At 45.8% G+C, this 285,877-nt stretch overlaps 9 protein-coding genes across 33 annotated transcripts in view; 3 read left to right on the top strand and 6 right to left on the bottom strand.

The window, feature by feature from the left end:
• Nucleotides 1-32,329, bottom strand: part of TSPAN9 (tetraspanin 9) — a 205,063-nt gene extending 172,734 nt beyond the window's left edge. The window contains exons 1-3 of one of the 4 annotated variants that reach the window (XM_049624908.1): nt 32,228-32,329; nt 27,429-27,494; nt 1,550-1,583 (exon numbers count right to left, since the gene is read on the bottom strand). Coding sequence is in view for 1 of the 4 variants with exons in the window: in XM_049624906.1 (XP_049480863.1) it covers nt 27,429-27,494; nt 31,053-31,089 (103 nt within the window). In the remaining 3 variants the exon portion in view is untranslated. Of the gene's footprint in view, nt 1-1,549; nt 1,584-27,428; nt 27,495-31,052; nt 31,298-32,227 lie in introns of those variants that run through there. The other 3 variants (XM_049624907.1, XM_049624906.1, XM_049624909.1) reach the window with 3 other exon arrangements.
• Nucleotides 32,330-51,664: 19,335 nt separating this feature from the next.
• TEAD4 (TEA domain transcription factor 4) lies at nt 51,665-121,544 on the bottom strand. Of its 4 annotated transcripts, none has more exons than XR_007456563.1 (13): nt 120,718-121,286; nt 93,651-93,905; nt 80,200-80,264; nt 79,666-79,728; nt 75,790-75,918; nt 74,655-74,698; nt 74,081-74,136; nt 71,583-71,722; nt 70,311-70,484; nt 58,290-58,430; nt 57,117-57,269; nt 55,366-56,995; nt 51,665-53,815 (listed from the first exon to the last, which is right to left on the bottom strand). XR_007456563.1 is itself a non-coding variant. In XM_049624903.1 (13 exons), exons 2-13 carry the CDS (start codon nt 98,603-98,605, stop codon nt 56,882-56,884), a joined length of 1,389 nt encoding a protein of 462 aa, XP_049480860.1. In that variant the 5' UTR covers nt 98,606-98,679; nt 121,522-121,544; the 3' UTR covers nt 51,665-56,881. The 4 variants fall into 4 exon arrangements, 3 of the variants coding, with proteins under 3 accessions (XP_049480860.1, XP_049480859.1, XP_049480861.1); XM_049624903.1 differs by lacking the exon at nt 120,718-121,286 and adding exons at nt 98,551-98,679; nt 121,522-121,544 and having other exon boundaries at nt 51,665-56,995; XM_049624902.1 differs by having other exon boundaries at nt 51,665-56,995.
• A 12,731-nt stretch (nt 121,545-134,275) lies between these two features.
• TULP3 (TUB like protein 3) lies at nt 134,276-198,415 on the bottom strand. Of its 6 annotated transcripts, none has more exons than XM_049624879.1 (12): nt 198,131-198,415; nt 164,273-164,324; nt 155,167-155,326; nt 154,328-154,504; nt 144,157-144,228; nt 142,485-142,612; nt 141,670-141,867; nt 139,190-139,302; nt 138,554-138,668; nt 135,933-136,031; nt 135,360-135,531; nt 134,276-134,443 (listed from the first exon to the last, which is right to left on the bottom strand). In XM_049624879.1, exons 1-12 carry the CDS (start codon nt 198,169-198,171, stop codon nt 134,310-134,312), a joined length of 1,461 nt encoding a protein of 486 aa, XP_049480836.1. In that variant the 5' UTR covers nt 198,172-198,415; the 3' UTR covers nt 134,276-134,309. The 6 variants fall into 6 exon arrangements, with proteins under 6 accessions (XP_049480836.1, XP_049480835.1, XP_049480839.1 ...); XM_049624878.1 differs by lacking the exon at nt 198,131-198,415 and adding an exon at nt 198,034-198,124; XM_049624882.1 differs by lacking the exon at nt 198,131-198,415 and adding an exon at nt 198,034-198,124 and having other exon boundaries at nt 154,328-154,432.
• A 1,184-nt stretch (nt 198,416-199,599) lies between these two features.
• On the bottom strand, nt 199,600-207,053 carry RHNO1 (RAD9-HUS1-RAD1 interacting nuclear orphan 1). Its single transcript, XM_049624901.1, has 3 exons — nt 206,979-207,053; nt 202,219-202,470; nt 199,600-200,945 (listed from the first exon to the last, which is right to left on the bottom strand). Exons 2-3 carry the CDS (start codon nt 202,384-202,386, stop codon nt 200,349-200,351), a joined length of 765 nt encoding a protein of 254 aa, XP_049480858.1. The 5' UTR covers nt 202,387-202,470; nt 206,979-207,053; the 3' UTR covers nt 199,600-200,348.
• A 58-nt stretch (nt 207,054-207,111) lies between these two features.
• FOXM1 (forkhead box M1) lies at nt 207,112-219,169 on the top strand. Of its 3 annotated transcripts, none has more exons than XM_049624875.1 (9): nt 207,112-207,344; nt 209,382-209,924; nt 210,516-210,661; nt 211,769-211,960; nt 212,850-212,978; nt 213,654-213,698; nt 214,343-214,412; nt 214,560-214,735; nt 217,144-219,169. In XM_049624875.1, the coding sequence occupies exons 2-9, from the start codon at nt 209,429-209,431 to the stop codon at nt 218,167-218,169; spliced, it is 2,280 nt and encodes a 759-aa protein (XP_049480832.1). In that variant the 5' UTR covers nt 207,112-207,344; nt 209,382-209,428; the 3' UTR covers nt 218,170-219,169. The 3 variants fall into 3 exon arrangements, with proteins under 3 accessions (XP_049480832.1, XP_049480831.1, XP_049480833.1); XM_049624874.1 differs by having other exon boundaries at nt 214,340-214,412; XM_049624876.1 differs by lacking the exon at nt 213,654-213,698.
• Nucleotides 219,170-219,708: 539 nt separating this feature from the next.
• On the top strand, nt 219,709-225,432 carry TEX52 (testis expressed 52). Its single transcript, XM_049624899.1, has 3 exons — nt 219,709-219,902; nt 220,973-221,523; nt 224,967-225,432. The coding sequence occupies exons 1-3, from the start codon at nt 219,768-219,770 to the stop codon at nt 225,259-225,261; spliced, it is 981 nt and encodes a 326-aa protein (XP_049480856.1). The 5' UTR covers nt 219,709-219,767; the 3' UTR covers nt 225,262-225,432.
• An 11,696-nt stretch (nt 225,433-237,128) lies between these two features.
• On the top strand, nt 237,129-245,377 carry NRIP2 (nuclear receptor interacting protein 2). 3 transcript variants are annotated; one of them, XM_049624896.1, is made up of 8 exons: nt 237,129-237,867; nt 241,488-241,640; nt 242,746-242,828; nt 243,178-243,299; nt 243,531-243,548; nt 243,889-244,063; nt 244,157-244,255; nt 244,431-245,377. In XM_049624896.1, exons 1-8 carry the CDS (start codon nt 237,616-237,618, stop codon nt 244,528-244,530), a joined length of 1,002 nt encoding a protein of 333 aa, XP_049480853.1. In that variant the 5' UTR covers nt 237,129-237,615; the 3' UTR covers nt 244,531-245,377. The 3 variants fall into 3 exon arrangements, with proteins under 3 accessions (XP_049480853.1, XP_049480854.1, XP_049480855.1); XM_049624897.1 differs by lacking the exon at nt 244,431-245,377 and having other exon boundaries at nt 244,157-244,259; XM_049624898.1 differs by lacking the exons at nt 244,157-244,255; nt 244,431-245,377 and having other exon boundaries at nt 243,496-243,548; nt 243,889-243,981.
• On the bottom strand, nt 239,786-257,829 carry ITFG2 (integrin alpha FG-GAP repeat containing 2). Of its 10 annotated transcripts, XR_007456561.1 has the most exons (14): nt 257,629-257,829; nt 254,194-254,319; nt 252,659-252,754; nt 252,061-252,102; nt 251,703-251,904; nt 250,855-250,994; nt 250,235-250,383; nt 249,740-249,843; nt 249,513-249,566; nt 249,329-249,420; nt 248,477-248,594; nt 246,741-246,914; nt 246,490-246,649; nt 239,786-241,073 (listed from the first exon to the last, which is right to left on the bottom strand). XR_007456561.1 is itself a non-coding variant. In XM_049624884.1 (13 exons), the coding sequence occupies exons 1-13, from the start codon at nt 257,722-257,724 to the stop codon at nt 246,546-246,548; spliced, it is 1,497 nt and encodes a 498-aa protein (XP_049480841.1). In that variant the 5' UTR covers nt 257,725-257,829; the 3' UTR covers nt 241,490-246,545. The 10 variants fall into 10 exon arrangements, 9 of the variants coding, with proteins under 9 accessions (XP_049480841.1, XP_049480842.1, XP_049480843.1 ...); XM_049624884.1 differs by lacking the exon at nt 239,786-241,073 and having other exon boundaries at nt 241,490-246,649; XM_049624885.1 differs by lacking the exon at nt 239,786-241,073 and having other exon boundaries at nt 241,490-246,649; nt 249,746-249,843.
• A 6,033-nt stretch (nt 257,830-263,862) lies between these two features.
• FKBP4 (FKBP prolyl isomerase 4) lies at nt 263,863-273,679 on the bottom strand. The gene is made up of 10 exons (XM_049624895.1): nt 273,374-273,679; nt 271,177-271,321; nt 270,557-270,699; nt 269,601-269,721; nt 268,895-269,051; nt 268,147-268,237; nt 267,972-268,055; nt 267,528-267,713; nt 266,512-266,751; nt 263,863-264,668 (listed from the first exon to the last, which is right to left on the bottom strand). The coding sequence occupies exons 1-10, from the start codon at nt 273,476-273,478 to the stop codon at nt 264,561-264,563; spliced, it is 1,380 nt and encodes a 459-aa protein (XP_049480852.1). The 5' UTR covers nt 273,479-273,679; the 3' UTR covers nt 263,863-264,560.
• Between the last annotated feature and the right edge of the window lie 12,198 nt (nt 273,680-285,877).

The raw sequence follows: 285,877 nt of genomic DNA, 5'->3' as shown, positions 1-285,877 counted from the left end.
CGGCAGCACTTTTTTTTTTTTTAAGTAAACTCAACCCCCCAACGTGGGACTCGAACTCACATGCCCAAGATCAAGAGTCACACGCTCTACAGACTGAGCCAGCCAGGGACCCCCAGCACTTTTTTCTTTTTTTTTAAGACAAGGCAAAATCTTCCTACTTCCTTAGGGAGCAATAAATATGAGGATTATGGAAGTGACATTCTGAAAGTGACCTAAGCTACTTGGAAGAAAAGGGGGAGATAAAATACAGGGCACTTTGGCCCAGACTTCACTCAGAAAGAGAGGGAGGCTGTGTCTCCAGGGAGGGGGAGACCATCTTCAGAGGTCTCCCGCCCACCTGCCTCGGGGAGCTGAGCCCCAGTCGGTAGCAAAAATTCCAGGTCTCTAAGTACAAGGGCTTGTCTGATAGGCCAAACACAAAGACACAAGGCCCTCTCAGGCCCTGAGAGGCTGCTGTCTGGAGACAGGGCACAAATTCCACTCCCCAAACTGCTTCCCTCATCTGGAAGCAATTTGCCCCAGCCTCCACTCAATACGAGAGTAAGAGGAGAGAGCCTGCCCCTCACCCCTCTTCTGGGTGGCCCGCTGAACCCCCGAGAGCAGCCAGAGAATGGGTACACAGTCCACCCGACTGCCACACCCAGATGTCTGTTCGCTGCCATTCTAAACGAGCCATCCCTCTGCCACTGAAAAATGGATGACAGTCAAGAGCACAAACTTTGGAATCAGATTGTCCTAAACTGACAGCCAGCTCTACCAGCTGAGTCTAGGTTTCCGCCTAAGGAAGATGGAGATAAAGTAGTCAGGAGGATTAAATGCAACCATGCCTGGCACTCAACAAGCACTTGATAGAGAGCAGTTATTATTATTGCTGCTGCTGCTGCTGCTGCTGCCGCCGCTGCATATATACGCTCAGTCGATTTTCTACATAGTAGCCAGTGATCCTTTTGAAATGGGAGGCAGGTCTGTCTCTCCTTCATCAAATTCCTCCACTGGCTCCCACCTCACCACCAGAGAAGCTAAAGCCCAGAAAAAGACTTCCAAGGCCCTATGTGCTCTGAGGACCATGACTTTCCCTTGCTCACTTCACACCAGCTATACAGGCTTGAACAAGCCACACACACTCCTGCCTCAGGGCCTTTGCACATCCTATTCCCTCTGCCATGGGATGCACCTTCCCCAGGTATCTTCAGGGTTGGCTCCATCACCTTCTGCCATCTCTGCTAAAATTTACCTCCTCGGTAAGGCCTTCCCTAAGTGCCCTATGTAAGCCGTAATCCCTGAACCCTGCCCTATCCTCCACCCCTTCCCTATTTCACTTTTCTCCATAGCTTCTGTCACTACCCAATGTAATACAGAGCTGAAATTATTTGCTTATGGTCAATCTTCCCCACCAAAATATAAGCTCTTGAGGACAGGGATTTTCCTTCTCTCCTGCATCCCCTGGCAGAGGAGCCCCTCAAACATTTGTGGAATGAGAGTCTCAGAACACTTAGGGTGAACCAAGCTGAGGCCAGGATCGAAATCACAAGTCCTCAGCCCCACTTACACGCTGTCAGTCCTCTGAGGCTCAGTGGCTTCCTCTGAAAAAAAAAAAAAATCCTCATTCTAGCCACTTCTCAAGGTCATTGTCAGGGGGAAACGACAGTAAAATGATGCCTGGGAGTATGCTTCAGTGCTTTCCTAGCAGAGTGCCCTATAGAAAAGGAAGACTCCACAATGCATCCCCCATGCTAACTTTCAGTCCCAGGGCAGGGACCCTAGTGCTAAGGGGAGCCTTAAACACAGAGGGATTTACACACAGTTCTTGCCTCGAGGAACCAGCTAAGTCATGTCTGAGGTCCTCAGACAGGTGGACACATCAGGTGCTAGTCCCCACCGAATCCCTGGTGCCCAGGACCTGCTTACATACAGTAGGTGCTCAATAGATGACCGGCAGAAGCACAAATGAGCAAATCCCACACTGATAACCACATAAGGAATAGTAAGATCACCAATATAAACACCCCCAATAAACCATTAGTTGACCTAAACAGCATGCAGACAACAGCTACCATGGATAGGACTGACGAAAATAGTATCTTTTTCTTTTCTTCACATCGAGGGCAAATGTGTTCTAAGGCGGACACTAGGGCATGGGTACAGAAGGCCACGGGGAAGGGTGAACAAATTCGGGAAATCTCTTTTCAGTGAGCGCATTTCAAGAATTAGGCCAAAACACTCCCCGTCATGACAGAGCGCACTCCGTCAATATTAGCTGTAATTATAGCATTGTTTTTATTATTGTCTTGGCAGCCTTCCAGTGGAACAAGCAAGCAGCTGGGAGACAAAACACTGAGGTCTCCCATGTGACAGCGAGGGGCCTGGGCACACTACTGCCCCGCCGAACCTCATCTACCTCATCTGTTAAGTGGCAGAGGCCAGGTGGAGTGCTGCACAGCCCTGGCCATACGACCCTGGCCACACGAATGCCGGGACTCCTTCCTCCCAGATGCTTTCATTCAGTCGTCAGACGTCTACGGGGTGCCCACTTTGTGCCAGCTGCTGTCTCGATGCTGGACGTATAGAGCAAATACAGAGAGAGGCACGCCTTCTCCCCTGGAGCTCCCTTTCCAGTGGGGGCGCCGACTTTGTGAGCCCAAATGCACTTGCACTCCAGCCCTCCTAGCAGATCAGTTTCCAAATAACATTCCCTTTGCTTCTATGGGAGAAAGGACTCCCATTTGCGAGGAGTGCTGCGCTTTTGCTGAGGAAGAGGCTAAGCCCACACTGTCCAGGACGGCGAAAGCAGCTCTGGGAGCAGGAGCCTCGAACATCAGTCCTGCAAACGAGCTCACCCCCCACTCCCCAGTGGAGCCCTTGTTCTTCCCATTTGCAGAGGAAGAAACAAGACTTCCCCATGTCAGACCTGTCTGACCAAGGCTAAGAGGACCAGAGAACCCGAGTCCGAGTTCAAGAGTGCTCCTCACATCCATGACCATGCGTGGCCCAGCGAGCTGAAGGAAGATGAGCAGCACACTGGGAAGGAGGCTCTCGGGAGCTCAAGGCCACTTGGGGTCAGGCCAGGGCACTCAGCTGCCGGGAAGATTTCTCACCTCAGGTCTGCTTCCTATAAAGCCCTTGCCCCCAGAGCCTGCCCGGCTGTGACTTACCCCCTGGGCACAGCTGACTGCTGCAGACACCACGAAGGAACAAGGGAGGTACCATGGATCCCCTAGCAGACAACCTGACAAAGGTTCCTTCCACTGAGAGGTTGGGCAACAGCTTTAGGGAAGCAGAAGATCGAGCCCTTGGCTTTTTGCCCCTTCTGAGTCAGCCCCCTACACTCCCCAGCCACTGAGCTGCAGACCTGCCCTTCCTTCTCTGGCTGGAATCTTATTTGGAGCTCCCTAAAGACCACCTTAAAAATGGCAAAAGGCTGGGGTGCCTGGGTGGCTCAGTCAGTTAAGCATCCAACTTTGGCTCATGTCATGATCTCACAGTTTGTGTGTTCGAGCTCCATGTCGGGCTCTGGGCTGACAACTCAGAGACTGGAGCCTGCTTCGAATTCTGTGTCTCTCTTTCTCTCTGCCCCTACCCTGCTCATGCCTCTGTCTCTCTCTTTCTCTCTCAAAAGTAAATAAACACTAAAAAAAAAATTTTTTTAATGGGGAAAGGCAGGTCCTTGAAGATTCTCTTGAAAATCCTGCCCCCACCACCATTTAATGGGCCTCCACAGTGTGCAAGGTACCATCCCAGACCCAATGGGGTGGCACCTCCCTGGGAGCTTTCAGTCCAGGGAGGGGAGAGGCCGCACAGAGGAAGTGACACGATCCCAGAGAAGTAAGTCAATGAACAGGTCAAGAGCAGCCGTGTCTGTTCAGAGCGACGTTTGCGAGCACGGAGAATGGCCGCAGCAAGGCTGCCAGATGTTGCTGTGTGGGCAGGAGGGAGAACAACGGGCTAACCAGAGTCCTGCACTGTCTCAAAGGCACTGTGTATCCAGACACAGGAGACACAATGGGACAAGGCACTGACATAAGGCACCAGCCCAGATGGATGGGGTGCCAGTCAGGCTGGAACTGAAATGATGGAGATGAGCACAGACGGCGAGCAGCTGGTCTGCAGGGCCACCAGAAGGAATCCACTTTGGGCAAGGATGAAGGTGTGAGGAGTTCCACAAAACTGTAGTAAGGAGGGCATATTCAGGTATGCACTGTTTGGGGGGGGGGGGGGCGTGTTGGGGACTGGGAATTTCCAGGAGGGATGGATCATTGGGCTCAAAGGGAGGACAAAGATTTAGAATCATTGAGTAGAAAAGTATCTTAGAAACGATCTCATACAACATCATATCTAATCTTACAATCCCAAACACAAAATCCCTGATCAATAAATATCAGTTTTTACTTAAACCCCAGAAGTGATGAAGAGCTCACTACCTCCCAAGATAGCCTATTCATCTGCTAGATGGCACTAGCAGTTAGAAAGTTCCTCCCAGGGCACCTGAGTGGCTCAGTTGGTTAAGTTTTCAATTCTTGATCTCAGCTCAGGTCATGATCTCACAGTTACTGAGTTCATGCCCTGCACTGGGCTCTGCACAAATGGTGCAGAGCCTGCTTGGGCTTGTCTCTCCTTCTCTCTGCCCCTCCCCCGCTTGTACTCACTCTCTCTCAAGATAAATAGAAAGAAAGAAAGAAAGAAAGAAAGAAAGAAAGAAAGAAAGAAAGAAAGAAAAAAAGGCAAGGCAAGACAAGTTCTTCCTGGAACTGGATCCACATCCAATCTTCTGGAATCCCCTCATCCATGGGTCCTAGGTTTGGCCCTCTGAAGCTACAGGACACGTTTAAGCCCTCTTCTTCCCCATCAATCCTGCACATGTTAGAAAACAATTATCGTGTCCCCCTTACCACTCCATAAAAGCAATTCTAGGACAAAACGAACATTCCTAAATCCTTCATCCAACTCCCATGTGGTATAGCATCCAGCACCTTAGTCGCCCTTCTCTGGATGAATTCAGATTTGCCAGTGTCCCAACCAGAATTAACAAACCCCAAAACTACAGATGTGGTGGAAGCTCCACAGAGCACAAAGAGAGTCTGAATTCCATACCCACTGAGATAGTGTTCTTCTTAGATAGTTAGCTTACAGTTTCTTTCATTTCTCATTCACTCATGCAATCAACAAATGTGAGCTGCCTACTATATGCCAGGCACTGGACTATGTACCAGGGAAATACTACATTTTCTTTGACAACAAGAAAATACCATCTCATCTTTGTGTTCAGGGAGACAGCCTACTTAGAGAGATAATAGACCCAGATAAAATTATGAGGAAAAGAATATCCTGCTTATGGGGTCTCATAAGAGTGCTGACTAGAGACACATTCCCCAGTGGGGAAGGAAGTGATGCCCGAGGTAAGTCTTCCAATAATGCTGGACTTTGGTTTACCACCATGGTGAAGTCATGCAGACTGGCTCTACCCTCCCACTTTAAGCAGCTAGAAATCCGAACAGAATACATGAGACAATTCCTTCAGATATGAGACAACAGGCCGCACAGGACTGTAATCCCTGAGAAGAGGAAAACGTAAGAGTGAGTCCTATGGTTACCCAGCTGACTGCCTGGAGGTGGTTTGCACACAGCTGCACAGGAGAAGGAATACAAATGGAGTCCAGTGGGGCACCTGGGTGGCTCAGTCAGTTGAGTGTCCGACTTCGGCTCAGGTCATGATCTCACAGTCTGTGAGTTCGAGCCCCGCATCAGGCTCTGTGCTGACAGCTCAGAGCCTGCAGCCTGCTTCAGATTCTGTGTCTCCCTCTCTCTCTACCCCTCCCCCACTTGTGCTCGCTCGCTCTCTCTCTCTCTCTCTCTGTCTCTCAAAAATAAATAAACACTAAAAAAAATTTTTTTTTAAACACACAAATGGAGTCCAGTGGTCTCACCAAGCTGAAGAGACAGAAATCAGAGTTCATGGAGCTAGAATTGAAGGTAGAATAGTAGAGACGAAGGGCTGTGCAGACAGGGTGCTCTAGGAATGTGCAGAAGAGTCTCCTTGACTCTCTGGCTAATCCACACATGTGTGAAGTGAGCTCCACAAGACTGGGAAGAGAACCAATGGAAAGCAATAGGCCAAATGATTGTAGCACACAGGGCCAAAAAGAGGTCACATTCCCCCCTGGAGAGTAGAGAGACCTCACTATACCCAGGGCACTGGGCAGAGTCCTCAGAAGGGTGGTGCCTTAGTAGTGAAGCTAAATTAGCCCTGGACTAAAAGCTGCTCTGGATCCACCCTCACAAAGCTTAAAGACAAGCCTCAAATATTAAACTGATCCCAAGCAATTGAAATGCATGCCAAAATAAAGTCCAATACTATTTAAAGAAATATAATGAAATCCAGCAACATTAAATCTACAATGTCTGGCACTCAATCAAAAATTAGCAAGCATTCAAAGAAGCAGAAAGATATGACCCATAACCAGGAGAAAAATCAGTTAATAGAACAGACCCAAAGATGGCAAAGATGATGACACCAGCAGACACAGATGAAAAGCAGCGATTGTAAGTATGCTCCATATGCTTCAGAATGTAGAGGGAAACATACACATGATGAAAAGAGAAAAGATATAAAAAGACTCATACCGAACTTCAAGAGATGAAAAAGATAGTATCTGAAATGAACGATACACTGGATAGAAAAATTTAACATCAGATTAGACCCTGCAGAAGAAAATAACATTGTACCTGAAGACATAACAATAGAAATGATCTCAGATGAAGCACACAAAGAAAAAAAACTGAAAAAAATTAATAGAGCATCAGAAACCTATAGGACAATATCCAAGAGGCTAACAGTCATGTAACTAAAGCTCTAGAAAGAGAAAAGAGAGAAGGGGGAACAGAAAAATTCTTGAAGAACTAATGGCTGAACAAATTTTCCTACCTGCTAAAACAATGCAGATAAGAGAAAACACAATGCAGGGTGGGAGAGGCATTTCAAGCAAGTAGACCACACCGGGAACAATGAGAAATGAGAGCTTGCATGGTGGGAGAGGGAGGAAAGGCAACAGGTAATTTAGCCTTACAGAAACACAAGGGGCAAAGTGGCTCCAAGGGGGAAGCAGTAAGGCTGGCCAGGGCAGGTGCAGACCTCATCTTATTGGCCAAGGGATGATCACCTCATCCTGGACAAGGGCAACTGATTTTTTAAACCTAACGTCAGATTTTGCAGTTTTCTTGAGCAGAAGTGTCCAGAGAACTGAAGAGAGGTTTGGGGCCCAGCTGTGACATCTGAGCCTTCAGCCTGCCCCCCATGGGGATGACCAGCTGAGATGCCCACCCTTGGACCCCATATGGAACAAAGAGCAGAGGCAACACAAACACCCCGCCCCCATCTGAGAAAGTTTTTCCTCCCTACAACCCCCGAAATCAGATCATTCTTAAGCCAGAAAGGACCTCAGGGATCAGAGACTCCTCATTTTACAGATAAAAAACTAAACTAAAGCCTAGAGAAGTAATGTGACTGGTCCAGGACAAGCCAGGTGTCCTGCCTCCTGGTAGCCTGCTCTGTCTACTGACCCACTCTGCCTGTTACAGTTCCACCCACCCCTCCAGAACTATGGACTGGTCTGGATGATGCTTCTGAGTCTGAATGTCTACACACAGTCGTCTCTACATGTCCAATCTAGCTCCTTCAGGACAAGGGCAGATTCCTGAACTTCTGTAGGATAGATACTCAGTACACATCTCCCTCCCGTACACTGAGCAAAAGTGACTCTGGACCTGGCTCTGGGGAAGAAAGGAGGCAGTAAGCCCCCCTGAGAATCCAAGGCCACAGCTGCCCCAAGCCTGCCTAAGTCTGAGAGGGACAGAGAAACAGAAAGAGGCAGTTAGAGAGACCCAGGAAGCTGGACCCACTGACCCTGGCCATGGGAGCTCCCAGGCGACTCCCCAAGAGGCCGGGATGGTCTAGTGGGAGGAGGGACATTCCTCTGGCCTCTAAATCCTTCTCTCTTATCAGATTGGCACTGAGCCAGACACTGAGCTTGCCACCTCCTCCACCCCAGGGGAGGAAGAGGAAATGGTCTTAACTCTCCTTCTCTACCCCTCCCCATACCAGCACCCACCCCCAGCCCCAACTTCACTGTGGGCTCTGGGTTGGGCGGCACCTCTTTACAGAGGTTAAGAATGAACAAATTCTTGGGCTATTCCTGGAGCCTTGATTTTTATCATCCTTCCATTCTGGTCAATTCTGAGAGGCCAGCGGCCGGGAATGCCAGAGAGATCTGAGCCCGGCCCACCAAACCCAAAATAACCCCACACGTGCCTCCCTCAAGTCCTCACGGATTTGGCCATTTGGGGTGCATGTTTTCCTACAAAGCTGCCCTCAGGCCCTGCAAGGTCACCTCACACACAGGGTGCTAGGAACTCAAGAGGCATCCTTGGGTGAACTGAGGAAGATGGGAGCAGGTGTGGGGGTGGGGATGGAATAAAATAGAATCCGGGGTCAGCATCTAGAAAGTCTGGCTCCAGCTTCCTCTGCTCAAAAGAACCTGGGAAAACCAGCCTCAGTTTCCTCCGCTGTGAAATTTTTGAGCAGGGCTCCCTGTCCACCCCACCTCGGGAAAGGGAAGGTTAAGTCTCTCAGGCAGAGCCACGGCTCCTTCAGTGAGGAGCTCCTGATCTACAAGTCCTGCCCCTCCCCAGAGACATTTCAAACCCCTGCGATTATGAAGATGGATGGTTTATTTTTTAATTTTTTTAATGTTTATTTTTGAGAGAGAGAGAGAGAGAGACAGAGGGAGAGAGAGACAGTGTGAGTGGGGGAGGGGCAGAGAGAGAGGGAGACACAGAATCCAAAGCAGGCTCCAGGCTCCAAGCTGTCAGCACAGAGCCCGACACGGGACTTGAACCCACAAACTGAGATCATGGCCTGAGCCAAAGTTGGACACTCAACCAACTGAGCCACCAGGTGCCCGAAGATGGATGATTTTAAATCAAGCAAGAGCTCTAAATGTCCAGGGGTATCGGCTAGATTAGGGATACATTTCTTTTTATATCACAAATGCAGTATTTGTTCCGTTCATTCAACAAATATTTGAGTGCCCACCTGGTTGGTACCAGACAATGAGAAAACAGGCAAAGTGTCAGTGGAGGGGAAAATCAAGGGCTCTGCTCCTCAGAAGGAAGGAAGAACCAGAGATCGAGTGGAGCCGTTAGAAATGTCCCTGCCCATCAGAAAAGAGCCGTGGAGGCTGCAGAAGTCCTGAGTCCGAGTCCGTCCCCTGGCAGCACTAACCCTACTTGGAACCTGGGGGATGTGGGGTGGTGGCCGCAGGGGCTATGGAGATCAGTCCCCTAGCCCACTGGGACCACTGGGTTTACAATGTGGCAGCATCTAATGCTTTAGTCCCTGGGGTGGGGACCAAAGAAGAAAGGCCCTGCAGAGTCTGAAGAATCACCTCCTACTTCCCCTCTGCTCCAAAGTCAGGGTGGCCACACTCCCACACCCCAGCCCATAAAGAAAGGGTCAAGCAAGGCTTCCTGCCTGTGGTGATCAACATTCGCCCCAGAGCCAGCTGCAATGAGGGCCCAGGAAACCGGACTGCCAGCCATCGCCCAGAACTGGGGACAAGTCTGTGCTGTAAGCAGGTCCTACAATCAGTATTAGCATCCCAAAAGCCAGCGGCCCCAGAAGTATTCCCAGAGAGAAGAAAATGTGTCCAATTCAGGTCCTCCAACTCCGGGACTCTGCTGTCCCACATGCATCAGGCTTAACTGGAATGTCAGAACGGGAGCGGTGTGGAGAGAGAGGCCCACTCTGCCTGATATTCCAGCCCCCAGTGTCCAAGCCAGAGTGGGCTTGAAGCATCTACCAGTCCACCCAGCCCCAGGCATGGTGGCACCCATTGTTAACCTCCCCATCAGCCAGTAGAGTGTGGCCCCTCTGGGGAAGTCACACCCATGTTTCAGAAAGGCAGCTGCTGCTGTTTTCTTGAAGAACAGTCCTCAGAGCCCAAGACCTAGTCCACTGAGCATCCCCAGGGGACATCCATCCCTCTCCTACAGGGACACCTGAACTTGTTAAACCACCGAGGGGCATTTGGATAAGAAGTGAGGAAGGTGGGTGCTGGAGGTGAGGTAACATCACTTTTATTCCACATGAGGTGTGGGTATAAAGCAGGGAGACTTCAGCTGGGCCAAGGCAGGCATCTCCTTTCAGCCCTACATAGAGGGCTCTGGCTGCATCTACAGCAACCTCTTCCCTTCCTGGCTGGCCTTCAGAGCCCACTCCTGAGGGCTGTGGATGTGGCAGGACCAAGCCCTGGGGGGGGGGGGGGGGGGAATGGGAAAACCCACATAAAACACACAAGAAAGTTGGTAGCCAAGAACAGAAAGGGTTGGGGACTCACCTAACCCTGCATCGGTGAAATCAATCTCTCTCTCTCCCTCCCCCTCTCTCTTTTAATAAAGCATTGTGCATAATTTATACCCTATTCAAATAGTTTTTTTCTTTTTTTATTGAAGTATAACTGAGACACATTGCATTAGTTTCAGGTGTGCAACATAATAATTCTACATTTGAATACATTGCTAAATGATCACCACAATAAGTCTATCTACCATTTGTCACCATACAAATTTACAAACATTGTTTTTCTTGATAGGAACCTTTAAGATTTTTCCTAACAACTTTCAGTTATTGACTGCAGTCCTCATGCTGTATGTTACATCCCCATGACTTACTTATTTTACAAGTGGAAGTTTTGTTTTTGGTTTTGGGTTTTTGTTTTGTTTTAAAGTTTATTTATTTTGAGAGAGAGAGCACATGGGAGTGGCAGACAGAGAGAAGGAAAGAGAGAAAATCCCAAGCAAGCTCCACACTGTCAGCGCAGAGACCGATGTAGGACTCGAACTCATAAGCCATAAGATCATGACCTCAAATCAAGAGTAGGGCACTTAACCTACTGAGCCATCTAGGTACCCCTATGAGTGGAAGTTTGTACCTCTTGATCCCCTTCACCCATTTTGCCCAACCCACACACCCCTTCTCCTCTGGCAACCAATTGTTCTCTGTATCTGTATCTGGTTTGGTTTATTTGTTTTGTTTTTTTAGATTCCAGATATAAGTGAAATCATAAGGTATTGTTCTTTGTCTGACTTACTTCACTAAGCATAATACTCTCAAGTTCCATCCATGTTGTTGCAAATGGCAAGACTGCATCTTCTTTATGGTTGAGCAGTAAGTATTCCATAATATGTGTATACCACATCTTCTTTATCCATTCATCCATTGATAGATATTTAGGTTGTTTCCATATCTTGGCTATTATAAATAACGCTGCAATGAACATAGGAGCGTATATATCTTTTCAAATGAGCATTTTCATTTTCTTTGAATAAATACCCAGAAGTGGAATTACTAAATCACATGGCAGCTCTATTTTTAATTTTTTTAAGAACTTCTATACTGTTCTTTAAAAAAAAAAAATTTTGTAACGTTTATTTATTATTAAGAGACAGAGAGAGACAGAGCATGAGCATGGGAGGGACAGAGAGAGAGGGAGACATAGAATCTGAAGTAGGCTCCAGGCTCCAGCTGCCAGCACAGAGCCCGATGTGGGGCTCAAACTCGCAAACTGCGAGGTCATGACCTGAGCCAAGCAAGGTCGGACACTTAACTGACTGAGCCACCCAGGCGCCCCAAGAATTCCTATACTGTTTTCCACAGTAGCTGCACCAACAGTGCCCAAGGATTCCCTTTTCTCCACATCCTTCCCAACACTTGTTATTTTGTCTTTCTGATAATTCTAACAGGTGTGAGGTGATATCTCATTGTGATTTGATTTGTATTTCCCTGACAATGACCGAGGTTGAGCACCTTTTCATGTGCCTGTTGGCCATCTCTATGTCTTCTTTGGAAAAATATCTATTCAGATCCTCTGCCCATTTGTTAATCAGATTGTTTACATTATTGCTATTGAGTTACAGGTGTTCTTTCTATATTTTGGGTATTAACCCCTTATCAAATATATGATTTGCAAATATATTCTCCCACACTGCCTTTTTATTTTGTTGATGGTCTCCTTCACTGTACAGAAGCTTTTTAGTTTGATGCAGTTCCATTTGTTTATTTTTGCTTGTGTTGCCATTGCTTCTGGATTCAGATACAAAAAGATATCACTAAAAACAGTGTCAGAGAGCCTACTACCTATCCTTTCTTCAGACAGTTTTATGGTTTCTGGTCTTATATTCAAGTCTCTAACCCATTTTGAGCTAATTTTTGCGTATGGTGTAAGATGCCAATCCAATATCGTTCTTTTGCACATGGCTGTCTAGTTTTCCCAACACTTATTGAAGAGACTGTCCTTTCCTTATGGTATGTTTTTGCCTCCTCTGTTGTAAGTTAATTGACCATATATGCGTGGTTTGATTTCTGAGCTCTCTACCCTGTTGCACTAATCTTTGTATCTGTTTTTATGCCAATACCATACTATTTTGTTTACTATGGCTTTGTAGTATAGTTTGAAATCAGGGAGCATGATGCCTCCAGCTTTGTTCCTCTTTCTCAGGGTTGCTTTGGCTATTTGGGATCTTTTGTGGTTCCATATAAGTCTTAGGATTGTTTGTTCTATTCCTATGAAAAACACCATCGGAATTTTGATAGGAATTTTGATAGTCTGAATCTGTAGACTGCTTTGGAAAATATGGACATTTTAACGATATGAATTCTTCCAACCCATGAGCACAAAATATCTTTCCATTTATTCGTGTTTTCAATTTCTTTCATCAATGTAATAGTTTTCAGTGTACACGTCTTTCACGTCCTTGGTTAACTTTAATCCTAGGTATTTTGTTCTTTTTGATGTGATTTGAAATGGGAATGTTTCCTTTTTTTATTGGTTTTTTTTCCCAATGTTTATTTTATTTTTGAGAGAGACAGAGCACGAGCAGGGGAGGGGCAGAGAGAGAGACAGAGAAAGAGACACAGAATACAAAGCAGGCTCCAGGCTCCAAGCTGCCAGCACAGAGCCTGATGCAGGGCTTGAACCCACAAACCACAAGATAATGACCTAAGCCGAAGTCAGACACTCAACCTACTGAGTCACCCCAGGTACCCCATGAAATGGGAATGTTTTCTTAATTCTCTTTCCTATAGTTCATTCTTAGCGTATAAAAAAACAACAACATATCTTTATATATGGGTCTTGTACCTACCCTCCAATTATATCAAACTCATATATTAGTTCTAACAGTTTTTTGGTGGAATCGTTCAAATTTTCTAAATATAAAATCATCTCCACTAACATTGACAGTTTTACTTCTTTCTTTCTAATTTGGATGATTTTTATTACTTTTCCCTGCCTAATTGCTCTGGCCAGAACTTCTAATACTAAGTTGAATGAAAGTTAAAAGAGTGGGCATACTTTTCTTGTTCCAAATTTTAAGAGAAAAGCTTTCAGGTTTTTTTGTCATTGAGTATGATGTCAGCTGGAGGCTTGTCACTTATGGCCTTTATCACGTTGAGGTACGTTCCATCTATACCCATTTTGTTGAGACCTTTTATTGCAAATGGATGGTGAATTTGTCAAATGCTTTTTCTGCATCTATTGAAATGATCATATGATTTTTGTCCTTCATTTTGTTAATGTAGCACTGACTGGTTTGAAAATGTTAAACCATCCTTGCATCCCTGGAATAAATCCCACTTTATCATGGTATATGATGCTTTTAATGTATTATTAAGTTTACTTTGCTAATATTTTGCTGAGGAATTTTTCACATATGTCCATCAGGGACACTGGCCTGTAGTTTTCTAAATTTTTTAAAATATGTATTTATTTTTGAGAGAGACAGAGACAGAGCATGAGTGGGGAAGAAGCAAAGAGAGAGGGAGACACAGAATCCGAAGCAGGATCCAGGTTCTGAGCTTGTCAACACAGAGCTTGACACAGGGCTCAAACTCAGAAACCGCAAGATCATGACTTGAGCCAAAGTCAGACGTTTAACCAACTGAGCCACCCAGGCACCCCTTGGCCTATAATTTTCCTTTTTTGTGGTGTCCTTATCTGGTTTTGGTATCAGAGTAACACTGGACTCATAAAATGAGTTTGGAAGCATTCCCTCTCTTCAGTTTTTTGGAAGAGTTTGAGAAAAGGATAGGTATTAAGACTTCTTTGAATGTTTCATAGAACTCACCAGGGAAGCCTTGACTTTTTGTTTGTTGGAAAGTTTTTGATTACTGATTCAACTTCCTTAGTAATCTATTCAGATTTTTTATGATTCATGAATCCGTCTTGGAAGATCATATGTTTCTAGGAACTTATCCATTTCTTCTAGGTTGTCCAGTTTGTTGGCACATAATTGTTTGTAGTAGTCTCTTACAATCCCTTGTATTTCTTTGGTATCAGTTGTAACCTCTCCTCTCTTATTTCTGATTTTATTTGAGCCATCTCTTTTTTTTCTTAGTGAGCCTAGCTACAAGTTTGCCAACTCTGTTAATCTTTTCAAAGAACCAACTCTTAGTTTCACTGATCTTTTCTATTATCTTTGTAGTCTTTATTTCAATTATTTCCAGTCTGATCTTTATTATTTCCTTCCTTCTACAATTTGGGGCTTCATTTATTCTTCTTTTTCGAGCTTCCTTAGGTATAAAATTAGACTATTTGAGATTTTTCTTATTTCTTGAGGTAGGCATTTATCACTATGACTGTACCTCTTAGAACTACTTTTGCTGGGGCGCCCGGGTGGCTCAGTCAGTTAAGCTTCTGACTTAGGCTTAGGTCATGATCTCGCGGTTCATGAGTTCGAGCCCTGCGCCAGGCTCTGTGCTGACAGCTCAGAGCCTGGAGTCTAGTTCAGATTCTGTGTTTCCCTCTCTCTCTCTGCCTCTCCCCTGTTCACATTCTGTCTCTCTCTCTCTCTCAAAAATAAACATTAAAAAAAAAAAAACGACTTTTGCTGCATCTCATAGATTTTGGTATGTTGTAGTTCCATTTTCATTTGTCTCAAGTAATTTTTTTTATTTCTTCTTTGATTTCTTCATTCACCCACTGTTTGTTCAATAGCATGTTGCATAATCCCCATATATTTGTGATTTTTCTTTTTTTTTTTTTAGTTTATTTATTTTGAGAAAGAGACAGAGAGTGAGTGAGTGGGAGAGAAGCAGAGGGAGAGACAGACTCCCAAGCAGGCTTTGTGCTCTCAGTGCAGGCCTAACACAGGGCTTGAACTCACAAACCTTGAGATCATAACTGGAACTGAGATCAAGAGTCAGACACTTAACCAACTGAGCCACCCAGCACCCCTCTAACTTTCTTTTTGTAATTGATTCCTAGTTTTATACCATTGTGGCTGGAAAAGAGTCTTGATATAACTTGAATCTTCTTAAACTTATTGAGACTTGTTTTATGGCTTAACATGTGACATATACTGGAGATGTTCTATGTGCGCTCCAAAAGAATGTGTATTCTGATGCTTTTAGATGTAAAGTTCTATAAATATCTATTAAGTCTATGTGGTCTAATATATCATTTAAAGCCAATGTTTCCTTATTGATTTTGGTCTGGATGATCTATTCATTGATGTAAGTGAGGTATGAAATCCCCTACTATTATTCTAATGCTGTCAATTTGTCCCTTTAGGTCACTTAATATATGCTTTGTGTATTTAGATTCTTCTACATTGGGTGCATAAATATTTACAAATGTTATATCTTCTTGCTGGATTTACCTCTTTATCATTATGTAGTTTCCATCTTTGTCTTTTATTACAATCTTCTTTTTTTTATTTTATTTTGAAAGAGATTAGAGACAGCATGAGTGGGGAGGGGCAGAGAGAGGGAGAGAGATTCCCAAGCAAGCTCCGCACTTCCAGCCCAGGGCCCAATGTGAGGCTCAAACCCACGAACCATGAGATCATGACCTGAGCCAAATCAAGAGTTGGACACTTAACTGACTGAGCCACCCAGTCGCCCCTACAGTCTTTAAGAGTCTATTTTTCTGATGTCAGTAAAACTACCCCGGCTTTCTTTTGGTATCCATTTTCATGAAACATCTTTCTCCATCCCTTCACTTTCAGTCTCTATGTGTCCTAATATCTAAAGTGAGTCTCTTGTAGGTAGCTCATAGCGGACTACTGGGTTTGTTTGTTTGTTTGTTTGTTTGTTTTAATCCATTCAGCCACTCTATGTCTTGATTGGAGAATTTATCCAATTATTTATATTCTGTGTAGAATTTATATTCTGTGTAGAATTATTTATATTCTGTGTAGAACTTGTTGACATTTTGTAGTGTTTGTTTATGGTTTATTGTTTGTTTTGTAGCTCCTCTCTCTTCCTTTCTTCTTGTCTTAGTTTCTTCCCTTGTGGTTTGATGACTTTCTATAGTGTTGTGCTTATGTTCCTTTCTCATTATCTTTTGCATATCTATTATGAGTTTTTGCTTTGTGCTTACCATGAGGCTCATATTTAACAGCCCATATACATAGGAATCTATCTTAGGTTGATAGCAGGTTGTTTGAATGCATTCTAAAACTCTATGCTTTTACTCCACCCCTGAACATTTTATATTTTTAATATCACATTTCACATCTTTTTCATGTCTATCCTTTAACTAATTATAGTAGTTACATTATTTTTAATACTTTTATCTTTTAACTTTAATACTAGCTTTGTAAGTGATTAGTCCAATACCTTTACTAAATAGTTGCCTTTGTTGGTTACCATTCATATGCTTTCTTGTTACCAATTAGTCCCCATTCTTTTTAGCTTTAACATTTCACGTAGGGCCAGTTTAGTGCTGATGAACTCCTGTAGCTTTCAGAAAGCTCTTTATCTCTTTTTCAATTGTGAATGATAACCTTGCCAGGTAGAGTATTCTTGGTTGGAAGTGTTTTCGCTTCCCTTTCGGCACTTTCAATATACCATGACATTCCCTGCTGGCCTACAATGTTTCTGCTGAGAAATCTCCTGATCGTCTTATGGGTGCTCCCTTGTATGTAACAAGTTATTTTTAAGATTCTCTCTGGGCATGCCTAGGTGACTCCATTGGCTAAGTGACTGACTCTTGATCTCAGCTTGGGTCATGATCTTGCAGTTTGTGGGTTTGAACTCCACATCAGGCTTTGTGCTGGCAGCATGGAGCCTGCTTGGGATTCTGTCTTTCTTTTTCTCTGCCCCTCTCCCACTCTCTCTTTCTCACTCTCTCTCTCAGAAATAAATAGGTGAACTTAAAAATAAATTCGCTCAGGGCGCCTGGGTGGCTTAGTCGGTTGGGCATCTGACTTCGGCCCAGGTCATTGAGCCCCGCGTCGGGCTCTGTGCTGACAGCTCAGAGCCTGGAGCCTGCTTCGGATTCTGTGTCTCCCTCTCTCTCTGCCCCTCCCCCACTCAAGCTCTGTCTCTCTCAAAAATAAACATTTAAAAAAATTCTCTGTATCCTTAACGTTTGACATTTTAATTTTTTTTTTTTTTTTAGAGAAAGAGAAAGAGAGTGCAAGCAAGGAGAGGGGCAGAGGGATTGAGAGAGAGAGAGAGAGCAGGATCATGACCTGAGCAAAAATCAAAAGTCAGTCACTCAACCAACTGAGCCACCCAGGTGCCCTGACATTTTAATTACAATGTGTCTTGGTGTGGTCTCTTTGGGTTCATCTTGTTTGGAACTCTCTGGGATTTCTGAATCTGGATGTGTGTTTCTTTCCCCAGGTTACAGAAGTTTTTGGCCATTATTTCTTCAAATAAGTTGTCTGCCTCTTTCGCTCTCTCTTCTCCTTTTGAAATTCCTATAATATGAATGTTAGTCCATTTGATGTTGTCCCATAAGTCCCTTAGGTTACCTTCATTTTTTTAGTTCTTATTTCTCTTTGCTCATCTTTTGGGTAAGTTCCACTGCCCTGTCTTCCAGCTCACAGATTCTACCTTCTGCTTCATTTAGTCTGCTTTTGAAACCCACTCATGTCTTCTTCAATTCAGTTATTCTTCAGTTCTACTATTTCTGCTTGGTACTTATATTCTCGATCTCTTTGTTGAAGTTCTCACTGTGTTTAACCATTCTTCTGAGTTTGGTGAGCATCTTTTAACTATTACTTTGAAATCTACATCATGTAAATTACTTATATCTATTTCCCTAAGGTTTGTTTTTTGTTTTCTTTTTCTGGGGTTTCATCTTGTTCTTCTGTTTGGAACCTATTCCTCTGTCTCCTCATTTTGCTTGAGTTTCTGTGTTTGTTTCTATGCATTAGGTGAAACAGCTATCTCTCCCAGTCTTGCAGGAGTGGCCTTATGTAGGAGATGAACCTTACTGTTCAACCATGCCCTAGCTCTTGTTTGCCTCTTGAACCTTTGTGATTATCTAAGCAGCCGGTTTTTTTCCTGGTGGGTCCCTGTTGTAGAGGGTATGCCAAGATTTGTCAGTGTTCCAGAGGGAAGATTTCAGTTAGCACCTGGTTTCAGGCCATTTGGGAGCTAGATCCTCAAGTAGCAGGTTTTAAAGTATGCAAATATATGCAGTCCTATGGGAACATAATCACAGACCCTGCTGGCCTGCAAAACAAGCAGTCTAGAGGAGTCCCCTCAGTGACAGTTGTAAAACGTGAGGCTCCTTTCTGGGAGGGACTAGCAAACTTTCTGAGAGGTATAGCAAGGCTGAGGATCAGCTCAAAGATGGTATCCTATGTTCCCTGATAGCACCTCTGTAGCCTCTAGATGTGTTGTAAATGTGAAGCCTGCCCCTCAGGCTAAAGCTCCAGGGCAAGTAAATAGGCCTTTTACATCAGATAACTGGGAGTGTGTTTCAGTCTGCTGTCTGTGCAGTGCTCTGGGGATGGCAGTCTGCCAAGAACTGTCTCTCCAATTGTTTCAGACCCATTTGACCCAGAAACACAATCGCTCTTGGTCACTGGAGCCAGGTGCTCAGGCATCCCTATGTGGGCTACATCCATAGGCCAGCTTTGTTGGAGCTGTAGTCAGACAGCAGGTAGTGGCGGGGCTTTTGTCCTGCTGGCTGAGGCACGGTCTCAGGGAGTAGCGCACGGGGGCACCCACCAGTGCTAGCAGGGTAGAAGGAGAGTGACAAAATGTCATCTGCCAGCACCACCACTAACTGGGTAGAAGGAGAACACCAAAAATGGCACCCACCAGCATCTCTGTCCCTGGAGACAGTCCCAACAGCCTCTTGTCCTTCTGGCAGACGCCTTAAGAATAGCAAACGGAGGGGGCGCCTGGGTGGCTGAGTTGGTTAAGCTGCCGACCTCGGCTCAGGTCATGATCTCACGGTCCGTGAGTTCGAGCCCCGCGTCGGGCTCTGTGCTGACAGCTCAGAGCCTGGAGCCTGTTTCGGATTCTGTGTCTCCCTCTCTCTGACCCTCCCCCGTTCATGCTCTGTCTCTCCCTGTCTCAAAAATAAATAAAAATGTTAAAAAAATTAAAAAAAAAAAAAAAAGAATAGCAAACGGAGGCACCTGGGTGGTTCAGTTGGTTAAGCGTCTGGTACCTGATGTCAGCTCAGGTCATGATCTCACAGTTCGTGAGCTCGAGCCCTGCATCAGCACAGAGCCTGTCAGCACAGAGCCTGCTTGGAATTCTCTCCACCCCCCCCCACCCTCCTCCACTCATATTCTCTCTCTTTCTCTTTGTCAAAAACTAAACTAAACAAACAAATAAATAAAAGAACAGCAAACAGATCTCTTTCACTTATGCTCTAGGCACTTTTCAAACTGCTGCTTCTACACTAGGTCCGAGGACAAGCGAGTCTGCACACGAGCCCTTTAAGAGTGGAGTCTGGGTTCCCTACAGCCCTGTGGCTTTTTCAGACACATGCCCCATTGGTCTTCAAAACCAGATGTTTTGGGGGCTCGTGTCTCTAATGCAGGTCCCAAAGGCTGGGGTGCCTAATGTGGGGCACAAACTCCTTGCTGCACAGGAACAAGCTCCATGTTTGTGAGATCCCTCCCAAATGTGGGCCACCGTGCCAGGGGTGGAGTCTTTGGCAAGACTATGTCTCTGCCTAACCTACCATCTCGACGTGGCCTCTTTATCCATTGTGAAGGAGCTTACTCCAGTAGTTTTCAGGTCTTTTTCGGAGGGAATTTTCCCCTAGGTAGCTGTAGATCTGTGTCTATGGGAAGGGGTGACTTCAGGATCTTCCTACACCACCATCTTGAACAGAAGCTCCCTCATCACCTGGAGCACCAGGACCAAAAGATGCCTCAGATCTTAAAAGAATCAAAGTATTCAATAATTGCTTGTTGATGAATTGATAGTATGACTATTGAGCATGCTGACATGTGAATCCATTCTCACAGCTGTAGAGAACCGGAAAGGGGGGTGTAGGCATGGGCAGAGAAGTTAGGAATCCAAGACAGGCCTCTTAGGTCTCTACTGATGGGGAATTTACCTAGCAAGCAGTGAACTCTCAGTTGAAACAGGCCGAGGTCCTCCATCCAGTTTTTCCAATTCCTTGGCCAAAAGGAGTTGATGAGGTCTGTCTTGCTGTGATGCCAGCTTTCTCAAGGTTTGCAGACAAGGCTTCACGTTTTCCTCAACCCTACACATTGGTCCGCAGTAAGCCCCATGAGCTGATCAGATACCATTGACCCTGCAGCAGTAGCACAATGCTGGCCCCCAAGTCACCCAGATGTAGCAGGGTGGCTCCAAGCATAGGGCAGCTACTCGCCCTTCCCCACAGTCCTCGCCAAGTCCTCTCTCAGAGCTGGGTCAGCTCCCCCATAGCACAGTCGAGAAGGAGGGGGGAGAACGACCGAGAGGCTGAGCTGTGCAGCATGGACTGCACTTTCACAAAAAGAGAAGCCTACAGCCACGAAACATCTCTTTTCCAAGAAATGCTGAGAGGGAGCAGGGAGAAAATAAAACACCGAGGCATTTTCAAATGTGGAACCCGCTCAGCCTTTGTTCTTATTTGATGAATGCACCAACCACGAGGCAGATGACAAGCCAAAGAACATTGTTGTGCTGAGAAAGTGTATTTCATCAAGTCCAGCCCGAGATCTCCAAGGAGAGGTAAGTCTGATGAACGATCAGTGCTGGGGAGGACTTCACCAGCAGCCCCACTGCTGCATCCTCTAAACTGGCACTGGGGATTCATAAATGACCCGGAGCTGGCTCTTCCCCTGTTTCTTTCTGCCTCTCTGCCATTTGTGACATTTCACAGGAGAGAAGAGCTACCAAGGCAGGTGAAAAGAAAACTTTAAAAACAAATACATTGTGGGAAGTCGAAATGTTAAGTCCATTGTGCTGCCTGAGAAGGAAAAGTGAAATCTGTGAATCACACAGGCCCGGGTCTTTTTATTTCACATCCGCAGTTAGAAGAGGATGGAGAGAAAGTCTAGGGCTTAGTAGGTGCAGTATTTGCTGGGTGAATGAATAAAAGAATTCCCAGCAGAGGCTTGGATCTGGAGTGACCAGCTGGCTTTCTTAAAGACCTGTCACTCACGGACTCACATTCTTCAGAGACGTCATGAAAATTAGCAAGGGGTACTAAGCAGCCTAGCTCTTGGCAGCTTCTAGAGTGTCTAGCTCTACTTCTACAGCTCCAGTCGCCCTAGCAGGAGAAGCAGTCTGCTCCAAAGCCCAAATTCTGGATTACACTCAGCACAAGCCCCACACACATGCAAACACAGAGAATCCACCTCAAACAGCACTTCTTGCCCAACAAGATTAAGTGTCCTGTCCATGCCAATTTCCCATGTTGACCCATATGGTAAAGAGGGGGCTGGGAGGGGAAGAAGCCTTTGCTGTCTTCCAAAGATCAGTGGGTCTAGGGGCACCTTGGTCAGTTAAGCATCCGACTCTTGATTTCGGTTCACATCATGATCTCATTATTGTGGGATCGGGCCCCACATCAGGCTCCATGCTGGGCATGGAGCCTGCTTAAGATTCTCATTCTCTCTCTCTCTCTCTCTCTCTCTCTCTCTCTCTCTCCCCTGCCTCTCCCCTGTGCACACCCATGCTCACTATCTCGAAAGAAAGAAAGAAAGAAAGAAAGAAAGAAAGAAAGAAAGAAAGAAAAGGAAAAGAGAAAAAAAGAAAAGACAAGACAGAAAGAAAGAAAGATTGGTGGGGTCTATTCCCAAATATTCTAATTCTCCTCCTTCTGGGCACATGAAGGAGGCCGCCTTCAAGAGGTGGAGTTTTCCCCCAACCCTGGAGTTCCAGCTGGTCCTCTGACTTGCTTTGATGAAGCAGCAGATGGATGTTACCCTGTGAGATGTCAGAGCCTAGATCCCAAGAGGTCCCAGAGATCCCATTTCACCTTAAAGGACAGTTTCCTTGAGAATGAGAAATCACATGGGGGAAGAGGGGCCCAGATGAGAGGCAACACCAATCACCAGACACCTGAGAGAGGCTCTCAGACTGTCCAGGCCCTGCAGGGCCACCAGGTGACAGTCACCACATTAATAAGCTTAGGTAATGAGACCAACTGGGCTGGGCCTCAATGGCTAACCCACAGAACTGTGAGAAAATAAAAATGGTTCTGCTAAATTTTGGGGTGGTTTGTTATACAGCAATAAACAATCAATACAAAACTCATCCAGCAAGTCTGTGCAGCTATTCACAAGAATGAGGTCATTCTCTATGCACTGATGTGGAAAGATGGCTGGAGAAGTTGCCAGTCAGTATAATACAATTCTACTTATGGAAATTGTTAAGTTAGTAGGTAGACAGCTGGATGCCGGTCTATCCTAAAAATACCTGGAAAGAATAAAAACCAAAGTATTAACAGTGATTATCTCTGAAGGGCAGGATTATAGGATATTTTCCTTTTATATAATGCATGTAATGTTCGAATATTATAATGAATCTGTGGGGTTTTTTGTGACAACAACAAAGAAAGGTATATTTAAAAAATTCACCTTGAATTCTGCTACAAGCTGATTTTTCCTAAAACATCCCTTTCATCCTGTCATTCCCCCATTCAGGGACCAGCACCTGCTCCCCACTGCCAGCCTCCTACAATCTGACTCTCCTCTGGATGACATTCAAGGTGCCCCCAGGCCGGAGCCCTCCTCCCCCTCCCCCGTGTTCATCTCCAGGTCACACCCATCTCGACCCCCACCTCCAAGCCTGCCACCCACCACCGCGACCACTCAAAGAACCCTCGACCACACAAAGATTGTGCCTCTCACAATCCCACCCCTCCCACAAGGCCCAGCCCCATCTCCCCTAGGACCCTCTAGGGGTCCTCAGAGAAAGTTCCACCCAGCCCTGCCCTGGATTGGATGGTGTACTATATTATGATCTCCCTGCACTGCAGGAATTGACTGTCCCTCAAGGGGCACCTTCGTAGACACAGGCTGACTGACCACCATCATCTCCAGCTTCTCTGGCTAATAGTGGGAGAGGGAAAGAGCACAGACAGGCAATTCCAACTCCCTTCCCTCTCTGTGCCCACCGGCTGGATGGTGGGTAATGACCCTGGACTAGGGCTTCCTCCCCATGCACCTCGTCTCCACAGGCAAGTGGGAGCCAATTTGCAACGGCTGCTAATTCACAGTGACTCATGCCTCCTGGGCTGCTCTAGGGGCTCTCCCTCCCCACCCTCCAGGTCCCACAAGCTGTATTTGGATCCAAACTCTGGCTTCAAACCTAATTGCCTTCCTGGGGGGCCCAACGGCTCTTCCTCCCTCAGGTCCCTGCAATCTGCACGTCCAGTTTTTAAACAAAGCTGTTTAGAATCTCTCAGGATTAAGTGGAAAATTGCAAGCCCAGACCTCTACCTCACTTTCTCTAAAACACAACATGTCATTCTACATGTTCATACAGTCCCATTCAAACCCAGCCAGTCACCCTGCCCCTCTGAGCCCTTCCATAGGGCTTGGCCCTATTGGGGGCTAGAGACTTGCTCAGGCAGGCTCTGCTCCCACTGTCCCTGGCACTGCCACCCCCAGGGCTTGTCGGAGAATATCAGCCCCCTAAGCCTCCGTTTCCACACTGTGGCAGGTGGCCAGGTAAGAGGGCTTAGGCAGGGCTGGCAGGTACTGTGTTCAAGTCTTACACCGCCCTCTAAGGAGGGGGTGTTCCCACCACAGGTAGACAGTGACGTATTGAAAGGGCTCAGGTGGGCCTCTCACCTGAGTCCCAGAACAATACAAGAGAACTCCTTCCCACACAAGCCCACATGGGCACACCCAGCCACACACACGCTAGGTCAAACACATGCATACTAACCCACATGCACACAGACACATGTGCATGGCCACACCCTGTCCCAGCCTTGCTCTGAGCACCCCCCCTGAGATCACTTCCCTCACCTGTCCACTGGTCTCAGAGACCCGTTCCCACCCCCAAGCCCTCTCCCTGACTCAGAGCCTGGCACATTTCCCTCACTGGGAGGGGGAGGAGCACGCATGCGTGTGCCGCCAGCCACATGCGCCCCGCATGCTGGTAGGAGGCCGTGGGCACGGGTGGATATACACAGCCAGGACTCCAGGAGAATTCCCAGGCAGAGACAGGCATTGTTCAGGTTTTACAATCATGTATTTGCTTTAATGTTTCTTTTTAACCTGAGAAACAGCAGTTTTTTGAATCTGCATGAAGATGCTATAAGGGTTAGCAGTGGCCTACGCTGCTAAGGCCAAGGCTAAGAACGCACCAAGCTCCCGTGCCAGAACAGGACCCTCAGCCCTCCTGCAGAGACAGTCAAGCCCTCCCAGTACGCGAGAGGATTCCAGGGGTTCTGCTGAGCTGTCTGACTCTCCAGACCCCCTGGATAGTTCTCCACTCACATCCTTTCCTATCACAAGGTCAGATATTTGAACAAACACTGACCATTGAGCATAGATATGGTCACAAGACTCTCAAAAAGTGAGTATTCAAAATACAGTTAATTTCCTACCACTGTCTGAGGAGTGGGAAGGAAGACTAAGCAGAGAAGAGGTGTGATAAACCCAAAAGCACAGACAGTATTAAACAATAGATACTCAAAAAATAATCTATATTTCACTCCTGAGTATAGACTAAAGCACACAGGCTGTGACACTCAAAGCCAGCAGAGGTGCTCCTTCTGGCTCTGTCATATTCACAAGGACCTCAACCCAGTTCAGGCTGAGTTTTTGGTTCAGTACGAGGGAAAGGGTTTGGAAGTTGGACTACACCCAGGCAGATATTCTCGCTTCATTATGCTGTGGCTATAACTGAAGTTGAAATTGTCAACTCACCAGGCTGGAGTGCAGCCATGGAACCTTCTAGCTCCTAAATGCATCGGGCAGGGGCAGGAGGCAGTTAAAATGAAAGCAGCAGCAGGGCCACCGGCACAGGACGGAAGTCAGGCCTCAAGACCCTGCCACTAACCGGACAGGCAACCATCTCTGTAAACAACCTCCGCCCCATCCCACTTCCATCAGAAACCAGGGCCTCTGTTTTAATCATTAACTTCACTCTTTCCTCCTCCATGTACCTCTAGGCCAGAGGCAGAGAGGGCCCTTGTAAGGGGAGGAGGTATTCGGGAAGCCCCAGGACTGGAAGCCAAAACCCCCTCGTCCCACTCAGAAACCACCTTTATCAAAGCTCAAGGAACCTTAGCAAAGGGCGGTCCAGACTCCCATTTTTCAGGTGAAGAAACCAGCCTGATGAAAGCAACTAATTTGCCAAAGGTCACAAAGCCCATTAGAGGCAGAGGCAGGAGCCGGGTGAGAGCCTCCATCCAGGAGCTGACCATCATTCCAGAGGCTCAACAGCATGACAAGAAACGACACAACCAAAGCCCTGTGAGGCCAAAACCATAGGAAAGGATAAACTTCCTGTCTGGAGGTCCTTCCCTCAGGTCTCCCTCCCAAATGTACAGAAGGACGGTCTTCTGGCTAGAAATGACTGGTATCAGGGGCCGTCTGTCTCCCCAAGGCTGTGCAGGCCTCCTGGGAAGCTTGCCACCATGTTCTGCCCTTGCAGGACCCCCCAGGAGCAGGCTGCACAGGATCTCCATGATGGGGCAGGCCATACTATGTGGGGCCAGGAGGCGCTGAGTGGCAAGGGGTGACCTAGTCCTCAAGTCTTTCCCTCCCTGCTGCTTGCTGTCTGCCAGATTGGTTTCCTTGGGCTCAGGCCACTGTGCCTGGCTGCACTGCACAGTCCATCCACAGGCGGTGCTCCAAACCCCACAGCGCAACAATGAAAGCAGACACCCCACCCGAGCCCCAGGGAGGAGGGGGGAAGACTTAAAATGGGAGCTCCCCCATTCCTGCCACGGGAGCCGAAGGAGGGACCTGGAGGTGATTCTCGGGAGCCACAAGAAGGGGCTCCTGGCCTGTGGTAGGAAAAGCAGGCGCTGCGGGCCAGGGTCTGAATCCCCGCCTCACCTCCCACTACAGATGTGGTCTTAGGCCAGGCTCCGGCCAGCCCTCAGCCTCACCTATGGCCACTGTAACATGGGGGCAAATGACAGCTACCTTGTAGGATTCTTGTGAAAATTCAAGGAGATTTAAATGAAGATTTAATATGACTTCAGTTAAATTCGTCGTGGACACAGTCTGAAACCATGGCTACTGGTGATGATGATAAATGTGAACGCTGGCATCCTAAGTATGACGTGCAAAGTATGGCAGGACAATAAGAGGTCCGTGGCCACTCCTGGGACACCAAATAGTCTCTGCTGCAACTCACAGAGAAAGGAATCTTTGGGCAAGATAAGTTACCAGCCAGCACCATCCTTCCAACCACCACCCCCATCCCTACCCCCATACTGCTGAGTTCTTGGAACGTGAGAGATTTACCAATCACCCAGGAGGAGAAAGCCACAGGATAAAACACACATAAATTAAAACATAAAAAGACCCAGGTCTTTAAGCAGTACCCCCAGGGAACCTGAATCAGCACCATCCACAAGGGCTGCCTTACTGCCTAAGTGGCTTCTGCCTGGCTCCAGTAGGGCAGGGACCTTGATGCACAAGTGCTTGGACAAAGAAGCTATCAGCAAGACCCCAGGAAGCTGTGGGAGCAGAGACTAGGATCCTGGAGAGGGTCCTGGCAGAGGGTGCCCACCCGGAGGGCCAGGGACATTGCTGCGGCGGCCAGGATAGAGAACTATAGAGAACAGAGACAGGTAGGATTGGCCAGATTCCCTCAGATTCTTTTCTGGCCAGCTAGTGGGAGGTCCTCTACCCTGGCTCCCAAGCCTGCTGGGAGGAGACAGGAAGCAGGAAGGTACAGGCCTCTCCTGCATCCCTGGATTTCCTCCCTGTAATCAAGGTGGCCAGGAAAGAAATTAAGAGGACTACCCCAGCCATCAATCAGAAATAGTGGGGAGGGAGTAACTGTCTCCTTACCCCCAAAGCCCAATTTTAGGGGCTTATCAAAATGCAAAGTCAAAAGCCACGACAGAGAGACATCTAGCAAACATCAGCATACCATTCATTCTATCCTCCCTCCCCAAGAATGACTTTAGATAGTTTATAACACAAAGATTTTCAGAGACCCCATCACACGATGGACCCAGACTGACCTGTTTCTTTGAATTTCCTACAAGCACCTTGGCTGCTGACTGAGGGGAGAAGATCCCAGGATATTCCTGCAGAAAAATAAAAAATTAAGTAATTGCTTTGCTGTGAAGCCACTCTAGGGTGAATTCCGTCCAGCAGTGGCCACTCTCTGGAGAGGAGGCGTCCCATCTAGAACCTAGTCAATCAACAGACGGAGAAAACCAGAAATGGTAAACTGGTTCCAGCTGCTACACCAAGTTCACTCAGCTAGTAGTGGGTGCCTAAAGCATCATACGCAGAACCCAAGCCCTGGCCTGGTGGTTAAGACAGCTGTGATCTATTAGTAATGTCTGCTGTGGGCAGAAGGAACAGAATCCATGCTATACATATTTGTCATCTGTGAAGTAGACCTTGGCATCAAGGGCTTAACGTTTGTCATTTTGACCACTCACAAAATGACCCGAACTTTCAAGATATGTAAAACTGTTGAACTTTACTGAGACCTGAGTGTAACACACATCCCCTATGGGGTTGATGTAAAGGAACAGGACATGTTGTTGTTTTCATCTCTACCACATCCAAACTTTCTCTTGTGGAGCAATAAAAACGTGGTGGAAAATGCCCATCAAGTGAGAGAGAAATCCGCAGCAGGAGTTGAAAGGGTAGTTAACTCGGGGTATGAAAATATATACAGGAAGCACTTGGCTCTCTGCAGAAACATGACACTGGAGAAAGCCAGGCCCATGTACAAAGACTGCTGCAGATGCAAATCTGGCATTCTAGAAGATACAAGATTCATTTCTTGAGGACATCAGAAGTACATACTGTGCCCACTCTGTGATGCTCAGCAGTGAGTAGTGGGCCAGGAAGAACACAGAGGGAGTCAGAATCCACCCCCTGAAGGGGCTTATCATCTACTTGGAGACATGATGGTACACAATGGAAACAGTAAATGGCCTTGCACATTCCCAGTCACCCAGCTTAGAATCAGCTTCAGTGCCCCTTCCTCCTCTCCTCGCCACCCCCATTCAATTAATTCACAAATGCTCTAACCCTGCTTCCAAAATGTCCCAGGTCTAGCTCCACCTTGCCATTCCTCACAGCTGCCCAGTGCTCTCCCCACCATGATTTTCCTCCTTCCTGGGCCCCAGACTCACCCTCCTTAGACCTCGCCCTGCTTCTGCGGCCCCTGCTCGAAAACCTGCCAAGTTCCTGTCTCTCCAGCAGCAGCCCAGTGCCTGCAATGGTGGCACTCAGCTTCTTATGACGGAACGGTCGGACGAATGGATGAGATTCTTTGGCTGTGCATTTGCGGCCACCCACAATAGGCCCAGTGTCTACCTGGTCCAGCCTTCTATTTCTCTTCATGCAACCTACTCACCAGCCCACACTCTCAGCGCCTCTCTACAGGCTGATCCTTCCTCCCTTCTGCTCAACTGCAAGCCACTCTTCAAAGTTCACATCAAATGCCACCCGCTACATGAGGTGCTTCTCCAGAATTGAGGTGGTTATTCTCCTTGTTTGAACTCACATAATGCCATGGACCACTCACCTTGTACCTTGAATTCTCACTTTTTGAACCCCTTTCTTGACCTTTTACTGCATTATACACGCCATGAAAACAAGGACCTTTATCTTTTTCATTTTTGTATCATCAGAACTTAACACAGACTCTTGTACTATGACACACACACCAAGTGTTGATGGATTTCACTAAAGAATCACCCCCAGGCAGTGTATAAAAGTCAGGAGAGATGAAAACAGAAAATGCCACAGGAGTTCCAAGGAAAAAGAGGTGCTTTGATGGATGGGTGGACAGAGAAGCCTCCAAGAAGGAACTCAGGCATGAGTAGGGTCTTGAAAGAGGGGGAGGTGGGAGCAGGGAAGAGCAATCCAGAAAGGTGGAACAGTGTGAACTCACGGACAAAGGAGGAATGAGCAAAGCATGCTTGGGAGATCAGTTTGGCTGGAAAATCAGCATGCTTGGGAGATCAGTTTGGGTCCCTGGGTGAGAAGGGTGGGAGATAAGGCTAGCCAGGCAGGCTTGGAGATGGATAGGAAGGATGCTGAGTGCCAGACTAAGGTACGTGGATTTGACTCATTCCCTCTTAGTCAGTGAGGATGACAATCACACCAGGCCTAGGCCTTAATGGTAGAAGAAGTCTTGTTTCTCTTGTTCTGAGCATATTAGTCTAGTCTCCTTAGCTAGGTTATAAATAACAGCCACCATTTACTGCACACCTGCTGTGTGTGAGGCCCTAAGCTACGAGCTTCACATACATTATCTCATTGCTCCTTCCAACAGCCCTGAGAGCTCCATATTGTTATCCTGGTTTTGCAAGCAGGAAGCTAAAGCTACAAGAGGTGAAGGCACTTGCCCAAGGCCTCACCCACTCACTCACTTACTCACCAATACAGTGGTACTGGAGTTAGACACAGGGATGGGGCCAGCACTCCAACCAGCTACCACAGGCCCCAGGACTTCCCTTTGAAGCCCGGCTGCTTCTTCACAACCCTCCTCAATAATTCCTTAAAGCCAACATTTATTAAGCATATAGCAGGAGCAGAATAAAGCACACAAAGAACGGCGGTTTGGGGGGGGGGGAGCGGGGGGGAGAAATGGAGAGTTATTGTTTAATGGGTGTACAGTTTCAGTTTTGCAAGGTGAAAAAGTTCTAGAGATCTGTTGCACAACAACGTGAGTATACTTAACCCAAATGAACTCTACGCTTAAATATGATGAAGATGATACATTCTGTTATTTTTTTTTACCACAATAAAAAACTTTTTTAAATAAAGCACACTTATTATTTGACTGATCGGCTATCCCTGGCATCTTATTTTGTTAATCATCTAACTCAGGAAAAGACTCTAGAAACATTTTAATGCAGTGACCCTCCAAAACACAGAGCTGAAAAGGGGAGGTAACATGTCGAGGGCTGCACAAACAGATGGTGTTAGAGCTAAGATCAGAGCCCAGCTTCCACAGACTTAATAGGGAAGAATGACAGAGACAGCAAAGCATAATGCAAAACACATGGCAGGGGGGTGGTCAGAAGCCACAGGTTCAAGTTCTGCTTCCTTCCACCTAATGAGTTCTGTAACCTCAGAGAAGTCATTTATTCTCTCTGAGCTTCATTTTCCTAATCTATAAGAAGACAATTAAAAAGAACATATACTTAACAAGATTAGGTGTGAGTCAAATTAAATTATATACAGCTAATAACGCAGTGAAAACACTTGACCAACTACGAATTACCTTATAAACACTGGTTATAGTGATTAATACTAAATATCTGTTCATAGATTTAAAGACTAAAATCTGATTTAGTCAGATCAAACAAAAAACAATCCCATTCCATTCTGGTCCACTCTCAGCTGTTCAGAGCCTTGCACATAGCAGGTCTTCAATGAGTGAGTGCAGAACTGAATTACTCTTCAAAGTTTTCTCCACCCCCATCCTGTTCCCTCCCTCACCCCCAACCCAGCGCCCAGCTGCATCAGCCATGCCAGGACCAGGTGGAAGATAGGAAGCCCCTGTGAATGTCTGCCTCCCTGGCTGCATTCCTTAGCTAAATATAAATGATTTGTCCAGTCCATTGTTTGAAATTATCCATAATACCTCACCTCCCCTCCCCATTACTTACGATGACAAGCTGACTGCACATCTTTATAGCAGAACATACATACAAAACATTCTCTGGGGCTATTTTTAGTACAGAGAGGGAAGCTGGTGGGTATACAGGGATCAGAGCATGAGTCCTCAGTTTTCTCCACTAGTCCAGGAAAGCTTCCTGGAGGAGGAAATACCTGAGTCACTTCAGAGAAGGGGGCAGCTGCAGGTCAGAAAGACACCCTCACATGAGTGTGCTTCTCTGGACCAAAGGGAGGTGAGCTGCTGCCTTCTAATCCCCATTTTTGGGATGGGGAGGAAAGGTCGACACAACCCGGGGAGCGGGGGGGGGGGGGGGGGGACGGGGGGGGGGGGAATCCCATATTACTCCAATACTTCAAATTGGCCCAGACAGTACACGCATTTGGGGAGGGGTTAGGGAAGAGGCCAACATCTTTTTCAAAAAGAGAACATCCAAGACTGGATCCAGTTCCGAGATACACAAGTACAAATACTGTTCACATAACAAGCCAGTTTCTTGTTGGGACTTTTTTTTTTTCCCCAACCACAAGAAAGTTTTTTAAAGTCCCAAACTTGGATACACAGATGGACTACATCTTGGAACTCGGGATGTGCCAAAGCCCTGTCACTGTGAGTGCCGATCTGCCAGCGGTGGCCCAAGGAGTGGTCAGGGGTGTCCGGCGAAGGGGGGAGGCAGGCAATATCCCAGCCCCGCCCGAGCTCCCGCCCTCCCTGAGGGCGCGCTATAGACTACCCCAAGCCAGTCCACAGAGCCACACAGTCAGAAAGCCTTGACAGCTCTGAGGCTCTCTCTTTCTGCTGCAGCCTACAGCCCTCCCATCCCTTCACTTGGCATTCCGCTGTCCGCTCTCCCGCAGCCCCGTTCCCAAAGGGTCTTCGTCCGAGCCTCTCCGCCTGCAGACCCCTCTTCGCTCTGTTACGGGACTCCGCGCACACACACCCCCTTCCCCGGCCGCTTCCCGCGTCCTCACAGGGCGCCTACCCCATCCCTCCCTCGGCTCGCCCACTACCGCCCTCCCGACACCCCTCCCCGGGACGCCCCGGAGTCGCTCCCCTCGATGGAGATCCGGGCCGGGGCTGGCGCGGCCCGCGTACAGCGGGCCCGAGCCCCGCAAGGCCGCGCGCTCCCGAGCCCCCGGGCCCGCCGCCCGCCCCGACCGCACTCACCGCGCTTGGGGAACGTGGGGTCCCGGCTCGCTCCCGCTCCCGCACCGCCGCCGCCGCCGCGGCCGCCAGCGGAAACGGGGGGCGGGGCCGGGGGCTCGCGGCGGGGGGCGGGGCCTGCCCGGGAATGGCGAGGCCGCGGGGCGGGGCCGGCGGCGGGGAGGGGCGGGGCCGAGGGGCAGCAGCCCGAAGCGCGAGGGGAGGGGGTCCGGAGCGCGAGGGGGGGGGGGCCGGAGCCCTAAGAGGGAGCTGGAGCGGGTCCTGGAGGCCGGGGCTTCGGACACCCCCTGACCGCACCCCAGCGTCCGAGCCGGAGGGAGCCCGTGGTGAGGCCGGGGCCGCGCTGGGCACCGGCGTCCAGGGCCAGGCGTGGCCGCCCTCTGGGCTTCCTTCCGGAAGCCTTCCTCCCCTCCCACCTCGGGGCTCCGACCCGCCGCTCAGCCGGGGCGTCCGCACGACGCCACCCCCCTGCCACCGCGGGCCTGGGCCGCCGCCGAGACCAGACGCGGGGAGGGAGCGGGAGGAGCCCGGGAGGCCGCGCGCCCGCCCCGCCCCGGGGGCTGTCGCGGCCTGGGTCGCCAGCGTCCCCCGGGGGCCAGGCCGGCCGGTCTCCCGCCCCCGCCCCCACGCCTGAGAAATCCGTCTCCGGTATTTCGGGCGGACTAGATGTTGACCACGCGGTGTGTAGTAGGTCCTGTCCGCAGATACCCTGGAGGAGGAGCCGCTATTTGCCTCCCCAGGAGCGCAAGGCCTCCAAGTGTTGGTAAAGGGCACCGTGTGGTGGAGGAACTGAATTGAAGCAGGAAAATTCAAGTTAGGCATCTCTGGCCCAGCGCTTCCTATAGGCCTTTCTGGGCCTGGATTCTTGAAGGCCTGACTCTTTTCCCAAGTGAGAGCGCCTGCCGTCTCTCCTCTCCAGTATTACTGTCCTCAGGCGGGTTCTGTGCTCCCCATGTGCAACCATGGTGTGTTGAGTATGACTTGAGACAGATTTTTTTTTTAACCTGACTATAATTACCAGGACCCCTTGACCTCTCCTAATTAGACTGGCAGTTTCTTCTCATCTCCGGGGCCCCCTCCCCTTATACACTCAAAGTCTTGCTTTTGTCTATAACACTTAACCAAATAATCCACCTCCTTCTGACTCCCCTTTTCCTTCCTTCAACACCTTGTTCACACACACAGCCCCATAAAGTCTTCCTACACTAACCCCCACCCACCCCAATGTCTTCAGTCGCTGTGGCAATCCTTTACCCTTGAGCACAATGCTGCTAGTTCTGCCCAGCTTCCAGAAGAGGAAATAGACCCAGCGAGGGAAAGGGACTTTCTACCAATATCTGCCTGGGAGTGGTCCTACTGTAAAAACAAAGAGAGGCAACCTGGTATGGGAGCAACCATGGAGCTTTGGAACCCATCAGACTCTGAGTGGAATCCCAGCTCTGCCTCTTATGGGTTGTGACCTCTCTAGACCTCAATTTCCAAACCTGTGAAATATGACTTAGTAATATCAATGCCACAGGGCTGATGGGCTTACTAAGACCATGGAGGCCAAAGCACAATATCTGATGCATGCTGGATGTTTAACAAATGTTAGTTTCCCCCTGCCCTTTAAAGGAAGATACACAAATCTGAAATAATAGAATTATGGAGCCTTAGGGCTGGAGAAACATGAGAAGTCCCTAAGCAATACCCCAGAAAGTGGTTGCTCACCCTTCATCTACACATTCAGAGATGGGGACTCAGTGCCCCCAAAGGGGTTTGCAGCTGCAAAAATATCTTGTGGGGCAAAGCTATAGAGGATGTGGGATTACTCACCAAAAAAGTCACTACAGTGACTTGTAGTCTGTGAGGCAGACACACACGGGTCGTATCTATTGAGGACAAAATTCAAATAATTGGACTAATGAGGAGGTAGATGTACTTAGGGCGGGAGCTTCCAAAAGCACGGGGCCACGGTTTTCTGTAGCTGACTTCTGAGGAATGTCATCGAGTTTCTGTCCTGGAGATTCTGGAAATGCTGAGGAATAATTCCCCTAGTGATAGGGTGACTATATCCAGGTGGTCAGGACACAAGCCATTCACTCTACTTGTCCTGACAGAGTTATTAATAGTCCCCCTTTCACTCTCAAAATAGCCTGATTTGGACAAAAAAACTATATGTCACGTTAACTATGAACAAAGGCAGTACTCCAAACAGCTCCTTCCAGCCCTGGTTGTCAATGGTTTCGCTGGAATTTCTGAATCCCCAAAGACTTCAAAAATTTCTATGTCCATTTACCCCCGTTGAAATCACCAAATCAAATCAAAAGTGATCAGCACAAGTTACCCCAAGTCAAGCTGAAGGACAGTGCCTGATGAATTGTGACACCTAGTGGGGAAAGTTCACACTGCCTGAGGCTGAGTTTTAGGAACACCACATTCACACAGGTTTCTCCGAGTCAGCCTGAGAAGCAGAGAACAAGCTGTTAACATTTATCAAGTACTTATGTGTCAGCCACAGTTCCAAGCACTTCACACGTTGTAATTCATTTGATCCCGACAACTCCATGAGATAGGTACTACCACCGTGGCTCCATTTCACAGATGAGGGAATTGAGGCTCAGAGGCTAGGGAATTTCCCCCAGGTCATGCGGCCATTAAAACTGAGCCAGGGGGCACCTAGGTGGCTCGGTTGAGCATCCGACTTCAGCTCAGGTCAGGATCTTGCGGTTCACTAGTTCAAGCCCCACATTGGATTCTGTGCTGACAGCTCAGAGCCTGGAGCCTGCTTCAGATTCTGTGTCTCCCTCTCTCTCTGCCCCTACCCTCCTCACTCTCTCTCAAAAATAAATAAAAACATTAAAAAAAAAAAAAAAAGACTGAGCCAGGGGGGTACCTGGGTGACTCAGTTAAGCGTCCGACTCTTGATTTCAGCTCAGGTCATGATGTCAACGTTCATGAGTTCAAGCTGTGTGCCGGGCTCTGTGCTGACAGTTCAGAGCCTGCTTGGGATTCTTGGTCTCCCTCTCTCTGCCCCTCCCCCTGCTTTGCTCATGCTCTCTCTCTCCCTCTCTCTTTCTCTCAAAAAATAAACAAATAAACATTAAAAAAAAAAAAAAAAAAAGACTGAGCCAGGATATAACCCCAGGTTGTCTGGCTGCAAGGCCTTGGCACTTAACTGCTACTCTGTCCAGCCTGTGTCAGCTACATATGCTACGTTACTGCAGTGGTGTCTTCCCTCACAAGTGACTTCAACCAACTCTCTGCTATGGAGATGACATGCAGGGAGAGTAGGAAGCAGAGTGTGTGAGGAGCCAACCTCCACATCTACCAATAAAGAGTGATAGTTTCTGCATCTACTGGGGATGAAAATCAGGGCATTAAACCAGACCGTGAGAAGATTTGCAACCATCAACTGGATGCACTTTCCAGCAGGAAGAATCAAAGAGTTCCTCCCCTACCCTGCTCCCTTCAACATTTATTCATGCGGCTTCAAGAGTGTTTACAGGTCACTGAGGCCCACCAGCTACACCCAGAGGGCCAAACCAGAAGTCCCACCATTCTCATGGTGATGAAGGTGGAAGTGACCAAAGATGGTTTTTCTGCTTCCTTTCCATGCTCCCTCTTCTAAAGAATGCAAATCATCCCAAGGACCCCTCTTCCCTTCACCTTCTTTCTCTTTCGAAGCTCAGTGAGATAGGTGTTGCAGGACCAAGGGAACGACAGGAGTCTTGCATCTTTGTGATAGGGTTGCCGAGTGATATTTGGGACAGACTTATTCTAAAAAAAAATGTATTCATTATTTATCTGAGTATCCTGTATTTTTAATTGCTAAATCTGGCAACTCCACTTGGTTATTGATTGATGCTAAAATAGTTAGAAAATTGTACTAAAGCACAGGTCTATAAACTTTTCCTGTAAAGGGCCAGATAGTAAAAGGTTTAGACTTTGTAGGCTACTCCGTCTCTGTCACAACTACTCAACCCTGCCACTGTAGCAGCCATAAACCATTCATAAAGAAAATGAGCATGACTGTGTTCCAATAAAACTTTGTTTACAAAAACAGACATCAGGCCATAGTTTGCCTACCCCTGGGCCAAGTTAGGGCTTTGAACTCCTGGCTTTCTTCAGATGTATTGTCAGGGTGAGAGTGGTCTAGACCCATGTTCTCAAGCACAAAAAAAGAGAGACTGATCAAAACCATTGCATATAATAAGCACCAGTAATTCTGAGTGGGTGTGCACCTGTGCATGTGTGTGATCCAAGGTGGGTCAGTGCCTGCAAGAAGCATGCACTTCTAGAGGGTTTAGAGCCACCTAGGATTTAGAAAGTCTTGGTCAGACCCTGTCTGAAAAAGTACAGACTCTGTGTCTGGGATTCACCGTGGTCGGCATGTACTCTGTAAAGACAAAAATGCAGAGGCAACATTGTGAAATCAGACAGAAAGTGCAGAGGCCAAGAAAAGCAGAACGCCCCTGCAGAAGGCCTTCAGGTGAAGCTAACGCTGTTGGTATTTGTTCATCTAATGCAGAGTACTCAGAAACACGTGGTAGCTGTTGGTAAGGGCGAGTGTGTGTGCCACATGTACACCATCTATCTGAACATGTGGCTAGTAACTGAGGAACGTGCATGGTGGGTTGAAATCAATTAATGTAACAGTAATAACCATATCAGTTACATTTAAATCAACTTTCTTATGATCTTAGGATATTACTATATGCCTATCAAAGGCAATTCCGTGGTTTAAAATCACCACTTAAATTCTGCCCTTCAGAATTTAAAACCACATGTAAAAGGGCTGACCAATGAAAAGCATTAAATCCAATCATCAATTTGCCACAGCACAGGAAATGTTAACGTGTCTGGAGCAAGGGAGTTGTGGGGAGCACAGTGCAAGACAAGGGCATAGAATCACATAAGCAGCAGACTATATTGAACCATATTAAGGATTTTGACATGCACATATGTCTTAAGATACATAAATCATCACTGAAGTGTTTTAAATAAGAGAATGAATGATAGCATCAAATTTGGATTTTGAGGCTATCACTCTGGCTGTAGTATAGAGAAGGAATTAGAGGGTGGCAGGGGCCAAAATGGATACAGGTGGCTCGAGTAGTGGTCTAGACACAAGATGAAGTTAGCTTGGTCTAGGTTGGTGGTAGTGAATGAAGGGTATGGGTACACTTGAGAAATTTAGAAGGTGAAATGTACAGATTGGTGATGAATATGGGGAATGGCGGGGGATGTCAAATATGACTTGTCAGGTTCCTAGGAGGATGGTTGGTGGAGCCATTGATCGAGATTGGCAATAGGGGAAGAGGACTAGATTTAAGAGAAAGATCATGGGTTCAAAGAAGATGACGACTAATAAGTATCCATCAGATTCAATGAGTTGAAGGTCACTAAGGATCTTGAAAAGAGCCATTTCTTTGCAGCGAAGACACAGAGGCTGTGCTGGAGAGAGTGGAAAAGGCAGTAGAAGCTGAGAAATGGGGATAGAAAGACAATTATCTCAAGAAAACAAGCTGGGAAGATACATGGAGCAGAGAGCTGAAGGAGATTTTGAACCAAGTGTGGGTTTGTGGAATTTAACAGGGAGAATTGAACCTATTAATGGAAAGAGTCCTATTTCTGGTACAGAGGAGTCCACTTCTAACTGAACAACCCTCTCACAGATAATATCAATTATACTCTGGACAACTTTCAAAACAAACAAATGAACAAAAGAAGACCAAACCAACCAACCAACTACCCGAGAACTCTGGAGAGTGAATCCACGTAGGTAGATTTTGGAGGGGATTCAAAGTGTGGAAGAAGAACTGACATGAGATGAGTTCCCATTTTTTGTGGATTTTCCCTGTGTTAGCCACAGTTGCAATGCAGCATAGGACAGCTATAATTCCAGAAGAAAACCCGCTGTCTCTCAGCCAGAGGAACCAGAAGGTAGAGCCTAGAGCAATCAAGGTTGCTGAAGAGTGAGGGAAGAATCCTAGAAAGAGGAAAGCAAAGGGCCAAGAAAAGGAACCCAAATTTCTCTGCATAAACTCTGCCCAAGTCTCTGTCTCTTTCTTGAACTATATATGAGCAGGGAATCCCAGGTAAAGATGAAAGAACCAAACTGAGACTTGAGCAATTGCCTGCTGCAGATAGTACAGAGTACTGTACTACAGAGTACAGAGTCTGTAGTTTGCGTATAATCAAGTTCATTACTTGCAAGAGAAAAATATCCATACTTTTCTTAGGGATAAAATAGATTCTAGTCTCCTTAACATAACCTTCATATTATTCAGGATACGATCCCAAATTACTCAACTTACAAAGAAACAGGATAATGTGACCCATTCTCAAGGGAAAGCAAGCAACAGATGACAATCCCAAGATAACTCAGATGTTGGAATTATCAGACAAGAATTTTAAAACAGCTATTAAAACTATGTTCAAGGGTACAAATAAAAATGCATTTATAATAAATGAACAGCTAGGAAACCACAGCAGAAAAATAGAAAATATAAAAAAGAATCAGGAGCACCTGGGTGGTTCATTTGGTTGAGCATCCGAGTCTTGATTTCAGCTCAGGTCATGATCTCACATTCGTGGGATCGAGCCCTGTGTCAGATTCTGAGCTGTCACTGTGGAGCCTGCTTGGAATTCTCAACCACCCTCTCTCTCTGCCCCTCCCCCACTCACATGTGCCCACGTGCTCGCTCACTCTCTCTCAAAATTAATAAAAATCTTTTTAATTAAAAAATAAAAAAGAATCAAATGGGAATTCTAGAACTAAATATCTGGAGCTTAAAAAAAAATTCACTGGATAGGCTTACTGGCCAAATAAAGATCTCAATAGGAGAAAATGAATATGAAGATAAATCAAAAGAAGTAACCAATCTTAACGAGAGAAAAATCTCTAATGTATGGGTAACTGGAATCCCTCCCTTATGGGGAGGATCCAATCAAGAATAAGAGGTTGAGGGGCACCTGGGTGGCTCAGTCAGTTTATCATCCAACTCTGGATTTCAGTTCAGATCATGATCCCAGGGTCATGGGATCGAACCTTGTATCCGGCTCCATGTTGAGTGTGGAGCCTGCTTAATATTCTCTCTCTCAACAGGAACCCTCTTGCACTGTTGGTGGGAATGCAAACTGGTGCAGTCGCTCTGGAAAAGTGTGGAGGTTCCTCAAAAAATTAAAAATAGAACTACCCTACAACCCAGCAATAGTACTACTAGGAATTTCTCCAAAGGATACAGGAGGGCTGATCCATAGGGGCACATGTACCCCAATGTTTATAGCAGCACTATCAACAATAGCCAAAGTATGGAAAGAGCCCAAGTGTCCATCAACTGACAAATGGATAAAGAGAACATGGTTTATATATACAATGGAATACTACTTGGCAATGAGAAAGAATGAAATCCTGCCATTTGCAGCAATGTGGATGGAACTGGAGGGTATTATGCTAAGTGAAATGAGTCAGAGAAAGACAGATATCATATATTTTCACTCATATGTGGAACCCAAGAAACTTAACAAGACCATGAGGGAAGGGAAGGGGAAAAAATAGTTACAGAGAGGGAAGGAGGCAAACTATAAGAGACTCTTAAACACAGAGAACAAACTGAGGGTTGATGGTGGGGGAGGGGAAAATGGGTGATGGGCATTGAGAAGGGCACTTGTTGGGATGACCACTGGCTGTTATATGTAAGGGATGAACCACAGGAATCTACCCCCGAAACCAAGAGCACACTGTATACACTGTATGTTAGCCAACTTGACAATAAATTATATTTTTTAAAAAAAGATTCTCATTCTCTTTCTCTCTCCCTCTACCCATCTCCCCAGCTCCTGCTGTCTCTCTCTCTAATAAATAATTTAAAAATGGTTGAATATATGGGAAAGATAAGAAACCATAAATAGTAAAAGTTTTTCTAAAATAAGAGAAGGGAAGGAATCCAAGTTGAAGTGCAGAGACTTGGCTAAGGCAGAAAAGATTAACACCTGCACTGCAGCAGGAGGAAGGAGGATATGATGGGAGCAAACAGGGTGGATTTGTGTCCTAGGTGGAGATTTTCATTTGATGGCTTCTATTTCTCCTTTTATTTTTTTAATGTTTATTTATTTTTCAGAGCGAGCATGAGTGGGTGAGGGGCAGAAAGAAAAAGGGAGACAGAAGATCTGAAGTGGGCTCTAGGCTAACATCACAGAGCCAACATGGGGCTCAAACCCACGAACCGCGAGTTCACGACCTGAGCCAAAGTCGGATGCTCAGCCGACTGAGCCAGGTAGGTGCCCCTCTAGAGAGTTTAAAGGGAGAAGTTGAAAGACAGAGAGAGACAGAAGTTCATTTGCTGCAAGTCGAAGTGTAAGGAATGGCCAGGAGTTTGAAATAATCACTGTGGGAGAGTGAGTTCATCCTAGAGACTTACTAGTGTCCCCTAGGTGTAGTAAGGGCTCCTTTGAACATAGTAACCATGAATTTACATGGAACCAATATGTCCTACTGTGTGGCTTTCCCAGAGGCTGCTTGAATGCAAGCACCCTGATTTGGGAGACTTAAGTTCATCACAGTTGGGATTTTGCCAGAGGGGTGTGACCAAATGACAGAGGATCAAGGTTCAGGACAGACATTACTTCCAAGCTTGATAAGGAGGATGGGAAAACAGTGAGAGGGCCGATGGTACAGGGATAATTAGAGAGGTTGTAGACCAGAGGTGAAGGGAAATGGTGGCGGTGGGAGTAGTCGAACTGCCAGCTGAGAGGAAAGGAGATAGAAGTCAGACAGGGGCAGCCTGACTCCATGAGTCTTTGAGTGGAACAGTTCCCAGAGATGCCAAAGCCCCAGTTGTGACTGTGGAAGTAGGTGGCTTGGAGAGAACAGAGATGGCCCCACGAAGAGAAGGAAATTAAGAAACTGAGAGTCTGGGTTGCCCTGTTGAAAACTTCATCCAAACTGATGCTGAGTTTACATGGATGAGAGGAGAATACAAGACAGGTGCTGAGATCTTTGAAGCATGAGAGACCAGGGGGTCGGTAAATGGCAGAGTCTCTCAGAGGGGGAAGAAGGTGGCATAGTCATACAGCTGACACTCAGAAAAATGGCCTACAGGAAATGGGAAGTAAGAAAAGCCCCCCCACTCTCCCAGCTTCCACGCTGTGGTGTGGAAGAACATAACCAGCCACCATGTGGGAGGGTATAGAACAAGCAGGTAGGTAGGTATATTACTTATCTGTTACCGCACGATAAATGACCATAGACTTAGTACCCCACACTTTCTATGAGTCAGTCCCAGCATGGCTTAGCTGGGTCCTCTGCTCAGGATCTTACAAGGCTGCAATCAGGGTATTTGCCAGCTTGCCATCTGGAGTCTCGACTGGGGAAGAATCTGCATCCGTGCTCACTCAGGTTGGTTGTCAGAATTCACTTCCTTGTGGCTGCACGGCTGAGGACACTGGCTTCTTGCTGGCTGTCTGCTGGAGCCATCCTCAGCTCTTAGAGGCTGCCCTCAGTGCTTCACATGTGGGCTTTCCCAACATGGACACTGATTTCATCAAGCCAGCAAAGAGTCTCCTAGAACAAGTGGGTCAGCAAGACGGAGTCTTGTATCACATAACATAATCACAAGTGTGACATCTCATCACCTTTGCCATATCTTAATCATTCGAAGCACAGGTGCACGTGCACTCAAGGGAGGGTCATCACACAGAGGTGTGAATGCCAGGAGTCAGGGATCATGGAGGCACCTTATGATCTGTCCTCCCAAAAGGGAAGGAGATATGGGATGTGTGCTAGTCACTTAGGGGCAGCATGGTGGATGCAGGTGGGAGGCAAGGAGGTGGGAGCTGGATCAGGGTACGGAAGTGCTGGGCACCTGAGGAGGAGGGTTTGGCAGAGGATGGATGGTGTGACAGGGAAGAGGGGCTTAGACTTCAGGTACAAACTGATGGAAATGAGGTTCTCTGCCTTTCCCCATCATAGGTACTATGGAAGGTAAATATGCTTACTTACAAAAATATGTTGTGTCAAATAGGTTAGCTTTGCTAAATATATATTGATTCTATTTTCTCCAAAAGTCTGGCCTCTTTAAGGAGCAGATGGTTGAGGCACACACACTGGGACAGCCTGAGAAGAGCCTTAAAGATAACAGGGAGAAACAAAGTGACAACTCCATTTCCAGTATGAAAGGCAGAGGAGAGCCAGAAGGCAAAGATTGCTCCGGGAGAAAGGAGAGAGCTGAAGCTAACACTTTGAAATTGGAATCAAGCCTAGTGAATTCAATAGAGTTGGATGAAATGAAATTGTGTGACTGTCAATAAAATGACCAGAGGATGATGGTTGATAAGACACTCAAGGATCATAAAAGTGACAAGGAACACATTTGCAGCCCCGGACCAGGGCATCTGGGATCTAAGTCAATATACATTCATTTACAACATGGGAAGTTTCATTCATAATATAATTAAAATATATATAGCATGACATATTAAGGTTGTTTTGAAAGAAGAAGCAGCAGCTGGTAGCTAAAAGCTGGTAGTTTAAAAGTGGGGGAATAAAATGAAAGCCTTTATAGAATATATATTTCTCAGGGATTTAGTAAGGTTGGCGTTAAATTGGATAAATAAGTGTGAACTCATTTTCTGGCTCTCTCACTATTGGACTGGAGGTGGAAACTCCTCCTCGCCTGTAGTCCTCATGTGGGTAATCTGATTTGCACAAGGAGTGCCCAGATATTGGCCCCTAATAACACTCACCACTTAAAGAATCCAGGGCTTATTAGAAAGTAGCTGATAGTGTACCTTGGTGCAAGAAGAATCAAAGCAGGCCTAAATCCGCTAGATGATGCAAGAGCATGTTAGTTTCAAAAGATATTTGAGGAAAGGGACACAGCAAAGGAAGGAAGCATGGAAGGGAGGGAGGAAGGGAGGAGGGAAGGAAGGAAGGAAGAGAGGGAGGGAGGAAGGAAGGGAGGGAGGAAGGCAGGGAGGGAGGGAGGGAGGAAAGCAGGGAGGGAGGGAGGGAGGAAAAAGTGGGGAGGGATGGAGGAGAGGAAGGAGGGAGGGAAGGGAGGGAGGAAAGAGATGAAGGCAGGGAGGGAAAAAGCAAAGCTGCAACAGTCTGAGTATCAGAAAGGAAACGAACATCTTGTGAGAAGCCCAAGTCCATCTTGATATTGAATGTGGGTTATACTAGGGCACCTGTGTGGCTCAGTCAGTCAAGTGCCGGTCTCTTGATTTCGGCTCAGGTCATGATCTCACAGGTTTGGGAGTTGGAGCCCCATGTTAGGCTCCATGCTGACAGTGTGGAGCCTACTTGAGATTCTGTCTCTCTCTCTCTCTCTCTCTCTCTCTCTCTCTGCCCCTCTGCCACTCTGTCTCTGTCAAAAAAAAAAAATGAACTTTAAAAAAAAAAAAAGGGTTATAAAAAAAAAAAAAAAAAAAAAAAAAAAAAAGGTCTATGTGAGTTCCCCAAAATGTCAACTATTCAATGTGCATACCATAGCCAAGTGGGTTAATAATTAAGCTGTGGATTTCTTGTACCTGTGTCAGGCAGTGCGACTTAAGGGACACCCAGGGATAAGAGATGCACTTTCTTTCTTTAAGTGAAGGTCTTACGGATGTTGTAATTGTGGCCGGCAAAATTTGACCACAGGAAGCCACTCCCACAGGTAATTGTCCAGCCAGGTGACATTCTTTAAGAAGGCACATCCAGACCCCGTCCCCAGACTGGTCCAATCTCCAGGTGGCTCTCCACAGCTCTAACAGTACAGCAATTGCAAACGTGGAGCTCACGACTCTAGTCCGTAAGTGTGTATGAGCCCTGCTTTCACATCAGTTATCTCAACCCAACTGTGAGGCTCATTCTGCTTTCTTTGCCTGAGTAGAGGCTTGGAAATAAATATACAGATGGTGAATGACGCAGACATATATTAACACTTTTGTGAGAGGTGTAAGGGTGCGTGTGATAGTAACTGCAACAATCCTTGGAATAATCTGTGTTCTGTCTGTAATTTTGTAACTTTAAATTTTTTTAAGGTTTTATTTATTTTTGAGAGTGAGAGTGAGAGCGGGGGAGGGACAGAGAGAAAGGGGAACAGAGATGACGCAGACTCCGTGCTGACAGCAAGCCCAATGCAATGCGATGTGATGCGGGCTCGGATTCACAAACAGGGAGATCACGACCTGAGCCAGTGTCCGACATTCAACTAACTGAGTCACCCAGGCACCTTTACAGTTTTTGTAACTTTAAAAAATTAATTTAAAAATGTATCGCTTTATAAAAAATTCACAGAACATAAGTTAAGCATCAGCCATTTCAACGTTTACAATTCTTAACTGCTTTTTAAGGTGTGGGAAAAGTATAAAAGCATGTAACGTATTGGCGTTGTGATGTTGATTTAATAACTTAGGTGGATTAAATGATGATTAAATGCTTAAATAAATCTGATTAGATCTACAAGTTGAGACTTACTATGTTTAGTGTATGAATGTGAAACATGAATAGTGTTTAAGTTCTTAGTGTTAAATTCTTAGTATCTGAGATTTGTTAGATTTGTAAGTCTGCCTTGTTAGATTTTTTTGAAGTGCTTAATTATAGCTTAAACAGTCTAAGCTAATTTAATCAATCGGGTTTGTAAGTGATATTAAATGTTAGGAGAATTTATGAGCTAACTGAACATTAATTAAAGAATAAGTGAAAGATTTAACATAAAACACTAGCTTTATGAACAAAATAGCAAGACTTGTAAGTTGAACTTGAGTTAATAAAATTAGGCCTCAAAATTTACAACTTTAATCAGTTGAAAAAAATTAAAATACACAAATAACCTTAAGTATTCTTTTCCATGCATAAAATGTCCCCTCCAACAATAAAAACTCAATTGATAGTGGGTTAGTAGTTCACAAGCTAATACAAAGTATAGAAAGATATTTATTTCTTGAAATGTTGACCGTTGCAAATATTACAAGTCAAGTATTCTAAGTCAAATTAAAGAATGCACCCTTATTTGAACTTGTTTATTTTCTTTTATTCTTTTTTTCCCCCTATTTTATTTATAGTAACTAACTTTTGCAAACAGTGGTGAGTATGTTGCTCAAATGCATACATTTCTCAGGGAAGGAAGCCCTCCATATCCCACCCCACACTCCATCTACAAGAGGAATTATTAGGAGTTGGTCACAGTCTGGTGTTTTTCTCTGCACCTGGTCAAAGTCCAGCCTGTTGCTTCTCCAACTTGAATGTGCACAGGAATCACCTGCAGACTTCAGAACAACTGGGGTGGGGCGTGTGGGGTGAGAATTTGCATTTTTACTGAGCTCCTGATGATGCCCTGCATCTATGACCCATACACTAAAGCCCAGGAAGGGCACGCTCTGCACACATGGACATGTGTGGATGTGGCTCTTTACAATGCTTACGGAGGGCACGCTCTCCCCCCCCCCCCCCCCCCCCCCCCCTCCCAGGGAAGGAGTTTTCTCTGCAGATGGAATTGTATGTTACTACTCATACAGCAGCAGAGCCCCAGGGGCCCTCATCTACAGAGACATTGAGGTAACTGCCCTCCCTTGTTCCTGACACTCCTGCTGCTCTCTGACATGTAGCCTGCCCTCCATCACAGAGATCAGATCCAAGACTGTTTGGGTATGGCCATGGAGGGGGTTCCGGGGTGGGACGGGGAGTGGGGTAGGGGGGAATACAGAACAGGAGGCCTGATGTTATTTTCTTGATTTTTTTGTGTGATCTCCTCCTGTTAGCATGTAAGCTCTTCTAGGATTGGCACCAAGATTCTATTCAGCGTTGTATCCCCAGGAGCTGGAAGTGCCAGACACATCCTACGTGCTCAGTGAGTGTTTATGGGATGAACAAAGCTTTTTTACCTCTAGGCCATTCAAGCCAGCCCTTCTAGAATCTGACATTAGGGCCCAAATCGTACCTGATGAAGACAGTGATAAGTGCCTTGTTTAGCCTCTTTTGTGGATACACCTCCCCCAGTGAAGGGGAGCTGTGGCCAAGGGCAGGACGAGAATCTCTTAGACCCCTCTCCATAGTGCCACTTCGAGGCCACATCCATCTCTGGCCCAGACACGCGATCCGAAGAGCCCAGGCCAGAGGGTGAGCCCTCCTCGCCCCAGGCCAGGGGAGGACACTGAGTCAGAGGTGGACAGAGCAGAGGGCAAAAAGAAAAAACCCTGAGGCCCCAAAAGCTGCAAGGAGAATGTGAGGAGTTGCCAAACTCCAGAGAGCAGAAGCAGATATCAAAGGCAGGGACTACAGCCAGGAACCCAAGGTCCAGGGAGATGAAGGGCCGGAGCAAGTGGGCCGCTTGGAAGTGGGGCGGGTCGAGGCCTTTCCCTGGGGCAGGCATGTGAGGCTTGCTTTAATGTGCCTCCAGGAGCGGGGCCTCCAGGGTGGGTCAGTCAAGATTAAAGAGGGACGTGGGTGGGATGGACAGAATGCTATTTCCCCGAGGCCTCTTGGTTTTCTAGGGCCAAAGCTGGGGGAGCAGCATGTGACCTTAGAAGTCACAAAGCCAACTTCCAATCCCAGCTTCTACTTCCCGACTGCATAACCTTGAGCAACTTACTTAAAAGTAATCCCACCTTGCTGGTAGGAAGGTGCAAACCCTTAATCAGCTTAAAATCTGTGTATCCCCAGCAATCCCCAGATTGGTGGGGATTTACAGAAAGAAATTGGAAAGAAGTCAGCAAAGAAGTTACTGAAGAGGAAAAGCAGAAGGAGAGATTCATGCCAAACTTCAAAAGCTCCCAGATTGGCCTCTGAGGAAGGGAGACTGCAAAGAGAAGCAGATCCCTTTGATACCAAGAAAACATTTATATGGTCACAGGACACTCAGCAGACTTGGTCTGAACATCTGATTGCTACCTGATTACTTCCAAAATGGGATTGCTAGCATGCCACTGGCAGCCACACTTCCCCCCGGTGTTGATGCCTGTCTCATTTTTACCTCCTTTGTTCTCCACAGTCTCCTGTCCTCCATATCACCTTTCTAGAAATACAAGCATTTTCCTGAAAAGGCGACAAAGCTCTGATGCTCCACCAAATGACACCTTCTCCTGGCAACATGTTCTCAGGGACCTCTGGGACCAGCTTCCAATTATCCCCCCAGAATTGGGCAAACTCTGGGCCAGAACCTCCTGCACGTTCGTAACCTGCTCTCCACCTACATTCATGAGCGCTGGGCAAGGAGTCAGATGACCCGGGTTAAAGTATAAGAGCTACAACCTAGTAACCTTGACTTAGTGGCTTCTCTGAGCTTCCGTTTCTTCATCTATAAAAAAAGAAGTCTACAGAATCACAATGGAGCTGCAAACGTTGAGGAAGGCAGCATGTTTGAAAGTGCTTTGTAAACTGAAAAGTGCTATAGTCAGGGTGTTGTTGTTGTCACAGCCATTCATGCTTCAACCACTATGCCTCTATGTTTGTTGCCAAATCCAAAGATACATCGGTTAGAATTAAGTTTGGCTGCTAATTGCAAACACACACACACACACACACACACACACACACACACACACACACAGTAAAAGTGATTTAAGGGGGATAGTTTATTTCTCTCTCATATGAAATCTGTCCAGGGCTGTTATGGTGCTCCATGGTATCAAAGACCCAAGATCCTTTTATCTTGTTGCCTTACCATAGGTAACTTCCATTCCTCAGATCATCTCATGGTCCAAAATGGCTGCAGGAAATCCAGCCATTACATGACAATCCAGTCAACTGAAAAGAAGAGATAAGAAGAGCATGCCTCCTCCCTTTTAGGACACTTCTGGGAGGTGTAGTTCTCCTTACCTCCACTGGCCAGCCTAGACACATGGCCACATCTAGCTGCAAGAGAGACTAGAAAATACCGTACTTATTCTGAGTGACCAAGGGCCCAGCTATAACTCAGGAAGAAGGGGAAGCTAGGGAGTCTCTACCACAAATGGTCATTTCTCTATCTTCATCCTAATCTACTTGCCAGTAGCATTTCAGCACTCCCCACAGAAACTCTTTCTTTCCTTCCCTACTGAGAAAACCATGCCCTCCTGGTTTTCCTCCTCCTCTCTTCTCAGTCCTGGGGACGCCCCTTCCTTCTCCATCCACACGGTCCTTCTAGGTAATCTCATCTAGTCTCAAGGACCTAAATGCCAGTCCAGGTGCCAGGAAATCCTAAATCCTGCCATGGCCTCTCCCCTTAATTCCAGAATCATATATGTGGCTGCTACTTGCCATCTCCACTTGGACGTCTAATAAATGTCTCAACCTCAACTCTTCATCTCCAACCACAGACTTACTCCTCCCCAAGTCTCTCCTGTCACATAAATGGCACCAGTGACTTAAGCCAGGAAATTTGGAGTTGATTGTAATTCCACTTTTCCCGTCCTGCCCACACCCCTGCCATCAGGAAGTCATAGTGACTATCTTCAAAACATCTCAAGGTCCACTTTCTTTGATGTGCGCCACCATACTCTATCCTCTCCTCCAAAATACCACCAAGTCACCCCTGGATCTCCACAGCAATCTCCTAACTGGGTCTCCCTGCGTTCCCTCCTGCCTCCCATCACCTATCTTCACACAACAGAGTGATATTTTGAATAAGTCAATTGGGACAAAGGTGGTGATTCCACACCTGCATCTACTTTGTTCCCTGCAGAAACGTCTAAGACGACCATGAACGTATTTTTTTTAAGCTGTATATCCTAAAGGACAAAGAGTACAGGAGAGGAGAGGACAGTAACAAAAATTCGGAAGCTGGAACACGGAAGGGCCAGCACGAACTGATTTAGCAAACCGAAGAAAGCTGAATCGTAGCCCAGAGAAAGCTAGCGAGGGGCATGATTTACAACCACCAAACTGCCCCAAAGTCCACACGTGATGGCACCAGCTTTCTCTGGAAGTGGAGGTTAGGAGAGGAGGGCTCAGGGTCAGTTCAAGAAGAGACAGAGCCCCCAGATCTTCTCCTCGGCTCCAGCCGCGGGACCGCCGCTCCGCAACCAGGCAGGGGCCGGGAGAGGGTGACGTGGAGGGGCTCTGGGGTGGGACACGAGGTCCGGCAGCAGAAAACAGGGATTGATGAACGAGTCCATACTGAGCCGTCCCAGCACTTTTCTCCCACTGGGTCCCCATACCGCTGCTGGCCAGACGGTCCTCCCCAGCAAGAAACTGTTGGAACCCTTACCATGGAGTCGGGCCGGAGGAGGAAGAAATACCCTAGAGAAACCCACTTCCTCACACAAGAGCTGCCAGAGGGCACAGAGCGCAGCCCCGCCGGGACACGCGCCCTCCGGTGGGCTCCCGGAGCCGCTCGGAAGTACAGCCAGCCAGCCGGGGGTCACCGGCCCGTGGGGAAAGTCTCGAACGCGGACATCAAACACCGAAACACACCAAGAGAAACACTACCGGGAAGACGCGCGTCAGGCGGGGAGAGGAGCCACACCCCTGACCCCTGCGGCGCTCGGTGGGGGGTGGGGGGAACCGGTGAAGACCAGGCCCCCACACAACCGGGCAGGGAGGTGCTCCAGCGCGCATGCGCCCCCTCCCCCTCCCCCCGCTGCACACGCCCCCTTCCTTCCCGCCTCAGCACCCTCGAGGTCGGGGTCTTCCCAGGTCCTCGTGTGTGTGTGTGTGTGTGTGTGTGTGTGTGTGTGTGTGTGTATGTGTGTGTGTGTCTGACTCCCACTGTCGCCCCAGAAGGCTAGCGCAGGAGGAGCAGGCTTTTCTGGAAAGGGCCAGATAGTATTTGGGCATCGCGAGTCGTGTACAGTCTCTGCGCCCCCCTCCTCCGCTCTAGGCGGTAGCGTGAGCCGCCTCGGACAGAGGCTGTGGCTGTGTCCCAACCAAATCCTGTTCGCACGCCGAACCTTGAATTGTGCAGATCATTCTCATGGGTCACGAATGTTGTTCCCCTTTTGATTTTCTTTCAACCATTTGAAACTGTAAAAACCATTCTTAGCTCCCCAGCTATCCAAAACCAGGCAACCGGCCAGATACATCCAGACCGGTTCTAGTACATCATCCCGTTTTCTGGTCCTGAAAGCACTGACCACTTCCTGCCATTTTCTCGTTTATTTGCTTCTCCGTGTTCCCTGTTTCTTCTCCGCCCCCCCCCCCCCAAGCCAAGATGGAAATTCCGTGAAAGCGCTGCCCCTCCCCCCTCCCCTGCATTCTGCCTGGCGCCCTCGGCACCTAGGAAAGGGCCTGGCGCACCGCGTGTGCTCAAACGTGCCTGTCGCGGGCCAGGGTGACCATGGCGCCACACTGGGACCAGGCGAGAGGACACGTCCCAGGGACGGACGACGCTGCCCCGGCCCTGCCCTTCCCTCTCCCCCTTCTCTCGCTTCCTGCTCCTGTTCCTTCCTTCCTTTCCTCTGGCCCAAGCTGCAAGCCCGTGTGTGAGGCCCAGGGCGACCCACAAACCTGGGAGCAAAGAACCGCTCTGCCTGTCCTCCGAGCCACCATACCAAAGGACGGGAGAGCAGCGCCCAGACGCGGGGGCAGCCCACGGATCCAGAGGCTGACCAGCAGGCCCTGCCAGTGAGGCGAGACCGCCCGCTTACCACCAAGAGGGCTTCAGAATGACCCCCATGAGGAATGGCTGCACAAGCCCGCCAACTTTCAGCATGATGTAATGGGGCTCATGGTGACACAGAAGGAGCCATCTTGCACTAGTGTCCAGAGAAGTGGACACTTGGGAGAAGCCAGGTCCCCAAAGTGGAGACGGGGCACCAGACTCTCACATTGGTGTACACGTTCCTCGAGGCTCGCCCAACTCCCTGCTTGAACGTATGCACAAACCACCGTGTGCAAGTGGCCTGGTTTCCCGCCGAGGAAAGCATGCGCGACTAGCAGACAAGTAGTCCCATGACCTGGGCGTGGTGCTGCTCCATGTGAACCAATGAAGTGGCACTCGACCTATCAGTCACGCTGTTTCGATTTCGGTCAGCAAGCCGGTCCTGTGGGTCTGCGCACTCTCGGGTCAAGGGCTAAAATCACGTTCCTAACATGCCAAGCCAGGAACCACAGCCAGCCAGCCCCTGCCTGAAGCTCTCATTTTGACCACTCTTCAAATCCAGTGGTTTTTGTGTCCTTTTGTTGTTTATTAAGCACCTAACACTCTGCTTCTAAAACTGCAGTGCTCGCAGAACCTGGCGCCAGAACCTCCTCACTTAGGCGTTGGTGAGGCATTTATGAAACGCGGCTGGCAGCCAAGGCTCTTGTGCTCTGCTAGCCCAACGGCACAGGCTTGAACTTTACCCCGTTTGCAGGCACCCCTAAGGGCTTTCTATTCTCTTGGGAGGGACTGGGCTGGCTGGAGGCGGCTCACGTGGGCTCTGAATTCCTGCTTCCACTGACACGGTTCAGTTTATGCTGCCTCTGTGGCCCCAACCTGCTGCTGCTGTTTTGGGGCTCTATTCACAGATGGGACTCTCTCAATTCCATAAAAAGAAATCACTCGCACAAAGGCCTTTGTGTATGTAGCAGACTTTACTGAAGATTTGGGGAGACAAAGGGGGGTTACATAGCAAAAATACAAAAAAAAAAAAAAAAAAAGAAAACCCTTAAAGTTGAATATTAGACATCCATGAGCTTAAAAATAAAAAGACCTTTAGCCATTTCCACCCATTGGGCTCCAGCCTTCTGCAAAGGGGCCGGACCACCTCCCCCATCCTCTCTTGGGAAGTAAATCTAAATTCTGGACAGTCTCTTAGCCCACCATTTGTTCTGTGCTCCCTTTCGAGACCCTTCCTTGGGGTCTCCTTCCCCTCATGGGCTACAAAGTTATTTTCCTCATTTAAGAACACTTCCTTGACCATTTCTGAGGCCTGAGGATGAAACTCTAAGCATTGTGTCTGTGCTGGACAGTTCCCACTAAACTAAGAGCCCCTGGCCTCCTTATGGGCTCTGGGAGAAATTAGAGCAGAGCTTTTCTCCCCCCTAAACGCACGCGTGCGCTTTCCTGGTGGGAAGAACAGTCAGTGCAGGCTTTAATATACCTAAGTTATGACCACTCACTGAGTGCTCGCGTGAGCTAGGCACAGTGCTACTCCTTCACATATACTCTGTCACCTTTCTGCTGATAGCAACCTAAAGTCAGAGCCATTTTCTTCCCATTTCACAAATAGGGTTATGAAGGCTCTGAGAGGGTAAGCTGTTTGCCCAAGATCACATAACTTAGAAGCAATTTGGCCCTCCAGCAACCTGGCTCTAGGGTTTTAGTTCTTAAGAACAACTTACATAGAGATTGAACTCTTTAGGGAAAAGCTCTTTGTTTTCATTTTTGGAGCGGACATAACAGACAATGTAAGAAAGAGTCAAACACAGTGGTCACTGGGCATAACTGCCCCTGGGGTAAAACACACCACTGCTCTTTCACACATCCCCCCTCTGTGCAGACTCAGCCCAGGTGAGCTGGGAGCCCTGCACCAGGCCCAATGCTGCAGACTGTCAGGAGCTCCCTGCTGCCCCCACCCCTGCTTATATGAAATGCCTGCCCTCCTACTTCCAGCCCGTTCTCACCCTGCCCACTGTCCTCTGAAGCCTACAGCTGGTTAGAGGGCACAAGTGATGGATTAAGCACAAATAGTCTATGAGCAGCCTGATACAGCCGCCACTGATCCTTACTCCACTGGCTTTAGTCCCAAAAGGGCAGAGTTGGTATCCACACGCACATGCATGCACATGCACCCTAAGGTCCTTCTGTGTGAGTTTCTCTCATTAGGAAGATCATCTCACTCTATGGAAGTTCACTGGGGGCCCCTGAGGCAATCTGCTTAGTCACTGTCAGACGCCAGGAGACAGGAGGTCTGTTTCCACGTCCCTATCTCAGTGACACTCCCTGCTACCTCTAGATGTGTTGAGAGGGCAAAGGGGTCCAGAGGGCTCAGAGCCCTCACTCACCTCCCAGGCCCCAATGGCAAGGATCACATTGCCTTGTATGTGTGCACTCCTTCAGCACATGCTTACTGAGCACCTGCTATGTTCCAGATGTGGTGTTTGGTTTACAGAAAGCAACAGACCAAGGAAGCTACAGTCTCCACCCACAGAAGCTGAGTCTAAGAGGAAAGACAGACTCAGAAGCAGACAATTACATGTGCTTCTCTGTGGTCCACAGCAGCTCCACCATTTATTTCTAAAAAAAAAAGGCAAAGATTAAAGACCAAAAATATTTACTGCTTGTTTCAAACACTTCCAGGATCTCCCTTCACAAGGAGTAAAACCCAAAGACCTTGCCAAGCAAGGGGGTGTTGGGCTGCGGAGGAAGTTGGATTGCCTGGCCCCCACCCTGGCCCCCACCCCAGTCTGGGCGGCTGGCCCGACCAGGATCTAGCCCCTGCTGCCTCCGTACCTTAGCCTGTGCAGCTCTTGCTCTCTGTACCTGGCACAAACCTCCTCTCTGCACCTGCCCTGCACCCAAACCTCCCTGCCTCTACTCAGAATGCCTTCCCTCACCTTCCCCGGGCGGGAGAGGCTTTCCCAGTGACTCTCAGCACCCCTCACTGCCGTGAAAGCACTTGCCATGGTCTGCACATCCTGTCATGTGCTTTGTTTCCCTCCTCAATGAAATGTAAGCTCCCCAGGGACCACATCTGTCTTGGTCAGTGATATGTTCCCAGTGCCTGGCACAGAGCAGAAATTAAGTAAATATTTGCTAACTGAATGAAAAAAATGCATTAATACTCTAAGCAAGTTAGTTTACTTCTCTGTGCCCCTTTCCTCATCTTTCAAAGGGGGACAGCACAATACCCACTGGGTGAGGATTAGAAGAGGTGACAGGGTGCCTATGTTCTGGTACCATGTCACAGGTGTCCAAGGGGTCAGGAATAGAAGGCTTCTGCCGCATAAGGGCAGGTGTGGCTAACCCTTCTGCATGAGAAGGGGTGAGTGTACACCAGCTCCTGAAGAATGTAACAGTTCTCCAGTGGGAGAAGGGCAGGGCACAACTGGCCAGGGGAACATTTGGTGCCAAGGCCGAAAGGCAGGGAAGGGCACCCACCTCGGGCCGCAGGGCAGTCAGTGTCAGAGATGCCTAGCAGGAGAGGCGGGCCAGGCCAGGGCTCCCACTTGCCCCCATGGCCGCAGTCTGCACTGCACCAGGGGAAAGGCACCTACGTCTGCATTCCTGTGGCTGACTGGCCTGGAACTTACGGCTGTAAGTACATGACTTTCCATTAAGCTACTGAGGTCAGGTCATAAAGAAAAGGGAAAATGCACAGCCAACACTTGGCCCCCACACCTGCACTGACTCCTTTCCACCCATAACACAAAAGATCATCTCCTTGACTCGTGCATTTGTGCCACGGCCAAGAGGCTGCTCACACATCCTTCCTGCATATTTACCTAGAGGTTCACAGTCAAGCTAGAAGTGTAGGCATAAGGTGCCCCTTATCCAAATAGCCTGAGGGGAAAGATGCGGAGAGAGGGCAAGGCTTGTGACAGTGACTAGGGGTGGGGTGGGACAGGCTCACACAAACCCGCCCACGGACACGTGAGCACATGTGGTCTGCTCAGACACTCCCGGACCCCAGGCCCCACCTCCACATCACATCTTTTGATGCGAGCCGGCCCCGCATAGAGTGCAGTTATGTAACTTGGCACGAGGTCTAGCAGCCGTCCAGAGGCGTCTGCTTAAAGTTGCTTCTTGATGAGAAGTGGCAGTCCTGGCCTGTGAGGTAGAAAACTGGATAGCCAGCTTCTTTTCCCCATCTGGAGCACTGGCCAGCCCTCATCCTATCTGCTGATCTAAACATTGCTTATCTAAACCCTTTAAGGGGCAGCCCCTCTCAATCGCAACCTCTTCCCTGGATCTTCCACACCCTGCTCTCTACCATCTCTGAACTCCAGTTTCTGTGAGGACCAGCCAACCCCACTTAAGAGTTATCCAATCTGGCTTTTTAGATTGCGAGCTCCTGCTATGAATAATAATGTATATTTATCAAACATACTTATGTGCTCGGCACTATGCTAGGCACTCTACGTATACGAGGTAGGTACTCTTATTATACCCATTTTACAGATGGGGAAACTGAGGCATAGTGACATTAAGTAACTTGCCCCCCAAGGTCACATAGCTAGTCAGTGGCTGAGTGCCAGGATTCCAATCCTAGCTGTTTGACTCGAGCCCTTGATCCTAACCACCATAACACCTCCTAAATGCTATTTTACTCACTTTTGTATTCCCATAATATATCTCCCTGAGTGCTGGACACAAAGTAAACACTGGTAGGTTGAATCTTCTTCCCCTTCTGCTCCAGGTTGCTGGAATTGTGGTTCCTGCTGTGGATGATAACAGAGGGCCACTAGATGGCAGCAAAGAGCCAGGCCCAGGCCCCCCTGAAGGAAGGGAGGGATAAACTAATTAACAACACTTAATTAGTGCATCTTGCACCAGGCACTTTTATAGACATTAGCTCTCTTTCTCACTAAGGCCTTCTAAGGTAGGTACTATTGCCTTCCCTTTTAGAGAGAGCAAAGGACACTAAGGCTCAGACAGGTAGAGAAATTTGCCCAAGGTCAGACAGCTAAAAAATACCAGGACTGAAGCCAGGACCACCAAAACCCTAAGCCCATGCACTTCTCAAAACAGATGAACCAGGGAACCCTTCACTGGTTCCCTCAAGGCCCAGAGAGGGTTTCACCCCCCTCCTCCACCCACAGGGAGTACAGAAACTACTACTGTCTGGGGAGGGAGTGGACAGTCTGGACTGACTCCGAGGCAGTCACCACCCAGCAGGCACCCCGGCTGGGGGTGGAGGGGAGCCCAGGGAGGACTCACAGATCATCAGAACTGTGTGGTCTCAGAGACCACTGGTGCACTGCAGACCTCTGACCCATTTTCTTGGCCTTCACCCCCCACAAAGGGTGCTGTGTGATACCAGCCTCACCACCTAAACTCTGCAGGCTGGCTTCCATGCCACCCCTCTCACCCTCCCTGTCTCAAGCTCCTATGATCTGCGACAGCTACTCCGAAGCAGCCAGCATGACCATGGAATCTATGCCCACTGGGGATGGATGGATAGAAACTATCTAGAGAGCTCTGGCTGTGTCCCCTTCCAACCTTTCCAACAACTGTCACCTCCACACCCCAAATCCAACCCCCGGGCTGGACCAAGCCTCCCTGCTAACTGTGCTGGGGAAGGGGCAACAGAGGTGGCCAGGGCCGTGCACAAGTCCCGCACGTGCACACATGGATATGCACAGAACCCACAAGCCTATCCTCAGGCCTCCCAGGGTGGCCAGCAGCACAGTGCAGGGCTCGATGACAGCAGAGGAGGAACAGAGAACCCGCGAGCCTATCCTCGGGCCTCCCAGGGTGGCCAGCAGCACAGTGCAGGACTCGATAGCAGCAGAGGAGCCATCCTATCTTGAGCTTCAGCATCTGGCGACGTTCCTGGCTGAGTCCACTGGGGATTTCGGGAACTGCTTCTGGCCTGCTTCCCAGTCGGTTCCCCTTCTCCCACAGTCCCTCCCGAGGCTCATACAGCCAGATCAGGTCCTCTGAAAATACACACCATCTTGGGTTTATTTGGGATTGGGCATTGCAGGTTCAGGCACAGTTTGTTCCTGGATAGGAAGAGTCATGACCTCTCAGCTCTCCTGGCACTTCAGGGGCCGCCCCCACAGATCCCCTCCCCATGTCCCTGCACACACGATGTCACTTCCCCCCTCCCTGCTCCCTGAGTCTCTTATTCTTTCACCAGCCGGTAGATATGGTGCTGAGCCCCGTGCTCGCTGGCTGACACCTCAAAGACATAAGCAACGCACAGCAAGGTCTCCTGCGTGTCTCTGTTGGTGACCACCTGCAAGTGATGAAAAAGATGAAAAAGGTGAGCCCCAAACAAGGGCATGCCAATTGCTCTACCTACCGATCCGCTCCCACCCCACACGTGCGGGGCCCCTGTCCCCTCCACACACACACACCTGCAGGATGGTGAAGTTCTCCAGCACGCTGTTCATCATGTATTTCTCGGGCAGGTGCTTCAGCTTATGGATGAAATTGATCATGTACTCGCAGAGTGGGGACCGATGAATGCGGTATGAGTAGTGGCCATTCTCATAGCGGGCATACTCGGTCTGCAGGACCCAGGGAGCAGCGGAGGCTTAGAATCTCTTTGGACCACCTCCAGCCCAGGCCCAACTCCACAGGGAAGCTCCATGACCCACTCACTCTCAAGTAGGAAGAAAAGGCAGGAGGCCTGGAGGCCCTTGAGAACAGAGCCCCCCTCCTCCCTCAGTGATAGGCAGGCCAGGTACGGGAGGAAGGAGCATTGAGTGTAGCGGCACTAGGCGAGATGGGACAGAGCGATGACTCAGTCCTGACTCCACACTAACACACGCTAACGTGCACAAATGACAGCATGTAAACAGGTGACACCCGAACCGGATTGCTGGGCTGCATCAATGTCAATTTTCTGGTGGCCAATATTATGCTCTAGTTATGCAAGATGTTGCCCGATTAAGGGTACATGGGGTTACAATTGCATTGCGTGTGGAACCATAATTATCTTAAAATAAAATTTTATTTAAAAATAACTGGAAGAGGGGCGCCTGGGTGGCTCGGTCGGTTAAGCGTCCGACTTCGGCTCAGGTCATGATCTCACGGTCCGTGGGTTCGAGCCCCGCATCAGGCTCTGTGCTGACAGCTCAGAGCCTGGAGCCTGTTTCAGATTCTGTGTCTCCCTCTCTCTGTGACCCTCCCCCATTCATGCTCTGTCTCTCTCTGTCTCAAAAATAAATAAACGTTAAAAAAAAAATTAAAAAAAAAAAAATAACTGGAAGAGCATCTTATAAACTACTATTGCTGTGGAGTGGGGTTCAGGCACTGGTGTGTTTCCAAAGTCCCCAGATGACCGAAGGTGCAGCCAGGGCTGACAAGCCTTGGGATGGGGGGCACTGTCTCTTCCCTGGTGCCAGCCCGGCGTCTGTGTTTGACATGAGGTGGGTTGCCAATAGGTAACAGACTTATTTATGAGGGGAAGAGCTCACTGACTCACACAAATCTGGGGAAAGAGGTGGGGTGGGGGGGACAGGGATGAAGGCCAACCTGAAGCAGCAAGGGGCCTGGTTTAACAAACATATGGGGAGGGCTCCTACCTCCACTTTCTCTACCACCTGCTTGCCGAAGGAGCAGACCTTGGTGGAGCAAGTGATTATCATGTTCTCCGGACTCTCATATTGGCTGGAGACTCCGTAGAAGGAGCTGCCTTCATCCTCGATGTTGGTGTTGAGGTCTGCCTGGAGGAAGACACAGGGAAGACAAGCAGTGGACAGGTGAGTCAGCAGGGGCTCCACCAGGGGTAGAGTCAGAAAGAAGCCTGGGGCCACAGTCCAGGTTCTAGGGCCAGGGAAGACATCAGGAGGGCCTAAAAAGAACTTGGACAGTAGGATCTTGGAAAGCTTCCACCTTTCTCCATATCCAGGCCTGGTATAAGATCAGGTTGTGTTGTCTAAACAATGGAAAAAGAGAACACTGGCACCTGTGTTAGTTTCAGGCCTCTGCTACCCATTTAGGCACCAACACACCCAGCAGGTGGGGCCCCCAATTTTGTCCTTAGGACTTCAAGTCCTATAGTCTAAGGCTCTGCTCTTGTTAAACTGCAAACATCTGAATCTATATCAGTCATTTCTATTTTAGTATGAATTTATCAGATCCTCTCCAGAGTCCATCCTAATGGTGAAGTAAGCGTGGGAACAGAAAGCCAGAATGGGAGACTGGCAGAGTGGAGAGTGGGAGGGGGTGCTGGTACATGGAGGAGAAGCTGGGACTTGACTATGTCTCATCCTCCAGTCCAGCTGGCTACTGGACCCTGCCAATGCTCTTTTGGAAATGGCTCTGGGGGTTGGCCTCTCACCCATCTCTACAGCATTACTGAGTCTAGCTACCCTTGACCTTCTTACATCTGTTTCAGCCTCCAGACTAATCCCAACACCAGTCTTCTTCCCTCTGGTTCATTCTCTAACTTCTCAGAGTTCTCTCCGAAAAACAAGTCTGATTGCATCACCCCATAGTTAAAACCCTCTCACCGAGCCCCTTGCCATCAGAGAACACTGCTCTCACTCTCCAGCCTGGCTTGTGAGCCTCTGGTCCTCTAGATCAGCTTCTTGCTATTCTCCAACACACAGCTTTTCCTCCCCTCCTGAAAGCAGAGCCCGAAGCATCTGCTTGATGTTGGGTTGATTAGAAAAGGTGGAGTAAGATTCCTGATTTCACACACGGATCTCGGCCTCGGTCTGATCAGTGAGGCTCCCTGACCACAGGCCCTGCCCAACACCACACAGCTGACAAGGTCCCAGGTCTTCAGGCTCCGACTCCAGTGCTTACCCAAATCTGGCAGAGTTACAGGACAGGAAGGGAGACACTGGATGAGATAATTCAGTGCCTTGGAGACTCTGAGGCAAGAACTGTATTTCAGAAGCCCTGAACCACTTGGGGGTCCCTATCCCCAGAACTTAGGCCCCACATCAAATCATTCCATCCGAACCAGGGGTGCTAACAGAGCCACTTAGGACCCAGAACAAATGCACAGATTTAAAAAGGTTCATTCTGAGGGTGGAGCCTCTCGTCCCGCCTACACACTTATCTGAAATCACTGACAAGCTGGACTCAGAGTGAGCCCTGCGGATGCAGTAGAAGCTCTAGACCCTTGGTGTCTAGATCCTGACACCAAGGACTCTTCTGCACAAAATAAGGGGATCCCCAGAACCCCAGGAAGCCTCTGGCACCATTCAGAGCCAGGCACAGGCAGTTCTGTTACTGGCCATTAGGGGAAGCTCAGTCATTATTTTTCTCTACTTTGGGGAAAGAAATTTTCCAAGAACAAGAACATTCTCTAGACTGGTGGAGGGCACTGAATGTCTTACGGCACAACAGAAATATTATGTAGCCACAAAAACTGTTGAGAAGGACCTGTATTTACTATTGTGAATTGACTACAACAATTGTTAAGTGAAAAAAAAAAAGCAGGTTATGGTTATGGAACAGAATGTGGATGTGTTCCTTTTATGATGAGAAAAAGAAAAAAGGGTGTTTTCATGTTGAATAGAATGGCATATGTTTAGTGTAGTCTGTGATGGTTTTAATGAGGCCACTGGGAAGACAGGAAAAAAAGGAATTACGGCTACATTCAAGTCAATGCTCAGCCTCTGAAATAAACAGCAGTGTTGTGAACACCCCCCGTCCCGCCCCCGGGCTGGCCTGTCTCAGTACTCTGTGGTGGGGATGGGGCCCGGCAAGAGAGAGGGCCCGAGTCCTGGCTGGGGTGGACCAGGCCTCGGTGGGCTGCACACTGACGGCAGCTGGGACTGGCCCAAAGCTTTACAGTTAAGTATAAGGTGAACTGGGCTCAAAATCCAGCTATTTTCCCTGCTAAGTCACATGCTCCTCCTGGGAGACGAAGTTTGCCAGACTTCTTTAAAAAGGAACAGTTTGCTCAAAGTATGCTGCAGCTTTTAGCGCAGGGCAGAAGTGTGAAAAAGAGCTGGCAGGAAGCCCGGCTGCCCGGGAGGGCAGGCACCCGAATACGGGATGATGGGTGCCAGCCAAGTGGCAAGGCCAGGGCATAAGATAGTAGCACTCAGACTATAGCCCCTGCCAGCCTCCTCTTGATTAACGGTGTACGTGTGTCCCACCTACCACAGGCCTTACCATGCCCCTACTGGTTTCTCTTAAATCAACTCGTTCCCTAACTCCATGCTAAGTAAGCAATAATACCCATGAAATCAGTCAGGGATTCTATTTTTTCTGATACATGTAATAACAACAGCATGACTACTAAAGAAGAAATATTTATTCATATGTCACCTAAAAGAATGCTGTGCACCATGGCTGGGCAGGACTGGTCCAATCCCTCCCTGGTTCTTCCCAGCACACAAAGGTCATGGCTGCCTAGCACCCCTGCAGTGCCCTGGACGTGACATCCCTTCATCACCTTGTGCTGGTAGGATCTGTTCGGATGGCCGTGGCCCCTTCCAGATGGTAGGCACCCTGCCAGCAAGGACTAAGCTCTCCCAGGGTTTGGACCATACCTGGTGTGAGGTGTGCCTGTAACAAAGGCCACGTGTGGCTGTTCAACCTCTCACCTTTCGGTGGCACTGAGCGGGGAGAGAGATGAGCCCCACACCTCCCACCCCACCCCACCCCTGCCCACCTCCCCCTGCAACCTCCGCACCCTCCTCTGTCCCAGGTCTTGGTCAGAGCCCTCCACTCACCTGGCCCTTCCATCTCTCTGTCACCCACTTTATCCTGCTCCCCGCCCCCAGCACAGCCAAGGGGGGTGGGGCTCAGAGAGGCTGAGACATTGTCTCTGCTGTCAAGGAATTTGGAACTCGTAGGACAGCAAGTAGGATAAATGCGATGGTGTTTTGAGTGGTAGAGAGGACAGAGAAAGAGGGAGAGAGCTAAGGAGGTAGTGGGAGAGAGATAAACATCCCGCCAATGACCATCCAAAGTCTGCCCCGGGACCTGCCCTGTGATTATGCTGCACAGATCCTGGAGAGGCAGCCGGGGACACAGACAACCCACTCTCAGCACCCCCTCTAGCCCTCAGTGCCCCATCCTCCTAGTTACTACCCCACCCCCTCCTGCAGCCACACTTCAGGCACTTCCTGTCCACCCTTATATTCCCCCTTACTCTAATAAGCATGGCTTACCTTTCTCAGCCTAAGAGGAAGACTGCCCCCCTCGCCCTCCTGCCCTCTGAGTGCCCCCATGCTCCCCTCCCTTCACCCTATTCATAGCTGTGATGCGGGTGGGCAGCCCAGGCGGGGCCTGGAACAGGTGTGGGGGATCGGGTGACTGACAGATGAGCCGAGACAGCCGCAGCCCAAGAGTGGGGGCCAGAGGGGCTCAGATTCATTGTCATGTGCTGGTATGTGCCTGAGAGAAATGTCAGGGCCCAAAGGGAGCAGCAGGCTGTGATGCGGACCAGTCTGGGGTACTCGCCTCCCTCCAAGGCCTCAGCTCACCTCTGCCCAACATTTTCAATTTACAGACTGGTGTTAACCATCAGTGTCTAAGAGTCCTCTCTCCCCCACCCCAAGGACAGAGGTGGCCTCAGCTGGTCTCCTGTGTTGTGGGGAAGGAGGGAGGGATTCACCTTCTCAGTCCCTGCTCTAGACCGTGCATGTCACATCCAACAGAGCACAGCCTCACAACTCAACCCCTCCTGCACCCAGATGCCAGCTCCAGCTGGAAATGATTTGTCCCGGCAGCCATGAGCCTAGGAACTAATACCGCAATCCCATCAAAGAACAGTAACTTTCAATGGGGGGTGGGCTAGGAGGCTGGGTTGGGGGTATTAAAGTCCTCCTCCAAGCAGACCCTGATCAGCTCCCCAGCATGCACAGTCAAGGCCTAGGCTGGACCAGAAGAACACTGCCAGGCTGGAGAAGAAAGGGAGGCTTTGGGGGAGGGGGCTTTGTTTCCTTGTCTGCTCAGCTCTCCTAACTGTGTGCGGTTGGTCTCACAGCAGCTCACAGCAGGGGAGGGAGCGGCCAGGCAAGTGGGCAGGAGAAGAGAGTTCCAGATGGCTGGGAACGCCAGAGCTGGCTGTGAGGACCCCATGGCTGACCAAAAGTCTCATGGTTAGCAAACAGGAGCATTTATTTTCCCCCATCACAGATTTGTACTCCCTGGTGGCTCTGCCCTCCCCACCCAGGAGGGACCAGATGGCTGCCAAGGTGCCCTGGCTGCTGCCATGCCCCCATCTCCGATTTCACCCGTCCTCACCCTGACCAAGTGTCTGGCCTTCAGAGAGGGCCTGGCTCTAGGGGCTCAGGCAAGGGGCAGGGGCAAGGCAGGCACACAGCCTCCCTTCAGTGCCAGCAGACCCCTCACACATCGGGGTCCTCAGAGAGACAGCCTCCTGCAGGCCCTCAAGAACAAATCTGCTGACTGTTCAGAGAAACAGGCCCAGGGAGGCTGAGATCTGCTTAGGTCATCACAGTTCTCAAGTGGCAGAACGGAGACAAGAGCCTCTACAGCCCAGCTGGGCCCCACTGCTGTCCCCCTGCTCTCCCATGGCACACTGGAAGGGCCCCACTTGTGGCCCACCATGCTCCCCTATATCCTGGTTACTATTCCGGGACCCTGAGATCTGCTCTGGATTCTCCCACTTGGAAGGTGAGCTCTTGGAAGACAAGGTCCATGTCAGGTCCACACAGTGGGGGCTATGTGCACAGCCACGGGCACAGCGCAGAGGCCACAGGGGAACCTGCTGGTTTTTTCCACCCCTTCCTTCTCCCATCAATCCCTGCCTCCTACCTCCCCCAAAATATCAGAAGGAGGGGATGTGGGCCACAAGCCCACAAGGTTGGACAAGAACACTCTAATTCCTTTTCCCTACCCGCCCAACTCTCACCTCTGGCAGGACAATCTTCTTCATTTTCTGGAAGGGAAGTCTGGACTCTAGAAAACTCAAGAGGCCTAAGTGCCCAACTCTACAAGAAATGCGCAGTTAAGTCTGCCATCTCCACACCGCCATTCTCTGCTGGCCCTCAGGGCCTTGCAGGTCCTTTCTTAGGCAATCCAGAGCCTTCTCCAATGGGAACAGGGGGAGCACAGGACCCTGAGCAGGGTACACCCCAGGCACTCTGTAAGGTCGGGCAGCTCAGTGTCATGGTTCCGAGCACACACCCTGGAGACACAGTGGGTGTGAATCCTCGTGACCCTGGCAAGCCATTTCACCTCTCTGTGCCTCAGCTTCCCCTCTATAGAGTAAGGCTGTCAACTGAACCTGCCTTTGGGGTTGCAGCCAGGATGGAACATGCTGATATATGTAAAGTGATGAATAGTGCCTGGTGTGATTGTCCACCGACTGCCCTGACCTACCTTACAACATGTAGATCATGAGAACGACCAAAGGAAAAGAGGCTCACCCTGGCTGGATGTCTTAAAGCCAGGCCCCTGCTTACTCTATGCCTCAGTTCACCCCTGCCTTTGTGAGATGGGAGGCTGAGGATGGTCCTCGTCTGGATGGTGGCTAGAAAAATACAGAATATTACGACTAAAAGACAGGAACTAGTGAAAAGGCCCCAAATATACCATTCACTCCTCCAGGGTACTGTTCCCATAAATGCTTCCTGCCAACTAGGCCTTCCTCTTGATCCGAAATTGCAACCCCAGGGTGACTGAGCCAGTGCTGAGAAGGAGCCACAAATCACCTTCCCAAGTTCCTTCTTCCAAGTCAAGGCTAAGCCTGGACTGATGTGGGGGCCTGGAGGAGGAAGACTCAAGAGAGGGTGCAGCCTTCACCAAAGAAAAGACCAGAAGCCTCCCTAGACACACAGCAGGAACAGGAGTTGCCTGTACAGTGACAGTGCTAATGGTAGCCCATGGCAAAGCCTCTTGGCCCCAATTTCCATGTCATAGCTGGAACGGAGAGTAGGGAAAGGAAAAAGGGAAGTGAGGTGGACTAAGCCCCTCCTGAAAAAAGGGAGAACGGGTCCCTGGGTGGCTCAGTCGGTTGAGCATCTGACTTCACCTCACTCAGGTTATGATCTCACAGTTTGGAAGTTCAAGCCCTGTATCGGTGAGCACGAGCCCTACTTTGGGTGAGCCCTGCTTCTCTTTCTCCCACTCTCTGCCCCTCGTAGGATTCTCTCTCTCTCTCTGCCCCTTGCTCACTTGCACCCTCTCCCTCTCCCTCTCTCACAAAAGAAAAAAAAAAAAAGGGAGGACAACCTGCTATGTCAGCCTCTCTGGCTGAGGTCCTGAAGAGGCTGACATGCCTGCCTGACCTACCCTATTGGCTTCCAGTCTGGATGGCTAATTATTCAACTCAGGACAACTCTAGCCACTTCCCACCTGTTCAAAACCCTTCAATGATTCCTTATTACTAAAGAGAAGGGATAGCAAATCTTTCTCAAGTGTGCCACTATCTTCCCCCACTGCCTTCACCCATGGCAGTCATTGCCCGTCAATCCAGAACCTTCTCCTTCTAGATCTTCTCAACCCAGCATGGAGGCAAGACCACACCACAAGAAAGTTCAGCAAACTCAAGACTAAAGGCTGGCCAGAGCTAGAAAGAGCCCTGGGGGGCAAAGGAAGCAAAAGGAATTATAACCTAAAGCACCTCCAGAGGGCTTAGAGATAAGAAGTGAGCTGGTGTGCCTGAGAGAAGGCCTCAGTGGCTCTGGCCTGGAGGGACCAGGACAGTGGGGGCAGGGGAGGGACAGGCTTCTACACAAGGAACTGACTGAAAGGCAGTACCAAGGATGGTTAGGCCTCCGGGCCACCTCTCCCACCCTTCAGCAAAAGACCAGGGAAAAATCATCTTCAGAAATTAAACAGGAGGGCTTTGGGCTTCAGGGACCCTGAGCAGGCCCAAACAGGGAAGACAGAATTAAGTGAAACCCGCATAAGAAATGTTTGGCGCCCCCCAGCCCTTCCTGCTACCTCACTCCTCGGATGCAGTGACCACGTATACCCCTTCCAGGGGCACAACTCAAGAAGTCTTCTATGGAGAAACTGAGCCACCTCAAGAAAAAAAAGGTCTAACAAATATACTGACATTTATTGATTTCCTAAAAACAAACAAACAAACAAAAAAAAACAGATGTCAAGTCCGACCTTGCACACAGAGCTCCCAATAACTATTAAATATGGGCATGGCATAAACAACAAAAGAACTTCAGACTTCATCAAAATGAAAACCCTCTGTGCTCCAAAGGACACTATCAAGAATGTGAAAAGAGAGCTGACAGACTGGGAGACAAATCTCCAAACCGCACATCTAATAAGGGACTTCTATGTATAATATATAAACCCATGACTCCATAATAAAAGACAATCCAATTTAAAAATGGGCAAAGGAGCTCAAGAAACATTTCTCCAAAGAAGATACAAAAATGACAAGCACAGGGAAATGCAAATCAAAACCGCAAGGAATCCCACTTCATACCCACTAGGATGAGTATAATCACAGAAAATATCAATTGTCAGCATGGGTCTGGAGGAACTGGGACCCTCATACAACTACTGGGGGGAATGTAAAATGGTGCAGCTGCTTTGGGGGACTGTCTGGCAGCTCCTCAAAAAGGCAAAGAGTTGCCATATGACTCAACAATTCCACAAGTGTCTACCCAAGAGAAATGAAAACGTACGGCCACACAAAAATTTGTCATGAAGTTCACAGCAGCATTATTCATAAAAGTTGGAAACAACACAAAAGTTCACCAACTGATGAACACATAAACGAAATTTGGTATATCCATGCAACGGAGTCTAAGTGAGCCATAAAATGGAACCAAGTACTGATTCATGCTATAACACAGCTGAACCTTGAAAACATTATGTTAAGTGAAAGAAGCCAATCACAAAGGATCACATATTGTATGATTCCATTTATATGAAATGTCCAGAAAAGTCAAAGCTATAATGACAGCATTAGTGGTTGCCTAAGGCTGGGAGAGTGAGCATAGGATGTGGTAGCTAAAGGGTATGGGGCTTATTCTGGAGGTGATGAAAATGTTCTAAAATTGACTGGCTGCACAACTCCGTGAATATACTAGAAAACACTGAACTATACATTTTAAGTCAGTGAATGTTATGGCAGGTGAATTATATGACAAGAAAGCTATCAAAAAAATATGGACCAGGGGCGCCTGGGTGGCTCAGTCGGTTGAGCATCCGACTTCGGCTCAGGTCATGATCTCCCTGTCTGTGGGTTCGAGCCCCGCGTCGGGCTCTGTGCTGACCGCTCAGAGCCTGGAGCCTGTTTCAGATTCTGTGTCTCCCTCTCTCTCTGACCCTCCCCCGTTCATGTTCTGTTTCTCTCTGTCTCAAAAATAAATAAATGTTAAAAAAAATTTTTTTAAATATATATGGACCAAAAAATATGACCATTTTAGGAAACTGTCCAACTTAAAATACAGACATCAAAACAGATAGAAAAAGGGATTAAAAGGAAACAAAGAAAGGAGAAGAAACTTAAAAAATGATTCTAACTTTGTATCCCCAGAAAGGAAGAGAAAAACTGTAGTCATGAAACAAGATCAGGATGCACTCAAAGAACAAAAAGGAACTCTTAAAAATGTCATGGTCAAAGTTAAATATCTGACAGAAGGTGGTGCAGAGAATGCCACCATATTCCATTGATCTAATCCACCACTAACGGTGTGATGTGCCAAGATCTTTGGAATGACTAAGATAGGAAAATGCCACCAACTGAACTATGACACACTAGCAACTGAAAGACTCATCCATCTTCTTCTACAGTCACAGAACCCTAATTTTATTGAGAATGGCAGTTTACTCCACCAAAAGAGTACATTTCCCTGGCTCCTTTGCAGCTAGGTGCAACCATACAACATAATTAGGTGCTGTGTGGGACTTCCAAGAAGGCTCCATAGAGGGAATGAAGTTGGCTTCTTCCTTCCTGATGGCTGGAACTGGAAGATAAATATGATGGCTGGAACTCCAAAAGCCATGATCTTGAGGACAGAAGCCATGCACTGTGTATGGCAGACAGTTGGAAAGGAGACGGGCCCCAGTGATTTCAAGGAGCTGCTGGACCAGCCTAGACAGTCCATCTCGACTTACTTTACATGAAAGAAAAATAAACTACATCTTTATGCCACTGTTACTTTGGGTTTTATGAACTATACACTTAGATACACTCTTAACTAATTTAGAAGAATTAGAAGATAAAGTTAAGGAAATCTCCAAGAAGATGAATTGGAAAATCAACAAAAAAACTATAAAACTTATAGAGGATAGGTCCAAGAAATCCAACATTAGACTAACAGGGGTTCTTGGTAAAGAACACAGAGCAAACGGAGGGAAAGAAACAATATAAGTAAATTTCCCCAAATTGAGAAATACTAATGTCACAATTGAAAGTGCCTGGCTTAAAAATTAGAAAGTAAAAACACAGACAGCCCAAAGCTCATGAATGTGAAACTTAAGAACATAAGGGATAGAAAGGAAAATGCAAATTTTTCAGAGATAAAAAACAAAAACGAAACCCAGTGGCACAACAAAGGATAGAGAATTAGGATATAATGAGACTACTAGTGTTTGAAGACAACGGAGCAACACATTGAAAAATGATTCTTGCAAATCCTTTCTGGGAAAATGATTTACGACCTAGTTTCTCTACCCAAACTATTGATCTGGTCCCCAAAAACAGGCATTCAAACAGGCAAAGACTTAGAACATTTATCTATCACACATTTTTTTCTTAGGGAGGTACTAGAGAATGTTTTCCAGCAAAATAAGCGGGACACCAAACAGAGAGAAACAGGAGATCTGGAAAGCCATAGATTCAATACAGGAGAAAAGTGGAAGCAGTCTAGGTGTAGAGAATAACCAGTTCAGACTGGAGCAGAACAGAGGCACCCGGGAGGAAAATCTCCAGGAGAAAGGGTAAACTAATGAATGATCTGATAGCATTTGGGGAAAAACTTAATAAAAAAAAAAATTTTATATGATGGTTATGATGGAACAATTTGTAAAATTTTAATAATAGGTTTATTTAGAAATATGCAAGTAAGAAAGCCATTTATTTGTAAGAAAAAAACAAGAAAGTTGTACAAAAAATAAAACGTGATCATAACACATAATTACATCATAAGCATTATTCTTGGCTCTCTGGTAGTCATTTTGCATGGTCAAAAATGTAAACATTTTATTGCTTTTATTAAATTATACAACTTACTGTATATGATAGTACTGAGGTGATGAGGGGGAAAGTGATATAACATTGCTGATGCTTTTCTACAGTACTGGAATAAATACAAAATGTCTTAGTTGTGATATCAAGGTATAGCAATATAAAGGTAGGACTTTGAACTCAGGAGATAAAACCTAGAATAAACAAGCGAAAATTTACATCAAATGCCTCTGGGGATTGGGGTTGGGGAGGAGTGGGACAAAAATCTGACACTTTTCATTATAAGCCTTTGGTATTAGTTAATATTCACTGATTTAAAAATAAGATAAAAAGAAAATATAACCAACCTATTTTTCATCCCAGGATAGATTAAAACCCAGACCTTGTATGACCAAGACCTTCAGGATCCAACTCCCCTTTCCAGTCTTATTTTCTATTATTCCCTCTCACACACCTGTACCCATGATTTCCCCTCTAGAGCCCACTTCCTTATGCCTCCCCCAGGCTGTACCAGCCCTTGCCAGGCTCAGATCCTGATAGATCTGGCCCATCCCTAAAGGCCCAGGTCCAACTTCCATTCTGCTCATATAGCAAGCCTGCAGTGTGTAAAAGCCAAGCACCCTAAAGCTCAGGGGCCCCGAGTCTCAGTTCTAGCACTGTCTCTTCTGAAGATAGCCAGGCCCGTGGGTTTGATTATAGAAGCCCAGGCTGGAGATTCCCAGCCAGCGGCCTTTAAGCCACCTGGAATTATATGTAAAATACTCTGAAACTGTTCAAAGGCTCCAATCAGCATGCCCGAAGGACTTCTGCACTTCCTCACCACTGGCTTAGTGTGCACTTGTCTGACTCTCTTCCCTGCACCCCTTTTCTGCGTATACTGGGCCCCCAGAAGGTAAGCTCCCAGCGCAGGTACTACACCTCCTAGTCTTAGAGGAGATGTTTCAAAAGCAGGGGGCTCTCCCAACACAGAACCCATCCAGGGGTGAGGCAGGGAAGGCAGCAGAGGCAAAGCCTACGGGCTCAGCTGTTTGATAAGCTGGGTAGGTACTCCTCTTGGGGTGACCTATCCTAATCCTACGGCCTACTTCTCCAAGCCCTGCCCAGCCCAAGAGCTGCTCTGTTCCAGCCCTGAAACCAGCTCAGGAGTTGGCAAACATTCCACGTTGGCTCTTTGCCTATGCCCCCTTCAGTGTCTCCTGAGGTCTGTTTGCAGCGCTATAGCCCCCTAGAGGCTGCATTTCCTGGCCAGACCCGGATGCCATCACCACCTCTCAGAAGAGGGACTGATTCTGCTAGCTCGGCCCTCCAGCACCACTGGCTGGCTCCCTGTCTCAGCCTCCCGCCACTGTGTGGCCATTTTGTGCTTGCTTCCCCACTCTGCACTGGCCCTGCCTTCCCCGGGTTTCCACTCATGGAAGGGCACCTTATGCTCACTCTTCCTCCGTTCTCCTCATTATCATCAACGTACTAGGGACTGGAAGGAAGAGTTTATCAAAGGGCTTACCCAGAATTTCACAAGAAAAAAGGCATTGGAAGGTCCCCGTTCAAAGAGCTCCTTGAGTCCCCCCTTTTTCTCTGGGAATTTGTCATAGATCTGGCGGATGTCCACGGCTTCGAGGTAGGGGTCACTGTAGCTTGGGCTTGACTGGCCAATGTGTACAAACAGGTGCTTGTTATACTGTGGAGAGAACAGCTGGTTTCAGGGACAGGTAGAAGGTATCAGGGCAGACACAGCAGCCCAGAGCTCAGATCACAGCCATGCCACCTAGAGCACGTGACTTCACTTCTCTGGGCCTCAGTTTCCCAACTGGTAAAATGGAGACAGTAAAAGGATCAAATGTAAAGCAAAGTTAACGGGTATAAAGCATTTGGTGCTGTGCCTGCACCTAGTCAGTACTCAATAAATTGCAGTTATGTGTATCATTCTTGCCCTGGCTATGTGGGCATTTTCTATCTTTGGGCCTCTGTTATCTCATCTGTCACGTCAGACCACTGACCTAGATAAGCTGTTTTCAAACGGTGCTCCACCCTATAGATGGGGGCTAGGCTGCCTCTGTGTCCCTTACAGGCACCTGGCTACAACCAAAGTCTACTTCTTCTGTTGTACCCACTGGGCTTCTGAGAAAGAGTTTGACTAATGGGTGCCTCAGCTGAAAAAACAAGTTTGAAAACATCAGTGTGAAATGGTCTGTGAAGTCCCCCAGGCTCTGGCACCCTGTCAGCCCAGCCTCCTCTAGCTCCGCTTCCTCCTCTGACCTTTGCAGGTAACGCTGGTCACCAGGGACATGGGACCCTGAAGGAGACAGGGTGGGGATGGGGCTCCTCTCTCTGCTACCGTCCCAAAGATATGGGTCAGACACAGGAGGCTCCTCAGAGCCACAGGGGAAAGGGGGAGCGGTGCTGGGTGGGAGGGCAGAGAGCATGGAGGGAAGAGTACAGATCAGAGAGGGAGCAGCAGAGGGAGAGGCCAGGAAAACCGGGATAGAAAAAGAAACCAGGGGACGGCTTTGGGGTGGGAGCATCAACAGTGTCAGGGAAAGAGGGAGGTGAAGTGAGGAAAGAAGAGGGAGGGAGGATGAAGGAAAGGGGGAGGGCCAATGGAAGGGAAGACTGGGAAGCAACAGGACATCTAAGTAAAACCCAGAAGTGGAGTGGGGCAGAAGGCCAGGGCAGGAAGCCAGAAGCGGGTGGGAAAAGAGCTGGAAAGACATGGGAGCAAGAACCTCCGGGAACAGGAGAGGGTGGGAGAGCCAGCCAGACCCAGGCCAGGACCTACCGTATCAGGGTCCTGCTGCTGCTCCAGGAAGGCAGAGAACTCCAACATCCAGAGCTTGGAGCTGGCCACACTGCGGCCCTGCCATGGGGGTGCCGGGGGCGCTGAGGGCGATGGGGCGGGTCCTGCAGGAGACTCAAACCCTGCATGCAGCAGGAAAGGCACATGGGGACGGGTCCACACCTCAGCCTCTGCGAGGATCCCAGGCCCAGCCGTGAGACCCTGTGCTGGCAAGGGAATCATCTCCTGCCTCCTCTAAATGGGACCCCCACCCCCGGCAGGGGTGGTGGAGGGGAGTGCCTGGCCCGGTACAAGTTAGGCCCCTTGGGCCCCCCGTACAGAACTGTCCTCAAGGGAAAATGGATGCCGCATGGAGGGGCCAGGATGCCAGCTGGGCTGAGGGCTTCCGAGCAGCACAACTACGTTCTTGTGGAGGAGCTTCTGGTCCGGTCAAAGATAACCAGACACACTGACTGCTATAGTGATGGAAGCCCCGTGAGAACTGGAAGTTTCCGGATCTGTTCACTGCAGTCTCTCCAGCCCCTAGAACAGTGCCTGGCATTCCTTACAGGTTTGCTAATAACAGAAGTAATGAGTGTGATAAGAATTGACAAAGTATGCACTTGGGGGTGGGCAGGGAAGGTTTTTCCCAAGAAAGTGATGCTTGAAGGAAATAGTAAGTACAGGCAGAAGGGGAGAAAGGGGAAAGGGTGCTCCAAGCAGAGGACACTGCAGAGGCAAACTAGGAGCTGTGAGAAGCCCCGTCCTCAGAGGAACTGGAGAGTGGGTGGGTTTGTGCCAGTGGCAGGAAACGAAGACAAGAGATGAGCCGGACGGGGGAACTGGGCTAAGCAGCATGAATTTTAGCCTGAGAGTCTGAGAGGGACAGAGGATTTTAGGGAGGACAGTGAACTGATCAGACATGCATTTCTGAAAGATCCTACTCAGTGTGAGAGAAGGACTAGGCAGGGGTGAGGCGGTCAGAGGCTTGGTCCCAGGGATGTTTTCCCAGTGGAAAAATGAAGGCCTGAATGAAAGCGGTGTAGTGGAAGGAAGAGTAAGGGATAGAGGAGGCACATCCTAGGCCTTAGTGACTGATGGGACGTGAGAAAGCAGTGAGACAGAACTCCAGACACCAGCTTTCCAGGCTGGGAAGCCCCACATGCTGAGGTGGGTAACTTGGGAGCATTCACGGAAGGAGACAGAGAAGAAACACAGGGGTGGGAGGAGGGCCATGCTGGACAGTGAACAAGTGCTATGTGCCAGACGTGACTGGATATACAGAAGACACAGACCAGTCAGCCACAGACGTTGCCCCCCAACCCCAGATACTAGCAATAGAGTGTCAAGTGCCAGATGGGGGTGCAGAGCGCTCAGGATGCCTAAACTGGGTGGGGGCAGGGCAGAGGAGCTTCCAGGAGGCCTGAGCAACAGCCCAGAGGCAGGGCGGGGCTGGGGGCATGGAGGGAAGGAGGGAGAGGAGAGAAAGCTAAGTTACCAAGGAGGTCCATGCAAGTCCTACTACAGAGTTTAGATTGTACCCAGAAGGCACCAGGGAGCCAGGATTGGAGTGAGTGAGTGAGTGAGTGAGTGAGTTAGTTATTTATTTTAGGATTGGAGTTTAAGCCTAGGAACCACATGGTGGGATTGATGCTTTAAAAAGGTCCCTGGGGTAAATTACAGGGTGAAGAGGGGAAGTGGGATAAAACCGGTGTCAGGTTAAGAGGCTGCTGCAGTAATCCAGGCAAGAGTAGGTGGGCCTGAACCAAGACAGTGAGGCCAGGGAGAGGAGGGGACACACAGGAGGGTGGATCACTCGTGCTGGGAGAAAGTAGCAATAAGGACACCAGGAGGGTGGTGGGCTGCTCTCAGAACAGAACCAGCCAGGCCAGAAGGTCAGCAGGGAGTCATTCCCCGAGCCAGAAAAGGTGGTTAAGGGGAAGGATCCTGTCTTGCCCTTCAGAGAGGAAGGAGGTAAGGCACCTCCATGAGAAAGAAGCAAAGACAGGGCAGGTTACCTGAGCAGTGAGAGGGAGGGGCCCTACCTATGCTCCAGGCCTCTGCCCAGGAGTGTTCCCTCTCCTCACAAGTGGCTCCAGGCAACAAAGCCACACTCTCCTTGGACCTCCCATTTTGAAGGAGACATCTTAGCATCACCAAGAGGGAAGCCATCCCAGGAGCCAAGCTGCACAGGACACACATGCAGCATAGAAAGATGGCCGGGGGACAGCTGCCCTGGGGCACAAGGACCGCCCCCTCTGACCCGTGTGCACCCCTGGAAGCCCTGAGTGTATCAAACAACCCGAGAGGCATGGCGGGCTTGGTGCACGGCAGAGGTGTGCGTGGCAGGAGCACAGAATGGGGTGGGGCCAAGAGACTGAGCACACGCCAGGGCAGCATCTAACAGGGGCATGAGGCATCCAGCTGTCGGGGGGCCGGGACCTGGAGGGCAGGAGCTGCAGGTGTGCGAGGTGCACGGGAGCTGTGCGCTGCCGACCCACCTGGCAGAGGCAGCGAAGGCTGGACAGCGTAGGTTTGTTGAGAGAAAGGTTTCACACTACGGAGACAGGAGAGAGGAGGTGTAAGCCCTGGGCAGGTTGCAGCCCAGGAGTCTCTGGCAGTGTCCAACGCTGTGTGTGGCTGGCCCCAGTGGTCTGAGCATAAGTGGCCTTAATGGGCTCTGGCCACCTGCTCCCTCCCCTGCCAAGTCCCTCAAGTTTCATGGATGACCCACAGAAGCAGCATGTCTGTTGGGAAAATCCATTCCTCCCTCCTTCCTTCCCTCCCAAGCCAGCCAGAGGTCTGCTTCCTAGCCTCTCTCCCTCAGGGTCCCAAGCTCTGGCCTTGTTTCACGCTGGACAGACTGGAGTTTCAGCAAATGCCACCCCAGCGTGTCCACACCACAGACTGAGCTATTGCCTAAAAAGCAGGACAGCCTGATCCCAAAGCTCAAGCCCCTCCTGAAAGGCTGCCCCCAGACTGCTACCCTGTCCCATACTGGGAGCCAGGCTCAACAGCACAAGTTCACAGGCTCAAGTTCAGTTCAGAGAGCAACTGGTAGCAGGCCATACTCACTCATGGGATGTTCCAGCTTGGCCCGGCAAAGCTCCTTGCCAGAACTGAGGAGGCAAAAAGCACAGAGTCAGCACAGCCCCATGCACCAGGGCCGTGGTGTGGGAAGACCGAGCAGGGACCTCATCTGGAAGGCAGGGTTGGGGGCCTAGACCCAGTGGGCAGTAAGGAGAGTCAGCACTGCTACACTAGGCTAGGTTACAGCAGTGTCCCAAACTGTGTTTCAAGGAGCTCTAGTCTCTAGACACACTCTGCCAAGAAGGTGCTCCTTGAGAGAAACCCCAGGTTTAGAATTACAGCAACTGTATTCCTCCCTTAGAGGCCCACAGTGCGTAGCAGCACATAAGGCCTGAACAGTCCAAGGTCAAGAAACCTATTTAGGTGTAAGCGTCCCAAACTTCCTTACGCACAGAATTACTTTGTTCCCTATCTATGCAATATTCTGATGGACTAGCAGTCTCTGGAGCACACTTTGAAAACTCCTGGATGAGAGGCTCACTGAGCATGGGGTGAGGTCCTTCCCTACACGCCTAGGGCAGTGCTATGGGTGCATGGTGAAGACCCATGTAGACCCTATAGCCAAGAAAACCTTGTGAGGACACAGCCCTAGAAAGGAGGAGCCTTTCTAGATCATTCTGAAAGGGTGACCAAGCTGGCCGTGGCCAAGAAATTTAAAACCCAAACAAGCGTTTGTTCCTGAACATCAGCTCTCCGACTGGAAAGAGAACAGTGCTGAGGAGCAGAGGGGAGGGGGGAGCCGGGACAGGGCCGAGTGGTAGAGAGCTGCTCAGGGGCATGCTGATGTTACACCAAAGACTCAGGCATCAGCCCCCTCACCTGTCAATCAGGCCAACTCTGTAGAGCTCCTTGGTTGGTCAGCTAATGGGAGCTGCTTTGCCCCTTGTGGGAGGTCTGCTGTGTCACCGTCAAGGCCCCCAAGAAGGTGGTGCCGATGTCAGCAGAGCTGTGCCTCAGCGTGGCCCCTTGGCCCTTGGTCCCTCCTTCCCCCTGGCTCTCCTGGCCTGGGAGGACTCAAGTGAGAGAAATGTGGCCTGGCCAGTGCCTCTGGCTCCTCAGGAGGGGGAGGAGTGAGAAGGAGGGGCTGGTGTGGTCTCTGGCTCCAGGCAGCCCCACTTACCCCTGAGACTGCTGGGTGGCCTGGGCCCCGGGCGAGGGCCATTTTACTGTGGAAGGCTGTGGCGGAGATGGCCTGGGCGGGCGACATGGGAGCCATGCTCTGCAGGGCCTTGTCCTTAGCTGCCTGGTCCTGGGGAGACATTGGAAGGGAGGGCCTCAGCAGTGGTCACTAGGGCAGGCATGGGCAAGGCGGGGTCTGAGCTTGTGCTCAGGAAAGCTGTCCTATCGCCAGTGGCCAGAGCCCTGGACAAGGCCCTGAGGGCCAAGGCTTATGCCCCTGCAGTGCTATTAACTTTGTTTGTGACTAAGTGCAGGTCATTTGGTTTCTCTGATCAGTTTCCTCATCTGTCAATGGGGCAAAATACGTGTCCAGCCTATTTTATTAGAGCTTAAAGGGCCTTTTGGAGACCATCTGCCAGGCGGTGTCTCCACGGGGATACTCTGAGAACAGAAGCTTTTTAGTCCTTGCTCGCCTCCACACCACTGGCAGCTGGCATGGTACCTGGCTCATAGTAGATGATACATAAATATGTCAGAGCCCTCCTCGAATGGACAGGAGGGGTCATCCTCGGTCACACGAACTGTCTAGAGGCATGGGGCGATCTCCTGTGGCCCCACCTGTCTCAGGCCTGCCCCAGGGGTCTCCCCTTGCACTGTGGACACCCGAGGCACCCCCAGACTTTTCCATGTCAGGATGTAAACACGTACGGTCTGCCCTCCCTGGGTCCAAAGGCCCCAAAAACGGGTTCACCCTGCACCGGCTCTGAACAAAGAAGTACTCAGGGAAGCATATGTGAGGAACAAACAGGCACTTAATGACATTAGTGATGATGACAATAATAGTAGTAACAATTTTTACATGTGTGTAAGCCAGCAGTTCCCATCCGGAGTGTCCTAATCCCACAGGTCTTCAAAAGTGATGAGACCGTACTTCAGTACTGAGATTTCTGTATTTCAAAAAGCCTGATGGGAACTGTGTTTTTGTCCAAAATAAGACCACATTTATAGACTGGAATGGCAAGTATTATTCAGCATGTATAGCTTAATTGAGGCCAAAAGATTGGATTATGTCAACTCAGGAGCTCAGATTAGAAATTCTATCTTTATGATGAATATTTTTAAACAGAGAAAATAAATTAGCTGTTATTTGGTAATGAAGTTGGTAGACCCAGATCTGTCCTGAGTCATAACCGAGTCACCCCGGAGAAGCAATGGAGGTCCCTGTAGCCTACAGGTGCCATTCTGTGACAGTTTCACTGAGTCCCCACCATAGCCCTGTGAGGCGGGCACCACCTTGGTGGCCCCCGACAGCATCCCAACACCTCGTGATTGTGGAGCAGGATTCCAAAGGCCCCTCCACTCAGCCTCTCCAGGACCATCTGCACTCACTTGGCACAAGGTGACCCACACGTGGACTCTGAACATCACAGCACTCCTGTGAGGCCAACAGGACCAGTAGGATCCCCATTTTAAGATGAAGAAACCGAGGCTCAGAGAATTTATGTGACTACGGTGTTGACAGTGGTGATGGTTGGCCTGAGAGTTTGGCCCCAGTTGGCATTATCAATTTACCTCTGGGCCTCTGCAGGGCCGGGGTAGGGGGGCGGAGGACACGGGGCAGGGAGTGAGGAGGACGGACACTGACATTTACCAGCACCCAGCGCACACCACAGAACACACAGGAAACCCTTCTGAGTGGATGGGTCATCCTCAAACCACTGTCCTTTTGGGGTCAAACTTGGGCCTTGCTCTCAGAGGCTCCCTGATAACCAAAGAGGGAGCTAATCAGCATAAGGTGGCCTCTTCCCAAGGACACTTGCACTGTTCAGGAGGAAGAAGTCAAACACGCCCAGGCCAGCTGGCTCAGGCCTCTCCCTCCAGGAGGACATGTATGATGCAGCAGGCCGTACCCTCCCAAAGCTTGCAGACCTCTGTGGTTAACAACTACATTATGAAGCCAGAGAGCTCCATCCGCTCAATGTCAGCCACTTACGTCCCTTCCCGGATAGCTGATCTAAACAAATGACTGGGACTCAGGAAACCACGTCCTCACCAGGGTGGGACAGGAATCAAGGGGAAGTAGGAAGGACATTATGAGGAGTGACATCAAATGGCTAGGCTATAAGGCCAGGGAGTCACTGAATTTTGGGGCTGGAGAGGACCTCAGACGTCAACTTGCTTAACTCTGTCATTTTACATTTTAAACCAAATGGAGCTTGAGGAAGGTCAGTGACTCATCCAAGTTCACATGGTACAAGGGCAGAGCATGCTACACCAAATCCCGGGTCCTGGAGGATTTCTATCTAATTAATAGAAGTCTGTCCACCAGGAATCATGTTAGGTCACAGACCCCTTTGAGAATATGACAAAATCCTCAAACCAATCTCCCCAAGAAAACTCATATAAAGATTTGCATATTATTTAAGGGGCTCATGGCTGCCCTTGATGTCCATCCAGTGGTCTACGAAGGCTCTCCCAGGCCTCCAAGTTACAGCCTGTGGACAAAGGTAGGTGCGATTCCTTGAAGCAAATGTGCCCATACAGATGGTCCCCAAGGGAATTAAAAGTTTCCCTGGATGGCTGTAAACAGAACACTGTAAAGTCTTGTCTCCATTCTGGCCCCCTGCCAGGGTCCCAGTGAGAGGCAGACCGGAGAGGGAAAGTGAGGCTCAAGTTGGACTCCAGGACCCAAGGGTGTCTGAGGGTACGTGTGCTGGCTTGAAAGGGAGTGACAGCTGAGGCCCAGCCAGCTGTCCCAGGGACAAAGGAACGAGGTGCCGGGCTGCAGCTGTGGGGGCTGGGGACAGCTGGGCTGAGTGGGCAGCGGGGTGCGGCTTCCTGGGAGTTCCCACCACTCATTTGGAGCCTCCCATGTCAGGATCACGGACAACTGAAGCCACACGGGACCTTCAAGCTCCTCTAATTCAGGGGTTTTTAACTGGTTTATGAGCTACTTTGGGGTTCAAGAGCCACAGAGCATCAGAAGCAGATGGGAGCAGGGTCTCTGGCCTATTCCTCACTAATCTAGCTTTGACTGGAGTAGCCCCTTTGATAACATACTGGGGTGATATTTTGTTTGAGGGGGAGAAGGGGGACCCGGCTGCTTAAAAAAAAAGTGTGTTAACTGCTGGACTCAGTCTGATTCCCTCAGATGTTAGCTCTTCCTGCCAAGTAGCTGGGCAAACTCTGCTACAAGCGTGTCTATGGTAGGGTGGGGGCTCACTTCCTCTTGCCATTCACCAAAAGGGTCCCCTGGCTCCAGCGACCAGGAGGCCTAAGTCCTGTGGGGAACAGAGTGCCCCAGGGGGGGTCCTGTGGGGCATGGCCCTGTAAGGTAGGGCTGACCTGGGGAGGGGAGAGAACTGCCCATCTCAGACAGCAGAGTGCAGGAAGGAATTCCACCAGCTCCCACAGTACAACCCACCCCCACCCCACCACCCACAGCAGTGCCTCCCAAGCCTGACCACCCTGTAGGCTCAGCAGATGGCAAATAAGGGGCCAGTGACTCAAGGACGTCCTCAAGGAAGGGGGTATGGAGGACAATCCCACTGTGATCTGGGAAGTACCCTGTCCAGGGAGGGGGGATGCTCTAGAGCCTGGTGGTCACACATACTTACACACACACACACACACACACACACACACACACACACACACGGCTCTGAAGTCAAGTGTCATTCCCTATATAGACAGGAGCACGATTATAGGCTAAATCCCAGTCTTCTTAACACCAACAAGCATGCTGGCTCTGCACACAAACAGCCAGCCCCTGAACCCAAGGGAAGACTTTTCCTGCTGGAAAAGGAGCTCCAACTTCTAGGAAGCTGGCCCCACCCATGCTCTAGGTCCTCCCTCCCACTGCTGCTGTTTGCCTTACCTTTAGCTTGGCCTGGATCTCGCGGGCTTTGCGACGGGCCAGCACCTGGATGTGGCTGGAGACCTGCAGCAGGAAGAGAAGGCTCCTGTCCCTACCTCCCAGAAGGCCTGTGCTCCCCATTCTGGCTCCCTGACCCTCAGCACCGCCCTCCTCAGCCTCAATCCACATCTGTGGAATGAATGAATGAAAGGGCCAGTCAATGGTGGGCCTTCAGTCCCTCCATATCCAGCTAATCCAGACTTTGGCAATAAATACAAGTATAGTGCCAGTACTTTGTCCTCTGTTCTTCTGGTGTCCTGGAGAGGGGAGGGGGCTGCTGACTCCCCTGTAAGGTGAGGGATTTCCTCCCAGTTGATAGCAACAGGAACCACAGGGAAACTGAACTATCTGTGGCACACCAAAAAGACACAACCCCTCTGAACCAGCCCCACCAGGAATCCACACTGGGGCCTACAGAGGCCCTGGCCCACCATGGGAGCAGGCTGGAACTGGGGTACCTGCCCCTGGGACTCACACTCATCTTTCAGGGCCCACCTGCTTCCTGGTGCGGGTCTTTCCTGTCCGGAGCTTGATGTAGCGGGCAATCAGCTCATTCCGACCTACAGAGACACCAACAGCTTCTCAGCAGAAGAAGGACAAAAGGCAGGCACACAGGACGATCTGGGAGATCCCTTCCCTCATCCTCTGGCCACCTTGACTGGGTACTTGGGGTGAGGATTCTACAGGTTCCCTCCTGCCCTCCTTGGATCCCACGGATCTCCCAGCAGCAAGAGGAAACTGAGGCCTTGGTGGGAGACAGGTAACCTGAGAGCAAGGAGGTGACAGGGCTGTGGGCCTCACACAAACTTGGGGAGCCCTCTCAGAGGCCACCTCCTCCCCTCCACTCTACAGCAGCCTGACAGTCCTGCCTCCTCCTGGGGCCTTCTGCACACTTGAGAGGCTGCAGGGAGGCACTTGGGCTTTGGCCATCCCTCATGCAGTCCCCGCGGCTTCCACCACCTCCATATGAGCAGGGCCTTACAAGATGTCTTGTCTGGTCTGTGAGCAGCAGCGGGGATGGGGGACATACGTGCTGAGACACCGAGGGTCCCCAGAGAGGAGGTCTGAAGCGCTTAACTCAAAGAAAACCCAGGCAGACCACAACTCCAGCTCCATGGCTCTAACCAGTCAACAAGTAATACTGAGTGTGTGCCATGGGCCTACCCTGCTAGGGGCTAAAGCTGCATCTAAGGGATCTCAGAAAACTGTGAGGAGCCACCTGTGTCCTCTACTACTATAAATGCAATTATGAAAAGAGGTTCCGTCTTCAAAGAAACTGCCACCTAGCTGAGGAGAGACGTGTGCCCATGCTGTAACTCCAGTGCGTGCCACAGACAGGGAACACACAGTGTGTTCAGAGCACAAGGGGTCAGTTCAGGTTGGGTGGTCAGGTGAGCCTTCAGCTGGACCTTGACCACTGGGTAGGATTAAACCATAAAGAAGGGCATTGGGCTGGGGAGAGGGAGGGCAAGGGGATTTCAGCAGGAGCTACCACCTCCCTGGTCCAGCTCTGGGGTCAGAGGGCACAGCCGACAGCCTGCCCTGTCCTGCTGGCCCTTGTTGAGCCTGGAGGACTGTGACTATGAGTAAGGAGACTGCTGGTGCAGGGGGTGGGGGTGGGGTGGTGGTGATGAATAGGCTGTCCGCCACCCTGCTGTAAGCAGAGAGCACAGCCAAGGCCAAGCTGGCCCCCCAGCTGACCTTTCCCCACTGCCAATGCTGAATTAAGAGGCCACCCTGAAGAGGTCTCATCTGCCAGAAAGACTAGCTGGCCTGAGCACTGGACTGTCTGTGTCAGGGAAAGAAGGGAGGGAGGATTAGACCCTGAGGATATCACCTGCCGGCTGGTCTGCACCTAAAACAGGGATCCAGCAAGGTGGCTCTTCTCAAAGCTCTCCAGGGAGAGGTATTCCAAAGCCTCCTTTAAACAAATGTCTGAATAAAGTTCAACAGTCCTGCCCCATGTCTAACTTGAGACACTCATGTTGCAGCTATGAAGTGCTATTATCACTTGCCAGAGAGTCTAAGTCATCACCAGTGGTGACTATACACGGGTCACAGAACTGGGATTTGGGGAGCCAGATGCTAGCCCAGTGGTTCCACAAATGAGCTATGGGACCGTGGCCAATGGGATTTTATTCCTCCATGGACCTTTACCCAGACTTCTCTTCTTAAAACAGGCCCTTTTAGGTGCGCCTGGGTGTCTCAGTCGGTTGAGCGTCCGACTGGCTCAGGTCATGATCTCGCAGTTTGTGGGTTTGAGCCCCGCATCGGGTTCTGTGCTGACAGCTCAGAGCCTGCAGCCTGCTTTGGATTCTGTGTCTCCCTCGCTCTCTGCCCCTCCCCCGCTCATACTCTGTCTCTCTCTGTCAAAAATAAACATTTAAAAAAATTTAATAAAATTAAATATAAATAAATAAATAAATAAATAAATAAATAAATAAATAAATAGAACAGGCCTTTTTAGGGTATTTTCTCAAGATTATTCCAACCAAATTTTTATAGACTTAGGAAACAGACCTTAACTTTGGCTCAGTTTCCTTTCCTGTAAAACAAACAGGCCTGTGGGAGTAGTGTAGCCCCCACCCCACCATAGACACGCTTGTAGCAGAGTTTGCCCAGCTACTTGGCAGGAAGAGCTAACATCTGAGGGAATCAGACTGAGTCCAGCAGTGTAATAGTGTAGTTCAGAGACCAGCCTGGGAGCAAGGAGAAGAGCAAGGGGAGAGAGAAGGTTCCTGAGAGCCAGGAAGCTGACTGCAGTGCTGGAGGACATGCTCTTGAGAAGGGCAAGTTGGAGAGTCCCGGGGCGGGTGGTGGGAAAGGCAGGGGGCACTCGTCTGAATGGCATCAGAGACCATTGTGTTCTCGTGCTGCTCCTCTAGCCCACACCTTGTGTGCAGGGAGCAACCTATCAGTTCTATCTGTCTTTTCTGTTAGATTCTCAACACCTCAGAGCAAGAGACTACACATCCCCATTCAGGTCGGCATCTCCAAAATCTGGCCCTGTTTGTCAAATAAAGGGTATATCAGCAAATCTTGACAGCCGACCCTTGAAGAACATGGGTTTGAACTGCACAAGTCCACTTACACATGAATTATTCTCAATAAATACAGCACAGTACCATATGTATTTTCTCTTCCTTAGGATTTTTTAAATAACATTTTCCTTTCTCTAGCTTACTTTACTATAAGGATATAGTGAATACATACAAAATATGTGTTAATCGACTGTTTATATTATTGATAAGGCTCTGGTCAATAGCAGGCTGTTAGTAGTTAAGTTCTGGGGGAGTTCAAGTTATACGTGGATTTTCTACTGTGTCTGGGGGGAGGGTAGCATCTCTAACCCCCACATTGTTCAAAGGTCAATTGTATAACCGGAATCTAGACACTTCTCACCACCTCACCCTCCGTGGTCCAAGCTCCCATCCTCCCTGGCCTCAACTACTAGAATAGCCTTCTACCTGGATCCCCTGATCAGCCTATTCTCAACACAGCAGCCACAACAATCCTGTGGCTCAAACACCCTCCAGTGGCTTCCCATCTCCCTCAGATTATAAGTGTCCAAGCCCCTACAATGGCCTAGAGAGACCCACAGGATCTGTTCACTCCATCCCCAGCTCAGCCCCTCCCTGAACTTATGTCACCTGCTACTCGGTCTCCTGGCTGTTCCTAAGACCTGCCTGACCCATGCCCATCTGAAAGCCTTTATGTGCCCTGTTCTCAGCCCAGTCACATGTGGCCCACAACCTCACCTTCACACCCTTGACACCTTCTTTGCTCAGATGCCATTGCCTTAGAGACCACTTCCCTGAACACTCCCCTGAAAACTGAGGTCAGCCCCCGCCTACCCACCTTGGACTGCCTACTGTCTTTACTGTTCTCATAGCACCTTCTCACAAGCCATGTGATCTGCCTACTTACTCGGAGCACTGCCTACCTCCTCCCCACTCCCAGCAGAAGGAAAGCTCCTGAGAACAGGGATTCACACCCAACACCTAGAACATTGCCTGCGGTTTTCTGTAGCAGGTTCCCACAAACATTTGTTAAATGAATGATAAGGGATAATGTTAAATAGTGATATGATACTGGCCAAATGTCCCACAAGGCTCTTTAGCCTTCTATAGTTAAGGTACAAGTTATAGAAAAGCAAATACCCTTTTACTTCTGATTAGTCCAACATAATTTTTAAAGTGATTTCCTATCCCAGTCTCATTTGACCCTCTCCATGCAGGAACAAATCCAGATTTGGGGGGAGCCTAAAGCATCTAAAAATTGGAAGGCTCTCATTGAGAAAAAGAATTTAAAATATAAACCAAAATTAGGCTAAGATCATTTTAGGTTAAGATGGGTATGTTTATTCTCTTGATGATAGTAATTGGTTTCATAGGTGTATATGTCTGTCAAAACTCAACCAAATTATCCATTTGAATACGTATGTATAGTTCACTGTATGGTAATTATATTCCAATAAAACTACTTTCCAAATTTAAATTAAAAATAAAAAGCTTAGAGGTGCGTGGGTGGCTCAGTTGGTTGAGCATCTCACTGGCTCAGGTCATGAATGATCTCACGGTTCATGAGTTCGAGCCCCTCATGAGTTCAAGCCCCTCATCGGGCTCTGTGCTCACAGCTGGGAGCCTGGAGCCTGCTTCGGATTCTGTGTCTCCCTCTGGCTCTCTGCCCCTCCCCCATTCCCTCCCTCCCTCCCTCTCTCTCTCTCACCCTCAAAAATGAATAAACATTAAAAAAAGAATAATAAAAGGTTTAGGGACTTTGGAAGGGGCATATACTAGTGATGGTCTTGAAGCATTAGCCCCATCAACTTCACGGTAAACCTCCCTACTGCCTGTAGAAAGGCCAGCAATTACACCTATTACCAAAGGAGAAAACTGAAGTCCGAAAATCTCACCCAGATTGTCTACCAGCAGATCTAGGACCAGCTGCCTGGGTTTGAGCACTGGTGCAGCCACTGCGGGCGGTACAGTGAGCACCTGGCACCAAGAAGGTGCTGCTCAGTTAATGGGAACTCGCCTCCAACACCGGGCCAGCGTCCTGGCCCTTTACGCAGCGGCACATCCTCTACAGTACATGTCAAGCAGCAGCAGCAGCTAGGGAGGAGGCCTGTGTCCTCCAGTGGCCAAGACCCTTACTCCAGACATTACAGATGGCTCGCCTCCTGTGAGAGCCCCAGGTCACGAAGACAGAGCCCCTCCTAGCCCCACAACTGCCTCTGCCCTCGGCTACAGAGTTCAGGAACCAGACAGGCCATCCTGGCCCTGGGCTAAGCAGTGGGGGCCATGGGAGCCAAACCCAAGGGGTCTGGGCTGGCTCAGCTGTCCTTTACCAACTTGTGCATCCTCCCCTCCCTTACCAGCTCATCTCAGACCATTATTCCACCCAGCCTTGTTCTGCTTATCAGAGGCAATGCCAGGAGTCGAGAGCTCCCCCTGGGTGGGAGTGAAGTGCTGGGCTTCTGTGGGTGTGTTGGGCCAAGAGGGGTCAAACAGCTTCCTTCCTGCCACCGGGGTGCTTTGGAGGTCACCCTGGCCATTCTGCCTCCAGGCCAGCTGGCATCTAATCCAGGCTTTACACATACATGGGGAGTTTCTACAGCTTCTTTCCCTCTTGTAACAAGAGCTACGATAGTGAACATTTATTTATTGAGCACTTATATGAGCTAGTACCTGTGCAAATACATGATGTGTACTGGGAGTTTTATTTGCATGCTCCTTGTCAATCCTCATGTCAACTCTATGCAGCTGCTACTACTGTCACATTTAACAGACAGGGAAATCGAGGTACAGAGAGGTTTGGAAAGCTGTTCAGGGTCACAGGCCAACAGGTAGTTAAGACTGAAATCCATGCAATCTGGTTCTATAGTCTGTCTCTTCAGTATTGCACAGAATTACTTCTATTTCACATGGGATTGAGGGCCGTCTCTCTGAAGGGTTGGACCTGGAGATCCCACAGGTCCAGTGTAGCCTAAGGAAGACAACTCTGTGGCCCAAGCAAGGGAAGTGATTTACTGAAAGTCACATAGTTTGTTAGTGTTCCAGGTGCCATGAGAACATACATTTCTAAGGCTTCATGACTATGATACAATGACTGCCCTCCCTTCGCCAAGCTGGGAACTTCCTCTGCAAGACCACTGTGCTCCTCCCTCTGGATTGATCCCCCAATTCTCTGGGGCTCTGCATGAAATAAGTCCTTGATGATGTCTGACTGCCCCTCACCTGACCCAGGTGCTGGAGGAAGAGCCGACTATTTGAACCCAAAAGCCTGCCCACCTGTTTTCATTCTCTTATGGACAGTGGTACCCACAGCTGATAGAAACCAATGTGCTTTGGATGATGTAGACGTCAGGAAGCCACAGAGTCAAAGGCAGAAGCGGAGAGAAGTAGGGAGCATGTGTTCAGAGGCAGAGCCCTGAAACTACAGCCAAGGTCAGCAAAGAGCAAGGGCCGAAAGAAACTAGTACAAAATCCAGATGAGTTAGTGGGAGAGAAAGAGACCTGCATCCTTGTCCCAGCTCTGCCACTTGCTGCTAAAACCCAGGCCTTTCTTCTCCCCTCCAGTTCAGAGACCACATGCTGGGGCAGCGGGAGGCCAGCTTGGACCTCGGTGGGGGCAGCTGGGCATTACAGTGTGGCAGGTGGCCTTGGCCAACCCAAGAGAGGGCCTGGGTGGGGCTGGAAAGGACACCTCCGCCAGACTGTGGCCCATCTGTCAGGGGACATGTGTCCAACAGCCCCCACCTCATGTCCACAGCCCCATCCCACCATGGGTGAGGACAGCCAATGGACAAAGGTCAGCCTTGGCCTAACTACAGGCTGAGGGTGGGGCGTTCTCGATGCAGGGTCCACATATCACCACCACTTCCTCCCAACCCCACATACAGTGTCACACGTACCTGCCAGCCACCCCAGGCTTTTCCTTGAACACACACTACCACTGAAATCCTTATCCCGTTTGCACAACCCTGTCTGGAACAGGCCATTTCTGCATCTCATTTCCTCTGTATTGCCTCCTCTCTCTGCACCAGCCCTCTGTCTGGGCCATAAGGGTATTAAATGGCACAAAGGAAGTGAAGCACCTACCACCTAGCAGAAGGTCAGTAAGGTCAGTAAGGTCAGCGGTTGTTGTTCAGGTTGTTCATAAGGCCCCATTATGCTGAAAGCTATTAGTTTTCAAAATTGGAAAAGTTGAGAACCTGGGCACAGAGCCTCCCACCCAAGAGGAGACAGATCTGCACGTGCAGTGTTTTGGTTCACCAGAGGCCTCTCACGGGAGGGAGCCTCTTATGAGCTCTCCATTTCACCCTGGCAGCTTGGGACTGGTGGGGGGGGGGGGGGGGAGGCCAACCTTCCTCCACAACAGCCCTAATCCCGATGGCCTGGGGGCCTCTCTGTCCAGGGATCGGCTGAAGCTATAAACACCTGCAGCTGGAGGAGGAGGCTATTTGTGGAGAAGAAACTTCTGCCCAAAGCCTGGAAGCCTGAGAAGGCAGTGATTAGGCCTGACATCAGAGCTATTACCACCGTTGTCCCTGGAGGGCTCTGAGGCTTCTGGTGAAATCCTACTCGGCCTTCAAGGCTGCCGCCCCAAGAAGCCTTCCCTGATCCCCACCCAAGTGGGTGTGCCCACTCCCACCTCCAAGTCTGGGTGCACAGGGGTCTGTGCCTTTCTCTAAAGTCACTGGAGCGCCTGTCTTCCTCCCTCACTAACATTCAAGCTCCTTGAGGGCAGAGGACACGTCCCATTCAGCTCTACACTCCACTGCTGCTCTCTGGGCACCTCCATGGGCTCCCATCCCTGCGGTAACACTAAAAGGTCATGTCTTCTTCCAATGAGCACACGAAAAGATGCTCAACATCACTAATCATTAGGGAAATGCAAATTAGAACAAGATGCCATTTCACACCCACGAGGATGACCATTAAAAAAACAAACAAACGGAAAGTAACAAGTGTTGGCAAAGACGTGAAGAAATTGGAGCCCCTGTGTACCACTGGAACGACATAAAATGGTGCAGCCACTGGAAGACAGTTTGGCGCTTCCTCAACAAGTGACCTCCAATTACCATTCAATCCAGCAATTCCATCTCTAGGTCCATACCCACAAGAATTGCAAGTAGGGACTCAGATACCTGCACACCCATGTTCAGAGCAGCACTACTCACAACAGCTGAAAGGTGGAAACAACTTACTGTCCATCAAGAGGTAAATGGATATATAAAACGTGGTGTATCTGTGCAACGGAGTATCATTCAGCTATAAAAAAATAATAGAGCTATGACACAGGCTACAACAAGGGTGAACCCTAAAGACACTGTGCTAAGCAAAATAAGCCAGTCACAACAGGACAAATATTGTATGATTGATTCTACTTCCATGAGGTACCAAGAATAGGCAAATTCATATGGACAGAAAACAGAACAGAGGTTACCTACGGCTGGGGGAGGGGGTTGGGGAGTTAGTGTTTAATGGCTACAGTTTCAGTTTGGGATGGATGAGAAGGTTCTAGAGACAGATGACAGGGATGGCAGCAACAATGTGAACGAATTTAATGCCACTGAACTGTACCTTAAAATGGTCACAATGGTAAATTTTATGTGATGTATATCTTCCCACAATAAAATAAATGAATGTAACCAAAACCAAACAAAAAGGTGGCATTACTGTCATCACTCCTCGGTTGTACAAAATGAGGAACTGAGGCTGAGAAAAGTTAGACCACCAGCCCAAGGCCACACCAGTGCAAGTTTGAACTGAGGGTCACATCATCAGGCCTCCAGAAGCATGAAGTTAGCATTGTAAACCAGAGGGGGGGGGGGGGGGGGTACACAGAAGGGAGCCAGAAACCACAAGCAACAGAGCAAAGGGCAGTGGAGGATCCAAGGAACATGGTGGTGGCAGGGGGAAGAAGCTCGGATGAGGGCACTGACCGCTGTCCCATCACCTCAGTGACCAGAGCCTTGACCTGGGCCTAGTCCCTACTCTGCCTCTCCTTAGCTGTGTGAGTTATCCAAAACAGGGTCTCTTCACCTCTGACAGTGGTCATCGCAGCACCTGCCTACAACGCCCATCAAAACCACCACACAGAGTCCCTCCTCTGGATGGGTGCTCACTGTCTTCCCCCTTCCCTGAGCACCTCCCTCCTCTACTCTGCTCATGCTACACTTCCTTCCAGAAAACTTCTAAGATAGCCTAGCCCCCTGAGTAACACTATACACAACATAAGTGCCATGAGATTACTTTCTAAAGATGTTTCTCCTGCCCCTCCATTGTCCCATGCAGTTGTGGACAACAGAGGCTGCAGCCCTCAGCCCAGGCCTGGCTCAGGGCAGTGGGAGCTTGTTCAAGAGGAGCTGCCCAGGTGGTAACAAGAACAAGAAGCCTGGGCCACAGGGCACCCAGTGAGACAATGGAGAAAGCAAGGAGAGGAGAAGCAGAAAGAGGGAAGAGAGGCCAGGAGAGCTCAGAGATTCAAGAGCATGGTGGGCAGGAAGGAATGGACACACAGAGAAGACACAGCTGGCCAGCCAGCCCTCTTGCAGGCAAGGCAGAGATGGCAAGACAGCGGGGACCAGGGCAGAGCTGCGAGGGGGGGAAAGACAGAGTGTGCGGGCAGATGGGGGTGACAAGTTGCCCCACGCTCACCTCCCCACCACCTGCCCATGGGGCCAGAGGCCAGGCTGGCCAAAGGAGGTCGGAGTGACCAGCATGGCGATGCCAGGGCGAGGGTCACACAGTGACGGGGCACAAACGAAGGCAGTTGTGAGCGAAGACGGCTAGCGGCCCCGGGAGCCTGTCTGCAAATGTGGGAGGCTCAGCTCAGAAGTCACAGGCGCTAATCTGTGCTGCAGCTCTGCGTGCTATCCACATGTCTGCCTGGCCTTCCTCAGTGTCCTGCTCGGCTGCACTGGGGCCAGAGCTGGGAGCAGGCCTAATTCCTGTCCTCAGAGCCTCCAGCTCTAGACTCCTCCTCTGGGCGCCCTGGAATCACCCTGATGATCCTCAGCTCCCACCCTGTGCCCCACTGGGCTGGCCCACCTGGAAAACAACTGATGGCCTCTGAATGTGGGAAGCGGGGTGTGTACGGAGTGGGGCTCTCAGGGGCTCAGGCACTGGGGGATGGCAAGAGAGGGTCCCCAAGGGAAGATGAGAAGACGCAGGAGAGCAGCCAGAGTAAGGTGACGTCTGAGTCAGCTTGGCAGCCTGTCCCTCTTCCTCCACCTCCCGGGTCCCATCTCACACACACACACACACACACACACACACACACACACACACCACACACGGGGCTGAGCTCAGAGCTATATATACCTCCCAGCTGGACGGCAGCCCCTGCTGAGTGAGGGCCCCTTCATCGACTCCCTGCGAGGTCCTGCCCTGGCTCAGCCCCCATGCCTGGTAAGAGGAGATGGGGATAAGCCAGCGTCTGGACCCCAGCAGGATCTGTAGTCAGGGAAGACAGGTGCTGTGGGGGCTGAGTGAGTCATCAGACTCATAGTGCCCCTGCCCAGAGCCTGGCCCACCTGGAGCCCGGGCCAAGCAGAAGGGGGAGGTGGTGCAGGGAGGAGAGGAGCAGGCGGGGCAGGCTTCACAGAGCACACAAAGGCCGTTCAGGGTGATGGGGGAGCACTGCGCTTGGGGGTAGGGGAACTGGTTCTACCCGTGGCTCTCGCACTTACTACCTGAGAGACTCTGGGAGAAACTCTTGGCCTCTCTGAGGTTCTATCTATCTCTACATCTGCAACCAGAGATTATAATTCCTCCCTCCTCTCCTTGAAAAGATTGAAGTGATAAAGGGTATCAGAGACCACTGAGAGCCTCTATCTTCCTTAGCACAACTAAGAGGCTCGGGGCCCCTGCACCCCTCCCCTCCCTCCCTCCCAGGTCCTCCCCTGTGTGATCCCCCTCCTGGTCTCTCTACACAGGAGGAGAACCACAAAAGGGACACCAACATGGCCAGGGCAGTTTGCCAAACACCATTTTCAGCCTGTTTCCCCACCACTTAACAGCTCCCCTCCAGCCAAACAATTCCAACCCAAGGCCTGCCAGAGACCCGCAGGCTTGCACTTCCCAAACTGGCTCAGTCACAATCTCAGGCTTGCACTTCCCAAACTGGCTCAGTTACAATCGTCTGCTGACTGATAACAAAGTCTCTTAACCCAATTCCTTTAAATGTGAAATGGGGAGAGAAATATCTACCCACAACCACTAAATAAAACTAAGTATCCCCCCATCAGATATCCACCACCAGGTGAACAGATAAACAAACTGTGGTCTATCCATACGGTGGAACATTATCTGGCCTTGAAAAGGAAGTTCTGACATAGGCTGCAACGTGCAGGAGCCTTGAGGACATTACGCTGACTGAACTAAGGCAGTCACAAAAGGGCAAACAAACAACACCATAGGATTCCACTTCTCAGAGGTGCCCAGAGCAGTAACATCCATAGAGACAGAGAGCAGAACGGTGGTTGTCAGGGGCTGGGGGGAGGAGGGGATGGGATGTAGTGTTTAGTGGGTACGAAGCTTCAGTTAGGAAGATGAAGTTCTGGAGATGGATGGGGCTGGTGGCCGCACCACAATGTGAATCTACTTTCTGCCACTGAGCTGTACACTTACAAATGGTTAAAAGAATATACTTTATGTTATATATATTTTACCATACATGCACACACACACACACACAAAGAAACATCTCAGCATTCAAAGTCTGGTCCACAGTGGCACCCAAATAAATGTCTGCTGATTCTTCCACATTCTGCCATCTCCACAGGTACCCTCAGCTCTTGCCCTTTCCTGAATGCCTCTTAGCTGCTTGTGTTTGCCAGAAAACTTGTGTTTGTCCCGGGCACACATCACGGCTTCCCCACAAGAGACCCTGACAACTCTGAAGCTAAACAGTTTGCCCTCCCCTTCCCCCCAACCCCTTCATACCTTCACACCTCAGCTCTTAATCAATACCCATCCCATTCTCCACTAAAGTAGTAGAAAGAGCCTAGAACATCAGTTCTCCATTCCTCTCCAGCTCTATGGGAAGAAACTAGGTAAAGCGCTTGATCCCACATCTAGCACCCAACAGGTGTTCCATACGCATCCACCGTCTTCTCCATGAGGATTCCCAAGGGGCCAAAAATAAGAAGCAACTACTAGAGCAGGAAGTGGTTAGAGCAGGGGTGGTACGGGGTGTGGGGAGGACAATGCAGGGCATGGACACCTACAGAAGTAAGACAGACTCTGTAGGGATCCAGCAAAGCCACAGCGGTAGGGCTGGTGAGGAGAGATGAGCAGTTAGAACTTGTAACTGGTGCCCGAGGACGAGATCCAGGGTCCACCTTGCCCACCTTGCTTTCCCAACAAGTTAAAGAAAGAGAGGAATCACTCTGGCCTTGTAGGTAAAGCTGCAGGTAAAGAGTGAGTACCAGGTGCTGTGAGAGCCCTATACTCCCCAAGGCAGTAACACACAGGACCCATGTTCAGTCCAGTTGAGCTCAGTTGAATAGTGTCCCCCCAGAATTCTTGTCCACCCAGAACTTCAGAATGTGACCTTATTTGGAAACAGGATCTTTACAGATGTACTAAGATGTACACTGGATTAGGTGTGACTAGTATCCTTACAAGAGGTCAGGACACACAGGGAAGACAGTCGTGGGACAACAGAGTCACTGACTGGAGTGATGCAGCTACAAGCTAAGGAAGGCCATGGATTGTGAGCGACCCAGGAGCTAAGAGAGAGGCTGGAACAGACCCTGCCTCAGAGCCTCCAAGAGGAACCACCCCAAAGACACCTTGACTTCAGACCTCTGGACCCCTTAACTGTGAGAGAATACATTTCTGCTGTGTTAAACCACCAGTTTGTGGTCATTTTTCACAGCAGCCCTCTGAGGTGAATACAGCTAGCTCCCACGAACCCCTCACAAAGCGCCCTTTACTGTGTTGGAGGGAGGGGCACCAGCGTTGGATGGGGGAGAGAGAACCTGAATGTAAACTTCTGGGGGTGGATACCTGGCCTAGAACCATTTTGTTGGGAGCCAGGGCAGGGCCCTCTGTTGTCAAGGGTGCCAACCAGTTACAGAAATCCTCCCACCGCCTACCCAAGACCAGTGTTTCAAGCTGGGGGTACTGGGAGACTTTCCACTGGGAATGAAAGCCTGACCTGGGCCTTCCAACAGCTATTCAGTTTTTGGTTTTGTTTTACTTTTCCACATAACCTCTCTTCCATCCAAAAGTCAGCACAGCCCCAGGCAGACTGCTTGGTCCTTCCCACAGGGCTACTGGACATAAAGTATCTCTGAACGTTCTGAATCCTCAGCCACTCACAAAGATCAAGGCTTTCCAGATCACTCTGAGCTCAATGGGACCTTTCCTGAGGGAAAGGTCTACAGCACTCTGCTTGACTCTCTCCTGCAACACTCCACATCTGTCGTGTTGCACAGACATGTGTGTGCTCACCTCACCTACCCCCACCATATTGTGAGCAGGGTCCAGATCTTCCCCGCTTAGGCTTGGCACGCAGAAGCCTCACGACTGAGTGCGTGAATGAGGGAATGAGTGAGTCCAGTAACCACCTTCCTAACCTCCCTTCACAGTCAAGGTAGGGAGCTGGGAGCTCATGAAGCATTTGCCTGGGGAACAGCTTATGGGATTTTCCCAGCTTGCTCTGGCGGGAGGGGGTTATTCTTCTCCTTTCCCAAGCCTTCTACCACAGCTTCTCTCCCACTCTAAGGCTTCTCCTCACACACCCTCCCACACTTTGGGAACCCAGGTCAGTGGAAGCAGTGTCCACCTGATAAATGCCCTAGCAGTCATTCCCCCGTGCATTACTTGAAGAACCCCAAGGTTGCTGTGCCTGGCCCCTTGCCGGGCCCTATTTCCAGAGCTGGATCACGAGGGCAGGGGCCTGCCACCCTACCCCAACAGGCTCCTTACCGTACATCTTGCCCTCATCCGAGAGGATGATTTTGCGGCGGCCGCAAGGCGGGTAGATGGCCAGGGCCTCCTGGAAGCTCTGCTCGATGTCCGGACTCCATACACCCTCCGCATCATTGTCGATGGGCTTGTCCAATGCCTGGCTGCCCCCAGAGACGTTGCTCCCCTCAGGGGAGTTAGGAGGGCTCCACTCGTTGGAGGTAATGGTGCCGGCCTTGCCCTCCAAGGCTCCGCTTGGAGGAGCGCCCGTTGGACCTGTTTAGGCAGAAACCTCCGCTTCGGTGGAAGAACACATGTCCGTGGGATGGGGCACCCAGGGGAGTGCCAAGCCCCAGGATCAGTTGCCCTTCCTTGCTTGGCCACCCACAGCACAAGAGCTCAGAGGGAATAAGGCCAGGGACCCAGGGGATAAGGAATGAACTGAAAGATCTGGGAGCATCAAGAGACCTGGAATCTGGGGCAGGTCATGTCCCCTCTGTAGACCTAAGCTTCCCACCCTGTTAAGTGAGCACAAACATCCCAGGCACCTGGGATGACCTGACAGATACAGGGAGGTTGGAACTCAGAACTAAATCTCAATCTTCAGCAAAAAGAATACTGACAAAATATGACAAGACTGTCTCTCTGCCTAAACCCTAGGTTAAAAAGACAGTCTTAACCCATACTGCAGAAAATTCCCAAAGATAAAATCTTGCTAAAGAGCTTCTCAAAATCTAAAATTACAACATAGAAGAAAGAGGAAACAATCTACCATGATCAAGATTCAATAGAATTAGAGCCAAGAACTAGAGATAACTGAACTATCAGATAAAAACTATTATATAATGGTATTTCAAATAATTATCAACTTAAACAAGGAATTGGAAACATGAGAAAGAATTAGACACAATCAAAAAACACAAAGCAGACTGGAAAAAGAACCAAATAAATATTTTAGTCACTGAAGTTAAAACTAAATCGTTTGGGGCACCTGGATGGCTCAGTTGATTAATTGTCCTGCTACAGCTCAGGTCATGGTCTCACAGTTCGTAAGTTCAAGCCCCGTGTCGGGCTCTGTGCTGACAGCTCAGAGCCTGGATCCTGCTTTGGATTCTGTGCACCCCGCCCCCCTTCCCCACTCATGTCTGTCTCACTCTGTCTCTCAAAAATAAATAAATGTTAAAAAATATATATTAAAAAAACTCAATGGTTTAACTGAGATTAACAGCACATTAGATACAGCCAGAGAAAGAAGAACCTGGAAAAAATATCTTAAGATATTACTGAGAAATGTATTTTTGTAATGATGATAAAGAGCAAAGGAGAACAAAATAAGGCACTTCAACATACCTCCAATTAGCATTCCAGAAAGAGAGAATACAGCAAGTGAAGTAGAACAACATTTGAAAAGATAATGGCAAGGAAATTTTTCAGAAATAATGAAATACATGAATCCTCCAATTAAGGAACCATACTGAATCCTAACCAGGATAAATTAAAATAAAATAAACACATACTGTAAGGACACTGCAGAATACCAAAAACAAAGACTAGGTCTTAAAAGCATCCAGAGTGAAAAAAGACAAATTACCTACAAAGGAAGGACTATGATATTAATTGTATATACAGATAGTGGACTTCTCAACAGTAGCACAGGAGGACCCAAGATAAAGTCTCTAAACTGTTGACAGAAAAATAACTGTTAACCCAGAATTAAAAGCCCAACCAAAATATCATTCGAGAGTAAACATTTAAAAAAAAAAAAGCATTTTTAGACAAAGATGGAGAGAATTTACTACTAACAGACCCTCACTTAAAAAAAAAAAAAAACAGTAAAGGAGGTATTTTTTTAAAGGGAGCTTCTAGGAAAAGAAGGCATGACACACATGGAAGAGGTGAGCAAAGTTATGGTAAAATAAAAATGAATCTAAACAATATTAACTATATAAAAACAATAACAACAATGATGGTAGCTACGTTTGGTCATGCAATACACACACGTGTATATATGTACATGCAAGAAAAACCATGTTTCTGAACCATACATTCTGAAGATGCATCTGCTAAAACTCCAGACCCAGTCACAATAAAAAATACTTATTAGCAAACTCTATAAACAAGGAAACTTCCTTAAATGTGACAAATGGCACCTTCCAAAACCCTATTGTGATGTTGTGATTTATAATAAGAAATGTGTATCTGGTCTTTGTCCCAGTTTCTAGCACAGAGTTCCTAAAACCCCTGGAATTTCCAAAGAGATGAGAACGATAAAGGTGTCTTATTATGTGAATGTGGTGACTTTTGGAATGCATCTATCTAAGGATGAAGGCTGGTGGTCAGGAGAACTAACCATGTAATTAGAGGGTTGGAACCTTCAGTCCCACACCACCACCCCTTTTGCAAAGTACAGGGAAGGGAAAGGGACTAGAGGTTGTATTAATTGCCAATGGCCAATAATTTAATCAATTGTGCCTATGTAATGAAGCCTCCATAAAAACAAAAAAGGAGGGGCTTCCGAGAGTTTCTGAGTTGGTGAACACATGGAGATTTGGGGAGAATGGCACACACTTGTAGAGGTTATGGAAGTTCTATGCCTTCCCCCCGACCTTGCCCTATGTATCTGTTTCACTTGACTCTTCCTGAGTTACGTATTTTTTGTAATAAACCAGTAATCTAGTAAGTAAAGTGTTTCTCTGAATTCTATGAGCCACTCTAGCAAATCAGTTGAACTCAAGGAGGGGTTACTAGAACTTCCAATGTATAACCAGTGATAACCTGGGCTTGCCACTGGTATCTGGGGTTGGGGGGGCAGTCTTATGAGATAAGCCATTAACCTGTGGGATATGATGCTACCTCCAGGTAGACAGTGTCAGAATTGGATTGTAGGACACCCAACTGGTGCTAGAGACTTGTTGATTAGTGTAGGAACGTCCTCACCCCCCAACCCCACTCACACACACGCACATTGGAACTGGTAACCAGAACTTTAATGTGCACAACACTTACTGATTAAACACTAGAAGCATTACCTTAAATTCAGAAATAAGGTATCACTTTCAACATTTATACTCACACTGTACTAGAGTCCTAGCCAACACAGTAGGACAAGACAGATCTCAAGATTGGAAAAAAGGAAGTAAACTGTCATTATTATAAGGAATTACAATAGAAGACTGAAGGGATTTCACAAATTACAATTACATTCTTTGATACCAGAAGTAAGATGGCATATCTTACTAATTTCTAAAAATATTCCATCTAGAGGGGAGTCTGGGTGGCTCAGTCAGTTAAGCGTCTGACTTTGGCTCAGGTCATGATCTCACAGTTCATGAGTTCAAGCCCCACATGGGGCTCTGTGCTGACAGCCTGCTTTGGATTCTGTGTATGTCTCGCTCTCTGCCCCTCCCCAGCTTGCACTCTGTCTGTCTCTCTCTCTCTCTCTCAAAAATAATTTTAAAAATTTTTTAAGAAAAATAAATAAATATTCCATTTAGAAATCAAAGTCGTAATTTACCTACTGATAAATCTAACAATAGGTGAGACAAAGGAAATCATAATGGTTTTGAAAGACATAAAATACCTAAATAAATGGAGAGGAAAATTGTGCTCCTGGATGGGAAAATATCATAAAGATGTTGAATCTTTACCAAAAAAATAATTTCAATGAAATTATGATTAAAAATTCCACAAGGTCTCAGGGCACCTGGGTGGCTCAGTCAGTTGAGCATCCGACTTCAGCTCAGGTCATGATCTCACAGCTCGTGGGTTCAAGCCCCGTGTCGGGCTCTGTACTGACAGCTCAGAAGCAGAGGCTTGCTTCGGATTCTGTGTCTCCCTCTCTCTTTACCCCTTCCCGCTTGTACTCTGCCTCTCTCTCTCTCTCTCAAAAGCAAATAAAACATTAAAAAAAAAAAAAATTCCACAAGGTCTTCCACAAAACTTAACAAGCTGATCTCAAAATACATGGAAGAACAAAGACCATTCTCAAGTTGTCTTAACTCACTGTCTTCACCCTTCCTTTCTTCTCTTTGGTCTCATATTTTGCCAGACCCATTCCCTACATGTTTTCCTCAGGGTTCTGACCTGACCTCTCCTTTCAAAACCTGATACATACGCCCCTGGGGGATCCCCACTCACAGCTTACATTCCCACTGTATATTTTTGATTCCCAAATCTGTACGTCCTTCCTGAGTTTGGGCATATATGGCAACTGCTTACCAGGCAGCCCTAATCAGCCTTCTCTGAAGCTCCTCAAACTCAACATGTCCAAAACCAAATTTTCAGCTTGCCAGTGAGTCCTGGTCCTCCCCCTCCTCCTGTGTCTCTCAAGAAATGACACCGCCATCCACCCAGAGGCCAGAAATCTAAGAATGTATTGACTTTTCCCTCTTATCTCCATAAATAATTAACAACCACATCCTATCTATCTCCTAAAAGTCTTCTTGAAGCCACATCTCTTTCTATCTCAAGCCCTAATCCAAGCTTCCGCTAGTGCTCACCTGGATGACTGTGCCAACCCCATGTAGACTCCATAATCTGTCACTGCAGCCACAGTGATTTTTCTACAATACAAATCTGATCATGTGATTCCTCTACTTAAAATCTTTCAATGGTTTTCCCATAATCTTACATAAAATGATATGTTCCACAATAGGATTTTATAAGGCCCTTCATCAACTGATTCCTGCTCTCCTGCCATACCTTCCATGCACCTACATGGTCCTCTATACTCTCTTCTTTGCACCCGGCCCTAACCCCCACACTCAATTAACATAATAAGCTCTTTATACCTGGAAGGGCTGCCTGCAGCCTTCCTCCCCATCCCTCCCTCACCTAACTCTTACGCATCTTTAAGGTCCAGCGAAAATGTCATTTCCTCTGGGAGGATGACCCAGACCTCAAGTCTGGATTAGGCACCCACCTCTGAGTTCCAACAGGTCCCCGTGCTTTACATATCTGACCCCTCCATCTCCCATGAATGATCGGCCTCCACCATACGTCAGACTCCACGAGGGTGGGGATGGTTGTCTTTCTCTAAGTCCTCAGCACACTGCACAATGCGGAGAACAAAAGAATGAATAAATGAGTAGATATTTGTTAAGTGTTTTTTGTGAAGTAATGATTTCCCTGTGGGGAAAATGAACTGTTCCGTGTTTAGTGTCAGGAAACCAAAAAAATATCAGTAAATGTCCGGACTTTGGCACACCACGGGGAGAGCTTCAGTTGTAGGTTAATTCCTTTGGGATTTATTTTGGAGGTTTGTAAAATGAAAGTGTGATGTCTGGGCATCAAGAGACTGGTTCTAGTTCCAGTGTTATAAGCAACCGTGTGACCATTGTCAAATTCGTCCATTTCGTAGATTGGGATCTAAGGTCCTTTCTGTCCTACAGTGCCTGTGGCTCACATTCGCTGCCCAGGTCCTCCACTTCTTCTGGGACCGCTCCTACCATGCAGACTTTCACCTGTGGCTTTGCTCAGAGAAGGCTGGAGAACTGACCTGCCATGGAGAGATATCCCATATGCTGGTCAACAAGATCTGATGTTAACTAGCATGGGGCATGACGTAGAGTCAGTGCTCAGTAAGAGCTATATTAATTGTCACCATCATTATCTAAGCTACAAATAATGCCTCACGTGGAAGGTCTAAAGTCCTAAATGGACCTAACAGATACATATACCTTCAGCTAGTATTGATTAATGTTAATAAATAAATAATATTAATACTTAAAGTCTTGTATGTCCTAGCTTCAGCCTGGATTCTCTTCTGGGACCTGGCACTAAACCCAAATGGTTACCCCAAGCCAGATGGAGGGTGCTATGAAGTCCAGAAAGGAGAGAAGGAAAGGAGGGAGGCCCAATCTCCCTGATACTACATAAACCTTTCTGAGGAGTAGAGACCGGGGTCTCTGGGCCCTCTTTCACCACAGCTGAGCTAGACCAGCCAGGTGAAGTAAGCACGTTCAGCCCCTGTATTAGTTGGGCCCAGGGCAGCCCAGTGGACCACCAGACCTGGGGAAAACCAGAGAGTCCTGTCAGATACTGCCCCACAAGTGAGGTTTCTGAGGACCTGCACTTTGTGTTCCCAAGATTGGGTCCATCCCAGGGGAAGCAAGGCAGGGGGTCACCCAAGGCCCCAAGCCCTGGGGTTTGTGACTGAAATGGAGTTGCTCCCAGCCCTGTGTGGCCCTGCTGCCCCCAGGCCATAGCTCTCACTGGCTGGCCTCTCCCAGCCTCACCGCCCACGGCCCCAGGCCTGGCAGCTGCCTTCCCTCACCAGGCAAACCTCCCACACAGCCTAGGCCCTGCAGCTAGTAGAATGGAGGGTAAGCCAACACCAGTCCAGAGAAGGAGCCCCACTCCCCCTCCTTCCCCAAACCCTCCACAATGACCCCATGGGCCTGCCAGGACGAGAGCAGGAGGGGAGGACAGATGGCACAGTTATGCCTGGGCCATGTGCCATGAACAGAGGAATAAAAATAATCCTTGGCTTAGCTTCCAGGGCCTGGCCTGGAGGCCTCTGGTTCTGCCCCCAGCCCCACCCAAAAGCCCACCAGATGGCCCACCCAATGCCAGCTCCAGGCCCAAACAACACTCAGCTCCACCCTAGGGACCATAGATGCCAGTTACTCAGGAATTTTCAGGAGAATTAGAACTCACAGGCTTTTATTAAGATCTTTTTAATAATGAGAAGAATAAACTCCCCAAAAACACTTTCAGGAGAAGAAGGGGATCAGGATCCCCAGGTTATAAATGGAGAAACGAAGCCTCAGGGAGGGCAAATGGCTTGCCCTGAGAAAGTTGAAGAACCAGACCTCATCCCCTTTGGTCCTGTCCCCTGCCTGCTCCAGGGCCATATCCTCAATCAAAATCTCCATCTCCTGCTCAAAAGCCCACCCCTTCAGTACCCTTCCATGGCCATCAGGGACCACTAAGCTCTACCCTTCTCCCCCTAGCCTGCAGAACCCCCAAGATGCAACTCAACACGGGACAGTGCCTGATCTGTGTTCACCTACTTCCCACTGGTCTGTGAGCTACCTGAGCACATAATTATTTCTTATACATTAGCACCTCCCCCAACTCTCCTGGCTCAGTGTTGGGAATTTAGATAGATGTCACCCTACTTTAGGTAGTACCAGTTATCCCACTGATTCCCTTTCCTCAGTCAAGAACAAATCTCCCACTCGTTTCCTTTTATCATAGTATCTCTAACTTGTTGAGGGTCAATGCATGTTATAACCTTCTCCCTGTGCTCCCGACCCCAAATCGGAAGTGATGGAGACTGAAACTCAAAGTTTATGACACTTGCCTGGTATCATCCAGAGTAAAGGAGAGACAATTCAGAGGGGCCCTGAGTTCCCTGCCCAATTATGAGGGTAGAAACGGTTCTCTCTGCCCCTTGTCTCCCGACTCAGATTCCAAGAGCTCTGGGATCCAGGCTAAAGGCTCCAGCTCCATCAGGGTCCTCATGACCCGTGGGCCCTGACATCCAGCACACCTGCCTCAGCTCTTACTCTGATGCTCTCCTGGGGCCCCTGGAAAGAATGGCCACCTTTATCCCAATGACTCTTTAAATAAGCTGAAAGGAAAGAGAAAATGGGATTTCCTTCCAGGAGAACCATCCCATCTCCCACTATATGAGTCTCAGAAGTATAAAGTTAGAGGAAGCAGAGGGAGCTGCTAAAGTAGTTAGCAGCTTCTGCCTCAGCCTGAGAGCATGAGACCTTCTTCAGGCTGGTGGGCTTATCTGCAAGGCTTGGTAACCAAGGCCAGTGGAGTTATGTCTCTGAACCTCAGGTGCTGTGTTCAACCCACCATAGTTGTGGTTATAGAACATCTACGTTGGATGCAGTGTGGATCCTTTGTATCAATACATTTCAGAGCAGAGACAAGAATGAGCCCTCCCATCATTACGTTGGCTATTCCCACTGGACTAGACTCTGGAGACTGGGCCCAACTGTACGAGTGCCAAACAGTGCTACACACACTGAACCACAAGTACAAAATGCAGAGCTCTGTGCAAGCTCCCTGATTTGGGGGGTTGCAGTAGATCTCTAAGTCTTCACTGCCCTGACCTCATTTCTTAGTAAGAACAGGAAGGGAAATCAGGAACAGCGGATGCCAGACTCATCCCCACTCTCCCCTCCAGCCCCCTTGGTCTCCTCAGCAACCCCTGAACCCCAAGTTTACTCACAATGACTTCCTGCTTAGGGTGGGCCTCCTTCCTGACACCAGTCCATTAACAACCATCTGCTGAGGGTAGGAGAAGTGGGGGGAGGTGGTTCAACTACAAGCTGAATAAGGTCTGAGGATCTACTGTAGAACGGGGTGACTACTGCGGATAACACTGTATCGTATCATTGAAAATTGCTGAGAATACAGCTTAAATGTTCTCACCAAAAAGAAAGACATGAGGTGACAGATGTGATAATTAAGCAGATGAGGGGGGATCCTTTCACAATGTGTATGAATATCAGGTCACCACAATGCACACTTAACATATCTTACAATTTTAAGTCACTTATACCTCAACAAAGGTGAATTTTTTAAAAAGAAAAATACATTTTTTAAAAACCACCTGCGTACCTATTTTGCGGACTCAACTCTGGAGAAATGGGTTCGGGCCCTCAGGGAACTTAGATGGGGGAGGGAGGCTGAGTGCTACAGAGGGTGAGTGGCTTCGGAGGAATCAGGTACAAGGCACACAGCTCAAGCCAGGGCCTGCATCGGCCCCGGGCTCCACCCACAAAGTAGTTCAGGTCCGAACTACTCACTGGGCCTCCTCAGAGGTCTCTGTCCTGATTCTAGTTGATGTCTTCTTTACCAGTCGGCGATGTCTGAGGAGCAGGGCAAATTTACAGCCCCCAAGGTGCCTAGAAGACTGGCTGCTTAGTTGTAACTGCAGAGGCTGAGAGATGGAAGAAGAGAGAACCCAGCCTCCAGGCAGGGCTAGGCCATAGCGGGGAGGCCCACTTCCCCAACACACAGTGCTGCCTCCTCCCCTAGTGCACGGCACCCATGCACTGGGCAGATGAACTGCAGGACAGGTTCAGGTGGCCCAACACTTGTGGCAGAGAGGGCGAGCAGTCAAGGAAGCACCGGGACACTGAGGGACTGACATTCTGCTCACCGAAGAGAGAACTAGTTTCATATTAAGACTAGAAGGTACCATTTTTACATACCCATTCTGTGCCTGGCACGGGGCTAAGCACTTGACTATAATATCTCCTCCAATCCTCCCAACCCCCCTTTGAGGAGGCTAGTACCGCTCATTTCAGATGATGATGCCGGGGCCCCCCAGGTGCAGTGCTATGCCCAAACCCCAAAGCTCCAAGTGGCAAGGCTCAGTCCCTTCCCCTCAGCAAACTGCCTCTTGCCCACTGCAATGCTGCTTGAACCTCTTTGCCAACAGTTCTGTGAACAACAGGATGCTGATTCTACACCATGCGGGATTTAAGTTAGTTGTAAAGCGTAACAGGGACAGGTACCAGCTCCAGGACTGACCAGGTAAGGGGAGCTGGAGGCATACGGACCCCACAGCCCCCACAGCCTCTGGCAAAGGTCCCAGGTGGGAGATGCAGGCATCCCAAGGTTTGTGTGTGTGACAAAAACCCCAAAAGAGAAAGTTGCCCTCCATCTTACAGATACAGGGACTAAGGCCCTACGAGGTAAAACAACTTGCCAAAAGGCCCCATGGCTCATTAAAACCGGGACTAGAACCAAGCCTCAGCCCCATGCTTTCTTGCCACGCAAGTAAAACTGCCATGTCCATCATCTGGATGCCTCTCAAAGAGGAGAGAAAGTTGGTTCCTAGGAAGGAGGGCAGCAGGTGACCCACATGTGGATAAGCAGGTTCCCCAGCCAAAAAGATCGTTCCCTCCTATTTTCATGCCCAACAGCTCCCCATAAGGGATTTAGTCCTTCGAGTCTTTCATTCATTCATTTAAAACTATATATTGAACAACTACTATATGCCAGGCCTTGAGTACAAGGTCACAACTGACATGGTCCTGCTCTCAACATCCTTCAGCCTAGTGGGTGCAGGGGCCCAGAGTTCCCTGTGAAGCTCCTGATTATTCACAGAACATTCACAAATTCTGTATTGCAAATCCACCTACCTACTAAAATCTATAACTCCTACATCAATACTTGCAGCGCTTCTGTGGTTATTTGGAGAAATGTACACACTCTGCACAGCCAAAAATGTGAGTTACCATCATACACACTCCCACCTGAGGTTGACCAAGGCTGTATCTGCTTTCTGGCTCCAGCTCTCACAGTGTACACAAGTGTCCTTTTCACCGTCTATTCAGTGCCACTTTTTTCACAATTTTATGCTTTTTGTTACTGATTTCGCAGTTTAAAATGGCCCCAAGAGCAGTGCTGCAGCGCTGGCTAGCGTTCCTATGTACAAGAAGGCTGCCATGTGCCCTACGGAGAAGACATGTGAGTCTGATAAGCTTCGTTCAGGTTGACTAATAATGCTGTTGGCTGTGACTTCAATGGTAGTAAATTGGTAACATATATTTTTTTATTGTTTATTTATTTTTGAGAAAGACAGCATGAGCAGGAGAGGGACACACAGAATCTGAAGCAGGCTCCAGCTCTGAGCTGTCAGTACAGAGCCCGACACCAGGCTCAAACTCACGAACCGTGAGATCATGACCTGGGCTAAAGTCAGACACTTAACTGACTGAGCCACCCAGGCATCCCAAATCAGTGACACATATTCAATAAGGTGTCTTTGAACAGAAACACACATAAAACAAGGGTTATGAATTCATCAGTTGAAAACATTGCACTAGATGCTCATAGGGACCTAATAAGAATCAGGTGTACCCATGGAGGGTAACAGATTAAACAATTATAGATGAGTATCTTAGGGGGTGGGGATAGGATTTTAATAGATGCTGAGCTCAAGGCCTTGGGAATACCACATCTAGTGGAGACAGAAACATCAAAAGGTAGAAACCACCCAAATGAGCATCAAAAGACAAAGGGACAAACAAAATGTGGCATATCTATACAATGGAATATTATTCAGCCTAAAAACAGGAATGAAGTACTGACACAGGCTACAACATGGATGAACCCTGACATTATGTTAAGTCAAATAAGTCAGTCACAGAAAGACAATTCTATGCTTCCACTGATTTTACAGCAATCCTTTTAAGCGCACCAGGAGACAGAAGGGAAAAAGATGAGGACAGAGAAGGGGATCAGGAGACACTTCAGGAGACGTGGGCCTAAAATATAGGAAACACAGGAAAAGGGCCTAGTTATAGCTAGAAATGAAAGAGACAAAGACAGCAGTGTTTGGGTCATGGGTGGGGAGTCCCTGCGGATGAAAAGAAGGAGAAGGAACAGAAGAGGAGAAAACAATCCAGTGGAGAAATGGGTCTACATGGCCTGAACTGAGCCATATACTCAGCTGAAAAAAACTGGCCCCAATGTGACTTTAGAAGGCTGGCCAGGGCTTACTGGATGTCCGAAGTAATACATACATATAATAATATTTTTATCATAAAAATAATAAAACTGCACAAAACCTGGGTGTCCCAATTGCACCCCAGGAGCAGCCTCCCTAGCTCTAAGGAGTTCCTCTTCCTCTGCTGACACACACAAGGCCCTGGGGAAAGCATGACACAAGCCTGGTCCACTGTGAGCAGCTTCAGAGTGGTACAAGCTGAATGAAAATCCTACCAGCTGTGCAGCCAATCAGGAACTTCTTTAACCTCCCCAAAGCTTCTGTTTCCTGATCTCTCAAACAGGGATGAGAAGACTGGCCTGGCAGAGATGAAGGACTGAGACATAACAGGTAAAGAAGCTGAAACACAGCACACTGTGTGTGAACCACCACCACCCTCACTGACCTTTCAGTGTGAAGGTCACTGATCACACTTTGTTCCCTGACAGGACAGGAGTGGGGAGAGGTGAGAAAAAGGACAAAGGAGGACCCCACCACCCCAGCAGTGTAAGCATGCATCGGAAGGAACCAGTCACTGAGAGCCAACCCACCAGGCCAGGAGAGGGGTGCCTGCTTGGGCTCTGGAGTCAGAGGCCCGGCTCAGATCCTGGCTGGGCCTTGAGCAGGCTACTCAACCTCTCTGAGTCCGTCCCCCTGAATACATGCCAGAGGTAATAATGTCATCTCCTCATGGGACTGTTGTGAGGATTAAGTTCAATTGTATCCACAATGGGCAGGCACAGAAGCTGCTCTCAACAGGGCTCCTCAAACATTCGGGGTTCTTGGCAGGATGGTGGAGGGGGGCAAGAACCAGGGAGAAGGAATTTTCTCTGGGACACAGTGAACAGGAGAGAAGCAGGAGGAATGAGGGGTACAAGAAGAGGTAAGGGTGAAGAGGGAGCAGGTCGGTGGGAGGAGCCTCAACAGGGAGGGGCAGCGGTAAATATACGGATGTAGCCCCAAGCCATCAGCCCCATTGGGCAGCACAGAGTCTGTGCTCAGAACCCTCAACCTCAGGAGGGGCAAGCAGGGTAAATGAGAACACGGATCCAGCTTCCCAGGAACTCAACCTAGGACACTGCCCCATCCATCCCTTCCAAGCAGCCAGGAACGTGGGTGTCTATGGACCTGGCCCTAACACATCCACGAAGTGGGTCACAGCAAGTGGGTGTCCACGGCCCTCCACTCCCCACCCCACTCCACCCCAGCTCTGGCCCCAGAGCCACTAAAGAGTCTGGTGATGCGGTGATGGGGCTTTCGGTCCCCGCAACAGTGCCTGCACAGAAGGCCCCCCGCCAAACATGTCTCGAAGGAAGGTAAACCAACCTCGCTCCGAGCTCAGCCTTGCCACAGATTCGCTTCCCCTATCTGGACCTCGGTGTCCCCACTCACACAAAGAAAAGGTGGGGAAAGAAAGCGGAATATCATTCAGCGATAAAAAGAAATGAACTATCAAGTGACTAAAAGACATGGAGGAACCTTAAAGGCGTATTGCTAAGCAAAAGCCAATCTGAAAAGGCTACACACATACTGCATGATCACAACCACAGGACATTCTGGAAAAGGCAACACTGAGGGATATGCGGAGCACTGAAGTTTTTAGGGCAGTGAAACTCTTCTGTAGAATTCTATAATAGTGGAGAGAGGACATTCACCTGTCAAAACCCAGAGAAAGCACAACACAAACAGTGAGCCCCAATGTAAACTATGGACTTGAGTTAATAATAACATATCAGTACCGGTTCATCAACGTAAAAAATATGTTGCACCAGTGCAAGATGTCAATAATAGGAGTAAGTAGGCGAGAAGGGAAGAAACTGTACTTTCTGCTCAATTTTTCTGTAATCCCGAAACTGCTCAAAAAAAAAAAAAAAAAAATACAGGGGCGCCTGGGTGGCTCAGTCGGTTGAGCATCCGACTCTTGGTTTCAGTTCATGTTATGATCTTGTCGTTGGCAAGTTCAAGCTCCGCACTGGGCTCTGTGCTGACAGCATGGAGCCTGCTTGGGATTCTCTCTCTCTGCCCCTCCCCTACTCTCTCTCTCTCTCTCTCAAAATAAATAAATAAACTTTAAAAAATTTTTAAATAATAATAATAATACTAATAAAGGAATGGGAGAGGTTAGGCTATTAATTTATTTTTTATTGTTTTCAGTATATTTATTTGAGAGAGAGAACGAGCAAGCAGAAGTGGGGCACACAGAGAGAGAGAGGGAGAGAGAGAATCCCAAGCAGGCTCTGCACTGTCAGCGCGGAGCCTGACACAGGGCTCAAACTCTCACAAACCATAAGATCGTGACCTGAGCCAAAATTGAGTCGGACCCTTAACCAACTGAGCCACCCAAGCACCCCCCCCCCTTTTTTTTTTTTAAGATAAGGAGAGTAAGGCTTGCACTTTTTTCTCCTTGGGGCCTTTCTTCAGGATTTTTTTTTTTAATTTTTTTTTTTAACGTTTATTTACTTTTGAGACAGAGAGAGACAGAGGATGAACGGGGGAGGGTCAGAGAGAGAGAGGGAGACACAGAATCTGACACAGGCTCCAGGCTCTGAGCTGTCAGCACAGAACCCGACGCAGGGCTCGAACTCACAAGCCGTGAGATCATGACCTGAGCTGAAGTCGGACGCTTAACCGACTGAGCCACCCAGACGCCCCAGGATTTTTTTTTTTTTTAACGTTTATTTATTATTAAGAGACAGAGAGAGACAGAGCATGAGCATGGGAGGGGCAGAGAGAGAAGGAGACACAGAATCTGAAGCGGGCTCCAGGCTCCAAGCTATCAGCCCAGAGCCCGATGCGGGGCTCAAACTCACAAACCGCGAGATCATGACCTGAACCAAAGTGGGACGCTTAACTGACTGAGCCACCCAGGCGCCCCTTCTGGATTCTAAAATAAAGCAAAGGTTATGAAAGTTCTGGAGAGGCAAAAGTACTGAACCAAACTAGCTGACTTCACCTTAGATAGGCCTACGAAAATTCAGATCAGGGCGCTGGGTGGCTCAGTCGGTTAAGGGTCCAGCTTCAGCTTAGGTCATGATCTCGCAGTTCATGAGTTTGAGCCCCGCGATGGGCTCTGTGCTGACTGACAGCTCAGAGTCTGGAGCCTGCTTCAGATTCTGTGTCTCCCTCTCTCTCTGCCCCTCCCCTGTTCATGCCCTATCTTTCTCTCTCTCTCTCTCTCTCTCTCTCTAAAATAAGTAAACAAGAGGGGCGCCTGGGTGGCTCAGTCGGTTGGACGGCTGACTTCGGCTCAGGTCACGATATCGCGGTCCGTGAGTTCGAGCCCTGCGTCGGGCTCTGTGCTGACAGCTCAGAGCTTGGAGCCTGTTTCAGATTCTGTGTCTCCCTCTCTCTGACCCTCCCCCGTTCATGCTCTGTCTCTCTCTGTCTCAAAAATAAATAAACGTTAAAAAAAAATTAAAAAAAAATAAGTAAACAAGAAAGAAAGAAAGAAAGAAAGAAAGAAAGAAAGAAAGAAAGAAAGAAAGGATAGATTCAGATCTCAAGGTAGATCCCAGAGCTGGAGAGTCTTTGCCTAACAGACTGGCCACTGAATCCCATCAAACAGTGACTCTCCCTGGGCACCGACAGAACCAATGTCTTTACATGAGCCCAGTGTGCTGCTCCACAAATGCTTGCTTTCCCCAGCCTTGGGTGGGTTTGCCCCAATCGTATGTCTTTGCCAAAGACATACATGCCATACCTCACCCTGCCAGGACCCGAGGGTGTGCCCACACTGGGCCCCCAAGCAGCACAAGGCACCATGGGTGGGGGCTCTAGGTGCACACCCCGCCCACGCAGGAGCTCTCAGTGCTGAGGAACAGCCCTCCAAGGTCCAGAGCATCAGGGAGCTGCGGGGAGCCTATAGGGCCATAGAGGTAACCAGGCAGCCAGCCTTAGCAGCTGCAAGAAAGCAGGACCCATCTTCAGCTCTGTCCCATTCTCCACCTGTAGGCCTCTGGAAAAGGCCTACTCCTGGGAAGAATGAAGGCTCTAGCATCTGGACAGTGCCATAGCTGCCAAGACACAAGAGCAGGGGACATGCTGGACTGGACTTGGCCAAGAGGCAGGAGGCAGCACCTATGCTACCATTGGTCATCTTTCACAGAAATGTTCTGTCTCAGAGCTACCCCGCCTGGACAGGGACAGAGATGACAATCACAATGCTCTGGAGATTCTAATGGCCCAAAGCCCTCAGATCTTAGGCTGAGGTCACCATCACCGAGGACCCAGCCTGACCCAGAAAACTCACTGCACTGATTCTCTCTTGCACCAGCCACACAGCTACCCAGTGGCTTACCCCTGCAGGCCCAACAATCATTCCACCTCCCATTCCAGAATGCAGTGGTCATCCAGTTTGGAAACAAGGCCATGTAAATGGTTGGTACCCAGACTGGGCACAAGCAGTTGTTGTTCTGGATGGGGCCGGCCCAGCTTGAGCCAGGGGCAACGAGGAGTAGACCAGGCATAGCAGTCAGTCAGGGAAGGTCTTAGCAAACTAAGAAGCTACGTGCACCTCCTATTCAAAGTATACTCTACTGCAGGTGCTAAGCCAGGAACAGAACTTCATAGAAGGCCCTGTTCCTTCCTCCTTTCCTCTTCCTAAGTCATTCTGTAGGTGTTCCCCGCCCTCTATCCCCCTGGGCCCCACCTTTGCCTCTGAAGAAAGGCCAAGGCTCAGGGCACCAAACTCTTTCCTTGCTTTCAGAGTCCCTAACACCCACCATATTCTTTTGGAGATTCTCTCCTTAAATGAATTTTCTCCAAAAATTTGTAAGTCACACATCTGACAAGGGACTTGTATCCAGAATATTAAAGAACTCTCAAAACATAACCATCAAGAGGAAAAACAGGCAAAAGATTTGGTAGACGTTTCATCAAAGAAGTTACATAAATGGCAAATTAAAAACACAAAAAAACGTTCAACATCATTAGTTATTAAGGAAATGAAAACTAAACCGTGCTGAGCTACCACTACACCTATCAGAATGTCAAAAAGACAAAAACAAAAAGAAAGCCAACAAGACCAAACGCTGTTGAAGATACGGAGAAACAGAACTCTCCTGCCTTGCTGATAGAAATGCAAAGGGTATATACACTTTGGCAGTTTGCCAGTTTCTTAAACCACTGCATGTATACTACCACGTGACCCAACAATCCCACTCCTAGGTGTTTAAGAAAGAGAAATGAAAGCTTGTGTTCACACAAAAACCTGTATAGAAATGTTGACAACAGCTTTACTCAAAATCAACAAAGGCTGGAAACAACCGAAAAGTCCTTCTGCCAGTGAATGGATAAACACACTGCAGTGTAGCTATAAAATGGAATACTACACAGCAATAAAAAGGAACAAACTATTGATACACACAACCGGATGAATCAAGGCATTATGCTGAGTGAAAGAAACAGACGCCAAAGCTCCATACTGTCTGATTATCCATCTGATATTCTTGAAAAAGCACAATGACAGGAGTGGACAGATCCATGTTCTCAGGGGATGGGCATGGAGGGGGAGGGGGAGACAGATGGACAGCCCACAAAGGGTGGTAGCGTGAGGGCATCTTTTGGAGATGGAGCCCTTCTGTATCTTGACTGTGGTGGGGAATCCCATGCCTTGCATTTGTCAAAACCCACAGAACTGTATACCATGAAGAGTAAATTTTGCTGTATGTGAATTTAAAAATAAATTTTTAAAAAGTCCTCCTTACTCTGCCCAGAGGACCTGGCTCAAACCCTCCTCACTTATAAAGCTCCACTGTCTCCTCTCCTCTGATTACTTCATGACCATGACCCTGAAATCACTACTTTTCCTGTCCTCTCACCTATATTTCTCCCTCTGTCCCTGTTTCTCTCTCTCTCACACACACACACACACACACAGCGTGCAACACTACCCATCCTTCAAAGTCAGCTCAAGTGCCTCCTCCTCTGAGAAGCCTTCCCTGACTCCTCCCAGCCCCATCAGAATGAATCACCTTTACAAGACACCCCCTCAGTGCTAGTCTGTGCTTCTAACTAGCCCTTCTTTAATCTTGCAGGTGTTCAGTGCTTGCTGTGCAGTCCATCTCCCATGCAGTATTGCAAGCCCCTTGAGGACACAGACCAGGTCTTCCATTCCACATTTCCCCCACCGCCCCTGGCACAGTGCCAGGCACACTGTGGGTGCTCTGTGACCACTGCAGGCTGGCTGGGGGCAGGTGCAGGCAGAGGGGGCTGATGCCAAGAGAGGCAAGCAGGCAGTGTTGGGGCTGGCAGAGTCCTGAGGAGGGTATCGGAAGCCACTAATACAGCTCTGCTTCCTCTCTTGCATAAGCAGCAAGACTACTGCTTCAACCTCCAAGTGCTGGAAGTGACCTCACCCCCCATTCCAACATGAGGTCACGCAATCTAAAATGAAGCATTTCGGAGGATCCTTCTGTTTCTTCCATGTCACGCAGCACATTTCCAAGCCCCAAGCAGGACAGCTGCTCGGGACATACCTGTCAAAGGATTGGAGCCTATCTTATACGGGTGCTGCCATTTCTTCTCACTTCCAGAAGGCGGGCCCTCTCTTCAGCAATAGATTAGGTCCATCTGATCTGAAGGCAATTTCATTTTGTAGAACTACCAGATATAGGCACAGCCTACCAGTAATGTACAGGGACTCTCCACGACTGGGTTTTTCCCAGCGTATCACAGGCCTCTCCCTCCAGAGTTTATGGGTCATTTACTTGATAAACACTTAGATGGTGTTTAGTATATGCCAGGCAAAAAAACTAAGTATATTACAAATATTAATTAATGTACTCTTCACGTCAGCAAGAGGTTGGTCCTATTAATATTATTTTCCTCATTTTGCAGAAGAGAATAAGCTACTGTGCAGTTAGATAACTTGTCCAAGGCCACATAGCTTGATAAGTGGCAGAAAAGGGATTCAAACCCAGGCAGGCTGGCTGTAATGCTATACTGTCTAAACACGAACCACTAGCCACACATGGCCATTCAGCACTTGAACAGCAGCTAGTCCAAATTGAGATGCGCTATTAAGTGTAAAATGCATGCTGGAATCCAAACAGTTTGTATGAAAAAAAATGTGAACTTCTCATGAACATTTTTTCACTATTGATGGTACAGTTAAGCGATAGTATTTTAGATACAGCTGTTTAAATTTTTTTTTTAATTAATGTTTATTTATTTTTGAGAGAGAGAGACCGAGTGCAAGTAGGGGAGAACACAGAGAGGGAGACACAGAATCGGAAGCAGGCTGCAGGCTGAGCTGTCAGCACAGAGCCTGACACAGCACTCAAACCCACACACCATGAGATCATGACCTGAGCCAAAGTTGAGCGCTTAACCAACTGAACCACCCAGCTGCCCTCAGACACAATTGTTTAATAAAATATATTATTAAAATTCATTTTACCAATTTCTTTTTACTTTGTAAAAGTGGCTCTAAGAGAACATAAAATGACATATCTGGCTTACATTGTATTTCTATAAGGCAGGACGGGTCTGGAGTCTGTGCTTATAGCCACTACCCCATGCTGTGCTCATCTTCCCCTGCCCCAGCCTCAGGGGTGCAGCCTGTCCCTAACACCTGCTCATGCAGCTTGTACAAAGGTGATGGGGAGCCAGGCAATAACTCCCACATCTCCTCATTTGGTCTCCTCAAACTGCTGGGACTGGACATTCCCACCTCACATTTCTCAGCCTTGCTTCCAGCTTTGGAGACAGCTTATCTTTACCTCCCTCCAGCAGGGATCCCAGAAGGTCAAGGTGGGAAAATATCTCCTTCATCGCCAGGGCAATCCCCACCTGCTGCATGCAGAGAAACTGAGGCCCAGGACCACATGGAGGAAACAGAAGCCCTAGAGGTCATCTGGTGCAATCTCCCACCCACTGGAGAAACTTCCTCCAAAGAAGACCTAGCAAGTTCTACCTACATCATTCTACATTATAAAACTCCACATAGGTCTATGTAGTACTAGAGTGAAACCGACTTCCGATCCCTTGGACCTGATCTGCTATTACTGCAAAGAGGGACTAACTTCTAGCAATGAGAAACGACAGCACACTGAGGACTGCACAGGTTCCAACCCCCCCTTCACCAAGACACTCACAATATCTACAAGCTCAATACTGAATAGATCGGGGTGTATCTACCCCCCAAAACCAGACATGGTTCTCACTGTGACCAGAGCATCACAGAGCCTAGCAGACTATGGTTTTCCTTGATGCAGAGCCCCCGACCTCACTAGCCCACAAGCTCAGGGTTTAACGGGTGACAGGAAGAGTCAGGCTGACCTGGGTTCAAACTCCAACACCAGCATTAATCTCTGGGTAACTTTTCTCCTCTTTTGTTAAAGCAAAGGTAAAAAAAAAAACCACGGGCACCTGGGTGGCTCAGTCGGTTATGGGTCCGACTCTTGATTGTTGCTTAAATCATCATCTGACAGTTCATGAGTTCGAACCCCACCTCGGGCTCCAAGCTAACAATGTACAGCCTGCTTGGGATTCTCTCTTGCTCTCTTTCTCTGCCCCTCCCCTGCTCACGCTCTTTCTCTCTCTCTCTCAAAAATAAATAAACATTAAAAAAAAAACAGGGGCGCCTGGGTGGCTCAGTCGGTTAAGCGTCCGACTTCAGCTCAGGTCACCATCTCGCGGTCCGTGAGTTCGAGCCCCGCGTCGGGCTCTGAGCTGATGGCTCAGAGCCTGGAGCCTGCTTCCGATTCTGTGTCTCCCTCTCTCTCTGCCCCTCCCCCGTTCATCCTCTGTCTCTCTCTGTCTCAAAAATAAATAAAACGTTAAAAAAATTAAAAAAACAAACAAACAAAAAAAAACAAAAAAAAACGGGGCACTTGGTTGGCTCAGTCAGTAGAGCCTGTGATTCTTGATCTCGGTGTTGTGAGTTCAAGCCTCATGTTGGGTGTAGAGATTACTTAAAAATAAAAATTTAAAAATTAAAAAAAAACAAAAACAAATCAGCAAACCCTATCTCACAGGGCTGCCATGAAAATTAAATGAAGTGATGTAGACAGAAATGTCTAGAACAAAGCTTGGCACCTGGTAGGCACTTAATAAATGCTCATATCCCGGGGCACCTGGGTGATTCAGTCGGTTAAGCATCCAACTTTGGCTCAGGTCATGATCTCACGGTGCGTGGGTTCAAGCTTCATGTTGGGCTCTGTGCTGACAGCTCAGAGCCTGGAGCCTGCTTTGGATTCTGTCTCCTTCTTTGCCCCTCCCCTGCTCGCGGTCGGTCTCTCACTCAAAAATAAACATTAAAAAATTATTTTTTTAACTTGTCAGAATGGCTAACATTAACAACTCAGGCAACAACAGATGTTGGCGAGAATGCAGAGAAAAAGGATCTCTTTTGCCCTGCCGGTGGGAATGCAAACTGGTGCGACCATTCTGGAAAATGATAGGGAGGTTCCTCAAAAAATTAAAAATAGAACTACTCTACGACCCAACAACTGCACTACTAGGTATTTATCCAAGGGATACAGGTGTGCTGTTTCAAAGGGACACATGCACCCCAACGTTGATAGCACTATCAACAATAGCCAAAGTATGGCAAGAGCCCAAATGTCCATCGATGGATGAATGGATAAAGAAGATGTGGTATATATGTATACAATGGACTATTATTCGGCAATCAAAAAGAATGAAATCTTGCCATTTGCAACTACGTGGATGGAACTAGAGGGTATTATGCTAAGCGAAATTAGTCAGAGAAAGACAAATATCATAGGACTTCACTCATATGAGGACTTTAAGATACAAAACAGATGAACATAAGGGAAGAGAAGCAAAAATAATAAAAAACAGGGAGGGAAACAAAAACATAAGAGACTCTTAAATATGGAGAATAAACAGAGGGTTACTGGAGGGATCGTCGGAGGGGGGATGGGCTAAATGGGTAAAGGGCATTAAGGAATCTACTCCTGAAATCACTGTTGCACTATACGCTAATTAACTTGGATGTAAATTTAAAAAATCAATTAAATTAAAATTTAAAACAAAAAAAAATATTATTTTTAAATTTTTTTAAATCTTTATTTATTTTTGAGAGAGAGAGAGAGAGAGAGAGAGAGAGAGAAAGAGAGAGTACGAGCGGGGGGAGGAACAGAGAGAGAGGGAAACACAATCTGAAGCAGGCTCCAGGCTTCTCTGAGCTGTCAGCACAGAGCCCAACACGGGGCACAAACCCACAAACTGTGAGATCATGACCCCAGCCGAAGTCGGACACCCAACCAACTGAGCCATCCAGGCGTCCCTAAACAAAAAAATTTTTAATAAATAAAATAAATGCTCATTTTCCTTCCCCTGCTTCATCAACCAAAACCCCAACTTTTTTTCCACAAGAATTGACAGTAAATTCCTATTATATATATACATACCTATTATATATATATACCTATTATATATATATATGTATATATATATATATACATATATATATATATATATATATATAATTGATGCTCTGACCTTAAATGCAGGATTTTACATTTATATCTATTAGAGTTCATCTTGAGATAAGTGTACCTATTTAACATCACTCAACGTCAAGTAATTTTTAATGGCTAAAAATTGAACACAATTTTTAAAAATGTTCAGGAGTGTGCAGTTAAAGAAATTAAAGTGTATTCATATGAGGTAATATTATCCAGATCCTTACAATTATAGCTTTAAATTATTTATGATAGGGGATATTACTCACTACATAGTATTCAGTAGGAAAAAAACCAGGATAGAGTATAACTGCAATTATGTTAAAATACACAGATTTATTTGCATGAACACAAATTTGAAGGGACATATACCAAAATATTAACTGTGCTCACCTGAGTTGTGGCATTATGTACCAGTTTTTCTTGTTTAATTTATAAAAGTTGTCTACAATGAGTATGTATTAATTTTAACAGAAAAAAACATGGTTCTTCATTTCCTATTTCTGCTTAATCTCAGCATTTAGTTAATTAAGATGACTTTGAATCCTGGTTCTGTCATCCAATACTCTTGCTATCCTAGACACGCACAGAACTGACAGGGGACAAAACCAAAACAAGAGTTCTGTGGCATATCACTAGAGACTGCCCACTCCATGGTGACAAGAGCTCAGTATGAGTAGCCTGGACAGCCTTTCAACCAGTTACAAATCCATCTTACTGCTGCATCAACCAGATCCTATTTATTTCTCTTGAACCCAAGAAACCTCATTAGACTCAAAATCCTTACTAAACGTTCTTCCATCTAAACTAGATTGTTTTTCCAAGACTTGGTAGGGTGACCCATGTGGGGAGTAGCTATCTCAATGTCATTTTTGAAGGCCCCACATCAATAAGAAGCTTACCGGCCTGCCATTTCCTGGATCCCCATCTTGCCACATTGAAGAAATAAAACAGGACAACATTTATTATGTTGCTACCCTTACCTCTCCGTTCCCATTTGTCAGGGCTCCTCCCAGATCCTAGAGTGATTCTGTGGTCACTCCTGCAGTTGCTATCAGGACCCCAAAACCTGATCTGTAAGAACCTGGCCACCTGAATTCACAAAAGGCAACTCAGTGCAGTCTCTCACTTCTCCCAAAGCCTGCCTTAGCCCTCTTGCCAACTCTGTTCTTCCTTTACAGAGATAAAGGCAAGATAAGTGTGTTGTGCCTCCAAGAACATTCCACCACCTGCTTCAAGCAGGAATCTCCCCCTGCCTGTCCTGATTGTCTTCTTGCTCTGAAGATGGCTTAAAAAAAAAAAAAAAAAAAAAAAAATCCCTTTATGTTGTCCAGCTGACCCAGGCCTGTTGCCTCCCCACCCAGAGCTCTGCCTACTGAACAAATTGCCTCCCTCGTCAACTATTACTCAAGGCTCAAAGCCAAGATGGAGACCAGCCAGGAAGAAACAAAACTAGACTTTTATTCAAGCCAGGACAATTCACGCAGACCTCTGAAGTGCTTGAAGGGAAGGGGAATTCATGGTTCTGGCAGGGGTCAGCTTGGCATGAGCTGACACTGGCAGACACCACAATACCTTTGCTGGTAAGACACAAAGCAGACGGCTCCATCAAATAATGAGCTCTAAGCAGCTCAGGTTTCACTCTAAGTCAAGGGCCCCCTTGGAAGGAGAGGCCCACCCTATGTGTCATCGGCCCTACCCAGTGCCCTCTGCACTGCCCCCAACACCCTGCCTTTCCTTTCGGCCGGATATGCAACCCCATCCTGCAGGAGGGTCACCCTGCCTTAGCACAGCTCCTATTTCCTGCCCCTGGTGACTCCTCTGAAGTCCATTGTTCCCATGAAGTTTGGGTCAAAGGAAGCTGGGTCCCCACCCATGGGGGCCCGCCTACCCTCAGCTCAGCGAGGGCACTGGCCCACACCACAGGGAGGCAGGGCCCATCCTCCGGCCTTTCCAAGGGCCTGTATTACAGATAGGAGGGCACGGTACCTATCTTAGGGACTGGAGTTCCAGTGGAAATGTTCCCAAAGATCCAGTCGCTAGCAGCTGAAGGCTCCAGGACCGTATCACCCAGGAGGTGACTCGAATCTCCCTAATATCTAAATGGAAAAACCAAAAGCAAGGGAAGAACTGTCATTTCAGAAGAGTTCAGGAAAAGCTCCAGAGTTGGAGACCGCACTGCCCAGTGACAAAGCCCTGCCCCCACCTCCACCTGGGCCCCTGAACTGGTTAAACCCCTGGGGGGGAAGGGGGGGGGCAGGAGAGCAGCTGTTCAGCTCCAATTTCAGAGCTTTAAAGGGAGCTGTCCTCCGAACCCCTGCCAACAAAGGGTCACGGGGGGCAAAGCAAGACAGACAAGGTAAAGCCACCCTCACAAGCCCTGAATTTCCCACTGCCCCCAGACTGACCTCAACTACAGGAAAGGCAATGGAGCAGAGCTGGTGACCCGTGTCCTCCACTTCCACTGAGAAGGAGGAGAGGAGCCACGGATTAGGCAACAGGTATTGCTGTGTGACAGTCACCAGTACAAGACTCCAGAATGGAGGCAGAGGGAAGTTGCGACACTTGCATCCCAGAAAATCTAGAAAGATAAGAAGACCCTTCTCCACCTGGCTGAGTAATGTACAGACCAGAGAGGAAAAAGGAGGGTGCATTTAAAGACCCTTTGAGGGTCCCTTCCAAAGTTGGCATTCTCAGATTCTACAGTTCTGTGCTTTCTGCTGGGAAGGAGGGGAGAATTTCTGCTTCCTATCTGAGCCACAGGATGGGAGACATTGCCAAGCCAGACTGTTCCAGCCTCCACACCTGTTAGATGAAGTGGCTAGGGGGTCTGAGCATTGGGAGCCACAGAGCAGGAGACAGAATGCAAAGTGGAAACAAAATGGACTCTAGTCCCAGCTCTGTGACTCACCAGTTGTGCAATCTTAGGCAAGTTACTGTCCCACTAGGGGCCTCGGTTTCCCCATCTTTAAAATGAGGGAGTTAGAGGCTAACATTAGAGTATCCAATAATGTTCAGCAGATTCACCCTGAGGTCAAGGCAAAACTGAAATTAGAACAAAGGTGTTGGAGGACTGCCTGGGTAGCTCAGCTGGTTAAGCATCTGACTTCTGCTGCTCAGGTCATGATCTCACAGTTCATGAGTTCGAGCCCTGCATCAGGACCTGCACTGACAACTCCGAGCCTGAAGCTGCTTCAGAGTCTGTGTCTCCCTCTCTCTCTGCCCCTCCTCCCCCTTCTCAAAAATAAATAAACATCAAAAAAAAAAAAAAAAAGAACAAAGGAGTTGGAGACCCTGTGCCCCTGTGACAAAGCCCTGCCCCCACCTCCACCTGGGCCACTAGCTAACTTGGTTCCTAAGGATGACGAACATCACACAGGGCCTGGTCTATGGTAAATGCTCAGTTCATGTTTGCTGAGTAAACACAAATGAATAGGGCAAGGTTTGTCAAAGGGTATTCAGTGAAGTTCTTGGGGAAAAAAGAGGTTCCATGCTGAAATAAGCTTAGGAAACACTGGAGTCTGCAATATGCCATGCACTGTGCTAGATACTTGGCAAACAATGAATTTTCACAACAAACGTTTTAGATAGATATTAATTAACCCACCCTCCCATATTACTCATCAGGAAACTAAGCCTGAGGGCCTTAACAGTTGTGACTGTCGGGATTTGCACCCAGGTATGTCCAGCCCCAAGTCTGTACCCTTTCTATTCCATCAATGCTACCTTTAGACCCGGTGCCCTCAAAGCCCCAATCACACACCTGGTCAGGTGAGAGGGTGAGGTGGCTCCCACCAAAACATCTGCATCCTCAAGGTGCATGGAGGAGCAGCAACCAGCCCCCACCCTTCTGAGAGGATCTTGTTCCTTCCTTCCAAGAAATCCTCAACATTATGCCCCCCATCACCTTGTTGTAGGAATGAAGAAAGAACTCTGATTCCAGGTCTGCCTGTGCCCCCCCTCCCAACACCATCACATGCTGTGTCACTTCTGCCAATCTCCCGGACATCTGTGGCTCCCTCCCCACCCAGCTCCAACCTCTAAGATATTTCAAATGGGTAAATCCCAACTGGAGTTGGGGGGGGGGGGAGGGAAGCAAAGCATAAAGGAAGGGGTGGGGAAACTGAGACACCCAGAAGGGTCTTCCCTAGCAAGTCAACTAGCAAGTCAGAGGCAGCCCTTCCCTCCCGGGTTGGTACCAAAGCATGCCTGCAGTTACCCCTCTCCCTTCCCACAGCCAAGTGCAGAGTGGTCTAGCAAGTTGTAAAGAACTAGGATTCTTCCATCTGACTGCTGGGGAGCTCCAAGGAGAGGTGGACCAGCAGAAAGTAGTTCAGGCTGGTATACATCCATTCTTCTTTGTCCTTGGGGCCAACTTGAAAAGCAGGGGCTACACACCCTTCAAGATTCAAAACGGTTTCCTCTGGGGGGGGGGGCGGGGAATCCTCCCCCACGAACATCCCCAGTTCTGTCAACAACCTGTCCCATCAGGGAAAGACAAAGATCTCCACTTCCTTTAGCCTTCTACCATCTTGCTCTGTGAAGTGTTTCAGGCAAGAACAGCACCCACTCTCCCTCAGAAAGACAGCTGCCTGGAAGAGGCGGGTGTGCACAGCTTCCTTCCAGCTCTGCCCAGTCCAGGGCGCATGCAGCCCGCGGACCGCACTCCCGAGCACCATGGTCCAATTATCCCTGCACACCTCACCAGAGACAAACTCTCTTGCCCACGGCCATGCAGGGAGGAAAAACAGTCATGCCAAGAACCAACATCCTCGCAGAAAAATACACACGCAGAGACGTAGCATTGCACAAGGGCTCAGAGACACTCAGACTTCCAGATAGGCAGCACTGCTCTCAAGTGTAAATACACGCACGTTCAACACAAACAAGGTGAGTCACATGTGAACAGATATCACCCTCACCTACACCCAAACCTAGGGAGACGGGACAGTCAGGCGGTCACATGAAATCATCCGACAGCCACCGTGTGTGCCCGGAATCCCCTCTCCACACGTGTGCACGGAGGCTGTGTCCCTGGGAAACGTGCGCTTCGGGTCTGGGAGTTCTCCTCCCTGGAGCTAGTCCCCACCACAGAATACAACAGGCTTCTCAAGTCCCGGGGAGCTGGGGACCCTGCGGAGGGCTCTCCTCTTTCGCAAAGCCTCAGCACTTAAACCGGCCAATACACTACCTCCAGGGCTCGCTCTTCCAAGTCGGAAAAGGGCCCGGCAGAAAAGAGGCATGGGTGCTGGGTCTCTCCGACCGCCGCTGCTCTCGGTTCTGCTTCTGGGCCTTTCGGCTTCCGGGACCCCCTTCCCGAGAGCCCCGAGCATCCACCCCCGGCCCGGCCAGAGGTCCGCGCCGCCTCCACGTGCCGGGAGAGCTCCTCACGCACCGCCGACGCCGGCCCTCGGGCGAGGTCCTGGAGTCCCCGCGCCGCGCCGCAGCCTTACCGGTCCCAAGGTGCGGGGAAGGGGGGGGCGGAGGCGCTAAGCCGGCTCCACGGGGTCCGCAGCGCGCGCCAACTCCTCGCCGAGGTCCCGAGGGCGGCGACAGCGCTGCGGGACGACAGGGGTCAGCGCGCGCGGCCCCGCGGCGGCCCGGGCCACCGGCCGGGCAGGGAGGAGGGCGGGCGGCCGCCGGAGCCCACCCCGCGCCGGCCCGCACGCGCTTCGCCGCCGCCGGGGGGCTGGCGCGCCGAGCCGAGCTGAGCCGAGCGGAGCGGAGCGCGCCGAGGGAGGAGTTTTCCCAGAATGGGACTGACGGGAAAGCACGGGAGCTCCCTATTCCTGGAGGAGTGAGTCAACGGGCGAGAGGAAGGCAGCTCGGGGGCCGGCGGCGGAAGGGAGGGCAGCGGGGGCGCGGGCCGGGAGGTCCGGGGCGGGAAGGGCGAGGGGGGGGAAGAAAAGAGCGGCGGCGCACGCGGCTGAGGGGGCCGGCAGGACGGAGGGGTGGGGGCGCGCGACGGGGCGGCGGCGGGGCGGGCGCTACTCACCTGGGGGACGCGGCCGCGGGCGGCGGGAGCCGGGAGCTCGGGCCCTGCCCGCCCCCTGGCCTGGAGTTTGAAAGGAGGAAGCCTGGAATGTGCGGAATGAGGGCTGGTATGAGATGCGCGCAGCTGAGGGAGGGAGGGACCCGGAGGGAGGGGCGGCCCTGCCCCCGGCCCCTCGGGGAGGAGACTGGGTGGGGGGGGGAGGGGGGAGCCGGGCGGGGGCGGGGCCGGCGGAGGAGGGGAGGGGCGCGCGCGGCGGGGCGGCCGGACTGTTGTGGCGCGGACCCCTCCGCTGGGACCCGGCCTCCGCTGGGACCCGGCCTCCGCTGGGACCCGGCCTCCGCTGGGACCCGGCCTCCGCCGCTCCCCCGCACCCAGACTTTCCCTTGGATCTCTCCGCTGCGACTCTGTTCCTCCTCCCCGAGCTCCCCGGTTCCTGCCTTTCCTGGCCGAGTCTCCGACTGCCTTTCCCAGGAGCTGAAAACCTTCCCCGTAACCGGGATGGGGGGTCCTGTAGGTGGCCCCGCCACCCTCGGCGTCCCCGGTTGCCGGCTGGCGCCTCCCCGCACAAGTCCCTGGGAGGCCGGGGGAGGGGCGGGCGCCCGACGAGCAGGAAGGGCTGCTCCCTTCCCCGCGGCTCCCACCAAAGGACACTCGCCCCGGGGAACCAGGAAGCAGGAACTCCCGGGCTGTAGTCCCAGATCCGCCGCCAATGCCCCCACGCGCGCTCTCCCTTGCATTGGTCCTTTCGGTCGTTGTCCCGTGGCCCCGGCAGATCTGTCACTACCAAGAGCAAAGCACATGGGGAGAGGATATTCGATGTGAAGTACGTGTGGTGCGAGGAGCCACCTTTTGGGCTCAGTAACTGAATGAATCTTTATCCAACATGTATTATGTGGCCACCAGATGCTGTGAGAACAAAAATGAAAATACGACTTAAGCACCTGCCCTCGAAGAGCTTATAATTTAGCTGAGAAGACTCCATATATAGAAGAGCATTACCACAAAGTGGGAGTCTGGGTTTGAAACAAACATGCCAGATAGTTTAGTCTCTTGTTGGGGAGAGGGGTACTGGAAACGCGTTGGGCTCCTGTTTGGCATTGGTTTAAGGCAGTGTGTTATCACATACCTCTGTCACTCACCTTGTTGGAAGGTTGAAACCAAAGGACTTTTGGCTTTTTCCAAAAATCAGATCACTGGGGATCTGATCACTGGGGAACATTATCACTTAAGCTTGTATTGCAGTGTTTGCCCAGATCTTATCTCCCTTACCAAATAGAAACTTCTTTGAAGACAGAGTGAATGTCTGATTTATCTTATCTTTCACCCAGCACCAGTTTGGTGCCTGGGATAGATAAGCACATAATAAATGTTTAATAAGTGGAAACAAACAAAAAGCTACCACAGGGGAGATTGAAAAGAAAGTGCTACAAATGCCGAAGTTGTTTCCAAGAGAGGTGTTCCAGAGGTGTTTTGAACAATGAAAGCATGGCAGGACTAAGTATCCAGCCTCACAGGATGAAGACTTTGAAGGAAGCAGCTAAGCAGCTCTCATTTGGTTCCATAAATTCTGGTATGCTTATTAAGTAATGAGTCACATCACGGCTTGGTCACACCTCATATGTTTAAAAAGACTGCCATACAAGACAGTATTAGGCACCAAGGGAAGTACAAACTGTAAACACTGGCTCTCTAATGGAATAATTATTTGTTGAATGTCTATTGACTTTGAGCACCATGCTAAGTGCAGATTCAGGTCCCTGCCCTCAAGAAGTTCACAGTCCAGGTAAGAAGGCAATTATACAGAGCTCAATAGAAGCCCAAGGGAAGGAACAGTGAATTCCAAGTTATAGATGTTACATTTGCTCCAGCTCTTAAAGGGCAAATGAGAACGTACCAACTCGAGGGTGGAAAACCCACAAAGGTATAGGAGCACGTACACACGGGGTGTTTAGGAAAACTGGTGTGCTGGAGGAAGAGGTTACAAATAAGTGGGTGCCGGGTTGTGAAGATCATTATATACCATGCTGAAGAGTTTGGGCATCAGAAAGGCCCTTTAGACAAAGGTGTGACACGATCAGTACCATTAGAAAGACCCCTCTGGCAACAATGTCTGGCCGGATTGGAGAGTCAAGATACCCTAAACTCAGGCAGTGCTCCTGAGTTTAAGGATGAGGGAAAGGCTCTTAGAAACAGCCCAGAGGCAAAATCAACAAGAATTGGTAACTAGGCTGGCTGTGAGGGTGAGAGAGGAAACCAGAATCACTAAGCTTTGTCAACTGAACAATTGGTGGTGTCATTCACCGAGATAACAATTCAAACACAAGAAGAAATAGGTTAGTTGGGAGCTGAGTCCAGCCAAGGTTCAGAGGGTTTAGAGGAAGACAGGACAGAGTCCAGAATGGAGACAATAAAGCAACCTTGGAGTATCACATCCAACCCAGATTGCTGAGAGGAAATTCAGAGCTCAGACTGGCTTATTCCCCCCAAATCTTAACTATCCAAGACCCTAAGTGATCCAGGCTGGAATAGTGTGCCTTCAGGACCTCAGCCTCCTGGTCCACACCCTTACAGGCTAGGGAGCTCTGTGTCTTCAGGAATCCCACTTCCCAAGCTTTTGTGGTCCCTTTAGGTAGAAGAAAGTTCTCAGACATGGAAATTCCGAAGATTCAAGACTAGCAGTGATTTTACATACATGCCCTGCCCTTACCAAGGGTATGTACATTTCTTAAGGGACAGGACCCTCTTTCACTGACCCTCAGGAATGAATCTGTTGGTGGAAGTATTGCATCTGTCTGGATCAAGCTAGAAGAGATGCATGTGACTCCCCTCAAATGACACCATATAATCCACAGCTCACCTCACTTCTTAGCAATCCAGGCCAGTCTACCTGGTCCTACAAATGGCTCTCACCCAGGGCTTGATGTTCAGTAGCGCAGAAAGAGGAGGGCAGGGGTGTGGTCAGAGCTGGTTTTCACGTGGGAAGGCTATTTGTGTTGTCTGTACTCCAAAATTATAGTAAAAAATTTTATTAATTACTATTATCACATGTTGTTTGGTATTATTTCCACTCCTTTAATAAATTTTGTTTTTCCAACCCACATGGTCATGGTTAAACAAATTATCTATATGTGTTAAACAAATTCAACCACATCTATGTGATGGAATTCTTTTCAGTTATTAATAACAAGATTTTTAGAAATAATCCAGACAAACATTGGTCATGATATAATGAATGGAAACATGGATTCTAAGAGCAGTATATGTGGGATGATCCTGTCTTTGAAAACTAAATTGAAAAGTGTTGGAGAATGACGGGTTAAAGGTAAACAGGATCTTTTTTTAATTTTCTCATTTTTATTCTTTATTTTTTTTACTGAAAAAGACTTGACACACAATGTTACATTAGTTTCAAGCATTTTTTTATTTTCTTCTTTATTCTTCTATATTTTATTTTCTTTATTCTTCTTTCTTCTATATACAACAAATTTTATAATCAGGGAGAAAAATGTGACTAGAACCCTTCCCTAACTTCTCCACATCTTTTTTTAAAAAAACACCCACTACTGGATTTAATGGCCTCATAAGAAGTTGACCAGGAAAAGATTGTTCCCGCGCCTTTAGGTAAGAGGCATCTCTACTGTTTTTCGGATATCTTCAAAGCATACCCTCGCCCCCCTTCAACACTATCACGTGGCTGACCCCTACCGTGGTTGTGGTATCCATGACTCAGGTTCCTTTTCTTTTTTCACTTCTCCATACTACACATCTATTTGCTTTCCCTGAAGAAGACTTTTCATTCCATATCAGCTGGACTGCATCTTGTGTTTTGGAGAACAAAGCAGACCTTTAGCAAAGGTGTTTGGAGTCTTTCTCTTTCAATAGAATAAAAGTAGCCTATAATTTGATAAACATAATATTCGTTGCTATCTCTTGTCAAAGAGAAATGTGGAAGAGAATGGACTCTGGGTCTATCTAGGAAACAATGTACACTTATGGGCTGAATTGTGCCTCCCCCAGACTCGCATGTTGAAGCCCTAATTCCCAGGATTCAAAATGTGAGTGGTTTGGAGATAATGTCTTTAAAGAGGTGATTAAGTTAAAAAGAAGTCTTTAGGGTGGGCCCTAATCCCATCTGACTGGTGTCCTTATGAGAAGAGAGATTAGGAAGGACAAAGACAATGCACAGAGGGGGACCACGTGCAGACACAAGATGAAGATAGCCAACTGTAGGCCAAGGGCAGAGACCTCAGGAAAAACCAAACATGCCAACCTCTTGATCTTTGTCTCCTAGCCTCCCTCCCAAACCTCGAGGAATAAATTTCTGTTTAAGCCACCCAGTCTGTGGTATTTTGCTATGGCAGTCTTGGCAAACCAATACAGTGTATTTACAGACCAAAACAAACCATTGGTTCCCAGAGACCAGAGGTTGGGGCCTTTCCCACCCAATTCTCAAGTGAGAGTGTTTCTCTGAGGTTCCCAAGGGATCTTTAGGATCAGATATCCAAAACTTCCAGGAAAAAAAAAATCAAAAGGAAAGAAAAGCTTTCTCCAGTGTTATTCAGCTAAAATTTTCATTTTTGGTAGCTATTGATTCAGTATCTTGAAATGAAAGTTAACATAAGTCATGTCTTATAACCTTACCCAGGGAGCTAAATAATCTGGGTTCAACAGCTGAGGCATATCCTGATTGTGACCTTGGGCATACTTAGACCAGGAGCCTCGGTGTCCTCGTCACTCATGTTTTCACTCCACATTTATTGAACATGGATGATGTCCTTGGCACTGTGCTAGGTAAGCACTAAGGAGAAACAGAGGAAAGTTCATCATCCCTCCAGATGCTGACAGTCTAACAAGGGAGGTACAAGAGGAGCAACTTCCACAAGGCAGAAGGGTAGAGAGTGACCTTTAGACCTGAGGTTGAGATTTCTGTGCACCCGTGCTCTCCAACAGAACTTTCTGCAACAGTGAAGTGTTCTTTATGTGCCCTGTCTGATGGGGTGGTCACTAGCCACTTGCGGCCACTGAGAACTTGAAATGTAGCTAGTCTGACCGAATAACTGACTTTTATTTTGATTATGTTAAATTTGAATAACTGAACAGCACAAGTGGCTATGGTGTTGGCCAGCATAGCCATGGACCACCCTCAAGGAGATGCTCAGCAAGCAGTCAGGGGACACTTGCAGAACAAAGGGGAGAATTCAAGGCTGTGGGAGGCACCAAGTGTAAAGGGGTAACGTTGTGGTAGTTACTGAGTATGGGGAGTGAAAAAGAAGAAGATTACAATAGGTAACATGGTCCCTGGAACACTGCTTGTATTCAAAACAAGTTGATAAAATTTCTTTTTTCACCTCCTCCCCTGATAAAATTTCTTAATGTGCAAATTGTCCATGTATAGGGGATTAGTTGAAAACACTGTGGTACTTCCCACAGTGAAATACTGTGGTGCACAAACAAGTATAAGGCCTGCATTTACTGATCTGGAATTATCTCCAGTGTAAGTAAAAAAAAGCAAGCTATCAAACTGAGTATATAGTATGCTACCTTTTGTGCACAAAGATTGGGGAATTACAAATGCGGGGTTTTAAAAAAATTTTTTTAATGTTCATTTATTTTTGGGGGAGAGAGACAGAGCATGAGCAGTGAACGGGCAGAGAGAGAGAGGGAGACACAGAATCTGAAGCAGGCTCCAGGCTCTGAGCTGTCAGCACAGAGCCTGACACAGGGCTTGAACTCATGAGCTGTGAGATCAGGACTTGAGCCGAAGTCGGATGCTCAACCAACTGAGCCACCCAGGCACCCACAAATGCATTTATTTTTGCATAAAGATACACTAGAGGGAAATTAAAAATAGTTAACTACAGGAGGAAGGCAGGGCAAGGGAAAAAGGGGACAGATATGGGAAGAGGCTTTAATTGTAATTTTTATTTTTTTTAACTATAGTGTTTAAAGTTTCTTTTGGACCATATGAAATTATTAATATTTAAAATTTGTGTCTCTATGTATCTGATATAGAATATAAAATTGACTAAAGACAAAATCAGGACATGTTTTTTAAGGTCCTATTTCTATCATATGTATGTATTTTGTCCTTAAGTGTATTTGTGCCCTAGAAATTGCATATCCACCTCATTTTTCTTAATTTTATATATTTTTTTAATTTACATCCAAATTAGTTAGTATATAGTGCAACAATGATTTCAGGAGTAGATTCCTTAGTACCCCTTACCCATTTAGCCCGTCCCCCCTCCTATAACCCCTCCCATAACCCTCAGTTTGTTCTCCATATTTATGAGTCTCTTCTGTTTTGTCCCCCTCCCTGTTTTTATATTATTTGTGTTTCCCTTCCCTTACGTTCATATGTTTTCTCTCTTAAAGTCCTCATATGAGTGAAGTCATATGATTTTTGTCTTTCTCTGACTAATTTCACTTAGCATAATACCCTCCAGTTCCATCCATGTAGTTGCGAATGGCAAGATTTCATTCTTTTTGATTGCCGAGTAATACTCCATTGTATGTATATACCACATCTTCTTTATCCATTCATCCCTCGATGGACATTTGGGCTCTTTCCATACTTTGGCTATTGTGGATAGTGCTGCTATAAACATGGGGGTGCATGTGTCCCTTCGAAACAGCATACCTGTATCCCGTGGATAAATGCCTAGTAGTGCAATTGCTGGGTCGTAGGCTAGTTCTATTTTTGGTTTCTTGAGGAACCTACATACTGTTTTCCAGAGTGGCTGCACCAGCTTGCATTCCCATTACCTCATTTTTAAAATCTTAATCTAAATCCTAGCCCTCCTCTACCTGCCACTCTCTCTCGGACCATTCTTCCTCCCTAGTCTTACTGTCCCCAGACTACAGAATAAAGAGAACTACTGGATTATCCTTTGAATCTTTGAAAATCATGATAAGGGACAGAATCTAGGTAGATAGTAAGTACTTAACTAGATGTTAACACTCTGAGGCTTGAAAACCTCTATATTAAACGAAAATGTTTGATAAAAGGTGGTAATAGGCCAGAAAAAACCCCACTCCCACATGGGCCCCTGCCACCTTTGTGCTTTCTGGGGCTTATTCTTTTCTTGCCCTCCAGATGCCTGGGCCATAGCCCTAGAAGGTAACATGCAAAGGAGCTTGGGCCCGATGGACCAAAAGACTAGGCAGAGCTGTAAAAAACGTTGGAGGCCCATTTCATATTTGAAGTGTTTCCAAAATTTCCATTAACATCAGGGTTTTTTGTTTGTTTGTTTGTTTGTTTGCCTAGGCTGTTCCTTCAAGTAGAAATGGAGAGATGGGTACAAAGAAAGGAATGTAAGGTAGGATCAGGGCTGAGACTTGAACCTGGATGTTTAGTTTCCCAGTTAAACTGTGTTTTTCTTTCCTCTCCTCATAGTCCCTAGAAAACCATCTATAGTCTATGATGCATAGACTATATGCAATCTATGAGTGCATATAAACCATTTTGTATAACTGCATGGCTAGCAGAATTATCTGGAATGTATTGCTCCACTTTGAAAGGATGTTAATAGAAGTGATATTGATATTTATGTGCCAAATCCTGGGCATTTAAAAAAAATTTTTTTTACACTTATTCATTTTTGAGAGACAAAGAGAGACAGAGCACAAGCAGGGGAGGGGCAGAGAGAGAGGGAGACACAGAATCTGAAGCAGGCTCCAGGTTCTGAGCTGTCAGCACAGAGCCTGACATGGGGCTCAAACTCACAAACCGCGAGATCATGACCTGAGCTTAAGTCAGAGGCTTAACTGACTGAACCACCCAGGCACCGCCCCGCCCGCCCCACCCTGCTCCTGGGCATTTTACCTGGAATACCTCTACGGCTTCTAAACTCCAGAAATATTACTGTTCTCAAACCTTTAAAAGACTCACACCGTATCACAAGGGTGCTTAGTAAATATGTGGTAATAGGGACTAGTCGTTACAGTCACTGAGCCCTTTGTAACTTCCTCTTCTGGATTACAGAATCAGTTTTAGTCATTTTAATGTACTTGTAATGTACATCCTTAGTCAGTAGGTGGTGCCATGAACCCATCTGTGGTTTAAGGCTTGCCTAAATTCTGAGCATCAATGGCAAATCCTCCATTTATTGTGGTTTCCCTGGCTTTTGGTGGATGAGAAGAGTGTGTGAGACTTTTAAGGAATGTACATTGACCAGGATAGCTAGGTGAAAAGCAGGAAGAAGAGGCAAAACAATCCATTATGCAATTGGTCAAGAAATATGTCTGAGGGGGTGGGACAGGATCTGGCCAGTCCTTGGCAAGCCCCTAGCTGGGAAGATGAAAGGAGGGCTATAGATGGGAGTAAAGCAGCTATTAGACATATGGCATGAGCACACAGGCAGGAGCCATTCTATCTAGAGGGGGATCTGGAGGCTGAGGGAAAGGGCAACTTGCAACACCCCAGGTTTTCTCAGTGGAGCAAGATGTCTCCAGTGGTTAGGGAAAAGCAGTTCTGAGGTTTTGCACGTCCTTAGCATCCGACCCTGTCTCTCCCACATCATGTACCCCTGCCATTTCAGAATCTCTCACCAAAGACACATTGAGAATCTCCCCTCTCCAGTTCCTTAGTTTAAGCATCCATGGTCCTTTCCTGGGGTATCTGGCACTCCTCTCAGAAGTATCATCAGCTATGAAAGGCATAAAGCTGTCCATGAGGTAACCAGAGTTCAATTCAAAACACAAGTAGATGGACCTCCACACTATTACCAGATGAGTGGGGGGAACCATACGCAAGAATTGAAGATCATATCAAAATCTCTCAATCTATAGATGAGGAAAGGGGCACATGGCAAATTATTGGCAGAAAGGGGGCCAGAACCCTGGGATTTGGCCTCAATCAAACCATCCCTTCATTTCTGTACCTGTAATGCTATCTAAAGGAAGTGAATTGATGCTAGTTGTGTGATCTACTAAACTTCTGATTAAAAAGAACCTTTTGGGGGCACCTGGGTGGCTCAGTCAGTTAAGTGTCCAACTTCAGCTCAGGTCATGATCTCGTAGTTTGTGAGTTTGAGCCCTGCTTTGGGCCCTGTGCTGACAGTGAGGACCCTGCTTGGGATTCTCTCTCTCTTCCTCTCTCTCTCTCTCTAAATAAATACAACTTAAGAAAAAAGAACCTTTTAAAGGCCTGTTTTAGATTTTTAAAAAACACTTGCTAATATCTTTCATGTCAGTGACCATTGATATTATTCCTGGTCACTGAAAAGTACACAAAATTGTGTCACAAATGATGTTTAGCTAGCCACGCACTTTAACCAAAAAGAACCACGTGAAAAAGAAAAACCAAGCTCTAAGAATTAAATTCTGACTCCAGCTCTCCTCCTAATTTTTTTTTTTTCAACGTTTTTTATTATTTTATTTTTGGGACAGAGAGAGACAGAGCATGAACGGGGGAGGGGCAGAGAGAGAGGGAGACACAGAATCGGAAGCAGGCTCCAGGCTCCGAGCCATCAGCCCAGAGCCTGACGCGGGGCTCGAACTCACAGACCGCGAGATCGTGACCTGGCTGAAGTCGGACGCTTAACCGACTGCGCCACCCAGGCGCCCCTCTCCTCCTAATTTTTAGGCACTTCCTGCTTCCTTCCACATGACTCATTTTCACTATGACACTGATAAGAGCAGGAAGGCCTGGTAAAGATTTGTGAGCACATTTTTTTTCAAATTGTCTCTATAAGGTGGCTCTAAAATGTGAACATGCAGAGGCAAGAGATAGGGTCTATTTCGGTTTTAGATATTTAATTTGTTTTGCTGCTGAATCAGTAAGCAGTACCAATGAAGAAGATCCAGGAGGCCGACTGGTGCAGGTTATCTACAACAATATAAAATCCCACCCTTCTGTGGCCCCCTCTTTGTTCAGTTCTTGGCCCTATCATGTATCTAGAAAATTCTTGGCATCATGAATATGATGAGTCTAGACAGTCTCTAGAATACAAACTTCTGAGTCTGCAGACTCCTGCTGTCCTGGGATGAGCTGATTTACATGATGAAAACGATTATTACAGGGGCGCCTGGGTGGCTCAGTTGGTTAAGCATCCAAATCTTGATCTCGGCTCAGGTCAAGATCTCACAGTTTGTGGGATCGAGCTCCACATCAGGTTCTGGGCTGAATGTGGAACCTGCTTGGGAATCTCTGTCTCCCTCGCTCTCTGCCTCTCCCCCACCCATGCCTTCTCTCTCAAAATAAATAAACTTAAAAAAAAAAAGAAAATGATCATTACAGAACATGACTGCAAGAACTCTGTAAGGGATAGGACTTTGCAAAGAAGACGATGACACATTTTTATATAAATTATCTTTATTTCTGTAGCATACAAAAGGTATAAATATGATTTATGTAAAACCAATCAGCTGCACGCTTAAGCAGAAAGTACAAGGAGCTGGGGGATAGATGTCTCTGAGCTGAACAGAGAGGAGGAAGCAGGATTAGATCCAGTAGTCCCATCAGGCTCCCTTTCCCCAGACACTGTCATATACGCAACCGGAGAGAAGTGAACAGCTTTCTGTTTTCAACAAGGGTTGATCGGACAGTCCACCATGACGGTGGTGCCAGAGGCCTGAAGGGCTTTAGGGCACTTCTATGAATGAGGCACTTGATAGGAAGCATGCCTGAGATGGAAACCAGCCATGTCAAAACCAAGCAGATAGGATTTGCCAGCGGGGGATGAGTAAAGAGTCTTTTCATCTCCCACATCTCTTTCCTTCCCATTGCTATTTGATGTGGAGCAAGGAACAACAGGAAGCGGGGACGAAAAGGAAGTCCACAGAAAGGAAATATGATGGACCAACAGCCACTGATCCCTTGCCCCACGCTGGCCAACAGCTCAGTGCACACTGGGAGTTGAACAATGCTGAATGTAGAACTCACAAAGTTCTTGGATTCTCAAAATTCAGATGCATTCTGAGACTGGTGAACTGGTAGCAAGCAGAGTCATATGGTTTGTTGGGAGGTGCTAACGATCTGAAAGACTTGGCAAAACTCTTATGATCTGTGAGGAAAAGTGACAGGAGTGTGATCTCTACCAATGAGCCAGGCTTTAGGGAGCTGATAATATTTAGGTTAAGAAGAGAGGCCCAAAGCTCCACCTAACTAGGTCCACAGAGCTCAGAGTCAGCTAGCTGGTCCTCACCAAAGCCTCCCTGCCACCTCTCTGCACAATGACAACAAGTTTCGAAATATAATGTTCTCTTACCTCTTACATGGTCTATAGGGGTGTGTGTCCCTTTATACTAATGGCTCCATGTAATAGAGCTGTAGGAAGCACTCCTGGATTGGAAATGAAGGCAACTGTCAAATCACCCTGTCTTAACTAGACTAAGTCACCCCTAGACTTTATGCTTTCAGCCTAAACTGAAATTAAGACAACTGCATACGTTTCTCACATCCCTGATCACAACAAGTTTGGCCACAGCCACTTTGAGATTGCTGCTGGCCGACCTACTCTGAGGGAAGAAAGGGAAGAGGGGGACTGTGACATCAGTGCCTTCCAAGCCCCAGGGGGAAAGTAAGCTAGCCCCACCAAAGAAATACCACACTCCCTCTGATAAAGGCAGTGCAATGCCCGATTTATTTCCTAGTGAGCAGAACTTCTTCCCATAGGGAGGGTAAAGTGGCTGGCACTGGCTTCCCCCATGGGTACTTCAGGTAGGACAGCAGAATTAAGCCACCTGTGTGGACTCAAAATGATCACTAATGGGGGGTTTTCCCAGTTCTGAGGGTAAATGATGCTCTGGAAATGACTGTCACCAAAACAAGGTAAAAGCAAGGCTTACTTAATAACAACAACAAAAGGTAAAATAAAAAAATTTTTAACCCCCACGTTGGGCATAATACTTGAAAAAAAAATTTTTTAAATAAATTTTTAAGGGGTACCTGGCTGGCTTAGTCAGTAGAGCATGTGACTTTTGATCTCAGGGTCATGAGTTTAAGCCTCACGTTGGGCGTAAAACTTACTTAAAAAATAAAAAATAGAAAAATAAAAAACAGGTAAAAGCTATATGGATGTAGCCTTTTCAGATCCAATTTATGGGACCATTGCTTCCCAGAGATATGCATTTCCCACTCATATGTTGTCAGGACCACGGGCCCATTCTGGAAGATGCCCAGGTAACTTACAGAAATATACCTGGAGCAGGGGTCAGCAAACTATGGCCCACAGGCCAAATCTGGCCTGCTGCCTGTTTTTGTTAATGATGTTTCAGTGGAACACAGCTGCACTCATTCGTTTATGAGCTGGCCATGCCTGTGTTTGCAATACAACAACAGAGCTGAGCAGCTGTGAGAGCCTCTCTGACCATTTACAAAAACAGTTTGCAGACTGAAGACCGAAGGCAATTTAGGGAACTATCCCACTCAGGAAAGGTCTTCAAGAAAAAAGACCCAAGTATTTACTCATTAGAACCTGATTCTAGCTGTACATTTCCAAGCACAGGACATTGGACCCTTGAGGGCACAGAATCTGTTGGGCAATAACTTCCGGAGTCGCCAATGTGCCCTGAACAAGAAGCTCTCTGTGCTTTGAACAATCTGTCCCCCACGTTAAGCTGTGATCCCTGACCAGGTCCGTGAAACCCAGAGAAGTTGGGTGCATGTGTACATATACGCATGTGTATGCACATGTACCTATGTACACATGCACACGTGTATGTACACATACATACATACAGGGATTACTCCCAAAGGGGCAGGCAGTCACTCTTCAGTCCTGGGGCAAAAGCAAAGGAAGTGACTCAAAGCTGTGAGTGAGAAAACTCAGCCCTTTTTCTTTCTCTTATTCACATGCTAGCTTGCTGTCAAAGCTGGAAAGTCCAATGGCAAAGGCCTGAAGTGCACACAGTGGGTAGTTGTAGTCCAGGGTGAACACATCGTCTGCCACACGTCCAAACTGCATGACTATGTAGTCAGCTAGGAAAAGAAAGAAATTAGGACATTAGAAAATAGTGGGGCTGTACTGGGAAAAAGCCTATGAAAGATACAGGGAAAAAATCCTTCAAATCGATCAGTTAATCACCAAGTCTCTTTAAAATGGGAAACTTTGAGAAGGATGGAAAGAGGCATTGACAAGAGTATCTGCTAACCATGAGCCAAGCTTCTATTACTAGTCCTCTCAAATACAGAGAGCAGGAGACCACTCATGACTAGCATGACAGGACAAGAGGAGGGAACAGTACAAGCTCCAAGGACCAGAGTTTGAATGAGGGTCATTTGCATCTGCTTCCCAAACAGTGGTTCAGAAGTTTTACTCTAAAGGGCTGCCTGGGTGGCTCCGTCGGTTAAGCATCTTCTGACTGTTGATTTCAGCTCGGGTCATGACCTCAAGGTTCATGAGATTGAGCCCCACACAGGACTCCAAGCTGTCAGCACGCAGAGCCTGCTTGAGATTCTCTCTTGTGCGCTCTCTCTCAAAAATAAACATTTTTTTAAAAAAAGAAGTTTTATTTTAAACTACACTTCAATCTTTCCAAAGAAATCATTTCTTTCTTAAATAATTTTCCCCTGGGGGTGGGTGGGGGGGTACCTGGGTGGCTCAGGCGGTTGAGCAACCAACTTTAGCTGAAGTCATGATCTCATGGGTTGTGAGTTTGAGCCCTGCATCAGGCTTGCTGCTGTCAGTACGGAGCCCACTTCAGATCCTCTGTCTCCCCTCTCTCTCTGCCCCTCCCCAGCTCATGCTATTTCTCTCAAAAATAAACATTTAACTAATAATAACAATAATTCTCCCCTGGGCAGAACTTCTTGTCAATGATAGGAAGTGCTCATTTCCCCACCGTGTAAGGGCATCTTTCCTCCTATTCCCGCCCAACCCTTCCTGCAGGCTCACGGTCATTCTCGTGGACTATCTGAAAGTTCTTCACAGATGCCTGAGTGACCCGGCCGTGGAAGTTCAGGACATAAGACTGTGTGTCGTCATTCCAGACTGGGGACTTGTTGTGCAGTTCAATCAAGTTTTCCATGGTTTTGTTCTGCCATTTGGAAAGCAAGCTCTCGTGGTCCTGTTTGAAGAGAAAAATCACTGCTTTGTACTGAGAACCACAGGAAATCATTCACTTTCAGCTCTGTGAAGTAAAAGGTAGAGTAGGAGAGTATTTCCTCCACTGCAGAAAGGGTACAACAGAAACAAAGAAAGCTCACAGTGAAGGCAGCTTTTAAAAATTGTGGTAGATTATCTAGCATTGCTCTTGGCAGACCAAGCGGTTTCAAATCAACCGCTTTCGCAATTCTGCTGCAACGGCCCTCATCCTGAGGTTCGGGACTGATCACTCTCGTGAAGAACGGTATGAGCCACACTCCACTTTGGGATTCTGTAAGAATCAATACTTTTTTGTAGTGATCTCATCTGTACTGTATTCTTGTCTTTGAGGTTCCTTTGTTGATTAAATACGTTCTTACTTACATTTCGTGGCCGAAATGGGATCCGTTCATGATTCATATTCATTCCTGGAATGATCACAGACATTTTCCTAGGACCTTTAAATCCAAGTACATTTGTTTCCTGGAAGACAGAATAAGGCAGGAATTTGAAAATGGAAAGGAAAAACACATGACTTTCTTGGGCATGTAAAATGTCCAGTGATGATGTCAAAAACACTAAAAACTATTTTATTACTTTACTGTAGGTGAACAAAGAGTCAAAACAAGGAAGGTAATACTGTACCTCCTTTTAAACCTAATTTGAACACTTGAATTTAAAACAGATTCTATTGGCTTGAAACTTTATTCTCTTTACTCTTAAGTGAAACTTGAGACAACTGTGAGCACTTTCCAATTTTGTCCTCAACACAGGGGCGCCTGGGTGGCTCAGTCAGTTAAATGTCTGACTCTTGATTTCAGCTCCGCTTATAATCTCACAGTAGTGAGATCCAGTGCAGAGCCAGCTAGGGATTCTCTCTCCCCCTCTCTCTGCCCCTCCCTCATTCATGAGCACATGGTCTCTCTCAAAATAAATAAATAAACTTAAAAAAACTAACTTTGGGGGCGCCTGAGTGGCTCAGTCAGTTAAGCATCCGGCCCTTGGTTTCAGCTAAGGTCATGATGTCACAGTTGTGAGTTCAGGCCCCACATCAAGCTCTGTGCTGACAGTACAGAGCCTGTTTGTAATTCTCTCTCTCTGCCCCTAACCCACTTGCTCTCTCTCTCAAAATAAATAAATAAACTAAAAAATATTTTATTTTTTAATTTTGTCATCATCAATAAATATTTATTTCCCAATGAGGACATATGATATACAATGAGAATTATAGCTTAAATTATATAGGGAATGTACCAGGAAGTAAAAACTTCAAATGCCTGTATCCACATTAGGAATATAATCAGTGGTATTGTAATAGCCATATATTCAGGACAGATGGTAGCCACATTTGTTGTGAACATAGCATAATGTATAAACTTGTCAATCACTAAGTTGTATACCTGAAATTAATGTAACATTATGTGTCACCTATATAAATAAAAAATAATGATCATAATACTATACTGTACATTTGAAAGTTGCTAAGAGAGTAGATCTTAAAAGTTCTTATAAGAAAAACAGCTGTAACCATGCGTGGTGATGGATATTAACTAAACTTAATAACTAAACTTATTAACTGAATGTGATGATCATTTTGCAATATATACATATATATAAAATCATTACATTATACATATGAAACTAATATGCCAATTAGACCTCAATTAAAAAAAAAAACAATAAACCTAGGAGCACCTGGGTGGCTGCGGGTACAGCCTGCTTGGGATTCTTTCTCTCTCCCTCTAACTCTCTCTCCTGCTTTCTCTCTAAACACATACTTTCTCTCTAAAATAAATAAAATGAAAACTAAAAATGAAAAAAAAAAAAACCTAAAAAACCTTAAATGCCTGTCAGGCCAGGCAGATTATATATGAGTAAAATAAGCACATTAAAAAGGTAAATATACACGTTTGTATGTATACCTATACATATATACATGTACACGTGTACATATATATGGAAGTTATGCATAGTTAAAACATGTAATGGAGAAATGAAACTAGGAGAAAAAAACTATACATTATAAAAATATTAAGTTAGCCATTTAATTTCACAACATTTCATGGGAAATGATGAGATTAATTCCAATTTATGAAAAAGTTGTGACTTTGGGATCAAAGCAACAGGTTAAGTCAGGTTAGTTGCTTCTTATTTTCTTTTACTCAATGACTTTTGAGTGCTTACCATGCACCGGGCCCTGTGCTAGTGGGGATGTAGCAGAGAATAAGAGTTTACAAGAGAAGGTTCGTGTGGCACAAGCAGTAACAAGTATAATGTGTGAGTTACTAGAGGAAGCACGGGGGCCATGGGGATGTATACATACAAAGGTCAACTCTATCAAATGTTCAGAAAAGACTTCTCCGATGGCATCAGTTGGTTAGACAAAGGACAAGGAGGGGGAAAGGAGAGGCTCTAGGGTAAGGAAAGATCACATGGTGCAGCAAGGCAATGACAGGGGGCTGTTATGTCTCCCATTATGGGAACAGGACAGGGCCAGGGCCGTTAGAAGAGTCTGGAGGAAAGGCCAAAGCATTAGGGCTTTATTCTGTATGCAGTGGGTAGTCACTAAATGCTGTGAAGCAAGAGAACCACAGGATTTACTGGCACTGTATTTTAGAAAGATCCATCTGGCAGCAGTATAGAGTGAATCAGGGAAACACTAAAAGTAAAGAGAGATCAGTTTCCACTTTGTTGTAACCTCTGGCCAGTGGGTAAGAGATAATAAAGGACTGAATTAATACAATGGCATTAGGAAATAAAAGAGCAGACAAGAAATGTTTTTAAAAAATTAAAAACAACCAAACTTGGTAATTCATAAATAATTAAAATGAATATACAGAAAAAACGATACCAGCAACAGAAAAAAGGGGGATCATAGAGATAGAAACAAGCTTGGGAGGGAAGATAGTGAGTTCAGTATTGGTTAGGTTTAAAGGGCCAGCAGGACACCCAGGAGATTAAGGAAAAGACTCAGGAAAAGAGTGCGTTCTGAGACTGGCACGTACGTAACAGATGGCTGCCAGCTCCTGCCGGGTATAGGCATTCTCTACCAGACCCTGGGCCTTGGCTGGGCTGACACCGTGATCGTAAACTGTAAACTTGGTCCCCATGAGGTTGGATCTAGAATCAAGAGGAAAAAGTCGCCATTAATGATCTATATTTTTGCTCCTACACAAATACAAATCTAGGACAGGTATGTAACAGAGTAGAAGTCCATTTGCCTGTTCTCCAAATGTTCATCACTACTTTTTCAAAGATCACTCATTAAATAAGGAAGGGATTTAGATTTTCTGTTAACTTTTATGTTTTTTTAAGATTACAACATCAGTACATGCTCATTGCAAAGAAGATATGGATTGTTTTGGGTCACCTGGGTGTCTCAGTCTCTTGAGTGTCCGACTTTGGCTCATGTCACAATCTCACAGTTCATTGAGTTCGAGCCCTGCATCAGGCTCTCTGCTGTCAGCTCAGAGCCTGCTTGGGATCCTCTGTCCCCTCTCTCTCTGCCCCTCCCCTGCTCATACTCTCTCTCAAAAATGAATAAACATTTAAAAAAAAAAAAAAGAAAAAAGAAATTGTTCTAAAACAACAGGAATAAAAGTATCAGAACGAATAGATCAGTAAAACAAGGCTGCACTCACCTGAGTTTGCCAATGTAACTTTCCCCTTCACGAGATAAATCTGTTGGATCAGTGGAGATAAGATAGTTGGATGTTTTGCTCTTTTTCCGCTTTCTACCTGCAAGAAGAAATATCTGGAAAAAGAAAAAAATGTCAGTCAAAAATGTCAAGAGAACCACCGTGGCTTATTCCTTTTTTTTTTTTTAAGTTTATTTATTTTTGAGAGAGAGACAGCATGAGTGGGGAAGGGGCAGGGAGAGAGGGAGACAGAGGATTCCAAGCAGGCTCCGCGTTGTCAGCACCAAACCTGATGCAGGGCTCGAGCTCACGAACCATGAGATCCTGACCTGGGCTGAAGTCAGGCACTTAACCGACTGAGCCACCCAGGTGCCCCATCCCATCCTTCTAATTCTTTACTGCAGCTGCTTTCCTCATATTCCTTTTTGTATCTTCAGTGATATGAATACTGTCGTATTTATGCATCCTTCCTAAATCCCACTAGACTTGGACAATGACAGGGAAGCAGGAGAATGGCAGTAGCTAAGGAAGGGACTTTGAAATCAGACACAGGTTTGAGTCTGGCTCTGCCACGTATTAGTGTGACTTGAGGCGGGTATGTCACTCTCTATGCCCCAGTTACTCATCTATGAAGCAGGAATAAGAAATCCTATCTCACAAGATTGTGATAAGGATTATAGGAGATATTATATACATGAAGCATTTAGCACATGCCTGGTACAGCATAAACAATAAATAGTGGTTATAACAACAATGATATAAATCATCATCTCATTTCTGTGCTGTTAAAATCATCCACTTAGACCTGGCAGCAGCAATACAAAATACATTGTTCATTAGCAAGTATTAAATTGCCTCAAATTTGTATTTAAAGTAAATTAGAATTCCTAAAGTGAGAAATAAGACATTTCACTTGCATGTTGTTCCGTATTTCCACTTCCTCCTATCCCCTAAAGCTTGCTCTTTCTTCCACAATGTCATGTTCTACCATAATTAAAATAAAAACCAAAGAGCACACAGTAACACCCTCCCCCTGCCAAAAAGTTGGATAGAGGTGCAAATAATTACATTCAAATATTCTCCTCTACTTTCTTATATTCTGGATAAAACTTTTTTCTTTGGGGTGGAACAGATTTTGCCTATGAGACTATGAGCTCTTTCTTTGAAGACAGAACACTGCACCTGGGAGTTAGGAAGTACAATCTGCTTCCAGATGACTTAGTCTGTTACCAGTGCTGTTCCTCTATCCTAAGGCCCTTCAACAATCTATTCCCACAACATTCTTCCCCTCTATTTCAAGGTTTGTCTTAAGAATCAATTCTTAGGGTGGCTAAAATGAACAAATCAGGAGACTATACATGCTGGAGAGGATGTGAAGAAATGGAAACCCTCTTGCACTGTTGGTGGGAATGCAAACTGGAAAACAGTGTGGAGGTTCCTCAAAAAATTAAAAATAGATCTACCCTATGACCCAGCAATAGCACTGCTAGGAATTTACCCAAGGGATACAGGAGTTCTGATGCATAGGGGCACATGTACCCCAATGTTTATAGCAGCACTCTCAACAATAGCCAAATTATGGAAAGAGCCTAAATGTCCATCAACTGATGAATGGATAAAGAAATTATGGTTTATATACACAATGGAATACTACCTGGCAATGAGAAAGAATGAAATATGGCCTTTTGTAGCAACATGGATGGAACTGGAGAGTGTTATGCTAAGTGAAATAAGTCATACAGAGAAAGACAGATACCATGTGTTTTCACTCTTATGTGGATCCTGAGAAACTTAACAGAAGACCATGGGGGAGAAGAAGGAAAAAAAAAATTAGAGAGGGAGGGAGGCAAACCATAAGAGACTCTTAAAAACTGAGAATAAACAGGGTTGATGGAGGGTGGGAGGGAGGAGAAAGTGAGTGATGGGCATTGAGGAGGGCACCTGTTGGGATGAGCACTGGGTGTTGTATGGAAACCAATTTGACAATAAATTTCATATTTAAAAAACAAAGAATCAATTCTCAGGGTGCCCAGGTGGCTAAGTAGATTGAGCGTCCAGCTCTTGGTTTTGGCTCAGGTCATGATCCTGGAGTCGTGGGATTGAGCCCATGTCAGGCTCTGTGCTGAGTGTGGAGTCTGCTTGGGATTCTCTCTCTCTCTCTCTCTCTCTCTCTCTCACTCTCCCCCCACCCCCGTCCCTCTCTCCCACACTCACTCTCCCAAATAAATAAAAGAAAAATATTAAAAAAAAATGTTTTTAGTGTTTTATTTATTTTTTGAGACAGCGTGAGTGGGGGAGGGGCATAAAGAGAGGGGGACAGAGGATCCAAAGTGGGCTCCATGCTGACAGGCTGACAGCACCAAGTCTAATGCGGGACTCTGAGATCAGGACCTGAGCCAAAGTCATTCACTTAACCAACTAAGCCACCCAGGCACCCCTAAACAAAAAAAAAAAAATTTTTTTAAAAGAATCATTTCTCATACCTTCCGATTTTCATCTTTTTCCAAGTGCATATAGTAAGTGGGGAAGAGACCCCGATCCATTCCTTTTTTATCCCTGGTTATCCGACACTTTACTGTAATACCCCGAGGGGCAGGACTATATGCAAAGTCCTCCAAATTCTCCACTTCTCCCAGCTGGTTATCACTTTGTTGGGCTGCAGTACCATAAGCTCCTGTATCCTGAAAGAACAGCCACATGTGAGCAATAGAGGTTGGATCAGAAAACTTGTTATTCTTATCAAGAAACAACATACAAAATAATTTAGTGACTTATCCCTATGTCTCTAGTCTTCTGACAAAATAAAGGGAAACTCTGAGAAGTGAAATAGGCATATGAATATTGGGAATAATGAAGGAGCCAAGTACAAAAGTGGGATATAACTTCACAATAGCTGGCTTGAGACACAAGAAATTTAGGGGGGGTCATGAACTTTAAGACTAAATTTGAGCTTAAATCTTTTGAAAGAGGGGCACCTGGGTGGCTCAGTTGGTTAAACATCTGACAGGCTCAGGTCATGATCTCATGGTTCATAAGTTCAAGCCCCACATCAGGCTCTCCACTCTTAGCACAGAGCCCACTTTGAGTCCTCTGTCCCTCCCCTTCTTTGCCCCTCCCCTTCTCTGCCCTTTTCCTACACGCGCATGTGCATGCACTCTCTCTTTCTCTCTCTCAAAAATAAAACATTTTTAAAAATCTTTTGAAGGAACCTTCATTCAGTAATCCTGTTTAAATATTAGAGATGCATTTGGGAAATAGTTAAATAAGTTCCAAAAGAAGAAGTTTCAGAACTACGTACTGTGGTTGATTTCTGGCTGGATGCAGAATTGGGTCTCTCTGCATCTGAATATGGCGAATGACATAATTTCTTTCCTTCTTCTTCCCCATCAGTCTCCTCTTCATCAAAGTTCAAACTACCTGAGATACCTGGAAGAAAGGAAGAACTGTCAAAACTGCCAACACTGGTTTAAAAACTAAATCTTCAAACCAAAATAATTTTAATTTTCTGGCTTAAAACATCCCAGCTATTCTGACTTAAAATGTAGCTATTTTATCCAAATTTTGACAGCTCTTTCTTCATATTCTCACTCAGATCTATCCCTTGTTTTCCGTTTCCACTGTTGTCATGTATCTGATACAGAATTAATATCCAGAATACATAAAGCACTCCTACAACAATAGCAAAATAAACAACCCAATTCAGAAATAGGTAAAGAACATGAATAGACATTTCTTCAAAGAAGATATGTAAGTGGCCAATAAGCCCATGAAAAGATGCTCACTGCTAAGTGAAATATGCCAGTCACAAAAGGACAAATATTAAAAAAAAAAAGGACAAATATTTATGATTCCACTTATATGAGAAATCTAGAGTAGTCAAACTCATAGAGACAGAAAGTAGAATAGTGGTTACCTGGGATGCAGGGCATAGAAGAATGGGGAGTTATTATTTAATGATATAGAGTTTTATGGGAAGATGAAAAAGTTCTGGAGATGGATGGTGGTGATAGTTGCACAACAATGTGACTGTACTTAATGTCACTGACCTGTACACTTAAAAATGGGTAAAATAATAAATTTTATGTTATGTGTATTTTACCACAGTTTTAAAAATTCAATGATCTAGGGGCACCTGTGTGGCTCAGTTGGTTAAGCGTCCGACTTCAGCTCAGGTCATGATCTCGCAGTTTGTGAGTTCAAGCCCTGCGTTGGGCTCTGTGCTGACAGCTCAGAGCCTGGAGCCTGCTTCAGGTTCTGTGTCTCCCTCTCTCCCTGCCCCTCTCCTGCTTGCCCTCTGTCTCTCTCTCAAAAATAAATAAACTTAAAAAATTAAAATATAAATAAAAAATATATAAATAAATAATCTATTGTTCTCTACTACACCAGTTACTTTTTTGTTTTCCAGAATTTTGTTCATCTCTAAGTCTAGTTAACTAATTTGAGTTGGGAATGTTTGAAATGCCTTAGATTTATGAAGCATCTTTTTTTAATTTTAATTTTTTAATTTAATTTAATTTAATTTTTTGTTAAGATGAAATTTATTGTCAAATTGGTTTCCATACAACAGTCAGTGCTCATCCCAACAGGTGCCCTCCTCAATACCCCTCACCCACCCTCCCCTCCCTCCCACCCCCCCATCAACCCTCAGTTTTTCTCTGTTTTTAAGAGTGTCTTATGTTTTGGCTCCCTCCCTCTCTAACTTTTTTTTTCCTTCCTCTCCCCCATGGTCTTCAGTTAAGTTTCTCAGGATCCACGTAAGAGTGAAAACACATGGTATCTGTCTTTCTCTGTATGACTTATTTCACTTAGCATAACACTCTTCAGTTCCATCCACGTTGCTACAAAAGGCCATATTTCATTCTTTCTCTTTGCCACGTAGTATCCCATTTATTTTTATTTTTTTATGAAGCATCTTTTATGAAAAATTAAAAATTATTTGATTAAAAACTATTTTCTCATTTTATCCTCACATTTATATGAGTTCAAAGAGGAGATACTGGTAGTCTTTCTTGTTTTGTTTCTTGTTTGTTTATGGATCATATCTAGGGAGGAACACAGACATAAAATAAAGTGTGATGTGTGTTGTAAGAGAAGTATAGTACTCAAATTTATATGTGATAATATCAGGCTGAGGAAGAATCATTTGCCCAAGAGAAAGACGCAGAGCCAAGACTGAAACTAAATTCCCTTTTCTCTTTAGGATAAAGTTATCCCTCATATCCAAATTATGAATTTACAAGTAGACTTAAAAATAAGCAGTGTGGCTTTTTTCTCAAACCATTTCTGCTTACATTCAACCATCTCAGAGGACAGACAACTATGATCTATTCAGTTCGCATTATGACTTTCAGTGGCATGTTGAATAAAAGTGGTGAGAGTGGATATCCTTGTCTTGTTCCTGACCTTAGGGGAAAAGCTCTCAGTTTTTCCCCATTAAAGATGATGTTAGCTATAGGTTTTTCATATATGGCCTTTATTATGTTTAGGTATGTTCCCTCTAAACCTACTTTGTTGAGAGTTTTTATCATGTTGAGAGTTTTCTGCATCTATTGAAATGATCATATGGTTCTTATTGTTTCTCTTATTGATGTGATGTGGATTGATTTGCAAATATTGAGCCACCCTTGCAACCTAGGAATAAATTCCACTTGATTGTGGTGGATAATTTTTTAAGGTGTTGTTGGATTTGGTTTGCTAGTATTTTTTGAGGATCTTTGCACACATGTTCATTGGAGATACTGGCCTGTAGTTTTCTTTTTTCGTGATATCTTTATCTGGTTTTGGAACCAGGGTAATGCTGGCCTCATAGAATGAATTTGTAAGTCTTCCTTCCTCTTCTATTTTTTGGAATAGTTCGAGAAGAATAGGCATTAACTCTTCTTTAAATGTTTGGTAGAATTCGCTTCTGAAACCATCTGGTTCTGGACTTTTGTTTGTTGGGGAGTTTTTTTAAATTACTGATTCTATTTATTTTCTGGTAACCAATCTGTTCAAATTTTCTATTTCTTCCTGTTTCAGTTTTGGTAGGTTATATGTTTCTAGGAATGTACCCACTTTTCTGTCCAATTAGTTGGCATATAGTTTTTCATAATATTCTAATTGTATTTCTGTGGGGTTGGTTGCTATTTCTCCTCTCATTTATTTGAATTCTTTGTCTTTTTTTTCTTGATAAGTCTGGCTAGAGGTTTATCAATTTTATTGACTTTTTTCAAAGAACCAGCTCCTGGTTTCATTGATCTGTTCTATTATTTTTTTTAGTTTCTGTATCATTTATTTCTGCTCTAATCTTTATTATTTCTTTCCTTGTGATGGTTATTAGGCTTTGTTTGTTGTTCTTTTTCTAGCTCCTTTAGGTATAAGGTTAGGTTATTTGATACTTTTCTTGCTTCTTGAGGTAGTCTTGTATTGCTATATACTTCTCTCTTGGAATGGTTTTTGCTGCATCCCAAAGGTTTTGAACCTCTCCCTCTCTAAAAAAAAGAAATGCACGGTATGACTTCAATCTTTTTGAATTTGTTGGGGTTTGTTTTGTGGCCTAATATGTGATCTATTCTGGAGAATATCCTATGTACACTTGAAAAGAATGTGTATTCTGCTGTTTTAGGATGGAATGTTTTGAATACATCTGTGAAACCCATCTGGTACATTGTGTCATTCAAAGTCATTGTTTCCTTATTGATTTTGTTTGGATGATCTGTCTATTGATATAAGTGGGGTGTTAAAGTCCCCTACTAGTATTGTATTACTATTGATTAGTTCCTCTATGTTTGTTGTTAACTGTTTTATATATTTGGGTACTCCAATGTTGGGTGCATATTTACAATTGTTATATCCTTTTTTTTTTTTTTTTTTTTAATTTTACAGAGAGGGAGCACAAGCAGGGGTCAGGGGGAGAGGGAGACAGAATCTTAAGCATGCTCTACGCTCAGCATGGAGCCCAACATAGGGCTCAATCACACGACCCTAGGATCATGACCTAAGCTGAAATCAAGAGTTGGACACTCAACTGACTGAGCCACCCAGGCACCCCTACAATTGTTATTATTTTCTTGTTGTACTGTCACCTTTATGATTATATAGTGTCCTTCTTTTGTCTTGTTACAGTCTTTTTTTTAAAGGATTTTTTAAAAATGTATTTATTTGAGAGAACACATATGAGTGGGGGAGGGACAGAGACAGAGAGAGGGAGAGTGAGAGAGGGAGAATGAATCCCAAGCAGGCTCTGCACTGTTAGCACAAAGCTTGATGCAGCACTCCATCTCATGAAAAGTGAGGTCATGACCTGGGCTGAAATCAAGATTCAGATGCTTAACCAACTGAGCCACCCAGGCCCTATAGCCTTTATTTTGTCTAAATAAGTATTGCTACTCTGGCTTTCTTTTGACATCCATTTGCATGATAAATGTTTCTCCATTCCCTCACTTTCAATCTGCAGGTATCTTTAGGTATAAAACGAGTCTCTTTAAACAGCATATGGATAGGCCTTTTTTTTTTTTTAATCTATTCTGTCACCCTGTCTTTTGATTGGAGTGTTTACTATTTATATTCGAAGTAATTATTGACAGATTTGTCTTCATTGCCATTTTATTACTTGCTGTGTGGTTGTTTCTGAAGATTTTCTCTGATCCTTTCTTGTCTTTCTTTCATGGTGCTGGGGTTTTTAATAATATATTTGGATTTCTTTCTCTTTATTCTTTGCATATTTATTAGTGGTTTTTGATTTGTGGTTAGCATTAGGTTTGCATATAACCTCTTCTGCATGTAGCAGACTAATAGTCTATATTAAGTTGATGATCATTTAAGTTTGAACCATTCCTTACTCCTCTCTTCCCCACTCTAGGTATATGATGTTATATTTTACATCATTTTATTTTGTGAGTTCCTTGACTGATTTTTTACAGAAAAATTCATTTTTACTGCTTTTAAATGTTTCCTACCTTAATATTGTCATTTTTGGTCTTTCCTTTCCATTCAAGGAGTCCTCTTTAATATTTCTTGCATGGCTGGTTTAGTGGTCATGAGCTACTTTAGTTTTTGTTTTTCTGGGAAACTCTATCTCTCCTTCTATTCTGAATGATAGCCTTGCTGGATAGAGTATTCTTGGCTGTAGGTTTTTCCCATTCATGCCACTCTTTTCTGGCTTGGAAAGTTTCTGCTGAAAAATTCACTGAATATCCTTATGGGGTTTCCTTGTATGCAACTGTTTTTGTCTTGTGGCTTTTAATATATTTTTGTTATCACTATATTTGCCATTTTTTTAATTAAAAAAATTTTTTTCAACGTTTATTTATTTTTGAGACATAGAGAGACAGAGCATGAACAGGGGAGGAGCAGAGAGAGAGGGAGACACAGAATCTGACACAGGCTCCAGGCTCTGAGCTGTCAGCACAGAGCCCGACGCGGGGCTCGAACTCACGGACCATGAGATCATGACCTGAGCCGAAGTTGGACGCTTAACCAACCAACCCACCCAGGCGCCCCAATATATTTGCCATTTTAATTACAACATATCTTGGTGTGGATCTGCTTTTTGTTGGGGGATCTTTGTGCTTCCTGGGTCTAGATATTTGTTTCCTTCCCCAGATTAGGGAAGTTTTCAGCCATTATTTCTTCAGATAAATTCTCTGCCCCTTTCCCTCTTTCTTCTTCTTCTGGGACTCCTATAATACAAATGTTATTATGTTTGATGGAGTCACTGAGTTCCCAAGTCTATTCTCATTCTGCATAATTCTTTTTTCTCTCTTTTGTTTATTCTGTCTTCTAGGTCATTAATTTGTCCCTTTGCTTCTTCTAGCCTGCTTTTCATTCCAACAAGCATGTTTCTCATTTCATTTATTGAGCCCTTTATATCTGCTATGCTATTCCTTATCTCTGTGTTAATGGTCTCACTGATGTCCTCCACTCTTTTCTCAAGTCCAGTGAATATTCTTATGATCATTGCTTTAAATTCTCCATCAGGCATGTTACTTACCCCTATTTCACTTAGATCTCTTGCTTGGCCTTGTTCTGTTCTTTCATTTGGGACAAATTCCTGTCTTCTCATTTTGTCTAAATCTCTGTGCCTGTTTCTCTGTGTTAGGAAAGTCATCGATGTCTCCTGTTCTTGAGGGTAATGGCTTTATGAAGAAGAGATCCTCTAGTGCCCTGCAGTGTACCGCCCCCTCTTCCCCAGGGCCTGGTGCCTCTAGGAGTGTCTCAAATGTGTCCTACATGTGCCTCACTGTTATGTCTTAGCCATTTTATCCTCTGGCCAGTCCTCTGAAGAGGCTCCTGTTGTGGGCAGTGTTTGGTCCCTGGCCTGAACGAGACGCGTCTTAACTAGATATGCTCTGGTCTGCTTGTGAAATGAGTCCTGTTGCCACCACTACTGGAATCGAAGCCTCACCAAACTTCTGGTCAGGGAGATATGGTGTGGGCAGGGTTTGGGCTGGTCTTCTGGGGGAGGAGACTTGTCATGCCAGGACTGAGGCATGCATGACTGGGAAAGGCAATTCCACCCAAGCATGGGGGCAGGTGGGGCTTAGTGTAAGCAAGTTAGGTAGTGTCAGCGCTGCACTGGTTCCTGCAGGTGGCTGTGTGCTTTTGCTGAGGGATGGGGGAGAGAATTGGTGCCTGCCAGTTCCTTTGTTCCTGGAGGGGGTCTCTCTGTGAATGCTGTCTCTCTGGGGCATGCTCCAAGATGAGCAACTAACCTCCCCACTGTGTGTCCTAGGCTCTCTTCAGATCACTGTTTCCATACTCTATGTCCACAGGTTGTTTGCCTGCCTTCTCTCCAAGAGCAGTGCAGTGCCCTCTGGGCTCTCCCTGAGCCAAGCCCGCTGACATTTAGAACTCTAGGCTTTAAGCCCCACTGGTTGCAAAAACACGCAATTCAGCCCCTCTCACTTTCTAAATCAATCACTATGGGGATTTATTTTCTCCATGCGCTTCCCTCTGTGTTAGTCTGTCTCTCACCCTTCTCTGCAACTGCAGCTCCCTCCCCACTGTAGCAGCCATGATTCATTTCTTCCCAAACTTTATCTCCATACTTCCTAACTTCTTCAATATGGCCTCTTCTCTACCTTTAGTTGTGAAGTATGTTCTGCCAGTCTTCAGGTCCATTTCTGGAGTATTCAGGATGATTTCATAGTTATCTAGTTGTGTTCAAAGGGTGAAGTGAGCCTAGGGTACTCCAAATCCACTGCCATCTTCCCCCTCCATACCCACTGTTCACTTTAAATGGGTCAATAGTATGGCATGTTAAGTATATCTCAATAAGGCTATTTAAAAAATTCTTCAGTTTGTGAAGGGGATTTTTTCTTTTGTTTTCTAAAATGTTAACCCTTTTTCTCTTTTGTAGCAAAAAGGCGTAAAACTCTTCAGATCTCACCATCAATATGGATGTCTTCCGTTAGTACTATGTTTGCAAATTCCATTTTTATAGAAAGAACTCAGCTTATATGAACATAAGTCTGGTCTATATGATCAGAGCCCACTTACCCCTCCTCCAGGCTCACCTCTCTAATCCCTCTGCCCACATCTTATCCCCTCATACTCTGCTCTAGCCATTCTGAACTGGCCAGTGCCTCTTCCTGCATCATGCTCTAGCTTGGACATCATTTTCTCTGGGAAGCTTTCCAAACCTTCAGCTCTGGGTTAGGTACCCCTCTCAATGCTCCGTTGGCTATTTATGTACATGATGCCTCAATTAGAATACACACTTCAGGAGGACAGGAACCTTGTTTACTATTGTAGCCCAAGTGTCTAGAACAATGCCTAATATATAGTATATACTCAATACATGTTTCTTAGATGAGTATGTGAATTTGTTTGTGTGTACATCTGTTCTACTACTGTGTGGTAGAATCTCCTGCTTCACACATCCCAGGACCTACGATGTCCATCTATTACAAAGTAGGGACCTGATAAACATGTCTTCATACCAATTTCAGTCTTCTTAGCAGAAAAAAGGACACTTAATTCCTTCCACTATAAAATTATTTTTCTAAGAAGGAAAATAAACTACAAGAGATCTCCAAAATGTATAGGAATATCCATGGAAATGATAACTCCAACTAGCAGAAAGTAGGCTCTAGTAAAAGTATTAGCTCTAGTAAAGTATTAGCTTAAGGATATTTTGATACAATTTGTATTTCTGCTCAGCTGTTACTTGTTTTTCCCCTTATCACTAGATCAATATAAACTGAAATGGAGGCCAAGTAGGGGTGCTGAGTGGCAACTTTGTCAAAAGAAGGGAGTGGGAACTAAAAATAAAATGTCATGTTGCCTGGCTGGCTCAGTCAGTAGAGCATGCAATTCTTGATCTCGGGGTTGTGAGTTCGAGCCCAACACTGGGTGTAGAGATTACTTAAAAATAATATCTTAAAGGGAGCCTGGGTGGCTCAGCTGGCTAAGTGTCCAGCTTCAGCTCAGGTCATGATCTTGCAGTTCGTGGGCTCAAGTCCTGCATCCGGCTCTGTGTTGACAGCTCAGAGCCTTGATCCTGCTTCGGATTCTGTGTGTGTGTGTGTGTGTGTGTCTCTCTCTCTCTCTCTCTCTCGCTCACTTCGGATTCTGTGTGTGTGTGTGTGTGTGTGTGTGTGTGTGTGTGTGTCTCTCTCCGCCCCTCTCCCACTCATATTCTGTCTCTCTCTTTCAAAAATAAATATTAAAAAAAAATTTTAAAGGGGCACCTGGATGGCTCAGTTGGTTAAGTGTCCAACTTCAGCTCAGGTCATGATCCTACAGTTTGTGAGTTCAAGCCCTGTGTAGGGCTCTGTGCTGACAGCTCAGAGCCTAAAGCCTGCTTCAGATTCTGTGTCTCCTTCTCTCTCTGCCCCTCCCCTGCTCACACTCTGTCTCTCAAAAATAAATAAACGAAAAAAATTCCACACTTCTAAAACTCAAACAGGAATAAATAGAAAATTTGAACAGACCCATAACTAGTGAAGAAATTGAATCAGTTATCAAAAATCTCCCAAAAAATAAGAGTCCAGGACCAGATGGCTTCCCTGGGGAATTCTACCAGACATTTAAAGCAGAGGTAATACCTATCCTTCTCAAGCTGTTCCAAAAAATAGAAAGGGAATGAAAACTTACAGACTCATTCTATGAAGCCAGCATTACTTTGATTCCCAAACCAGAGACCCAGCAAAAAAAGAGAACTACAGGCCAATCTCCCTGATGAATATGAATGCAAAAATTCTCAACAAGATACTACAAATCGAATTCAACACATATAAGAATTATTCACCATGATCAAATAGGATTCATTCCTGGGCTGCACGGCTGGTTCAACATTCGCAAATCAATCAATGTGATACATCACATGAATAAAACAAAAGATAAGAACCATATGATCCTGTCAATTGATACAGAAAAAGCATTTAACAAAATACAGCATCCTTTCTTAATAAAGACCCTCAAGAAAGTCGGGATAGAAGGAACATACTTAAACATCATAAAAGCCATTTATGAAAAGCCCACAGCTAATATCATCCTCAATGGGGAAAAACTGAGAGCTTTCCCCCTGAGATCAGGAACACGACAGGGATGTCCACTCTCACCGCTGTTGTTTAACATAGTGTTGGAAGTCCTAGTATCAGCAATCAGACAACAAAATGAAATCAAAGGCATCAAAATTGACAAAGATGAAGTCAAGCTTTCACTTTTTGCAGATGACATGATACTATGCATGCATAGACTCCACCAAAAGTCTGCTAGAACTGATACATGAATTCAGCAAAGTCGCAGGATACAAAATTAATGTACAGAAATCAGTTGCATTTTTATACACTGATAATGAAGCAACAGAAAGACAAATAAAGAAACTGATCCCATTCACAATTGCACCAGAAATCATAAAATATCTAGGAATAAACCTAACCAAAGATGTAAAAGATCTGTATGCTGAAAACTATAGAAAGCTTATGAAGGAAACTGAAAAAGATACAAAGAAATGTAAAAATATTCCATACTCGTGGATTGGAAGAATAAATATTGTTAAAATGTCAATACTACCCAAAGCAATCTACACATTCAATGCAATCCCAATCAAAATTGCACTGGCATTCTTCTCGAAGCTAGAACAAGCAATCCTAAAATTTGTATGGAACCACAAAAGACCCCGAATAGCCAAAGTAATATTGAAAAAGAAAACAAAAGCAGGAGGCAGCACAATCCCAGACTTTAGCCTCTACTACAAAGCTGTAATCATCAAGACAGTATGGTTTTGACACAAAGACAGACACATAGACCAATGGAATAGAATAGAGACTCCAGAATTGGACCCACAAACATATGGCCAACTAATCTTTGACAAAGCAGGAAAGAATATCCAATGGAAAAAAGACAGCCTCTTTAACAAATGGTGCTGGGAGAACTTGACAGCAACATGCAGAAGAGTGAAACTAGACCATTTTCTTACACCATACACAAAAATAAACTCAACATGGATGAAGGACCTGAATGTGAGACAGGAAACCATCAAAACCCTAAAGGAGAAAGCAGGAAAAAACCTCTGTGACCTCAGCCACATCAATTTCTTACTTGACACATCTCCAAAGGCAAGGGAATTAAAAGCAAAAATGAACTATTGGGATCTCATCAAGACAAAAAGCTTCTGCACTACAAAGGAAACAATCAACAAAAATAAAAGGCAACTGATGGAATGGGAAAAGATATTTGCAAATGACATAATAGATAAAGGGTTATTATCCAAAATCTATAAAGAACTCACCAAACTCCACACCCAAAAAACAATCCAGTGAAGAAATGGGTAGAAGACATGAATAGACACTTTTCTAAAGAAGACATCCAGATGGCCAATGGGCTCATGAAAAGATGCTCAACGTCACTACTCATCAGGGAAATACAAATCAAAACCATAATGAGATACCACCTCACACCCGTCAGAGTGGTTAAAATGAACAAATCAGGAGACTATAGATGCTGAAGAGGATGTGGAGAAATGGGAACCCTCTTGTACTGTTGGTGGGAATAGAAACTGGTGCAGCCACTCTGGAAAACAATGTGGAGGTTCCTCAAAAAATTAAAAATAGATCTACCCTATGACTCGGCAATAGCACTGCTAGGAATTTACCCAAGGGATACAAGAGTGCTGATGCATAGGGGCACTTGTACCCCAATGTTTATAGCAGCACTTTCAACAATAGCCAAATTATGGAAAGAGCCTAAATGTCCATCAACTGATGAATGGATAAAGAAGATGTGGTTTATATGCACAATGGAATACTACTTGGCAATGAGAAAGAATGAAATCTGGCCATTTGTAGCAATGTGGATGGAACTGGAGAGTATTATGCTAAGTGAAATAAGTCAGGCAGAGAAAGATTTAACATATGTTTTCACTCTTATGTGGATCCTGAGAAACTTAACAGAAGACCATGGGGGAGGGGGGAGGGGAGAAAAAATAGTTACAGAGAGGGAAGGAGGCAATCCATAAGAGACTCTTAAATACTGAGAACAAACTGAGGCTTAATGAGGGGTGGGGGAGAGGGGAAAGTGGGTGATGGGCATTGAGGAGGGCACCTGTTGGGTGTTGTATGGAAACCAACACTGGGTGTTGCATGGAAACCAATTTGACAATAAATTATATATGAAAAAAAATTTTTTTCAATAAATTTTTGTTGCTACTCTAAAAATAAATAAAATCTTAAAAATAAAATATCAAAAAGAAATAGTCACATATAGTAGCTAATGCTTCTAATATATATTTAATTATTTTATTTTTCTCAAGCAACAGGATAAATACTATGGTTGACAATGGTCAGTTCTCAGATATTACCTCTGTAAAGCCAGAAGCCACATTCCAAGCAATTTTGTTTTTTGTTTTTTAAAAAAATGTTTATTTATTTATTTTGAGAGAGAGAGCGAGCGAGCATAAGCAGGGGAGGGGCAGAGAGGATCCCAAGCAGGCTGATGACCATCAGCACAGAGCCCAACGTGGGGCTTGATCCCATGGCCCTGGGATCATGACCTGAGCTGAAATCAAGAGTCAGACACTTAACCAACTGAGCCACCCATTCACCCCCCAAGCAGTTTTGAATCATGTAGATTGTTAACCAACAATGAAAAAAAGGAAAGGAAAAGTTATACGTGGCTAAGGTGATTGACTGCCTTACAATCATTACCAATCCTCACCATGTTTTTGGAGAATCTCCTGGAGATCTGGCTTGGGCGCAGTATCCACAGTGCTTTCCCCATCAACACTTCCTTCGGTATCCTCTTCTGTAGCAGAAGAGCCTACTGAAAGAACATGAAGTTTGGTTTCCAAATCTTGAGCATCTGGCTTCAAAAAGGCAGCTGGACCATCAATGCCTATGGTCCAAAAGAAAGGAAAAAAGAGGAAAATATTATCCATTATTCAGCTGGTGGTTTTGGTGTATGTGATCGAATTAAGAACCACCAAACCATTTCGCTTCTCCTTCCTTAACATTCACACAGATATTTGTTAATAAAGTAACTCAGGACTGGTGTTCAAGTTATTAACATTGTGACTGTCACTAAATAAAATGTACTTGGTTGTATGCTCTAGAAACTAAAGAATGAGACCATGAAAACAAAATAGGTCCTCCAAAGTTCAGATCCTGTCCAAGTCAATAGCTCACCATCTCACATGGTCCGTTGAGTCCTATCTATTGGAAGAATGGATGGTCTCTACTACTCCTGGCTTCATGGTTAACTCTGTCATGATGCAACAATCAAGACAATCCCTTCCTCAAATAGGCCATTTTGGACTAATTCGTTTGGCAATGAAAGCAACAGTTCTAGGGTGGACACGAACTTCAATGTATCTTCCACTGGTTAATCTATGGCTTTTATTTTAACTCAAAGATCCAGAATGTAATTAAAAGATTTATGAAGGTACCTAGTAACGATGCTAATAATTGTCCCTCTGGTCCATCTGAAAATCCTCCTGCCTTCTCCTAGGTTTGTGAAAACTATACCCTAGTGGGAAGAGGTGCTGCCTAAACACACACCATGTAGGATGACATCATTCTGTGGGGTATGAGGTTCCACCAAAGGAGTTTGCTCCTCGCTACCTCTTGGCTTTGATCGACGTAGCCTTGCTTCTGGATTTGGCTGTACCATGAGTGGCTCAAGGCGCTTTTTTCTCTGCTTCTTCTCCAGCAGCGCTCTCTAGGAAAAAATTGTGATATTATAGCCAGAAGAGTTATGACAGGACCTAGCTACTTCGAACATTTACAGTTTTTCACTAATCCTCACAAACCTCTTGTGAATTAATTTCTCCTGCTTAAGACATGGCAACACTGAGGCACAGAGAAGGACAATGATTAACTCATTTTGTTTACTATATATTTACCAAACACCTTTAAAGATCTATTTAAAATGATACAAATGCATTTCTAGCCAAGCTGAGGCAGTGATCCAAGTCTATTTAAAATATTTATAGTAATTATGCGGCACCTGGGTGACAGTTGGTTGAGCATCTGACTTCGGCTCAGGTCATGATCTCACAGTTTGTGGGTTCGAGCCCCGCATCAGGCTCTGTGCTGACCACTTGCTCAGACCCCAGAGCCTACTTCAGATTCTGTGTCTCCTTCTCTCTCTGCCCCTCCCCCGCTCATGCTTTGTCTCACTCTGTTTCTCAAAAATAAATAAATATAAAATATTTATAGTAATTATCATATTATTATCAAAGCACGATCACAAGTTTAAAATACATAAACGTGCATAGGGGAAAAGATAAAGAAACATAGTAATGGTGATTTCTTTGGGTGGTAGATTATGGATTTTTTTTCCTTTTTCTAGTTTTTGTATTTTCTAAATTTTCTAACTTTTATAATTGAAAAAACATAACACTTCATATCCTCTAAACTTCAAATTATTTCCATATTTTAGTCAACTATGGAGCAGTGGCTTTTCCTTTCTTGCTCATTTTTACATAATTAGAAATAAAACAAATCAGAACCAAGGATAAAGAGAGGGAAGAAAACTTTCAGTCAGGACATTCTAAATAGAAGCAATCAATTTTATGGACAAAAGTGATAGAGAATATGGTAGCAAGGAAAGTCAGGAAAAAAGTATGAGAGACTCTGAGAAAAAAACCCAACATGATGAAAAGGAAGATACTAGCACATATATTATTTTTAAACTTTGACAAATAAGAGATTATAATACCTGGAAATTATTATGGATCTGGGATATCTCAGAATAGGAAAGTGCTAAGCCCCAAGCTAAAAAAACTAAACCATGATTTTAAAGCAAAGATATTATAACCTACTTTATTGTTTCTTAGGCAGAAAGCTGTCTATTTACTTTTTTTCACTGATACTGCTTTTAAAAAGTGCCACGAGAAGAAGAGTTACTCCACGGGGTGAGACAATCAGTAGAAAAGGATGTATGTTTTTCCTCAACTGGGCTGATGAAAGCTTGTAGATAAATTCAGAGGACACAGAAGAAACAGAACTACACTTTACCCAACCCCGTGAATAAGAAAAAAGACTAGGGAGCGAAGATAATGTGCCAAAATGGACTATTCCATCAAGAATGAATAAAGGTTAGAGCAAGCTGGGAAGGAATAACTGAAGTTTCTCAGATTATTTTGAGACTCATGAATTGATATGAATAGATGGACCTTAATGTAAAAGGAACACTGAATACATAAGAGGCCCTAATGAGCTGCTTCTAGCAACTGAGAAGTCTTACGTAGTGGATCGGAAGTAAGCCGGCTGAAGAGATGGGACATGAAACATAATAGACATGAGAAACTGCCGCATCTATGTGGCCACAGTTATCTAGTCTCATATAGTCTCATAACTGGCAACAATTGATGAAGCAAAGATGCAAGCCACAGCCAATCCATTCTGTTAACATATGGAAAGAAAAAATGCTCTACAGAAAAGGGGTATTCTGCTGGTGGTCCAGAAAAGAGCAGCCAAAGACCAAGAATTTGATAGAGGTTATCCAACCTGTCCCAAGACAGAGAAATGTTGAATCTGGTAGACAAGAGTATCCAATTTCCTGGGAGACCTTAGTCTGTTTGTGGACAGGAAACCATATAAGGGCTTCTTCACGGCCTTGGTGAAATGTCCCTTGGGACTACTAATTTCATTTCCTCAAATTCCCTTCTTACCAACCAGCATTCTAATTTTCAATTAATTTCTTAGGTATCATGTTCCCAGAGCAGGGAAGCATGAGCAGCAGAGATGAATGTACACTGGAAGAGCTGGGGTTCCCATTGTATATTAATAAATTGGTATCTGGTTTCATACCTGACTGTCGCGAGTTTGACCAGTGTGAGTTTGTGCCAAAGGACCTGGTTATATTTAGGTTCACTGACAAAACCCAGTTTTTAGACCTGTAAAGGGCAGACCAGACTCCTGGCCAAAGTGATCCTACCAGTGTATCTGGTGAAGCCTTTCTCTATCAACTTCAACACAAGTCACACTTATTTAGATCAGCAACTTGAGGGAAAGACACCAACTGTAGATTGTAGTAGCCACCACTACTACATTATAGCACTGAATATAACCTGCTATTGTCCAAATTTTTAAACGAGAAAAAAATCATAAAATATTGGCGGGCAAATTGCTATTTTGGTGAAAAGTGTCTCCTGATTTAGCATTCTAATCATCCTCACACAGTTTGGAGGAGGGAGATAGTAGGTGTTAATTGAGCTTCAATGCAACAATGTCAACTCATATTTCATTTGTTTTACCTTCCCTAAAAAGCTGTAAATGAAGCTGCCTAAACAAAGGATTCTTTACAATATTAAAAGAAGGATGGGTAGTCAGGAAGAGAGCCACAGGTGACTGATTGATACCCTATATGCAATTAAAATACGTTGCTTTCAGGACCTTCAGTGTCACATAAGCCAAAACTTTAAATTTCCCAATTCCCTTGGAAACTGAAGAATAACTCAAAGAATCCATCTTTTCCAGAATGCAGTGGTATGTCCTATTATCACTCCCCGGGAGCAAAATATTGGATGGTAATTCCAAAATAAATGAGGAAATAAAGGAGATTAGATGGAGGGGGGATTCCATCAAATGGCTTCATGCAATAAAATAATAAAGCTCAGGCAAGCCTCAAATTAGTGAGAGTCTGACTTCACTGATGCTCAATTTTCCAGAAAGACTCCCTAGAAGTGATGGGCTGGTTACAGTATGACACTTCTGGAACAGACTGGCTGACCACAAGGGGCAACCAGCAATATCAGAATGGTTGCCTGCAATCTAACAGTTTGGCTAAACATAACTAATCTCCCTAGCACGCAAAGTGAGATCAAAAGAAGACGAGACTAAAATTTTTAAATCACACTTCTTTCTCTTTTTTATTTTAAAGAGAGAGAGAGAGTGAGTGAGTAGGGCTAAGGGGGAGAGTGAAAGAATCCTAAGAAGGCTCCATGCTCAGCACAGAGCCCAATGCAGAACTAAATCCCACGACCCTGGTATCATGACCTGAGCCAAAATCAAGAGTCAGGTGCTCAACCAACTGAGCCACCCAGGAATCCCTAAATCACACTTCTTAAAATACCAATTCAATGTGCGAATGACCACCTCTGTTATAATGATAGGAACAAAGAGATGAGCAACCTGACCAAAAGGGACTATGTTGTACTTCAATCCCTTGTCCACCAGATGGCATAAATGTTCTCCACCTAATGTGCATCCGTGGCTGAGTAACATCCCTGGAAGAATCTAAAAATCTTTACAATCTGTAGCCAGCTAAGGAGTTCATATACCCTGAAAAAAAAAGCGAGTACCCTAGAGAAACAAGTAAAAATAAAAACAAAATATACTCAATGAGAAAGAATACCTTTTCAATAAATGGTACTGGGACAACTGGATATCCACATGCAAAAGAATAAAGTTGGACTCTCATCTTACACCATATATAAAAATTATCTCAAAGCAAATCATAGGAAGTGTAAGACTCTTAGAAGAAAACATAGGAGCAAATCTTGGTAATCTTGGGTAAGCAATGGTTTCTTAGATATGACACCAAAAGCGCAAGACACAGGAGAAAAAATAAATGAAAACTTTATGCTGAAACCAATACCATTAAGAAAGTAAAAATTGCAGAAAGTATTCACAAATGATACTTCTGATAAAGAACTTGGATCTAGACTATATAAAGAACACTTATAATTTAACAACAAAAAGACAATAACCCAATTTAAAAATGGGTTTTCTCCATTTCTCCATGTCTCCAAAGAGGACATACAAAGAGCCACTAAGTACATTTTAATGCTCAACATCATTAGTCATTAGGGAAATGCAACTCAAATGGCTGTAATCAAAGACAGAAAATAATAAGTGCTGACAAGGATGTGGAGATGCTGGAGTCCCCAGACATTGCTGGTGAGAATGTGTAAAATGGTTCAGTGACTTTTGAAGACAGTCTGGCAGTTCCTTAACATGTTAAACAGAGTTACCATATGACCCAGGAATTCTCTCACTCCTATTACCTGAGGTATATCAGACAAGAGAGATGAAAGTATGTCTGTACAGAAACTTAGACACAGGTTCAGAGCAGCATTATTTGTAATAGCCCAAGAGTGAAAATAATGCAAATGTCCATCATCTGATGAATAGATAAATGAAATGTGGAGTATCCACAACTAGGAATGTTATTCAACAATAAAAAGGACTGCAGCAGTGATACACGTGACAACATGGATGAACATTTTCCTAAGTAAAGGGGCCAGACACAAATGACTACATATTATATGATTCCATTTTATATGAGGTCTAAAAATCATTTGTACACTTTTTTCTCAAAGTTTATTTATTTTGAGAGAGAGAGGGTGTGTGTGAGTGGGGGAAGGGCAGAGAGAGCAGGAGAGAAAGAGAACCCAAGCAGCTCCATACCACCAGCACAGAGCTCGACATGGGGCTTGAACCCACAAACCGTGAGCTCATGACCTGAGCCAAGATCAAGAGCCAGATGATCAACTGAGCCACCCAGGCAACCTTCATGTGTACACTTTAACTGGGTGTATATTTACCGTGTGTGAATTAGACCTCAATAAAGCTGTTCAAAAACCTATATAGGACAAAAACAGCCATGTGTAAATTATCTGTGAATCTAGGATTTTCAAACATTAAATACTAAGATTATACTATCAGGGAAAAAAGACAGATATGAAAGAAGCAAACCTGCTCAGTACTGCTGAAACATGGATGATGAAAGAATGAGTTAAGAGAAGGGAAATGGTCAGTGTGGAAATAAGGTAGGATAAAACTTAGAGCAAGAGTTACCTTGTGTCTCTCGTACTATATAAGGCAGCGAGTGGCCTGGCCAGATACTCACATATCTCATTCTGTTGGCAGGTGTATCCCTTTAGTAGAGATGAATTAATTATACCTTCACACAATGATATTTACTGTAGATATCATTTTACAGACTCCACTTGCTCTGATTCCAAACTTACCAGGCCACTTTAATAATTGCAAACCTCCCGCAGATAGGAATGTGATGACCAGCTGATTCTGGTATATAGTTCATTAGAAATTAATAAATTAATCCCCTGGCTTAGGTTCATCACTTATGAAATTGGTTAGTATGAACCAATCCTCATGAGACTTATGACCTCTGGCTGCTCTTATCAAACTATCTCTCATCCTACAAAATTCATGACCAATGACTCAACCATGGGAACATTCCCAAAGCAGGACTCCTAAGAGGTTAATCTACTGTATACTTCAGGCAGGCGTGGGGAGAATAAGGTTCCCTAGGCTCTCCCACCTCCACTGATAATCACTGCCACAGTAAGCCACTGTCATGGATGGGAGTGCATGGTACACCTCAGGTAGGTTGGCAGGCCCCGGACTATGAGCCTTCCATCAAGATCCTACCAGCCTGTGAGGCCCAGACCAAGCAGCAACCTAGCCTTCCTCAATATACTTCCATCTCAGCTCTAACTTACTCTAAGATCCTATCTAACATTCTGTTATCCAGTCTGACCCCACTCTACAGATGAAATAGTGGGCCCCAGAGTTGAAGAATCTTACCTAAAATCAGGAGCACCTGGGTGGCTCAGTCGGTTAAGGGTCCAACTTCAGCTCTGGTCATGATCTCACAGTTTGTGAGTTTGAGCCCCGTGTCAGGCTCTGTGCTGACGGCTCAGAGCCTGGAGCCTGCTTCAGATTCTGTGTCTCCCTCTTTCTGCCCCTCCCCTGCTCATGCTCTCTCTCTCAAAAATAAACACTAAAAAAGTATTAAAAAGAATCTTCTCTAAGATCACATAGCTAATTAATGGCAGACTAAAAACTAGAACCAAAGGCTTCTGATTCCCAGCCCTATGTTTTATTCATTCTGTAGTGCTGCCTTTGTTACAGGCCATTTGAACACTCAGTTTGCATTTGTGGAAATTCCCTTGCCCCCTGCTGAGCAACCTCCTTCTTATGCCCAAGGCAGCATTTCAGGCCCCTTACAGTATTCTCGCACACTATTTAACACCATTTGTACATCAGGCCTGGACATTTTTTGAATTTTAAAATACTCCTACAAAATTTTATGTCTTGATATTCATTGACCACCTCTGGAAAGATACATTAGAAGTTAGTGACAGCCTCTGGTAAAAACTAAGTCATATAGAGAGGGAGAGACTGTTCATGAAATATCTTTTCTGTATTACTGGAATCCATACTTTTAAAATAAAATATATCTCTATACAAAATTCAAAAACTGCAAAATTCAAAAACTTACATCTACTATGTTATTTCATAGATGACCATAGATTTTAGATGCTAGCACAGTATGTACCAGTTAGCCTTATAAAAATAAATCAAACAAAGATCTACAATTTTATGGGCACATCTCCCTAAATAGAGTTTGCTACGCAATGGAATATAGAAAATAAAGGGCCCATCTCAAGTATTTCAATCTCTTTTGTGTGTGGTGGGGAGGTAAGTATAAGTAGAAATATATATATATAATCAGAATTTTCCCCATGATCCCAGTTAGATTAGTTTCCTTCCTAGTTTTAGTTTATGTTTTCCCAGTATTCAAAAGGATTGTTTATTTCACACCCTTTACCCGGCAACTTTACAGATGTGTGCACAACACTAGATGGGTCTCTGTTTAAAGGCAGCCTGCCTCGCAGAGGAAAATGCTGAGACAACCACCTGTAATTGCTGAGAAGTTTTTTTGCCATTTTCCTGCTTGGCTGTGCAAAACTAGACTTGCTTAAGATGTCCCTGCGTCTCTTTAAAGGAAGCAGGTTGGAGGGAGGATACAGCTGGTATATTAACCTCAGCAGTGGTTTCGAGGAAGCCTACTTATAAAAAGTGCTACAGCCAGGCTCCCCCAGGACAGGTCACTCATGTTGGGGTCCCCAGCCTTCCAAGCCCACGTGCCCTGGGGATCCCTAAGCCCCAAAGTGGATTTCACCGACATATGCCAAGATACAGGTGCCAGGCTGTTGGGGTTCACTTGGCCCTCCCCACGTGGAGGGTGGGCTCTGAACACCAGGCTGCACAAGCACTCCCACAATGGCCCAGGGACAGGCAAGCTCTGTCGTGTGTTCACCTGGGTGCAGGGAGAGCCCAGGGCAGCTGGGGCCCAGAGCGCTAGGCCCAGTGGTACTTGTCCCTGCCAGCCAGCCCTCTGGGGCCCTTGCCAGGGGTGGAGAAGCTGTGGTTGTCCTGTGCCTAGCCAGGTGGCTCCAGACAGGCCTCTGTTGCTATTTAGACCTTGAAGGTGACAGAACTAGATGGGTGGAGCCACAGCCGGGCCACCCTGTCCAAGCATCGTGGCTGCTCCTCTCTGCATACTTCACGATGCAGCATGTGAGGAGGGCTAGGGCCTGAGCAGGATGATGGCACAGCTGATGATGGAGGCCACCACGGCCACCTAGAAGCCAAATGTCTCCTATGGTGGCACAGGCTTGCATACACGGGGTCTCTGAAGACCACTGGGCAACATTTCCCCTCCAGCTGCACGTGAGGAGACTAGACCCCAACATTTGGTGACTTGAGTGTCAGTAGAATGTGATGACAGTTTCTGCCATCACCATGAAAGACTCAAAAGGTGCCATTCAGGGGTGGCCACACATGAGCACAAGCACCAGTGCTGTTCCTGGGGCCAGTGTGGCGTTCCAACCCACAGGGGCCTTGCCCTATGGAGAGTAGGCCTGCACATCCTCACATGCCCCAAAGAGACCTCTTCCCCAGTTTTTAATGAGTCCACCTTTAAAGCAACTTATTACACTAGAAGTCCCATTATTAATTCCAACATTAACATAAATAAGGCAAAACTTTAGAGGTATGTTTAGTCACCTAGAGTCTAGACACTACATGGGAAGACTACAGCTATAGAATGTCCTAAATTAGAAAACATGCTCAAATGAAAGCAAAATATGTTGGGCATAGGTTCTAAGCTGACTAACAATGATGTTCATAGCATATAACGACACACAAGTGTCCATTTATTCCTTCCTTCCTTCAAATATTTAACGAAGGATTATTATGTGCCCAGCCCTATGCTGGGAACTTCTGGTCATCATAAACAGACTTGACTCCTATTCTCATGGAGCTTAGCCTAGTGGAGGAAACAAACATAAATCAAATCACTGAAGAAAAGAATGAATGTGTAACTGAACACTGGGACCAGTGCTGTGAAGAAAACTGTGCTGTAAGCAATCGGGGTTTTAAGCAGGCACAGCAGCATGCTCAGGTCTGTATTTGAGAATGAGAAAAACATTGTAGTTCAATGAAATTGAATAAAATTCCATGAAATTGTAGTTCATTCTTGTAGTTCAATGAAAGTACAATGTAGAGACATATTTAAGGCAGCAGGACCAAATTACTATACAGAAATACAATGTTAACATTCTTCTAACTCTTAGGAAAGGTGCCAAGGAATTTCCAGTGACTATAAATCCAAGGCCAGTTTTATCGCTGTGCTCCTGAAGGCAGTTGGGTCTTGCCAGAGCCCAGGGCCTTGGTTCAGCACTTCTTAGTTACAACATCAGAACCTTTCCCTTTCCTGTCTTCTTTCCATGACCCTGCCAAGACTTCAGAGTTCAAGACTCTGCATCAGCAGATGCATCATCATCATGGTCAGTATAGCTGTTCACTTATTTCAAAACAGGAGGGAGACTCCTGATTTGCTCACCTGATTATCTAGTTTCAGCTGTCGAAGCTTCATTGTCTCATCTTCAAAGGCACTATTTAAAAAGGAAAAAAAAAAAGCATGTAAAGAGAAAATTCTGTTAAAAACATGTCAATTTCGTATTCTCCATGTATCTACTCCCCTGGGCTATTTTCAGCCAAATGATTCTGCCTTAGGGAAAGTTTCTAGATGTTACCTGACACTGGCTTCAGGAGGACTTGCCACGCTTATTCTATGGAAAACCTCAGGAGACTGAAGTACCCAAAGGGTAAAAAGAAAAAAAAAAAAGATGTAGAACATAGACTCACATGCATGCAGGAATTTTTTTTTTTAAACCGTATGTTGGGTACTAACTATAGCCCAGACACAGTGCTAAGTATCTGACATGCATTATTTTATTTATTCCTCAAAACAATCCTACAAATTAGGCACTATTATTCTTCACACTTTGAACATGGAGAAACAGACTTAGAGGGCTATGCATAAGGTTAAACAGCAGAAACAGACTCTAATCCAGGTCTCTTTCCAGAGTCTAAATTCCACCTAAAAATCCAATATATTTTTCTTCTTTTTTGGAGCTAGTTCTAGGAAATAGAGAATTAAACTAAATGGGGATTGTGGCAGGCTGCCCCCAAATACGTCAAAGTAGGACACTGATAATTCTGAATTAAAGTTTACTTGAGAAACAGCCAATGCAAGCACATTCTGACCCTCCTTTCTGTCCCCCAGAAGCAGGAAGTCAATTTCCCATGTGAAAGGTACTCTTCCTGTACCAGGAGGTAAAAAAACATTTATCACCAGAGATAGAGAATTCAAGGCCTAGAAGTCAATGTACACAAACTCTGCTTAAGTTCTTCACTAATTAGCCAAGACTAAGGTTCTTTGTCTTGTCATTTCTTCACAAATTTATTGTTTCTTTCTCTAAAAGGTATATAAACTGCCTACTTTGGTCATTTCTTAGGTTCCATATCTATGAGACCTCCACATGTACAAAATTAATTTTTCTTCCCATTAATCTATTTTGTGTCATTTTAATTGTTAGACCAGCCCAAAGAACCAAGATTAGTAGGGGAATTTTCCCCCACCCCAACAACTGTGTATAGCATCTGACTACAGCCTACTGATTTCCTTAAGATCTAGGCAAGTTGGGCACCTGGGTGGCTCAGCTGGTTGAGTGTCGGACTTTGGCTCAGGTCATGATCTCATGGTTCGTTAAGTTCGAGCCCCACATCGAGCCCTGCATTGGGCTCCACCAGGCTCACTGCTAGTAGAGCAGAGCCCACTTCGGATCCTCTGTCCATAACCCCCCTACCCCCCGCCACCCCTTCCCAGCTTGCACTCTTTCTTACTCAAAAATAAAAATAAACATAAAAAGATTTAGGCAAGTCATTTAACTTACTTTGCAAGTTTGCCATTAATAAAATATGATGCCAGTCATGGAAGGAGACTATAAGTACAGTTGAACAGACAAGACTTAACACCACTAGGAGACAGATTTGTTTGATGGAAGAAAACAACAACAAAAATGGAATCCAATGACTGTTTTCAACTGATAAACCAAATGCTTTTGAACTTTTAAAAAAACTCTCTCTGAAGCCATTTCTATTTTTGAAAATTTTCTAACTTAAGATTTTATTTTGTGACTCAGAATTCTTGGAAACAGTAGAGAATGAAACAAGGCAGAAATGGTTCTCAGTTATTATTATTTATAATAATAGTAATTATTATTTAATTATAATTTTTTCTGGAGCTTACTATCAGAATCTATTTGAGAAGATAAATTCCATGGTTACCAAGGGAAGCATGGCTTTTCCTGCATTTGAGGTAAAAATACCAAAGCATCTACCCACAGCTTAGTGGTTTACCACTACCTTCACACATTTTAGAAGGTTTTATGCATTTTATTTTATTTATTTTTTTTTTAATTTTTTTTTTTTAACGTTTATTTTTGAGACAGAGAAAGACAAAGCATGAACGGGGGAGGGTCAGAGAGAGGGAGACACAGAATCTGAAACAGGCTCTAAGCTCCGAGCTGTCAGCACAGAGCCCGACGCGGGGCTCGAACTCACGGACCGCAAGATCATGACCTGAGCCGAAGTCGGCCGCTTAACCAACTGAGCCACCCAGGCACCCCAGTTTTATGCATTTTAAAAATGCATAACAACTTGGAATTTGTGTACTATCTCCAAGACTCCTCCTGCCTACTAACCTGTAAGCAGATTTTTTTTTAATGTTTATTTTTGAGAGAGAAAGAGAGAGAGCACATGCGTGAGCAGGGAAGGGGCAGAGAAAGAAGGAGACAGAGGATCTCAAGCAGGCTCTGCGCTGACGCAGGGCTTGAGCCCAACAGTGAGATCACGACCTGAGCTGAAGCCGGACACTTAATCAACTGAGCCACCCAAGCTTACAGCCTGAACCTGTAAGCATATTTCATAACCCCTTAGATATAGATGACATCCTGGTTCTCTGACAGTTTCCCTCTATTAATTTCCTTCTAAACTATATGCTTAAAAACCTGTTGGGTATTTAAAATAAATCATCTCCTTTATCCCAGTTCAAAAGAGGGAGGGACAAGCAAACAAACAAAAATGTCAGATATGATGTATTCAGGCCTTGACTTTGTAGGTCCCTAACAGTTCTCCTAGACATGTTCCTGTTTTCCTTAATATTTTTAATATTCATTCACATATTTTTAAATCCTAGCTTTATGAGTACAGTACTAGAATATTATTAGTATTTAGTGGATATTAGTATAAATTTGAAAAACTCTATAAAGCAACTAAGACAAAAAATTAAGAATATTAGGATATATAGGGAAAAAAGTATGAATACACAGGAACAGGTAACATGGTAAAAAAAAAAAATGCACTGTTACGTGCTGGTATTTTCAACAGCTACTGCTATGAATCCTGCTTCTCCTCTAACTCACTTTGCCTTCAACACTAAACTAGAATTGCAAAACCCCCTGGCATAGAAAATAAATCATCCTATCCCACCCCCAACCCCACCTCTACACACACACACACACACACACACACACACACACACACAGCTAAAATCTCAATCATGCTAAATTCTCACACACATCTAAAGTTCTCAAACACTTCTGTTAAAGACGCTAAGAGTGAGGAAACCAGCTGTATCTTCAATGCCAATCTCGACACCATGTAATTCCTTTCATCAAGCCTGAGCAAGCTGAACAGGTTTTGTTTTGACCTTAACAAAAGAAGCACTAAAAATATGCTATATAATTATAACATTTAGATACCTCCTATACATCAAGAGCTATGCTCCCTTTGAGCTCTAGTTTTAAATTGTAATTTACCAGAAATAACATATTTTATATACTTATATTAATCTGAACTAGAATTTCTGGTCTAAACTGGAAGATGATCTTACTAAATTTGCATTTTTTCCTTCAATACTCTCTCCTTCCTTTAAAACAAAGTTGTTTAATGGCAGGCCTAACCAAGCCTGGTTCATAAATCAACATAAAACAAGAAGAATTCCTACAGTGTAAAAGAAATGGAATTACGTACTATATTTTCTCCCATTTTTCTCATGGAAAATTTCCTATTTACTGGATACAAACAGGAAAAACCCTAAATATACATCTTATAAAAACAACATAGATCCAACATTGAAGTGCAGCATAGAATAATACTCACAGAACGCCATTCTCTTGAACTACTCTCCATTATATATATGTGCATTATACACACACACACACACACACACACACGCACGCACACACACACACAATGCTCACCACAATAAGTGTAGTCACTATATCTGTCACCTTGAAACATGATTACAATATTATTGACTATATTCCCTGTGCCATACTTTTCATCCTCATGACTTATTTTATAACTGGAAGCTTAATGCCCCTTAATGCCCTTCACCTATTCACCCTATTATTTCTTTAATTGAAAGGATTTTTGAGATAATATATGTGTTACAAGAAGATTGCTGGTGACAAACTCTTTTTGTATGATTTTTTTCTTTCTAGTTTTTTTCTTCATTGGTTGTAAAAATAAAGCATATTCATCTTATAGATTTTGTAAAAATTTATAAAGAAATAGTCTCTTCATAATCCTACCCTCATGAGATAATAATCCCTGCTAACAAGAAAATATCTTTACAAATATTTCTAGTTATTTTTATATATTTGAAATAAAATTTATGATTTTTATATCATTTTAACTCAAGATTATATCATAAGCATCTTTTATGTTATATAGGTTTTTGAAATATAATATTAAATGGCTAGTATTCTAAAATATGGACATTCCATAAATTTTTTATTGTGGTAAAAACATGTATCATAAAATGTAATATCTTAACCATTTTTAAGTGGACAGTTCAGCAGTGTTAAGTATATTTACATGGCTGTTTGCATACAATTTTTTATAGCAGCATTATTCACAAGGGCCCAAAAGTAGAAACATCTCAAGGGTCCATCAACTAATAAATAGGTAAACAAAATCTGATTTATTTATACAATGGGATTTATTCTGCCATAAGTAGAAGAGCTTGAAAGCATTGTGCTACCTGAAAGAAGCCAATCAACAAAAGCCCACATATTATATAATGCTGTTTTTATGAAATGTCCAGAATAGGCAAATGCATAGAGGCAGAAAGTACGTAAGTGATCGCTTAGGGCCTTGTGGGGATCAAAGTTGAGGGATGATAGCGAAAGGGCATGGGATGAAAACATCCTAAAATTCACTGTGGTGATGATTGCACATTTCTATGAATATACCAATAAGCACTGAAGTGTGTATAATTTAAATGGGTGTATTGTATGGTATATGAATTATATTTCATTCAATAAAGCTGTTATTATTAAAAAATTCATGAGTCTATACTAATTATAAATAAATGGCACAACAAAGATCTTTACAGAATAACCAACTAATAAATATAGAATGAATAATGGAAGTAGAATGTCACCATTTTATAACCACCATATTAATAATTGACTCTTGCAAGAAACATTGATGGATCCTACAACCATTGAGTAAAATAAGATATTCAACACAATCTCAAGTATCTCCCCACAGATTATATTAGTTACAAAGAGGGAAAGGTAACCTTACAATGAGAAAATCTAGCAGATATCACCTTAACCAAATGAACAGATTCAGCAATGATGGGACAGACTGACATAAGGTATTTCCTGATGTGATGTATCGAGAAGAAAACAATATCACGTATGCAATATTCCTGCCAACAATGTTTGTCCTAAATCTATTCAAGAGGAAACAAACCAAATGGAGGGAAATTCTGCAAGACAACTCTCAGAATTCTTGAGAAAAACATCCTTATTAAGAGAGACCAAAAAAAATTTTTTTCTAGATTAAAGTGGAGAGACTTAAGAGATTTCTAGCAAGAAAATATAACACATAATCTTTGAATATTAATCACAACATACACACAGTAAAGACTATTATGGGTGCACTAAGGATATTTGACTCTGAACTGTGCTTTAAATAAGAGTATATTAGCATATTAATGTGATAATAGTATTGTGGCCATGTAGGCGTGGGAATAAGGTGGAAATAATAATGGAAATAATAATAAAGAATAATGGTACCCTAATGGAACAGGGTAGTATGGATGGGGGGAGCCACATTTCTCTGAGTATCCATGAGTCCATAATGATTAGAATCAATGAATCAATGAATGAATAAATAAATGAAGAAGGTACACCTCTTCCTTACAGAAAAAAAATCCAATTAAAAAAGATAAAAGGGAGGCACCTGGGTGGTTCAGTCGGTTAAGCATCCGACTTCAGCTCAGGTCATGATCTCCTGGTTTGTGAGTTCGAGCCCTGCGTCAGGCTCTGTGCTGACAGCTCAGAGCCTGGAGCCTGCTTCGGATTCTGTGTCTCCTTCTCTCTCTGCCCCTCCCATGCTCATGCTCTGTCTCTCTCTGCCTCTCAATAATAAATAGATGTTAAAAAATTTTCTAATAAAAAAAAAGATAAAAGGAATGATGGAAATAGAAAGTCACCAAAGGCAAACACAGTAATAACCATTGCAGACAAGAACCATAAATGGACACTAAAATTAGTGATGGGAACTAGATATTTGTATAGTCTCAAAGTATCTGTCCACAGGATAATTACTGATTGCAAAGGGAAAAAGAGTAACTTTATAATGGAGAAACCTGGAAGACAGCACGTTAACTAAATGATTAAGATTAACATCACCAGTAAGAAGACACAGCAACATCACGCTCCTTCTGATATGATGTGCTGAGAAAGGTACAGCATCATTTTTTTGTGGCACTCTCGCCAGAAGTGCACAGCCTTAATTTAATCATGAGGAAACAACAGAGGAGCCCCAACTGAGAAACACACTACAAAATAAAAGGCCAGTACTCTTCGAAACTGTCAAGATCAGAAGGGATGAAGGAGAATGGGAGGTACGAGCTTCCAATTATGTGATGAATAAGTCACAAAGATAAAAGGTACAGCATAGGGCATGTAGTCAATGATACTAGAATAGCCTTGTATGCCAACATATGGTAGGTACACTTATGGTGAGCATGGCATAAAGTATAGACTTGCTGAATCACTATGTTGAACACCTGAAACTAATGTAACACTGTATGTCAACTATACTTTGATTTTTAAAAAAGGAAAGGCAAAGGGGCACCTGGGTGGCTCAGTCAGTTGAGTGTTTGACTCTTGATTTCAGCTCAGGTCATGATCTTGCAGTTCATGGGATGAAGTCCCACATTGGGGCTCCACTGTCAGTGCAGATCCTGCTTGAGATTCTCTCTCCCTCTTTCTCTGCCCCACCCCCACTCGCTTGCTTACCATCTCTTTCTCAAAATAAATAAACATTAAAAAAAAAAAAAAAAGGAAAGGCAAAGAAAGACTGAGATACTAAGCAAGTTGGAGAACACTAAAGAGATATGATGACTAAGTAGACTACAGGATCCTGGATTTGGATCCCAAATTATTAAGAGACATTAGTGGGAAAACTGGTAAAACTCCAAGAAGACCTGTGGATTAGCTAATGGTACTGAATCAGTATTAAGGTCCTGGTTTTGATAATTTACTATGATTATGTAAGATATTAACATTAGGGGAAGCTCAGCCAGGGAATTCTCTTACGTTTTTACAACTGTTTTTTAAGTCTCCTTTAAAAGATTTTTAAAAGTGAGATATTAAGAGATAATGTTAATAAGTAATGACTCTAGGTGAAAGTCATAGGTTATCGGTTTATTTTCCTTGCTTGATTTCAGTATATTAAAATTTTTTCAAAATAAGAAACTTGAGGGGAAAAAACAAAAAAACAGACATTTTCCTAAATGTGTACACTTAAAAATCCACATGCCCCGGGGCACGTGGTGGTTCAGCCAGTTGCGTGTCTGACTCTTGATTTCAGCTCAGGTCAGGATCTCATCATGGTTTGTGAGTTTGAGCCCCACATTGAGCCCCGCATTGGCCTCCATGCTGACAGTGAGGAGCTTGCTTGGGATTCTCTCTCCCTCTGTCTCTGCCCCTCCTCCTCCCTCAAAATAATTAAAAAAAAAAAAAAAATCCACATGCCCCTTAGTCGAGAGTCTAATTTACATGCACAGTATTTCTAAGGAATGGAGATGGTATGAACAATAAAGAAATTTGCCCAAGATCAAATATCTGAGACACTCAAGAGCCCACCTTAAAATGTTACTCACTGAATTGCTAGTCTAGAGCTGTACCCAACAGACCATGTTGCCAAATAGTTTGAAGCATTTAATAATATATCAATGACATGCTAGATTCTATGATTACACTTTTAGCATTCCTGTCAAGTTCTCTACGCATACAAAAAAAAAAAAAAAAGGATAATTTTTTCTAACACAAAATCCATTGCTGCAATACAGTCAGGGAGTGCTTCTTGCCACCTCCTACATGGTGCCAGATAATAAGGATGCTGTAATCAGCACTTCGCTGCAATTTGGCCAGGGATGCAGGTGGCTAAACAGCTCCTTCTGTGGTGCCGGAGGGAGTAAACACCATTCTTGCCAGGAACACAGCAGGCTAAGACTTGCAAAAATGAAGGCTATGAACAGTCCACGGCTCTTCTAATAGTAACTTGAGTGAGTACTTCCTTTACTGATTGCAATATTGCTTCATAACATCACAAATGATCATTTTTAGTCTCAGGAATTAGTTAAGAAACAAGGAAAGGCTTACCCTGCTTTATTACATAAATTCAATAAATGCCAATGGGGATTGATAAAGGAGACAACTTCGAAGGCAATTTATTCATTTTAGTTAGAGGAATTCATAATTGTAAATTGTTAGTAATTAGCTGCCTGTGTGAAGTTACAATAAAGCAATTTATGAAAATCTGGTTCAACTCAATCAGAAATAAATGTACTATGTGTGACAACGAACTATTAGATGATATTACAGGAAAGATGAAGGAAAAAAGGTTTACCTGAAGACAAATAACTACATAAAGCAATGTAATTTTTTAATTCTTAAATCTAGTCCATTATTCATACTTAATAAAAGATCTGACTCCTACTTCTGGGAGAAAAACTGTACATTTTATTATGCCTTTCACTTAAATACACATACTAAAAAATCAATAAAATCAACAAATTAGACTTCATCAAAAAGAAACTTTTAGGGGAGCCTGGGTGGCTTAGTCGGTTAAGCGTTTGACTTCGGTTCAGGTCATGATCTCACGGTTTGTGAGTTCGAGCCCCGCACTGGGTGCTGTGCTGACAGCTCAGAGCCTGGAGCCTGCTTCGGATTCTGTGTCTCCCTCTCTAAAAATAAATAAAATGTAAAAAAAAATATATTTTTTAAAAGGAAACTTTTAGAGAGAGTACATCAAACTAAAAAGTTTCTGCACAGAAAGGAAACTATAAACCAAATCAACAGGTAACCTACTAAATGGGAGAAAATATTTGCAAATCATATATCTGATAAGGCGTTAAAACCCAAAATATATAAAGAACTCCTACAAATCAATAGCAACCTCCCCCCAACAATCCAATTTGAAAACAGGCAGAGGATCTGAATAGACACTTTTCCAAAGACAGACAGATGACCAACAGATACATAAAAAGGTGCTCAATATCACTAACCATCAGGGAAATGCAAATCAAAACCACAATGAGATATCACCTCACATCTGTCAGAATGGCTATTATCAAAAAAAACTAGTGTCGTTGAGGATGTGGAGAAAAGGGAACCTGTACACTGTTAGTAAGAATGTAAATTGGTACAGCCACTATGGAAGACAGTATGGAGGTTCCTCAAAAAAATTAAAAATAGAGCTTCCATATGATCCAGTAAGTCTATTTCTAGCATTTATCTGAAGAAAACGAAAACCCTAACTTGAAAAGATATCTGCACCCCCATGTTCACTGCAGCATTATTGTGCTGCAGCATTATTGCAGCATTATTGTTGTGCTGCAGCACAACAGCCGAGACATGGAAGTAACATAAGTGTCCATCAATGGATGAATGAATAAAGATGTAATATGGAATATTATCCAACCATAGTAAGAATGAAATCTTGCCACTTGCAACAACATAGATGAACCTTGAGGGCATTATGCTAAGTGAAGTAAATCAGAGAAAAGACAAATATTGTATCTCACTTATCTGTGGAACCAAGCTTACAGATTGGTGGTCACCTGAAGTGGGTGGGGGCTAGGCAAAATGGGTGAAGGAGGTCAAAAGGTTATAAAATAAACCAGTTACAAAATAAGTGATGGAGATTTAGGGTATAGTTAATAATAAAGTATTGAATATTTGAAAGTTGCCAAGAGAGATCGTTAAAGCTTTCATCACAAGAAAAAACAAATTTTATAACTATAAATAGTTATGAACATTAACTAGACTCACTGTGGTGTTCATTTCACAATATATACAAATATTGAATCATTATGTTGTACACCTGAAACTGATATAATGTTATATGTCAATTATACCTCAATAAAAAATATGTTCTCTTCATCTGTGGTTTTTGTTGTACAAAAAGATATTGTTATGAAAATTAAAGGACAAGGCTCAGATGAGGAGAAAATTTTTGCAAAATACATATCCAACAAAGGATTTATATTTAAAATCAAAGGTAGTCTTACCAGTTTACTCAGAAGACAACCCAATTAAAAATTGGACAAATGTTTCAACATTCATTTCATAAAATAAGATCTACAAATGGTCAATAAGTATTTGGAAAGATGATCAATATGAATAGTCATTAGGAAAATGCATATTAAAACCACAATGAGATTGGGGCGCCTGGGTGGTTCAGTTGGTTAAGTTCCCAACTCTTGGTTTCAGCTTGGGTCATGATCTTGTGATCTCACGGTTCATGAGCTGGAGGCCCACAATGGGCTTCGCACTGACAGCATGGAGCCTGCTTGGGATTCTCTCTCTCCCTCTCTCTTTCTGTTCCTCTGCTGCTCACTCTCACTGTCTCTCTCTCAGAAATAAACTTAAAAAAAAAAAACCCAAAATGAGATATCAATACATAACCACTGGAAAAGCTAAAAATTAAAAGACAGACCATACCACGTGTTGGTGAAGACGTAGAGCACCTTGAACTCACATTGCTGGTCAACCAGTATTTGTGTGCAAAATGTGCAACCACTTCCAGGTAATTTTTTAAAACAGCAAATGCCAAACTGGATGGCTCAGTCGGTTAAGTATTCGACTTCGGCTCAGGTCCTGATATCCTGGCTCGTGAGTTAAAGCCCCATATCAGGCTCTATGCTATCAGCACAGAATCTGCTTTGGATCCTCTGTCCCCCTCTCTCTCTGTCCCTCCCCTGCTTGCACTCTCTCTTTCTCTCTCAAAAATAAATAAACATTAAAAACAAAAGTCAAATTATACCAACTATTTAATCCAACCACTCCACTCTGAAATCTACCTAAGAAATGAAAGCATATGTCCACAAAAAATATCTACATATGCATGTTCATAGCAGCTTTATTTGCAATAGCCAAAAAGTGTAAACAACCCAAATGTCCCTCATCAGATGAATAGATACACAAATTTAATGTGGGATGCCGTTTGGAAATAAATAGGAAAAAGCTATTGACACACAAACAAAATGGATGAATATCAACATCATTCTGCTAAGTACAAAAAAGAGAATATACTATAAGATGACATTTACATAAAATTCTAAAAGATACTAAATCAGTAGTGACAAAAAGGAGTGGGTTTCTGAGAGTGAGAAGAATTGGATTATAATAGGGCAAAAGGAAACTTTTGGGGTTCATTATCTTGACTGTAGTGATGGTTTCACAGGTGTATACATATGTCAAAACTCATCAACACATACAGTTTAAATGTGGGGTTTGACGTATATCAATTATACCTCAATAAAGCTATTTTTAAAATCCATCTACAAAGGGAATTAAACGAGTAAATAATTCACAATCCAGTTCCAACTACAGTATGAGTATCAATATAGTGTTAAATCAATGCAGACCATATATTTTAAGCTTTTGCAAACTATCATGATGAAAAATCTCCAACATATTAAATATATCTCCAATATATTAAATGTGTTCCCATGCACATACTTCAGACATTTTATAAATATTTGGACACAAAGATCTAAGGTCAGGCTTGCCACAAAAATTCACACAATAAAAAAGCATGTAAATTGGAGGCGCGCCTGGCTGGCTCAGTTGGAAAAGCAGGCAATTCTTGATTTCAGGGTCAGGAATCGGAGCCCCACGTTGGGTGTAGAGATTACTTAAATAAATAAACTTAAAAAAAATTTTTTTTAAAAGCATGTAAGTTGGAGAATGAAACATACCATGTGAATTAGGTTTCAGCCATTCTGTTATTCTTCTCCCAAGAGGGCCCAAGGGCCACATAGCTCCTCTTTACTTAGGTGAGGTAACAATTTGAGAAGCAAATTTTCATCATCTTCTCCAACCCTACTCATAAAAACACACTTTCTCTTCCTATCACAGAGGAAGATGTTCTTCTCCCTAAAGTGAACGCTGATACTGGTGAATTGATTCTGTCCCGTTTCCCCAGAATTAACAATGCATATTGCTCCTGTATCCTCCGTCTTTCGATCTCTAGTAGTGCCTTTCCTCAGCTCACAATCTTTCTTTAAAAAGATACCTTCCTAGACCTTATCTATCTATAAAGCTATGAATCTATCTCCACTTTCCATCATCATTAAATAACTTCAGGATTATCAACACTCACTGTCACTTTTTTAACTATAATTCACTTCTCAACTCGCTGCAGCCTGGCTCTATTCTCTCATTTTCCTGAAACTCTTTCTCTGATTGCCAAAAATAACACTTTGTTTTCACCCTTCATTCCTCCTTGATTTGCCTAAAGTATTTGACAAAAATAACCACAGGCTCCTCACTGAAACACGTTCCTCCCTTGTTTTCTTGAAAACTCCTTGGTTCCACCCTTAACTAGCTGCTGCTTAGTCTCCTTTCATTAAATTCAGCCAGCAAATATTAAGCATGTCCTGCGTATCAGGCACTGAGAGGTAGGCACTAAGGATACAGGAATGAACAAGGAATTCACCTCAGCCTTCACAATACTTTCACACCTGTATTTTTCGTCCTCTTCCACTGACCATTATTGTAGTCAGGATTACATGCTGATCTACACCAATCTATTCTCCATTGTTGGATACTTATGTTGTTTTAAATTTAATAACAATAAGTGTTACAGGTATGTATCCAGGAGAAATTAGCAGATACGTCCTCAAAATGACCTATACATGAATGTCCATAAAGCCAAAAACTAGAATCATATATCTATGAACAGGAGAACAAATAAGCAAATTGTAGCATATTCATTTAATGGAACACTACTCAGAAATAAAAAGAACAAACTGGTAATATACACAACAACATCGTTAAATCTCAAAAACATTATGGCTGATTGAAAACAGCCCTGCACAAAAGAGTATACACTGCATGGTTTCACTTATATTAAGTTCAAGAACCAGCAAAAGCATATATGGTGATAGAAGTCAGAGCAGTGGTTACCATTGTGGGGTGACAGGTAGAGTATAACCAGAAAGAGGGCAAAGGAAACTTTCTGGGTGACAGAAATGTTCTATATCTACATAGGTAAAATAGTCATTGAGCTGTACACTTAAAATGTGTATTTTACTGTATACAGATTATACCTCAATAATAAATAAATAAATAAATAAATAAAATGTACAGTTTATATCTGCATTTCAAAATTTCTTTCTCCTTTTTTAAGTAGGCTTCATGCCCAAAACAGAGCCCAAGGCAGGGCTTGAACTCACAACCTTGAGATCAAGACCTGAGCTGAGACCAAGAGTCGGATGCTCAACCGACTGAGCCACCCAGGCACCCCTCAAGGTTTCTTCTTTTTTTTCTTCCTCAAGGTTTTTTCTTGACACAGATTCCCAGAAATAGGCTCACTAAGTTACAGGGTGGATCTAAATCCTTTGTGGAATGAGAAGACTGGTCAAAAGCTATGACTAGTTTTATTGCCAAATAGCTTCCCAAACTACATCAATTCACACTCCACCAGCAGTGCACTGCGGATCACACATAAAGTGAAAATTATCTTTCTTGGTAGTCCACATTTAGATAACCTGTTTACAGGTATAAAAAAAATACCTTGACCATATGTATCCTAACACCATAGATATTTTAACTTTACCTTTAAAAATAGTTTTAAATTTACTTAGCCATCTGGTTCTTATTAAGTCTACTATAACTTCACAATTCTCCTTAAAATAAAAGTAAAAAAAAAAAAAAACTGTCTATAATTTTAACCAATGCCCAACCAATGCCAAGTATAACAAAAGCCTATCAACAACAGAAATACAATAATAATAATCACATGTCACTGGGGTAAAGGGTAAGACAGAGGTTCTACTATTTGCTAGGGAGAGTGCTAAGGGGCTTTATACATATAAACCTTATTTACTATTCATCTGAACCATGAAGGTCGATATTATTTTATAGGTGAAAAAACGGTGGCCCAGGAGATTAAGTTACTCACTAAGCCAAGCTTAAGGTCATATAAATTAGAAAAAACAAAGCAAATTTTAATGCAAATATGTCAGACACCAAATTCCATGTTCTTTCCATCACCCTGCTTTTCAAAAACAGGCACACATCAATAAAGTAAAAAAAAAAAAATTGATGTATAAAAAGCATTTGACAAAATTCAAGATCACTCAACAGAATAAAAATAGAAGGAAACTACCTCCATATACTAAAAGCTATACATGAAAATCTACAGCAAACAATACACAATGGTGAAAGCATTTCCTCTAAGATCTGGGACAAGGCAAGGATGCCCCTTTCATCACTTTTATTCAACATGGTACTGAAAGTTCTAACCAAAGCAATTAGGCAAGAAAAAGAAATAAAAGGCATCCAAACTGTAATGAAATAAGTAAAATTACTTCTGTTTGCAGATGATATGATCTTAAACACCGAGTATTCTAAAGACTTCACACAAAAGAGACCCTGTTAGACCTAATAAGTGAACTCAGCAAAGTAGCAGGATACAAAGTCAGCACACACAAATCAATTACATTTCTATACACAAACAATAAGCAACCTAAAAGGAAATTATAAAAATAATTCCATTTACAACAGCATCAAAAAGAATAAAATATTTAGGAATTAACTTAACCAAAGAGGTGAAAGATTTGTACAAATAAAACTACAAAACATTGCTGAAAGAAATAAAGGAGACATAAATAAATGGAAATGCATCCCATGTTCATTGGTTGGAAGACAGTACAGTTCAAATGTCAATATTACCCAAAGTAATCCCTGTCAAAATCACAATGATGTTTTTTGCAGAAATAGAAAAACCCATTCTAAAATTCATAAAGAATCTCAAGAGGCTCTGAATAGTCAAAATAATCCTGAAAAAGAAGAACAAAACTGAAGGATTCACATTTCCTGATTTCAAAACTCACTACACAAAGCTAATTAGTGTGGTATTGCTAGAAGACACATACAGACCAAAGGAATAGAATAGAGACCCCAGAAATAAACCCTCAAATATATAGTCAAATGATTTTGACAAGGGTGTCAAGACCATTCTCGTGGAGAAAGGATAGTCTTTCAACAAATGGTGCTGGAAAACTTAATATCCAAATGCAAATAATAATAATAATAAATTTGGACCTTACCTAACACCACATACAAATATTAACTTAAAAAGATCAAGAGCCTAAACATAAGACCTAAAACAATAATTCTTAGAACAGGACAAAATCTTCACAACATTGGACTTGGCAATGATTCCTTGGATGTGACACCAAGGGCACAGGTAACAAAAGAATAGACAAAATGGACTTCATGACAAATTTTTTAATTTGTATATCAAAAGAGACTATACACAGAATAAAAAGGCATCCCACAGAATAGGAGATAACATTGGCAAATTATATATCTGATAAGGGATTAATACCAAAAATATATAGAGAACTCCTAAATGTCAACAATTACCAACAACAACTCAACAGTCTAATTCAAAAATGGGCAAGACATTTCTCCAAAGATATACAAATGGCCAATAAGCACATGAAAAGATCTTCAACAGCACAGATCATTAGGGAAATTCAAATCAAAACTACAATGAGATACCACTTCCTACATATGAGGAGGACTACTATCCAAAAAGCAGAAAACGAAAGTTGGCAAGGATGTGAAAAACTCAGAACCCTTGTACACCACTTGTAGAAATGTAAAATGGTACAGCCATGGTGGAAAACAGTACGGATATTCCTCAAAACATTAAAAACAGAATTACCATGTAAACCAGCAATTCCACTTCTCAGTATTTACCCTAAAGAAGCAGGGTCTTAAAGAGATATTTGTACATTCATGTTCACAGCAGTATTATTCACAATAGCTAAAGTGCAGATGCAACCCAAGTGTCCATCAACATTCGAACGGATAAGCAAAATGTGGCATATACAAACAGTGGGATATTATACAGCCTTAAAAAGGAAGGAAATTCTGACACATGCTACACAAAGTTATAGAAAGACAAATACTATATGACTCCATTTATAGTAGTTATCTAGAATAGTCTAAATTATAGAGACAGAAAGAATAGTGGTCGCCAGGGGTTCGGGGGGTGGTGTGGGGGGGAGGGGAGAATGAGAAGGTACTGTCTTACAGGTAGAGTTTCATTCAGTTTTACAAGATGAACAGAGTTATGGTGATGGAGGGCGGCCGGGGGTGGTTGCACAAGAACGTGAATGAATATAATTCCAGTGAACAGCACACTTAAAAATGGTTAATGGCAAAAAAAGAGAAGAGCTTAATGGTAAATTTTATGCTATGTATATATTAACACAATAAAAAAAGAAAAAACACTAAACATAAATTTGAGAAAATATAGGCTAATGTTTTTATAGTGTGAACTATAGAAAAGTCACAGCAAGACATAAAGCCCAGAAAGTATCAAGGAAACAACTGATAGATTTCATTACATAAAAATTTTAAACCTGAATGCTAAAAATTAGTAAATAAAATAAAAGCCAAGGACTACCGAAGGGGGAAAAAATGTAACAGGTACAACCAGCAGCTCTTTAAAGTGTCATTATTTTCTCATTTTTAAAATAATACTGCATTGCTTTTTAATTCAAGCAATGCTCCATGACACCACAATGGCCAAATAGCCCAGATTATCCAAAATAATCCTGATGCTTTCCACATTTTATATTTGAGAAGAATAAAAATCAGTGGTTTTGAAGGATAATAGTAGTAGTAAAAGCTTAGTGTTTGAAGTCTGAAAATCTAGGTTCAAATTCTGATTCTGGTACTTCCTCACTGTTTAATCTTCAATAATCAGTTCATACACCTAAGCCCTAGTTGCATCAATTATGAAATGTGGACAGTAATATCTACCTCACGTTGTTTGTAAGTATCAGATAGTTATGTGTGAAAGTATATGCAGACATACATAAAAGTGCTTTGGAAATTGGCTGCTAAAGCATCCACTTTGTTCACTGCTCCGAAGGTAGGCCACAGGCCAGTACAGTGAATTCACTCTTTAATTCTGACAATACTGAGCATAATATAAAAAAGACCATCGAGTACCCTGGTGATACAGAGGAAAGAAGACCAGTGAGTCTGGTGAGACCAGTCTACTGAGTACTGACTAGTCAAAGTCTGATGAGAGTACCAAATATAGTTGGATGGTTGCAATACCTTGTGAAAAATACATTAACATAGGTACAATCTACCCAGTAGAAGTTTAGTGGCATTTCCTCCCCTTAGGCGATTAGACAGGCATCCTCAACTTTGGAACATCTATACATACAAATGACAAAATCATTCTCAGAGTAGGTAATCCTAGATGAGTAATGTAAAAAATGAACAATATGCCTTTATCTACCATGATCTAAGTCAATTATAGAACAATTTTCTCCATAAAAATTCTCAAAAAAAATTTTTTTTAATGTTTATTTATTTTTGAGAGAGACAGACAGACAGAGAATCCAAAGCAGACTCCAGGTTCCAAGCTGTCAGCACAGAGCCGATGCAGGGCCCGAACCCAGGAACCATGAGATCATGACCTGAGCTGAAGTTGGACACTTAACTGACTGAGCCACTCAGGTGCCCCTCCATAAAAATTCTTATAATTAATGTTTAGGTTTCCAGTCAAGCTCAGAAAGGCCTCAAACCATGGTAAATAAATAATCAATTGGGTTTTTAAGGTTATTTATTTATTTCGAGAGAGACAGAGCAAGTGGGGAAAGAGGAGAGAGAGAGGGAGACAGAGAATCCCAAGCAGGCTCCGTGCTGCCAGCACAGAGCCTGATGTGGGGCTTGAACCCACAGAACCATGAGATCATGACCTGAGCTGAAACCAAGAGTCAAAAGCTTAACCAACTGAGCCACCCAGGTGCCCCAATCACTAATTGTTTCATAAACTTGAGTTATATTTACTTTTATGTATTGCTCTGGAAATCCAATTTCATTTGAAAGATTTTTCTATAGGAAAACATCCTAAATGCCGAACAACCAATTCATACTAACAATTGGAACATAAATACGGCTATAAATTGGGGAACTATCCGTATATCCTTTTTTTTTTTTTAAATTAATTTATTTATTTTGAGAGAGACGGAGAGAGCATGAGCAGGGGAGAGACAGAGAGAGAGAGAATCCCAAGCAGGCTCTGCAGGGTCAGCACAAAGCCCAACGCAGGACTTGAACGTGTGAAACTGTGAGATCATGACCTGAGCCGAAATCAAAAGTCGAATGCTTAACCAACTGAGTCACCCAGGCAACCCTACCCGTGTATCTTTATAAACTCACCTGAAGTACCAAAGTTCGTGCTTAAAAAAAGTACCAGAGGCTACAATGGCAATACAGTCCACTCCAGACAGCATCAGCATTTACAGCAAGGACAGGGTGTTAATGTAACAGTAACAGTAATTCTAATGGATGTGACAACAGAATAGTGAGTAGAGAGAAGAGAGAGAAGAGAACCTCTTTTCTACTCTGCTATTGACAAAGTGAGTTATTTCCCACAGTCTTTCAAAACCTCCATCTTACTAATAAAAGAAACACAAAAATATGGATTTCTTATTTAACTAGCTAAGAATATATGAAAATAAATTTAAAGGTGGCAAATTGTTGTGGTAGACTCAAAAGATCATCAAGTTTACTACTTCCCATATGGAAAAGTGAAGAGAACGCAGGAAAAAGAGGCGATATTAGAATTGGGAGTAACCTTTCCTTTTTTCTTGTTCTTCTGTTATATTGGGGAGGGGGCGAATATTAGAAAAAGGAAGTTTACAACTTCCTATATATCCTGTGATACATATGTGAGGATTTTGCTAGGAAGCCTAATGTTAGTATCACCACTTGCTGGTGATATGGAGCCTCGCTAACCAACAGTATAAGGCACTGTGTAGCCCTGCCAACTAGGAAATCACCATAGAAAAGCAGAGGCCAGGAGAGGTGAAAAATAATGCCAACCGAGAAAAAATATTTACAAAACACATAACTGATAAAGGAGTCATATCCAAAATATACAGAGAACTCTTAAAACTCATCAATAAGAAAACAACCCAATTAAAAAATGGGCAAATGATCTAAACAGACTCCTTGCTGAAGAAGATATACAGATATCAAATAAGCATATGAAAAGATGTTCCACATCTTATGCCGTTAGGGAATGGCAAATTAACAAAAACAAAACAATGAGTTGCCACTGCATCCCTATTTTGTAATGGCTAAAATCCAAAACACTGACAACACCAAATGCTGGCAAAGATGTGGGGCAATGAGAAATCTTGTTTATTGCTGGTGGGCATATGAAATGGCACAGCAGCGTTGGAAGACAGTTTGGTAGTTTCTAACAAAACTAAACCTACTCTCATCATACGATCCAGCAATTGTGCTCTTAGTATTTACCCAAATGAGTGGAAAACTTTTGTCCACACAAAAACTTGCCCATGAATATTTTCATTGTGGTTACAGTCGCTTTATTCATAATTGCCAAAAACTGGAAGCAACCAAGATGTCCTTCAATAGGTGAATGGACAAACTGTGGTATATCCACACAATAGATTATTATTCAGTGATAAAAGGAAATGAGCTATCAAGCCACAGGAAAAAAAAAGGCATGGAGGTCTAGTGATAAGTGAAAGACACCAATATTTTTTTTTTGTTATTACATTTCTTTATTTTTGAGAGGCACAGAGAGATAGGGAGCAAGCAGGGGAGGGGTAGAGAGAGATGGAAACACAGAATCCAAAGCAGGCTCTAGGCTCTGAGCTGTCAGCACAGAGCCCAACACGGGGTTCGAACCCACAAACTGTGAGATCATGACCTGAGCTGAAGTCGGATGCTTAACCAACTGAGCCACCCAGGCACCGCTAAAAGACACCAATCTAAAAAAACTGTATATACTTTATGATTCCAACCACATGAAATTCTGGAAAAGACAACACTACAGAGATAGTAAAAACAGACCTAGAGGATATAACGCTAAGTGAAGTCAGCCAGAGAAAGACAAATACCATATGATCCCATTCTTATGTGTAATTTAAGAATCAAAACAAATGAACAACAACAACAACAACAACAACAAAAGAAACAAACAGAAAAAACAGACTCTTAAGTACAGAGAACTAACTGGTGGTTGCCAGAGGGGAGGTGGGTAGGGGTATGGATGAAAAAAATAAGGAGATTAAGTATACATATCTTGATGAGCACTGAGAAATGTATAGAATTGTTGAATCAGTATATTGTATATCTGAAACTAACACAACACTGTATGTTAACTATACTTGAATTTTAAAAAATAAAATAAATAACAACAAAAAGATCAGTGGAGAGATGAATAAGTAGAGCACAGAGGATTTTTAGGGCAGTGAAACTATTCTTATGATACTGTAATGGTAGATACATGCCATTATACATTTGTCAAAACTCACAGGATGCACAATACAAAGAGTGAACCCTAATGTAAACTACAGACTTTAGTTAATAATAACGTATCAATATTGGCTCATCAATTATAAAAAATGTATCACACTAATGCAAAATGTTAATAACAGTGGAAATGGGGTGGGTGGGTGAGGGGCTATATGGGAACTCTCTATACTTCCATTTATTTTTCTATAAACATAAAACTGCACTAAAAAGTAAAATCTATTAATTAAAAAAAAATGATAGTATCAATACTGTGCTTTTAACTTCCTGCCTTGCCCAAAATAATCCCCTATTTCTGACAAGACTGGACGTCTGGAACATGTTTATACGGCTTATTATTCTGTATAGGCCTGTTTCCACGGCCATAAACTGACAGACTGGAATACACACCTGATAAAGGCTGAAGTAATCAGACTCTCCTGGGATTTTTAATTGGCTCTGAGAGATCTGAGATCTGAGTTCAGTATAGGCTATTTTATTGTAATTCAACCTTTCAAAAAGTAATTCAACCTTTATTTTACAGTTGGAGAAACTGAGGCACAGCTAAATTATGTGGTCCCACAATCAGTAAATGAGAGTGCCAGGATCCAAACCCAGGAAGCCTAGTTCCAAAGCTTATGCTCTCAACCCTTATATGAAAGAATATTTTACTTTACATTTTATTTGTAACCAAGAATACTAGGACACCTAAAACTGGATCTGACACAAATTGATAGGTCAGTTACAACTGCCATCTCTAATTCAAACTTTCTTTTAGAAAGGACACAGAATTGAGATCTAAGAAAAAATATGGATATATATAAACATTCATAAACAGGTAATTTTCTTTAGGAGAATTGATACTGCCTTTTACCCTCTTGGCATTACCTTCAATGATACCATCAACCAATGCAAAGTAAGGTTTTGTACTCCATATTTTTAGACCCTTTCAAAATACAACTCTCTCTAAAATTTTTTTCCTTTAGAACTCCTTTGAAAAGTCTAAATTTCCCATATGCCTTTCAAATGAAAGCACCTGATATTTTAATACATTTATTCCCAATCACTGAGTCATAATATTTTGTCATATTGTGACATCCTTCGCTTCCTTATTTCCCACTGCCAAGGAATTTTGGCATGTGTACCTGTGAGATTATACACAGCATTTGTAACAAAGAAATCAGAATAATTTTAATGAACTACATGTAAGTTATTTTCACTGTTTTATATGCATATGATAAACATTTTTAACTGTGAATATGGATGTGAATTGATAAACTTCTGAAAAGATATAGATGAATCAGGGACTAGGAAAGTCAATGAAAAGGGAACAGGGAAGCATTCCCTCCCCGCTGCCGTATCCACCCCCAAGTCCCCATTTTACCCACATCCCTAGAGTTGCTCAGCAAACATTTACTTTAATAAATGTCAGACCTTTACTAACACCAATGAAGAGATCCCTTTTTCCCCCAAATGTAGTGCCTGGTCTTCGTTTCTTGAGGCTTTCTTCTCTTTTTTCCTGACCAATTCTTTATTTCTTTTTTCTTTTTTTTTTTTTTTTAATGTTTGTTTATTTTTGAGAGAGAGACAGCGCGGGGGAGGGGCAGAGAGAGGGACGGAGGGCGGGGAGACACACAGAATCTGAAGAAGGCTCCAGGCTCTGAGCTGCCAGCACAGAGCCCAATGTGGGGCTCGAACTCACCAACCAGTGAGATCATGACCTGAGCCAAAGTCAGACGTTTGACTGAGCCACCCAGGTGCCCCTTGACCAATTCTTTCAATGATCAACATCATACAGAATTTTACCCTTTTGTATGGGACATCAAATGACAAAATACCAAAGAGAAAGGGCATTTCAAGACTGCAATATATTTACAAGAATCCCAAAGTTGAATTTAAAAACCAGTGAAATTCACAGACCATAATTCTCATGACTCCTGGAAAGTTCCTTCTGGAGCTGTCATGGAAACATAATACAATTCCTCTCTACAGAGCAGAGTGAATGATCATTTCTTGTTTCCTGCTACCTCAATTCTATTATATTTTTAAGCCACACACCCTTCCTTGTGAATTGTTTTGTTAGTGTAAATATAAAAAAGCCTCTTGGTTGACAGATAAACAGAAAGGACAAGAACAATCTGTTTAAACATATAAATTGCTGTCTTAGCCATAGTCAAACCAGTGATTGCTCAACAGCTATGCTATTCAAAGTCCAGGAGGAAAAACCTATCATCTTCCCCCTAGGATCTTTACCTATCAATACTCTTTTTTTTTTTTTTTTAATTTTTTGAACATTTATTTATTTTTGAGATACAAGGAGACAGAGCACGAGCAGAGAAGGGGCACAAAGAGACAGGGAGGCACAGAATCCGAAGCAGGCCCCAGGCTCTGAGGTGTCAGCTGAGCCTAATGTGGGGTTTGAACTCAGAACTGTGACATCATGACCTGAGTCGAAGTCAGATGCTCAACCAGATGCTCAACTGACTGAGCCACCCAGGCGCCCCACCTATCAATACTCTTAAATTGAAAGCACTAACCTTAGGCCTTCCATAAACATGGAAGCAAACAATCTTACTTTTCTACATTTTCCTTCCCTAATAAAAGGGATAATAATAACGATCTCATAAAACATTTAAGAATGAAAGTAAAGTCAATCAGCTTTACAGAAGAATAAACTAAGGACAGGCTCTGGATCCAGACTCCAGATTCCCTGGCTTTTTAATATCATGGCTCCTTACTACCTCTGATGTTATTTCACCTCTGCCCACCTCATGCACACCATAAGGATAATAATAATTTTTATCTCATATGACTATATAAAATTTAGACAAAATAATAAATAGAAAATGATTAGAATAGTGTCAGGTACATAGGAAGCACGCATTAAATCTGTATTATTTTCTGAATCTCTAACTTGCCTATGTGTTTTGTTAAGAGTTAAAGATATAGTTAATGACACTAACATTATTAAATGTTAAAGAAAATTTTTGTGTTAAAATAAAATGGCCTACTACTTATAAAATAATAATGGGCACTCAATAAATTCAAGCAGCTACAAATAAAATGTGTGGCCTCTGTTAATATAATGCATCAAAGAGGGAGCAGTGATTTTTACTCTGAACCTTCCATAAGGAATTATCATAGTGTCAATGAAGTAATTTTTTTTTTAATGTTTATTTATTTTTGAGACAGAAAGACACAGAGCATGAATGGGGGAGGGTCAGAGAGAGAGGGAGACACAGAATCCGAAGCAGGCTCCAGGCTCTGAGCCTCAGCACAGAGCCCGACGCGGGGCTCGAACACACAGACCGCGAGATCATGACCTGAGCCGAAGTCGGACGCGCAACGACTGAGCCACCCTGGCGCCCCTAGTGTCAATGAAGTAAGAAAAAAAAAGTAAGAGACACAAGTTCCCACTCTTTCCCTCCCCCCACTCCAACCTTCCAATAGCTCCCACAGTTCCATTATTTTTTTAACAAATAAGCTTAACAAATAAGCTCAGCTGTGGATAATGATCACATATTTGCTCTAACATTAGTTTTTGAAATATTAAAAAATATGTTGGTATGAAATGTAAAATTTCTGATCACTAATGAATTCAACTTATACTCTTAGAGAAACTCATCTTTAGGGAAATATATGCTCCTTATTAACTTATTATTTCCCAACTTTAGCCAACTGTCCAGTATGATTATAAACTTTACATGACTTTGCAGCACTATTTGTAACAGCAAAAGATAGCACAATCTAATGTTCATCTGTAGGGACTAATTAGATAAAGTATACCATATCCATACAATCAATACCATGCAGCTGTTTAAAAAAAAAAAAAAGCACCGATATAAATAAAATATGGAAATATATAGAAACATAGGGATACTAACTTGGAACAATTTCCAAGAATGTTTTATTAATTGAAAAAGGCAAGGTGCAGAAAATTGGGGAGTATTTACCATCATTTATGAAAGAAAAATATATATACAGATATTTCATCTGAAATGCAGAAAATATCTGTGGAAGGATACACAGTAAGCTGGTTTTGGTGTTGCCTTCAGGGAGGAAAACTAAATAGGTAGGGGATGGGAAGTATTCTTACTTTTCATTATGTGCTCTTTTCCACCTTTTGAATTTTGTACCTGTGAAGGGCAGATCACCTGGTAAGAAGCTCGGAAAGATCAAGCCCTGATAAGAAGCTTGACATTTTCAGCTCGGCTACTCATTCTCTTGAAGAGGAAGGGCTGAGAATGGAATTCATGATTGATAATGCCTATCTGATGAAGCCTCCATTAAATACCACAAGTAGAGAGTTTGGAGAGCTTCCAGGTTGGCAAACACATCCACACTGGGAGGGTGATATACCCCAACTCCATGGGGACAGAAGTTCCTGCGCTTGGGACCCTCCCAGGCCTTGCCCTACGTATCTCTTGATCTGGCTGTTCTTCCACATCCTTTATCATATCCTTTAATAAGCCGGTAAATGTTAAGTGTTTTCCTGAGTTCTGTGAGCAGTTCTAGAAAATTAATTGAACCCAAGGAAGAGGTCTTTGGAACATACAGTCTACAGCCAGTTGGTCAGAAGCACAGGTGATAACCGGGGCTTGTGAATGACATCTGAAACTGGGGGGGGGGGGGGGGGACAGTCTTGTGGGACCCAGCCCTTAAATCTGTGGGATCAGACACTACCTTGGGTAGACAGTGTCAGAATTGAGTTGAATTGTAGGGAACCCACCTGGTATCACAGGGAAATTGCTTGCTGTACGGACAAAACCCCCCACATTTGGGGACCAGAAATGTCAGAAGTGTTCTGTGTGAGTAGCTGAGGAGACACAACAGGGAAGAAACACACAGTAGGAAAGGACTGGGTTTTCCCCTACCTAGAAAGGAAAAAGCTGAATTTTTCTGTAACAGTACCATGTAAAGGCATTTTAAAAATATATATTAAGTCAACTTTTTTTTTAATGTTTATTTACTTTTGAGAGAGCACGTGCATACACAAGCGAGGAAGAGGCAGAGAAAGAGGCAGACACAGGATCTGAAGCGAGTTCTGTACTGACAGCAGAGAGCCTGATGCAGGGCTTGAACTCACAAACTGTGAGATCACAACCTGACTGAGCCACCGAGGTAACCCTATTAAGTCAACTTCTTAGCTCATTAGGTGTAACTAAGAATAAAACAATTTGAAACTATAAATGGTTGAAATTAATATAGGATCCAGCAATGTTCTGCTATGTATTACTCAACCCCATGTCTCAATTATAAGCACACTGGTCTGATCTCCACTAATTGCTACATGTGTTCACTCAAAATATGCTTGAAGGCTCTTAAATGGCTGCATTTTAAAATGAAAAAAAAAATGACTGTAAATGTTGTTATTTATTTTTATTTTTTAAGTAATCTCTACACTCAATGTGGGTCTCAAACTCACAACCCCAAGATAAAGAGTTGCATGCTTTACTGACTGAGCCAGCCAGTCAGCCCTAATTTTTTCTTTTTTTAAAGTAAGCTCTATGCCCAATGTGGGACTTGAACTCATGACCCTGAGAATTTTTGTTGATTATTTTTCAACTAGAAATCAAAACTGATGCCATTATCCCAGTTAGCAACATGAACCCCCAGAACAACCACAGGAGCACCGTGCTGTGTTAGCAATACAGTTGATGCTTTTAGGAGAGATCTGTTAAGGGAATGTGTGCATACTTCTGGTTCAAGTGCAAGCTTGTGAGTACTGAAGCTAAATTTATCCACATCAGTGTCAGTTATAGGGTGTTTATGCTATGGCTGTGCTGTCAGGAGACGCACTCTACACTTCCCTGGGAATTCTCTTGTTTTCACCACAACAGAGCAACTGCCAAAACAGTGCCTCTGCTAAGCTAAGTGACACCCACAGTAATTTCTTTTATGACTTTTGAGAGACCACTTCGAACACTCAAAAGAAAAGCAAAATTACAAAAGAAACTTAATGAACATCAGTACTTTCTAACATTACTCAACATTGGCAATGGCACATGATGTCTAGAACATGGAAGGCGTGAAACAGATGTTTATAAATAAATTAATTTTAAAGTTAGATGAAAAAACTCCTTTTAAGTATGCCTTAAAGAAATATTCTAATTCATTATCTCTTACTTTTGGACTTTCCAAAGTAGGTAAAAATTAGATATTACTGTCCCCATTTTATAGTTGTATGGCTATGGAAAATAATTAAGAAACTGAGAAAGGATCACTAAGTTACCCTGCCTAACCATGAGAAATAATCTGAACAGAAGTTACTGTAAACTTAAAATCATTTTTAATGAAAAAAAACTTTATTTTCAGTTTAAAACTGTGTATGAACTTTTCACAGACTTAATAAAATAGTACCTACCCTATTAGCTTTACACATTACCAGAGATGATAAAGACTTCTGCTCTGTTCTTTGGTTGTCTCATTTAAATTTCCTCTTAGTTATGTGCTTAAATGGGACAATATGTCTAGCACATAGCAGACCAAGATTACTCAGTCTGAGATCATTATTCTATATCAGAAAAGCTGGAAGCAGTTATTTTTTTAAATTTTTTAAAAATCTTTTATTTCTGAGGGAGGGAGAGAGACAGAGAGAGAGAGAGAGAGAGAGAGACAGAGCATGAGCGGGGGAGGGGCAGAGAAAGAGGGAGAATGAGAATCTAAAGCAGGATCCAGGCTCCGAGCTGTCAGCACAGAGCCTGATGCGGGGCTTGAACTCACGAACTGTGACACCACGACCTGGGCCGAAGTCAGATGCTTAACTGACTGAGCCACCCAGGCGCCCCTAAAAAATTTTTTTAAAAAAGAAAGTGAAGGGGCGCCTGGGTGGCGCAGTCGGTTAAGCGTCCGACTTCAGCCAGGTCACGATCTCGCGGTCCGTGAGTTCGAGCCCCGCGTCAGGCTCTGGGCTGATGGCTCGGAGCCTGGAGCCTGTTTCCGATTCTGTGTCTCCCTCTCTCTCTGCTCCTCCCCCGTTCATGCTCTGTCTCTCTCTGTCCCAAAAATAAAAAAAAAATAAAAAAATAAAAAAATAAATAAATAAAAAAATAAAAAAGAAAGTGAAAAGGCAATCCACTGACCAAGAGGTAATATCTGTAAATCATTTATTTGATAGGGAATCACATCCAGAATACATATAAAGAACTCCTACAACTAAGTAATAAAAAGACAACCCAATTTAAAAGTTTACAAAGTAAATGAACAGATATTTCTCTAAAAATATAGGAATGACCAATAAGCACACGAAAAAATGCTCAACATTATTCATCATTAGAGAAATGCAAATCCAAAAAAGCGCAATGAGATGCTACTTCACATCCACTAGGATAGCTATAATCAAAAAGATAGCAATAACAAGTAATGCTGAGGATGTAGAGACATTGGAACCCTAACACACTGCTGGTGGGAAAACAAGTCTGATAGCCCCTCAAGTTGTAGAACATAGAGTTACCATATAACCCAATAACTCGACTTAGGTATATATGCAGAAGAAATAAAAATATATGTCCACACAAAGACTTGGACACTAATGTTCATAGCAGTATTATTCAAAACGGTCAAAAAGTGGAACAACTCAGCATGCTAACCCACACCCCGACCACATACACTCAAACGGTCAGCAGAGTCTGGAATTTCACTACCATGGTATTTCAGTAAGTCTGCCAAGAATCTTTTCAGTCAAAATGCCAGTTAATTTGAATTGTTAGGTAGCAGAATTTCCAACCCAGTGTATGCACGCTGAAGAAACCCATGGGAGGAAAGGACTATAGTATATACAAGTGAAAAAGAGTCATCAGATTTCATGGTCTGAACTGATTACGGTGACAGGTAGTTGGGGCAAGAGCTATCAATAAAGTAATTTTCTCTAAGTCAACTGACAAATAGATTCGCCTTGTCCAAATCCCAAATGTTAATATTGGAAGGCCATATTTTCACATGTACTGAGACACCAAGAATACCTCTGGCTCTAACAAAACATTGCTTCCGGAGAAAGGTATGTAAAGGTCAAATTAGAACTGCTAGAAAAGACTCCTTTGAAAGCTATCCTTCCTCCTCTGAGGACGAATTTTAGTATTCTAGTCTCAGCTGTCTTCTACTTGAAGGACTGCCACAATCTGGAACTAACTTAATTGAACCTAGGGAATGAAAATCCATTTCCTAAGAGGCCCATTTAGTGGGGCCCATTTCTTTCCTTCAGAAAGAAGGGGGAATTGTTTGGGGATAGAGGCAACGAGAAGGAAAAGTTGGCAGCTGATTAAATCATCAGTTTGTCCCCAAATAATGCAGCAAGGAAAATTACTTCAGAATGAACCCTCTCCGTTTGCATGTTCCACAGAACAAAAGCAACAACATTCTTTCGAGTGAACCAATCAGAAAGGTTATTTTAAATGCATAATTTGATTCAGAAGTCAAAAAACTTCATTTCTTCTTTCTAGATCTAAAAAGGCATGTTACTCAGAATCTAAGTTCATTCTACCTTTTGCCTGATTCTCCTTTCCTTGGGGGTTACATTTCTCTCTTCAGGAATGTTACTTATTTCCCTTCTATTTCTTGGGTAGAGATGAAAGTGCATTCGTGTGTGTGTGTGTGTGTGTGTGTGTGTGTGTGTGTGTCTAACAATACCAAAGAAGTATTTCTATTCCCTTTACAATGGATGAAATTAATACTCATTTGTACTTCACTAAAACATCTGATTTCAACTGTTCATCCTAAAAATAATTAGAATGTAATCAGCATCTGTTGTTATCATTTATATGTAAAAATGGCATCCAGAATATTTGGAATAGATATTTTGAAAAGTGGTGGGGGATGGAGGGTGGGGAGGGAAGAGGAGACTTCCCTCAGGGGCACCTGGGTGGCTCAGATTGAGTGGCTGACTTCAGCTCAAATCATGATCTCACAGTTCATGGGTTCCAGCCCTGCATCAGGCTTGCTGCTGTCAGCACAGAGCCTGCTTCTGATCATTTCTCCCCCTCTCTCTCTGTCCCTTCCATGCTTGCTCTCTCTCAGAAATAAATTAAAATATTTAAAAAAAGAAGAAATCAAAAGCCTGGATTTTACTTCTGAATTTTACCTCTGACTACATCATTTACTGGTCATGTGACCTTAGGTACATCACATCCTTTCTGAGCCTAAACTTCCCCATCTATAAAATGAAGATAACAACGACAGCCCTGCTTTCTTCAGGGCTATGAAGCTCAAAAGAGATCAAATGAGTGAAACACTATGAAGGCTGCAAAAGCTACCCAAATGTAAGCCCTTATTACTGATCATTTTATCTTGACAGATCTTCCCTTAATGCACAGCTTAAGAACTTTACTCAGCCAAAACACTCTTTTCTACTTTGTCTCTGGCTCATATGGCATTGCTGTAACAAAATTAAACTGTTAGAATAGGGAAAACAGGTCAATCCTCTATTAAATTTGTTTCATTCTAAAACCTAAAATCAAAGGCAAACTGCAGATTTATCGAAGTTTCTTCCTGAAAAGCTGAATAGCAATGATTTATTCTTCCTGAAGACTGAAAAATAATCTTTGTTTTCTTCTTACAGTTCTATTTTCCATACTTTAATTACTACAGGAAAAAAATTAAAACTTGCAGTAACTATATAGTTCATATATTTTTTTTAATGTGGTCATTTTTTAAAATTTTATTTTAGTGCTTTCATTTATTTATTTTGAGAGAGAGAGAGAGAGAGAGAGAGAGAGCAAGCAGAGGAGGGGCAGAGAGAGAGGGAGAGAGAATTCCAAGCAGGCTCCACCAACTCGGGGCTCAATCCCACAAACTGTGAGATCATGACCTGAGCTGAAATCAAGAATCAGATGCTTAACCGACTGAGCCACCCAGGCGCCCTGCTATAGTTCATATTCTAAAAATACATCTTGCCAATGATGAAAGTAGAAATCTGAGTTTAGTTAATTATATTTTACCCTAAAACTCAAAATCATCCCCACAGTATTAGCAGTGGGGAAAGAATATTTGAAGATTTTTTAATATAATATCTTTGAAAGGTCCCATAAGACGCCCATCAATGAACTAGATGACATGAAGACAATAAGACACATTTTTCACTGAAAATTATTTTGTACCTTTTGAAATTTGAGCCATGTGCTGTTAAATATATATATATATGCTATTTATTAATTCGTTATAAATCACTTAGGGCATCCAAGGAAGCCCTCATTTTCCAGAGGAGAAAACTGAAGCCAAAGAAGGAGATGTGCGGCTCAACATCACACTGCTAGAGAGGGAAAAGGCTGGGATTAGAACTCAGGAACCCAGAGGAAGTTTCCAGTGCCTCCCACAATACCATGCGGTCAAACAGCAAATGCCATCTTATAAAAAATAAAAGCATTACTCTAACCCTCTTCAGAACTGTGGTCTTCCAGGGGGTTCTGGTGACGCATATGACACAATGCTAATCATTCGTGTTTTCACAGAAGTTCTAAGGCAGAGACAGACATGGCAATCTTCATTATCAAGCCTCATACCAGGTATTAAAGTAAGTGAATAAAGACAGCACATCAATCGGCATGTGGATAGGGCGTCTTCTCTCAAGCATAAGTGGATTTAAGTTGTAACCAGGCCAGGAAAATTTTGCAGCTTTCATTATTACTAACAGTAAGGATGTCTGATGAGGCAGAACAGATTCAGTAGAACAAAGAGCTTATTTCTAGTGAATTGATTCAGAGAAAATAAAGCAAAAGCAGACTGCAAGAAATTCTAGTTTTAAAGAAGCCATAATAATTCCACTATTCTCAAACAGGAGATCTAGGGGAATTATCAAGTCCCCTTCTAGTCCTAAAATCCTCAAGCAAGCAACTTCAACTCCTCCTCTTGAGTAATTTCAAGCATACTTTTCCCCTTAGTAAGCAGAAACGTTACCATTTTCTTTCAACAGGCACAAATGCAGGGAAAACAGAGTTTCCATAGGAAAAAATAAGAGAAATCAGAAATAAAAACTATTCCAAAAACTGTCTGAATTGTCTGCTTGGAACAGAAGGATCTTAGAAAAAAGAGAATTTACTGCAGGGATTATTCTCTCCTTTCTAAGTCTGTATTTAGCTTTCACATTTGGAAAAATACATTCATGATTGATATTGGGAGCTTTTAATATTTACCAAACATACTGCAGTGCTGTATTAGATAATCTGAGTATCTTTAAGCCCTGAGTAAGTCTCTTTATTTGTCAACAAGTAGTTGATCCGATGAAACATTTAAAAAAGAAAGAACATGAGAGAGGATACTAAGCCTGGATGATACATAACCTCCAGCTACTACTGTTCATATTTCTAAAGAGAAAGCATGGCGTGTGGATAAACCAGAGATGACTTTCTAAATCAACAGGGCTGCAAGGTCACATCACACCAAGAAATCTCTCGCCATACCTTCAATTATCTATCAGGAATAAAAGGCCAGAAAGAGCTCAAGTTCTACAACCAACCACAAGCATCTCCAAAGAATCTAGACTATAAAATGCCTAGCTTCACCAAAGGTCCTGAGTGTTGTTTCAAATTCCATCTCCAATTTTCACTAAATATTTCAGAAATAGGAAATATTTGGGGTTAGTAATTTTTCCATTTTGTTGAAAAGAAATCTTTAAAAATTTTTAAAAATAAAAGAGGGGGGGGCCTGGGTGGCTTGGTCAGTTGGGCATCCAACTTCAGCTCAGGTCATGATCTCACAGCTCGTGGGTTCCAGCCCTGCATTGGGCTCTGTGCTAACAGCTTGGAGCCTGGAGCGTGCTTCAGATTCTGTGTCTCCCTGTCTCTCTGCTCCTCCCTTGCTCACACTGTGTCTCTCTCTCTTTTCAAAAATAAATGAACATTTAAAAAAATTAGAAAAAAAAAAAAGAAATCTGTTTCATGGGAAAACAGTCACATAATTCAAAGAAAAAAAAAACACAGGAAACTTAAAAGTCAGATGTTATACTTCACACTGAAATGTATTAATACCAAAAACTCATTGAAACCATTAAACACACAACCTGAAGCCAAAATAGAAGAGATGTTCCACTCCCTCTCAGCAACAACTGAGTTAAGTAGTGATAGAAACTGCACTTAAAATTACCTAGGGCAGGAGACACATTTGGTGACTCACTCTCCTTTGATGTCTGCTTTTAAATTAAAGAGCTGTTTTCTTTGGGAAGAAAAAGGAGGGAAACTTTAAAATTATCCCTTTAAACTTCAGGTCCAATAAATTAAAAACCATTTTGCCTCATGGTCTCGGTTTCTAAGTCAATTCCTTTTTCCCCCCAAAATCATGAGTCATATATCAACATCTGGTACCCATGAAATTTACTTCCGTAAATTCATTTAATTAACTTATTGAATGCCCACAAGTGAACAAATACCATCTGAATTCAACGAAGACGCTGATTTTTAGCTCTACCTCCTCCTAGCACTTCCATATTTATGTCGGAAAACGTGAGTTATTTTTCTCTCATCTTGAAAAAAAGAAAGCGTAGCAAAGAAATTTCTCAGAGAGCAGCTATCACGTAAATAAAAAGATAAAAGAGGAAAATGGGCGTTCTCTATCCCCAACACCTCCTTCGTGACTTTTTAAATGATTTAGAATTGCTTAAATATCTACTAAACATCAGACTAAATCATTACACGCTACATCTTTATTTGCTTTGGTAATGGAATAAAAAGCGGGGAATACAGTTGGCGTGTATGATTTCAATCCTCAGACAATACCAAAGTTTGAAGCCAATGATTTCATGCCGCTCCCTGTTAACTTTTCATTAACCTAGCTAACAAGAAATTGACAGACTGAGATTTCAGATTGTTGTATTTCCCAGGCTCTCCCTCTGGCGGAGGCAGGAAAAAAGGGAACCGCAGAGAAAAAGAAGCACAAACAAGGGGTATGGTAGATGACAAATAAGACGAACAATCCTAAATAAGAATTACTGTAAAGCAGATAGATAGAAGCTAAAGAACAGTTTTGCACTTTCAGTTCTCGGACTCTGTTCTAGAATTCAGCACCGCCTGCCAAAAACAATGGCATTAGAGCAAGTGATTAAATATCACCCACAGCCTTCCCCTGCGACACCCCGAGAAAAGACTTCATCCACTTCAATTACGATGACACTGCTCGGCAGTGCGTGAGAAGCAATAATACCGAACATTTTGAGTAAACGAGGCCCACAGAGAGCAAGGCGAGCTCGTAACCAAAACTCCAAGAGTTTCCCAAGCAGGGACGAGAACACAAAGTCTTTGCTCTCAGTACCGGCTGCAGAACCGCTGCCTCCTACCGCCCACCGATAAAAAGGGGATCCTCCACCTTCGAGAAGGGGTTAGGGGATTCGCCTCCTGCCGCCAAATCTGTCCCTACCTCCCCAACCCAAGCCCACCGCCTTCTCTCTTCAGAGCTCCCAGAGAGGAGCGCCACAGTCTCACTCCATTCTTCCGCCCCGCTCGAGACGAAACCAGCCATCACCCCTCTCGGACCTGTCCCCGCGGGGTCCGAGTCGGCAGCGCGACGCCTCCATCCCCGCAGCTCAGGAAGTGGCGACCACGTCCACAATCCCCGACTCCGCTGCTAGGGTGGCAAGCCTGGCAGGCATCCGGGCCCCGCCCCCTGGCAACCACACTCTGCACTGTCGCCACCGCCTATTGGCCCTCGTGCCCACCGCTCTTCTCTCATTGGCTATTGCTGCCGCCCCAAGATGCGGGAGGGTTTCTAAGGGGCGGAGGCGCTAGGAGTTAAAGGCGCCTGCGCGGGAGCTCTGGCGACGCGCCAGTAGGGCTGGGTCCGCTGACCGCGGCACCGGGAAGGGGCCGAGGGCGGAGGGATGTGTTCGCTTCAGCAGTGTTGGCTTCCAGCTGCGAAGTCACTTCGTCGGAAGAGCGGCCCATCCCCCTAACCGCCACCCACGGAGCGGCTTCCCCACATCCCAGCAGTGTCTACCCAAAGACCACCCAGAGCGCTTCCAGAGGTCTATGTAATGTTAGGACTCATAGACCTCCGCCGACTCCGTCGCAGTCCGGCCCCTCCCCTGACACCAGAGCCTTCCGGGAACCACACTTGTACCCACTATGGCAGTCATTCCCGGGTAAATGCATCTTTCATAGTTACCTGGTCTCTCACTCCAATTGAACAAAACTTTAGCCCCCTTCCTCCAGCCCAGACTTTTAGAGCATTGCTAGACCGACTCTACAGACTCTAGGAACCTTTCCCATTTATCTTTCTCTACAGCCTATGAACGATCTTCAAACATCCACATCCCGTGAGATCCGCTATCTAAATATGTACTCTCGTTTCCAATAAACGTTGTCGCCAACCGTCACCGCCTTCTCACCACCAACTTATACATATCATTATAACCTGTACAAAATATCCTGGCAAAAGTTATCGCATTTTATAGCATTGCGAGGTCAGCTGTTTCCACATCGGGTTCGCTTAAGAGGCACAGGACTTGGCACAAGCTGGGAGAGCAGAGCATCGCCTTGATGTGTCAGCCTCCACTCACTGTGTGACCCTAAACACAGTTCATTATCTGGGCTTCAGATCCCCATCTATAAAATAAAACGAAATAATCCCTGCTTGTTCAGCTCGGGCTGAACAGAATAGGTTCTTAAAGCTGAATGGCTGCAGTTAAAGGAGACGCTATCTGTGTTGGCGAAAGGGCAATGGAGGCAGTTTTTGACTGGGTAGTTCCGCATTAGTTATGGTAAGCAGTCTTCTCTGAAAAGTTTCCATATTTGGGGCGCCTGGGTGGCTCAGTCGGTTGAGCATTCGACTTCAGCTCAGGTCACGATCTCACAGTGGGAGAGTTCGAGCCCTGCATCAGGCTCTGGGCTGATGGCTCAGAGCCTGGAGCCGGCTTCCGATTCTGTGTCTCCCTCTCTCTCTGCCCCTCCCCCGTTCAAGCTCTGTCTCTCTCTGTCTCAAAAATAAATAAATGTTAAAAAAAAAATTAAAAAAAAGTTTCCATATTTAATTACATATTTTAAACAATCATTACAAGAAATCAGTTTCCCACCCTGTGTGGTATTTTCAGATTTGTTTGAATGGAAATATAACCAAAACACAGCAAGCTTAAGTAACATCTCTGTCCCCTTTTTTTGCTCCTGATCCCACTGTATTCACTAACACAGGGCTTGGCACCTTTCCTCATCCTGACTTTTTAGCAGATGAGCAAGGTTGCAGAGGTCTAAAAAGGTTGCTCAGCTCTAAAATGTCAAAGTTTGCTTTGATTTTTCCATCCAACATGTCACAAAGGAAGCTGCCGCTGAGCCTGACACAAGAGTTGGTACTCAAAAATGTGGAATGAATTAGGTTGAATGGGGTGATTAGAGGATTAATTAGTGGCTTAAAAAAACAATGAAGACCTTTTGTGGAGAAGGCAGTATTGCTGCATGATCAGTAATCAGGAGCAGGGTTCTCTAAAACCTTTCTGCAACCATTTACAAACATTTTAAAAAGTTACTATAAGATACTTTAAAATTTTAAACAGTTAATAGAAGAAAAATTTGAAGTGAACTGTTTATGACACTAAAAACTTTTTAGGAAAAGACATTTTAAAAAGCAAAGCTGGGAATCAAATTCCCTTATGACTCCAAGTCTCTAGTTAAACTATCTTTTTTCTGTTGATGTTATTGGCAGTATTTGCATTTTATTCTTCTGACATACACTTCTGTGAGCCAGAAAAGTAATTTAGCAACTCTATGAAAATTTCTTGAGATTGCTGCTGTCTGAGAAATCCAGTGAATTTTTCACAAGGAATTGGTTTTTATTCAGCTTCCCTCTCTCCCTGAGGTGAGTAAACAAGTGGCGTCGTCTCCTCCATGTGACCTTGATTCCATACTTCTCCTCAGGAGTGTCTTTAACTAGAACAGGCCCAGGCCCTGGGGTCTTGGGAGTACTGGTGTGAAAGGAGCCACTTGGAAGGCTATCTTCCCTCTGATCTGGGGGAATGGGCCCCTCCTTCACAAACGAAGACTCTGGGGTCTGAATATCAGGTGGAATGAACACGTAAGGTAAGTTTTGAAGTGTATGTGTGGACAGCTCCCCACAGCTTTGAGGACTGAGCACTGGAACTAAGGGCCTTCCAGAAATGCACTTTTCTGACTGATTGGCGCACTCCCTGGTTAAGGGGATCCCAAGTGTGGCTGAACTGGAAGACGGGGGGCTCTCAAATGTTAGATGTGGAAACTTGGAGGTGATGGATTTCCGACTTGAAAGTCTTGCCTGGTTTCGGTGATGGTGTTTCTGGTTCATTGGGAACCAGCTTTCTCCTGTTGTATCAAACTGAGGTGAAACCTAAGTAAGAATCAAAAACAAAAACCAAAAAGAAGTGAGGAGGGCTAGGTACCAGGTATGAACCTGAAGGAGGAAACTACATCCAAAGACCAGAATCTAAATGGGGGCCCACTATAGTAATGGACACAAAACAAAACATCTGTCTAATGGGACATTAAGAGAAAGGGATAGGAGCTGTGGGCAAGTTACTCAATCTGGTTTTCCATTTCCTCATGTGTAAGAAAGGGGACAATGCCACCTTCACGTTATCACACCACATGGCTGCAATTTGCTTAATTATCTTTAAACCTTGAGGGCAGAGATGGGCAGTGTTCTTCGCCTTTGATCCCCAGCACCCAGCAGAGTGCCTGGCACCAAGAAGGCCCCCAGGAAAGTGAATGGATGGATGCAAGAGTAGGGAGTCGATGGACAGCAACTGGCCTAAGACCTGGCACGTGATGAGTTCTCAATAAATGCTCACTCCTCTTCTCATCCACAGGATTCTAGCATTTCAGTTTCTTCTACAACTCCGAAGCAAGTATTATGGTTCTTCCTAGCAATCCTCAACAAGTTTTATTAATCAAGCACTCTTACGTGAAGATTTCTGCTTTTGTCTGGCCCTTGGCTATACCACCTCCCTGAAATATAGTAGTTCTGTTCTCTTCCCAGCGCTTCGAAACTGTCAAAACACAACATGCCATGGTGCACCTGGGTGGCTCAGTCGGTTGAGCATCCAACTTTGGGTCAGGACAGGATTTCACAGTTTGTGAGTCTGAGCCCCAATCAGGCTCACTGCTGTCAGCACAGTGCCGGCTTCAGATTCTCTGTCCCCCTCTCTCTCTGCCCCTCCCCTACTCATACTCTCTCTCTCTCTCTCTCAAAAATAAACAAATATTTAAAAACAAAAAATAGGACACGCCATTTTCTATGAAACAGTAAATATAGTGCCTAGCTAAATATTTTACCTCTCACATGAAGCTCAGGGAATAATCTCATTGTTTACTCATTCTGCCATTTGTCTGGCTTTTTCACCCAGCTACTGGTTAATGAAACTTTTATACTGAACTCTTTAAGAAGAATGTGGGGGGAAAGACTCCAATTCCAACCAGCCCTCAGCTTGAACTTAGAAAAGATATATACCAGAGAAGACGGCTGATGACAAAAAGAGTACATTGCCTCCTTGTCCCTGCCCCATGAATCTTATTCTTTGGAGGCCCTGGTTCAAGGGGCAGAAGAGTCAGCATCCTGAGAAGCCTAAATGAGCAAAAGTCAAAGTTAGAATCCCATGGCCTACCCAGGAAGTGATGGTGTTGTGGTCAATGGGCTTGCTGGCCACCTGTCTAGTGTGAGTGATGGGAAGTTGTGCAGATCCGTAGTGGTGTTTGGGGCCCTCCAGTGGTGGTTGTTGGAATAGCAGCTGGGCTTTCTGGAACCCTTGGCGGCGTTTTTTTCTGGGAGGCATCAATAGGTGAATGAAGAGCGGTTAATAACCACATCATGCTAGCTGTAGTCAGGTCGGGGTACAGGCTCCGATTCCGACCCATGCCTGCAGAGAATAAACAAAAGCTGGGAAAAAATAATTCCGATGATTCCATCCCCAGCTCTTTCTCATACTCTGCCAGCCAGTTCTATCAACCATCATTCCTACCTCAATACTTTGGGGGGCACAGCTTCCTATTCCTACACCAAGTAAAAACACGGTAGTTCACATTCAACAACATTCAGTCAATGAACAATTGACCAAGCACGTGTTGAGTGCCATGCTGGGTGCTGGGAATTTAAAGATGAAGAACCATTGATTCTACAAGCATTTATCAAGTGCCAAGTACTTGTAGGGACTCATAGGTGAGACTGTCCCTTTCTTCAATGAGCTGAGAGTCCAGCAGGGGGAGAGAGACAATTACAATAATGAGGAGAATGCTTCCACTCATTCCAGAGGAGGCTTTTAGACTTTCTAGAGAGGATGATATCTGACCTAGTATGAAAGGGCTACAGAAAGCCAAAAAGCAGACAGGGCAAGGCCCTCTGGGCTGCGGAGCAGCACATACAAAGGCCCAGAGACTTGAAAGGGCACTGTGAATTCAGGGTATTGCAGACTATGTAGCCAGACACAGGGTATGAAAAGATGAATATAGGAACTGAGAGGCTAGACCTGGTGTCAGGGTCAGATAAGAAAAGCCAGGAGTGCCACAGGAGTTGACGTTAGCCTAAGGAATCACTGAAGATTTTCAAGCAGAAGGATGTGATCACACCTGGATTTTTTTCTTTAACTTTTTACTCCAGATAATTTTGAACATACACAAAAGCAGAATGAATAATATAATGAGCCTCCAACAACCATCAACCCATAGCCAATCTGGATGCATCCACGCCCTTTATCCACCTCCCTACACCTGTATTATTTTGAAGAAAATATGACATTCCCAGTCTTTGTACCATTCCCATGAATAAACCTTACATATATGTATTCTTTAACATTATTACATATCCAGATATGTTCAATTTTTTCAGCAGTTTCATAAATGTCACAGTTGGTTGTTGTCTTTTAGACAGATCATCCTGGCAACCGTGGGAAAGGAGAGAAGTACCCTGGAAATACAGGGACCAGTTTAGGAGGTTTTGCTATGTTACTTAAGTGAGAAACGATGAGGCCTGAATCTGGGCTGTGTCAGTGGAGATGGGAGGCTAGAGACAGAGGCAGGATCAAGGATCAAGAGGACCCACAGAGTAATAAAAAGTCTGAAAAAAGTGTCCACGGACTCTAGTAACCAGATCAACTTTAATAAGAACTTCATCAGTGGAAGAGTGAGTGGGAAAGATGTTTGAATTCAACAGAGCAGTGAATGGGAGGAACAGCCGGGCATCCTGGAAAGTCTGGCAATAGGGCAGACTGGCCATTCGTGATGCATTCATACAGCCAACAATCAAAAGTAACCTGCTCTGATTTATGTCACTAGGCCGTGGAAATATAGGGAAAGCAAAAAGGAAGGACAAACTCTCTACCTCAGCAGCTAAACATTTTTAGGGAGAACACAGGTAATACATACATCTACTTGTTCATTCATTCGGCCACTCAACAAATATTTACTGAGTACCAACAGTGCTCCTGGTGCTGGAAATATATGCCAGAGAACAAAATGAAATCCCCGCCCTCATGGTGCTTACATCCTAGTTGGGAAGTGACTATGGAGAAAAGTCAAACAGGATAAGGGGTTGAGCCTACTTAGTGCTCCTTTAGACAGGGTTGTCAGGGAAGGTAACTGAAAAGGTGATATTTGAGAGGTGCCTGGGTGGCTCAGTCAGTTAAGCGTCCAACTCTTGGTTTTAGCTCAGGTCACGACCTCACAGCTTAGTGAGTTCAAGCCCTGCATCGGGTTCGGTGGTGATGGTGCGGAACCTGCTTAGGATTCTCTCTCTCCCCATCTCTCTCTGTCCCTCCCCTATTGCACTGTCTGTTTCTCTCAACATAAATAAACTTTTTTTTAAAAAAAGTGATATTTGAGCAAATACCTGAAATGAAAAAAGGAGAATAAGCAATCAATAGAAAGGCAGAGTGAATAATACTGCAGGCTTCGAGAACAGTAAATCCAAAAATCACAAGGTGAGAATATGTCTGATTTGTTCAAGAAACAGTAAGGTCAGCATGGCTGAACTGGAGAGCAGTAACAGATGTGAATGGGTTCACAGGCAAGGTTAAGGACTCCAGATTGAATTATTCCTAGAGTGATAGGAAGCCACCACAAGGCCCTGGACAGGTAAGGGACATAATGTGATTTACACTTTTCAAAGATAACGTGAGGTGGTTTGTGAGAAAAGGTGTGTTGGGGAGTGCGGGCGTGGAGAAAGGCAGCAGGACAACCTAAAGAGTTGCTACAGGAGTTCAGGGGAGAGTTGACAGCAATAGCAATGGCTCCAGTCAAAAGTGGTGACATTAGCCAGCCTGCAATGGACACTACGGTGCTCAACAGCAACCCTATTATGTTTCCTTCATCAGCTCATTATCCGCAATGATTATCTTAAGATGTTTCCACTTTCAGGGGTACTTGGGTGGCTCAGTCGGTTGAGCATCCTACTTTGGCTCAGGTCATGATCTCGCGGTCTGTGAGTTCGAGCCCCGCGTCAGGCTCTGTGCTAACAGCTTGGAGCCTGAAGCCTGCTTCGGATTCTGTGTCTCCCTCTCTCTCTGCCCCTCCTCTGCTCATGCTCTGTCTTTCTCTGTTAAAAATTAAAATAAACATTAAAAAAAAAAAAGATGTTTCCACTTTCTTAAAACTTCAGAACTCCCATTCTCTCTTTTTAAAATAAATAAATAAATAAATAAATAAATAAATAAATAAATGCTTATTTATTTTTAGAGAGAGAGCACGAGAGGGGGTAGGGGCAGAGAGAGAGGAGAGAGAGAGTCCTCAAGGAGGCTCTGCACTCAAGGGCCCCATCAGGGGGTTTAATCCCAGGAACCATGAGATCATGACCTGAGCCAAAATCAAGAGTCGGGTGCTTAACTGAGCCACCCAAGTGGCATTTCCCTTCTCTCTTAACAAATGACCTTACTTCCTACTTCCAAGGAAGCCGGGAGACACCAAAGAAAATATTCTCACTTTCCAGAAACCAAACATACAAACCTATATAGATCCATATCCACCCTCTTTATGTGACAATCACGGATCAGTCCCTTCACTATCTAACACCTTGCCCTCTGGCTGTGCCTCAGAACATTCCTTACTCTACACCTTTCTTAGGCAATCAGTTCACACCTAAAAGTGGGTGACTTAAGTATTTATATATTCAGCCTAGAGTTCTCCACGCTCAGGACCCATATACCTGCTGCCTACTTGACAGCAACCAGAGGACTCAAATGCACCTCAAAACCCAATACGTTTAAAACTGAATTCGTGATCATTTCCCCTGCACCCGCTCCACAGGTGATTACCTTCCAAGGCCCTTGCTCAGGGAATGGTATCACCGTTCATGTAGTGATGCAGCCAGAAACCTTGACATTTCCCTCCTGTCTCCCCATCCAACAGCACCAAGCCCTGACGATTTTACCTCTTAAGTAGGTCTTCAATAATGCCCCTTTCTCCCCTGTCACTCTCTTTCTCTCCCCACCACCCTTCAATTCCAACAATTCTGATCCGGAGTATTGTAATAGCCTAAGTGGTCTACCCTAATCCACTCCAAAATGCCCTGAATGCATCATCTGATCTTGACTCACTTCTGCTTAAAATGTTTGATTTCTGGATAAGGACCAAATTCCCCCAGTTCCGGCTAAGGTCCTACTTCCTGTGGCTCCAGCTTCATCTCACACCACACTCCACTCAGGCCTGTTAGCTCAGACTCCTCAGATGGTCTTTAGCCTTTGTACCTACCAATCTTCCTCCCACCACCTCCTTGCACACCTTAATCCTTTTGGTTCGAGGGTTTCACTCCTTTCTTTGCACAAAGACATCAGATCTCCCAACAAGCTTCAGTTCGGAAAAGCCTTTCCTGACCTACCTAAGGTAAGATCTTATTGTAGATACTCAGTTATCAGTGACCTCTAATTTATCCCTTCACAGCTGTAATTCTCCTTTTACTTATTTGATTCTTCAAAACCGTCTGTTCTGTCCTCTCTTCCCATTACAGGTACCCAGGGTAAGAAAAGAATCTCCGCAGCCACTGTATCCTAGCAGGTCCCTGGCACATAGTAGGTGCTCAACAAAATTTCTTGACTACATTAGTCAAAGAGCTTTATAGTGTGGAATTTAAGATGTTGGAAGCTGAAACGAGATGATAGGCTAGGCGACTAGTCGAGATAGCTAGCCGATCGTTAGGTGAATGGAGTACGGTGTCCCCTTACGGGGAAGCCAAGGCCTCAGAGATTTTGGAAAAGGCCAGAGGGAGGCGGGAGGAGCGGCGTCGGGGGCGGGATCAGGGTAGGGACCGGGAACACGCGAGGGAGAGCAGGCCGAGGGCCCCGGCTGTCCCCGCCCGCCCCCCGCCGCGGGAGCCCCCCTGAGCCCTCCGGGCCGCCCACGGCCGCTCTCTCCCCACGAGCCGGTAGCCGGTCCGCCTTACCAGCCCGGCGGCTTCCCGGCCTCAGCTCCCCTCCGCCGCCGCGACGTTCGAGTCCGGAACACGGAGACAAGGGCGGCTGCCGATTGGCGACGCTCCGTCACGTGACCGCAACGCTCCGCCGGCGCCAATTTCAAACAGCGGAACAAACTGAAAGCTCCGGTGCCCGACCCCACCCCCGGCCCCCCGGCCCGGGACCCCTCCCCTCCCGGGATCCCCCGGGATTCCCCACCCCTCCCGCACCGCCGGGGACCCGGCCGGCCTGGCGCGAGTCCCTGTCCGGGCCCCTGGCTCGGCCCCCAGGTTGGAGGAGCCCGGAGCCCGCCCTTGGAGCCACAGCCCAGCAGCGGCGGCTGCTGCAGTCGGGAGGTGAGCGGGGGGCGAAGGAATGGAGTCTGAGGCCCGGCCCGGGCAGAGGCAGGGAGCCCGGGCCCGGGCGCCGAGGTCAGGGGGACTAGCAGCAGGGCACGCGACCCGAGTGGAGGTTTGGGGCCACACGGAAACCAGGGCTGAGAGAGGGTGCAAACTTTTTCTGCATCCAACCTCCTGGCCTAGTCCTCACTCCTTTCTCAAAGCACCTTTTGGCCTTCCCTGGAAGTTTGACCTCTGCACCCTGCCCACAACCTTGAGAGGGCTGCTGGGGTGGTCTACCTTTCTAGGCAGACTGGCTGGGATGAAGACTGGCTTTATTCTGCATTAAGTCAAAGACAAACCTGTCCACACCCTCCCCTGCTCCAGGCGCTCTCACCACTAAGCAACACTGCCTCCGCTCCACCCTTTTCCAGGGCCCTTCTCCTGGATCGTGAGAACCTGCAAGATTTCTCTGGTCCGGATGGGCAGTGGTGTCGGAGGGGTCACTCTGGAAGTCCCCTAGGTTAGATAAAGTGTTGGCAATGATAAGAAAAGACTGGTCAGAGAGTAGGAGGCAAAATTAAGCCTTAGACCAGGAAGATATCTTTTGGGGATGGGGAAGGAATAATAGTATCTACTGTTTGGCAGGGGGGAGAGGGAGGCCTGAAGAGATAGGAGGTAGAAGTAAAACTGAGATTTTAAAGTAGAGGAAACCTGGTTATAAAGGAAAGGGAGGGGGGCAGAGCGGAGAGGGCCTATGAGCTCTAAGCAGACAGCAAATGTCATAGGGGTGTCACAGTCATTTTCAGGGAGATAGATGTCCTAAAACAACCCATTCCTCTGTCAAAGTGCCTCTAAATAGGATTGCACAATGTTACATGATAGCAGAGTATCCTGTGTATCTATCTATTTTCCTTAACATTGCGAAATCACCTTGGCATATTGATGATAGCGCATTCTATTGGTCAGGAGATAATGGATTATAGTCTTAGTTCTGGAAGAGAAATTAAGCAATACAGTAACATGCTTTGAAAGTTAAAATATGAATAAGCACATGCAAGTACTAAAATGTCACTATATAAATAATTTGTAAATTGGTACAACACGGTGGTTATATACTTAATAATACTATATTGTATATTTGAAAGTTGCTAAGAGAGTAGACCTTAAAATTTCTCATCACAAGAAAAAAAATTGTAACTGTGTGTGGTGATGGATGTTAACTAGACTTACTGTGGTGATCATTTCAGAATACACACAAATATCGAATCATTATGTTGTGCACCTGAAACTAATATGTGTCAATTCTATCTCAATAAAAAATAAAAGTACAATAAATAAATAAATAAATAAATTGTAAATTGTGAAAGAAAGATGAACTTTTTATCAATGCAAGGATAATGGCCTGGGAAATGAATAACACCATGGGCCTTGAATAGAGCAGTTTCGTCTTGAGATTTTGTGAAGGAGGTGATGGCATGAGAGCAAGATTACAATCTGCCTTTCTCTCCCCTCCCCTCCCCTCCCCTCCCCTCGCTTCCCCTCCTTTCCTCTATGGGCACTGATCCTTTTATTTATAACTAAGATGCTATAAACATATACCAGCTTTATCAACCCTAAAATAGATTATGGGAGCAGAGTTTTGTCAGGACTCCTAAAATTGCCAATGTCCTCCTATTCCAGCATTCTTGTCCCTACAGTCGCTACAAGTGATCTGTATTATAGGAGGCAGTGATAGAAACTTCCACATTTTTGTAACTGTCCCACTCATTTCTGTAGCCAAACATTCTTAAGCTTCCAGAAGACTTTTGGCCATGTTGACCTACATTCAACCCAATCCCATTTTCCCCTTTTGAAATGCTTCAGTTTTAGCCTTGTTTTGTCGTACAACTCATCTCCTCGTTGTCTGAGGTCTTTATGAGGCCCAGAGATCATTAACCTGGGCACATGGGCTCATGTTTTTCGTCATGGAAAGAGGAAAACGCCTTTCTCTAACAGAACCTCCTTCTCAGTCTAACAAATCTCTGACATCCTGCTGTTCCTTGCACTTTCCAGGGTCTATACTTGTGATTCTCAATGGAGAGTGAAAGCACAGATTCATAATGAAAACCAGCCCCCATCGGCCACTGATTCTGAAAAGACGGAGGCTGCCCCTTCCTGTTCAGAATGCCCCAGGTGAAACATCAGGAGAGGAACTTAAGAGGCCCCCTGCCCAGCAAGAGCCTGGTCAAGCCTCCAAGGAGGCGGCAGAGTCCAGCTCTTGCAAGTTTCCAGCTGGGATCAAGATTATTAACCACCCCACCATGCCCAACACCCAAGTGGTGGCCATCCCTAACAATGCCAATATCCAGAGCATCATCACAGCATTGACCGCCAAAGGAAAAGAGAGTGGCAGCAGTGGGCCCAACAAATTCATCCTCATCAGCTTTGGGGGAGCCCCCACGCACCCTTCAGGACACCAGCCTCAAGCCCAATCCAGCAATGATCCCAGGAGGACAGAAGTGGTCACTGAGACCCTGGGACCAAAGCCTGCAACTGGGGATGTGAATCTACCTAGACCACCTGGAGCCCTACCTGGGCAGAGATGGGAGAGCTGTGGTATGTGGCCTGCAAGGCAAAGGAGTGAGGAGCCCAGCCTTTCCTTTCTGGTAGCAAGGACCGCAGTCCATCACGTTGATACCTAACAGGCACCTAGCCTGAACCAGGGGAGCGTCTTGTCTTTCTTCATCTCGAATCCTTGACCCAGATCCTTTGGGCGCCATCAAAAGTGCCCCAAGTATAATTTAGCATTTCTACTACTTCATATTAGAAAAGGATGTTTATTTTTTCTACTTATCTTTCTCATTGACCATATAAGGAAATAAGAATCTTTCTCCATTTTAATAAAGGAGAAAACTGAAGCATGAGGAAGAAAAGTGACTTTCTTTGTGCCAATACCCAGTAACTCTTTTGTAAGGTTACCTTGACTGATTGTAAGGCTCACTGAAATGCAGCTTGAGCAATGCTCCTGAATTTCTCCTGAAATCCATAATAGGGCAGAGTATCTGAGGGCCACATTAGATTGAGCATGTGTTCCCTGTCCCTAAGGGTAGAGGTCTTAGAGAGCTGCTCCCTAACCACCGATTTCAGTGGGCCTGCCAGGCACTGGACCGGGCAGCTAAGTGGCATCTCGGATTGTTTCCCCTCTAGCTGGCGGTGAGGCAGCAGGCTGCACTCTCGACAACAGCTTGACCAACATCCAGTGGCTCAGAAAGGTGAGTTCTGATGGACTGGGCTCCAGCAGCATCAAGCAAGAGACGGAGGAAAAGGAGAATCGTCACCTGGAGCAGAGTCAGGTAAAGGTGAACAGTTCTGTCACTCACTAGGGAAGTCAGGGCCAGTGCAGAAAATTTCTAAGAAGGGAAATGGATCAAGTGGCCTGTGGAGGAGAATTTCCAGGTTCCGGTATTAGCATTTCACTTACTGTGATTCTGCATAACTTTTGAGCTACCTACCTTTCTGCCTGGAATCTTTTTTTTTTTTTTTTTTGCCCGGTCTCTGAAATTTCCTTGAGGGCAGATTCCCCTGGCTCACTCTGTATTCCATTAACATGAAGTTTAGTACTCTGCCCTTAGCAGGTACTTAGTACGTATTCAGGAAATGATGAAGAGATCTTAGTGTGGAAAGCCACTTGAACTTTAAAGAGACACCCCCAACAGCATGAAAGGAATGGAGCATTTTTAACAAGATAGATTTATTAGAAGATACAGTAAATAGCAAATAAAGTGAGTGAGGTGTGAATTTTAAATACTTCCCCAGCAATCAAATTTGATTTGGCCCAGGCTTGTTTTTCACAGTTACCACATTGTTGCATACATCCTTAAATCATTCATTCAACAACCTTTATGAAAGTGAAAATTTGCATGGATGTGTGCATAAGTAAAAACTCAGCTGTTTGCTTCAAACTTGTTCACTTTCTAAAGTTAGAGCTCCGTTTTTTAAAATGTAAATGATCAGCTCTTTGCCTAAGACTTAGCCAGATGTGTGTTTTGCAGACGTTTGTCTATCCCATGCTCTTGGGAATATGTCTCTCATAGAAACACTGAAAAGAGACAGTTTTATTCACATCACATTAGTAGAATGCAGACGAAGACCTTGGTCTCCTGACCCCCCCCCCAGGTCTGAAAGATGGGTACTGGACTTCCACTTATTATTGGACAGTATATTCGACAAAATGAACAGTGACAGAGAAATGGCTCCACATTGTCTAGGGACATCGCTACCGTTCCTAATCCTAAAATTTGATTCTATGGAATAGTGGTCTCAGATGAGTTGGTTTCTAGTATAATTCTGCAGGTTAAAGTTTTCTCTAGGGAATGTTCTTAAGGGGCCCCGGGGAGGTCTTATGAACTCTTCCATGTCATTCCTTTTTCTCCTTGCCTTTGGCTTCTCATAACCCTCAGGTTGAGGAGCCCCCGGGAGCATCAACTTCCTGGCAGGACTCTGTGTCTGAGCGGCCACCGTATTCTTACATGGCCATGATACAATTCGCCATCAATAGCACCGAGAGGAAACGCATGACCTTGAAAGACATCTATACTTGGATTGAGGACCACTTCCCCTATTTTAAGCACATTGCCAAGCCAGGCTGGAAGGTACATAACAACCCATGACAATCCATAGCAACCAAAGTCAAGGTCACTCTGACCCCACAGTTTGTCTACGCAGATGTGCAGCAGTTCTGTGTCTGGTACTCTGAGGAAGCAGTTAACTGCAAAGGAAGCTGGAATTATAAACAATTGTATCTTTTAGACTGTGACTTGATCCTGCTGAATCCAGGCAAAAAATGGTCAACAACAGCTCTGCAAAGCACTTCATTGGTCCCTACCTAAATGGAGTCTCTCCAGTGTAACACTAAGCCTACGTTTGCGCTACATTGAAAGGCAGCTGGAGTGACTAAGTAGCAATGAAAAAATGCTGTCTTTGAGCCTCATGACCTGAGATTCACCTCCTATAATGTCACATGTCATCTCCAGAAGGCAGGGACTTTCTCTTCATTGTACTTATGGGAACACTGAGGTCCTTTGGAGTTGCTGTAGCTCACTCCACACTGTCAGAGCTACAGTGTTGATTTTCTGACAGGTGGGCAACTCCAAGCAAGGGTTTTTTGTTTTGTTTCCTCCACAGAATTCTTAACTGCACTGTCTTACCTCAAAGAAATTTCCTAGTTTCTTAGTTGCTTTACTTACCTATCTTGCTACTGATTGCTTCATAGCCTCCATACCCTTTCCTTGCTGCTGACAGCCATCCAGTTCTTTCCTTTATCACCAGCTGATGGCTTTGTGGACTGATGGCTTGACGGCCCAGCTTGCCAGCTCTGCAGTGTGGAGCAGCAGGGGAGAGAGTCGCCAATAGGCGAGATCATGAGGATCCTGCTGGCCACAGTGGGGGAGGCCTGAGGCTGCTTTCAGCCTCAGGAAACATCAAAGGTGATAATTCAGAAGCTGAAATAGCTGGTAACTAGTTGTCTTTCTCTCCTTCCAGAATTCCATCCGCCACAACCTTTCTCTCCATGACATGTTTGTTCGGGAGACATCTGCCAATGGCAAAGTCTCCTTTTGGACTATCCACCCCAGTGCCAATCGCTATTTGACATTGGACCAGGTATTTAAGGTGAGTGTCCTGGCTTCATCTCAGTAGGGCCAGAGTTGGTCATCATAATATCCATCTCAAAAGGAAACAAGTCCTCCTTGTGATGATCTTACCCGGCCAGGGCCGAGTTAAAAGCCAGCCAGCCCAGAGATGAGCTGTATAAAACTAGCTGAATTCAGTACAGTTGACAGATACCAAATGACACACTTCTGTGCCAGACCAGGCCGTGGAGGAGACCGCTTTGATCCAAACAGAGGACTACTCTGGGCAGTGTTTCCCTAACTGCCTTGCGGATAAGAATTGCCTGCCGCCTGTTAAAAAAATACAGCTTCCCAGGTCCCTCCCTGGGGGCTTCTGACTCAGTGGGTCTGGAACGGGGCCAGGAATACATATTTTTAACAGGCATCTTGGGTGATTCTTACAGAGAAAGTCTGGAAAACCATTTTAAAAGAGCCCTTCTTTAGCCTGGAGACCAGAAATTGAGCCATCAGAACCTCTTTTCAGAAATGATTGTTTGGGTATTTCAGGGTGCCCATAAGGCCGCTATCAGCTGTAACTGTTCTCCTGGGAGGGGAAGTTGTCCCGGGTGGCCCTCAGCATCAAACAGAAATAGCTGTTTTTCCCGACCTGGTCAGATTGGCCACGCTGGTGGTAACTTCATTTCATTTCTTTCCCACAATGCCTCACCGCCACCAGCCACTGGACCCAGGGTCTCCACAATCGCCTGAGCACTTGGAATCAGTAAGATTCTTTTCCTCCTGGCTCGGGGCTTGGCCTTGTTTTCCTTTCACTGCTCAGCATGACTTTAGTGGACAGGGGAAGGGAGCCTGGGGCTGTGTGACTTCCAGCCCTGAAGGCAGAGCACCCCTGAGCTTCTGGGAGTAAGGAAATTTATACCGCCACCTCATTCCCCCACCAGCTTCTGCCCACTTCCCTCCCCTCCCCGCACCCCACGCTCTGGGCATGACGAAGATTCACTGAGCAGAGCAGGGTGTGGCAGCAGGACATGCCACGGGCTTCGTGCAAGATGGCAACCACAAGTGCATGGCATGGGCCTGGCAGGTGGCAGTTTTCTCTCTTCCTTTTCTACCTGGCTTTTCTTTGTCGCTCCTAGAACAACACGCGTTAGCATCCCCCGGGGGTGGTGAGGACACCCAGATGAGGTGGTAGGACTGTCCTGCCATCATAGATCTGTGTGCCGTCCACCTCTTCCCACTAACCAGGCTTTGGAGACAGTGCTCACCTGCATCTGCCCCAGACGGCCTTTTCTTTCTGGGCCATCGGTTAGCTCGGTGCACAGTCCCAGAGCAGCTGGTGGGTTCTCCTGGCTTCTCCCCCTGCCTTATTAACCCAGGTTTCTTTCTCTCCCCATCTGCCACAAGCAGCAGCAGAAACGACCCAATCCTGAGCTCCGCCGGAACGTGACCATCAAAACTGAACTCCCACTGGGCGCACGTTAGTATGGGAGAGTGGGCATCAGGCTAGTCCTTGCTCTGGGGGCGTGTTTTGAGTCTGAGCCCAGAGAAGGAGAGCAAAGCTCCTGGGATTGAGAAGGGGTTTATCCCTGGACCCCTGCTCCTGATCTCCCCTGTTTCCTCTTAGGGCGGAAGATGAAACCACTGCTGCCACGGGTCAGCTCATACCTGGTACCTATCCAGTTCCCGGTGAACCAGTCGCTGGTGTTGCAGCCCTCAGTAAAGGTGCCATTGCCCCTGGCAGCTTCACTCATGAGCTCAGAGCTTGCCCGCCATAGCAAGCGGGTCCGTATTGCCCCCAAGGTGAGTGGCTTCGGTTTTTCTCCAAGGAGAGACCGCAGTCAATTAAAAGTGTTGGACCTCTAGTTTGCAAAACACTCTGCTAAGTGTTCCTTGAGAAGTTTATAAATCGATATGGGTAGACAAGGCATAAATACAAAGGAAAATTCAAGAGCATTAGAAGAGCTAAAAAAGAACTTGGATTACAATATGAGTGGTGTCAGAAGACCCATGAATACCTAATGAGTTTATAAGAATTCAGACCAGGGGGATTATGATAGATGGGCTGGGATGGGTAAGGAAGAGTTCACAAAGGAAGTAGGTTTTAGAAAGACGTACATTTGGATAAACAGGTGTAGCAAGAGCATTCTAATTGGCAGTGCCATGGAGGCAGGAGATGCCAGTTTATACCTAGTAACAGCAGAGTGATTGGGTCGGGTTTTCGTCCTTGGTACTATTGACATTTAGGGATGGATCATTCTTTGTTGGGGGTGGACAGGCGTGGTCCTGTGTGCTGAGGGATCTTTAGCAGCACCCCGTGTCTCTTCCCACTAAAATGTGTCTGGACACTGCCAAATATCCCATAGGGAGCGGAAGAGTGCAGATATGGCCCCTGGCTGAGCATCAGTGGTCTAGTTTCAGGAGAAGGTGAGGAGCCATATCTTGATGGGCTATCAAGTGTGGACATAGAGAAGGATTTGTGAGCAAGAGCTCTCCTTTAATAGAGCAGAAGAAAAGGCCCTCCCTGCCTCCTCCACTGAGATGGCAACAGCATGGGCTCTGGAGTTCAGAGAGACTTGGCTTTGCTTTAGTTTTGTTTTTGTTTTTTTATTTTTTTAACTTTTTTTTGAGAGAGAGAGTATGCATGTGTGAGCGTGGGAGGAACAGAGAGAGAGGGAGACTGAGGATCCCAAGCAGGCTCTGTGCTGTCAGCGTGGAGCCTGACTCAGGGCTTGATCTCACAAACTGTGAGATCGTGACCTGACCTGAAATCAAGAGTCAGACTCCACCAACTGAGCCACGCAGGTGCCCCTATTTTTTTTTTATTTAAAAAATACTTTTTAAATATACATAAAATTATACATACTACCATAAGTCATTTTACCTAAATGTATCCATATGACTGTAGCACATATACTGTTCTTGTTTTAATGCAGTCTTTTTTTCTTCATCCACATCCCCCCTGCTGACATCCCCCCCTGTTGACAATTTAGTATGCTTGCTTTTATAACTTATCCATGCTCTTAGTGTACCATACATACATCTTGCCATAGCCATTTTATATAGGCACATACAACACGCAGAACATTAAAAACGGGATCTCGTTGCACTTTTCTGCCACATGGAAATTCTTCCAATTCATTTGGCATTGGCTCTAATTCATTGTTTTTTAATGGCCACCTAACATTCCACTGTGTGGTTATGCCAAAAATTTTCCAGCCATTCCACTTTTATGGGTACATTTTGCTTCTAGTTTTTTTTTGCCCTATGAACAACACTGCAGGAAATATCCTTGCAAGTATCTTTCTTACAAGTGCTTGTATTTCCATGGGATAGAAAACCAGACACGAAATTCCTGAGTGGAAATGTGTTACCAATTTTATTAAATATTGCTAGATATTGGTTTCCAAAATCATATACAGTATTTTACATTTCTACCAGCAATATATGACAAGACCTGTATCTTTGCCAGCAGTCGGTATAGTCTTTTAAATATTTGCCCATCTGCTATATATAAATGATATCTCCTTGTTTCATTTTATCTTTCGTTGCTTATCGGTAAGTGTGAGTACCTTCTTATTATGTTGGGTCACTTGGAATTGTTCACTATCAGATACTTATTTATGGGCTTGGCCCATCTTTCTATGGGGTTTTGATAATATGTGAAAATTCTTTGTTATTAAAATACTAACTTCAGTCTTTTATGCTGAAGATACTTCTTTTACTTCTGTTGTTTGTTTCTTTGTTTATGGAATCTCTTGCCACAGTAAGATTTTAAGTTTTTATGTAGTCAAATATGTCTCTCTTCTCTTTTACAGCTTCTGGGTTTCCAGTCTTGCTTAAGAAGGTCGCACCCACCCTCAGATTGTACATGTAGTCTCCTAGATTCTCTTTCAGGATTTGTATGGTTTTACTTCTTCTATTTAAGTCTTTGTACATGGTATGAAACAGGCATCCAATTTTATTTTCTCTCCAATGGGTACTAATTATACCAGCACCATATTAAATGCTCTTTTACTCCCCGGAATTGAACCACCGCCTTCATCCTATATTCTCCTATTTAATAGTTTGTAAAATTTAAAAAGACAAAAAAGAGGAACAGCACCAGCATGTGGCTTGCTTTAGCCAGGATCTTGTGTCCCGCCTGGTGACCGGGTTGAATCTCAAGGCCTGGAGAGCTCTGTCTCACCGTATCCCTGCTTCACTTGCAGGTGCTGCTAGCTGATGATGGGGTAGCCCCTCTGCCCACCGCAGGGCCTGTGCAAGAGGACAAATTCCTGCTTGGAGAAAGGCTGTCTCCTCTGCTTCCAGTTCAGTCCATCAAGGAGGAAGAAATCCAGCCCGGGGAGGAAACGCCACTCTTGGGGAGACCCATCAAAGTAGAGAGCCCGCCCTTGGAGGAGTGGCCTTCACCATGCCCGTCTGTCAAAGAGGAACTGTCGCACTCCTGGGAGGGTTCATCCCACTCTCCCACCCCGAGGCCCAAGAAGTCCTACAGCGGGCTCAAGTCCCCAGCCCGGTGTGTCTCAGAAATGCTCGTGATCAAACGCAGGGAGGGACGGGAGATGAGTCGGTCTCGCAGAAAACAGCACCTCTTGCCTCCCTGTCTGGATGAGCCTGAGCTACTCTTCTCCGAGGGCCCCGGGGCTTCCCAGCAAGCCACAGAGCTCGCTTTGCCTGCAGTGTCCTCCGAGCCCACCTCCCGGCTTGGCTCCTGCCAGGAGGAGGGAGGACCCTTTAAGACACCCATTAAGGAGACACCGCCCATATCCTCCACCCCGAGCAAGTCTGCCCTCCCCGTGACCCCTGAATCCTGGAGGCTCACACCCCCAGCCAAAGTAGGGGGCCTGGATTTCAGTCCGGTACAAGCCCCCCCGGCTGCCTTTGGCCCCCCGCCTGATTCCCTGGGGCTAACGGATTTTAGTACCACCCCACTGAAAAGTATCCCACTCTTTGACTCACCCCGAGAGCTCCTCAATTCAGAGCCCTTTGACCTCACCTCTGACCCCTTCAGCAGCCCTTCCCCCTCAGATACGGAAGTCCCCAAGCCGGGCTCCCCCGGGTCACAGGTTGCCAGCCTTTCAGCCAACCGTTCTCTGACGGAAGGCCTGGTTCTGGACACAATGAATGACAGCCTCAGCAAGGTCCTCCTGGACATCAGCTTCCCTGGCCTGGAGGAGGACCCTCTGGGCCCTGACAGCATCAACTGGGCTCAGTTCATTCCCGAGCTGCGGTAGAGGCCTGACCTTACCCTTGCTGCCCAAGCCCTCCGCACTTCCAGGAGCTCATGCACCTGGGCCATCCCAGCCCTCTGAGTGAGGACAGCAGGCAGGGACCGTCTGCTCCTCTAGCTCCACTTTGCCTGCTTATGCCAAGGCAGATGTCACGCCGTGGCCACCACTGGGCCCTCTGCAAGCCGCGAGGGCCTGGTGACTGGTCCCTGGGCCACCTGATGCTCCCCAAGAAAATCTGACTCCTCACTCTCCCTGCTAGGAGCTGAAGGGTGAGAACAGCAAAAGAAAGGGTGAAAGAGATTAGGAACCCCCCCCCAAACTGCGCCTGTGCCCAGTAGTCCCCCACCTTCCCTGCTCCTTGTAAATAGTGTATATTCTCCAAATTAACCTCTAATTATAAATATAAGCTATTTCCTTAGATCATTATCTAGAGACTGCCAGAAGGTGGGTAAAGTGACAAGGGGTTTCAGTTTGCTTCTGTTCCTTGCTTTGAATTCCCAGAGAAGGGAGGACCTGCAGTGCATGGTTTCTTCCAGGCCTGGGGTACTTGCCTCAAGGGCTCTTCACTGTAGGCACCCAGACAAGCAGATCTGCTTCCTAGGGTCCCTCTTATTGCCCCTCCCTCCCACCTTCCCACATTTCCAAGTCAGCTTTCCTGCACAAAGAAATCCTGGTAAAAGGTAAAAAGGTCTCGTAATGGGTCAAGAGTTGAATTGGGGGTGGGGGAATGGATGCATCTGAAGCAAAGAATGGGTGTCCAGATGTGCTCCCGAGAGATGTTTCTCTGATAATATCCCTAATCATGCCAGAGAGACTAGCATTGCCAAGAACTTGGCCCAAGGCTTGAGAAGACTAAAAGGGCCCTGTCCTGCCCTGCCTAGCTTCCTTAGCTCACTCACACCTCAGCTTTGCAAAGAGCCACCCTAGGCCCCAGCTGACCACATGCATGTGAGCCAGCTCAAGAACACTACCATAACTCAATAAAATCCAGGGTGGAAGTGTGGTCTCTGGTGCATCGGTGTCTGGTCCCTGAGGCATAAGGAGGGGTTGGAGAAGAACATGGGAAATATTGGGCATGGTGGTGACAAAGAAGAGGTAAGGCCTAAAGCTGAGAAGAAGCAGGTGAAGGAGAGTGCTAAGGGTTTTGGCCTGGCCTGCTTCCCACACGGCATGGGCACACATTTTTAGCACAGAAACTGCCAGCTTTCTCTTTAGAACCCCTGAAACTGATGGTTAACTTAGGCCTTTTAGAGATCTCTAAGGGAAAGGCCTGCAGAGGGGCAGGACCCTCCCCTCCTGCAGGATTAGGGAAGGATGGGCACAGTTTTAGATGCCTCATGGCCACCTCCACCCTAATCCAGGGCCTGGAAATCAGCCGGCCCTGCTTCTTTTCTCTTCCTGCCCTTCTAGGCAAGCCCTTCCCAGAAGCCCCTCTGGTTACCATCTTTTGCAATCAAAACTTAGGAGTCCTATCCCATGCCTGTCTCGCCTGAAAGGCAGCCAGGGCCCAGGGGACTGATGAGTGCTCCCAGGGAGAGGTAAGGGCCTCCTCCTGCGACACCATCCAAGAAACATCACCATAGCAACCCCAACAGCAAACAATGCTGCCAGGAAAGTCTTCCCTTACCAAGCTGCTCCTCCTGGCAGTCAGGCCCAGAAGAGGAATGGCCAGTAGCCCACAGAGACAACCCAGAGGGCGGAATAATCCACTCCATGTCCAAGAACCTTTCTTACAGGTAGGAGGTGGGGCCCCATCTCCACAGCCTATCTGTTTGCACCCTGCTGGACTAAGTCTTCCCCCTGGGATGGGCCATACTTTCCTCTGGTCAGTAGATGTGGCCCAGAGCTCTCCACTTACTTCCTCTCTTAATCCTGTACTACTGTGAACACAGAGCTCAGAGCAGAGGAAAGGAGGTGCCTGGTTATTACACCTCCCAGCCCCACCTACTAGGGTGATGCTGTGGAAATGACAGAGGAGTGGGCCCAAGAGACAGGTGAGCTTTTAGGATCAATAAAGTCCTAGGGTGGAAAGGAGGGAGAAGCACTTTAGAAGAGCATATATGATAAGTAGTGCAGACAGATGGCTCGAGTCCCAGCTCTGCCACTTGGGTGAGCTATTTGCCCTCATTGTGTCTTGCTTTTTGCATCTTTGAGATGGGACAGTAACAACGCTTGCTCACAGGGTTATAGGGTTAACTGAGTTGTAGATGTATTTAGCACAGTGTCAATACATATTTGCTACTGTTTATTTCACGGGAGGTGGGACACAGAAAAGGGAAGGAGGCAGCCTTCTAGATATTTTCCATACTTGCTTGTATTTGGATGAGAAGTGAGGGAAATGCACCAATGACAGTAACAGGTCGAGTCCGGGAGAGAAGAGCACCTGGGCTGCATTCTCCCGAGAAAGCTTTTCCTTCTATGCGCGTTGCCGGGTAATGGGCACTACCCCTCACTCCACCCCCCACCCCACCCCCACCCCCACCCCCACCCCTCAGTATCCTCAGGCTTAGGAGCACCAGCTCCAGGCAGGGGTGCGGGAGAGCCAGAGCGCGGAGGATGTGGAGTAAAGAGTGGAGAGAAGGGAAATCAAAACCCAACAGACGGAGAGAGAGCGAAAGCTGAGGAATCCTACAGAGCGGACATAACTTCTGACGGCAGGGCAGGCGCGGAGAGAAGGGTTCCGGCCAGGCCACCGTGTCCTGATGAGAGTCCGGGGTCCGAGGAGGCCGGCAGCTTGTTGTCTCTGCGGCTGCTCCTGGAAAGAGAGGCCGAGCGGTCCCCCCGGCACCCTTTTGTCTCTCCCTAGATGGCCCACGCCCGAGAGCCCCTCCTGACCCACCAACCGCGGGCCCGGCGTGAGTTCCTCCTCCCCAGTGAGCCCGGGGAGTGGCCCGGCTTCACCCGGCAGGCCTACCACCGGCTGGCCCTGAAGCCGCCGCCTTGCACCGAAACGAAATCCGAGGTGCGCCGCCGACTGATCCGCCCTTGGAAGGACGCGGCGCCGCACACGTGGGGCTTTCACACGTGGCTCGATGTGGGCCGTTTGCCAGCCACCTTTCCCACCAGGCCCGACAGGCCCTACGACAGCAACGTGTGGCGCTGGCTGACGGACTCCGGGGCCCACGGCCGCCCCCCAGCGGAGCCTCCCATCCCGCCTCCCTCCTGGATGGGTCCCAACAGCTTTCTGACCTTCATCTGCTGTACTCCCATCTTCGCGGACGACAACAGGAAAAACCAGGTGACCGTCAGGACGGTGCAGGAACTGAGGGAGCTGGAGAAACTCAAGCTGAGGAGTGAAGCAAGGGCACCTCCCCTCGACGCCAAGGGCAACATCCTGCCCTCGAGGAAGTTCAAGAAGTAAGAGGAGCTCCTTCCTCTCTCTGATTCCTGTTTTCTGATGACGCCTACCTTGGTACTCTGACCTTCACGCCTTTGGGCATCTGACAACTAAACTCTGTTTTAAGTGTAGCTGGAAGGAAGGTGTGGGAGCAAGAGAGGGGACAGCCAGGGGAGAGGCTTAACCGTTTAACTAGAATGCAGGGGATACAACTAGGTGCTTAACACCTGCTAGGCCCTGGCAGTACAGAGAGATATCATCCAGTCCCTTCCTGCAGGGAGCTTATGAAAGGCAGAGACCTACCTACATGCATGGAAAGGCAGCTGACCATTCAAGCCCACGCGTGCTACATGCCCAAAATGTGACACGGATAGGGAGTGTGGTAAGAACATCAATTACTAGTGGGAAGTCCTGAGATCTGGAGTCAGAGGTTTAGGTTAAAGTCCAGACTAGGCAAATTGTTTCGTTTTTCCAGACTCAATTCCATCCTTGATAAAATGGGGACAGTAAACACCATGTCTACCAACCTCGGTGAAGAGAAAATGGGTAATGAATATATGAGAGCACTATACAAAAAAACATGTTACTACAGAAATTCAGAAGAGGGAGGGGGTGCTGTGGGCTGGAGCATTCCCCCAGGAAGCCTTTGTGGGGAAACCAGGTAAAGGCTGGAAGGGTAGGAAGCCCTCAGAAAGGTAGAAAGAAGGGGGTAGAGGGTTGACTGGTCTGAGAAGAGGCAGCAGTGTGGAAGGAGTTACTGGAGTACCCAACAGCCCTTCCTCCCTGCCACTGTGGGAGCACACACAAATCTCCAGTCTAGTCAAGGGGAGAAGAGGCAGGAAACGGAGTGGGGAATAAGGACAGAATATCTCAAATTCCAATCCCAAGGGCATTAACAGAAGCACTAAAGGGTTGGAGGGGAGGCTGTGGAGATTTTTGATTTTTTTTTTTTTTAATGCCAACAGTTGGTGATTTTGAGAGAAGATTATTCAGGACCTTGGCTTCTCTCTGCAGCCCTCGCAGTACAGATTATTGGTTGCTAGTATGTGCTAACACTAGGGATACAAAGGTGATAAAACTTAGATCACTCCTCAAAAAATAAAAATAAACTTCAGTGAAATAATAGTGCCAGATGTTCTAATCACTTGAGTTATATTACTTATACCCTCCCACTACCCCAGATAGAAACTATTACTATCAACCCCATTTTACAGAGGGGGCATCTGAAACGGAAAGGTCACTTATTTCGCCCAAGTTCATATGGCCAGTGAGTGGCAGAGCTGGGATTGGAACCTAGAGAGCTCAGTTTTAGAACTGTGTTCTTAACCTCTGTGCTCCACTTCCCCTCCTGTCTACCTGGGGAATCAAAGAAGTTCACAGCTACTCCTGATGTGATATAATGTTCTATAAAGACAGCATAAGAGAAATACAATTATCCATAGAAAGAGCTTAGCACAATGCTCGGCAAACAGGAAACCTGTGTGTGATGGTGGAAGCCTTGTGGGTTCAAGAGCCAAACACATCTTAGGTTGCAGTCTTCCCAGCTCAATCCCAAACTTGCTATACAACAAAGAAACTTGACTTTCTTTAAGCCTGACTTCCTCAAGTCTGGATTGGAGATGTACCTGGTACCTTGCAGGGTTGTTAGAAGACAAAAAGGCACAATGCCTGGTGTAGAGAAGGGGGCTCAGTAAATCGTGTCATTAGTACACTGTCCCCGTGAGAGAAGGATCCTTGTTTCCCTCTGTTTGCTGCTGGAGGCCCAGTTCCTGGAGCCAGGAATGAGAGAGTCACAGGCAAGGTTTTGCTGTTCACGGAGGATGTGGTACCTGAGCTACGTGGACCTTGAAGAATGTGTACAAATTCACTAGGTGGGAACCAGACAGGATGGTGGGAAGAAAGGCCCATCCAGTCGTGTTATTCCTTTCGAGCAGTTCTCTAAGGCATTAAAATATAGTTAAAAATGTCTCTAGATCAGCGACCAAGCACATTTTGAACATGAGAGACCCAGAAAGGACTTCAGACAGGTCTAAGCTTCAAGAAGTCCATGATGTTGGTGAGAAATAGAACATTTATACATAAACTCATGATATTGCTGAGAAATAGAACATTTATACATAAACCCATGATGTTGAGAAATAAAACATTTATACATAAATAGAACATTTGTACATATACATAAACCCATTTATGCATACATCAACTCTGGTTGATGGTACATACAATCACCTGGGTCTTTTTAAAAAATGTGTGAGACCCACCCATGAGATTCTAATTTACTTGGCGTTGGGGGTGTGCAGCTTGAGCACCGGAATTTGCAAAAGGCTCCTAGGAGTGATTCTAATGTGCAGCCAGGCCTGAGAATGTCTGATGTAAACCAAAGACAGTAAACAGGAGAACATCTACTGGACGAGATGCAAAGCATGTTGAAACAGGAAATTTGCCACTATTCAACTATGTTTTTTAAAAGGTCCATTTCTCTCGGTTGAACCTAACACTACAGGCCTGTAGAAGAGGGAGCCATCAGATCAGGTGTCATATGGCAGCAGGTCAGAGCAGGAAGGGCTCTGAGACATCATCAAGTTCACCAGATGAGAAGGGGCCCTTGAGTTTCATTCTCTCTTCTTCCTGCTGGCACTGTGTTAGCAGAGGAAGTGGGACTGAAAGACAGAATCTGGATAATGAGATACAATATGTAAAAAGGATAGGAGACTGACCATCTAAACAACATAATTTCACCATCTTAACACCAAACACACACACAGGGTGCATGCTATCTGGATAGGCCAATATCCAATCAGGAGGAGAGACAGAAGTGATTCCCTACAACCTGATCATTCGTTAGCTTGTGTTAGCTTAATAGAAACATATTGGCAAAACATGGCTTTATACCTCAGTCTCAGGATGCGCACGACAAATATACTTTCAGAATACAAATGCATTATTTTCTTGTGGCACTCACATCAATGACAACAGTTGGTCACCCTTTGCCACCATCAAAAATCTAACAGGATCCCAATGATGATTCTTTCTTATTTTGAATGATTTTAGTTTGGGATCATGATTGGTTAGCATTTTATTATTGTCATAAGTTGAAATGATTCAGATTTTTTAAAAAGCCTACAGAATTTTTAAAAGTATTCTCTACATCCAGTGTAAGGCTCGAACTCACAACCCTGAGATCAAGAGTCGGATGCTCTACCGGCTGAGCCAGCAAGGCTTCCCAAGTCCATAGAATTTTTAAGCATGATTTGATATTTAATACTAAGGCTTTTCAAAAAAATTTTTTTTCAAGAGGAACATGAAGAATTATAAATTTGGGGGCTTACCTTTGTAGCATTGTGAAAATAAACTTTGGGTAAGCTATGAAAAAAGCATCAAACTTTTCCTTCTTACTCCTTCCACCATGACTGCATCCCTCTTTTGACCTCTTTGTTCTCTCCACACCCCTCTCCCCCAACAGGTACCGGCACATCTCAGCTGGTGGAAGGTTTGAGCCTGGAGGCCTCCAGCTCATGCCCAACCCACTTCCCAATGATTTCGCCAGGGGCTGGCCCTGCCCAAACCCTCTGCCTCATTACCAGGAGAAGGCGCTAAAACTGGCCTTCCTGCCTAGTGCACCCCTGAGCCAGGACCTCCTGAGGAATTACCAAACCCTGATAGAGAACCGGGTTGCCTTGCCCCTCTATCAACTCTCCAAGGCACAACCTGGTAAAACCTTAGTGAGGAAGACCAAGAGAAGACCTGGACAGAGCTAGTAAAGCCTCCAGCTGGGCAGGGACCACTGTGGGCTACAGCGTTCTCAACCAATGCACCTTCAACAAGAAGCTTCTGCAGAAAAGAACCTCTGCACCATCCCTCCAACTGCAGGCCACCTCTGTCTCCCAGGCTCCTAGAGACTCTACTTAAACTCTAGATGATTATCTGTCTTCCTTGGAGGATGCTCTCATAGCAGGTGGGAGGATTGAATCAGGTAGAGCAGAGAGAGCAGAGGAGGATACAGCTTTTAGGGACAGAATGAGGAGTGGGGAGGAAGAAGGTGTGTGTGTGTGTGTGTGTGTGTGTGTGTGTGTGTTGGGGTGGGGGGAAAGGCACTGTAAGAAATGTGAATAAGAAATTACCTTTACTCCCATAATCCATTTGGAATAAAACTGGGATTGGTCAGGGTACAGGAAGCTTCTTAGACAAAATAACCTCAATTCCACACCTCCCTAGATCATTTTAATGTTGGACAGAGACCAGAAGCAACTCTGCTGGGTTGCAGTTCCCATGCAGGGTCTGGGGGAGCAGAGGTCGGGCCAAGGCTGGTGCTGGAAGATGGAAAAGTCAGGTCTGAGGAAGGCTGACCAGGTCTCTGTGGAGGAACAAGAGTACAACAAAGTGGAGATTTAAGGCAAAATAGTAGTCACCCCAGAGCATAATGTCAGGGCCTTGGGCCTATATTGTGGTTGACCCCAAATGCCTCAGCTTTTGTCATGGGGGGCCAGAGGCAAAAGGCCTAGAGTAGAGACAGGCAAATCGGGTTGGTCAGAAATGTGCTGACCCCAGCTGGGGTGGATATTGGGTATGGGAAACCCAGTAGAAGGCAGCAGGGAGGTGGCTGGAAGGGGAGAAGTTGTATGGTGGGGGCCTACCTCACCTCCTCTTGCCCCTGTGACACCCCAAGTTGGTCGTCTTCCTTGGCTGGGATTCTCCTGGCCTTCTGGCCACTGCCCTCTCACCCACTTTCCTCGAGCCCCCTAGGTACCTGGGAATCAAAACCCCACCAGGGTTCTAGCCCTGGTTTAACCACTGACCAGCTATATGACCTCAGGCTTTCAGTTTCTTCCTCGGCACAGTGGGAGCCATGGCACAGTGGGAGCCACGAGGGTACAACTAAGGGGAATAAATAAAATAAATGAAGTACCCGCAAAGTGTCTGAACATTGGAGGCCCTCCATAAACGAAGTTATCAACCAATCATTACTCATGGGATGAAAACAATGGATGGGCTATTATTCAGTCAAAAAAAGGAATGAAGTACTGATACCTGCTACAGTGTAGATGAACCTCGACAATATCACACTGAGGGAAAGGAGCCAGACACAAAAGGCTGTATATGGTATGATTCTATTTACATGAAATATCTAGAATCGGCAAATCCATAAAGACAGAAGGTAAATTGCCAAGTGCTGGGGGTGGGGGAAATGGGGACTGACTGCTCAGTGGGTACAGGGTTTTCTTTTAGGGTGGTGAAAATATTTCAGAACTAAATAGAAGTGGTGGTTGCACAACATCATGAATGAACAAAATGCCACTGGATTGTATACTTTAAAAATGGTAATTGCTCAGGGAGCCTGGGTGGCTCAGTCGGTTAAGCATCCGACTTCTGCTCAGGTCATGATCTCACAGCTCTTGTGAGTTCGAGCCCCGTGTCGGGTTCTGTGCTGACAGCTCAGATCCTGGAGCCTGCTTCTGATTCTGTGTCTCCCTCTATCTCTGCCCCTCCCCCACTTGTTCTCTCTCTCTCTCTCTCTCTCTCTCTCTCTATCTCTCTCTCTCAAAAGTAAATAAATATTAAAAATAAAATTAAAATGATTACAATAAATAGGGTGTGATATAGTGAGTTTCCAAATTTTCTTCTAGTTCCAAATCTAAAGTTCTATTAATAGTTCTTCTCCTTAACACTTCTCCCCCTGATATGTATGGGGGATGGGTGGGGGCAACCAGAGCCAAAGGGTGAAGGAGAATTCTCTCAGTACTCCAGGGGCTTGCCAGAGCTCTGGGAATGTGCCCATTCTCCCCACTCTGGGTTAGGAATAATGGTGGAAAGCAGGAGGTCCCCTCACCTAGGATCCTAACATGTCAGAGCTGGGCAGGCCATGAGGACACAAGTCGAATCCCCTCAGTGTTTAGGTGGCCAACCGAGGCCCATGGGCAAGTGACTTGCTTGGGGCCACAAAGCCAAGCAGTCCCTGCCCCTCCTGGCAGTAGAAAGGAGGCTGGTTGCTAGGACTCAGGGGCTTGTTTTCTCATCCTGCCTCTCTTCCGTTATTCTACTTCTGCCCATGATGCATGGATTTTGTCACCTCCACAATGAAAGGCCCTGGGGAAACTTAGAAGGTTGGTATGAAGGTTTGGGGGGTGGGAGGAAGTAGGCCAGGCGGATGCTTAACCGACTGAGCCACCCAGGCTCCCTGAGCAATTACCATTTTTAAAGTATACAATCCAGTGGTTCTTCACAGAAGGCTGCCTACCCCCTGGCCTGGAAGGTGCAGGAAAACAGAATGGTAAGGTGCACTTACACAGACTCCTGCCTTGGCCGACCAAGACCACTCAAGAGGTTGCTAGCCTCATGTCAGAAGGACTTCCACCCTTCCCACCAGCTGTTTGTTCTCTGGATAACAGTCTTTTTCCTGCTGGCAGGGAGACCACACATTATCAGAGGCCTTCTTGTCCACTGGCCACCCTAAACTGCAGAAGCAACACCCTGGAAATTCCTGATGCGGTGGGCCGTGGAGATCTGAGGGACAATGATAGCATCCATACACCCTCCTGGTCCTGGGGTCTCTTCCAAGGCAAGCCCCAGCTCAACCTGCTGGCAACCATGAACACCCCTCATCCCCCAACCCCACATTCACTAATAAATATGGCATCCTCGAAAGCCTCTGTTGGGGTGGAGTGGGGGATTCCTGTAACCCAGACCTGCCTTAGAGATCTACTGTCCTACCACAACTTTTGACGGGAAGCAGGGTGAGCATCCCTCCCTCGACATATCACCAACCCCATGGGACACCTTATGACCTGCTGAATGCCACCAGCCTCATGGAAACTGATTAATCTCACCCAGCACAGAGGCCTCAGAGCCACTTCCGGGTCAACACCTCCCCTTCCTCAACCACCCTATCCGTAAGCCAGGTAGAGTCTCATGAGCTGGATGGCCAAGGCCAGTTCAGGTCCCTGAGTTACCAGGGCCTGAGGAATGGTTGGGGGTCAGTGACTGCTGGAGGCTGTGGGGCTGGGAACCCCTGAGGGAGATGCAGGGGTTTTGCCAACCATGATCTTCAGTCTTCATTCTTCATCTGGCTCTCTGCCAGTGTTGTCCTGTCTAATTGCCATCCCTCAAAAAGCCCCATTGCTGCTCCCCAGTGTGACACATCAGACATCCTCTCTCCAGGCTTCCCCAGATTCACTTCCCACCTTCCTCAGGGCCCTCTGCCCTGTCATTTCTACTCATCACTGACTTGCTTACTCCAAACGCTTTGTCTTCTTGCTTCTCTTCCACCTCCAAGCCCTCTCCTACTTGTACTGTCTGCTGAACCACATACATGTGTTTATTTACAATGTAAATAATTACTTCTTCCTATTTATCATATTTAGTGGTTTTCTGTGGCCACTCATACAGTTCCCCATCTCATGGTAGTCTCAAGCCAACACACACTCTGCAGGTCCCAGGACAGAACCTCACAAATGCCTCCATGCTTGTAAGCTAATGCTATTGCATCTTGCCATTGTTCAGAGGCAAAGGTTTTGCTGGGTGGCTCCCCTCGGCCCACCATCACTCCCACTGGATGTCCACTGAACACTGACACTAGGTATCATATATGGTTCTTAGAGAATAGTCTCTGACTTCATTAGCATGAATGTCACTAGGAAATGGAGGTCATGTCCAGGGGTGCCAAGGGCAGGCCCAAAGCTTAGGCAAGGAGGAAGGGGGAAATGGAGGGAAATGGAAGCAAGAAAGGAAGCAGATAAACACAAGAGGGAGGAAGAGAAGTATTGAAGCCAGAGGAAAGGCAAAACAGGAGTCTCTGAAGCTCAGAGGTCCAGAATATTTGGTAGCATTGGGTAGCTTGGTCAGATTCTCTGAGGGTATTTGCAGGATCCAGATTTTGGCAAAGACCCCCGCGGTGAGAAGAGTTGGCAAATAAATCCTATGGGTGCAAAGGAAAGAGGATGAGTAGAATAGGGTCTTGAATGATCCCCTAGGGCATTAGTTGGATTCTGAGGCTGAAAAATTCAGGCGGGGAACTCGACAGGCTGTTCTGGTGTCTCATCACCTGCGTAGATGGGGTAATAACAACATGTTTCCTCCTGTGTCCACTGGAGTCCTGCTGCCCAATGCATTCAACTAATGTCTTAGCCTGGTAGTTTTTGGGGTGGAGGTAGGGTGATACATTTCAAAACTGGTATGACCTCCTGGGACCTTTGCTAGACAGGAGAATTCTGGAAAACAGCTTCATTCCTGTCCTCAGCAGATCTGACAGGGCCAGAGGATAAAGACTGAAATAGAACTGGCTGCCTTTAACCTTCCACGGGCTCAAGGGAGCTGTTTGTCTAGCTCTGAATAACCCATTCTATGAAAAATATTCTGGGAATTTCCTTATGTGGCAGAGCAATGTCTGGGTGATTTCACTGTGCCAAATGAGCTCTCCTCCCCATCCCTACCATCAGAGATAAGAATTGGTACTAGTCAGCCTTGAAGAAAAAAGGTTACAAGAAGAGGTATAAAGATATTCAGAGGCATGAAAGTGTATCACAAAGAAGGTGGGAACCAGTTCATCTCCATCTCTACTAAGGCTTGGACAGGAAGGCAGGGATTCTGAATATAGGTACAGGGATTTAGATTAGATATAAAGAACTTCCTGAGTCAGTGGAGAGTTGTTGGCATAGATTAGATCAGGTTCAAGGAACCAGCTGTGAATCTATTTGGACCAGTGCCATCCAATAGAAATATAATAGACCGGTGTATGTAACTTTAAATTTGTTAGTTGCCATATTTAAAAAAGTAAAAATAAACCAATGAAGTTGATTTTTATAATGTACTATATTTTATTTAATACAATAGATCTGAAATGTTATGAATATAAAATAATGTAATCCATGTAAAAATAGTTGAGATATTTCACATTGTTATCTTATATTGTTTTCAAAATCTGGTGTATATTTTACACTTATAGCAAAGCTCCCTTCAGCCTAACCACACCTCAAGTGCTCAATAACTGTATGTAGCTGGTGACTGCTATATTGGTCAGCACAAATCTAGACTTGCTAAGGGTTGTCTGACACCCAGTGGCAAGTATAAGGTGTGATCTGGTTTTATCTGAAGGCAGAAAGTTCTCTAGAGACCTGAGAGCCTCTGAGGGTAAAAGTCAAGAAAGCCTTAACTTAGGAGCCCCTCTCAGCCTTCCTCATTGCCAGAAATACAAAGACCCATCGCCCTCTGGCTGTTCTTAGAACCCACACAGCAGTGTTCTGTGTTCTCTTTCAGTAGAGGAAATCCCAACTTCCTCAGGTCTGTTGGACTTGGGGTTTGGCGGCTAGTCAACCCAAATGGGAAGAGCACTGCGCCAAGCAGAGCAAGGAAAAGGGTTCATCCTGGGGTAGACAAGGTAGCTCTATTCTCTCCATGGCAGGAGACAATGCTCCATACCTCAGTCAGTCTTCCTGGTGCAAGTGACTGGTCACCAGAGGAGCCAGGCTGGACAGAAGGGACGGACAGGTGTAAATCTACCCTGTGTGGGGTGTGTGTGGGGACAAGCACTGTCTCAGCCTACCTTATCTTACCTGCAATATTCTGAGTTCTCTGTCTGAGACACCCTTCCTCCAGGTATGTGCACAGCCTTCACCTTGTTCTCATCTCGGCACAGTGTCATCCACCCACCACCCTACCCCCATCACTCTCTCTCCTCTCATCCTGCTCTAGTTTTGTTCAGCATTTACCACAACCTGACATTATAAATGTCGTTGTTCCTTGTCTGCCTTCCACGTTACAATGTGAACCCCATGAGGGTGGGGCCTTCATTTGGTTCACCATCCTAGGCCCAGAGCCTACCTCGGTGTCTGACACATAGTAGGTGCTCAATAAATATTTTTTGACTGAATGAAAGGAAAACTTGCTATAATTCAGAGGAGAACCAGTGCAGTGAGGGAGCCAAATCTCACACTTCCATTTTTCTCCTCATGAAATTTCTGAATCTGGATCCATTCACTTCAACATCTATGTGAACCACAAGATGAAATAAATGAGAGAAATTACAGATATTTCCCAAGTATCTTGGAAGGGAATATCTCCACTTCCTCTGTTCCTCACTGTAGAAGACTGGTTTAATATTCCTGAATAGTGCTCCTGGAAGTTTTCTCCCCCTGTGTCTCATCATTAGAGCTCAATGTAGTTATCCCTTGTTAATGAACTGGTTTGTTGAAGTCTATAATCTTTAGGTTAAAAAAATGACCAGGGGATGAGCATCTGGCTGGCTCATTAGAAGAGTGTGTGACTCTTGATTGTGGGTTCAGGCCCCATGTTGGATGTAGAGATTACTTAAAATAAATAAGCTAAAAAAATGACCAGGGGAGGGGAGTGAGGTAAATTATTGGCAAAGACACAGACCACCCAGCTGAGGATACAAACTGCCTTCAGAGGTAAGTTATTGGCAACGACACAGAACACCCAGCTAAGGATACAAAGTGACCTCAGAACATTCCCTGGCACTCTCCACCATTTTTTTTAGGATTAGATGAGGCTAGATTTTTTGAAGCCAAAGTATAGTTGACATATACTATTAGTTCCAGGTGTACTACATAGTGATTTGACAATTATATACATTATGCAGTGCTTGCTATTGTGAGTGTGGTTACCATCAGTCACCCTACAAAGTCTTAAAATATTATGGACTATATTCCCTAGGAGACAATTTTCACCCTCATGAATTATTTTTTATAGTTAGAAGTGAATCTCTTGGGGTGACTGGGTGGCTCAGTCTGCTGAGCGTCTGACTTCAACTCAGGTCATTGTCTCATGGTTTGTGAGTTCAAGCCCCATATTGGGCTTGCTGCTGTCAGCACAGAGCCCGCTTCAGATCCTCTGTCCCCCTCTCCTTCAGCCCCTTCCCCCTTGTGCTCTCTCTCTCAAAAAAATAAATAAAACATTTTTTAAAAGTTTGCACCTCTTAATCCCCTATACCTGTTTTGCCTATCCCCCTAATTCCTTCCCTCTGGCAACCATCAGTTTGTTCTCTGTATTTATGGGTCTGTTCCTGCTTTTTGTTTATTCATTTGTTTTGTTTTTTAGATTCCACATATAGATGAAATCATGTGACATTTGCCTTTGACTTAATTCATTTAGCACACTACCCTCTTGGTCCATCCATGTGGCTGAAAATGGCAAGATCTCATCCTTTTTATGGTTGAGTAGTATTCCAGTGTGTGTCTGTGTGTGTGTGTGTGTGTGTGTGTGTGTGTACTACATCTTTATTCATCTATGGGTAGACACTTGGATTGCTTCCATATCTTGGCTATTGTAATTAGTGTTGTAATATGTATAAGGGTATATATATTTTTTCAAATTAGTGTTTTCATTTTCTGTGCATAAATACCCAGTAGTGAGATTTTATACCACATCTTTATCCATACATCTATTGATGGACATTTAGGTTGCTTCCATATCGTGGCTATTATAAATAACACTGCAATAAACATAGAGTGCATATATCTTTTTGAGTTAGTGTTTTTTTTAAGTTTATTTATTTACTTTGAGAGAGAGGGAGAGAGTGAACATGCAAGTGGTGGAGAGGCAGAGAGAGACAGGGAGAGACAGATCCCAAGCAGGCTCCACACTATCAGCACAGAGCCCGATGCAGGGCTCAAACTCATGAATGGTATCATGACCTGAGCTGAAATCAAGAGTCAGACGCTTAACTGATGCCCCTTGAGTTAGTGTTTTTATTTTCTTTGGGTAAATACCTAAAAGTAGAATTACTGGATCATATGATAGGTCTATTTTTAGTTTTTTGAGGAGACGCCATACTGTTTTCAGACTGGCTGCACCAGTTTGCATTCCCACAAACAGTGCAAGAGGGTTCCCCTTTCTCCACATCCTCACAACATCTGTTGTTCTCGTATTGTTGATTTTAGCCATTCTGACAGGTGTGAGGTGATATCTCATTATAGTTCTTATTTGCATTTCCCTGATGATAAGTGATGTTAAGCACCTTTTCATGTGTCTGTTGGCCATCTGTATGTCTCTGGAAAAATGTCTATTCAGTAGGTTGCCTTTTTGTTTTATTGATGGTTTCCTTTGCTATGTAGAAGCTTTTTATTTTGGTGTATTCCTAATTGTTTATTTTTGCTTTTGTTGCCATTACCTTTGGAGTCAGATCCATAAAAGTGTTGTTAAGGTCAATGTCCATGAGTTTACTGCCTTGTCTTCTTTTAAAATTTTAATGGTTTCAAGTCTTACATTTATGTCATTAATCCATTTTGAGTTTATTTTTGTGGATGGTGTGAAAAAGTGGTCCAGTTTCATTGTTTTGCGTGTGGCTGTCCAGTTTTCCTAGCACCATTTGTTGAAGAGACTGTCTTTTCCCCATTGTGTGTTGTTTCCTTTGTTGTAGATTCACTGACCATGGGTTTATTTCTGGGCTCTCTCTATTCTGTTCCATTTATTTATGTGTCTATTTTTGTGCCAGTACCATACTGTTTTGTTTACTACAGCTTTGCAGTATAACTTGAAATCTGGAATTGTGATGCCTCCAGCTTTGGTTTTCTTTTTCAGGCTTGCTTTGGCTATTCAGTGTCTTTTGTGGTTCCATACAAATTTTAGGATTGCTTGTTCTAGTTCTGTGAAAAATACTACTGGTGTTTTGATACGAATTTCACTGGATCTGTGGATTGCATTGGGTTCATCATCTTATCAAAGGGAGTTCTTTAGCTCCTTAAAAAAACTCGGCTTTCCGTTGCCAAAACATTCTCATTCTCCCTACAATTTGAGGAAAAGCAAATTTACAAAGAAAGAAAACAAAGAATACAAAAAAGGCAAAAGAGAGTTTTTTTACCCCTTAGCCCTACTCCAAGATGGTGTGCTAGATAATGAATGAGACAGTATTAGTTTGGGTCACAGAACACACGGACCAATTTGACTCTTTTTGCACAGCTATATTCCAAAGAATGGCATTTCCTGAGCACTAGTGGTTCTGAGCGCCAGGCAACAAAAGCCTTGTCAGAACTGGAAAAGAGGTGATGCCATCCCCAACCTCACTGCATCCAAACTGTAAACTCCAAAGGCTCCATTCTATACCACAGGTATGTTTACTCCTCCCTCGGGTTTTGTCTGCAGACCTAAGTGCACCGATGAGTTTGGAGACATCCCATCCATGTCGTCAGCCTGGCCCAACGCAACTTTGCTAAGTGCTCTGGAATCATCTCATTCTTGTTCATTGATAGCATTACTTTTCCAAGAAATGGATTAATGAAGGACTCTTGAAGATGTTGAAGGATTTTTCAAACCTAAAGAATGAATTGCCAAGAATAAAGTTGAAGGAGATACCTTTTAGTGTTGGCCTGCCCAGCATCATAGTATGTAGGCCACTCACTCATCTATCAATGCGTACAGTTGATCCTATCGAAACAATCACAGGAACCAGTGCAACATGTCAGTGGCCCCTCCTCGATCTCTATCCCAGGCAAACGTGTGGTGGTAAAGGATGCCAAGGCATGGGAAGGGGCTGGAATAGTCCACTGAAACTGTGTTTAAATGAAGCCAGTTGTGGGTGGTCCAGAACTCAATCAATGGAATCATACTATAGCTTAGTTTTCATGCCATGATTTTCATCTCTGTCAGTCTTCTCTTTATGGCATAGTGGACACTGAGCAGCACTTGGGAGACAGAACATAAGGGGCTGATTCCTGGCTCTTCCAAACAGTAACTGAATGTTAGGTGAGATTTCTAAGTCTCAGTATTAGCTTCCCAGGGGTGCCATAACAAAGTATAACAAATTGGATGGCTTTAACAATAGAAGATTATTGTCTCACAGTTCTGGGGACTAGAAGTCCAAGATCAAGGTACTGGCAAGGTTGGTTCTTTCTGAGGGTGCTGAGGAAGAATTTGGCCTAGGCCCTTCTCCCAGCTTCTGGTGGTGCTGGCAACCTTTGGTGTCCCTTAGCTTATACATGCATCACTCACACTCGGCCTTCATGTTTATGTGGTGTTCTTCCTGTGTGTACCTCTGTGTCCAAATTTCCCCTTTTAGCAAGGATACGGTCATATTGGATTAGGGTCCACCCTAGTGACCTTATCTTAGCTTGATTATGTCTTTAAAGACCCTGTCTCCAAATAAGGTCACATTCTGAGGTGCTGGGAGTTGGGACTTTAACGTACAGATTTATGGGGGACACAATTTAACCTGTACACCTTAACTACTTTCCCATCTGTAAACAGGGATCAAAACGCAATTCTTCCTCATATAATTGTCATGGCTGTGAAAATACCTGAAAAAGGCTGGGTCTGCAGGAGGCCAGAGGACATCTTGTCTGTCTGAACGTGTGTGTGCCTTGTGGATGTCTGGATCAGACTGTGCCTCTAAGGAGCAGGGCTCAGTCGGGGCTCCCAGCCTGTAAGTGTCCAACACAAGTAAACAGGTGCTTGACCAATGCCTTTTGATGATGGTGAAGATAAAAGGCTGGAGAGAAATATCTGACGACAGGTGAGCCAGGGCTATAAAAAAGTTTGATTCCAAGTGCTGGTGAGGAAGGGGAGGGCGTGGAACCCCCGGACACTGCTGCCTGGGGCGTACCCTGGTATAAATCCTCTGGAGGGCAAGGTGGCATTATGCCAAAGGGGGAAAGCTGTGAGCTGATGCCCTGGCCATTCCACACCTAGGTATGTACTCTAGAGAAATGCTCATATGTGTGCCCGGGACACAAGTGTAAAAATGTTCAAAACACCATTGTTTGTAGAAAAATAATCTAAATTTCCTAAGTGTGATGTATTCATATAAAGGAAAAACATACAGCTGTTAAAGAGAATGCATAGCTCAGGGATGAATCTCACGAATAAAGTAATGGGCAAAAAAGAACAAGCTGCAGAAGGTCATATATAATGTGTCAGGCAAAATAAATGATATGTTGCTTCGGATACACATATACGTACATGCATAAAGAGTGAACAAACGTGGGAATGCTAAAATGCCAAATTAAGAAAAGGATGTTATCTGGGGAGAAGGGGTGGTGCAAGGGGTCGTTTCGACTATATTTACAATAGTTTGGTTATTTTTTTTAACTGGGGTGGCCAGCAAAAGGTAAAGGTTATTCTTTACAACTTTCTGTATGTTTGAATTGTAATACTTTTTAAAGAGCCAGGACTCCAGAAGCCTTAAATAAAGAAAAGGGAGGGGCGCCTGGGTGGCTTAGTCACTTAAGCAACCGGCTCTTGACTTCAGCTAGGGCCTTGATCTCACGGTTGGTGGGTTCGGGCCCCACATGGCAGTGCAGAGCCCGTTCGGAATTCTCTCTCTCCCTTTCTCTCTGCCCCTCCCCCGCTTGTGTGCTCTGTCTCTGTCTCCCAAAATAAATAAATAAATAAACTTTAAAAAAGAAGAAGAAGAAGAAGAAGAGGGAGATGCTGGGGCGCTGCTTGTGGGGAGATTCAGAGCTGCTCTTGCTGTCCCCCTGGAATCCAGAACCCAGAATAAATAAGACTCTGACATCCGCCACATCCGAAAGGTCGAGACCCAGAAGGGTGAAGCCTCTCCTGTTGACAAGAAGGAGAGGGGGGAAGACCATTTTGAGGCCGCCCGTCTCTGTTCTGAACCTGGCTGTTGGCCTGCGCCCCAAGCCCGAACTGCAGAGGGCCCCAGGGGAGAAAAGAGCGGGGCAGCGCAAGAGGAGACGGGAGGGCACACGCACAGGGCCGCACGTGCCCGCATCCCACACGCAGGCTGACTCCGTCCCAACACCCACGCACTGCCTTTCAAACAAGCTGGCACGGACACCCTGACAGTTTACAACACCGTCACACCCCTCGTGCTTGCAGGCGCCCGCGCGCGCGCGCGCGCGCGCACACACACACACACCCCTTCCACCGACCGCTCCCACCAGGACCCCAGAGTTGGACGCGCTGCAGAGCCTACCACCACCACCCCCCACCCCCGCCCCTCCTCCTGGAGTGCTGGGTTTTTCCAGCCGGAGCCTCACTCCCTCTACTGCAATCTCGGGGAAATTGGTGTCTGACGCGGCTGCTCCAGCACGTTATTTATTGATTTACTCTGTCCCCCGGGGAGACCCTCCTGTCAGGAGAGCTGCGACCCGGAACTGAGGGAGGCGGGAAGCGGCGGGGCCACGGGTGGCGGGGCAGAGGGGATGGAGACGAGGACGGTTCAGCAGCCCCCGCCCTGCTCATCAAGCTCCGGGAGCCCCGCAGGGGCCACCCGGCAGGAGGCCAGAAGAGTGGAGGGAGACTCCAGCAGGAGGGGACAGGAGGCAGCGCTTCGCGACCGAGCCCCCCTGAGCCAGCAGCGCCGGCTCAGACAGGCCACCCAGTTCCTGCACAAGGACTCTGCCGACCTGCTCCCCCTGGACAGCCTCAAGAGGCTCGGCACCTCCAAGGACTTGGTGAGGCAGCCCTCTCCCCACCCTTCCCCTCTCTCTTCCTATATCCTGGGGAGGGGGCGGAGGGCCGGAAACTGCAGACCCTAACCTTCAGATCCCCCCTCCCTTGCTGAGAGTGGGGCAGAGGTAGTCCCAGGTGGAGGGGCTCCACCCCGACCATCCTCAGACTCTTCACTGGGGGTGCTCCCGTGGCTTGGTGGCTCTGGGGGGGCCTAGTCTCCTTGCTCAGTCAGCTTCTCTCACACAGCCCAAGACTTATCTTGGGGGTGATGAGGAACTGTGCTCTCTAGGAGAAGAGGCTTACAAGGACACAGGAACCTTCTGGAGCAGTCATTTACTGCTGGGAGGGCCTGGAGGCCTGACCAGTTTAGGGTTATGGTTTCTCTCCTGTCCCTAAACAACGGATTCCTTCCTACCAGCTCTGACCATCCATTTGCCTTTTCCCTCCAGAATGGAAGCACTAAGGGCCTCTGTCCTTTCCAGAGCCTCAGGGTTTCATATGGCTCTTGCCTGGGCCACCAGCCCCCTGAGTGCCCCCTTACTTCCTCGTAGGGGCAATGGCCCTTCCAGGCTTCTTTCTTTCCATCTCCCTGCAGCAGCCGTGGCCTCCAGAGGGAATGGGGTGGGGGTGTAACAAGGAGGTGAATGGGTCAGGGGCAGCTGCGTACACTCATCCCTCCCCCGCCCCCACCGAGACAGTGGTGAAGAGCATGGGCTTTGGAGCCACGCTGCTTGGGTTCAGATCCTGGCCCTGCCACTTACTACCTTAGGCAAATTGCTTGATGTCTCTGAACCTGTTTCTTCATCTGCTAAATGAGGACGAAATTAGTAGTATCTCCCTCATGGCGTTGCTGTGGGAGTTGCACAAACTAATGCCTATAAGGAGCTTAGAAAAGAGCCTGGAAAATAGAAAGCATTATCTAAGGTCTGAGTATGATTGTTCCTCCAGCTACGACTCCATTTAGCTTGAGGGAGAAAGTAAGCTCTGTAGGGCCCAGAGAAAATGGAACCCTCTGTGGCCTGTGGCTCTTCTAGAAGAAAGGAGGGCTTTTGCTTGGAAGCACTCTGTTCCCTCACCCATTTCCTCATCAGAAGGTCTGAGAGGAGGACACTCTTCCAAACTGAAGGGCACGAAGTCCCTTCTCAGCCAACGCAGCCCCTCATTCCCTTTCCTGACCCAGCCCTACCAGATTCCTCTCAGACGAAATGTTCCTTCTCCAGGAACCCAACCCAGAGGCCAGCAGATTCCCAGCCTCATCCCAGCAGCTCCCAAACAGGAAAAGTGACCAGACCGAGATCTCAGTTCAGGGAACTTCGGGGCTGCTCTTGCACACACACAGAGAGCACAGCTGAGAAACAGGGAGAAACGGGACAGCAGGGAAGCTGGTGCTTTGGCTCCCGGTGGCTAGGACCTCTGAGCCTCTATGGTTTGGAGACCACCCTACATCCATCTGGCCCTGGATTAGAGGCTCTGTTAACATTACCATCCCAGCGTGGCAGGTCCAGCCTTTTGATAAGTCCTGAGCTTTTCACCTCACCCCACTGCCTCAGGACGTCCCAAATTGATCTCAAGCAGTTACCTTGTGTGGCTTTGGCAGTGAAGACACAACAGGTTGGGGGGACCCCACCGTCTCCCTCCTTAGGATGACTCTGGAGCAAACCTCACAGCAGTGGGGGCCTGAAGGCTGTGTCCATCGTGGGAAAGGTGGGAGGAGAGCTGGGAACTGCAGAGCCGCTCTTTCCGGCCTGCCCTGGAGTTCACTGCCCTTTTCCCAGACCTGGGTCTCCTGCTGGCAGCCTTGCTGGCGGGAGCAGCAAGTCTCAAGGGGCTCATTAAACCAAGGGTAGAAAAACAATCCCACGTTCCCAAGAAGAAAGGGCAGGTGGAGAAGGATGTGTGGCGCCTGGACAGATAGAGTCATTCTTCAACAAGCATTTATTGAGTGCCTACTATATGTTAAGCTAAGCCTTGGGGTATAAAGATCTGATGTCACAGGCTCTCCAGGATAATGGGAGAGTAAAAGCCACAAATAACAACTGTGAGAAGCATGACAAAGGGAGCTAAGAGAAGGGATGCTGGCCCCAGACTGGCGTGTGGAATGAAGAGTACAAAGAGGTCAGAGAGGGCTTCCTGGAGGATGTAAACCCTGTGTTAATTACAGGACACACATGGAATTCCAGACTTAGATAAAAACCTCTCTCCCAAATAAAGAGTAGCTCCGGAACAAAGTACGTTGAACCAGTCATCCAGTCTGGCCCACAGAAGAATGAGAGTCGTCTCAGGAAGGGGGTTGAACAGGAGCAAATGTGTGGAGGCCAGGAGCAAGCAGCCTGGTACAAGCGGTACACGTAGGGTCAATGGGGGCAGATAGGCGGAGCAGAGGACAAGGCTGAGGACGAGGCCGTGACCAGGTCATCTGGGCTGAAAGTTTCAGGTCACCCCTGAAAGTTTGGGCTTTATCATGCAACAGGAAGCAGGCATGCTTTGATGGGAGTTTAAACAGGAGTAATATGGTGTTTTGTTTTCCTTTTCTGCTTCTCAGACTTTACCATGCACACGAATCATCAGGACATCTTGTTAGAATGAAGCTTCTGATTCAGTAGGTCATGATTCTGCATTTCTAACAAGCTTCCAAGTGATGGCAAGTGATGTTAAAGCTACATATCTGAGGACCACACTTTGAGCAGAAAGGGTTTTATTTTTCTTAAGTTTATTCATTTATTCTGAGAGAGCGTGAGCTTGAGCTGGGGAGGGGTAGAGAGAGGAGGAGAGAAAGAATCCCAAGCAGGCTCCACATCATCAGTGCAGAGCCTGACATGGGGCTCGAACTCACGAACTGTGAGATCACGACCTGAGCCGAAATCCAGAGTTGGACCCTTAACCGACTGAGCCACTCAAGCACCCGAGTAGCAAGGGTGATGCCAGATAATCACTGGCTTCAAGCAGTTGTGTCTGAGAGACAGCAGTACTGGAGGCCAGTTCTTAGGAACTTAGGGAGGTGGTCCAGTGATCCGGGACAGCTGAGGTGAGGCTTGAATAAAGGCAGTAGTACAAAGCAGGGTATAAATACAGGAGACAAAGCTGGCAGAACTTAGTAAATTGACCAGATGGAGTGAAGGTGGTTTCAGGCGAGGGATGGTTCAAGCATCCTAGTTTTGAAGATGTGACTTTTTTTCTCTGACTTCCATCACAACATCAACTCTGGGATCTGCAGCCCATTGAAGGATGAGGTCAGAAGGGGAAACAAAGGGGGAAAAATGTTAAAAATGTGTTGTAGACCTGAGACAAAAAGTTCCCCAAGCATAATACTAGCTCCTGAGAGGTCTTGGCAGTCAATAGGTTGGTCTAACCTAGAATGGACTGTTCTTTTCTCATTTCTTCATTGCTGAGCAATCTATTGGGGTCTCAGCAAAACAGTATGATTTGATACGAGGGTTCACTCTGCTATAATGATGTGACGGCTGGGACTTGGGTAAGATCCTGCCCCTTTCTTACTCCCGTGAGACGCGGGACTGGGGTGGGGTTGGGTTGAACATCGTGGGAGGTCTAAGGTGGGAGAGCTGAGTGGCCTGGATACTTGGGTTTAGACCTGTCTGTCTTCTTTGTTTTGTGACGGAGCCAGCAGCCGCACAGTGTGATCCAAAGACGCCTGGTGGAGGGAAACCAGAGTCAGTTTCAGGGGGAGTCTCCCCCCGCGCAGGCCCCGATTCACAGCCAGGAGAGCAGGAGGAAGACCAGCAAGACACAGATTCCTGCTCTTCTGGTGAACTGCAAGGTGAGAGGCCTCCCAGGGCACTGGCTTTCATGAATGATCCTGTGAACGGCTCACTTCCGCCACTCTCCTTCCTCCCCTGGGTGGTGAGGGAAGGAGGGAGGGAGAAAAAGCACCTCTCCCCCGAGGTTGGACCTAAAAATGGGATCCTGTACATTCTCTACTTTCTACCTCAACCCATCTTCCCTCCGTGCAATTCCACGTGTCCATGCCAACCCTTTTATCAAATGTAATCTCCAAATGCGCATGTGTAAATACTTGCCAGTGTTTCCCGATGACAGCCTTGTCCTCTCTAGAGCCATTTGACCACCCCAGCGGTACTGAACACCCACCACTCCTCTGCCACCACTTTTGTGTGGCATTTCCTCTTCCTGCTCTCCAGTCTGTGGCCACATTCTAGAACCTTTTAAAGCCTCAACTGTTACCTCTTCTTTGAAACCTTTTCTGATTTCCCCAGGGGAGAAAGAGCCTCCCCTCCCTCTCAATATCCAGGACACTTTATTGACAACCCTTTCATAGACCTTAAAACTTTCTACCATGCATTAGTTACATGTCACCTCCCCTACACCCGAGCATAGCATTCATTGATGTACCTTCCAACAACATCTCTGGCACATAGCAGGTGCTCAGCAGAAGTCTGGATTGAGAAAATGACATGCATTTGGGATGTCCAAGTGTACCCACAAATGTCTGTATATATCCAGAAGAAAGTGAACCCGTCTGTTTCCGTGGTAAACCTGTCGCTTACCCTCATCTGAACTTCCCGGCGAGACAGCCTGGTCTTCTCACCCCTCCTGTATCCCTCACCTAGACCTCTCTAACCTAAGCCCCCAGCTTCCCAAGAATTCCTCTACACAAACAGATCTCCATTTCTGGTCAAGTGGTTCCCAAGTGTATGATCTCCCCATAGACAGCTCTATTTCCTTTTTTGATTCCTCCATCTAAGAGCCAGTTTTGCCTCAATTGCATGAGTGCCATAAAGATCACTCTGAAAGGCTTGGTTCATTCCCTTCACTCGTTTTTGAGAGGGAGTCATCAAAGGGCTGGGAAAGGTGAAGGATCCAAGCCCAATCCATTGTCACTGACTCCCCGCGACCCTCTCTCTCAGTGCCGAGACCAGGAGCTTCGGGTGGCCGTGGACACAGGCACCCAACACAACCAGATCTCGGCTGGGTGCCTCAGCCGCCTGGGGTAAGAGTGCGGCCTAAAAGGATGGAAGGGGGATGGGGTTTCTTTAGGGGGGGTGATGAAAATATTCTGATATTAGATAGTAGTGGTAGTTGCATAACTCTATGAATATACTAAAAACCTCTGCATTTATAAAAGGGTAGCTTTTGCGGTATATGAACTATATACCAATAGAGCTATAATTGGAAAAAAAAAGATTGGATGGGGGCTCTGGTAGAGAAGACAAGGATTCAGACCCCACGTGGGGGCAAGGGATTGGATGAGAACCCACGTGTAGGGGGAGGGGCGTCAGCTGACAAAGGCATTGGGGTTGGGGGCTGTGGTGGCCATAACCCTTGCTTCCCAACCACAGGTTAGGGAAGAAGGTCCTCAAAGCCCCAGGTGGGGACGTGGCACCTGGGCCCCCCACGCAGGTGGAGCAGCTGGAGCTACAGCTGGGCCAGGAGACGGTGGCCTGCTCAGCCCAGGTTGTGGGTGAGTCCTCCGTTCATTCACAGCCTCTTCTTCCTCTTCCGCCTTCCTCTCCTGGCACCATATGAGGTGCCCCCAATCTCTGGGCCCAGATCCTCAGAGCTGGGGGTGGGGAGGGAAGACAAGGAGTGAGTGCTCACAGGGCACTGTGACCCTTGGGTGCCCTCCAGCCTCTTCTGTTTTCAAACGATTCCTGCAGATGTTGAGAGTCCTGAATTCTGTCTTGGACTGCAGACTCTGCTTTCTCTCAAGGTAAGAAGGATGCGGGCGCTTGACCCACATTTGGGGCCTGATCCAAAGGGCTGGGATAAAGAGGTAAAAGGCACAGGCGAGGAAGCGTGGGCCAGCTTCTGATGAGAATGGCTCAGAGTTGTGGGATTTCACCTTGCTTCCTTAGAGGTTCCTTATTTGCCCACAAGTGAAACATAAGAACCAGGTCCCACTGCCCACAACCCCAGAGTTCCAGGTGAATGGAAACAGGGGGATGAGCAAGGAGCAGGGGGCTGGGGGCTGTGGAAAGTTTGGGGGGGGGAGGGCTGAGGGAGAGGCTACCTGCTGAGAGAAGCACACATTTCCCCCCACCCCCCAACAGTGCTGCATCGACCTCGAGCATGGAGTGCTGCGGCTGAGGGCCCCCTTCCCAGAGCTGCCCTTCCTGCCTCTGTACCAAGAGCCTGGCCAGTGACTGATGAACCAGTCAGTCCCCGGGGGAAGGACCTTGCCTCGGGGAAGAGCCATGTTGGGGAATGGGGCATTACTAGAGCCAGGTACCTGGGACTACCACGTCTGTCCCTTCTGTCACCACCCTGACCCTGCCGTCCCATTGGCCTCAGTCAGCCACATTCTTCTCTGCTTCTCAGCAACTGCCCAATCCTCCAGAAGACTTCCAGAAAGAGGGCCCATGATCTCAGGGGACTGGCCTCCCCGTTCCCCTCCAAATCAGGACTGTGGAAAAGGATGTAAGCGTGGCGTGGTAGGAACTGGTCCAAGTCAAAGGCTGCAGCCCGTACTGTCCTTTACCTGCCTCCAGATCCACCCCACACACCCCTCGGTGGCCTTCACTCCCATGCCTCTCCCTTCCCCTCCTGGGGCTTAGTACCTCTTGCAGCTAGACTGCCACATCTCACCCACCAGGGGTCCTGTCCCTGCTGCCGCCTGCCTTTCTGATTCTGCGCACATCTGCTCACAGCTGAGTGGGGGAAGAAACAGGAAACAGAATACTCCGGTACAGTAGAAAGGCGAGTTGGCAGAGGAGCTTCAGAAGCTTTCTCAGTTACCTTTCCTGGGGTTGCAAATGTCGGAAGTCAGTTATTATTTGATTTCCCTGTGCAAAACCTTGGGTGTACCTCTAGCATTTCTCCAGGTGTCTCTCCTCCTCCACTTGCTTTTTTACACTTCAGGGGGATGGTGAGGAGCCCTGTTGGGAACTGCCCCTACAAGGTGGACAGGATGGCAGGGCCTGGCCGTACTCAGACTTGGAACCTAACCAGTAGTCTTTCTTATTTCTAGAACTACTCACCTCATTAGACGTTCTTCCTTCCCCTCATCTCTGGCCTCCTGAGCTTGAGCTAGTCTTATTTTGGAATCTTATTTTGATCCCTTGCCAGGCTCTGAGCCAAAGCACAAAAACAAGGAGGCTTTTCATCTTCACTGTAAAGAGAGGAACCCAAACCTTAAGGAGCCAGACACCCTGAGCGTCTTTCTGGCAGGTTTGAGTCTCTCAAGTCACGGACGAAGGGGAGAAGAAGACAGTGGTGTAACTAACCTCAGCTAGGGAACTAGGACCTTGGGGTGGAAACAAGATTGTGAGCCTGGGGTAGACTAGAGGAGAACCAGCTGCCCTGTGACATCTGGTCTTGCCTTTCCCAGCTGAGTCCCTGACCTCAAGAGAAGAGGGGGCTCACTACCACGCGTGTAATGTGGGTACCCTGGTCCCTCACTGCCTTGCCCCATAACCTCTGCTTTCCTGGCTCTGCTTGTTCCTTCCTGCCTCCTGCTGCTTCTATAACCGCAGACCCCAGACCCAGTGGCAGGCCTTCAGCCCAGCTGCTTCTCCACTTGAATAAACACCTGTTTCTCTATGCTCATGTCCTTCTCTGGTTTCCCTCCATGTCGATCAGAGTCCAAATTGGTAACTCTGCCCTTATTCCCTTACAGAAAGGTGATGTGAATGTGGACCTTTCCCCAGGTTGACCCGTCTGGCTGGGTTAATATAATTGAGAGCAATGGCTTTCTGACTCCTCTGAACACAACTCACAGCAGGAAATACATTTTACAGAGCAGTTAGCATACACACGCACATGCACATGCACATGCACATGTACAGTTATAACAGAACAATACTTCCCTATGCTGTGAGTATGACACTCTGATATTTTTCCTTCTATTTTATTCTACCCCATTTCGTTTATTCAAACAATGCTGACCACAACCCACCAAAGAATCGCAGCCTGTAACGTGAAAAACACTAACTTACGGTGCACAGAATCGAGAGCAGAAGGAATATAAATGGTCCAAGATAGAATTCTGATTGTGGTCTGGATCATAAACCCACATCGGATTCTAAAGGTGTTTTGGGGGGATGTGGGGGCAAGGCCCACAAAGTTGCACAAGCAACAAGGCAAAATGAGAAAGTGCTAGCCCAGTTTCTTTGGTAAAAAGAAAACAATCATCTCAGCGTTGCTGGGAACAATTAAGACCAGACTGTAAGATAATTAAAGACCCCCGCTTCAAAAGCAAAACAGTGTGCCATTCCTGTAATAATCCCTAATGCCAGTGACTTGGAGCTGTGCCATGGAAGACGGAGCTTGGGATGCGGGAGCCCTTATCTCATTGCCCTACTGGCTCCGAAGTCTGGTTTCCTTACAGGCATCAGAGCCATGCAAAGGATCTGTGCTCCCTCCTCATGAACAAGTCTGTTTTCCACACAATGAGATTTGGAAGTGGGGGGGGGGGGGGGGGGGCGGGGTCTAGGAAGGGGGCAGTCCCAGATGATGTGGAATGAGGCTGGGGTTCTATGATTCTGCTGATGTGATGGGTGAGGTACATAAGGAAATAGGGCCGAGGGCCAACTCTCCTCTTCTTTCACCAAGGAGACCATGAAGGCTATAGTTCACAGCTTCCCTAAGGTTGCTGCCATCTTTCCACGCTCCTCTGTGATGTCTACTCCCAATCCTTCCAGCACTATGGATACCTTGGGGGGTGGGTTGCTTCAGGAGGCTCCTTCTTCAACTAAGAGGGCAAGTCCAGCTAGGTGGGATCGTGAAGGCTTGCAGGAGCACACTGTGGGGGCTGGTCTGGATGGTAGAGGGTTTGGTGAAGCAGGGCGCAGACAGCTGGGAGGTCATCAGGATCTGAGGGCAAGAAAGGGGCGGTTCAGAGGCTGTGGATCTCCTGGGCACCTGGCATGGGGCTTCTCAGGCCCGAAGCACTCCTGGGACTCACCCACACCCAGCTCCTGCAGCAGGCTCTGGAACTCTGGCTCAGCCTCCAGCAGCTTCAGCAGATTGGTCGACTCCATCCGCTCAAGCTGCACCTCCCAGTACACGTAGATCTTCTGGTTGAACGTGACGTACACGAGGCAGGGGCTGTTGCGGCCCTCCTTGCAGGCATACAGGCCTGCAGGGTGTGGGGGTGAGACAAAGGTCAGAGAGTTCCAGTCCCAGTGGGGAAGGGCAGAGAACAAGAGGCCTTGGAGTCAGCAGTTTGACCCTCCCACAGACGTCAAGCAGAAAGCTAAAGGCCCTCTTTTTTTTTAATTAAAAAGAAAAAATGTTTATTTATTTTTGAGAGACAAAGCATGAGTGGGGGAGGAGCGAGAGAGAGGGAGACACAGAATCTGAAGCAGGCTACAGGCTCCAAACCTGTTGCGGGACTCAAACTCCCAAACTGTGAGATCATGACTTGAGCCAAAGTCAGATGCTTAACCGACTGAGCCACCCAGATGCCCCTAAAGGCCCTCTTTCTAATCCATTTGTGTTGGGAACTCAGTAAAATAGGTAAAATACCTCCCCATTTCAGATATGAAAAAACACCATGGGGGAACCTGGGTGGCTCAGTCGGTTAAGCGTCTGACTTCGGCTCAGGTCATAATCTCACAGCTTGTGAGTCTCAGCCCCGTGTCGGGCTCTGTGCTGACAGCTCAGAGCCTGGAGCTTGCTTCAGATTCTGTCTCCCTCTCTCTCTGCCTCTTCCCTGCTTGCACTGTGTCTCTCTCTCAAAAATAAATACACATTAAAAAAAAATAGGTGTTGAGTTATGGTATGATGGCTTAATAAATTTAAAAAAAAAAGAAAAAAAACTCACCAGGCAGAATGGCCCCACAAAAGTGCTTTGCTGATTTTCCCATCTTAGTGATAGGCTTGGAGGAATGAAGGACAGTCTTGGTAGTCCAAGGGGTAGATTAGCAAAACACGATCAGAAACTAAAGCTGGGCACCTAGGTTGCTCAGTTGGTTAAGTGACCCAACTCTTAATTTCAGCTCAGGTCATGATCTCACAGTTTGTGAGCTCTCTCTGATAGCATAGAGCCTGCTTGGGATTCTCTCTCTCTCTCTCTCTCTCTCTCTCTCTCAAAGAAAGAAAGAAAGAAAGAAAAAAAGAAAGAAAGAAAGAAGAAAGAAAGAAAGAAAGAAAAGAAAAGAAAAAAGAAAAAGAGAAGAAAGAAAAGAAAGAAAAAGAAAAGAAACTAAGGCTTCTCTTTGGTGGCAGTCCCTTCTTCAAAGGCATTTTAACCTTCTGGGTCACTGGAGTATGTACACCAGAGCGCTGTACAATTCTTACCATTTCAGCAACCAAAGATCTCCCCATGTCACCTGAAAAAGCCAGGACTGCTTTCCAAGTCCCTGATTTGGAACAAATGCAAATTGTCTGGGAGAATGCTCCTCACAGAGTTCTGACATGCTCAGATGGGAGAGAACTTTCCCATGCCTTCACACATCCCAGACGGGCAGATGATAAGAACTCATCCCATTCTTTAACATATTGAGAGATGAACCTGTCACTGTCTCTCATTCCTTATTTAAAACTGTGCAGACGGTAATTCAGTACCCACCATCACTCTCTAACAAAAGTGCCAAAGAGCTCATTTGTTTATGAAGACACACGTTAGGGGACACAGAGAGAGTAGAAATGAGAGGCAAACAAGTGTGGTTAGAGAGGGTCCATGGGGTGGGGTCCCACCTGCACAGAAGGCTCGGATATTCTCGTCCACTTGGAAGCGGACGACGGTGCGGTTGTGATCAATGATATACGTCTGTCCATCCCAGGCACAGGCAACCACCTCCTCATGCCCATTGCCCTGAAAAAGGCCAGAGACAAGGATGCAGGGGTGGCGGGGAGCTGGTAAATAGAAGAGCCCGAACGATGGGTCTGGATAGCACATAAAGGACTTGTGGACCTAGTTCTGGGTGGCCAACAGCCGGGAAGGAAAGCAGCCCTAAGTTTCTTACTGAACTTCCTCCGTGCGCCAGTCACCAAACAACTGATGAAGGAGACACCATTATTCCCAATTTTATGTGGAGGAAACTTCAGCTTATAGACATGAAGTCGCTCACTCGTGGTCACACAGCATAGAAGGGAGGCAGCACAGAATCAGGACTCAAACCCAGGCCTGTTCTACTGACTTCAAAGCCTCGTGCCTTTTCTCCTACCGTCACACATGCACAATGGCAAAGTATGCCCCCGTGTCGCAGATTCTGCGGCTGCAGCCTTGGTAAAGAAAGGCTCATAGATAGACGAGAAAAAAAATTACAGAACATACATCTGGAGTTGAGGCCAAAAACTCACTTCTGGACCCTAATAAATTATTTCTCTTTGGAGCCATTACTCCTGGAAAAGGTGCCGCTGAGAGATTCCGCGGCAGTGCAGAGATGGTACTAAGCCCTGAGAAGTTAGGAAAAAGACTCACTTGAGACGCAGTTAAGAGTCTGTCTGAAGAGACTTAGATAAACATCGGGAGCGAACTGTGAAGTGAGAATGGACTCATTTGTATCACATCTCTCCACGTGAAGAAGGTAAGAATGTCCCTCTCACCGTGACATCCAGTTTCTCTAGGGCAAAAAGCTGGTGATCCACCTGCACCGACCACAGCAGCTTGTCCGCTTCCTCCATGAGCTTCAGCGTCCCTGCAGGGTGACAGGCAGGCCGGGGTGGGCAGGACAAGGACCCCTGAGCGCACCCCACAGGCACACAGCCTCCTGCCCCAGCAGGAACTCACCATCCAGGGTGCAGAGGGCAAAGAGGCCGGAGCCACCCATCTCAGAGTTGTGGCCTGCAGGAGGGACAGAAGGACAAGAATAAGAAAATGTGAAGGGTAGGGCAAGGTCAGAGCACACAGGGTGGGGTGAGAGGTGGCCCAAGGTAGGGAGGAAGGGAAGGCCCAGCATCTTCCCTCTCCCAGGACTGATGCTTGCCCCTCAGCTCCCTCCTGTGTCCCCACCCCACCTTCACCTCGTTTGATGTTGCCAATGAGGTGGGTGGAGACATTCTTGTTGTGGATGCGGCCGGAAGTCTGGTGCAACATGACATCTCGGGCAGCCGGGGCCTCCCTGTGTGGGGGTGGGGTGGGGTGGGAGGGATACTAAGTGGGGACCAAATGAGCCTAGTTCTGCAGGACGTTTGTGGCCCCGATCTCTGTACGAGCTTCTAGGATGTGAATCAGCCTGGAAATCTATTGCTGACCCTGTCTGGCCCATGTGGCGAGTAGAAAAGAGAGGGACAGAGCTGCCAAGTTAGAATCTTGGAATCTTTTCCAGGTGCTACGAGGTTAAAGCCCAGGATTTCCTGGGTCCTGAAATCATTTTCCTTAATGGGGCAAAGGTGCTGTGCCAGGACCCAGCCGAAGCAGCTCTGCCCACTGCAGTCCTGTCCACTGCCAGTGCATCCAGGAGCCCATCTAGATTCCACACACCCACACCATCCACAGGTCTGCGCCCTTACCTGCTGCCCTCCGGGGCCCCCTCAGAGGTGGGAGGGGGCCTGGCGTCCTTGTTCCAGGTACACAGGAGAATGGCGTAAGCACAGCCCGGCTGAGACACCATCAGTTCAGGAACACCCAAGGGCCCTGGAGTCACTGAAAGACTGTCCACCTGCACCAGGGAACAAGGCCTTAAAGGGGGCTGGGGACAGAAATGGGACCCTGCCGAGAGCATGGGAGAGAAGTGGGGCAGGGGCCCTGGGAACAGCATCCCAGGCTTGGGGGGCAACAGCAGGAGGAAGAATTTGAGTTTGTAGGGTTCCTGCCTCGTGCCATCGTCTCCACATAGCCCATCTGCTCTCCACTGTGCATGTCTCAACCAGGGTCCACGCTCTGACACAGAGCACATCACACCCTCCAGCACACTCTTAACTCTTAGCCTGGTGCTCTTTGCCTCTTATTAGTAATTTTCCCCTAAGACCCTGACTTGAAACTCTCTTCTTTGGATTTCTCTCAACAAGGAGATTTTCCCTTCCTCCCACTCTAAACCCTGACCCACGACTGTTCTCCCAAGAGGGCCCCTGCAGGAGGGCTTCCTCCCTGCTCTCTGGGCTCCCTGAGCACCCCCCGCTCAGCCTCTCACCTGACCCTCCAGTGTCCACTTCTTGAGTGACACCAGCTGCCCTGTTGGATGTTCAGTGCCTTCACCCAGATCTTCCCAGCGGAAAGCCCGTACCACACGGTCCGTGTAACCGACCACCAGCTCACAACACCCATCTCCATCTGTGGGTCCACAAAGTAGGACGAGTTTGGAGCCACATGTGTGTTCATTAGCTTGAATCCTACACACATGTCCTCTCCGCCTCCTGCTAACATCATCAGCGTTTGCGCCGAAACCCGGTACAACTTCAGACCCCAAGAGCTGTGCTAGTCCCCTCACACTTTGTGCTGTGCTTCTTCTCTCAGATACACAACTCGAGTGTCCTGATTCATGCCACATACCATCACCTTCGTGACAGCTTCTGGCCGAAACATCAGCCCTATATCTGTACGACTCACTCCCTTGCCACTTTCAGTGTCTGATCAAATGTCACCTTCCCAGAAAGGACTTTCCAGATAACTCCATTTAGAATTGGTAGCTCTACTTCTCTACCCTGACACTCCCTAGCCTCTTTCTGTGGTTTATTTTCTCCACGGCACTTACTACATTCTAATATACTATTTAATCTTCTTAAAATATTTTACACTGTTTATTTTCTGTCCTTCCTAGGAAAGGTCCAAGAAGGCAGTGATTTTTGTCCATTTTATTCACTGCTGCAATCACAGTGCTTAGAATGATACCTAGTTTATAATGGGAGCTTAGTAACTCAACATAAAATGCATAATAATTGCACCCATGAATACTAACTACCTCCCTGAATCCCGTGACATCTGCTCTACTACCCATTGACTCCTATTCCCCTGGCTGCCTGCGGAGAGAGCCATGCCCACCGATGTCGCTGATCAGCATGACCTTGGTGTTGGCAGGGATGTGCTGCTTGAAGACTGGATGCTGCTCCTCTCCCATTAGGGTCTCGTGGTGCCCAGAAGCATCCAGGGCCTTGGTAGGCGTCAGGTCACACAGGTGAAACCATCCCTCAGCACTCACCGCCACCACCAGGTTCTGGGAGAGGCAGAGGCATAGGAGGGATGGCTGGGGAGGGAAGTTTGGGCACAAGCCTGGTCGTTAAAGGACAGAAGTGAGGGCTAAAGCCTTTAACTCTCAACTGATTTCCACCAGGAGAGGGGGAGCAATCTAGGCAAAGCCTTGGAGTTCTACCGAAATCCCAACGTCCCTTAGAGTTCTTACCTTTCCTTTATTACAAACATCTCCAACCCCAACACAAGTCAGCTGCAAAGAAAAGGGGAGACATGCTGAAGGAGACCAGTACTCTCTAATCTCAGTGAAGCAAGGAGAGGGTTTGCTAACTACCATCATTTGCTGAAAAGTTGTACCACATGACCTACACAGATAGTTCATGTTAATCGCGTTCTTGTGCTCTAAGTCTGGTTTACCTAGAGCAGTAGGGAGACCTCAAGTAGTTAAGTCTGTCTGGGCTGAACAAGACAAAGCAAAAGATACACCTAATACAACCAGTCTATCATATTTCTAGACTTATGCAAAGTATTACCCCCATTTTGTACTATACTTTATGAGATCAGATGACCTTGGCAGTTTTTAAAGTACTGAGAGCCACGCGGAAACAGAAGATAAAAAACAACCCACCAGCTGGAGGCGCACTGTCCAGCGGCTTCCCTCCCTGAATGGAATGAACCCTGAAACAGTGGCTGGCTGAGTAGCTGGTGAACTGGGACACACTGGTCGGTTTCTGTATGGCTCAGCCTTGATAGTCCCTGCACAGAAAGGATCCTTCTGCCCCTTACGCCCCAGGAAGTTGAATACTGACCATGCCCTGGCAGGAACAGGTGAGCCACGGCCGACTGTCATCATTCTTATACACAAACAGCTTCCCGCTGGTGTCCCCCACCACCAATTCATTTAACTTCAAACGGAGAGAGAAGACAGTGTTAGGATGGGATCCTATGGAACCACCTGAAGCTTTTCTCTAGGCCCATCCTGGGGACATCATAAGACCTTAATTTGTATCTTCGCCAACTTTAGTAAAAATCTTTTGCAACCAACAAAGCCACAGTTTTCCAGTTTCTTTCTTTTTTTTTTTTTAATTTTAGGGATATGCATTGGGTGTTGTATTTAAACCAATTTGACAATAAATTTCATATTTAAAAAATTTTTTAAAGTTTATTTATTTTGAGACAGCAAGCGTGAGCTTGAGCGGGAGAGGGGTAGAGAGAGGGGGAGAGAAAAATCCCAATCAGGCTCCACATTATCAGCGTGGAGCCTGATAAGCCTGATGTGGGCTTGAACTCACGAACCATGAGATCATGGCCTGAGCTGAAATCAAGAGCTGAAATTAACTGAGCGAGCCACCTGGGCACCCCTCCCAGAGTTTCTTTTTTTCCCTGTCAGGGGTGTGTGTGTGTGTGTGTGTGTGTGTGTGTGTGTATGTGTGTGTGTGTCAGAGGAGGATAGCAGAATGGGGCAACACGGAATCTATGACTCTTCCCAGAAAAGTCTGACAAGTGAATAGCTCCATGACCCGCTTGCCTGATTTCAGCTCTTCCAATCTGTCCATTGCCAATGGGACATGTTTTGAAAACAACCTAGAACATTGAACTTTTGGAAAATTGAACTTCAGACCACGTACTTAATCAAGGGCCAAATAAAAAGACAAGGTCAGCTCTGGGGGCCCTCCTTCCTCTACAAACATCTCCAACCCCAACACAAGTCAGCTGCAAAGAAAAGGGGGCCTTTTGAACTTGGTGTGTATGAGTGAATATATACCGGGGATGGAGGTGCTGGAGGGGACAGCACGAAGGGGTTGCTGGGGTCAGCCTCCTCTGTACTCTGGGCTTCTGGCGCCCCCAAGTGGTGGCCCAGCTCTCAGGAGGGGGGTTCCCTGAAGGGAGTCTCTTCCTATTTGTATTTGGGTACTCCATTTCCCAGTCATTCCGCAAAGGCTGCCTGCCTTTCTAGGGGTAAACAGTGATAACAAGGTAGCACCAAACCCTGTTTCCACAAGTAGCTTTCTGATTTCCCCTGTTGAGGAGTGGGAGGGTGGTGGGGAGGGAAGGGGTGGAGGGGTGGGCAGCCAACACCCCCTTCCTATTCTCAAAATAGAGTGAATATCAGATTCTCAAGAGATTTAATTCTAAAGGCAACAAAGACGTAACAGATCACAAATAAAGTTAAAAATGAATTGGGATTTATCAATGATTTACTTGATTTGAATCTTCGATTTATTTTTTTAATAGTTATGGGAATATTATATTATATTATATTATATTATATTATATTATATCTGGTGGGAATATTAGATCACAGAAGCATAAAACAAGTTTATTGACATTAAACTCTCTCCACCTGATGTTTCCATTTCGGCCGCTCCAGAGGACTTTGGCAGACACACTGGGGGCAGGCTGCACAGCACAGAGGCTCAGTGCAGCTGCCTGGATTTGAACCCAGCTCTCTATGCTTAAATTTTGTCATCTATAAAACAAAGATCATAAGGGTATTTACTGAATAAAGTTGTTCTAAGAACTGAGATAACAGAGGAAGGCCTTTAAAACAGTGACTGTCAGGGGCACCTGGGTGGCTCAGTCAGTTAAGTGTCCGACTTTGGTTCAGGTCATGATCTCACAGTTCATGGGCGCTGTGCTGACAGCTTAGAGCCTGGAGCCTGTTTCAGATTCGGTGTCTCCCTCTCTCTCTGCCCCTGCCCCACTCCCACTCTCTCTCAAAAGTGAAGAAACAATAAAAAACAAACAAACAAACAAACAAACCAGTGACTGGCATACAGCAAGCACTAATACCAGGTGGTTTTCAGCCTCTAGTTAAAAGGCCTCCATGGCTAGGGACCCTGGTATCTTTCACACAATCTATTCTTTTTTTATACATCCATTCAGCAAATGCCATAGTCCATACCAGCACCTCAGTAAATGTTTGCTTTTCTTTTAAATTAAATTTGATTTTTAAAAAATTGTTTTTTCATTTTTGAGAGAGAGCATATGTAGGGGAGGGGCAGAGAGAGTAGGACGGAGGACCTGAAGTGCGCTCTGTGCTGAGCACAGAGAGCCCAATATGGGGCTCGAACTCATGAAGCATGAGTTCATGACCTGGGCTAAAATCAGACACTTATCTGACTGAGCCACCCAGGTGCCCCAAATTTAATTTAATCTGAAAGAGAGAGAGTGAGAGTGGGGGAGAGGGGCACAGAGAGACAGAGACAGAGAGACAGAGGGCGAGAGAATCCCGAGCAGGCTCCATGCTCCGTGAGGAGCCCAGCACAGGGCTTGACCCCATGACCCTGGGATCATGACCTGAGCCGAAATCAAGAGTTGGACACTCAACTGACTGAGCCACCCAGGCGCCCTGATAAATGTTTAATTACTAGACAATTAACAAAAAAGATTTTAAGAAACAGAGAAAAATCAGAATGAAAGGGAATGCTCAGTCAGCCCTTGAGTTTCCAGGTAAAGGTAGATAGTGAGTTAGGGGTACAAAGATAAATGCCACAGACTCCCTACTGAGGGGGACCTTACAGTTTTAACAAGGGCACAGACATGGGTATGGTAAGAGCAGTGACCAAGTAGATGTGGCCCAGCCAGGCAATGATAAGCAAGACCAAGCAATGACAGTGAGGCAATGGCTGGTCTCCCGGAAGAGGACATTTCCAAACTAGCCCATCTGCTTCCTGGCAGCTATAATGCTTCCCAGCAGTTCTGCTTCCCTGTGGCTGATCCTGGCTCTGGCCTCTGGAGGTCACTCACGGACGCTAAGAAACCCCAGCTAGAGGGTACAGTCGCCATATAATACTAAAGGAGGCAGGAGGAGAGATCTCTGATCTGCTATAGCCTTCTAGAGATTTTCCCCTGGTGTAGCCAGGCTTCCATGGGCAGTCCTACAGGGTGTGCATCCTATTCCTGGCTTCCCTTCCCCCACAACTTACCAGGAAACAAATTAGTTTCAAAGAACTTTAGGCTAATGATTTATGAGGATGAAATAAGTCTTTTTCCTGCCCCAAATGCTGAACTAATAACAGCGTTTCTATCCACACTCATGCAGGCTGAATGTACCACGTGCATACATACATGTACCACTAGGCAACGATCTCAACTACTTGCCCTTCTTTCAATTATATTTATCAATAACATGCAAAGCCCTTCAAATTGCTTTGGGACAAATAATCACATTTGCTTTCCATAACAATCCTCATTTATTCAACAAACATCTGAGTACCTACTATGTGCCAGGCACAATTCTAAGTGTTGGGAATATAGCAGTGAAAAAGCAGATAAATCCCCAGCCTTATGGAGCTTACAACTCAGGGTTAAAAAAAAAAAAGTAGTACAATATATCTAATATTGTAGAACTGAGTGTATTGGTGCAATCTACTTAGAAAAGTACAATTTCCAAAAAAGCTGATGCCATGAAGCTATGAAAAAAGACAGGTATTTTTCCCTTTTAAACAAAGAAGACCATCAGATAACACGGAAAATCATGTACGCCTAAAGTCACTCTGTTAATTTACTATTTGAAAATGCCTCTCTTGATTTTCTCATAAAATTGTATTGCTTGGCATATTACGAAATGTGAAAGTCCAAAAAACAATACAAATTTATGAGAATAACTCCTTCCTCCCTACAGGGAGTAGAACCAAAAGAGGCTTCATAAAATATCTTCTCTATCACAGCACAAAGGAGGCTGGGGGCAGGGGTATGTTCTAGCCCTTTTTTCCCCCAGGGAAGAGAGCACAGAACAGTTAGGGACGTGAGAATGAGAAGACGGCAGAATAGGAAGGTGGGGCAGAGGGTAGGAGAGGATGGCAATAAGGTGCTTTGCATTAAAAATAGGGAATAATGAATGAAAAGAGTCTGTTAAGAGTGTCTCACACCAGCAACAGCCCCCATCCCCTCTGATGCTCCACCTCAAAATTCTACATATTTTCATCAATGCACCTCCTTACATTTCGTTGTTCTGGTGACTATCACCCTACCTGACTGTGAGCTAGCTGAGGGCTGGGGCTGTCTTGTTCATTTTGGAATTCCCAGAATATAGCAGAGTCCTTGGCGCACACAATGGGCACTTGAATAAACATTTGCAGAAACAGAATCAAATACTAACAACACTAACACTTGGTGTTAACTGTGGGCCAGGCATAGTTCTACCTGCTTTATCTGTATTAATGCATTTCAACAACGAGAAAAAGAACAGCTGCGGAGATGGTAGATGTCAATTGTTTTTGTAATCCAACCAAGGTGTAGCGCTTTCAAGTTGCCATACGCTTGGTGTACTATGCAGCAGGCATTACAGAAACCAGGCATTACAGAAACTCGGCATTAGGAATGGGGTGGTGAGGTGGAGAGGCAGAAAAGTACAGCAGTGTGTTCCGGCGCAAGGAGCCACGTGTAAGAGCAGCAAAGGCGCGTTTTAAGCTTCTATGGAGGCTTCGAAAGGCAAAGTGATTTGAGGTGATGCCCCTGCATAAGGAGAGAAGCAGTGAGCCGGGATATCGGGCCACCGGTTTACCAGGCTCCTACTGTGAACCAGTTACTGCCTTAGGCAAAGGATCAGTTATCTATGTCCCTAAATGAACACCAGGGCAGGGAAGCAGTGCGATTCGGACCTGACTTCCAGGCACGTAAGCTATCTGCCAAGTTCTCCTTAGGTCACCGCGCAGCCCCACCGCGCACGCGCTCCGCTCCCCCCGCACGCCTAGGGCGGCTTCTCCATTTCCCCGGCCCCGCCCTACCCTGGCGCAGAGCTAGGCCGCGTCTCTCGCAGTGCGCATGCACTGACCGAATCATTATCGACGTCTCCGAGGCAGATCGCGTGCGGGAAGAGGCTCCCGCTAAATTCCAAGGCCACGCGTTGCACGTAGCTAACCGACCTCATCGCACTTGCACGGGCCGAGGGACCGGGGAGGCCTGCCAAATGTTCCCCGAGCCCCTCCTGAGAGCAGCCCAAGCGGAAGGCAGCCAAAGCGGAAAGTCACGTCACCACTCGAGCCTCCAATTGCGGCCTTTCTCGCTTAACCTGAAAGAGGAGGTGGGTCTTCCTAGCCCTCTGAACTTGGGGGCGGGCTTATCTGATGTGAGTGACAGGGGCATGGGCCACTCCTAGCCTGGGTAGACCAATCTTAATGGGGGGGGGGCGATCTGTTCCCCAGGCAACAGGCTGTTCGGGGTTAGACCTAATAACCTTGACCTCTTCCTTTGTTGCCCTAGCATTGAAGTCTCCAGGCCATTAGACTAAACCAGGGAATCATAATAATCGTAATAATTGACAACTGTATGGTTTCCAACAGTGTTTTTTTTTGAAACAACTATAAGTTACCTGTTAGGAGCCCTGCAAACAATGTAGTGAATTGAACTAGCATTTAAAAAAAACAATAGAATAGAAAATACCAAGTGACTCTAGAGTAGTAAGTATTCTTTTTGTGAAACCTTTGTTTCAATTGTAAATATTTATATATGTATATTTTATATACTGGCTTACCACGTGAAAATGACTTTTTAAATGGTGTGTGTATGCTTTTGTGGTCCTTAGTTAGAAAGGTCCTTAGTTACACTTGCTGTAAAGCACATTTCATGTATATTGTTTCACGTAATGAGCACAACAACCCTGAGAGCTTGTATTATTATTCAGTATTTTTGGATGAGAAAAACAGGTTCAGCAAGATTAAGTAAGTCTTTCTTTGGGGTGCCTCATCAATCAGGGCATCAGAAGTATTATTTGCAAAATTCTGTAGTTGTTCAATACACTTTAAAGTTCAGATCTGCAGCTCTAGGCCAATTATGCACTGGTTTTTCAGGAGCCAACGTTGTAAAAATAGTATCTACCTCACCTGGGGATGTTGGACCAGGGGCTGGTCCCACTTTCTATATCTGAGCATGATGGGAGAAGGCACTGAAAAGCAGGACATTTTTGTCTGGGAGTGTGAGAGGGGGATGACACATTTTGTCCCAGAGGTCCCAATGGATCTGACAGCCAGGTAAGATGAAAACAAGGAAGAGCAAACAAAACGGTAAACAGGAGGCAGTCTAGACAAAACGCTGGGGACTGCAGATACATTCATGTTTCTGTTTTTGGTGATACATATACTGTGGGGTTGGCCGGGTCTATTCAAAGGTACTGAGTCACACAGGTGTACCTAATGCTTTCAATATATTATCTAATTACGGAGGGGCTGCATGCAACCTCCGGCTACCATATCTCTATCCTTCTCCCATTGTAGCTGAAACCTTAAGCTTCATTGTTGGTTTTAAGGGGTAGGAAAATAAAAAGCCAATTTAAAAATGTTTACCTCTCAATGTAAAGTTAAAATGTTTTGAGTTCTGTTTCTTCTCACTGTTATTTCTTCATTGTTTTCTCTTCTTCCAGCCTTTTGAATGAAATTGTAAAATAAATAAATAAATTCATAAATAACCCAGGACAAAATAGATGAGGATCACCCTGCTTCTGCCACCAAGTGCCCTGGCCTGACCCAGTTCTCTGAAATTATACCCTGACCCAGCACTTTGCAGTGCCTCAGTTTTATCTTCTCCATTACTTGAGTTTCTTGTTCTTGACCTTTCTGTGCCAAGGGGCGCCTGCTAATGTTTGTCCTGTAGGTCATGTCATTATGGTATTATGTTACATGGCAACTTGGATACCATGCCTTTTAGCTTTTGTCAAGAGAACCAAATGAATTTAGAAAGGGAGGAAAGATAAGTCTTCAGGAAATATGACATGGACCAAGTCCCTCTCCCCACTGTGTGTCAATTACTGTAACTGCCTTGTGTTATAGTCACAGTAAGTGGAACACAGGGGTTGCACAGCCATGTGGACAGAGCCCTGGTTCCACAAGGAGCACCCATGTTCTTGACCCTTTCTAGGGGGATGGTTGGTGGGTCTCCACCGGCACCATCTAGAGCTCACCTTTTTAAAGTCAAGCACTCTTCCAGTATCAGTTTTGGCTTACTCCCCAGAACTGCCTAACCAGGCCATCTTCCTGGTTAGATGACATGGTACAATTGTGTGGGTAGTGGCATAGTCTTTACCAACCAGCCAAATGGTAGCTTCAGTAGAAACCTGCTATGGGAGTGGGGAGTGGTGGGGAGGTGTTAGGTGGGAAGGATTTCTAGGGAGATTCTTTGTCCACTTCTTCCTCCAGGAGTAGACCCCAGTAGAGGGGTCCAAGTTCTGTCTGCTTAGGAAGGCCAGGTAAGAAATAGGACCTTTAAAACTTTCTACACAGCTTTCTATACGTGAGGTCCAGAGTCACTCACCATCCTGGGGGGGGCAGGGCCTAGGGCTTCCTAATGGGCTCAGTTTGAGACTTCCTCATTCTCCTTCGTGATCTACAGTGCACCTTAGCATACTAAAGGTTCTGAGAAGTCCTTAAAGACAGAAACCTGTTTCTCAGACTGACTTGACCCAGAAATTAGGTAGAATTAACAGTGTGGGCAGCCCTGCTCTGAGTGAAATGCTGTTATTTGCTGCTCTCCTTTTGAGTCCCACCCCCTCCCTCACAAGTTTGGCCCGTTAGAAGGGACCACCCACTCTGGGAAGCTTTGATCCTAGAGCCTGTCTGCGTTGTTGTCTGGTTTTTGTTTTGTTTTGTTTTTTGATGTTTTAAGTAATCTCAACACCCAACAGGGGGCTCACAGTCACAACCCTGAGATCAAGAGTCACATGCTTTACCAACTGAACCAGCCGGGCACCCCAGGGTTGTTGCCTGTTAAAAGACTCTTCTGGCCATTCACTTAAGGATGAAGAGTGGTCCTTCATGGTCTCTGAAGTCAAAACATGAGGACATGGGCTTCAAACACAAAGGATGATGAAAATGTTTTAGAACTAAACAGAAGTGGCAGGTGTACAACATTGTAATTAGACTAAATACCACTGAATTGTTCACATTAAAATGGTTAATTTTATATTATGTGAGTTCCACTTCAATTAAGAAAAAAAAAAATATATATATATATACAAACAACAATTTTATGTGTGAAGCACTCCTAACAGGGGCACAGGAGACTGGTGATCCTGGAGCCCACATGTCTTGGGGGAGGGGGATGGGGTATGGCCAGTCCTCTCTTCTAGCCAAAGAAGTCTGGAAGGTCATGAAGGCATTATTAATATTATTATTATGTTTATTTATTTTTGAGAGAGGGACAGAGCATGAGCAGGCGAGGGGCAGAGAGGGAGACACAGAATCCAGAGCAGGCTCCAGGCTCTGAGCTGTCAACACAGAGCCTGATGTGGGGCTCAAACTCGTGAACTGTGAGATCATGACCTGAGCCAAAGTTGGACACTTAACCGACTGAGCCACCCAGTAGCCACCCGCCCCTACTATTATTATTTTTAATGTTTGTTTATTTTGAAAGAGAGGGACAGCAAGCAGGGGAGAGGCAGAGAGAGAGAGGGAGAGAGAGAATCCTAAGCAGGCTCCATGATGTCAGTGCAGACCACGACTCTGCTGTGGGGGCTCTATCCCACAAACTGTGAGATCATGACCTGACCAGAAAACAAGAGTTGGAGACTTAACTTACTGAGCCACCCAGGTGCCCTGGCATTGTTTTTTTTCTTGATCGTCTCTCCTCAGAACCACTTTGTGAATCTTTCATTCTTACTTTGCCTCCCAAATTGGTGTATTTAGTGTTGTGTCATTACACGCTAAACAAGGTTTTATTATGAGCCTTAGATTTTATAGTTGAGGATAGTGGGTGCATCCAAGTTATCTGAGGTTGGCAAGCAGCTGGGGAACTACAGCCATAAAGTCAGCAATAATGATTTCCAGAAAGAGGACAAGTTCTCTTACGTAGATCTTTCCTTTGGCTTTATTCAGCACTGCCCTTAGCCTCTTTCATTTCAGCTTAATGGTTACAAGGCTCTGAGATGATCTGCGCTTGGAAAGGGAATGGAAGAAACATGGAAGACAGGAATAAGATGTGAGATTCCACTCTTGTAAGTGAAATGACATGCATAATTTCCCCCTTCTACGCTTCAGGTGGTGTGGCCAGTGTAGAGTGGAGTCCAGTGCTCTGATGCTGGTGTAAGGTTGGCAAGGTTGTGCTGGGCCCCACAGTGGCTGTGGACTACAATAAAGTTTCTAACCTTCAGACTAAATGGGATAGGAAAAGATTTTAAGCAGTTGGAGAAGTAGAATTTGGATGCAGTGTAGAGTCAAGTGCACCTGGGGCAAGAGAGGATGCAGGACAGGAGGAACCTTTTGCAGGACAGGAGAGTGGGCTGGAGGTGCATGGTGACGTTGGAGAGGGGCTGCTGGAATGGAGATGGGAAATACTCAGGAGATAAACTGTATAGAACTTGACATTAGGATCAGCAATAGGACAAGATGGACCCTTACATTTTCCAGAGACTGCAAATCTGCAGGAACAGCTAGCAGTGCTGGTCACTACTGGTTTTCCTTTATTCAAGCACATTGTCTCCGTATGGGAAGATTTTAAAGGTTGGTGAGGGTCAACGGACTAGGTTATGAACTTTGAACGTGGGTCAGAGCAGAGTGTAAGTACGTGCTGGGTCTGTTTTTAATCCTGAAGACTTCTGGCCACTTAAACATCTTCACAACACAGTTTTAATGTTACATAAAAGACTTGTCCAGTTCCATAGAAGTGCAATTGTTTGAAATTCCCGGAATCCCACAGAACCATCCAGGGGTATTAGGAACCTCAGGAGTGCATTTCATCCACTCCTCTATTTTTGCAGATAAGGAAATCTCAACTTGCCCAAGGTCACGTAAACCTCATATTTAAGAGTTTGGGTTTGTTCAAGAGAGCTCCTATTCCAGGCAGACCCTTTCTATTTAACTTGAGCCTTGGTTTCCTCTTATGTAAAATGGGGCATTAACTCCTTTGCCAAGGATTAAGGTTAATTCACATGAGGGGCACTTGGGTGGCTCAGTCAAGTGTTTGACTGCAGCTCAGGTCGTGATCTCCTGGTTTATGGGTTTAAACCCCACATGGGGCTTTCTGTCAGTGCAGAGCCCACTTCAGATCCTATATTCCCCCCCACCCCCTCCCCTGTTCATGTAAGCACATGTGCACTTGCTCTCAAAAACATTAAAAGAAAAAAAGGTTAATTCACACGAGGTTCCTGGTTTAATGCTAGGCTTATGTTCTAGGTGCTTAGTGAGTTAGCTACTGTTGTTGGCTATAGGGGCATGACAGATCTTGAAATGTCAAAAAGACCCAGAGGCACAGGACTGTGTGAACTCAGCAAGAGCACTCAGGAGACTAAAACAAATATTAGTTCTGGCTCTGGCACCAATCATGATGTAGGACTTGGGTGAAATCTTCACACAGAAATGAATCTTCCATAGAAAAGCATGGAGAAATTTCTTCTGGGAGGAACTATATAGGCATGTAGGTAGGCAGACTACCTCCACCACTGTACAGGCCAGCATACATTGGAGAGAAGAGGGTAAGGCTATAGACAGAGGCTCTAGCCTACAAGCAAGATCATCTGGAGAAGACAGATTTGTGCCCCCTGGCTTCTCTGAGGGCCCCATAATGCTATAGGAGCCAAAGGTCAACACATAGTTAGAAGCATAAGCATAAGCTTTTTTCTATTAAGGTCAAAGAGGAAGCTGGAAAGTGGGCCTGAGCGCATGTTCCCTGGCTTTACTGTTCTTCACCTTAATTGTGTAAAAGGTGTCTAACTGGAGGGATGGGTAACAGGAGTTTTACCTTGATGAGAAACCAAGAAAGCTGTGCTTTCTGCTAATCACTTAGGCAGAAGTAGACAAATCTAACCAAAACACACACAACTGGTCCCAGTATTTTACATGTTTATATTTTCCTAAGTGTTAGGGAACAAAAGCAGAGCTATGAAAACCCACCAGGCTGTGGGGTTGGGGGTGGAGTGGGGAGTGGGGTGGCGGTGGTGGCAGTGGTCTGGGCAGCACCCAGGAGGCCCCGTATGCGGGCACCACTCCATGCTCAAAGAATGCTCCTCCATCGTTGTTGCACTTGCACGGCCACCATGCCCACCCTCTGAGGCCAAACAGAAAAAGGTTGCCTGACACTCAGGTTTCGTTTCCACTTTATTGCTCAAGCATAGAACTTGAGGCAAGCCTGGACCTTCAGCAACGTGCAGAGAAAAGGCTGAGGGGGTTGGGAACACAACCTGGTTGAGAAGGGAAACAGATCCAAAGGGAAATATTGGGGGGGGGGGGTGGCAGAGGCGGTCATCAGGACACCAGAAGACATCTCAGCCATACCATCTGGGGCGAGGACGGGAACAGAGAGCAGTAGCGGGCACAGCAGTGGTTTTCCCCATGCCCCTAGCACCCACATGGAGGCCACATGTTTGGGAACGGACCGGGAGGAGGGAAGGACAAGGAAAATGGCTGCCCAGGAGTCTCCCTCTCCACCCTGGTTTCACATCAGACCCCGCAAGTATCCCTACCACTCACTCCCTTCTACCATTTGAAAAATGGACATAGCAAACAGAAGCAGCAAAATAAATTAACGTTCTGATGAGAGTGTGTGTGGATGGACATTCGTTCACATGTAATGGGGGAAGGGGGAAGGGAAGAGGGGGTGACATCACCTAAACCGATCCCCCAGCCTACTCCTTTCCCCCTTCCCCCAAAGCCACCATCTAACCAGATAGAAAAATAAAGGTCTAATTCACTCAAAATTCTTCAGTTTTTACAAAACTAACAGGGTGGAGGAGGGGAGGGAGCAGGGGAGGCAGGCAGCCGCAGGAGTAGGGCTGGGTAGAGGCTATGCTTCCGTCTCCACCTGAGGCTGGCTCCCTGCCACATCATTCTTCTGGTCATCCTTCATCTCCATGTCAGCATGATGGTTTCCTGCAGCTACTGCTGCCTTGGCCTGCGGAAAGGAAGACAGGAAGGGGATGAGTTCCAGTTCTCATCTGGCCCAATCCCTCTGATGAGAAAGGGGACTTTTACTTCATGTCCCCACTCCCACTTGATTGCACTGATCTGGGGACACAGCTATATTCACCTACCACCATGCTGACACTGTGTTGGGTCTGTACCACAAATACTCATCCCAAGTTGAAAAAAAAAAAAAAAAATACATGCTAGCTTCCAACAGAATTACCCCAACACAGCCAACTCCCTTTTCAGGTATGTCCTAAAGGCACACACACATGAAATTGTAAATTTACAAAATCGTTCACTATGGTGCTACTTAGAACTGTACTCATCCAACATGGCAGTTACTACCACATTGGCTACTGAGTGCTTCAAATACAGCTAGTTCAAATGGATGGGTTTTAAGTATAACAGAACAGTGGATATTTAAGAGATTTACTTAGTCTGGAAAAGAAAAAAAAAAAGAAAAAAACCCAAACAAATGCAATTAAAAAAATTTACCCACTGCTATATTTTTTCTGTTCACTTATTTATTTATTTTTAATTTTTTTTTTTTTAATTTATTTTTGAGACAGAGAGAGACAGAGCATGAGCAGGGGAGGGGCAGAGAGAGAGGGAGACACAGAATGGGAAGCAGGCTCCAGGCTCTGAGCTGTCAGCACAGAGCCCGACGCGGGGCTCGAACTCACAGACTGTGAGATCGTGACCTGAGCTGAAGTCGGATGCTTAACCGACTGAGCCACCCAGGCGCCCCTCTGTTCACTTTTTTAACACGGCCACCAGAAAACTTAAAATTGCTGTGTAGACTGCGTTATATTCCCATCAGACAGAGCTAGTTTAGAACACTGGAAGACTAATCAGACTGGGTAAGAGGATATAGGTTATGTGTCCGATGCTACACCATGTTAAGTGCAGCGAAGAATGTGAAAGCTATTTTTTCTGTTGATACAAAACAATCTTCTATGTATGATCTGAAGACAGCATAATGTAGAAAAGAGGTGGAACATGTGGCCTTTTATTTCGGGAAAAAGGAGAAAACGGTCTACTTGTGCATGTACGAATGATCTAAGCACTGGTAATATCAATTGCTTCTGGGGGTGGCAGTCTTTTTACTACATGTTCTTTTGTGCTATTTAAAGTTTTTTTTTTTTTTTTTTTTAAGTTTATTTATTTTGAGAGACAGAGAGAATCCCAAGCAGGCTTGGCAATGCCTGTGCAGAGCCTGAAGTGCGGCTCGATCTCACAACTGTGAAATCATGACCTGAGCTGAAATCAAGAGTCAGATGTTTAACCAGCCAACCAGGTGCCTCTGCGCTGTTTAAATAAAACTACATAACTGTATTATCTATTTAAACATAGGGCTTTTAAAACCTAGGTTTAGCAGGTGCCTGGGTGGTTCAGTTGGTTGATTTCGGCTCGGGTCTTGATCCCAGGGTCATGCACTGAGTGTGGAACCTGCTTAAGATTCTCTCTCTTTTTCTCTGCTCTCCCCCCCCCCCCCCCGCCATGTTCTCTCTTTCAGACAGACAGATGGATAGACAGACAGATAAAACCTAAGCTTTAAAAAGGTACAGGTTGGGAAGCACACACAGAGTAACCGACTCCCCACCTCTGGGGCTTGTGAGTGGGTTTTTAGCCCTGATCACTGAGGAAGTGTGGCCCCCACAACAGGGTTCTGTGCTGAAGGAACATACATGTTCTTCCTCCAGAGACAAGGGTAGCTTCTGGTTTCCAGGAGTGACCCATACAACCAGAGGCATGAACAGCCACGGCACTTGGGTTAGGCCTAGCCTCCTCTTCTGTCTATCCCAACTGTTCCCTGTCCCAATCCTTACCTTGCTCTCCTCCTCAGCTAGCCTCTCAAACATGTTGGCATAGAGCTTCTTCTCCCGAGCGAGCTGCTTGCGGATCCGCTGCTGGCAGATAGCCAGCTGGGCCTTGGCGGCTTTGTTGCTGGGGTAGAGCTTCAGGACCTTCTGGAAGTCAGCCCGTGCCAAGTCAAAGTCATTCACCGCCAGGTGGGCCTCTCCCCGGCGGAAAAGGCCCTTCTCGTTGTTGCTGTCCAGTTCCAGGGCCTAAGGAAGCAACAGTGAGACGTCAGTCCCTGCAACCTGTGGCCAAGACTGGGTTCCAAAGGTAGTCCTCACTCCGCAGGATGAGGCAGAATGGAAATGGCTGGCTCCACCCCAGAAAGGAGTTTTGGGGCACTAAATGAACAAACCAAGGTTTAAGAAAGAATCCCAGTTAGTCCAAGAAGCAAAGGGAAAACAGAGCTTTAGGTGAAAGAGAAAGACCCATGACAACATTTTCGTTTTCTCTAGAATAAAGCAGGTATAGAAGAGGGACATGGGGCGCCTGGGTGGCTCAGTCAGTTGGGCGGCCAACTTCAGCTCAGGTCATGATCTCGCGGTCCGTGAGTTCGAGCCCCGCGTCAGGCTCTGTGCTGACAGCTCAGAGCCTGTTTCAGATTCTGTGTCTCCCTCTCTCTGACCCTCCCCCATTCATGCTTTGTCTCTCTCTGTCTCAAAAATAAACGTTAAAAAAAAAAAAAAAAAAAAAGAAGAGGGACAGACTAGGAACCAGGGCCGAGAAAATGCCATAGCGGTTTTTCCCATCCAGTGTTACCTTCTACCTGTGTCAGCCGCCTCCTACCACTAAAGCCAAGGTGCTTGCTTCTCCTACCACTAAAGCCAAGAGCCCTTGCCTCTGGGCCCTTCATCTCTGAGCTTCCACTAGCCCACCTACTATCCTCCCCTATCCTAGTCACTGAGACCAAGTTTCAGACCTGCTGGCAGCTCACCCAGCCAAATCCGTGAACATTGCTCCCATGCCTTCTCTAAAAGGGCCTCACCTTGTTACAGCTTTCGATAGCAGCTGAGAAGGCCTGTAGTTTCAGATGACACATGGCCAAGTTGAGGTGGGAGGCCAGGCGAAGGGCCTGTGCCTTCTGTGCGTCCTCATTAGAGAAACTCGACTCGTATTCCAGCCAGGATACAATCTTCTTGTACTGCAGTACAGCTTGCTTGTACTTGCCTTCCTAGAGAGGGAGGGAGGCTTAGGCAATAGACACAGGTTCAGGGGCACCAGGCTGTCAGACTCTGTAGACATCAGTGATGTATGGGCATGAGAAGTCCTGCCTCCCCTCCTCCTCCAGCAAGAGCAGCTAGATCTACTAGGTGAAGACTATAGGCATTCCCGCCGCCGCCATCCTCTCCCTGGCAGAAAAGGACTTCAGGCATCAGGAGGAAGGATGGGCCCAGAGGGGCCTTCCCCCAGGCCCCAGATGCTGGCTCACCTTGAAGTACACCGTGCCCCGCTCTTTCACTATGGTGCTCTGTTCCAGCTTCTCCTCGGAGTTCATCTCCCAAGACTCCTTGGCCTAATCCCAAGACAGAAACAAAGCTGTGAACTACCTCAAGGCCACCTACCGGGACAGATTCCGGGACAGAGAAGACCTCGAGCAAGCTCACCTTCTCGAAACTCTTGAGGTGTACTTCGTATTTCAGCTCAGCATTTGGTGGGATTTGGAATTTTTCCTTCCCAACACTGCCAAAAGCATAGCTGGGGGGAAGGAGGGGGGCAAAAAAAATCTAGGTCACCGCTGCCATGCTTAACCCGCTCCCTACTGAAAAGGCTTCCTGTCTGTTTCCTGCAAAGTAACTTCCCATCCCTTGAGACTTGGTTCAAATGTTTCCTGTTTGGCAAAATCTTCCCTGACCTCTTCACACAATTAGCTGGTCTCTTAGCATCTTCCACATCCTCCTCACGCACACTACACACTGGGATGATTACTCAATTACTAATTGCTAAAGCTCACTGAGCAACGAGTCACTAGAAGGCAGGAATAAGGTCTTTGAATACCTGGGAATTTTCAGCATTATACCTGGCACATAATAGGCATGTTTTAATAAATATCACAATGATGGAGTACATTAATGGAAAATAAAAATTTTTACATTGGTAAAGGAGGGAATCTTGAGCAGCCTTGACTGAAAAGGTTAGCCTTTGATTTGAGATGTGGACAACTGTGACCGTGCTCCTAAATATGGAGATCACTTTTGCTGTGCACAGAGTTGCAGGGCCCTCTACTGAAGCTGTGGGAGTAGTGAACACACACAGAGGAAAAGATACAAGTGTCCAGTTACACAACTAACTGTGGACATGTGGATCTTGGACTTTTGATCACCCCATCTGTTATACAAAGCACCCACTCCTCACCTGGGCTTGAGGTACACAATGGAACGTTCTCCTTTTTCCATGCGCTGAATGGCTTTCTCCAGCCCACAAGGCAGGTCCAGGCTCTCCCCCTCACCAACCTCAAAGCGGAGCTCCCGCCGGTCGAACATCTGGTCCTTATAGTACCCTTCCAGTGTAACTGGCATGAAAAAGAGGCAATGTCAGGGATGTGAGCAGGCAGGGGATTGAGGAAGGATGCCACCGGCTTCCCTCTATCACCTCATCACTTCCTGCCCCCAAGATGTCTTTGTCGTGTTCTCAGAGCTGGAGGGACATTAAGAGGAAATGGTCCAATCCCTCGTCTCTCAGACAAGAAATTAGGATCAGAAAAGGAAGTGACATGGGGTGCGTGGATGGCCCAGTTGGTTGAGCGTCCGACTTAGGCTCAGGTTATTATCTCACAGCTTGTGGGTTCGAGCCCCACTGTCAGGCTCTGTGCTGATAGCTCAGAGCCTGGAGCCTGCTCTGGATTCAGTGTCTGTCTCCTCTGTCTCTCTCTGCCCCTCCCCCACTCACGATCTTCTGTCTCTTCCTCAAAAATAAACATTGAAAAAAATAAATAAATAAAATTAAATTAAAAAAAAAAAAAAAAAAAAGAAAGAAAAGAAAAAAGGAAGTGACTTGCCCAGAACCACCCAGGGCCTAAGTACCAGAATCAGAATGGAAATCCCAGACTATACTGTCTCACCCTCCACGATAGCGCCCTCATTGGGCCTGGCATAGCCTTCACCCCGAGTCCGTATTCTCCGGATGATTCCGCCATCTTCTTCTTCCGTCAGGTCCTCTCCCTTGAACTCAAAGAGCTCTACCTGTGGGACAACACATAAGGCAACACGACTCCTTTGGGCACTAACTCCATCAGCAGTGAGATGCAACTTCTCCCTCACTCAGAACAGTCCTTAGTAACTGCCAGACCAGGAGTGGACAAAATGGCACTTAGCAAAAGTTCTAAGTCCCGGGGGCTCTAGTCTCAACTCTGGTAGGGGTGGGCCAGTCCCACGGCTTTTGTTGACCTCAGAAGATCCATCCATTTACTACCTGGCTCCACACAGGAAGGACACGTTCCAGCCTATTCTAATCCAGCTACTTGAGAAGGCCAATCTGGTAGGCATTGGAAATGACCCAACATCTTTCAGTAGTCTTCTGAACATTCTCCAAGTATCCAGTAATGAGGGCTAAGCCATCCTCGGAATGAATGAAGTTCCACCTCTCAGTGAAAGCTTTCCTCATCCCCTTGACCCACGGGGCGCATCCCTCCCCTCCTCTGATCCTAAAGCACTGGTATTCCATACTGTCATTTAGAATGTATAGACCTCCTGACCTCTTCCAGTCAAAATTATAACCAATCTCTGGGTGCTGCTCCTGACATAAAACATGCCTCAACCCTCACCCTGCTTCAGGTCCGAAGAAGGGTTTGTGGCCACTTCTCTCCACCCGAGACCTCCATCAGCTGCTGCTCTCTGGCAGCAGCATGCTATGTGTACAGCAGAGTGAGCTGCCCTCTCCCTGTCTCTTCCTCCTCTAAGGCCAGGCCCTTAGCCTTGGCTACATTGTCTCCAAGCGGCAGGAAGGGCTGGAGGGCAGCCAGGACCCAGGCGAGATAAGGCTGGTTCTTCGCCTTGCTCTCTGCTCCTGGACACTCACCTCAAACACAAGTGTGGCATTGGGGGGGATTTTTGGAGGGCTGCCTGCTGAACCGTAGGCATATTCGGGTTTGCACGTGATGTGGCACACTTCTCCCACCTTCATGGTTGCTACAGCAATGTCCCAAGCCTTAATGACCTCCCCTGTAGGTATAGAAAGCAAACAGGTCCTCTTTGGCAGGGATCCGACTCTGGGCTCAAACACTGGCTCCAAAAGACTTTTATTATACCACGCCCAAGGGGAGGCTAGACACTCTTTAGAAAAGTAGAAAACTTAGTTGCAATAAGTGCTGTCAGGTCTCAGACCTCTTAAAAAGAGAAAAGTAAAGGAAAAACAAAACAAAAAAACCCCCACTCAACTCTGGAACAAAGGAGTTTAAGGAATAAGGCAGTCCATCCCTGAACAGGAACTGAGGTGTTCAGAGATGATCAGGGAAGGTGAGATAGAGATCAGAGATCGATAGTTACAGAAGAATAGAAGAAAAAAAAAAGAGTAACAGAAGAAAAATTAACAGAGTGTAACAAACCATTCCTCCTTAAACTTCTGAGAGAATAGTTTCTGTTTGTGACAGCTTATACCCTCCACAGAGCCTACACTACCAACCCACTAACCATGCCTACCTTTGCCCAGGTCAAAGGAGAATTTGTCCTTGCGGTCCAGACTGGAGTCAAACTTAGTGCCATCTAACAGCCAGCCAGTGTAGTGGACAAAGACTCGGTCCCCAATCATGGGCAACTCTGTGCCCATGCCCTCTCGCTTGATGACCTGGGAGGAAGGGTGAGAAGGTGAGTACCCAGGCATGGGGGCAGAAAGAGGCACCCACGCTACCTGCATACTTCTGATGGAAACCCAGAAGGAATCGTCTGCTTCCTTGTAAGCCAAGGGACTAAGCCTCAAATGATTCTAATATGGAGTTTGGGTAGAAGTCAACTGACCTCTCACCCCCTCCCCCCATTTTACTTGAGGTGGAACATAAAACTTGGTTTGAAAACTAGAGCCAAAAGACCTGAGGTTCAAGTTTTTGCTGTATGATCTTGTACAAGTCCAACTCTCTAGACCTTATTTGTAAACTAGCAATAATAATCTCTATCAGGGTTGGAGAATTACATTGGTAAAAAGTTAAAAGATGATCATCATCAGCAGCAAAGAAATGCCAGTGGTCGTCAGATCAAGATCTGGTTTGCAGATAAGACAAGGATGAGAATATGAATAATGAACAGGATAGTAGCAGTCCTAAAATACCAGGTCACTGATAAGCACAGGGGCTCTCACTTGGGCCCTTAAACTGACTTGGGACACCACCATTCCTGACTGGTAGGCTAATTAAGTCTTTTATTTCTGGGCTAAGAGCATTTCTCAGGAACTTGAGTTCTGCTCCTCTTCTTTAACACTTAAAAGAGGTGACAAGGAGACTCCATGGATCACCTGGATAGGTATACCTTCTAAGGAAAAGGACAAATGACTTGAGGAATAGAAAGGCAAAGGGGAAGGACTGGAGGAAAAAAAGGGGAAATGGCCCTTCTGGGATGAATAACCTTGTAGAAATCACCAGAATGCTGGAAAGAAGGGGAAGCCACATGCCCACTGGGAGAACAGCTTAAGATTCGAACATGTGGGGCAAAACCAGGAGCGTTTCTGGACCAGATAAGGGCTCGCCAAGATCTCTAGCTTTGCTCAGGTCTGTGTATCTCTCTCTCTCTCTCTCTCTCTCTCTCTCTCTCTCTCTCTCTCTCACACACACACACACACACACACACACACACACACACACACACACACACGTGGAACTGAGCAGTGGGAGGCCAGGACGAAAAGAAACACTGGTTGAGGAGGAGGTATGAAATCCAGGCTGATTTCACCATCCTGTACTCTGCAAAACCTGTTCTGAATCTGAAGCACCATCAGTCGTTCAGACCCAGGTCAAGATGCCCTTCCCCGAATGCCAGATCCCTCCCTTTCCCTCCTCCGAGGCTCCCAGCAAAGCACCTCCTCCCGGCCCCACACCCCATGCCCCAAATCAAGACGGCAGAGGGCGAGGTGGGAGGGGAACTACAGGTCCCGGCATGCACTGCTCCCTGATTTTCCCGGGGCCGGGGGGGAGGGGGGCAGCATGGCCGAGCGGGTGACCTAGCTGAGTCCCAGCCTTTAGGAAGAGGGTAACCAAGGGGACGGAGGGCACCAGAACCTCTTTCACGGCGAGGCCCCGGACGCCAAGTCGTACAAAGGCCTCTGGGCCAGGAAATAACTCTGGTGACCCGCTTCAGGTCCTAGCTAATGTTTAACTGCCCGGGGGGTGGGGTGGGCGAGCTCTCGCAGCACCGCCAGCGAAGGCGGCCAGGGACTTCCCGCTGCGGCGGGCGGCCTGGCCGGGGACGCAGGGTCGCGGAGAGCTGAGGTGAGGGAAAGGAGCCGGAGCGGGCCCGGGTGCATGTCGCCCGGGGCCCCCTAGCTGCAGCTCGCGTGCAGCGTTGCGGCCCCGCCCCTCCCTCCGCGCTGCACCGCGCACGCCGGAGTTGGCGCTGCAGTCCCGGGCCCGGGCGCCGCAGGGCTGGGGGGCCGGGGCCTCACCCGCATCGCGGGCCCCCCCCAGGGGGCCGGAGAACGGCCGTGGGGAGGCCCGCGCACATCGGCCACCCCCTGCGAGCGTGCGGCGGCCCTCCCAGCCCGACCAACGCAGCTAGATCCAGGAAGGCGATGCAACCGGCCGCCGGCCCGGCTCAACGACCCGCCCGGACGCTGCAGAGGCGGCCCGGGGCTCCCAGGCTCGGCGGGAAGGGCGGCTGCGATGGGCGTCTGCCGTGCCCCCCATCCCCCTACCTTCAGCACGCCTTCGTCTTGCTTGGGGCTAATGTCTACCCCCTCGAGGGGCAGCGGCGCCGACTGCGCCCCGCTCTCGGCCGCCTTCATCTCCTCGGCGGTCATCGCCACTCGGTGCGCCGTTTACTCCGGGAGCACTGGGCGCGAGCCAAGCCCTCTCGTACGGGCCTGTCTGCACGGGCGTGCGGGCGGGAAGGCGCTAGCGCGGCGGCCACCCAGCTGCGAACCGGTCGAAGGCTCGAGCACCTCTGGCTACCGGCGCGCTCGCAGCCCGCGGCGGATCGGGCGCGGGAGCAGGAGTAGGTGGGTAATGAGCGGCCGCGGGGAGCGATTGGTCCCACCCCGCCGCGGAGGGAGGGGCTGGGAGGAGCTGGGGCGGGAGCGACGGACGGAGGGGGAGGAGGTGGAGAACTTTCTAGAGACGGCGGCGTCTAAGCCTGTTCGGGCTGTAGTACTAAGGGTGCTTATATTAATTTTTTTTTTTTTCCGTGTGGGGGGGTCATATCTTCTCCTAGCTGCTTGGCTCTCCCCTGCCCCCACTCCTGAAACTCTAGGACTCTGGGGGTTTCCCCCGCTCACTACTCCTGCTCCCCTCCGGCCCAGCGCCCTTCCCCGGCCCTCCCCCGTCCGTTTCCCGGTCTAACCGGATTCTTCCAGATCCTTCTCCATCCCCCTACATCACTCCAATACCGAGCCTACCAGCCGCCCCAGATCCGCCCTATACATTGCATCTTGCAGCGTGGTTTGCTTAGAGCCTTGTAGCCGGATGTGAGTGGCAGCGCGTCCGTCTCCCCGGGACCCGAGACGCGCATTTTTATAAAAGCCGGTCATAAGCGCGGACAGCATGATCTCTCCATCTTTACTCGGTGTATATACTTAACGAATTGGGGAGAAAGTGAGTGAAAAGATGTAACCCCACTGCACAGAATTGGGGAAAGCAGCCTTGATTGCCCCAGAGCCGGCAACACGTGCCGCCTTCAGCTCTTTAAAATGCTACAAGGAGCAGATCTGCAAGAAATGACCCGCTGAGCTGAGGGCTCTTTAAATGGGGCACATATTAAAGGGACCTAACCCGGCAATAATAAAACGACCGTTTAGGTTAATATTTAAAAATAAGAATGGTTTCAAGTCACGAAAAAAGTCATTCCATCTTATCAAAGGCCCGTGGGAAGGAATCTTTTCTTAATACTTGGTTTCGAAGTATTTAGCGACTGCCTGTGGAGTACCGAGCATTTGTGTGGCAAGTCAGAGCTAAATAGCCTTTGACAAAAAGATACATCTAGGGAGAGTCGGTTTTGCTCAGCACTCAACCGTTTAACATAGTGCCTGGTGAGCAGTTATTGGCTGCATAAATTTGTATTCCAATAATAATTATTTATTTATTTTTTGGAGTCCTTGCTATGTGCCTGGTCCTGTGCAAACTCTCCCATTTAGGTACGCAATTTAATTTGCTTGTGCCTGGTCCTGTGCAAACTTGTTGCTTGTGCCTGGTCCTTGCTATGTGCCTGGTCCTGTGCAAACTCTCCCATTTAGGTACGCAATTTAATTTGCCCTATTATAGATGAAATTTCAATACCATAACATAATTTGATAATTCACTGTAGTCTTTTCTGATGGAACTTGAGGGGAAGGGGATACAGAAGAAATAAAACCGTCTCCTCCAGCAGTTTACAGCAAATGACTTTAATGTGTATTTATTTTAGAGGGGGTGTGTGTGGGAGAGGCAGAGAGAGAGGGAGACATAGACTCTGAAGCAGGCTCCAGGCTCTGAGCTATCAGCACAGAGTCAGATATGGGGCTTCAACTCCGGAATGGTGAGATCATGACCTGAGCCGAAGTCGGACGCTTAACGAACTGAGCCACCCAGGCACCCCTACAGCAAATGACTTTAGCCACAACTAAGACATTTCTCATTAGATGACTGGGTATACCCTCAGCGGGAGGGTATGGGGGGTTAAAATTTTTTTTCTTTTTTCCTCAGTAAAGGAGGAAATAACTGTGAATGGAGGTCCTCCAAAACTCCAGGAGACAGAGGTGGTGGGGAAGGTGCTGGCTTGCTGGGTTGGCAGTTATCTTGCTGTTGGTTTATGCACAGGGCTATCCCATCATGTGATAGTTTCTTTTGATGCTAGGTTCATTGGGTATTATCTGGAAGAACCAGTTGGGATGGAAAAGAAAAGTTCACCTTTAGAGGACTGCTTTTTGCATCTGTTTCCTAATTGGAAGCAAACAGCATAAGTCTGCGTCTTTTAGTTCTTGTCAGTACATATTGAGTGCTTAAGATGCACCTGCCATTGCCTGAACACATAATAACAGAAAGAGCATGTGCTTTGGAGTAAGCAGAGAGTTGGGTCACTGGCATACTATCTGATTTGGGGCAGGTTATAGGGATAGTAACATTGGTCAATGGAAGTAGTTGTGATGGTTAGGAAAGAGGAAACACATGGCAGGTGTCTAGCACAGTGCCTGCCTTCAAGTGGGTGGTTACTAAACAATGGTCATTATGTGATAATGTGATTATGTGATAAGTGTAATGGTAGAGATGGGGGCAGAGTGCTAAGAATACAGAGGTCTATTAGAGAGGAGAACGATGGGGTGGAAGGGAAAGGGGAAGGATAGGAGGGACAGGTTTCCAGTGAGAAAATTCTGACCCCTTTTGAGTATAAGAGGAGCTAGGGAATGGAAAGGAGAAGGGAGAAGCAATAGGCATTGGATTTTTGAATTCCCAGACCAGAGCCTTATTGTTTCTAGATTTTTTTCCCCCAGTCCTTTACATTATATTCTTCTGATTGTAAAACTTACACATACTTAATGTAGAAAGTGTGCAGACGTTTTGTTCTTTCCCTCCCCTGACTTACCCCTTTGTCCCAGCCCATTTAAATTAGTACTCCCATTAAAGATGTTTAAGAGTGTAATTATTTTCACTGGTATTATTCACTCATTCAAAACCCTTCCAAAATTTTCCCCTTTTGTTGAAGAAGAGAACATACTTTTTTTTTTTTTTTTAAATAATCCACTTTATACTGTACATGACTCATGCTGTGGTCAGAAGCTGTGTTATTACCAAAATCAGCCTTCCTGAGTTCATCTGGTTCATCTTTGTAATGCTAGGCCCATCCTTCAGACATAAAGACCCCATTATTTAAAAAAAAAATTTTTAAGGTTTATTCATTTTTCAGAGACAGAACGTGAGCAGGGGAGGGGCAGAGAGAGAGGGAGACACAGAATCTGAAGCAGACTCCAGGCTCTGAGCTGTCAGCACAGAGCCCGACGTGGGGCTTGAACTCACGGACCATGAGATCATGACCCGAGCTGAAGTCGGATGCTAAACTGACTGAGCCACCCAGGTACCCAAATACCCCCCTTGGTTTTTAAAGTTGCTATTTTGACCTTAGACTGCCAATACTCTTAAATGTTAAAAAAAAAAAAATATATATATATATATATATATATATATACACACACACACACACATTTGAATCACTTAAAATTATGTGAGTTGAGTATGTGTGTGTGTTTATACATGTACACATGCACACTTTATATAACATACCAACATAATGAACCTTGGGAGTATACCACCTAGCCTAAGAATTAGAATATCACCAATATGATTTGTGCTAAAAATAGAAGAACAAACACTACTGGGTATTTACCCAAAGAATACAAAACCACTAATTCGAAGGGATATTTGCACCCCTATGTTTATTGTAGCATTATTTCCAATAGTCAAATTATGGAAGCAACCCAAGTGTCCATTGATAGATGAATGGGTAGAGATGTGGTATAGTCACACAATGGAATATTACTCAGTTATAAAAAATGAAATCTTGCCATTATCAGCAACTGGCTGGATCTAGAGAGTGTAAGGCTAAGTGAAATAAGTCAGAGAAAGACAAACGCCATATGATTTCACTCATATGTGGGATTTCAGAAAAAAAACAAAGAAGAGACTCTTACCTATAGTGAACAAACTGATGGTTACCAGAGGGGAGGTGGGTTGGGAGAATGAGTGAAATAGGTGAAGGGGATTAAGAGTACGCTGAGTACTCTTAGAGTAACGTATAGAGTTATTGAATCATTAAAAAAAATTGTTGAATCATTATATTGTACACCTGAAACTAATATAACACTGTATGTTAACTATATTGGAATTTTTAAAAAATGTAATACTAAAAATGTTAAGGACTTATATCATTTCTTGCTACTTTCGGTGTCTTTTGACTGAGGAAATACAAACTATACTACTGACCAAAACAGCTGCTCCATAGTTCATGAAGCATACATATATTTACTTATTTATTTACTGGTCCATTTTCATACACTTGAAAATTGGTAGACGTCTGTGTGAAGTTTGCACATAAGAGAGATCTGCATAGTGTAAAGCTCTTGAGCTCTGGATTGGGTTCAAATCTCGGTTTCATCATTGAACACATTGTGGGCCCTTGGGCAAGTTTTCCTGAGCTCTAAATTGGGAATCGTGATAGTCCCTACCTCATAGGGGTTTTCCTGGGAGGAGTAAATGAATTATTATGTGTGAAGTACTCAAAGCAGTGCATGGCACATGGTAATAAGTAAGTCGTAATAACCCTAGTGCCCCGTTTTATTGATTCAGGCTGTCGATTGCTGGACCATGAAATAGAAGCCCTGGAGGACCCTGGCTCTGGCCTTTAGGTTGAGAGCCACTGGGTTTGCTCTGTCATTTCCAGAGGAGTGCTCTCTCCTGATGTTAAATCATATCTGTACCTTTTGCTCTTTAACACTCAATTATGAATCTACCTAATTCTAACTCATAGTGTCTTTGTGTGCTGATAATTTGTCATTCCAAAGAGACCCGGAATCCTGTGATGGTAAAGATTTGGTCCTAATATTTCCTTGGGCTCCACCATTATCTGATCTCTCTGGGGACAGGAGGACAGGATATTTAGTGGTTATCCTGCTAAGTAAAGAGTTTTTCTTCCTTTTAAAACTAAAATTTCCCACCACAGATAAATATATATTTTTTTGTTTTGATCCTAAGGTCGTAAAAAGTAGCCAATCTTCATCCCCTGTATCTATGAATGCACTGAAATATGGCTTCGGCCTTGTTTTTCAGAGGGTCATATAGCCAAATACTTACTTTGGTATTATTTCTAGGTTCCCAAACTTGAGTGTGATTGAAGATCAGGTGTTTGTCGTGGTTGTCATCATGTCTAATTAACATAATTAAAACGGAGATTTTCATTTCGGAAAAATACAATCTTGCCCTCTATTGTCCTCATTTGAAAGTAAATGTATATTTAATATCATAAATGTGCACTGTAATGACCACAGGAGCAACCCAGTAGCTGTCATTACTGAAAAATTAAGAAATTATTTTTCCTTCAGTATAGTGTCAAACTTCTATAGTTGGTCTGCTTACATTAAGTAAGTTCTGGGGGAACCTGAGTGGCTTAGTCAGTTAAGCACTGACTTAGGTTCAGGTCATGATCTCGTGTTTGGCGAGTTCGAGCCCCACATCGGGCCCTGAGCTGATAGCACAGAGCCTGCTTGGGCTTCTCTCTCTGCCCCTCCCCACTCACACTCACCCTCTCCCTCTCAAAATTGAACAAACATTTAAAAAAATTAAAGTGTTTAAATTGTAATAATAATAAAAAATTTATGTGAAAGTTCAGATTTATTCTTATTTCCCAGAAGTTTGTTCTATATCAGTAATAGCTTTACCAGTTAGTCAAATATTGGCTTAATGTTTATTCTTTTAGCATTTATTCAGAATGTGTATTCAGAACATCTCTGTCTTTAACCTTTCACCTGGGTTCTCTCCACAACTAGCCACCTCCAGGGAAACTATTCTGGTATTTCCTTGGGCTCACTTCCTCAGGTTTAATTACTTCATATGATACTGGGAACCCTAACCAAGGTTGGAAATACTCACATAGATTCTGGGATAGACCAGACAAAGCCTCATACACCTTTGGGGGAGAAGGGTATCCTTTTATAAAGGGGTTCTTGGTCTGCTCCTTCATTGATCAATTATTCGACATCCCAACTGTCCTCTCTTTCCCATGGGAAGGAAAGATAGAGTTATGGAGAACATCCCTCATCCCTTCCTCAAGACTGGTGCCCACTAATGCTTGCTGCTACTACTTCCTATAAATGGCCAGTTGGTATAAAGTTATTTACTGCACACATATTGAGTTCCAAGGTCATCACTAGGGTTTGTAGGGTGCCTAGAGTCTACAACAGAAGTACCCTACCCTTGAGATGCTCACACAGAGAAGTTAGAGCAAAACCAAGGGCGAATCAGTGTGGCACTGTTTCAGAGAGCAAAATGCCCAGATCTGGTAAGGGGGAAAGTATGCTGGGAAGGCCTCAGAAAGAGCTAGAACTTAAGGAAGATCTGGAAAGATGGGTAGTATTATCTATTTACTTAAAAAATATGTAAATGTACAGCTCGATAAATTGTTACATATATATGTGTATATATATATATATATATATATACACATATATATGTATATATATGAACCCACATATATATGTGTATATATATAGGTATATATATACATACATATATATGTATACACACGTGTGTGTGTATGTATACATATATATAAATGTATACACACATGTGTGTGTATACACACACATGTGTGTGTATACACACACACACACACACACACACACACACACATATATACCTAACTACCACCCAGATCAAGATATAGAGCATTTCAGCACCCCAGCAGCCTCCCTCATGTCCCCTGCTTGGGCAATAGTCATCCCTAGGAGTAGGAGTAACCACTATTCTGACCTCTATCACCATAGATTAATTCTATCTGTGTTTGGACATCATTCAAAAGGAATCATACAGTATGTACTTTTTTGACTGGCTTCCTTCATTCTACATTGTGTGTGAAATTCATCCATTTTGTTATATGCAGGAGTAGTTCATTACCTTTTGTTGTTATATAATATTTGATCTTGTGACTGTATCACAATTTTATTACCCATTCAATTGATGATATTGGAGTTGTTTCCAGGTTTGAGCTATTATGTACAAAGCTTTTATGAACATTCTTTTTTTTTAAACGTTTATTTATTTTTGAGAGAGAGCAAGAGGGAGGGGGAGCAGAGAGAAAGGGGGACAGAGGATCTGAAGGAGGCTCTACACTGACTGCAGAGAGCCCAATGTGGGGCTTGAACTCACAAACCGCAATATCATGACCTAAGTCAAAGTCGGACGCTTCACCGACTGAGTCACGCAGCCACCGTGTGAACATACTTATACATGACTTTTGGAGACACAAGTGCTCATTTCAGTTTGGTATATACCTAATAAACACAATTGCTGGGTCATGGGTTTTCCTTATATTTAGCTTTGGTGGATACTGCCAATTTTCCGAAGTCATGGTATCAAGTTACACTCCCACCAAGAGTGTCTGAGAGTTCTAGTTCTTGCTCATTCTTGCCAAAACATGGTATTGTCAGTCCTTTTAAATTTAGCTTATCTGGGGGAAGTAGTGCTATGTAATTTGTATTTCCTTGATAGCCAATGAAATTGAACACCTTTTCATATACTTATTGGCCATCTGTATGGGTTGTTCAAATCTTTGTGAGGTACCTGTTTGTATCTTTGGCCCATTTTAAAAGATTACATTGTCTATGTTTTTGTTATTAATTTTGGAATTTCTTTATATATTATAGGTATGATTTGCTTTGACAGATATATTGCAATATTTTGGTCTGTAGTGTGACTTTTCACTCACGTAATGGTATGATATGTGTTTTTTTTTTTAGTTTATTTATTTTGAGAGAGAGAAAGCATGAGTGGGGAAGGGCAGAGAGAGAGAGGAGGAGAGAGAATCCCAAGTTCCATTGCCAGCACAGAGCCCGATGTGGGGCTCGAACCCATGGACTGTGAGATCATGACCTCAGCCGAAGTCAGATGCTTAACGGACTGAGCCACTCAGGCACTCCACATAATGGTATGTTTTGATGAACATTTTAATTTTAATGAAGTTCAGTTTACTAATGTATTTTTTATGCTTGGTGATTTTCTCTAATAGACTTTAGTTTTTAGAGAAGTTTTAGGTGCAAAACAAAACTGAGCAGAAGGCGCAGAGATTTCGCCTAGAACCCTACCCTCACACCCATTATAGCCTCTCCCCATTATCAACATCCCCCCACCAGAGGAGTACATTTGTTAAAATCAATGAACCTGCATCAATACATTACCACCAGTCAAAGCCCATAGTTTACATAAGGGTTCACTCTTGGTCTTTTTTTTTTTTTTTTTAAGTTTATTTATTTTGAGAGAGAGAGAGAAAGGGGAGAGGAGAGAGAGAGAGAGAGTGCATGAGCATGGGAGGGGCAGAAAGAGAGGGAGAGAATCTCAAGCTGATTTTGCACTGTTAGCAAATAGCCTGACGTGGGGCTCAAACTCACGAGATGGACTTGAGTTGAAATCAAGAGTTGGACACTTAACCGACTGAGCCATCCAGGCACCCCAGGTTCCCTCTTGGTCTAGTACATTCTATGGATTTGGACAAATTTGTAATGACATGTATGTACCATATACCATACCATATACCAATAACTGAATAAAGCTGTTACAAACACCTGTGTGCAGGTTTTTGTATGGACATAAGTTTTAGACGTCTTTGGGTAAACCATTGTATGATAAGAGTATGTCTGGTTTTGTACGAAACCGCTAAACTATATTGCAAATTGGGTGTTTTGCCTTCCCACCAGTGACAGTTAGGAACTCTCTTTCCTAATACTTCACATCCTAATCAGCATTTGGTTTTGTCAGTGTTATGGATTTTGGCCATTCTAGTAGGTGTATAGTGTTTTCTTGTCATTTTAATTTTCTTTTCCCTGTGGTGTATGATGTAGAACACCCTTTTGTATGCTTATTTGCCATCTGTGTATCTTCAGTGAGATATCTGTGAAGGTTTTGGGCCCATTTTTAAATCACATTTGTTTGGGGTGCCTGGGTGGCTCAGTCGGTTGGGCATCCAACTTCAGCTCAGGTCATGATCTCGTGGTCTGTTAGTTCGAGCCCCACATCGGGCTCTGTGCTGGCAGCTCAGAGCCTGGAGCCTGCTTCAGATTCTGTGTCTCCCTCTCTCCCTCTGCCCCTCCCCTATTCATACTCTCTCTGTCAAAAATAAATAAACATTAAAAAAATCAGATTTGTTTGTTTTCTTATTGTTGAGTCTTAAGAATTCTTTGTATATTTTGGACAGCAGTCCACTATCAGATGTGTCTTTTGCAAATACTTCCTTCTTGTCTGTGTCTTGTCTTCCCATACTCTTGACATTGATTTTTAGAGCAGAAGTTTTTAATTGTAATGAAGTCCAGTTTATCCATTGTTTCTTTCATGGATTATGACTTTGGTGTTGATCTAAAACCTCATTGCCATGACCAAGGTCATCTAGGTTTTTTTTTCCTGTGTTACCTTCTAGGCGTTTTGTAGTTCTGCCCATAGACATTTAGATCTGTGATCCAGTTTGAGTTAATTCTGTGAAGGGGTTACGGTCTGGGTCTGGATTCTTTTTTTTGCACCGGGGTGTTCAATTGCTCCAGTGCCGTTTGCTGAAAAGACGGTCTTCGTTCCGTTGTATCTCCTTTGCTCCTTTGTGAAAAATCAGTTGACTGTATTTATGTGGATCTGTTTCTGCACACTCTGTTGTGTTCCATTGATCTGTTTGTCTTTTCCTTTGTCAATACCGTGCTGTCCTGATTACTACTGTAGCTCTATAGCTCCTTTGTCATCTGTCACATGTGACCATATATTTATATCTGTTTGTGTACTCTATTTTGTTCCATTGGTCTGTTAATCTATCCTTGTGCCAATATCTCACTATCTTAGTTGCTCTAGCTTTAAAATAAGTTTTCATATCTTGTGGTACTAGTCTTCTAGTTTTGTTCTTCTGTTTCAAGATTGCCTTGGTTTTTCTATTCTTTGATTTTTTTCATATGCATTTTATAGTCACCTTGTCAATGTCTTCAAAAAATGCTGGGATTTTGATTGAGAGTTCATTGAATTTATAAATCAAATTAGGGAGTTTTGACATCTAATACTGAGTTTTCCAACCCATGAACATGATATATTCCTCCATTTATTTGGATATTCTTTACTTTTATTTCAGTAATGTTTTGTGTTTTTATTTTCAGTATAGAGGTCTCACACATCTTTTATTAGATTTATTCCTAGGAATTTTTTGTTTGTTTTGGTGCTATTATAAATGCTATTTTTATTTTGATTTATTTTTAATTATTTTAAATGTTTTTTTGTTTGTTGTTTTTTTTTTACTTTTTTTTTTTTTCAATGTTTTTTATTTATTTTTGGGACAGAGAGAGACAGAGCATGAACGGGGGAGGGGCAGAGAGAGAGGGAGACACAGAATCGGAAACAGGCTCCAGGCTCCGAGCCATCAGCCCAGAGCCTGACGCGGGGCTCGAACTCACGGACCGCGAGATCGTGACCTGGCTGAAGTCGGACGCCCAACCGACTGCGCCACCCAGGCGCCCCATTACTTTTGAGAGAGAGACAGAGACAGAGACAGAGAGACAGAGTGTGAGTAGGGGAGGAGCAGAGAGAGAGAGGGAGACACAGAATCCAAAGCAGGCTCCAGGCTCTGAGCTATCAGCACAGACCCCAACATGGGGCTCAAACCTATGAACTGTGAGATCATGACCTGAACAGAAGTTGGAGACTTAACCAATTGAGCCACCCAGGCACTGCTTTATTTTTATTTTTTTTTAACTTTATTCATTTTGAGAGAGAGAGAGCGCATGCATGCAAGTGGGGGAGGGTAGAGAGAGAGGGAGAAGGAGAATCTCAAGCTGGCTCCACAGTTAGCCCAGAGCCTGATGTGGGTCTTGAACTCACAAACGGTGAGATCACACCTGAGCTGAAATTGATGCTTAACCGACTGAGCCACCCAGGTGCCCTGGAGCCTCCGGAAGGAATGTGGCCCAGCTGACACCTTGATTTTAGCCCAGTGAGACTGATTTTGGACCTCTGACCTCGCACTGTAAGATAACCACTTTGTGTTGTTTGAAGTCCCACATCTGCGGTGATTTGTTAGAGCAGAGGTATATCGGCACTCAGTGTTTATGGAACAATTCGGAGCCTTTTTCTTTGCTTCTGTGTCCAGTCTTGATTTTGTTTCTGCCATACTGTTCTGAGTGGAGGGGGCAGGGTGTTCAGGAGGTGAGAACAGTATGAGAGAGCTGCCCTAAAATGGACATGAGCACCTGCTGCACAGAGTAGATGGGCCTCGGATGGGGTAGAGTGTGCCGGAGAGCGGGAGATGAGATTATTAGGTGGAAGCAGAGGAATTTGGCCCTCCACTGATAAGAGACCACTCGGATTGGAGTGTTTAGGCGGTTCATTGGAAGTTTGGAGGGGCGTGTTGGCTGGACTGGGATGCAATGAGCAGGGGGAGAAAAGACTCAGCCTCTCTCACTCCACCTGGTGGGAGGGCGAACCTGGCATGCTGTTGACTGTTATTCCAGAACAGTGTCACACAGTTCTGCGAATCAAAGGGACACTGTTCATGAAGGTTGGCGGATCTGGGAGTCACGGCCACCTCATCTGTCTGAGACACTCTGGCTCTCCAGATTGCCCAGCATGCCCCACCCCGTCAGTCGTCTCTGAACTAATGCAGGCCTCCCTGATGACATTCTGAGGTGGCGCTGTCAGCCTGGCCAGCACTTCACTACACTCTGCACGGGCATGGGTTTTGTTGGAGGGGGACCATATTCAAAGGGCACCAAAGCACACTATTTGGGATCTTGAGAGGTATGCACTTGTCCTCTCCACCTCTCTCTCTGGCCCTGGTGGCACACTCCATGCTGAGAACGCGGGCGGGCTTACACTGTCTCTCCACCTCTGGAGCTTTGATGAGACTTCTGTCCCTCAGACCCAGGATGCCTCCAGACCCCTGGACAAGGAATTTTCCATTCTCTTTACTACTTCTACCTAGTCTAGGAGAGTTCAAACCCAGCCTCCTTCAGGAAGCTTTCCCTGGTAGCTCCACCTGAATTCTACTTATTTTCTACAGTGCATGTTTTCAGCGCCCAGTGATTGTTGGTTGACTATTTCATCCTGTATTATAGGGTCATCTAATTATTCTGAAAAGGCAGGTACAGATGGACGCCTTGTGTTCCAGTGAGATGACTTAGGAATTGGTGACTCAATTGTTCCCTTCCTGAGGACAGGGAACAATTTTCTTCATTCGTGCTACGTCTCACCAAGTATATTGTAAACCACTTGAGGGCAGGTACAGTTTTATGTGGAGACAATGTTTATGATCCCATTCCAAAGTTGTTCAGTAAACTCTTCAAAGGTAGGATGATTGGACCGGAACTAAGTAAGAGATGAGGAGGCCTTCTTTGGAAGCCCAGAAGAGATCATTTGTTCATTGAAAAAGGCATTTCCTTTCTAGTGGGGTGAATCCCTAAATTTAGGGCAAATCTATCAGGCAGCTCTAATCATTCACACTATAAAAA

Source organism: Panthera uncia, chromosome B4, assembly GCF_023721935.1.
Source record: "Panthera uncia isolate 11264 chromosome B4, Puncia_PCG_1.0, whole genome shotgun sequence".
NCBI classification, from domain to species: domain Eukaryota; kingdom Metazoa; phylum Chordata; class Mammalia; order Carnivora; family Felidae; genus Panthera; species Panthera uncia.
The sequence above is the reverse complement of the archived record's forward strand: the minus strand, read 5'-3'. Positions and strand labels throughout refer to the sequence as shown.

Excerpts from the sequence above, each read along its gene's own strand:
- NRIP2 (XM_049624896.1), top strand. The coding sequence starts at position 237,616 with ATGGAGACGAGGACGGTTCAGCAGCCCCCGCCCTGCTCATCAAGCTCC. Across the intron at positions 242,829-243,177 it reads GGGTGCCTCAGCCGCCTGGG|GTTAGGGAAGAAGGTCCTCA; the intron begins GTAAGAGTGCGG and ends TCCCAACCACAG. Across the intron at positions 244,064-244,156 it reads TGGGGCATTACTAGAGCCAG|CAACTGCCCAATCCTCCAGA; the intron begins GTACCTGGGACT and ends TCTGCTTCTCAG.
- ITFG2 (XM_049624884.1), bottom strand. The coding sequence starts at position 257,724 with ATGAGGTCGGTTAGCTACGTGCAACGCGTGGCCTTGGAATTTAGCGGG. Across the intron at positions 250,995-251,702 it reads CATGCTGATCAGCGACATCG|ATGGAGATGGGTGTTGTGAG; the intron begins GTGGGCATGGCT and ends GTGGACCCACAG. Across the intron at positions 250,384-250,854 it reads AGTGGACACTGGAGGGTCAG|GTGGACAGTCTTTCAGTGAC; the intron begins GTGAGAGGCTGA and ends TCCCTGGTGCAG.
- RHNO1 (XM_049624901.1), bottom strand. The coding sequence starts at position 202,386 with ATGCCTCCCAGAAAAAAACGCCGCCAAGGGTTCCAGAAAGCCCAGCTG. Across the intron at positions 200,946-202,218 it reads ACAACACCATCACTTCCTGG|GTTTCACCTCAGTTTGATAC; the intron begins GTAGGCCATGGG and ends ATTCTTACTTAG.
- FOXM1 (XM_049624874.1), top strand. The coding sequence starts at position 209,429 with ATGAAAACCAGCCCCCATCGGCCACTGATTCTGAAAAGACGGAGGCTG. Across the intron at positions 212,979-213,653 it reads CATTGGACCAGGTATTTAAG|CCACTGGACCCAGGGTCTCC; the intron begins GTGAGTGTCCTG and ends CACCGCCACCAG. Across the intron at positions 214,736-217,143 it reads GGGTCCGTATTGCCCCCAAG|GTGCTGCTAGCTGATGATGG; the intron begins GTGAGTGGCTTC and ends CTTCACTTGCAG.
- FKBP4 (XM_049624895.1), bottom strand. The coding sequence starts at position 273,478 with ATGACCGCCGAGGAGATGAAGGCGGCCGAGAGCGGGGCGCAGTCGGCG. Across the intron at positions 270,700-271,176 it reads CTCCTTTGACCTGGGCAAAG|GGGAGGTCATTAAGGCTTGG; the intron begins GTAGGCATGGTT and ends CTATACCTACAG. Across the intron at positions 267,714-267,971 it reads GGGGCACGGTGTACTTCAAG|GAAGGCAAGTACAAGCAAGC; the intron begins GTGAGCCAGCAT and ends CTCCCTCTCTAG.
- TULP3 (XM_049624878.1), bottom strand. The coding sequence starts at position 198,116 with ATGGCTGGTTTCGTCTCGAGCGGGGCGGAAGAATGGAGTGAGACTGTG. Across the intron at positions 138,669-139,189 it reads AGTTACATTGGCAAACTCAG|ATCCAACCTCATGGGGACCA; the intron begins GTGAGTGCAGCC and ends TCTTGATTCTAG. Across the intron at positions 134,444-135,359 it reads GATAGTCCACGAGAATGACC|CTGACTACATAGTCATGCAG; the intron begins GTGAGCCTGCAG and ends TTCTTTTCCTAG.
- TEX52 (XM_049624899.1), top strand. The coding sequence starts at position 219,768 with ATGCTGCCAGGAAAGTCTTCCCTTACCAAGCTGCTCCTCCTGGCAGTC. Across the intron at positions 219,903-220,972 it reads TCCAAGAACCTTTCTTACAG|ATGGCCCACGCCCGAGAGCC; the intron begins GTAGGAGGTGGG and ends GTCTCTCCCTAG. Across the intron at positions 221,524-224,966 it reads CCCTCGAGGAAGTTCAAGAA|GTACCGGCACATCTCAGCTG; the intron begins GTAAGAGGAGCT and ends CTCCCCCAACAG.
- TEAD4 (XM_049624902.1), bottom strand. The coding sequence starts at position 120,859 with ATGCTCGGGGCTCTCGGGAAGGGGGTCCCGGAAGCCGAAAGGCCCAGA. Across the intron at positions 93,906-120,717 it reads TGGAAGAGCGAGCCCTGGAG|GTCCAACGGGCGCTCCTCCA; the intron begins GTAGTGTATTGG and ends CTGCCTAAACAG. Across the intron at positions 74,699-75,789 it reads GCCACCCAGCAGTCTCAGGG|TTCTGGCAAGGAGCTTTGCC; the intron begins GTAAGTGGGGCT and ends TTGCCTCCTCAG.